Raw genomic sequence first — 203,234 nt, forward strand, 5'->3', positions numbered from 1 at the left:
ACTTTCAGGGCAAATATTTAGTGCATTCTGGCGTATCTGCCACCATTTAGCCACAAAATGCCTAATCGTCTGTGAAGAAAATATTCCAGTGCCCACACAGCGTCACGGATACAAGAACGGCAGGCCGATCCTGTCCCCTCCCTGCTCGCTTCTCCCCCTCCCACGCCTCGAATACAGCAAAATTCATCCTGCGTGTGCTGCTAGGAGGGCGTTTATCTTTGATTATATAAATTGGAAGATGGTAGAAGGTAATAAAGGAAGCGTAGTGAGATGACTTGTCCCTTATTTGGTGCCTTGTCGGTGTTAAACAAATCGATGTTACCAACTTTTAGAGAAGTGATGAAATATTTTTAGATCCGAGAACGCAGGAAAGAAACCTATGGTCTATGGAAAGGCCTAGCCAGACAAAGCAAGTCTAACCAGACAAAGCCCCTTATGAAACTGATTGATGCATAGAAATTCCTCACGATTTCCAGATGGGCTGGAGAGCTGAAATTTAAAAAATGTTAGCTCTCCTACTCCTCTGCAAGGAAGAGTACAACTATACATTTACTTACCCTCTAGAATATTGTCTTCAAGTGGCCCATTGTTTTCTCATCTGTGGCTTATTATGATACTTTAGCAGTTAACACATTCAACCCATGTTTAGGCATGAATGATTTGGTCTTGATCAGTTCATTGCTTCCCAGGAAATCACTCAATTCAGCCTGCAGGGCAAGCAAGGTGACCAAATTCATTATGCTAATGGATTAAGGTAACTTGACTGGTGCAAGAATCATACCAACTGTGTATAATGAAACATAGTTCCGATAATTTGATTCAATAGTTGTGTTTTATTTTTGTAATTTTTACTGCTTATGCAGTGCATTCAGGAACTGGCAGAGAAAATCTGCAACTTACACTATCCCAATAGAAAATTTGTTTGAAACAAGAACTGAGGAAATATACAAAACAGTACATCGAAAAAAAATACAGCTATTTTCTTGCTGCAAAATTAGTAATTGAAAGCAAATTTTGAGCTCTGGCAAGATTTATATCTTTGAAATTTCAATAAGGCTATGAAAATAGAGATAGTGAAAAGTACCTATGATGTTGGTTTGCCTTCTGAATTCTAACTTTTTGCAATATCAACAATTTAATGGAATCCCTAATATTAATTATCATGAAGTTCGTTTACAGCCTTAATAATTATGTGAACTAAAATTTTCTGAAACATAGGAGCATATTTAAAAAGCAAAATACGTGACCTATTGGCAATACTATAAGAAAAATACATATGTTTATTTATACATACAATAAAATATTCACATCATCCCAGGCAGAAAAAAATAAAAACTATGGTTAAAAAGTTCAACAATAAAGAAATAGAGTATAAACATTCCAACAGTCATAAAAGATTTGAGAAGGTGCTTTTTCGTATACGAAAATGTGTCAGAGCACTGAGTCTTTCTGTCTAAATATTTGAGAAAACTAGATTAAAATGGTCCCAAATTTCACTGTTGAGTTCCTAACATCTTATAACTACTCTCCACTGAATATGAATGCTGTTATTGAGAAATATGTCATTAGCACAACTTTAAAGTGTCATTGCTCTTCAGCATTGTATTCACCACACACGACTGCATACATTCAGCTCCAGCAAAGCATTTCCTGTCAAAATCATCCTCTTGGCCGATGTGAACAATAAACTCCATAATATTCACGCTTTTTTCATTCAAAATTGCCTCAGTAGCTGAGTTTGCACTACAATACCATTAAATGGTCACTAAAACACATTCATTGGTCCATGTCTTTTAAGACTTTTCGATGCGAGCAATTTCGTGATTGCATCACGATTCTCTCATGATGCAGGGTTAAATCACGGTTCAAACTCTCTCTCACTTAAATTAAAGCCTCAGTAACTTCACTTACTATGTGTTCATAGTGGATAACCAAGGCACTGGTTTGATTCTCAACAGATTTCATTGTCATTAGTCACTGATGGCATCTGGTTTCCACAACAGTCTGAGCGTACACATGGGGCATACACTTTCTTTCCATTGTCAACTGTGCAGGTCAAACAGCCATTTGCCACAACTTTTCTCCTTTTAAGAGGTGATTCATAGTCCTCCATGACACAGAACAAGACCTAGAACAAATAAAAATTATAAACACACATGATTTCTCTAGGGAATGACCTAGTAAAGATCAATAGCCAACAAGCAAACTCCCTTGATGTACATATGTATGATGCAAATACCCATGTCCCACACATGGATCTTTTTACCACATGGCATACACTGTGTCTACCGAGGCCCACAGTGCCCCTAAGGTCCTTCCTTGCATGGACCTTGGCAGCACTGTGAGCCTTAATCTAGATTCCACCAGAGACCCTTAGTATCAAAAAACCACAGTTTTGCCCACACAGGCACATATGTATATGGGAATACCAATGACAAAAAGAGTGCTTGAATCAACACATGTGCTCCTATCTGGCCATATCCTTTTTTCTCCCATTCCCTCTTGATCTTCCTTTTATGTACTATCATTTGCAAAAGTCTTGCAACAAATCGAGCGGCGCCACTTTCGCTCCACAAAGATTGTGCCCGGTAATTGTACATGTACATGTATACCCAAAGGTCCAATATGTACAGTTTTATTTATTTATCTATGTTTGCAGAGTCTCACAATTTTAGGATTCAATGTGATGCAGTTTTATTAGAGTTTTGCTCAAGCACTCATCCAATGTAGGATCATGAAGCCCTCCCCTTTAAGAAGGCTTCCGAACCAGAAATATTTAATTAAGGACCAAATTTTGTTCTGATGATATAAGCCATTGCCCCTCCTATTCTAAAATTATCAGATTAATTACAAAATTAACAGCATATAAGTCAGAAAGTATAACATTAAATAATCAGGGACGCCGACTCCATGAGGTCTGAGGGCTGAGCCCCCTCAAAAATTCATTATTGGTGTGAGGAAAAATGTGTCAGGCTTGTCGATTTTCCTCGGAGTGTCCATATATCGAGATTTGAATTATCAGGGTTCCTATGCTGATCATATGACTCTTCTAAAATGCTTAAAAAACTTATAACTCACTACTTATAAAATTTCCTGGGGAAAGATCCCCGGTTAGGGGCATACCGATATTTTTTGCAAGTCGGCATCCCTGTAAATAATGAGCACTTGAATTTGATTTTGAATATAATGCATGGGCCAAAAAGACCAATATGTACCATCATTCTCATAAGATATGGCTAACTATGAGTAACAGAAAAGTGACGCATTATATCATTATTCCATTCCCACATTCCATGGTATAATATTTTAACTTACTTTAATTAAATTTAATAAAACGATCGAAAAAAATGTTGCTGGGCCAATTAATGGAAGGAAAAATAAAAATCTTTAGAATTTGTGGTACATATTGTGGCTCTAAAATTAGAAAAATAAGGCAATCTTTACAATTTTTCTAGGCTAGCTCTCAAATGAAAGTTTTTAATCCACCACCTTAACAAACCATGTTTAAAAATCTTTGATTAATATGTTAAAGCCACTTGTCTACAGGGGCGCAGCTAGGAATTAAGGCTAGGGGGGTTTCAGGCGCAACTAATACTGGGGTGCTTGGGGTATTGCATACCCACCAGGGTTAGCGGGAAGTGCGGAGGCCTTCCGCAGGAAAAAAATTAAGATAAATGGTTCAAAATGGTGATTTTTACGGCCATCTGAGGGATATTTTATTAATCCTCACACCATTCTATAAGCAACATTAATCCAATTAAGTAAAATAGATTTAACTTAAAAATTTCTGTGAGCTCTGGAGGGGGGTTTTATCCCTCAAAACCCCCCCTCGCTGCGCCACTGGTCTACACATATCTGATGCCAGATGCACTGTCTCTTAGAGATATTGCATACCACAAGGGGCTGCGGAAAGTAAAGAACCGCACCCTCTAACCCTAAAACAACGACCATTAATCTTCATCTCGCTGCGTCCAGTGACACAGCGAGGGGGGGGGGTTTGGGGGATAAACCCCCCCCCCCAGAGCTCAGACAATTTTTAAAAAGTTCAATCTATTTTATTTATTTAGATTAATATTACTTTTAGAATAGTGTAAGTATTAATAAACTATCCCTCAGAAGGCCGTAAAACTCAGCATTTTTAACCATTTATTTTAAATTTTCTCCGGCGGAGGGCCCTCGCACCTCCCGCTTACCCTAGCAGGTATGCCATACCCCAGACACCTCAGTATTAGTTGCGCCTGAAACCCCCCTAGCCTTAATTCCTAGCTGCGCCCCTGGCTGCGTCACACATATCTAGGGATTTTTTTTGCCATTTATTATGAGCAATTTTTATGAGTATTATGAGAATTTATTATATATTTGAAAATTATCACTAGGAGCCTTTAAGGGTAGATTCAATCCCCTCTTATACGCATCGGAGAAGGTACTCACAAATATGAGGCACCATAGAAATCCCGCGGCACTTCCGAAAGCTGCATCACTCCAGTGATGCATGTTGTCGGACACCCGCGAGATGGCAGTGAGTGCTGCGGCTAGGAAAAGGAATGCCTGTAGTCCAGCGCGCGGGAAAAGCCACAAACGCGGGATTCTGCACTGCAAGTAGTACTGGAGCGCGGAACAGACATGTGAGGATAAAGACGAAAATTAACACCATAAGAGCAGTGGCGTATCAAGGGGGGTCCAGATCCCCTCCCGAAACATAAAAACACAATTATTTTCCTTCAAGAATAAAAACAAAATATTGAAAAATTATGAATTTATAAAATATTTCTTTAACAAATGAAGTTTTTTGGATTAGGAAAAGTGTTAAAATTAGTTAAAAACCCTCTACCACACTGTTTAAAAAAAAAATTGGTGATTTTGGACCCCTCCGAACGAAATTTCTGGCTACACCACTGCATTTGAGTATATATTATTAACAATACGGATTCTCTTCACACTGAGAAGGCACTTCCTATAAGGATGACCAAGAGCAATTTTGTCTCACACAGTGTTTCCAATTAAAATACCTAATTATACTCCATCGGCGTCGAGTTTTTTTTCAGCATATATTATCAAAGTGGGATGATATTTACAGCAACCGAAGTACATTTTCGTTTTTCCGTAGTTAATATTGAGTTAATTTCATTTGATTATCTTCATCAGCGCTCAAGCTCAAGTAAAATTTAGGTGTGGCATGTTAGAAAATAGTATGAGACCGTGAAAATTGCGCATTACTTAAAGCTATAAATCCTTTTCGTTTACAAATAAAAATTTTTAAACACAGCACCATGAATAAAATCCTCTCACATAAACTCTGGTGAATGTGATAGGCTCCCGAGAGAATGGCGGTGCGCCTTTATCGGTACCTTCGATACACCTTTTGCCTGGATACGTGTACAATAGGGTGGTTTCCTACTATTTTTTTATTGCCTAAATCGAAAGATTATTACTCCTGGAGTACGTATTACACACTTTTAGATTTTTAAATGAATATATCTAGTTTTCGCGATTAAATGAAAAGTGAAAAATTTCAAGCGCGCGAAAACGCGACGGCTAAGTATGAATGCCGGGAAATCTCCGTGTGACGTCGTTCTGGTACCCGCTGCCGCAAGTGAGGTGACCTTGGGGAGAGGCTTTGAGCGCTGATACGACGCAGGATGCTAGCAGGTAGCAGAGTACCTTGCTAGCTGGTAGCGCTTGGCTTAAATAAGGATTATTAATACCTTATCAAACGAAAAAAACTTTCCGACCTTAGCCAGTTTTAATAGGTGATTATTAAGACATGTTTCCCTGAGCTCTGTGCCTCATGCATGGATTGGTAACCTCAGACGATGTAAAACTCCTATCTACTCGTATAGAAACTAGGTCCCTGTGACGTCACGTGGAGTGGCATCGCATGGGCGCCAAACTGGCCTTTTTCAAATGTGGATAAAAATTGACCATTGCCGGAAATACCGCTATGTCACATCATATGAGATCTCAAGTAAAAGAATTTTTTCATTTTATTGTCGCTGAATGATGTGTTTTTTTTATGAATTCTTGATTATTTGCCATCTCCTGCATTGTTTCTGTCACAAAAAACAAAGTTTCCAGCTTCGTTTTATATTTGGTCCTCGATGATTGGAAGATTAGACAAGTATAAGGAAGGGGTTGGAAACAGGCCTACAGTGGGGAGACAGAAAACATACATCTAAGGAGAAACGGAAAAACCCAGGGGTGGAAGGAGTACTCCAGTCATAACTGTAGAAGAACGACACTGGGGAAGAACCACAGAAACGGCAAGGCCAAGGGGATGGAGAAGAATAAAACAGGCACATTGAAAGAGAGGCAGCATGCCATTAGAAATGGAACGGTGGGAGTAAGTAGCGAAGCAAGGAAGGGGTGGGGGAGAGAAGTCCCCAGAAGGGTAGCTGAGAAAGGAGTGAGAATTAGCAAGGGTACCGGGAAGGGATTACAGGCAGTAGACAATGGTCAACACGATAGGGATGGAGGGTGGGCGGACGGAAAAACCCTGTGGAGCTTGGAGTCGGTTAAGGAGTGGGTGAAGAAAGAATTTGACCACTTGTTTGCAGGAAAGGGACAAACCTTTGTTCATTCATGAGCATATTTTTATCACTTTGCACAATGTCAAATTGCTCTAAAATATCGAGCCTTGTGCCCTTACTTTCAAGGTGAAGAATTTCTGGTTGGAAATGACAAGTATGTTGCGAGTGTTTGGTGAGAAGTGACGTTTCATCCCCTTTTTTCCAGCACCTTCTCTGTTCTTTCATTCTGGTGATGAGCCTGTCTGGCCTATGTAACACATGCAGCTTGAATCACAATTAACTTCGTAAATTCCGGATTGATGGACAGGTTCTATTTTGTCTTTGTTATGACACAAAATTTTACCGGCAATACAAGAGTTGTAAAAATAAACATTGAATTTATTATTGGAACATTTTCGAGCAATCCTGTTGGAAAGGTATCCCGCAAACAATAACTGGCACCTTTTTTCAGATTTCTCTGCTTCTCTGGAGGGAGAAAAGCTGTGAAATAACTCGCGTAACATTCACTGAAGGATTTTAGTTACAGTATTTAAACTGAAGCCACTAGAAACTGCATTTGATTTAACTGTAGAAATTTATGCAAAACTAGTACACATTGATGACAAAATGTTCAGTAGTGCAGTTTCATTTACAGAACGAGAAGTTACCGCAGAGACTAGTACGGAAATGGCGGACTAATTTCTCAATCATCGAGAACCAAAAACAAAAAGAAGCCGGAAACTTAGCTTTTTTTTGACTAAAACAATGTAAGAGATGGAAAATATGTAAGAATTCATAAAAAAATTGCCGATTGAAAAGGGGCCGATATTGCTTCTATTGTGCTTTTGCTTTCACTGAATTCTTCCTGGTCCTCATCCAGGTACTCTTCTTCTCGTCGTACATTCTTCCGTTGATGGTGCTTGTAAATATCTTGGACGCATGTGTTTCATGCTTACGATCCTAAAATTGTTGCAGATCTCCGCTATTTTTTTCTTGAGATTATAAGGGTCCTCTCAAAGCCCTTTGGTATTTCCTTATTGGGTGAATAAATTCCACTTATAATTTTGTACAGCTGGCTCGGTGTCTTTCCTCCTGCATTTTTTATTAGCTCCGCTGGAACATCGTCAATTCCATATTCTTTATTCATCCCCAGGTCTCCTATTGCATCATCAAATTCTAATTTTGAAATTAGGGCTCCCATGTCATCTGTATCCACTTAACCTTCGTTTGCGATAGCTTTAATTCTTACAATTAGATTATTTACGCTGTACAAGTCTTCAAAATATTTATTACGTTTCTTCACTTTGTCTTTGTCATCAATCATCAGTTATCCATTTTTGACCCTTAAAGTGTTACATCTCCCGCTCCTTTCCTTGAAGTGGAACCTTATAAGCCTATAGGCGGCTGCTGCTTTTCCATGAACAAAAATTTTCCCCCCATCTTCATGATTATTCTTCACCCTTAAATACGCATCAAGATATAGTATTCATTCATTATTTAGGTAATTTTATCCTTACGAAAACGAAAGAAAACTACAAGGACATGTCCAAAAAACGATCACCAATGAATACTTGATGACTTTGGAACAAACTGGAGATAATTAAAACAAGACAATACCACACCAGGAGCTATGGAAATCCTATCCCAACAAACTCTTCCCCAACCACCACAGAGGCTGTAAGCATACACATTATTTTCCCAACTCCAAACCTCACCATGGCACCTGAGAGAGCAATGCAAATAAAGGAAGCAGGCGAAAGCATTAAGAGGTACTAGGAGAGGAGAGGAAGCCATGGATCCATTCACTCACCGAGAGGTATGCCATTGAGTAGAACGCCAACGCGCTGTGGGCTGACGGGAACGAGAGTCTGGAAAGGAAAACAAAAACAAAAGAATGAATCCCATGAAGGAAATGAGAATGATTACGGGAGAAAGAAGGCATAACTACTGCTCGATCAGTCTCTTTTTAGCGGCTAATTACTCGCGTAAAACTTGTGCTATCATCTTGAAATTTTCACATGAGGTATATCCTGTTCAACTTTTGCCTATATCTTAAACATTATCTAAGTGTTTTCTCAGATGCAATTTGTATAAATTCAAGAAACAGGCAAGTGTCGACAAATATTGACTATGTACTATGAGCATTTCAAGTGTGAGAAGTAAAAGTTTTAAGGGAGCAATCCGTCATTAAACAATGACGAATACGCTCTACCAAAAGGTAAGTATTCATTCATTCTTACTACATCGGCGGAAAGAGTAACTTAGACAGTCAATATTTCTCATTTCGTAAATTAAACTCGGCAATTATGTAATTGAGTTTTATAGAACAATTTCAAGATGAGGCTGAATTTTTGCAGTCATTACGAGAGATTGAGCGTTGGAGTTTAGGAAAAATTAACTTAAAACTTATTTTTCCCCAGTTTTACAACGTATACCTATTCATGCAATCCCGACCCCAAAAATGAATATATCATTTAATAGCTACAAATATTGGTTCATTATTGCCGAATATAAGCAGCTATTTACGAATAAATTATCTTATAAATTAATAAAATATTTACTCTTGAAAATGCTGACGGATATGTCGAGATTTTTCACAACGTAAAACAAGGTAGTGTATGCTTTATCTGTCTAATTTAGATGATCCGGGGGCACTAACATGAAAAGGGACTTATACATATGCAAGATTAGGATATAAATCCGAATCATGCAACACGCTACCACAAACGTTATTAAATATTCGCAGCTCTTGACTGCTCTGTAACCAAGCGGTTCCCAGATCGATTCCTGAATTGTTATTTGTAGTGGGTACGTCGTTAAAAGCCGTCGGAAATGACCAAGTAACTGCCTAAAATTATCTTATGATAAATTCCACGCTCACCCATTATGACGCGCAGGACTCCGCCCAGATCCGAGTGTTATCAATAGATGACGGGCGACTACGCTACTAAAGATTTTCTGATCTGGACAAAGTTAAAATTTTTACCTTCGGGCTGAAAGTGTTAAAGAAAAAACAAATTGATCACACCTCAGGAAATTACATCTCGAACGATTGAAGGTAGGTAACGATTAAAGGTGTTTTAATGCATTTAGGCTATACCTACAGGGATGAAGGCCGGATAAAAACAACCGTCGATGAGCAAGTGGATGGTGAGAATGGAAAATGAAGACCGGGATAAAATGTACGCATCGAGTAATAAAATATGTGAAAGGAAAGGAATACTTATGGGTGAAAAGACTATCTGCTGGGAGAACTGAGCGGAGAACCGTGTCAAACTAATATTAGGCTACATCTTCACAGTGAAAACGATGAGGGGAGTAATTAGCTAATTAATCACATCAGGAATGCATAACATTCTTTCATTTTTAGAATTCTGAGGAGATCCCCTGAGAGAACATGGGTTCAGGCTCCGAAAAATCTCTTAGCGATCTTGATTTTACTCTTGAAATGAATTCAAGAAATTGATTAAATATAAACCCTTGTCACTTGAACAGTCCTTGTTTTAACTGGCTATTTACGATGCAATGCAGATTATGACTTCATAAAAAAAGGAATGAACGGCATGATGCATATCATCCATGACAATAGGTATTAACTGCTGATTACTCACTGTGAGTCAAACTTTGCTTACGCATTGAGCTCCATCACTTCCACTGCGCAAAGAAATACCATCTGATTCCGCGAAATGTGAGCCAGCATATGGAGCAGCATTAAGAGGATTCGCACTCCTGACAGTCTGATATATTGATTTATTGAACGACATAATACTCGCGCGTAAAATCAGAAAAAATTTCAATTTAGATACCGGATTTGTCAAGATCAAACATGGATTTTTCGCGACCATTTCAAGCAGCATAATGGTTCTAAGGATTGCATAATAACGACGGAATTTTTTCCTCTTTGCGTATGCATAACTCATAGGTCTCGAAAAACAAGTGATTTCCATGAGGACACTGCCGCCAACATAACAGCCGTCCGGAGTCGTCAGACGATGGCCCTTCAACGACCCCTGTTTACATACAGATTCACTTGGCCTTCGTCACTACTTTCGAGAGCTAACTAGCGAAGAGAATTCAATAGAGCAGGTGGTAAACCACTAGCACCCGCATTTATGATTTGCTTGAAGCGAACTACGTTCTTAAATACACATAATGTCTAAGTCCTGGAGAGGTTGATAACGAAAATAAATCAAAAAATTAATAAACTCAAACCTCTTACTCAAAAAAATTGTTCTTAATGGAAGGATTATTACGTACCACGTCAAAACGAGAGGGTTAAGATAGGCTCAAATCAGTGATCGTCATGTAAGCCAATCTTCCTTCAGAATCCATTGGATATCCACATTATTAAACTCTGGATCTGCTTGACTCCTGAGAAGATCGCAGGGGTACGGAAACAATGACTTAGCTTATTTATGATCTATTCTCCAGCCCAAATGTGACTTTTTTTCATTCGGGATATGAAATAGATTTCTCAGTAAGAAAATACAAAGTTTTGCATTCTTTTGCACTCCATCAGTTGGGTGAAAGTGTAAAAAAGAGGAAAATGTGAATGCAGCACAGGCCAAATGAACTTTGAAATTTAGAATTATTTTTTAATGAATTAGTCGGCAACCCCAAAGCAAGGCGAACGCCTCAAAGGGTGTCAAATTCAGTGTTTTTTATTTTTATTTCATGCATTATTAGTATTATGAGGCATTAAAATTATTATTATTTTGTTAGAGTTGAGATAGTTGTGGGGGCTCCCTAAGCTCGGGGCCCTCGGTGATTGCCGACCAGCCGACCTAGTAAGACCGCCCCTGGTGAGGATAAACAATTTCCACGGAGATAAGCCGGGCACTTTATCTTGCATCCGAAAAAATTGTCTTTTCTTTACAATATTAATGGTGCAATACCTATAAAAGCGTAGCAAAATGAGGTGGCATAATTTCCCTTCCGTAACTACGTACTTTCGCTTCCAGGAAGAGCACGCTCCCTCAATTACGACTTCACTGAATCATTCGCTAAGGTCAGAGCAAAGTGGTACGCTTAAGAGGTCGACATTCCAAACACTTTTGCCCGAGGGTATTATCATATTAAATATGTGCTGGAAATGGAAGACGCCCTTGATTCCTTAATCGTTCTCGGAATCACTTTCCAAGGCATCGAAGAGTACTCGCGAAAATACCTAATCGATCGTACGGAAATGCTGATCTCGGAAAAGGATGATGATTGCACGATACAGGATGGTGGTCAAATTGATACAAATATGTTTGCGTATGCAAATGAAAGTCGATCCTAGGGCAACCTATCCTCACATTATCATATCGCATTCTTTTCCATCCCTGAGTGCTCACTGGCCCCGAAGGAATGTGGAAAACGGAAAAATTCTGCGAGAGGGATAAAAAAAAACCTCTGGGCAATAATGCATTTTCAGTGTTTTCAAACACTTGTCCATCCACACTTTTCCATCCATAAAGCTCACTGCGAGCTAATGGCGAAGAAATATTTTGTTTGCTCATCGATAATGCAAACAAAAAGAGCGTTTGCGAAACTGGCTGGGCTTTTATGGGCCTCGAAATTTTTGTCACCTACGAGGGGACGATATCGCCTCAAAGCAAATAACATGAGTGCGAACTAGGACTGGTGGCTGTAAAACATATTCTTCGGATCCATAATGTTTGTGTTGTTCGGAAATGCATAGACTCAGTCGTATCCCGCCATTGATACCACTCCCACCACTTTAAAAAAATATGATAATTGATTGCGTATTTTGATTAACTGAGACTATTTGAGACATAAAGGACACTTATTTTGGCAAAGAAAATATAAATACATCGACTACCTTCAGAGAGAGAGAGTAATCCAGCCACAGTTTTATCGAATTGTTTGATAACGGTAATTGAACTTTCTATTACGGACGAATTTCCGATGAATGAGCATCTTTACATAAAATTTAATAGTAGTTACAAAACGGTTTTGCAAAGTATCTTATGGTTTGTAATTTTAATAGTGATACAAGGTTAGGGAGACTGTCCTTGTCGATAAAACATTTTAACTTAAAATTAATTGATATGAAATTTCTAGATCTGATCCATAAATAATTTATGATTGTGCACGAACAGTATATGGTGGGTAAAAACAAATATTGATACATTTAAAGAAACCTCATCGAATTCTTAGACATTCCAACTACGCATGGGATCATCCCACGCCTTAATTAGCAGAAAGGGGTTCTCTTCTTAATACGTAATAAAACTTAGTTCCCAAGATACAAAGAAATCATTATTTCCTAAAGCCTTATCTACAGTATGTTTTACGCAGCGCAAATCTTTACCCAATCTAAAAGATCATACTTTCCTGATTAGAAATAGACCAGGTTCTACATACTATTCAGTCATTCACATAAGCGAGCATAGTATGCCAAATAGCACGTTATGTGAGCGTTCACTCAGGATATAGTGTAAATAAATTTATGGTCGAGTAAAATACATGAGGAACACCCAATATTAAAAAAAAAATCACCTCCCGCAAATAATGTTCCATGGAAGAATTTTATCTTTCCTCTCTAGTGAATCAATTTCCTTCTTTATCACGCTAGAAATGTAGAAATTGAATGTTCTTTGGAAAGCATGCTGATTTAATGGAACAGAACCAAAGACCTGAAAAAATATTTTCCTTACGATGTAAAAATTCGCTTTCAATGGCAAATAAAAACGCCACTAGTTGGAAGATAATGTGAATATGAATTCATCTGAGACATTGATTTTAAATCTAAGTTCACTTTCATGCGCCAGAATGTTAAGATTTAGATGCAGTTTACCATGAAATAATTAAAATTCGTTCCCGAGGCAAAATTAGCAGGCATTTTCCCTCAATGCATCGATAAACATCCATTGCCTTCTATCCAGTTTTTTACTCGAGCCATTCACATGAAAATCACGTCATCACGAAATTTTCAATTCTCTGATGTCACTCCAACCTTCAATATTGAATTTTTAATGTTACTCTAGCCCTCTAGGAACAGTAATTTCTACCATGCCATCAACTGATCTCTTAAGGAATTGAACTTGAGGAAATGCAATAAGGAAGACTATGGATGACTGAATGCAACATTTAGCACCGTATGGTAGCTTTACAGTTTTTTTTTCAAAATCAATTCCTTATTTTTTTTAATGAGCTATATGAATAGAGGAGTTAGGCGTATGGGAAAATTTAATAAAATTTCCAATTTATCCCTTAATGATGGAACACGGGCTAACGGCAGCTCATCTAAGACGAGTCATTTTTCAGCTCTTCCATAATGGATCAAATAATTTTTCATTCTTCAAGGCTCTGAGCCAAGAAAAGAGGAACCGCACAAACTACCGTAAATGATAACCTATGCACACTACAAGGAAATGAACAAAGAATCACGTATCTAAGAAGAATGGATTGATGACTCAATCAAAGAAAAAAAACACAACAGTTTTACATATTTTTTTCCTAGACTCAAGGCCTCGTCAGATGTAGCGTTCGGGTCTGCCTTTGCGTTGAAGTCGCAACTGGAGAAAACTTTGGTTCAGTCATCAGAGTAATGATAAACATGAACGAAATGGCAAACTCCTATATCTTATGATGGGTCTGACGGTTCTAATTGGCTTAAGCCTTAAGTAATTACTACAGCGTTCTTTTCATTTTCTTTATGTCGATGAAAGACTTTATTTCCAATTTGTTAAATAAGAAGAAAGAAAATAACCATAGATATCAACTTGGCCTAAAAAGAAGAGTCAATGAAAAAGAGAGATGGCACTTTTTTCACAAATTTATCGAGTTTCGAAGGTAAAATGTGGTATCGTATGTTGGCTTAAAATGTTTTTCAAAATCAGTTCCTGATTTGTTTGTACAAATCATCTAAATGAATAGATACCGAGGCGTATAGGAAAAATAAAACAAATTTCCGATTCGTCCCTCAATGATGGAACACAGACTTTTCGAGACACACAATACTTACACAGTGTACTTGAGAATGACCTGACGTCAAAACGCGTCGAACATGACTCAGTTTTGCGGAAAAAAGATCATTTCTCTTTTTCATTGACTCAAGATGTTTTTATGACTCCCCTGCCTCAGTTACTTCAGTATAGAAGAGTTTCATTTTCAAACTTTTCCTATTTCACTCAATAGTAAAGAAGCTAGGGTTTCAAATCTGCCTTCAACTTTTGCTTACAGCGGCACCACCTCAAGTGCTCTTAAATATCTTTATTCTTGAATATCTTCTTTCTCGATTGCAATATTCGTGATTGTAATAATCCTGATATTTACTGCGATGTTCAGTCCAACTCCTCCATCCAGCTTTTCTCGATCGCAGCTGGGGCGAAATATCGCGATGCGAAGTGAGACAGCCTGAGACCGCACGCTTGGCATTCACGACGGATCCCAATGAATCATTCACGTCATTCATTAACGGCGACGTGCATCACCACTTCCGACGAATGGGCCGGGACGACAAGACGAGGCGAGGGTCGGATGGATTCCAGAGGACAGCCATCAGCATGTTCACTTCCCACCTCCCCACTCAATCCCGCCTCACGAGAGAGCAATCACCTGCGGCACAGGTTTATTTTTTTTTTAATAGAAACAATGGGCAGGTAGACCATTCTTTAAAATTTCTCCAACAAAAGCATAGGATGAAAACACCCTGGTGATTTCTGGATCAATTTCGCCGCTCAAAACTTTACACCAGATACGTCCGTCCGTAACTTGCATTTTCGAGCGTCCGCTTGAACGCTATGAAAAAAGACTATGATTTCCCGAGGTCGTTATTTTATCAATATGGTCGTTCACTCAGACACAGCTATCACAATCCATTATATGAAATCGGTTGGTGGAAGGGGGATATGTATAACAGCGAAAAGAAAATCTTCCTCATTTAGCCATTCTCCCATGAGTTTATATATTTAAAAAATGCACCCACTTTTCATGAGTTGCTAAAGTCATTAGAGCCCGACTCAGTTATTTAAGAGAGGGACGCTCATTGAGGGAATAAATCGCCCGCAAGAATATAAGAAACAACTAACCACGAGAGGACGATGAGCGAAACCGAGGACTCTAGCGGAGAAGCGGTGATCCGCTCGGCAAGAGTTCGTGATGTCATTTACTTAACTGCGAAAGCCGCGGATTTTTCGCCTGAAAGTGCTCAAGAATTATGCGAAGGATCGAGAGGGGAAATAGAGGCAGCGAAATCTTCCGACCTCGCTGGGTTACACAGTGTGCACTTACACTTCAGAGGCCAAGTCTGCAATGGACCTTTGTACCCCGCATCATCGGAAAGGTCTGCACTTCGAGAAGGATTTGGGAAAGCGAGGCCTCCCCGTGACAAGCACGACAATTTTAATGGGGTCGTAAGGTTCGGGAAGGGATACTCGCGTTACCATTGGGGTATCGCTGAAAATTACAACCTCAGCTTTAGCGAGAGGAACGCGGGGTAATAGGGGGCGAAGAACCGTGACTGCGGCTCGCGAACAACCTCTGCGACGTTTGGAGTGGAGTGCAAGGCTTAATTCCACGCTCAGATAGTTTTTTCCACGATCACGATTGCTTGGTTGTAGAAACGGAGTGACTTTTGGCCCCTAAGACTAGCAACTGTAAGTTTTGCCAATGAAAAATTTTGTTTCTATTGAAATTTAAAATTTTTATAAAATTTAAGGCTCTTGACCGTCCTCGAAATGTAAAAAATCGAACTATTTTTTTTACCAAATCGATTCTACACTTAGCATCATATTTTTATAGGTTGAGACGAATATACACGAATTATTAAAAAAAAGGCCACACTCTAATGGACAATAGTAAGGATAGTGCTTTTTCGCTTCAACACCAGAAGCTCTTTATCTAGGGTGGGTAGAAGTTAGTAGCTTGCTAGACAACCTTTGCTCTTGTACTTGCGAAATAATGTAATTTTTTTCTTTTCTACACTCTTCCTTTTCTCCGCCCCTTCCTTCATTTGATTATTCACCGTTATACTCGACAAAATGACAAAATGTCGACCTCCATTACCCGGAATCAGTAGCATTACTTTCACCAGTACCCGGAGATGACGCATGAAGCGTCAAATTAAATTTAAGTGGACACAATAGTGGACGATAACCTAATTTATAATTTCATACCATTAATTCACATTCCTGATGATGGCTCAGTAACCTGAAACATGTTGAACGCATTAAAATGATCTGCATTTGTTTTTTTTCGAACTTGAAAACCATCCATAAGATTTTGCCCGAATTTGTCAAATTTGGATGGCTTCTGCAGTTGAATTTTACATATTGAAATTTTCCACAGAATCTCTTCTCAAACCGCTGTAAGCTATTCACAAGGCCATGCTTGCACATCATCACGGACTTCTTCAAACAATCGCGCCACCAATAAAATCCAAAAATAAGAAGAAAATCACGAAAACGAATGGTTTCAGCGAGAAAGAGGTACATAAAGACCCGAGATCCTGAGAGGAATCACCAGTTATTCATACTGTAGATCCTTCATTATTGTGGAGGCAACCGGAAATCCTTGGAATCGTCGCTATCCTTAGCGCATAGCCGAGGACCACCTGTGCGCAAGAACGAGAGACTCATCTGAATTCTACATGCCATCGGTGAGAACGGCTTTCCGTGTTAGCATTCCGAACACCTTCCCGCTTCGCATGGATAGCTCTTGTTTAACACGAAGAAAATGCCCCGATGCCGTCAGCCTGAGAAGATTGCCGAGTTGCCAGAGAGTGAAAAAAGGAAACACAAACAACACTCCACAGGTAGTCAAAGTAACTCAGCATGTAACAAAGCGGGATCGGGTTGGTGTGTTGGCTAGAGCTTGAACTTCAAACCCAGTGGTTTTGAGTCCAAACGTTCTCCGTGGTAGAGATTTTTCAGGGTTAGCTCGATCCTAACTTCAGTTGCCAGTGGAGGGCACTTCAAGTACGCGAGGAAAGAGCTACAGACGTATCAGCTCGATCAATAAAAAAAAACTCTACTTCCCATCATTTATTTCCCAGAAAATTTATCAGGAACTCATTGCAAATTAGGCTTTTGTCAGAACGAGGATTTATTGGCAACAGCAAAACTGAAGATTCACCTTATGTATATATTTCATAGAGTAATATTATTTTGAAGGAGTTTACCCCTGAATGATATATACAGGATACGATATAACAAATGATAGCAATGGCTTTTAAAGTGATTAAATTTCACCATAGATTCAGGTACATTGTTGGTATGAATTTAACCCTTCGAATACTCCCCTTTAGCTCCACATTCAGTCCTCTAAACCAGGGGTCTCCAAAATACGGCCCGCGGGCCGGATCCGGCCCGCGAAGGGCTTTCATCCGGCCCGCGCACTCGTATCAAGTAGCGTGAGATTCTCGCTCGTTAAACTCTGTGAGACGCCGCTAGGAGCATTGCAGCGCTGTACTACACGTCAAAGTCGCCTTCAACAGTTCTCAAATAAGAAATACGCCACCGGATACTTCAGTAGACGTTGATATCAAATACTTCAGGCATCGGCAAATTTGCTATCCGGCCCGCGGGGCGATATGGAACTTGGAATGTGGCCCTAGTAAATTGGAGACCCCTGCTCTAAACCAACGTCAGACGATTTCACTGACTTTAACACTTCCTTTCGCGCGCTGATCAATCAATGCGTCGATTCTCCTGCAATTATTTCCAACAGATAATTCTGAACAACCGCATGCGTCACGTTCACTGACAATCTTTCTTACTGGAACCGAAGGGCACTCCGCCACTCATATGACTGGGCTCGAAATAGCTGTGACAAGTACATTGGAACTCTCATAATTGTAACACGATACCAATATTTCAAGGATACCGTGAGACAGAAAAAAATTATGAGAGATAGTTCGTGTCACCTAAGCAATTCCTTTATCCTAACGATGCACGCAGCTAATAATGTCTGCAGGTACATCCTGCACATTGCTGTCACTTGTCAAATATTCTCTTCTGCGGCGAAAGCAAAAAGAAAAAAAATACCCGTACAAAGTAAGTTCATTTGAAGGCAGTAATTGAATTTTCTTTTGTACCTCTACATAATGCGACTTTTAAAATGCAATTTCCGGAGCAATGAGCGCAAAAAGCCTATTTGTGTCGCTGAGGTTGGTACAAGAAGAGCATGTGGATGAACTAAAAAATGAAGTAATGAATGAATATTTTGTAAGTTCGTTTTTATATCAATACTCTGGTTACTGACCATAGATAATAAATGCTTTCTCTTTTTCTCCTAATGCGCACAAGATTAAAAAAATACTGCTTATTCAAGTTAAAAAGTCGAAGTTTTTTGTTCTGTTTTTGGCCGCACCAGCCAGATTTTCTTTTTATTCCTTCTAGTCCAGAGAAAATCACACGGCGGCAACTTGCTTACCACAAGGGTGCCTATATTCCAACATATTTTAATTCTATCGTCAAAATCATTAGTAGTAATACACTGGACTAAATTATCTATCGATTCCATACTAATGAAATGCATTTCTTCACTCGGACCCAGATGCATGTATAGGAAATATACACGTAATATAAGCACACACATGACGTTTTCAACAATGGTTCATTTAAATGGCTATGACAATTCTAATAAGGCATACACTCATTCATCAGTTAAAATCGTGTCACTGGGCACACCGAAGCCAGATTCTAACGCGCCGAGCTCAATGACAAACAGAATACGTACGGAGAGTCATGAAAAGCTCGGCTACTACGACGCTATGGGATTTTCGGAAAACTCTTCCGGGGCAATCAAAATAATCCTCAAGTTTTAAAAGTGTTGTCGACAAGGAGAATCGCGGAGAAATGAGGTTTCAAAGAAATATTTCATCACAATGTTTCACAATACAATAACCCCCCGGCAGGCCTTAAATCGAGTCATTCCACTATGATGGAACTTCTGATCACCTGAGTGAATGCCACTATGAGTGATATTGACGAAGTAGTGCCACCGTGCACAACATGCTTACATCAATATTCCCTAATGTAGGGGTACTGGTTACGACGTCCATGTAAGGTAAGCCAGATTCCAAGGCGAACAAAGGGATGGGGTATCCATTGTAAACAGAAAGAGGAAAAATAAATCATTGATTGATGGTGACAAAACAAAAACGCAATTACTTCTCAATTAAGAATCTAAAACACGTAACTTGAAAAAAATCAGGAAGAGACTGCGCTTGAAATAAAGAAAATTCTTGCTGAGTATATACCTTTATTGGGGCCACAGTAAAGGTTTTAGAAAAGATCAAGAGAGAGGCCATCACACATCTTTCAATCAAAGAAAACCACGAGAGACGACAATAAGAAGAGAGCAAACAGGTACTTTTTTTTTAAAGGAATACATTTTTAGACTCATCTTTCTTTCACTGAGATGTTCAGTGTTCACCTGTTAACCCGGTAACGCCTGAATTAAAAAGTCTCTGAGATTTTTGTGGTAATCATATTTTTAAATAACAATGAAACTTTAGGTCATTAGGTGCAAAATTTATTCATTGCTCTTTTAGCACGAATAATTACAGAGATAAAGACTGGTACCATATGGTACCACTAGGCGTTTACGGGATCAAAAAATAGAAATTTGAAAAACTTTTCGAAAATAATATTTTAATGCCAAAAATATTTATTATTCCTCGCAAAATAAATTTATTTTCAAGCAAAAATAAGTTAAAATATAGATATCATTCAAATCATTATTAAATCAGTCATTGTAAACTAGAATTTATTTATCGATGACGTACAGAGAAAGAATAACGTGATTTTAGCGCTTCCCTCAATTGTTGCCGCACATGGAAAGGAGCAAAGCAGTCAATGCATAACCCTAAATTGCATTTCAACCATTCTGTTCTTATTCTACTGGCTCAATGGGGAACTTGCATGATTTTTTTTTATTTCATAGGCGGACAGAAAATTATTTTCTGAATACAACAAAGAAAACCGCATGTAAATCTGAGTTTTCCTTCGCGAGATATTTAATGATAAATATTACGAATTTTAAAGCGCGGGAAAAACTCCCTCACCCCCCAAGCCACTGCCGACGAAGCCTCGATGACGTCAAAGGTGCCTAAACATCACGCGAAGCTATTGTTGTGATTGTTTGTGATAGTTGCCAGCAGTTGTGAGAGCTTCGTTTGTTAGACGTGTTGAATATTTTATATTTAAAGATAAATATCCGACGATAGAGGCTAGGAAGCCCTCGTATTTTGCATTATTTATAATATTAATATCTGAGTAAGGGCATAAAATATAAAACTGGAGCAGTTAAACCAAAAATTTGATAATACCTAAATAACATCGTTGTAGGAGTCTGAGCCACGGCCATTGGAAAGGGGATACGTTAATTGTAAGTTGATGTTATCGACGGCATATCATTCATTTAAGTATGTAATTAGAACGATTTTGATGTTTACTAATGTCCGCTTAGCTTTTGTATACAATAACTTCATCCGTTTATTCGTAGGTACCGGAGAATTCGTCGTTTAGGACTGTCTGTGCTTGTATTATGAGGTGAATTCCAGTCAATGCAACTTTTGCTCGCTGATTGGAGACATCTAGGAACATTTTTGTGCCAAAATAGTGTTATTTTCAACGTGACATCTCCCGTTAAGCTACTGCTAATAATCACAGTGCCAGTGGTTGTAATGCACAAAGTTTGACAAGGTTGAAAAATATCGGCTATGAGTTATCAGTGTTCCATCGTGATTGAATTGTAAAAAGTGCTACTACGCTATCGATAAATGTCTAACAGTAGTGTAAAAATTGTCAGTGGCGTGCTAATCTCCGTTGTTCACCGTAGATATGACATTTCACGATCACGCTATTGAAATAAAAACTGTGTGTGAAGTTTGTTATTCCATTATTTCAACGAATAGTAGTGAGAAATGTCACCTGTGTCACTTGTGTGGGATAATTTAAGGGTTTAAATCAGTGAATAAATAGTTGTATTCATCATAACGAGTTCTGTTATTGTAAGTTGTACGTGATGAATATAAGAATGTGATAGTGACATCCAGTTTTTGATAAGAGTATTTGCCTATTTCCCACTATATTATTATGGTATATGCTAGTATATTGTTTATGGATTTACGTATATTATTGAAATAGGTTGTAGCTTGTGTGTGTGTTGGCAGCGGAACCGATTCGCGATCTCACATGTGGATTGTGTGCAGACTGTTTTGCTGTGAATTCGTACCGTAGGGCGGATAGGACTACCTTCTCCGTTAATCCGGCGTTGCCAAATTCAACAGCACAGCTTACTCTAATGTCAACAGAACAGCTTACGATCGTTATCCTCCAGTATTACAAGTTTCTTTTACAACTCGATTTGCCGCCTACGTATAGCAATAATTTGTCTTAACAAATTCCATGAGGGTCGTGGCATCAATTTTTGGTGTCCTAAAAAAAGGCTGGTGTCCTAACACCCCATGCCACACGCCTTTTAGGCGGCTTGCGGGGTATTATGTAGACGTAGATGAATTTCAGGTGTACTATTCGAACGAGTGGCAACGTTATCATCCATTTTTCTGATAACGAAAACATACGAAGTGAAACGCTTGTACTTCATCATCCCGATGCCGCATTATTAATATCCCAAGTAATAATCTAGGCACAATAGCAATAGGAAAACTTTCCCAAGAATAACAGAACAAAATAAAGTGACGATGAGCGGCTAAATACTCCCTCAAAACAAATTTTACACCATGCGCTCAGCGTATTTCCCTACTCCCTACGGTTGTTTAGGCACCTATGACGTCACGCCTGGCCTCGGCAACGCTCGGGTGTCTTCGCGCAGTGGTCGGCTCAGAGAAATTTTTCTCGATTTTAAATGCAATTTTTTTATTTCTTTTGATGTTGAATGGAGAAACTGAAGGTATTTTTGCGAGCTAATGTATCCATTTGACTTATTCAAAATAGTTTTTAGAGCAATCTACGACCCATGCAAGTTCCTCATTTTCAGTAGCACACCGTCGCCGCTGTGGTTCAGATTTTTTTTGGTGATTGTAGGCACTGTATTAGTCATCGGCAATGGAATCGCATGAAATGTATGCATGCCTCACAGGGATGCATTTCTAAGGTTCATTAGAGTTATGATGGATTTTTTTTCGAGGCAACCAAAGAACCAACTTTCACCCACGGTACTTTTCTGTTGCGAAAGTAATTAAATATGCCTGTGGATTGGGCATACTTAATACCTTCCACTTAACAACTACCACTTAGTCGCACCTCCAGCACATTCAAAATTTAACCTAAGTCACGACAAAACTCACAATGACATAATCCCAAGTTTCTTTCCCAACGCGTAGTGTAATTTTTTTCTAGTCAATATACACACAAATATTTCCTAACGGTACCCTTTTGATCACGGAGTAACAAAAGAGGGTACGTCGAGATACCTCGAGAGCACGAGAAAGAAAATACTTGGAATACCTTTGGGAAGGAGAGAGACGGAGCACGAGCGTGAAATTCAATATGAGTCGAGATAAAGTATGATAAGTGCGTTCGTGGCTGGAGGGAGACGCAGCGCTCGCTGGGCAGAGATTAGGTGAGGCGGAGAGGAGAAAGGAAAGGGTGTGAGGTTACTCTTGAGCATTCATCCGAGTCCCTGGCCAGGACTCCGTCCGTGGCTGCTGCGTCCCGCTCCAGGCTGTTTGTTTACCCGCGTCTCCACCCGTAGTAAGGCGGTGCCGCCACCTCAATGGTACGGCTCGCTTTCCATCTTTACCCAACAAACCTTCACATCCTTTTGAAATTCTTTCATTGTTTCCACCTCACTGCTGCGCACGTGCCTATTCTCAACAGCAATAAAAAAGTTTCGGAAGAAATATTCCGTATTTCATCAACACATAGTATGAGTAGCTTTTATGATATGTGGCAAGATGTGGTGGTAGTCATTAAAATTAACATCTTTCCACTGAATTTATATGATTTCGTTGTTACAATGAGACTCGAGAATGCTGTTGTAACAACGAAACGAATTTCAGTGGAAAGATTGCAATGTATCATTACACTAGTACTTATGAGTTTTTGGGGGAGTAACAGCATTTTTTCACAATCTAGCAACGTAGGTGTAACATCCGAAGGTTGGTCGGGATAGGAGAGGGTAGAGCTCACCCTGGACTAAACCTAAGGCCTATGAAATTGCGTGATTTTTAATTATTAACCAGAGATACTCTCTGACACAAAGGTCGTTAGTCGGAGTAGGTAGAGAGAGTAGAGTTGGAGTTCACACATTGAGTAGAAAAGTTCGAATAGTCGTGAAAATTAGTTTTTCTCCTGTCCGAAAAACAATAATCAGGGCAGCGCTACACCATTCTTCGACAAAAAAGATTGCATCGCGTGAGTTCTGGGTGTTTTTTTTTAGATATTGTAAGTATGTACACGAAAATCGCTCTTCGTTATCCTTGCACTAGGGCGTAAATCAGTCTGAGGTAAAAATCACACCGTGGTCAAAGGCACCAAAGGTGACAAGCAGCGTACCACATAGAAGTCGATACGACTCGCTTCCCATGAATCCCTCATCCTGTTTTCCTGAGAGAACTCGGGGAAGCCTTCATTGTTTCCGACCCACTCCGGTGCATACCTATCATCACTGGAGACAACCAAGTTCGTTTCTGTCTTCATAACAGAGTATCCCTTCTCCTTTTCCTATGCCGGGCATTCATCCATCCAGATAGTAGCGGACGGAGTGGAGAGAGAGATAAGAATTAACGCCGGGAAAGACAGAAACAGAAAAGTGTCCCCCTGCTTTGCATGTGAGCGCTTCGTTCCGTTCGCTTTCTTTCGGTGGAGATATATTACCCTTCCCTCCCAGCCCGAGACGAGAGCAACTTTTCAAAAGACCGCCCGCGCTCCCTTTCAGCGGAGGCGGCCGAGCATGACCGCCCGCATTACATTCGTGAGTTATCATTGGCGCCGCGTGTGGAACAGAGAGCATTTGAATTTTCTCGCTTATTCAACAGTTCGTTAAGAGCAGGATAATAAAGAGGCAGTCCGTGAAATAAAATATAATTACTTGCATTGATAAAAAATAGTCACTCACGATATAATAAAGAATAGGCTTCCAAATTTATAGACTAAATCATAAAAAATCAGTGTTATTAGTAACCTTTCATATTGTTTAAAAATAATATATTGATTTATTACTCTGAAGAGATTCTCTGAGAAGCGAATTCTTTACATTATGATGAGCTATCGATATAACTTATTACAATTCATTTCACGGACTGCTTCTCAAGTGGCTCTGCTCTTAACGAACCGTTGAATAAGCGAGAAATTTAAATCAAGTGATCGTAAACGTAAAGGAAAATAAATAGGTACATGCAGGGGCGGATCCAGGATTTCTTTCTGGAGGGGGCACAAGCAAAACCGTATCCAGGATTTGGTTCTGGGGGGGGGGGGGCACAAGGATATTTCATAATACAAAACGAACGCAATGATAATGGGACCGTATTAAAAATCTTGCATATTTTAAAAGCCTGTTCACACGGTACATGAACACGTACGGGTTAATGTCTGAATGTATGAATGCGAAAATGAACGCCAAAATGCACCCAACTTGTGCGAATGCATGCACAGAAAATAAAACCTGTTCTTGTTTGGTTCATGCATTCGTACATGTTCCGTTCCGGTCCACCAAAATTTCACTCAAACATTCACGCAAACGTACATTAACTCGTACGTGTTAATGTATCGTGTAAACAGGCCTTTAGGGTCTGGGGGGGCACGTGCCCCCGTGCCCCCCCCCCCTGGATCCGCCTATGGGTACATGAAAATATTAGCTGATATGAGAATTGATTGTAGAACTGTGGGAAACGAAAACTAACTTAGAATTTTTGACTGAGGATGATGGTGGCAAAATAAAAGTTTGCTCTCACCCCGTTTCCATACCAATTTGATTTCTTCACATTGATTCTGAAATGGTCGAAACCGAGCAATATTTCATTATATTTTAGGAAACTAGTGACTTCAATTTAGTGCGATCATGCCCAAAGTCCAATGCGAAAATTTGTCGTCGATTAAATGTACCCTCTCAATATTCTCATAGAGACCCTTCAGTTGATATTTAAGGCAAAACAAAACTAAATAAAAACAAGGAGTTCGCATGAAAGAAGACTCCACACTCATATGGTGTCGGTTACCTTAAATTTAAGAAGTGCGAGACAGGTACTTTCCACCTTTAGAGTTAATTGGTGATCAGTAGAAAGATATTATCTAAGCTATCATTCCAAAATATTTGATTGGCTACATTAGCTCCAATGTCAATTCCTTCTGATAAACTTGCCAGCAGTTCATAGGAGGAAAATAAGATTCTTTAAATACAGTACAGGAAAACAGAAATATTCCTCCTCATATACGTAAGACGTAAGAGCCATTCTTGATTACAGATATTATGTATTTTAGATTTCCTCAATATTTTCCTCAAGATAGGGCTGATATTCACAATGGTAAATGCTAAAATTACACCAAGTGACTCATCGTGTAGGAGGAAAAGAGAGAAATAAATGCCATCCTTGTGTGGAGTTCGTGCATACTACAAACCTATTGGCCGTAAAAACAATGAATCCGAGTTTTTGGGACAGAAAGTAACATTTTTTTTTCGATAAAAGAAAAATCTTCTGCAGCGCTTTAACTGCAACTTCCCTATTAAGGAGCAATCCATACACGAAGCGTTTATTTTCGCGAAGAAAGACATTTAATCCTTAGAATACTGCAATACGAATGCTGAAATCTTATTAACTGTCAGAGAAAGATATAAATAAGCTACCGTCACCGAAAAAAAACTTAAGGGAAAGAAACGAGATCCTCCTTAAACAGTGTTCACAAGTAATAATTCTCGAATTCAGAGATTGAAAAATGGAACAGATTAAATGAATCATTAAGGCACTGAAAAAAACGTCAAAACTCTAGGGAAAGAAACAAAATATTTCTCCGAGAAAGTTTAAATATGTACCACATTGAATGGTTTGGTATCCTGCGAAGTGAATTTCGTATATTTTTCTCAGTTTTCGCAAAACACGACGACTATTATTCTACACTTTAATTTTAAAACCATTTGTGCCTGAGTTGACTTTATTAGACGTTTGTGCTTTTCAAATAAATGAGTTTAAAAATCAATTTTGTGTTTCGCTTAACATATGAAGCAATCACGCCAAATGAAGTGTCAGATGATCCATTTTATTCTTCAATAAGTTAAATTTAGAAGGAAACCCCTCGTTCTGGTTCTGCAATGGGAACGGAAATGGAAACTCAAGAGCTGGTGAAGGATTCCAACGATAGCAGCTGAAGTGGAGAAAGAGGGAAGGACATACATGTGCCTGGAGAAAGAAATGTTTGGAAATAGAGAAGAGATGATGATCATTTTTGATCTGAGACTGGCATTATGATACTCTTTTATTCTACTATGCGCGAGCAATGTCTGGAGTACGGAGCCTGTCCTCGAGACCCACCGGCCCAGGTCAACCCCGCATTATTGGTTACTGCGTCATTCAATGGCTTTGGCTTCTTGTTATGGAACAGCCAGTGGGCGGGGAAGCGTCATCTCAATGGTGTCTGGCGAATTTTCCAGGCCCGTAATTCTTTCGAGACCCACGCGTAATTTATGCAACATCCGATGGCACACGTAGGAATGAAAATTGAACCGAACGTCACGACGAACGAGAGTCAGGTTTTGAAGTCATGAGAAGATATTAGAGCCTGACGATGGAGTTGGGGTTAGGAGAAATAGAAAATACAGAAAGGTATCTTTTCAGACTGCCTCGAATTTACGTGCAGCCACGAATATACTCAACTACGATAGTTTAAGGAATCACTGAAAAGGTTGACGTATTAGAATGCAAACATGGAGACACTACAGCGACGGCAAATATATCCATGAAACGTACCTCGGTGCTCAAGGAAAATGCGATAATTCTGTTTGACAGTCGCAAGCACCAAGAGCATTATGCGTATAATACATAATTAAAACTGAAACTCACATGCATTGGTAACTTTGTATTAGGTATTTTAAAAACGGAATTGACGAGTTACTCCACTGAGTTTGTGCAGCCATGATTTTAAATGATAATATTATTATATTTAAAAAACAAAAACGATATGTGCCCCAGCTTCCGCAAGACAAACCGAAGTACACAGATGAACAAATTATAAAACAGATGTGACTAGAAAAAACACTAAACATGTCGTATAATTACAGATATATATAATCTATGTGATGCTAAGGAAGATTTTCGAAAAGAACCACATGAAATTTTAGCAGAATTCCATAAATAGCCTTAAACAGGGGAAAGGCTGGCTCCGAAATTTTTAAAGATAATTGTCATTTGGAATATCATTTTCACTAGGTACCAATAAACTGATAAGTTTAGGATACTGAGATGATTCTCCGATGACCGACGCTGACGAACGACAAACTTTTCCACAAAATTTCAGAACAGATTTAAGGTTAAAACAAATAAAAAAGGCGTTTAAATCAAAACAACAAAAGGGAATAAATAAAAATTTGAAATCAAAAGAACAAAGCGGATTTTAGAGGAAAGGAAAAACGACTTACATTTTTCTCTTTCATGGAGACTCTACATACAGAAAAGACTGAGGGAGTCACAAATACGGCTTCTTTGTTCGTTTAAATCACAAAAATACCATAAAATTAACATTTGCCGATGATAAGTCTTGCTTCTCTCTGTCACTGAGGAGGGTCAGCTTGCAACTTCTATAGCCTTCTGTTGAACTCACCTAAAGTTGGCGGCTGTTTGCAAAGCTATTCCTTTCGATAGTGATGGATGTGAGGGAAGAGGCGGAAGATTTGGCGAACCAGCGCTGATTTTCTCGAAAACCTCGGAACGTAATTGAGTAGACAAGATGCGAGAGAAAAAATAAAAAAGTACGACGATAGATCAAAATTGAATTGTCAAAATCGAGATAATAGCGGGGTTAACACCTACCTGAACACTCAATTTTGAGAATAACGCGGATGACGGCAAACAATAATTTGGACGAAAGCTTCCAACCAATTGCCGCGATAGAATGAATCGATAACGAATAAATTAGCAACGAAAGTGGCGAAAAGAAATATTTTTTCAACTCCACGCAAAACATTTACATAGTTGTGTTTTTTCAGAATAGCTTGAGCAGCATTTCAATTCATCTGGTCCCTCCTTCTCATGATAGTCAAATCAATTTGTTCCACCTAAGGTGACCACGAGTTTAGCGCAACATTTATGTTAATTTATGTTTTTAAAATCTTAATCTAAGTCGTTATGTGACGGCGAAAGTTTTTTTTAACTATAAAGAATATAAAATTAATAAGTTACTTTCCATCAGAAAAATATAATAAGTTTAGATAAGACGGAGGGTCGAGTGTTTGTTCACGCCGCATTCGAGAAATGAAGTGATTCGCTATCCGGAAAAATGTTATTCCGATAGTCGAAGAGATTAGCGGAGATAGTATTTTTCATAGAAGAGTCCCATTAATTAAGTGGCTGACATGTTCCCATGATGACACTGAGCGGTCAACAAGCCGCGGAAAAGATAACCTTGCATAAAGGATGTATTTTTTAAATCTTAAAATGATAAATCTAGAAGTATGATTCTGAGATAAATGGAAAAAGTTATTTTTCCCATCTGACTTCAATGAAGCCATTTTGTCCCATTACAGTTGCATATATTCGTTGAACCTGACTCGGTACTTATTTTTAATATAAAGAAACCGGCGTGCGACAACTCAAAATATTATCATGCATAAAACATATCCCATGATGCAGCAATTTTGTAGCTATTCCCATGTAGTTCCCTCCAGCCATAAATGCTGACTTAAATTACTACTTTAAGTAATTTCCATGGCAGAGAAAGTATTAAAAGCATTGGTGTTCACCAAATCCTTTGGTGCCAGGGGAGAGTAAATTACCTGAATACGAAGCACAAAGTGGGTCTGACGTTTCCGCCCAGCGCCCATCCCGTTGCTTCGACTGGAACCTTCATAATTATTCCGACCCTTGGCCGGCAACATGTGTCTCGCCCCAACCCACGGGAGGTCGGGCTAGACGGTGGGTGAAATGAATGTAGTCGGGCGTTAATGACCCTAGTCGGTTGACAAGGCGTTAGGGAGAAGGAAAAACAAGAAAATCTCATCGCCTTGTTGACTGACGTAATTTTCTTGAAATTTTTTCATCGTCGCGAGTTTTCCGCAGACGGAACCAACGTCCAGACGGGGAGGAACCAGTTCAACCCACCCAGACAGCGCTCTTCTCCGATAGAAAAAATGAGGAAATAATAAGAAATTCCCGACGAGCGACCGAAGGAATCTTTCGAGGACGGAAGATATCAAATCTGCACGGGTGCAAGGGATATCATTTCCGTATCGTTGGAAAATCACATGGACGTCCAGTGGCTCTACGAGACTTCCTCATTAGCTGCCTGCTCACTGCTAAGCTCGACTTCACATGTAAGCTATCGCAACCATAAGCCACTGGCCTTTAAACGGGTTCACTGAAATACGAGTTATCGGGAGAATTTAAAAAAAAGGAAAACATGAAGATTGTGAAATTATTTTTCTCGAAAGAAAGTAATTATAAAGTTAATACATCGCCACCTCGAATGGAATGCAAAAATTCTGAATGGAAAAAGGTAAATTTTATTCTCACAATTTTCTTAGATATGGAGCATGTTTCTTTTATACATATGGAACATATTTCTCTATGGAAGTGAGGCTTGGACGTTGACAGCAGCAGAGAAGTCCAAATTGGAAACATTCGAAATGTGATGCTACTGAAGAGTGATGAAGATAAAATAATATTCATACACCAACCATAAGACGTGCATTGGGTTATCAGTATACAATCCTAGTGGATGACAAAAGATATTTATTTATTTATTTCATACACCACCGAAAACAGCACTGTTCGGCCTTTACATCGGGGCTGATAACATTAACAATCACAAACATCCATGCCCTGGATAAGGGTAACTTACCCAGGCGGGACTCGAACCCGCGACCTTCGGTTTGGCAGGCGAGGACTTTACCCCGCCGCCACCGAGGCCGGAAACCTATAAACCTTGTAACCTTCATTATGAAGATATCTACAAAATAAAAAGCAGGCCAGCAACATTCCATGTTGATATTTTTCAGGAAACAATCGCGAACTGGCCAGTAGAATCGCAAACGTAGTCGGTGAGAATAAGCAAGACGAAAAAATTTCAAATATTCATCAACTCTTCATACGTATCGATTTGTTAAATACGTATACATCAATCCTATTCTCATTGATTCTCACGTCGTTATTTCCTTTTGCGTAGCGTTCCGTCCGTTACTCATACAAGATATACCAGTGCTTCAGACACATTCAACCAATTTTCTATTTCCTCTCACTGATCTATTAACACCTCACAGACTTTACATCAATCGAAGAAATTCTATTATTATTCAATTACGCATCTACGACATTATTAATAAATGATGTAATTGATAAAGACATATCCCATTTCCATCACAAGACTTCATGAGCAACAATAAAGACTTCCACTAGAATAAAACAAAAAGGCACCATGCAGCAACGAAACAATTTATTCGAATGTATTAAGTATAAACGGCTATAACTCAGTTTCTCACGATCACGCCTTACATTCACAAGGTGGGGAAGAGTACACGCAGCGTACACAACGTGATGAAATGGAGCAATGGACGATTAGAATTATCTCGCGATCTCTCGAAATAGCCTTTAATTAGGAAAACATATTGACTGAATGCTATTAAAATGTCTGTATACAGTCTTATCTTCGAATTATTTATGGAGCTAATTCATTTAATTGAAAAAATGAGTGCATCTGTTATCACATATCTAATACAAACAAATTTACCGATAACGAGAGTTAGACACCGCGAAAAGTTAAAGAATGATATTAACTTGATATCAGCTGCAAAATAACACGTCGTATTCAGCATTTAGCATTGCGAATTATTTGCCGCCTTAAATGCTGAATATGGGCAAAAGGTAGAAAACTTTTGATAGAAAAAGTCGATTAATTAAAAAAGAAAATTGGGAATCGGGTTGGTGTGGTGGATAGAGTGTTGGCTTCCTACCCCGTGGGCTCAGGTTCAAATCCCGGCGGTGGCAGAGAATTTTCGGACACTGCCCGATCCCTGCTTGAATGTTGTGTGGAGAACAATTCAAGCGCAACACTCCGTCCGTCGGATGGGACGTTAAGCCGTGGTCCCCTTGGCGCCTTTCGTTAAGAGCAGGCTAATGCCGATGCCGGGTTTTTCTCCACCCTTCCTTCCTTTCCTTCCCTTCTTGGCACAAATGACCTAAGCTGTCGGTCGCCTCCTCCAAATACCATACCATACCAAAAAGAAAATTAGAGAATTTTTTGGAGGGATATTATGAAAACCATGATAGAGGGAAGCATAGCGGATGAAGGAGTGCAAGCGGGGAAGGGTAGATTGACAAAAAGGTTTATGGTTAATTTTTAAATGAAATTAATGGTAAAAGGTTGAGTGAAGCATTATGACGATTTAGATAGGAAAAATCAATGTGATAGGTGAGACTGACGGGGGTGATTGTCCATAGCACTCTCCTAGTTTCTGGTCTGGCCGTGTGTCGTTGCCCTTCGTGCTTGGCATGTGCCCAGAAATCGAGCGCGTTTCTGATGGGGTAGGAAGGGTAGGATGAGTGCTACTTACTTGGTGTGGAATCACCCCTTGCCAAACACCCTCGAGGTGGCTTTCTCGGTACCTCGTAGATGTAGATTAATAAAAAATGCCAAGAACGCACATCTAAACCGAGATATTACCTATTTTGATGAACATAGAGTCCCAAATTCCATCTAGCTTTATTCAGCACGTGCATACGGTGAGCCCACATGTCATTTACCCACCCTAAACGTCACAGTCGGCAAAGATCATGCCTCCCACCAACTCTCCCCAAAATACATCCATATTAGGTGGCGTACACGGAGCGCACCCGTCTTTTATTCCCCCCCTACCCCATCCCTTCCAGCAAAAAGTGACTGTGGGCTCAAAGTCCGACTGCTCTCAAGGCAACAACAACGTTTTCTGGGTGTGGTGCGACAGCGCAACCGAGACAGCAAAACGCGAGTTCCGGTCCATACCTACGTGCGCACCGAATTTCTACGGCGCCGACGCAGCGAGTAAGTAATGGCCCGGGTTGACGGCTTCGAAACGGGGGAGGGCTACCACTCGATTGGCAAAAAGAGATTTAAATATTTAAAAAAAAGATGCGCTCTTGCCGCCGACTCGGGAGCGCATATTAAGTGCTCTCGAGAAACCAGTTCGCCCAGCGTTTACTCACTGTACCAAGAGAGAGGGAGAGAATAAATGGAAACGCGTCGGAGACGCGACGGACGCAATGCTCAATGGGATAGCTCCCTCGGATGTTTCTCGGGCCACATTGCCGGCGAGTTAATTTGCTTCCAAATTGACCCGAGATATTGATGTGATTGCCATTCGCTTCTCAAGAGCGGCGGTGGTTTTTTGTCCGCGACCCATAAAACGAGTGCCGCCGCAGCAAGAGTTAACATAAAATTAGGCAAGTACACAGTGTAGCATGGCGAAAGAAAGTCACATTTGCCGAGCGTCTCCAGAAGAGAAAACACACTTGTACGTTACGAGGGAGATCATAAAATATTCAACGGCGTGTTTTTTTCGTGGCCATAAAACCACAGGAGGACTATTTGGAGTGGCTCAATGGGTATTGCGCGGCTACATTTCGTTAATATTCACCGGTCTCGAGGCATAAAAATGGATGATTTTCAGTGCATAAAGCGATTTAATCCACCATACTGTTGAAATTAATACTTCAACCTTACAATCATTGTATGATTAGAACGGGGATGTACACTACCCATTGGTATAAAATGAGGGTACGAGACATTGCTTGATCCGCGGAATATGGTTCAAAACAAGTCTTCATACATTTAGATCGCTATATAAATATTAAAACTGGTGTTAGTATAATATAGACTTAAATTTAATATAATGAGCAGTCAAAGCGAACATCAACCTGTCAGAATGATACATCATCATGGCCTAGTGGCAACCTGTCATTATTTCACTCCGATTACGCGTGATTCATTGGGTAAAATTTCAAAGGGGGAATCGATATTGGTAACAAAAGCCTTGCAGGCAGGAATACTCCCTTATTACAAGCCTCAAAACTTGATAGCAAAAATGGGTATCCTGCTCACTCTCTCCCCAAATAATCATCATTTTATTATAGATACGTTCAAGGTTACTTCAGAACAAGATAAAATTTACTTTCACATACTGTATTTGTAAAGAATGAATTTGTACTGAGAAGAAGAATGGGTACGATGTAAGTGAGCTAAAAATGCCCTCCAGCAGGCTCAACCAGCGGGAAAATCATGCGACCTCGCGTCATCCACTCGTTTGAATATAAAAACATGACAAGAAAATCATGCCCCAAGAATCACCACAAATCTGGTCCACTTGCTAACTATATATTATTATAAAATTTCCGATGCAGCAGCTATCGAATAATTTTGAATTCTCACTACGCCTGGGACAAAATGGCCTTATTGGCATGTAAATAAATAGCGGTTTTAAAATGAAAATATCAGCAGGGGTCCAACAATATTTGAATGAATTCATCAAAGCATATAAAGCCGGTATAAAAAAACGTGGTAATAACTTTTTACCCTTCTTTATTTGTTTGTCACAATTAAAAATAGTGTTCTACAACATTCATTTTCCACTCGCTTGACGAAAAAACTAAACGATAGAATAGAAAGAAAAAGAATATGCATTCTCATGGAGGTAAAATCATATTAGAAGTGAGCCCGTACGTAGGTAGCGAGGTCGAGAAGAGCCTGTATTCCTACACCCTCGCTTTTTCCCCGTGATCGTCAACCGAGCTGGAGAGAACAATAGATCAGTGGGGCTAGCGTTGTCATGCGAAGAGTGTGATTTTCTCGACTTCAATTACCGAAAAAAAACGAGGCATCCCATTCGGGGATGTATAATGCATCTGAAAGCGAAGCGTGGGTTTCCCGTCCACCGCCGGGGGTGGCGCCCTCTACAACGTGAGTGTCAAAAGGAAAACGGAACGGTCGCGTTACCGTGATTGGCGAGGTTAAAATGGTACCATGCCCGAAAATGGAGAGGAGAAATATTACTCCACATGCATAAAAAACACCCAGGGATGATTTAAACTCCTCGTACGCCGCAGGGAGACCGGAAGACGTTCAAGGGCCATAGTTTGGGTACTCCACCCCCACACCCTCAATAAAGCACTGGAAGAAAAGTCTTTACGCCCTCACACAAAACCAACAAGCCCTCAAAACCACGCCCTTCTCTCGTGAACCTAACCCTTAAAGATACGTCTTGGCTGGCAGGCACGTCAAATCAACAGTGAAGAAGTGTGTTACCTAAAAGTCTGATACGTGAATTTAAAAAAAATACCGAGCGATGTTCCTGGAATCTAGCGTGAACACGATAGGAAAATATACCTACCACGCTCCCGGCTCAGAACGATTTAAATCTTCCTTCCGTCGTAAATAATATCCGAAACTCTATGCAAGTACACCAAATGATATTCTGACCAAATACCACCCTAGTCGTATCGATATATCTCAGTTTTCTTCCTCCTGTCATAATAATTTATACTTCTTTCCGTATTCGGATAATAAGTATAAAACACACTGGTTTACAATGAATGGAACTACTTGCAGCAGGTTATTCTATACAATAGGACGCGAGGTAAAAAAAGAAAAAAATGAAACCAATTGTAGTTGGTAACCGAAGTAAATTGAAGGGCAGCTTGGCAGTTCACCCACACAAAATATAAGACTCCTCACAAAATACTACTTTCTTATTACTCGTAAGGGACTTGCATAAAGTAATCTACCAATTTAGGGAAATGTGCAGTCGCCTAAATACCTACGGCAGTATCGAGGTGAAAGGGGGGGGGGTACACTCTCAGTAACATGACTGTTACGATTACAAATTATGAATTCAAGAATATTACTTTCCCCAATTGTTATTCGTTCTCTCAGTGACCAAACCCGAAGGCTGGTTTGGATAAGCGAGGGTAAAGATAACACCAGGGGAATAGATTCCATAGATTCTGGGCATTGAGACCAGTCCTTTCCTTAAGCCACTTAAAACTTAAAGAGGATTTGAGTTTGAGCGTATCCGCCTCGTTTTAACCCGGTTTGAAGCGGGAACTCTCCATAAAGACCCCAGGCGCAAATCCCCAATAGGCTACCATAATCCCAATACTATATCTAGTCCGGATATGTTCTCTTATTTAACCCGAAAATCAACAAGTTTGTTAATAGAGAAAATAATTTTTCCTGAATTTTCATCGAAAAAGTAGGAGATTGGTAAAATGTTACTGTGGTCAAAAAAGAGGGAGAGAGGGGTAAAAGTCACCGAAACCGGTATATGTGTGAGGTTGTTTACGAACGAGCTTTCAAGATATCCGGAAAAATTGAGACAGCATCAGCAGCGTGATTTTAAGCCACCAACCAACGCCCTAAATGTCCACCTTACTTCCCAACGACTCGTCTGCCTTTTTGTTTTGTCGGGAGCAAGCTGCCACGCTGACACCGCTGCCGAGACCTTCACTACCCTGGAAGTGGGTGCGGGACAACATTGTCGTGGGAGACGATCGTTTTTTACTCCTCGCGAGAGAGAGAGAGAGAAGACAAGGGGAAGGGTCTGAGTGGGGGGACTGAGCTCACCTCGCCTCCCTGATGAGATCCTCGTCCGTCCCTCTGCACCCGTAGTGCTCGATGTAGCGGAGCGGCTCGCCCGGCGGACACTCCACGTCCGGGATGCAGACGTCGATGAAGTGTGGCCGCAGGCGTCCCGAGGTGAACTTGGCCGCCTCGAGTCCCAGCTGAAGCGACACGCCCCCCAGCCAGAAGGGCGCGAGCACGCAGTACGAGGACGAGGCGGCCACGGAACCGCGGGTCGATCCCGAGGGAATGCTGGGCGACCCTCGGTACGCCATCGCCATCTCAGCCACCACCATCTGCGGAAGAAATGAAAGGAATGAAAATACTTCTTGTCGTTGACGATATGCTTTAAAATTAGTATCTTTAGTTATATATTAGTTATAGTTTAGCTATAGAATACAAATGGGTGCCGTCCGCGTTGTCATTTTGATGGTGACGATTCACCTACAGCACAGTAGGTGAACCCGGAAGTCTACCCTACTGCGAACATGAACGCCGCGAAAACCTATATCAACCGAGATACGACGCCACTATCGGACTGCAAGAAAATCGGTTAACTTTTTTATGGCATAAGTACTTAGACTTAATTCACAAAGTGGGAATTTCAAGCACGAACACCATCTTACTCATTCTGACGTATAGGGTAGAAACAGAATACCAGCTGCTTACTTGCCTTTCCTTAATTCGCGCTGGTCGCCATCGTGGAAGCCGGAGTGGACTAACGAATAAACCTATGGTCTTCGCCTGAATGCATGTGAAGGTATGTTTGGTGTTTGGGATTGAGAAAACAAGAGGGCAAGGAAGATAAATGCGAGGATTTTCCGGCAAGGAATATAGGTAAATGAAACTTTTCGTAGGCATAAAATAAAAATTATCTAATGCGGCACCAATATGGTGACCAACACGCTAAGGGCAGAAAAGCTGCCGGTAATTTGACTCCAGCGGCGAAAGGGGGGAAACGATGGGACGTGTTTGAATTTCTCTCATCGGGATTTGGCCTTGGAAAAAAATGCAATGATACAGAAAAGCGATGGTGACAGCAACGAAATTGCCAAGATATCTTTTTCCCCAAACTATGCATTATACTTTGCGTGCCACCTTCAGGATAAATGTTAAATTATTTGCCAACTAGGGTGTTTTTCATAACTATTGAAAAAAATTCTAAACGTCCACAGCAATTGTTTTGGATCGGCTGAATAACATTTACTGTGACCAATTTCATTTTTTGACTGTGGTGTAAACCTCTGAGGTGTATGGCAGGCAAGGCCCAAGCAAACAAGTAGCCGTAGATTTAGGGCTTCAAACCTAGCATTTTAATCCAAAATGCAACCCGCTACATGCCTCATCGTTACAGGAGCTAAAGAAATGACACTTGGATATATGTGACAAGAAAAGACCCTGAGCATACCTGTGCGACCATGCTGTCGTTTCAGACATAAAGTGCCGCAAGCCATGGTTTTTAGTGTAGGTAGGTAGGTATTATAAAAACATTGCCTAAGACCCATGGTAGAGCAAATTATTCTTTGCGATTCCAGCGGGATATACACCCATCGTGTTGTACCACAGCATTTTTGTACCACATATGTAAACGAATAATATCAGCACTTAACTAATAAGACACTAAAATGCCTGATTCAACATTTAATCTAATCAGATCACTACAAGAGGACTAAATTTTCTTATTCTCTTAGCCTTTAAACTTGATTTCATGTAAAGAGAAAACGACAGATCTCCAGTGGCGGATCTATGGGGGTAATGGGGCGAAGTGGGTCGAAACACACACTAGAAGGAATCGAAATTTTTGGAGGTTGCCACTTTGTGCAAAATTATTTAGTTATATTTTCCGATACATTTGAAATTATCAGCAGAATAGCCCAGGCGAAGAGAGCATTCCACCAAAAGAGAGACCTGCTTACAGCGGGAAACTTGAATATTGAAGTAAAGAAACAATTTATAAGAACCTACATGTGGAGTATGCTCCTATACGGAAGTGAGGCATGGACAATGACCGCAGCGGAGAAAGCAAGGATAGAGGCCTTTGAAATGTGGTGCTACAGGAGAATGATGAAAATCAAATGGATCGACCGAGTTAGTAACGAGGAAGTCCTAAGAAGGGTAGGAGAGAAGAGAAGCCTCATGAAAACCTTAATAAGAAGACGGAACAACCTTATAGGCCACATCTTGAGACATGATGGCCTGATGAAGACAATCGTCGAAGGAAAGGTGGAAGGCAAGAATGGAAAAGGAAGACCTCGAACAAAATATATGGAACAAGTAAAGAGAGATGTGAAAGAGAAGAAATACGTAGGTGTGAAAAGATTAGCTGATAGGAGAATAGAGTGGAGAGCTGCGTCAAACCAATCCTAGGATTGTTGACCAGTGATGATGATGATTTACCTACTTTAACGAATTTAAATACAAATCAGCTCTAAACTTAGGCCCTATTTTACACGCTTTTGGCATGTTACAATCTAGTGGCAGATCCAGAGAAGGGCTAGGGGAGGCTATAGCCACCGATTTGGATATCCAATTTACACTAAATAGAATGGTAATTTTGTTCGGACCCCTCCTTCTTCTGTTACCCCCACCATGCTCCCCCCTTTTCCTTATCCTGGATCCGCCACTGCTGACCTCTGTATGGAGGAAAGCATATATGGAACAACTAACTGTACGCGAACGAGAGCTCACGCCAGGTATAGAGAGTGATTGGCACTCTTTGCTGCTCGCTGCCAAAGATCGGCGCCTTCTTAGTTTCTCACAGACGACAGGAACGTTGCTGCAAAGCCTTTGAGGAGTTTCAAATAAGTATCCGAAGAGAAATTTTCCCACGGTTTAGGTGCTAAATGGAGCAGAATCAATCGAATTAACAACGGGGTTAGGAGCACAAGCCTTACTTATCTTAGCAACGCTTTTGAGACAGACATTCTGAAAAACTGAAGATTCGTCTTATCTCAAAGGTTACCTCAGTTTTCCAGCTAATGCATTGCAGCAAATAAAGATGAAAACAAATTAGAAGATCAAAACTTGAGATAACGTCTTAATGTGAAGCTACTAAATCAATCACTGATAACGCCCGCGGCGTTCATCTAATGTCTTGGACAAGATTACCTAAAAATGGGATTGGTAGATATATAATTAAATTAATATGATAAGCTTGCTGCTTTTTGAAGGAACCACTTTTGTCAACACAATGAGCCAAATAAATCCTCCCCTTCGCTGATCGTGGACATAGAATAATACTAATAATAGATAGCGTGGGCCTCTTTCAGGACAATTGATTCATAGTGCGTCGTTTTATATTTATTATTATGTTTAGCTAATACTGATATTGATTTGATTTTTATGTTAAATTTGATGTTGATGTGCAATGAAGAGGGATGGAAGGTTGCCAAGGGGTTGTTGTGGGGTGATTGAAGAATTGTTGTGAGAGAAGCCAGAAGAAGAAAAGACCTTGAAGGAAGGAGACGAGGAAAGAAATTTTATTATTAAAGAAGTTAAAAAAGGTATTGGAATGAAAATTTGCCAATAAATGGAGGGTCAAATTGTCAAAAAAATTTTACAATAGGCTCGACAAAATAAAGGTAGATTTTAACTCGCAAGGAACGATATAAAGAGTGAGGGAGAAAGTACATAATTCCAATAAATTCCAAAAATTATCTCATCAAAAATTCCGTGTACATAGTGAAGAGGATGAAGTAGCACATTATTCTGTAAAGAGACACAGCAATCTGAAAAATCAATAATCGAGCTACTTAGCTACTGACGGAAAACTAAATGTTAAAATTAACCAGTAACACGAATGCATCCAAATTTCAAAAAAAATATTAGAGAGGGGAAATTACTAGGTAGTATTTTGTTCATCTTCATTTTAATAAGCACTCGTACGCACAAATGTACATACATAAATGTTTCATGAATACGCAACAGTATTTATTCCGTCGACTAGCTCAGGATAATTAGTACAGCCAATCCCTAAATTTTTATACGTTCCTAATAGATATACAGGAACGTATATATCCTTCGGCACGATCGGTACTATTCAACGTGAATCTTTGCTTTCAGTTTAGGGCGATTTATGAAGTTCGCCAGAGTGTACCCATTTATTAATGCATTATTAATATAAATTTTATTGGCATTTTTTCCTATTTCTGCGCTATTATTAGCCAACAATTGTGAGATGGGTGCATACAAGCACAACAGAAAGCCGCATTGCACAACAGAAAGCCAACGATGCGGAACCTATAGTATGGAAAATCACGCTCGATCTCCGTGAACCGGGCGGGCGCAAAAATAAACCTACAGCGTGAATGAAATGTTCTTAGTGTTACGCTCCGTGAACGCATCCCTCGTTAACCACTTCTCCCCTTCACGTTCACCCTCGTGAATCCACGTGAGCCGTAAATCTGTGAGGAAGGACTTAAGAAGATGAAAACAGGGAAATGGGGTGTGCCCCGGGAGATAATGCAAGTTGATGGGGTGGGGCGTCCGAGGGATCGGCAGGTAAAGAGGTAAGCCGGTCGTGGGCAAATGGGCTGGAAGGGTAGAGATGTATTTTTTTCCTCCAAGAGAGGAAGAAACACGGAGGAATTGATGGGAGGGATGCTGGGACGAGAAGGACGAATACGAGGAGAAGATAAAAGTCAGTGAGGGAACAGGGGCGGTCTGGGGTGATTGGGGGCCCTCGGCTGGGGCTCATGATGGGGCCCTCATTCCCGCGGGATTCGAGGGTCCTACCCTGGAAAATTTTAGGATATTGCATGCCTGGGAATGGATTTTGACGATATTCTGGCTCTTAAAAACTATATCATAGTTAAGAAAAAAATGACATGAAAAGTAATAATTTCACAGCTTATAAACTATAATAATGCATTATGGTTCTAGTATCTATTTAGTTAATTTTCTCCTAGTAATTGTACTGTGGTCATAAAAAAACCTCTGAAATGACCTTTTCTATTAACCCTCTCAAGACAGCGTCCGGTTCTCTTTTATCTTCTGGCACCTTTATTTTATTTATCTTTTATAAAATATTTTTACATTTTGTACGCTGAAAATAAAGCAAATAATGAAGGTATAGTATTGTATTATTGAAAAAAAACTTTGGTTCATGTAATCTGAGTCTTTTTTTACACCTTACATGTTCACCTCACGATTGACATGAGAGTTCTCGGAGCCCCGAAGCTCGGGGCCCTCGGAGATCGCCGACCAGCCGATCTGGCCAGACCGCCCCTGGGAGGGAAACGAGAGGTGGGAGTTGTGGGGGGATATAGTTAAGATTCTCGGGCGGAGATAGAGAGTGGGAGGGGCCGGGCCGAAGGGGGTTGAAGAATGCGGGAGTGGGAGGTGTCCCGGAGGTGAGATGGAGCGCCGTGCAAGTAACTGCTGCGGCTGGGAGGATATAAAAAGGGTGGAGGGACAGGGAGAGAGATTGAGGGCAACAGGAGAGGTTCGCTATCAGTGTCCCGAATAAACAAATACAGCGTCACATAGAAAATGATTTACAACAAAGAATACCCAATTTATAATCGAATTCTAATGGGAGGCGTGAGCCGAAGGCGGCAAAGAACTTTACGGAAATTCGTCTCGAGTCAACAAAAGGAGGGTGTGTAAGACTTTGACAATCGTTATCACCAATCAAAGAAATAAGCGACCGTATCACGAAAACTATACCGCACTCATAAAATGATTTAAAACAAATCTTACCCCACTTATAATCACATGTTGGCGGGAGGAATGTGCTGCGAGCAAGAGCAGGACCATGTTCATTGACCACCTAGACGAGAGGGTGAATCCACCAATGAAAAGAAGACTTCGTTGACTTCCACTGATTTATTTCTTTGGTACGACATGTTTCGATTCATAGAGGTCATTTTCAAGTACTTATCGCACCAAAGAAATAAATCAAAGGAAGTCAACGAAGTCTACTTATCATTTGTGAATATCAACTTCCACATAGTTGAGCCTGATACCATTGAACGAGAGAGTGAATATTCTCAAACGGAGTATTTTCGGGAGTGTGATAAGGAAGATTTTATAAATGGAGCTATCATTGCACTCCACCTTGTGCATCACGAACATCACGACCTTAGGTAGTTCAAGGTCCTTACAGTCAATGAAGAGCATTAAATTCAGAAAATGAATTTTCGATATTATTTAGCACTAGAGCAGTTTCTTGATATTTATTTCCACTGTAAGAATTAAGATCTTTTGACAAAAGGTATGCTCTTCTGATAATGGTCTGGCGGAATTACGATGCGAATATTACATTGATTGAACTAGTGGTCGAGTGTTATGCAAACGATTCTGTCACTTATTTTATTCATTAAAATTGAACATCAATTGAAACAACGCAAAACTTGCGTGAAAATCTAAAGTTGCGTTTATCACTTCGGAAATCATATCACAAAAAGTGATACACGCCAGAGATGGAGAGAAAGTGGTGCGTAGGAAAAAAGTGAAATAGATCATCCCGCTTTGAAAAATCAGTATTATCGATAAATAGTATGAAGAGGATGTATGGTAAGGTTTGTTTTAAGCTTTCATGCTCAACCTTAGAAATTTATTGTGGAAATTTATTAATGCAGAAAAAACTAGAATAAAACAAATAAATACTTCAGTTAGGATCGAAGTAATTGGCTGACCCAAGCGTACAAAGGAATACTGATACAATTCAGCTATGAAGACTTCGCTTTTACGGTGTTTGATAATGGATAATTATTAAAATGCAGAAAACGTAACCATAAGATGAAAGATGTGTCAGTACATAATTTTACTATGGTTCTGTTCAGAAAAAAAACATTGACTAACTTCTGCCTGACTGAGAAAAATGACTGCGAGACTGTGGTAGAACTTACTGAATAATGCAGGGGCAGGCATTCGTTGGGGGTAGTTATCTGTAGGGTGAAAAAGAGCGCCTAGCAACGGGAGAGCAGGCGCAACGTCAGAGATCAAATGCAGCGGTGCCAAGGGGATGGAGTCTGATAGCAACCCAGAAAGCACGCAGAAACGTGACCCTCGGTGCCACCCCGCTGACTGGACCGCAAAAAATGCGCTGAACCAAGATGAATAAAGAACCTGCGAGACAAGCAATTCCTTCTCTCTTTTCCAACCCTATGCAACTAAATATTTTCTCCCTTAAATTTTTGCTCCGCAATGAAACATACGTTATAACTGAGGCATGTGTCTTTATGACCGGAATCACTTTTGTATGTTTGTATGTTTAGTTTGTTTTCTGCTTTTGAGTTCATTTGTTGTTTGTTTTATTTATCTGTGAGCATGTTTGTTTTTATTTTGATTTTTTTTTGCTGATTTGATGCTATGCTGATGAGAGATAAATAAGAGATTGTTAAGAGGAGAGCCATCTTGAAGTGGATGTACAATAAGATTAAGATTAAAATACAGTGTCAAGTGATATTTATATCGAATTTGATCGCTGTGATACGTTATAACTATATGCACTATCAACATCACAATTATGTTAGTCCATCGCTTCCAATTTTCTATCAATTCTGCATCCAAAAGAATGGTGACTGATATGAGATCTATACGCAACCACGAGTATGCTGGTGCTATGGTACATGCATTTTAATATGAAAATAGCTCAGTTGCATATTACGGAAATTTCCCCCCCAGTCACACATATTATAGTGGAACTAAGCAGAATTCCATTTACGAGTAGACACTATACATTTTACGTACACAAAGTATATCTGAAAGGCACATTTTTCCCTAAACATAATAATAGCCAAAAAAAAATGAAAAAACAGTACCTACTGTGATATCTATTAGATGGGCTGTCTTCGATGTTCGATCGATCGATCGATCGAACATCGAATCACTTCGATGTTCAATTAAAACATCACGGAAAGAGGAAGAACATTGTCCAACAATAATCTGCCCCCAAATAAGAGGAATTAATAAGGTATATTCAGGCATATTTTGAAATATGAAACGAGTAAGAGCTACATCGATAACCACGTAGGTATAATACGGGGTGCTAGTACACTACAAGCCTTAGAAATGAAGAGGGTAGGCGAAAAGGTATATCGGTTATAAACAGTGTTTTGAGAGCAGTTCAAAATGCACTACGACCACTTATTATTCACGTATATAGCTGCCGATTTTTTTATCTCCCGTATTTTACCGTCCTCCACAGGTGCAAAAATTAAGTGTAAATGTGAAATGGTATTCCCCCCGTAACGCATCAAAATACAAGCTTTCATAAGGAATCTAAAACTAGCACGTGGTTTCCAAGTGTCAACTGACGCCTTCTCAAATCCTCCCTAAAGGGATTGAATCGGCTAAATAAAAAGACCTTCAATTGAAAATCTGTGAAAATAACTCGTATCGATTCAAGTCCTTCTTTGCTGAATGAATTTACGCATTCACACACATTAGGAGACAAGATCGTAGCGAGTTGGGGAAGTCCAGGAGCTCTAACGCACCCCCACCGAAATGCTTGAAACCTCCAAATGAAATATACCCCCTCTACCACTTCCAAAAGTATACCCCCTCCACATGTGAACCAACCCCCAATTTTTTGTCATATTAGGAGAAAATAAGTATATAATATTCATTGAAATCAAATCCTGTCACTGAATTCTGCATACTTTGGTAAATTGTAATTTCATAAACATTTTAGCAAATAGAATTCATTGGCATCAAATCCATTTCTTCAATAATTACAATTTAAAATGCCTATATGAAGATTAAAGGGTTTTTATTTTCTTCATAAATTTTTCTTTTTTATTGTAATTTATTTTTATTTATGTTAACCATTTTTTCATTTTATTTCATTAGTAATGGTAACCTGTGTACAAGAAAGAAATCAAGATGTTTTGAGTCGCAACAGCTCCAAATAAGTGATACATTTACTTTTCTAAAAATAGACAATCTCATTCTCATCAGAAACGCCCTCAAGCCTTGTGATGTCGTTACATATATCATTGCTATTGCAGAAGATACCCGGCTATGCCTAAAGATAACTTACCCTAGCATGTATGAAGTGTATTACTGTAATATGCATCGATGGAAATAGAATGCAAACAATCGCTTACCAACGAAAGGCGTTTTCTATTAATTTTAGGCGGCAATATCTCTGGCAGTTTCTAGAATTGAAATAATTTACTGCTAGTAGGTAAGGGTGTATATTAAAAGCCCTTACCAACGATGACACAATTTATAAAAACCATGAAAATCCCCCATTCAAATAAATCGTAGGTATGGTCCTCGTTCGTAACATTAGATGCAGACGAGCGTCGCGTCCTAATGGCCGACATAAACCTTGTTTGGTGAAGGTTACCGAAAGCTGAGGCCATTTGTGCGATGAGGGAAGGATAGGGATGTAAGGATGGAGAGAAACCAGACTTCGGTATTAGCCTTCTCCAAAAGACAGGCGCCAAAGGGGACCACGGTTTTACGTCCCATACGACGGACGGAGAGGTATATTTCAACTTTCCTCCACAAAGCACTCACGCAGGGATCTCCCTGTAAAATCTCGGCCTCCGCCAGGGTTCAAACCCGGACCGACTGGATGGAACTTGACACTCCAACCACCACTCAAACCCGATACCCATCGACCTTGGAATAGATCGACAAGCCCTGATCTCGATCCCATGATTAGAAGGTGACTCCTTCCAGACCTTTCATTTGGGATGGACAGAAAAAAAAACTGGAAGGGGGATATCAGTCCCGTGGTGGGCGTTGGACGCAGGGTCTTCTCAGGGGTGAGTGTCTGGGGGGAGAGGTGGCTCCTTGAGCAGACTTCCGCCGGGATGAGAACATGGGCTGAATCCCAAGGCCAAAAGCGATAAAAACCCATTCAAATGAGGCCGATAAACGTCTTCATTATGCCACCAGACAACAGTGTTTCGAGAGCAAAAAATGCCGACCGGATTCCGTTCGCTCCCCTACCGTAGTGAGAAGGTGTTTATCAACAACCCTGACTTATCTCGATCGAGGATCCTGAAGAAATAAAATATTCAACGAGGATAGCCTAAAACAAGCAGTGGCACCCGAATTCCCAGACGAAATTATTCAAGCCATAAACGTCCCACCACTTACACTGACTCTATATAGGCATTGAATAAGGTTCGTTAGAATTTTATAGGGTTGATTTTTCCTAACTTGTATTCCATTTTAGCCAGAAAAAAATAAACCGCGCATGGGAAGTTCTCACGGAACTACCTTATCGAAGTGTAGTAGATCTAATCTACCTAAGGTGCTCCTTATACTGAGGTTACATCACGAAGTCGACTTATAAAGCTTTTTAAGACCTGGTCATCAGCCTTCTCTAAATGAAAAATGCATTCACGCGGCAATCAGCCAGCTATTCTCACTCTCACGAGCCAACAGGGATCGCATCTTTCAAATGGTCAATAGAATAAATTATTTCAAATCTTACAGATGGTTTGTTTTCCAAGAGTTAAGAATATGCAATCAATGGTAGAGTCTGTATAGCAAATTATTTTACAGGTACTGTGAACACAAGTCGTAGTACCACATACAGTACACATATTGAAGCATATCTCACCACGCAGAGTGGGAATAAGAGGCAGCCGAACTAATTCAGATAAAATTTATACAATCACGTTTCTATGACGTTAATCGTTTTTTCAGCTTTCATTCTCTTTGATTTCTTAAATTAATTGCGCGGAGATGTAAGAAATTTTGAGTTAGAAAGTAAACAATGTGAAAGTGGACTTGAGAACGAAAAATATGGATAAAAAGCAAAACTATAACTTTAAGTTTCATGATTAGAAGAGCTATTTCTGAGGCAGTTGCCATTCGCTTAACTCCGAGATTGCAAGATCGAAAAAAACTGCTATCGTAAATACCAAGTCTGGGGCTACACTTCACCCACTCAACCTGAATAAATATATATAGAGTGCAGATAATGTTTCCACATTTATTGCTCAAGAGGAAACATACGTGAGATTTTATCAAAATGCTTGGAACGTAGATGATATGAAGAGTCAATGAAACCGAATCGCCGTGGCATTCCTACAACTTATCATGCTATTAATCAGCCTTTTTCAGGACACAAGGATCGTTTATAAAGATAATTCATTTTTTTCTTATCTGTAATCATGACGTGTTACAAGTTCAAAGGCTAATAAGGACACTCTATCAGTTCGACATAGATAACAGGTACATTGATATCGTAGCTTGTGTTTCTCGTATTTTACAAAATATCTCAATCGTACTTACTCTATATACAGTACAATTTTAACCACATAAAAATCATGCCCCAAAAACGAGCTATTTTATGTGAATGATAGATATATAATTAAATTTATTACCAAGCAACACCATCAATCATTTTAATTCTAGCAATTTACTATGCTACCCCGTGGTTCTTCAATACCTGGATTTTTTGCATGCATAAAAACTTTAAGACGAAAGTTCAAACCCAAAAAAATCGTTAATTATATGGCTATTGACTAAATATGTAGGTGATTACAATAGAGTTCATTAATAATTTTAAGTTGGCAAGAATAATATCATTGATTAAAATATGGAAATCATATTAATAATGAAAAACACTTTGTTACTTCCACAAAATTCACAGAGTTTCTATTTTATTACCGGTTTATAGAAACTCAGTGAATTTTGTGGAAGTAACAAAGTGTTTTTCATTATTAATATGGAGCCCTTCCATCACGTAAAAGCTTCAAGTTTCGATTTAATATGGAAATCGGTTTCTTAAAGAACAAGGGGCACTGATATTATTTAGTTTTCTCCCATTATGACAATTTCTTTGCTTTCAAGAATTCGTGTTCACAGTATTAATAAAATGACTTCAGAGAAGGCACCAATTATTTAAAATGCGCATTCGTGAGACAAAATTTGTATTCTGATTAGGCTCCTCAAAAAAGAGCAAAACATCATTTGGAACAAGCCCTCACTACTTAATTTGGAAGGCGAGACCTGTTCCCTCAACAAAGTAATTAAAAGGCCTTCATTGGGAAGCGAGGAGTAAAGGGATTCATGCGGAAGCAACTGATCACGAATTGAATCTTCAAAACTGGACCGTGATTTTATTAAAGATGAGAATAAAGAAAAAAAACTTAAAATGATTTAGAAAAGTTATGTCACTACCGGTTACCTCACGGAGAAACCACATGAAAGTGATCAAACTCATTCCTTTAATTTCAGGAGTATCATGTAAAATAATGAAATCCCAAGAAGTCGCAAGTTACACATTCCGAGGATGAACCATCTTGAAATCGAAACGAGTAACCTCTAATTATGCTGTTAGATGGTATGGACGGCATTTAATGATTTATCCTAAGAATATTTTAAATTTTCCAAAATAAATTCCTTTCCAGATGGAATGAGACACTGAGTAATACTACATTTACGGTTCGAAAGGTATCATTACAACCAACATCCAAACGCAGGTCTGGAATCAAGACCAAGTATTCTTCGTTGAACGAACATCAAAATAACAAATTCCAAGGGCAAACGTGAATCAATTGTAAGTACAATTGAAAGCATGAGAACCTTTACCAGCAGCTGGCTCTCCTTAACGATGCCACGCACTTTTGCGAGATACCAGTTTTGAATCGCTATCAGGAGAGCTATTTCACTCGTGAATATTTAAATCCACTTTCTATAAGCCATAAATTATCCAAGAATATTCATGAAATATTATTGCCAGTAGATTTAATTTGCCCAAAAATTATTCATGCCATTTAAATATCAAAAGTAGAACGATTTTCATGCTTGACCAAGAGATATTCCATTTTTTCATTCCGCCATTGTAGACACTTGGAAAATCCGCGTCGTTTCCGAAGAATATAAAAATCCTGGAGCATTGAGGAATAACATTTTATTTATTTGATCGACACTTCAAGGTTGCCAAGGCATGTTTTATGCTTATAAATATCTATAATCAATCATTCAAATTCCTCCCAAAGAGGAGATTTCACCACGGAGCGAAAAAGTATATTTCCCGCAGTAAAACCAGCCACCAGGATTATAGAAATTAATGAATTTAAGAGCGATAATAGAGATAAACGAAGTATAGGAATAAGAATGTCGGACTTGTTGTGTATTTCTTCAAATATGTCATAAAATATTACAAATACTTCGACGTGTCAATTGAGTAATGTAAAAGGTTTCTTAGCCATAAAAGGACTTATGTATCTACCGCGAATGAAAAAAAAACAAAGGAAAAAATAAAAATCACAGCATGAATAACTAATCTGAAGGGCTCGAACTGATTTGATACAATGGGCACGTTTTATTTTACATTGGAAATTAATGCACTGTACCAATATTTGAAAAGTTTAATGATTTATCACATTTCCAAATCACCATTAAAATTTTAAAGAATAACACAGAATTGTGGAAATAGCTTTAAGTTGCAGATAAATTCAGACCAATAAAATGACCTAAGTGGCGCTGTTAAGTTGAAAGAGTACCGACATGGATTTGATTTAGGAAGAGTAATAGGTATATTGTGGAAAATGAAGGACCGTAATGAGATCAACTTTTGGGCATAAATGTTTCTCAGTTGTTCCTTAAAAATTATTCTCGGAATTTCTGGTTGTGGAAGACCTTCTAGAAGGGTCTCATATCAAGATTCTGTTTCTTTCACTTCCCTTCCAGAGAAGACGCTGGATAAGGCTCTATATAAGGCTTTATATTTTCCGAAATATTACACTGCAAAGAGTTTCGTCATTTCTAATTACAACGTTAGGGTAACTTAATAGTAAGTATAATTATCTCTCCCATTTCAGGCATATTGGAGTAACTTTTCTCTCCGCTGATATGATCGATAGAATGAACTGCATTGCACCACCTGGGAGGCTACGTAATGACAATTACATCATGTGTAATTACGCCACAAGTTGCTGATAAGTTGATATTTTTCAATAGAGTAAGAGTTCAGCTATTAATGAGTAGTTACATTTGTATAAAGGTTTAACGTATCTTTTCTCTTTTAAATTTACATACATTGGACCCTGGTGTTTAGACATCCTCGCTTCATCACTATTGAAACCCTGAATAGTAAAGAAAACAGTGGCGCAGAGAGGGGGGGAGTAGGGGATAAAAACCCCCCCAGAGCTCAGAGAAACTTTTCAGTTTAATCCACGTTACTTCATCTGATTAATATACTAATAGAAGAGTATAAGGGTTAATAAAATATCCCCCAGAAAGTCATAAAACTCACCATTTTGAACCATTTATCTTAAAAAATTTCTGGGGGAGGGCCCCCGCCCCTCCCGCTTACCCTGACGGGTATACCACACACCCCAGATCTAGTTGCGCCTAAAACCTCTCCTTGTCTTAATTCCTAGCTGTGCCCCTGAAAGAGAAAACATGATTTCTATTCCGTCATTCATATACAGAATGTTATTCTATGTCATATCCCTCACGTTTTTCACATGCGAGGAACTTTTTATAGTTCACCAAAAAGTGCAAAACTGGTTCAGAAATGATAGCTTCAGAAACGTGGTACTTAATTAGTGATTTATGAACAGATTTATGGGTTTTGCTGGTTCCCTTTCCCACCAAATTTAATGGCATACTCGTATCCAGGCATACACACCTACCCATCCCGAAGATAATGGTTATTATAATTACTTATTTGCTTAGGGGAATCGTACACACGCCCACCTTCGGGTAGTCTGTCAATTCATGCATGAGGCACCCTTTTAAAGATATTCTTCATCACTTATATTAGTGTGTGCAAATTCAAACCATTAAGTGCCCGTCGTTGTTTTCTATTACACCCAAGAAACAGATGTTAATATCTTGAGCACAGGAACCGTTTTGCCATTAATCGAAATTACAATAAATCCAGGCGTTTTCGCAGTTAAGATGTATGATTTAGTGAACAGGTTAATATGGTCTTAATTCATTTTCTGAAATTGCTTTTTCAAGCTTAATATTTATGGGTCAGCTAAATAACATCAGGTTTATGGCAATGCCAGTCATTCAACATAGGGTCAAAAACTTTCCGCAAGCTGAATGTAAGTGAAAGGGGACCATTTTAAAAGTCGAGCAACAGTCGACTCTCGAGTTTATTGGAACCTAAAGAAACCGTTGTGAAACTTCAATTTTGGTTTGTAACAATCCGTACATCAAGAAAGGAAACCTGACCTCTGCATTAGAATTGAAGAGTAGCAAGTGCACATTTCATCTTAAATAGAGGTTTCCTATAAAAATTCAGACAGGAAGTAGTCATTGGAGTTCCTTTCAAATTGATCATTAAAACTTTTCTCATTTAAGGCATATTGACGTCTCCTTGCTGAGCTTAACAGGGCTCCTGGAATGATCCGTACAGTGTAAATTACCTCGGGCTAAATGCACCAATAAAATTAATTGACTCGTTTTATGAATAAACATGCACGAAGAGGCTTATGGTTAAGAGGATATGATAATAAGATGGTAACATGTAGGAGTCAAAATGAGATGACACATATTGAGGAGCTCAGCTTAGAAAATTTTTAAAATAGTACATGTGATTTGAAGGCCCATCAGAAGGAATAATAATGTAAGACTATTGCGTTATTAGCGAGAAAAGTTGGAGATAAAACGCCGATAATCCTAAATCCAACAATAGTTTTGCTGATTAAATAGCCCTTGGGAGTAGTTAGTATGCTATTCTTCGCCAGTTCAAACCATCTAGGGTTATAATTTATTATTCTAGAAAGGTTAAATTGTGAGAATGATTGTGTAACCAATTATGAAACCCCATTTTTCCACAGAAAATATAAAATCCTTGAGTGCGCGGTTATTTTTAACACTGACAGATCGCTTAAGGTGCTAGCCTGTCCCAATGCATTATTTTCACAAGGTTTATAATGCACTTCAAGTTAAGAGGGTACAGAAAAAATCGTAGAGATTTGTATACATCCCTAGGCATCATGACATAATTTATGTCCATATGCAAACTGTTAAGGATCTACCTGAGGTTATATTTCGGCATCCGAGAGCGTAATGCCTCTTGCCTCTTGTTGGTGACGGTTATGCTCAGTGGCTATTAACATCTCACGTTACTTTTGAAATGCAGAGTCCATTATTTTTCGCCTCGTTACCACAAAGACCATAAAAACAAATTAAACGGAAGCTGCAGCAGGTCAACTCTTAAACAACTCCGCCACTCCCGCGATGACTAAGCACGCACGCCCACGTCCGACACACTTCCGGCAATGGCAGCGTAATGACTATCCCCATCCTCGACCAAAAACTGCACCTTGCACTCACCTTGGCACCTTATAGGCTCACGGCACCGGGGGTGATCGCGAAGGAAAGCGAAATGCCGGCTCGAAGCGCAAGGCTTGCCTTTTCGCGCGGTCGAGACGAGAGCGGAAGGCGCCCACGCGCGAGACGCTGCGTCTCTTTTTTCCCGCGCGCGCGCCAATGCAGTGCATAAACAGCTCTCGCGTTTCATGGCGCACGTGGGTGGGTACGAGTTGGCCACGGTCATAAACAAAACGATGCACGGAGCGGAGCCACAGGATGGTCATGAACTTTGAGCCATTCTCCGAGGGAGATCCATTCCGCATTGCAACCGGAGATCATTGTGCGCGAAAGTTAGCGGGGGAGTCGTATATGGCCACGTACGAATACGATCGTGGGCATAGCGAATGTGCTCACAGTAAATTTAGTCGGTGCAGCACAGGTAAATAAAGAGATAAATTAAGAAAGAGCAACTGCAAGAGGGAATGGAAAAACATCTTGGCTGATGTCTCCCAGAGTTCCTGATGTAGCAACTGAGTGAAGGCAAACGACACATACTCATTGATTGGAACAACATTTCTTTTGATACATTTTTCATTAAAAATAAAAGTTTATCAAAACATCACCACATAGATGAAATGGATATAGACATAGACACTAGAAAAATAATTAATTAAATTCTAAACTTAATTCTGAAAATATTGACACTCAGCCTCCAGCGTCTATGGTAACAGTTCATTAAATAGGGAACTTGCATATATTTCAGATATAATCAAGAGCCCCAAAATTATATAAAAATATATGTTTGCATGCCACCGTGAAAGTTTTTTATTATTTTATGACGTGGTTTGCTATATTTAATTCATCAAAGTTCACGAGAATTTTCAAATACAAGTGAGAATCGAAAACGCCTGCTGATTGGCTGGTAGAAAAGTGACGTCATTATTCAGTACGAGGAGTCCCGGCGGCACGGCCATAGTAGAGGTTGCATACTTGAATACAAGGGACGGCGTGGTTATGATTCATTTCTTGAAGTGCAGACGTATCGGAGTTGTTAATTGTGACTGCAGGGCTATTATTTGATCTATTTTTCCTTCATTGAAAGCAATAGATTGCGAGAAGATGAAGAAATATGATTATCCTTAGGCTGACCCTTGCAAGCTTTCTGTTACTGATTCCATCATGACATAAGGGTATTTTAGTGAAACTGTAGACTTTGTCGGCGCCGAAAAATGGAAAGGTTGCTGATGTGCATCTGAAATGTTTTATAATTCACAACAAAGTGAGACTTGCATGAATTATTGGCGAAAGCGTATACTCATGTGAAATGTGTATTCTTTTGGCTGATCCGGTAGAGATTCTTTTGGTGAACTTATTTTCTATCTCGAAGCAGTCAATGATGCTTTCAACTTAAAAATATTTTGCCTGGAAGGCGACAGGAAGCTCTTTAAGGCTGGAATCAGAGCAAGCGATAATATACACGAATTTTGCTACGCAGTCCACCAGCTTGTGACTCCAAAACTCCGAAACCACTTCACATCCGATCCACACATGTCTTCTGCTTCTTCCTCCTCAGTTTCAATTCAAGGGCCGCGGAGCCTTCCTCTTGTGATTCAACTTTTTCCGAAAAGCTAGCCACGGCGTAGAATAAAATCAAAGAATGCTACGATTCATTTTTTGTAACCACCTCTAGATTCCATTCTTTGTCCATCTACAACATCCTTTATAATGCGTCTACGATCCATTCTCACAGCAGCTGCCCTAGATTTACCCGCCGCGGCCCTGTTTGGCAACATGGCATTAATAGAGTTGATTAACATTCACAAATATCAATACATATTTTTATAAATTATCGATCACAGAAAAATTAAAAAGTGTTTCTAACAGTTTTATTTTTTCTTTCGGGGTAAACTATAGGACAAGATACTGTTTAAATATTTTCAATAATTTATAACCAAATATGCGCTCTAAAAATACGCAAAAGCCATTTCATTAATCTACACTGATGTTTGTAAACTATTACGGAAGAAGAATGCTGTTGACGCAGTAGTTTTCCATAGGTTGAGTTACGAAGTTCATGAAGTTGACAAAGCGGCTAATTTTACGTTGCGCGGTGATTGATTAATTGCAATGGTGTGTCTACATTTTTTAATTTTTTGTACAAAAACAAATCGGAATTTAGGTAAATATTTTCTTTAAAATGACGTATAAACGTAATTATTATAGCATGCACTGAAGCCAAGATATAAAAGTACAGCGGTACATCATTTTGACGCGGACAGTGGAAGAAAACGATGTCTTCTTGGCTGGCAGTGGAATGTATATGAGGAACAACGTTGCTCTTTATTTTCATGTTTCCTTCCTTGATTTTATACATCATGGAATTTTCTATGTCATACCGTAATTGAAATTGAACAAGTGCCATAAATAATTCGAGCCCATCGTACCCATCGAGAAATAAGTATATCTCAAAGTTTTTATTATAAGGCAGCCGAATTATAGAAAAATCTCAGGTTCAAGTTATTCAGTCAATGAAATATCGAAATATTGTTTATATTAAAGTTATCTTCGCACACATAGCACACGGGTTTATCATTCCGTTTATTATACTCTTATTTTTCCGCAACCCTCATCCCGACAGACGGCATGCATCGAGGCTTTTCTTCTAATTTCCTCCGTTGGAATGCAAACGAAAATTTTTCAGGGGTGATATTGCACAGAGAAACAATGCACCACTTGTAGTTTTTCCTTATTCCAGCCATGTTCTCCTTTAAACGCAACGTGACTCTTCCACGCCTGCAGCTACGACGTTACTGGTCTTGGATCTTGGACTCCCACTGAATTATGACGTCACGGCGTAAGATTATTGGGGGCGGTATTTTTTAGCCCGCGAAACTCGGGAGACTTTTGGGAGTAATTTTCTAGTGTATAAACTGAATTTTAAGCGGAAAAAAGTACATTGCGGTACTAAGAATTTACTGTAGTATATCAGCATACTGTATTTAAAAAGTATGCAATTTTCCTCTCGTCTAGTTTTACAGAAAATACTTTGTTTTCATAATAGGGTAGTTTCCTTCATCAAAGAAAACAAAAGGCATTGATGGCGATTCGTTACCCACCATTAGTGTATTCATAATACACAAATTATTTGGTTTTTGAAATACCGGTTTAGACGAATGGCAAGGGTCAAATTTTATCCTCATTTGAAAAAGGCCAGATTGGCGCCCATGCGATTCCACTCCACGTGACGTCACAGGGACCTAGTTTCTACACGAGAGGATAGGAGTTATGCATCGTCAGAGGCTACCAATGCATGCATGAGGCACAGAGCTCAGGGAAACATGTCTTAATAATCACCTATTAAAACTGGCTAAGGTCGGAAAGTTTTCTTCGCTTGATAAGGTATTAATAAACCTTTTTTAAGCCATGCGCTACCAGACAGGAAGGTACTCAGCTACCCGTTAGCATCCTGCGTCCTATCAGCGCTCAGAGCCTCGATCAAGGTCACCTACCAGGCGGGAGGGGGAACCAGAAATGCGTCGTACGGACTTTTTCCCTTCATTCCTACTTACGCGTCGCGTTTTCGCGCGCTTGAAATTTTTCACTTTTCATTTGATCGCGAAAAATAGATATCGTCATTTAAAAATCTGAAAGCGTGAAATACGTACTCCAGGAGTAATAATCTTTCGATTTAGGCAATAAAAAAATAATAGGAAACCACCCTATTCTTTTTAATGATATAGAATTTATGGACTCGATCCGAGAGCAATTCGACTGGAGACCATTTGGGGACATTATCGACGATTGTTCTCTCATTAATTTTTTCCATTAGACACACGCTTGAAAAATCCCTCAGTTTTAAAACATTGCTGTGAATATTTCTTTTCGCCCAATCGATTCTACGACAAAACTTGATATGATAGCACCCGAAGCGAAGTGCGTCCGATCACGACGAAGAGCCCTTCACCACAACGAGATTGAATTCACGTGGATCACAGCAGAGCTGCTCGCAGGTAGCGTGAGATTTTTTTAAATGCAGGGTAAAGTACGAGATTCAAAAACTACTTTTATACAAATACAAGTTGATGATCACATCCGATCTCTTGCTACTGTTCTAATATTAAACCTAAATCGTCAACGACGTTCGCTTTTCATTCGAATATTTGTTTTCATTCGAATATTGCGACGAACACGATTGTTTTCATTTGAATATTATGACAAATGTTCTCGAGAATATGAGAAAAAGAGTAGGCGTATCCTTAATTCCAATAACCAAGGCAGAATTACATTTCTATTACTTTGTGTTCTCAGTTTTTAGACGGCTATTTTATAAACTTAAGAAATCAAAGCCGGATTTCTAATCCTAACACACATAGCAGCTCTTAATCGAAGAATTCACGCATTAATTACTTGGTATTTAAAACACGGACTTTGCACTAATATTCCCGTATCTGTAAGCAACTCAATCTGAAAGAGGCATGAGCTATTTTTTATGCACCGTTTAGCCACCGTTCCATAATGGCACTGCAAGCGCCTTACTTCAAATAAGGATTTCATCTGCCGGGAAAGCTTTTACATACTGCTGGATAATGGAGAACTGAATGGATAATACAGCAATTTTAAATTCATCCATATTATAGCTGACATCTATCGATCAATTGCCGATTCGATAAAGCATGAATCAATAAACAAGTAATTTAATTAGTAATAAAGGGGTAGTTTGAAATTAGTGGAATCGCTCGCAAGGCATCACAAAGTTGTCAGAGTTAGGAAAAACACTATTGCTAATAGCATCCTCAGAAAATGACCAGAGGAGAGGGACAAGGGAGGATTTGAATGAGCTAGTTAATACTGTTCCAACTGCACTACATGGGGTATAAAAAAACTGGAATAGCTGACTGAAAAGAATGATAGTTAATAAAAATTATGGTAGCGTTTCGTCAATTGGTTAAAATTTAAAAAGCGTTAATTTCACTTAATTTAATGAGATGTTCTGTTATCGACTGAACACCAAGTTAATGAAGAGCCTTGAAAGCCTATGATGGCCGAAGGAGCAAGCTCCAATTTTTAAAAGTATTCCATGCATTAAAATAAAATTGCTGTTTTAAAATTTGGAGAGAAATCGGAAACATTTCCCAAGTTTGGAAAGGTGTTAAGTGGGTGATCTCGCATCGTTTCCCACGTACCGAAGCACATTCCACCTTCTCACAATCCTTTCGAAAGAGCGCGGTTTCGCATTACAATTGTAGACCGTGACGATAGGAGATTGAGGTATGGGATGCGCATGGTGATGTGATTCGAAGCAACCGGGCGAGCATCAGATCACGACGGCTGCAGCCTCAGAGCCTTCGCTAGCTGTCAAGTGAGTCAAACGCATGCTAAGCCATTTGAAATCCGTCGAGAAGAGAATTTATTCCTCTCCCAAGGTGCAAGCCTGAGGATTACGAGGAGTCAGTCACATGAAAAGTGCATAGATGTTTCTTTCTCCGGTCCCCGGTCAATCACCCATTGGTTCGCACAACATTGGGTTCACGCGTCCTGTTACCGACATGAAAAGTTATGAAAAAATGTCGTTAATCTAAAGTCGTGCACTCATTAAAGTTAGAGAAATAATCACTTCAGCTTATATCGTGATGAAAAACTTGCTTGAAACTTATGCTATCATTTTAAAATTTTGTATGTACATAGAATTGGACTTCGTCAACAGATAAAAACTTTAAACAGACCAGAGAAAATACTAAGGACAATTTCTGACTCAAGAGTAACTTTGTGAACGCGGAGGTTATCAGAGGATGACTTTTTGTAAAAAATTGGAAGAATTTCTCCGCAGCACTACATTAAAGTTGTGCCTGTATGTAAACTCTGCAAAGTCACGCACTTCATCATTAAAGTCGTGCAATATAAATAAAATGGAAGCCGATGGAGATTTTTTATCGAGAATATTTATGAAATTTATTGATTTACTGGGGCAGAGACAACAATAACAATGAATCAAATCAACTGAAAAAACGTGCAGATAAGAGTCGAAACTTGTCAACATTTGCCTATTTCTCAAATTTGAAATTTTTTTTTCAGTGTTCCCTAAAAAACGCATTTTCTATATTTAAAATACAGGTTAATTTTGGGAAGGGCCTACTTTGAATGCACTGAAATTTAAAAATAATAATATTTCATATAAATGTCAATTATATGTTTAAAAGTATCAAAACGTCAAGAACGAAGTACCTAATGTGACCAGTCGAACGGGAGTGAAGCGTCAAAAAGGGTCTTTGACAAAAAATGATGGCGTAACAAAGGAGAGACGGATAGTAAGTTAGACGCAACACTGAACGAATACGTTTGAGAATCTCATTCTCCGGCCCTCGTAGAATTTCATGTGAACAAGGTTAGACACTATTGTGCACATTTTAACACTTATAATGATAAAGTGGGTTATACTTTTTTAAACTTACGTAAACTTTAATATTATGTGACTATGGTTTCGGAGGTTATCATTTTGATGTCAAAACCTTTCAACCTCTTTCAATCCCTTTCATCAAGAAATAATAGACCCAGTACCAGAATGTGGACACAAAATCTCTACAAAATGATAAAGTATTCAGAAGAAATTTGACGCCTACAAGTATGGAAGGGAGACGCAAATATTAAGGTGAACTGAGGGAAGGAGAAAGGGTTATGGAAGGGGGCGGTGGAAACAAACTGATGAACCAATAAGAAAAACACTGCAACGAATGAGTCGCCAGACGCACTAACCACATAAACTAGCGTCAAGTGGTTAAAATCACTCATAACTATGACGTCACCAGTTCACTAAGAGGTCCTGTTTTGCAATCCCGAAAATAAGAGTCAAAACAGGACGGTAGGTATTGGTCAGTCACGCCGCTTCTATATGCATCTCAGTTGGCAACAACTGCGGTCTAGTCACATGATTGGCACGCATGCACAACAAACTCATGATCGAATTTGGTCACAACCGAAAATTCACCACTTCATCATTACAACAACAGGTTGAAAAGAGAGGTCTATAATTTTATACAGAGATTTTATACGGTTTTTTTACTATAATAATTTTATTGCATAATAGCACGTAGTGCATATGATGACCGCACAAACATACAATTTTTAAAATGAATTTTAATTCCTCTTATATGTAGAGCATATCTTATCCACACCAAAGGCATCCAGGAACTCGACTCGAGGACCCATAACCTACCTCATTACCGAAGAAGCATTCGAGTTACAGGACCTCTTTATTTTCTACCGAGTTGCTGATTTTCATATATTTTTATAAGTATCAAAGACACCATATAGAATTTAGATTTCAAGCAATAGAAACTTAGATTTCAAAACAATTATAACGGCTTAAAAATCTTGTTTTTTAACTGCTCAGCTTTGGTTCACTCTGTCCACGGTCTTTTTTCCCTCAATTTTGATAGTATTCATCGACATTTATTAAAAATATAAAGTTATCATTAATAAATGAAGTCATTTTTTTAAATATTTATTTTTGCTCAGCTAAATTAAACTTTATGAATATGTTCTTTTAAAATCATTTATTCATTTAATTTTAGACGAAAATTTTCAATAAAAAGATGATGGATAAAGTAAGATCCAATTATCTTGTCGCAGGTGTCACTGGCATTCATTACTCAAGCATAAAAGTGTGCTACAAACTTGTTTCTTATAGTTTTTTTTTAACCTCCACCAACATTTTACGCTTTGAAGCTCATCAATTTAATAGGGAAACAGTTCTGTTCCGATTGACTCGTAGTTTTTTTGGTATAATTGGATTCTACCCTTGAATGCGTTGAAACTGAAGCATTTCTGTCACAGAAGTTGGCCACATTCAACGCAAAGTTGATGTATATCCATTTACAATTGATTTATCTCTACTTAAAGTTTTAACACTCAAAAGTGAAGGAGAAGTTCAAATACGAGAGTCTGGAACTTGTCATGGAATGCGAATATGGAAGAAAAAAAGCAGTACCAATTCTGCCGCAGAGCTAACCCGAAGCGACGTTTAATTCAGCATAGTTTCTCAAACGATGGAAATCATTCTAAAAATAAAAACAATCTCGAAAAGAGCAAGCTTATAACTCGCCAAGCAGGCCACGTTGTTTAAAATCGTCTCTCATTAAGAGCATTTAGAAAAAGTTAGCAACTTAAGTTTCATGATGAAATATTGGAGATACCTCTAGAAAAGATTATGCTATTCTATTTTCTCCGACTTCACCGCTCATGGTATATTTTTTCCTGGGATGCCGTAAGAACGGACCGGTTGTCACAGTGCGGCCTATTCTACCCTTCAAGGAACATTCCCATGGGGGTCGTGGCAGAGGTAGGAATTCAAACCATTACGGCACGTCTTTCACGCTTTTTAGTCACGTCAAACTGCCCCACCGTCAAGCAAGAATAACGGCTGTCATATGATAATGGATAAGCTCACAACGAGTAGTATTCGTTTTCAGATACGAAGAAAAGATTAAAGAAAAGTGACAACCCCTACGTCGCGGGAAGACGGACGAGAAGACTTTAGTGACGGATGGACCTCGTTAGAAATGATCTCAACACGGTGATAGAAAAATGTGAAGGGTGGTTTTCAATTCACTTTCAAGGCACGACAATAGGGGACTCGGCGGAAAGCAAGCCAGGAGGGAATTTTTCGTTTCACAATAAATATTGTGGCTATTATTAGAGATCGTGAGCCTAATTTCATCTTTTAAGTGTGAAGAATGGGGCATATTGAACAACCGAAAATTCTTCTCTTTAGACAAAGCGTCAATTTAAGCGGCTTAATTCTCTGAGTTAAAACGACTGAATTCTCATCAATCATCACCATACCTAGCGATGAGTAGTCACCAAAATAGTTATTGAAACCTGCGACGAACGTAAACAAATGTACGTTTTCTCGACAACCGATGATTATACTTGCGTCATTAAAAGTATGAACAAAATCAGAAAGCATAGGATTACCTCAAAAGCATTTAGATTCTTCTCCCTATTATTTCCGATGAAATTATGAAAAAAATACTTTGATAATACGGTTCGTCTACTGAACTATTTGTTGAATAATTCAAATTTTGCACTCTTTTAATTTTTATAAGGAAGGGTTACTATTTTCAACGATCACCTATTTTTTTTTAGATAAAACGGGAATAATAGTCGTTTACTTCGTATCTATACCTAATTTAGAACGCAACCAATTTTCTTGCAACCACACGGTTAATTATATAGAAATTCTATCATAATTTGCCTGTCGTTTCTCGAAACCTGTGCACACGTATCCAACGAGAGTTTCAAACGTTTTAAAAAAGAGTTTTAATCGTAAATTTTTAATTTTTTCGTCATACCTTTGATTACATGGCGAGGAGTAATAATGAATGAAAAAAGGAATCACGTAATAAAAAAATCAAACTATCTTGGGCAATAAATTTAACATAGACGTTTTATGGCGTCACTTACAGCTCAATAGTGATAGATGATTCGAAAAGAGAGTTGGTCTTCCAACAAAAATGACCACCACACCAAAGGAGCTTACGACGTTTAGGTGGATTTTCTCTACAAAAATCTAAGAGTGACCAAAAGAAGAGCCGTAATTGTATACGTTCTCCTTTCTACCTGGAGTTACAGAGATGGAAGAAGTGCTATGAAAGTGCTCTGCTTTCATTAGCCGCCGCAACCCCATAATTCCGACGCAAAGCGTCTTTACGACCGACGGTCTAGCACACAAAAATTCATGGAGCCACCCCCTGAACCTTCAGAGCGTATCGAATGACTTCATTATTGTGGCTAACTCCGAAGAAAAATATCTCGTCACTCAAATTACACACTACCTTTCTTTCAAAGAGCTATGCAAAATTCTGAACCGCATTTTAAACTCGTCTAAGCACCGAAAACTACGAAATAAGGTCCATTCCGTAGACTTTAAATGGTATTAAATCATTCTCGTTCAACCTTCCCTCACTGAAGGGGTTGGAATGTCTCCGCCACAAGGGCCTACTTTTCCTTCGGTAACGCGCCGTAAAATGGCGGAAGGTGAGGGGTTATTTATCGTGTCATGGGAGCCGGAATAAAATATGATGGAGGAGGTATTCCATGTCTGCAGGTATCCCGGGGCTGTTACCTGGTATTTCATGCTCGGCGTGTCGGATTTTGGACCACCCGGATCCAAGGAAAAAAGAATAAGTTATACACGGCGCCCCGACGTCCATCCATTCCGCCGTGACCTTTGAGAAGTAAGGGTTGTTTCTTCCGAGGAGGGATGGTGGAAAAATCTAGGACTGGTTAGAATAGGGTCCTGCTGAAAATCAGGACGCAGCGATCTGATTCGTGTAAGCTTAGTCCATTTGATAAGAATGTTCAATTGCCGTGTCATTGCTATAATATGATCGCATGCATTTTAGTCCGATGAAAATGCACCCGAAAAGTTAGTGGACGCATCACTCCCGCCAAAAAGATCATATTTTGTCTTTTTTTCCCGAAGTTTTCCTGATTTAAAATTTTTGAAGTATACAGGATATATATAGAAAATGCTTGAAAACTTTACCTATACCTCAAATATAAAAAAAATCTGACCTGAAAATTGAACCCCTGAATCTGATAGCATAAGTCTTGCATTAGCGGAAAAAGGCCGGACTAGGGAGTGAGAGATTGATTCGTTTTCTTCTATGAATTACGGAATTCGCTTTAAAAATAAATTGTACAAAATTTAAAACACCATACTTAATAAAATACACTTACGCTGAAATACATCATATGTCTTACCTCAGGTTTGAATCACAAGGAACTTTTCAGGGAAATTATTCCTAGCGCAAAGGGGTAAATATATGCAAAGAGTGTAAGGAGTAAAAATGGAATAAAAAAACGAGAGCACGAGTGTGGAAAAAACAGGCCATAGTTGCGTCTTGAACGTAGAAATAGTCAATACGTGGCCTGAGTGTGGCAATACTAATGAAATAACATCTACTGAGGGAGAGCTAAATGGCAATTTTTGGCCAATGCCGTTAATTACGCACAAGCTAGCCAAGCGAATGGCGTTATATCATACGCTGCATGTAACTTTGAGTCACAATTGACTTAATAAGCATTAATTGAGTAATGCAGTGAGTTCTTACTAAAGCAATAATTATGTAATTATGCGAGATTTTTAGAAAATAGGTAATTTTTCTAGTGCGTGCTTGATTTTAGTTTATGGATTTTTGCCCTCAACTTCTAGTTTACGATGGGTATAACCTAGCGAGTTCCAAATAAGTCTGTAGAGGCTCCAAGCCACTGCTTATTGTTACCATCGCATTGTATGGGGAATAATCCTTCTCGTCTTACCTCCCAGAGATCAGAAAGATCCCTGGGGTATTTATATAAAGCAATAAGTGATCTAGAAGTCACCCGAGACAAAAAGTAAAAAGGGGCGAAAAGCTACAAAAAACTTGAGGCTTTCTTGCGATTTTAAAAAAAGCGTGAAAGCAGACTGACGGTAATGGGATGTTCCAACCCTTCCCCCATGAGAGTTGGGACCTCTTAAAGAAGGGCCTCTGGGTACCAGGCCCATTCTTTCGAGGCCCAACCTCCTTGCCGCGATGCATGCTCGGCGAACCATATCTCATTGTCCCGTCATAATCCATTAGCATACGCTCCACAAATAAATATGTTCGCTGGGCTGTCCTGCGCCCTTTGAAGCCGCCACAGGGATACCACCTGAAATGCCGAGGAGACACGAGCACAGTGACAGCCGAAGCTACGGCATAAAGAAATCCCGACTAAGGGGATTACCATTCGGGGATAACCTTTAACTCATTTGAATGAGAGGGAGATCACGCCGGCGATCACCACTTTGGTGAATCTGCGAGCAAAAAGAAAAATCGTGATGGTATCATGGAGGAGTTATCAAGTTCTGCGATCTTTTGAGCATCGATGGAGATCGGACATAAATTAAACATTTAAGTCTGCCGGCGATTGGATAGGCGTCGACGTTAAAATACTGCATAGATACATCGTAAGAAGTCTTTAAAAATGTAAGCCTTCTGAAAACGCATGGACGAGACGTCAACACTGTTGGCGTAAATCAGTACCATAGTGCAAATGACGACTTTTGTCGTCACAACATGCTACTGAGAACACTGTTGACGGGTGACATCATAAGACGTCATGAAGCAACGTGAAAAACAAAAATCCATCAAACTGAAAGAAAATTGTGCGAATTTTTACCTATTCCGATTGATGGCTTATGACGTCAACACATGACTATGATAAGCACACTGCTAACAAACGTTCGGATATCGGAAAGAAAATGGAAACAAATGGACAGAAAAGGAATGTATGAATTGAAAATTTTACTGAGGCATCAAACAGCTAATAAAAACATATAGTTTGCAACTGTTCGTTTCGCAAAGTTGCACACAAAACCTAAACTGAGTGCATGGGTCACCGGCTTTCGTGCAGATTCTTGGAATCTCCTCCTAAACTAATGCGCGTAGTTCATCGCAAGCTATACAGAGAAAGATATTGCTAGCTAAAAATGAGTATGAATAATAGCTATTGAAGCTATAACTAATAAACACTTCAAAAACTAACGCAGGAATTCTTTATTAACTATAAATTAAAGAGCAACGTTAAACTCTTCATCCTTTTTTCCACTGATTACCACATCTTCATTTAGCTGAGAGACTTTTGACTAAATCATTCAAAGCGTTTGAAAGTTTAGAAAGACAGAGGAAGAATATTGAAAATATCTACACAATATTGCTTAAGGATAAAATATGATGCCAACGTACAATTTCAGTAACTTTCTGGAATTACAATTCCAATTCGAAATAAATTCACCGAATAAAAAGTTTACGAATTTAACAAAAATGGATTGAAAAAATTATTATGCTCCTACCTGGGTTTCATAAAATTACTATTTAAAAAAAGTGGAGGGTAACAATCGAATAAAAGGTGTGATTTCATTAGTCGTGGTTGATATTTCGAAATGCATACATCAGAGGTCATAATTTCTTTCACTCGTAAGCTCAACTCATTCTAATCTGCCGCTGAATGCATTCGAAAAGCAAAGCTCTGCACCTCAATTTTTATGACTGACTCTCACTTCTGGGAATGTCAGAAGGGGAAAGAGAAAACATCCGATTTTGATAGGTGATATAATTACGTGGCGGGGGCTCAAAGATGAAGATCAATCGCTAAGAACCACATCATAAGGAAATTAGAAATGGTGATTTGTGAGTAAAGCGCTCATTCTTTAGTAAAATTTGTTTGGGCCTGAGTCATCATGTAATCAAACGATACAATACAGACTAATCGAAGATGAAATTGTTAAAATTTTGTACTCTTCGGATGCATGTTGTTTCCACGAGCTTGAAGTCAAATTACCTCATATGGTGTTACTAGTCTTTCATTATTTCTCTCACGTTAAAATAATTTACTTCAAGGGTTTGAGAGGTTACACTTTTTTTGAGAGGGGAACAATACGTCATAAAAGCGACTGTAACGCACAGTAAGAACATGAAGAACTCGTTAACAGTAAAATCTCAGGTCACATTTCCTTCGTGCCTGAATAACCAAGCTGTAGCGAGCGGGAGTGGGGGAGGGAATTTAAGGGTACAGGGGCTCAACCTCCTCCACCCACTAGTTTTGCTTGTACCCAAGGGTATAGCTTATTTTTTTCATTTTTACTACGATTCAAACCTCTTAAAATATTCTATGAAGAGTGGAATCGATATGTAATGTCGATATGTTGAAAATCAGGTCAGCTGTTCAACATTTCTAGTTTTCTCAATAGAAATGTAATAATAATTCATTTTTTCAAATCGGCAAGAGAGGCAGAGCGGTTGTTATCCCTCATCACCCTACGTCCTTCTCGCGTCTTTCCTAGCAAGAGTCGACGGAGCAATTTTCTGTGGACTGCGCTGGCATACTTTAATTTTGAACTCACAGCCCAAATGTACCTAACTTACTCATGTGCATAAAGTTTCACGTGCTTTTAAAAATTATGAAATCAAATACTTCACTTACGTAGTATCCCATACAAATAATTAGCATCCCCAAAATGCTGTCCCCCTTCAAGTAAACTACCGTAAAATGTTTCTGCCTACGGCCGTGTCAATAAGGTAGGGGCATTCTTTACGTTCTGTCTTTCTTTACCACCTCCGCTTACTAACAGCTTCCTTTTGAGCATAAAGGGCAATATGAATACCGTAAGTATGATGGTACCAAGTGACACACGAAAGAAGCCGAACTATGAGCCTTGAGGTGAATAATCAGTCGATGCGTGATAAAGCGAGGAAAGCTAATAAAGTAACGTTTACTTCCAATCTAAAATGATTTATTGCATTGAAGTAAAACATATTTATAAATAAAAAGTAATTTTTCAACTTTACCCCAAAATTCTCTTGCCATAGGTAACCCACAATCTATAATCTTTCGCAGGACAGAAGAGCACGATTTGGGGTTCGGAATTATCCCTTCCACACGCGGCTCTACGGAGTGGCTTTTCAACGCATATTTTTACTTTCTGATTCTACCAAATTACTTTTCGTATGAAATAAATTGAATGATAACAATCTATGCTGAGGTTCCTACGGAAATCATTAGGGCCGAGTGCTGGTGCTGCAAACAATCGCGGTTCGAAGTTCAAGTCAAAATAATACTTATTACTTTCTATACGAGTCTGCATTTGTCTTACCCTCAAAATATCAAAAAGTCGTCATTGAAACCAATGAATCATAAAAAAAATCAGTTTTACCTCTCCTATCAACAACCATAAGTAGCGAGTTACAAGACTGGCAAATACCAACGGGCGAAAGAAGAATCTGGTAAAAAGATATTACTGCAATATTCTTGATTCTAAGAGCCCAAGCTGTCAGATAAATGTAATAAGGGCTATAAATTACTTCACTTGAATTCCAAACAGCGGGTAAAGTCAGAATTATGAAGTATTTCCACCATCACCAAGCGCTCCTTCTGGTTTCTCAACCGACCATTTCCGAATTTAATACGGATTACAATACATCATATCTCGATTCCCCATCTTAAGCCACTTTTTCTCCCTCCATTTTTCACTCTATTCTGCAAGAATTCAGTCGGCTCCTTTCCTTACGGCTAGAAGTCTGTTTTTTTACGTAACCTCACTCTATGGTAGCCGCCGACTTATCCTCGCACAATGGCCCAAATGGCTCAGTTGGATTCACCAGCTCTGAGGGTCGCTGACAGGTTTGAAGGAAGCAGCGAGAGGGTCTCTCACTGGTTGAGGAGGTGACTTGAAAAGAGCTAGAGAGATCTAGGTGGGAAAAAATAGAGGAGTGGAGGGGGGGGGGGGGGACAGGTGCGAACCCATTGCGAGGGAGAAGTTAAGGTCGTCCGCCCACGATCCCAAGAGGCCGCAGCTTCCCTCCAAGGCCGCACGGTCCCACCCGCTACCGTTCACGGACCTGCCAGCCGAGGTACAATAAGACGACGCATCACTACTGCTCGGACGCTTGTGTTTTGTCCTTTTTTGAAGCTACTATACACGAATATTACATTTGAGCATTCTCATATTGTAGCTCCGCGTACATGAAAATCATATTGAAAAACCGCCACTCGCGGCGCTATCAGTAATCGATTTCCACTTTTCACGAGGAAATGCACGGAACGAATCCGTAACTGAGCCAATAAATCATGCGAACCACACATTTAACGCATGCGAGACGATTATCAACGAAAGAGGACCACTTCCACTACGGTTGATGGCGAAAAATCACACTGAACGAGATTCCACTGCCAAGTGGCGCCGCCGAAAAAAATTCGCGCCGAATGGCAACGATTAATCCCCATGTTTTTGGCCCTCCTTTAATAGAGTACCCAAGGTACCAGAGGCGGATCACGGATTTAAAACAATGGTCTGACAGGTCATCTCACATTTGAGATTAAAAACAAAATACAATAATTGCTATAGAAATTATTCTCTTCATTTTGATACGAAAGTTATTAATATTAAATTTAATGATTGAGGCTCCGTATTATACAAAATAAAACGTACCTACGTAATGATAACCGTTGTAAAAATCTTGTCAATTTTTTAAGCACCAGGTTCGTGCTCCCTAAATCCACCTATGCTACACACTACACACAGTCCATCTCGTTGAAGCTTGATATTTGTAGCTACTTCGGATGAATTTTTATTGGTTTGCAATAATGTCAGCTACGCGGCGATGAGATGAGAGCGATGCATCTATTATCAACATTTATAATCGTGAGGAATAGCATCGAAAAGTTAGGAATACGATAGATCAATTCATCACGAATATAAATTTCAGTTAACGGCGCCAAATAAAGATCATTTCTCCTTGTTACTCGGATCGCATGGCCCGTCAGCGACGACAATCGAAACTTAGGGAAACCCATTAAAATGCGCGGTGAGTGGTAAGGCATCTAGAGGCCAACTGGAGAATCCTCATTTGTTAAAACCGTGGTCACGTATTACTTGCCAAAAATTTGAGCTTATCATCATGGAATTCTCAGGGCATATAGAATTGATCTTTTTCAGAATTTGCCTGTGTCACAAATATACAAATATGAAAATTTTACTCAGACCAGAGGAAATGTTAAGAGCGATTGATCCGACTAAACGGTAATTAACTAAACGAAAATAAGCGTAGCCCTACTTCTTGTGAAATAATTGAATAAATTCGTAAGCACAACATTTCAATAAAGTTGTGTCTCAGTACAAGCTCTGCAAAGCCACGCCTCGCATCATAAAAACCGTGAAATATGAATTAAATGGAAGCCGATTGAGATTTTTCATTTTTTCCAGTTTAGAAAAGCGTCAAATTTATAGGCATACTGTAGCGGAGGCAATTTTGAAATGAATCGCCTAAATCGAAAACGCGTGTACCATGGCAAGCGTATTAACGTGGTCGTCACCGTAAAAAATACGACACCAACCTTCGGCCGCTTAAGGGTAGGAAATCTCTGGTTATGAGGGATTTTTCCAAATGCCTTGAAGGGCTGAAAAATAACTCTGCATGTATTTGAACGCACATGGCCCGCGGGCCAATATTTGCTCCTGCGTAGTGCACGCCGCAGTATAGGCAGAAATGCACCTGCCACCTTCGAATCGCGGGGGCAGGTAGTCATGTTGATTGATGAGGGACACTTTCTTTCCCGCCTCTCGACTTCCCCGTCTAAGCCCCGCCCACCTTCCCCTGGACACCGCCGACGTCACCACGCCTGCGCACCAATCTTCTTTTCACTCTCGCCTCCATATATCACCTCTTCCTTTTCCAGCCACATTACAACTTGCTTAGGGCGATTGAAAAAAAGAAACGCAAATGACACATCGCTGCCGAACGAAAGACTTTGAGAAGGAGCAGGCAATCGTGACAAGAGCGAGGACTGAATGCACCTCCTCTAAAGGCCAAGAAAGCCTTCCCCACCGAGAGGAATGTTTTATGTAGCTGTCCCTTGAGATTGATGTGGGAATTTGTAGGGAATCTAGGCGTCCAATGGCGTTGATGCTGTTTGGTAGTAATGGGCGACTCCACAATTACAAACAGTATATGTAAAAAGTATGAAAGTAAATATTCGTCCCTTTACCCAAATAAATGATTGCCCAACAATCAATCACTTGATATATTTTTAAGCGATGAAAAGAAGGAATATTTATTTTTAATTAGTTACATGAACATGGACTACTTCACGCTCATCAGCAAATTCCGCACCTTTTTCCGTTAGATTATAAGGAATTTGCTTATTTCACGTTGAAATTATATCGATAAGCTGTTCAAATGATCATATCAACACTGGTAGCCAAATTAATCAATCATAACTGGCGCCACAAAACAGCTTCAGCTGTAAAAAGATACAGAGCATTCTCGACATCGATACTTTTACTATACATCGGACTTAAATCCGATAACTTTCTTATCAGTTTATTATTATTCTTTCTTATCGAGTAGAAAAAGCGGATAAAATGACAAAGGAAATCTGAATACTTCCTTTTTAACGTGACCTAATATTTCAGCATGAACAAGGAACATATTCTATTATACACAGTTCCAAATGGTCAAAGTTATCTAAAATATTAGACGCAAGACGAAGTTCCCAGAAAATAAACAGCACATATTTTTACTGATGAGATAGTACCTATTCATTGGCTAACTAAATTCCAAACATTAAAATCCCAGCAAAAGTGATGACTTCCTTCTCAACGATTTTTTTCGTGCGGAATATAACGTCAAACGCAACGGTTTGTCCATGAATAGGTGTCTGTCTGGAATTCGGATTGAGGATGGTCTGCATAGGGGCTTTAGGCGTTGACGAAATCGGTCTCTTTCGCAGTCAATGGTAAATGGTATGCGGGCGGTCGGAGTCGGCATACTAATGAGGTCCGTGGGTGCGTTCGGTTGAGCGAATTTGACTTCCAAAATAGAATGGGTGCCTGCTTTCGAGGCTCATATATTAGCCATCAGAGCTGAAACTGAATTCAACCTAAATATTGAAATCTCAAGAGTTCGAAGTGGTGTCACATAGGTAACCAAATCCAACGACCGGAAAAGGTTAATAAAAATATCCCTCAAGGTAGATTGAATTTGTATAATTCGGAGATAAACATCTTGACAGCACCTTTTTCGTTGGCGCGTGGTAAGTTAGCGATCACAACTGACAGATTTTATACGTTGGGCTCCCTTGTGCTCAGTTTATTATCACTTTTACCTACTCGGCGTTCTAGTTCCTAGAATAAATATTGATAGGCCACATGCAATCACAATCTCATCTCCATTTCCCTCGTCAACAGATTCTTTCTTCAAGTGGAATTGTCAAAATGACGGGAGGAAAGAAAGAAATGCCAATAAAAATGCTATTTATGCATAATGGAAATGAGAATTTTGTCATAACATTGACAAATTAGATTTTTCTGCCCCTAATACAAATTTTATGCCATAGTAGGACGATTTCTTGAAAAAATCTGATTTCTCTCTCCATAAAATTCAAATCCAGGATCTGTTAGCCTTAATATAATTCAAACGATACGACGCATAGTTTTCGTCAGAACTGAAATAAATATTTTTCTTCCTAAAAGCTAAGAAGGAGGAGGTCCTCTTTCCATAAGCAAAAAGGTTTGCTGCAAGTTACATCTCTATTTTACTGCTTTGTGGAGGGAACTTAAGTGCAGCACTCCGTCCGTCGGAAGGGACGTGAAGCCATGGTCCCTAGTTGTCGGTCGCCTACTCCAAATATGATATCACTTGGTTTTAGTAGCCATAATTTATTCAAGGTTCTCAAATAATCCACCGGGAAAATATATGACAGCTCGATTAAACATTAATTTATATTTAACTCCAAGGAGGGTGCCATGGATGAGGTTGGCTTCAAAACGATGCCGTTAAATGATTCAATCCCAGGAAAAAAATCAAATAATTTACCACTTATGCTAGAATAAATCTAAACTAATTTCTTTTTAAGCTCGTATAAATAACAGTTGAGATAACAGGCAGATTAAGTGGGAAGGCTATAAGTCATGGGCTGATTTTAAGAATCAGTTTATTCCACCAAGCGGCAGTGTTTCCACAAGGAATCTTTCAGGGACCTATTTATATCCCATTTCCGTCACTTCACTGGCAATATGGTGAAATGAAACCACTAAACCTCTTATATATAATGCAACTAATGACGTGGACACGCAAAACAATTCTTGCACAAGATGCAACACCACTTCGAACACTGTCCTAAAATATCTTTTAAAAAAACAAAGATTTACATATCCTGGAAGAAGGAAAGTATTCAAATCTAGTAAGGGATTTTGGAAGGAAGCTTTCTCAGAGCAATTCAATTCAAGGGCCTACAACCATTCAAGCCTTTGGGAATGTAAGATCAAAGAGGTAACTTAAAAAATCGTTGCATTTACAGTTCCCATTCATGAATGAAACTATTATTATTTTATTAATTTCTATAGTTATTTATAATTAAAACACATACATTTATAAAACCTAAATAAAATCATTTATTATGAAACTAATAAAAATTTTGCCTCAATTTTGATAACATTATATGGAATCTCTATTAGATGACAGCATAATGTAAATTACTCGAACTCAAATTATCTGCTCATTATTAGCGCACTCCCTTGTTTTCCAATCCTTAGAGTTGAAGAAATGCATTCAATAAAACCTTAAAAAAGCCGCCGAACGAAAGCAGAGGCAGTAAGCATAAGCATTTCTTTCGGGTAGTATATCTCATATTAATTGACCCTTATTCGAAAACTTGTTTTTAAGACATTTCGCTTTAGTGCTTGCCCCTTAAATTTTATCACTGGTTTCGATCGATAACGGGATTGTAGTATAACAATAAATAAAACGAATTTGGTACTAAATGCTCAGTCGCTTTGAAAAATCAGGTGGTCAGGCCGCCTAAAAGTTTTAATCGCGTTGATAAAAATTCAACCTTTTGTCAGAAGTACTTTTTTAGCATACCAGGTAATTTTGAGGAATGACTCCGCAAGATCCACAATTTTACATGCATAAACTCTTCATTATCAGTAGATAAAGACACTGAAGTTTCTTCTCAACTGTGACTGTATTTTTGAAAATCGAATAAAAAGAAGCGATGACCTTTTCGCGCAGAAACGCAAATATTTAACGTGGCAATTGGGTATTCAAATACGCTCCCTACCAAAAAAGAAAAGCATTCGCCAGAGAAAACATCCAAGAATGAAGCAAAATTCTGATTCAAAGGCACTCGCGTCAAAACAAGCTATTTTTAAGACCTGGACGCGAAAGCGAAAGGATTCCGAGGAAACCTCAAATGCGCAATGGGAAAAAATTCCGTCAAGGGAGGAATCTTTAATACCACCAAAATGCTGAGTGTAGAGCATTCACGCCGTGGAGTTTTTAAAGCGATCGACGCCCCTCAAGGTGTTAAGGATAAATCGATGGACTGGTCGGAAATAAAATAAATGTTTTGAGATGATAAAAATATCGATGAGAATAAACCCTACATGGATGGCTAAGTTCTTTTCGGTGAATAATAAATTTATGGAATTTAATTAGCGTTTAATTCTATCATCAAGTACGATATCGAAAAAATAAACAAAAGACTGGATTATAACCAGTATTATTAACAATATTTCTATTCAAGCACAAAAAAATGGTGTTTTGTTTTCGTGAATTCGCTTTTCATAATATACTTGAAATGCATTAAAGCATTTATGCCGCTGCTGGACACATTCTTGGATTTTTTTAAAGGCAGACACTGAAAACTTCAGTGGCAAATACAGAGCGAAACAAAACGTTCCCAATTCCCGTTGACGAAAGAGCAGCGGGGGGCACACTACGGTTGCACAGATTGAGAGATAATGGGAAGTGGGAGAGGGGACTGAACCATTCCGTTCTGGCGCAGCGAGACATCGAGGCTCTGGCATGGAATACCACTCCAGCTCACCTTCTTTCGTAAGAGTGATCCCTGCGATGATACACTAACAACTTCCCCGTCCTACGCTTTTAACTCTCACAAATCCCATTCCACCGACAACGACTCGTCTGTTCTAGCCTAGGCCACTATTGGGTCGTAACGAGGAAAGGCCCTGCTGTGTCTTCCACTCGTCATTCTAAGCACCACCTGCTTTCGCCATTGGATCCAAACACTATCAGCAGCAAATGCACCGCAGGTGACTCTAATCGGTATCATTCCCATTCGGACGTGGGCGAATCTCTTGGGGGGGAAGGGAAATTTACTACCTATGGATCTAAGGGGTTAAATCCACGAGGCAAAAAGATTTATGGAGCAGCGAATAATTTTAAACTCTGAGAAAAATTTTTTTCAATAAATGATGCTCCAATTAACTCCCAGGTAGAGGCCTTCAACTAGATAAACGAGCGCAAAAAAGATTCATAAATAGAAACTTTACCTCACAAAGAAGCTACATGTGGCTCTTCTGCAGTTCTTCACTTCGCATCTAATTACGTATTACATAGGGCCTACTCTTCTCGGAAGTTCTCCCCCAAACCCAATGTCTAGAGCCGCAGCTAGATTCTGTGGCACAATGTCTACAGACATTCAGGCTATTCCAGGGTATTCCCATTGCAATTTGTAATCATAGGAACATCAAAATGTGCAGAAAATGATTTTAAAATATTAAATATCGTACTAACTGTTTGCACCAAAGACTAACAAACATTTAGGCGGCTGAATGGTTTCGCTAATGCTCTTTTTTATTTTTTCATGGAAAGGCTCAATGCATGAGGATAAAATAAAATGGTTAACTTCCACACACTTTTTTATTAACAAACTACCGACCCGGTTTCGATAATGATACCTTGATAATGACACTACGCGTCGAACCATTTTATTTTATCCTCATGGATATAAAACATTTCCACTGTATATCGCCGGACACTGTGAATTAAGGCTCAATGCATCATGCTATTGTTTTCCGAGATGAATATTTCCCAATTGATGAAACAATGGCATGGCTTGATATTCAACAATTGTTCAAAAGAAATGACTCCATTTAACAAGGAGATATTGTTTGGAAAATATTTTGAAATGGGGAAAATTATAACACGCGTAAAAAATGTGATCCCCATACACACATATATGGTAACTATGCATAAAATAACAAAGGTCCGTGCCGGAAGCTGAGTCAACGATCTTTTCGTACGCCTATTCTTCCTGTCATCATTTTTCACTAAGAGAAGAAAGAGAACGTTCAAATACGAAAGCTTATTCATATCTGATGTCCACGCCCATTTAAAATTATAGGTAACAGCTAAAGTTTCCCTCATCCAACTAGATGGAAAAAAAATGAATTCGTAAATTGCAGTCGTAAAATTCGTTCTGCTCAACCGTTCGCTAGCTGCACACGCTGATGCGCCATTGGCTGGGAGGATAAGAACCAACGTCTTTTCCTATTGTTTCCGGTTTCATTGTTTCCCATAACAGGTTACATCAGTTCTCCACTTCTTCATGTATTCAAGCAACAGGAAATAGCCCATGACTTTACCAAAACTTCTTGCATTTATCGGAACGCGATAAAAGAGAATGAATTTGAGAGATGTGTTTTGAATGATGGAAGACATCTTAAGAAAATAAAAATATATTTATCAGAATCAGCTTCTATCTGAACTAATGCGATGAAATTTCACTTCCGTCTTGCCTTCTGAATGGGAAATATCACAATAAAAATAATTCCTTCTCAGGATATTAAATAACATCCATGATTTCTAAACTTCCTTGCACCAATGATAGCTGAGGCATGTAAAATACTAATAACAAAATGTAAAGAAGATGCAAAATAAAAGCTGTGGAAAGGATAAACTTCTGCATTACGCAAAAATAAAACGTAGTCCATTAAATTGAGGAGAACCGTTCTGAATAATGAAAGTCTATAGAAATGGATACGAAATGGCTCAAATAAGAGTATCTAATACAAATATGCACTGAATAAAAAGAAAAGAGCGATTGCAAATTAATTTAAAGCGAGAAATACTATGGAAGATATGTACCATCTATCTTACAATAGATTACTTCTTAATTGCGTTGGAAAATAATTTAGTAAGAACTACATGAAAAATTTAAATTGAGGGAAGGGTACGGGAAAAGAATGTTACGGGAAACACGGAAATCTGTTTTCAAGCGCATGCTTACATTGCAATACGTGCATAGCTCTCTCGTCTGGATCATCATCGTAAAAATAGCAGCACGAGCTCATGCCTTAGGACCCCGTCGGTAACAAATCGACCTCTCGCCTCTTCAGTTCTCAAGGACGCATGTACAATTTTGAACCTTTTATTTTGGAAACTTCCCTCAGTGTGGAGGTCGCGACCCCTCAGGAAAATCTTCACATGGGCATTCTCCTCCAGCAAGCTTCTTTTAGCTAGGCATTAGACTTCAGGGTAGCATGCTTGACCACTACCGCGAACACTTTCTCGCCGATAGAATAACACGTTGAGGGCACTTTTGAAGGGGCAACTCTAGAATTTCCATCTCTATTATCAACTTTTTACAAGGTGATAAATAAATATTACAGAAATCCATAACAACATCTAAAAGATCACGATGCACTTAGGCATTCCCTATCTCTAGGATATCTAGAAATGACAGCGACTATTAACGACGAAAACTCAGGAAGCAAAAATTATGTCTCGCTCCTAGTCAAGCTTTCAAGTAACTTGGAACAACGACACAATTGAAGTTACCCGGTGTTTTCAAATTAATCCTTACACCTAACCTATTAAAGTCTTTCTATGGAATTTCAGCAAACAAAACTCACGAGTAAAAGCCAGCATCCAAATGTCCGCTTCAACTTGTATCAGTAAAACAGTATCCTGGGTTGTAAGTAAAGCCAAAATGTAAATGCAATCGTGATACATTTTATAGTAAAATAAGGCTAGGAAGTACTGGATCTCACCAGCTTGTTCACACCTAAGATGAAATAACTGCACCATAGAAGTACGGAGCAAACCAAACCCATTCACTCCTCTTTTCATGCAAAATATTATGCCCCTTCCCAAAACTTATAATTGATTTACATAACCACTATTTTACCACCTAGTATCACCGGCTTCAAGTAACAAACGCGAGGGTAATGCTTACATAGCAAATGAATCATGTCAGACGTAATCCTTTCTCTTGAAAGGTAACCAACTTGCTCCTTTCCAATAGACGATTCAGATGAGTACTAGCAAGTTTTCAACGCATTTTCGTCACCAATGAAGTAACTGCAGACATCACCGGTGTATTAAGGAAAAATTATTGCCTAAATAAAAATTTAAAAAATTCACAAGTTCGTTTTGACTTCCATTTAAGGAATTCCACACATGATGTAAACTAAAGACTTAAATTAATCTCGTAAAAACCTAAAATCCTTTTAAGTTCATATTCTTTACCCAATCTCCACCTCCCTTCCTCTCGCTTTTATTTTTATACTTCTTGAATCACAGGCTTGGTATCCAGTGTCCCACCAGTCGGATCGCCACTCTCGCTATCGCGTCTCTGTCCCAAGTCAACCTCAGCACGGGAAAAGGCTGTTCCTCAACACTCTCTGGAGTGAAATACGGTGAGGAATTTTTTTCCACTATAATTACCCCACCAACTCGCTCGAGAAATTCCTTCTCTAAAACACCTTAACGACCTCACAAGAGATCGGCTCTAGATGCGACGGAGCATCACACACGAAATGTTACTTGTGGGGCTTCGACCAGTGAAGGGCATGGAAACCGAAGAACAAGACGGGCGTTAACGCGTCACTGGGTCCAAGAATCAAGGATCATGCTGAAAGTGGTCAAATACGAATGTGATGACGACTTGCCCTGAAATAAAAAATAAAAATATGATGTCTTGAAGGTGAAGCCTTATTTTACTCTTAGTGAAAGTTTTGAATGATTGAAATAAGAATTGTAGACAATCTGGTATTAGTTTAAAATTCAACGAAAGAAGTGAGGTTGGAAATTTATTTGGAGGGTGACGACAAAAAGCTAATGTCATTTGCGCAATCAAAGAAAGACGGACAGAAACTCAGCGACTGCTCCGTTAGACTATTCCAAACGGAAGGAGCCAAGGTGATCCAAACTTATCGTCCTGTTCAACGGACGGGGTGCTGTACTTCCAAAAGTAGGTAGCCAATTTTATCAAACTAATTTCCTCGTCAAAATAATATTGCTGGAGTAGATATCAATTTACTTCCTTAATTTCTGATCATGGAATTGGAGTAGGAATGGAGAGCGCATCATACACAGATAATATCAAATAATATTATAAAATTCGTCGTCAAAAAAGACTACAATAGCAAGCGAATTAACAGAATGATTAAGTAGTAAATCAACAGGTATAGGAATAAAATCCTTAATAAAACAACATATTCCATAAGAGTATCGCCAGAAGCTATAAATGGGGCTGGCATTACACCAACTGAGATTATAATCAATATTGGATTGCAGGAGATATGATATACGTAGGAGAAATAAATTCGTTCACCATCAAATTGTCAAATCTTCAAATTAATCTAAATCTTGAATTTAAATCCTAAAATAATTCTAATCCCATTATTCTAACTACCTTGATAAATAATCCTAAAATTTTCATGGCCATAAATAAATTATCATCGAATTTCAGTTATTTCATGAGTTTAATTTCGGTCATTACTTACAAATTTGAAGTAAAAGACGGAAAGTTAGTCCTATTACGTCATTCATGAGGAACACCTTTTCATTTTTCTATTTTATAAAATGTGCGTAAACGAATTTTTCATCGAATAATGTAAATGTAGAGAAAGATTTCTACGTGCTATCTTCAACAAATGGCAATGGTGCAGGAAAAAAATATGCCTTCTAATACGGTATCAATAAGGAAAGTACAAATATGCACGAATTTGACTTACTTTGACTTTAGAGGCGTGGTACTTCAACACGAGAATATTATTTCCTTGACTTTTTTTCTAACAATGGGAAAGATGGGTATGCGTGCATCGTGGTAGGCGGACCCTGGGCAACGCACGTTTCGGCCCAAGAGCGCATTATCACAGGTCACCTCGTCATGCATATTAACATGATAGCACGGTGCTCGGTTACCAGAATCGGCTTTATTATCCTTTCCACATTTTACCCAGTCCTCTACCTCCGGTCACGGACAGATGCGTGAAGCGATGGATCGAGTACATGATAACAGGGTGTAGTTCACAGCTCCACTCCTCCCTATAAGGTCTCTAATCCCTCCGCCCTCCACTCAACCGAGATAAAATGGGAGGAGGAAATAGAAAGAGGAGCGAAATAGGCTTGGGATACTTAGAAGCAAGAAAAAAAAGGCTATCAAAAGGAAAAGGAGAGCCGCCTCTTCCTCGAAACACACGATCCGTGGAGCATCTTACGAAATAGGAAACTGGGAGTGCATTCGAGGAGAGGTTTGAAAAATAAAACTTTTATACTTTTTGTTAGCCGCGTAATTATCAAAGCGTTCATTCCGATGCAGCCTAATCGAAATCCCAAACCCTCCATTAACTCCCCTGCTTTGGTTTTTTATCGCATTTTTTTCTTTTGAGGACCCGCTAGCATAAGAACGGCATAAGAACGGTAGTATGAGGAACGCCCATGACTTCGGGATAGAGAGCGCTAAGTGTGTCGTCCTCATGGTCAAGAGAGTCGCGTTGGAGATGTGGTCCAGCCGCGAACTGATCCAAAGTTTGATCCCGTATGGTATACTTCCATTAATGGTAATACTTTTAATCGCATGTAGACGTACAATTCTTAAACGTATGCTCTTGATCATTAAAATTATGGAACAGTTACGAGACCCACAAATTCGTCTTCCTGAATAAACAACCTAATGCGCGTCATATCCACTTATCACTCAGTCTACTACTGGTAATATACTTCATTAATAAAAGCCCCCCAACTACAATTATGCAGCCAAAAACCTAGTTCACTATGCATGGAAAGAGATTTTAACAATGTCTAAAAGGAGTTGAGATATTAGAGATTAAACGTAAAAAGACGAAAATAATGTCTAACACGGAATTTATTGCGTTAATTTTCATTGAAATACTGGAAATAAAGTGTTCAAACGTTATTATTACAGTCTTTTCCATAATTCTCTTACAATAGGCACTATTAAACCTTAAATTCGTGATAGAATAGGTATTCTGATTACCGTTTAGCTGTTTTTTTTCGACGAGTTGGTTGTTCATTCTCTCGCAGGAGAACCTAAAGTCAGGGAAGCATTGTGAAATGCCTTCAAGGAATGATGAAATCGCATTAATAAGGTTTAATCCAGAAAACAAAATTAAATTCCATTAGGAACGGATAAATAGAATTTTCCACTTGAAACGATAATGACGCATAACCTCCAGCACCAGCCTAAGGGCTCAGAAGACACCATGTCTGCAATCTACATCTTATAGAGATTTAGGATAAAGTCAACAAAATTGTCTTATCTACAAACCTGTATCTTAAAGTTCCGTCTTTCAATATTACTGTCTTTCCTACGGTGTGTTTCATCCATAATTTCCTGCGACGGATTACTCATTCATGAACATTCCCGCCGCGAATTGTTAGATGAACCTAAGGTATACCATTTACAAGTAAGAGTGTGCAAAATGTCACTCATACCAATTTCTGCACCTTCATGAACTCATAGATACCTGGAAAATACATGTGTACATAAAATAGTACAAAAATAATATAGACTAATATCAACATTGTACTAATATCAAGTACTTGAATGAATACTGAAACTGCCGAAATGCTCCACCGAATATTAGCGAATCTTGATAATTCACAAGGAATTGAACTTCAATAAATGATTTCAGGTAAAACGTCAAAAAATTCGAACAAATGGAAGCATATAAATAAATATCGATGTTATCCTTTAAACACTTCATTAGGGTACTCATTTAACGTACATTGACGTGCTTTGGTACTCGAGTAATTTTTCGAGTACCCATGTATTCAATCGAGTAAATAAACCGATAATTGAATACATTTGGCATATTCTTGCCAGGAACCTGTTGACAGGCGACCCAATATTTCATCAATGCACACTTGCAAAGTCTTCAGGCCGTTTTACACGGTACACGGAATTGCGCAATCTGACGTACGTGCGAAGGCGCAATCAAAACTGCGTCGTGTAAAGCGGTGAATTGCTAGAACACATGCGAGAATGCGTGGATGCGAGACGGCAAAATAGCCCCTGTTCTAATTTCGTTCATGCATACGCGCAATTCCACGCCATTTTAGAAATTAATGCAGCTCTAGCCTGCGCAATTCCGTGATTGTGTAAAACGGCCTTTCCATTTACAATGATTGTGAGCAATGGTGTTCACCGATTCGTTTGGATTAGGTCCAGCTGTAGCAAATCAAACGTTGGCCCTTTCTTGCTACTCTGTATATCTCCGAAGAGGAATGCTTTGAAGAACTCAGTGTACTTACGATAAATGAGGGGACGAGGACAGCCGTGATGAGGAGCGTTCCTTCGCTGATCGTGGCCGCCCTGTAGGGAAGTCTTATGGAAGCATCCCCGCAGAAGAAGCCGCGATGGAATGGACTGGCGAAGAGGTTGAGGCTCAGTGCCACCATGCCCACTGCAAGTACAGAAACCATATTTTCGTTAATAATCATTATTCTCTAAGTAATAAAGTAAGCCACGATGATGATTTAACTCTTTCATTGAATAAAAATTCTTTATAATAATTAAACTTAAATAAACATGATAATGCATGTATAATATAGGAACCAAAGTACTTGTCCTAAAATTTAAAATTCCAGAAATAAACAAGCATACCCTCAATATAAGAATTAAGATTTTATTCATTGAAATTAAATTCTAACGCAAAATAGGTAATAGTTTTATAATGGCATGAATTAAGGTGATTTCTTTAAATTTCATGCACAAGCAAACTGAATAACCATAATGAGTTTATCCAGGATAAACCACTGAGCACCAACCAGGAGCTAAAAAATATCAAGAGATCCTACCCAGTTAATGAACGACAAGTAAAGTTCCTTTGGTTTCAGAATTTCCGCCAATTAATGAGATAGTTTATGGTATACCATTGGAAGCTGGAGAGGCTGAATTGAATAACAGAAAAACATAATATCTCCAAAGATCACGTCCATCACATCAGCGTGAAATAATAGAATAACTCATCATTGATCAGGCACTAACTAGAGTCAACAACAACAAGGATGGCGACCTTCCATCTGCGGCTACCTTTTGACTTCTGCAGAAGGATTGAAAAATAACAGCTTTTTTATCCGAGAAGAAGTAAAAAATAGAGAACAAAACTCCAGAGGTGTGCTGCGGACAGACACGCATATTACTTGACACGCAAGTCCTCCAAATGCCGCCCGCGGGCAGCAAAATTTAACGAGATTACGCAAAAAAAAACAGCGCACGCATCTCCTTCGTGTCCGGTCAGGAACACTTTTCGGAAAAGTATCCATAATTGAAGTAATGAGACTTCTTCTTTCCTTTTGATAATCTTTCTTGATTGATAATCTTTTCTTTCCCCATAAATCTCTCGTCCATTTGAAGAAGTTGCAGGTACGAAATACCTTTCATAATCTGCAATGATCCGTCATCCTTCTCATTTTGATGACAGTGCAAGAGATTCGAATCGCAAAGGTTAAACAATTCTTAAGTCCCTTTGCCATGGTTCTCGCTGAAATTCATTCATACGAGGTATTCAAAGACTTTATTATACACTTTAATAAAGCTCTATACACATTGTCTCTTCCTTCTCAATGACATTTCGCTATATCTCATCGAATAAGGAAAAATAGCCATCATTTATATTGAAAAGCATTGCAGTGTACTGACGAAGAAAACTTCACTGGGTAAATACTATTTAACTAGTTAACGATACCAATCGAAGGTTCTTGAATTTCAATCATAACAAGGTATTATTCTCCGGAACATAATTTTTGATGCCAAGAACGGAGGCATAACAAATGTGTGAGGTATTTATTTACTCATTTAAATTTTATTCTTTCCCATTACAACCATACTATCTTGTTATTCAGATTTCTTTGGATTTCATTCCCACATCTACTGACTTTTTAACATCATTGGCGTACTCCATATTTCCTCAAGTGTTAAATGTTAAATGTATTCATTTTATGCGATTCACAAACTGGATAACGTTCATAATCACAGTAGTAAAGAATTAACCATTTTATTCTTATATTGTTCCTCATTTTTTGTTCATATTTTATTAAGAGCGGTTTAATAAATTTGAAGAATTTTATCGATTCATGCTTTGCATTATGATTGAACTCACTCACCTTATATGACTTATGGAAAGGAAAACAATAGGATAAGAGAATCTGAAGGATATTCAATCAAGCCCACCCGGAAACTGCCTTCAGTTTTATTACGCCTCGGAAGCATCCCGCGAGCACTAGGCATGACATAAAGTGACGCCGATCGCCTAAAGTCCCAAGGCATTTCGGCAATATTTGGGCTTGAAAGCTCCCGAGTTGAAAAACGCAAATGACTTCGGAAATAATAGCAAAAAACGTTTGATAGAAAAAAGAAGGCCAACCATAAATCAGGCGTAAAAGCTCAAAGTGGTATTTTATGGGACCATACGTCCATGAATATATATTACTGGTAGCCATTAAAAGCGAGAGGAACTTTCAGTTTCCTCGCCTATCACCCCCGGGGAAGATTTTCAGTCGTCCATTTCGGACGCGAGGGAGGGGCAAATGGAGGAACTAGTTTGCGGCCTGCGAGCGACGCACAGTGGTTCAAAATCGAAAAAAGGTGGTCGAAATTATTACCGCTTTTATTCGTAGTCACTGTTGTATTATGAAGAAGCCATTTATAAGAATTGTGTCCGCTGAATACGAATTTGAAGTTATTTCTGTTGTATCTGTGATATTATTGTTTTTAAATGGCCTATTATTTAAACAAGTAAATGTTAAAAATAGATATTGTATTCAATTATTCATTCAAGGTGTAGATTAATACGCATAAAAAAAATCGAGGTATTTTTTCGGATCTGTGACTGTTATTTGTTAAATTTAATATTATTTATAAATTATATAAACAATTAAAGTTACCGTTTTTAAAGCAACGGTAAATTGTATTCGTGTATAATTTTTATCTGTTCAGCCTAAGTTAAATTTTTTATGCTTAATCTACGATGCTTTCATTTTTTTAATGAATTTGCTTAACAATTCAAAATATAATACAATATGGTCAATGCCCTCAAGGTGTGGATGAAATTCGCATCAGTGACCTTCAAGTTGTTTGGTGAGGTAAGTACAAGGATTGAAAGCAAACATTTAGGCATTCTATCTTTTTCTCTCAATATTTTTTTCCAGTTCAATTATATTACTGAATATTGTGACTAAGGCTATGGGATATCACATAAATAAGGATATTTATGTTCGTCCCTTTTATCCCTTCCATCGATCACGTAGTTCGACTAATTTCCGACTGAACTCAATATTACTCAAAGCGAAAAATTCACGAAGGATATCTCAAAATAACTCGCACACACTCAAATTTTGTCCTCACTCTTGAATCTGTGACTGTAGCAAATGCGTTGTTAACGGCTTAGGCGTGACTTTAAATGCCCGTGGTCCTTCTCTCAGCGAATGCGATGCACCGTCGGAGTCCTCTGAGTCCATGCCTCGAGCGTGCGCGGGCGAGACATATCTGCCTGCTTTCTTTCTGTGCTTCTTAATTGCCTTTGTTTGTATGCTCGTATTTTACGAATATTTTTCCAGCTGCGCTGATGCCAGGATGTCTGAGCAGCGTCTAACGGACGCTCATGGAAGATATTCTTCCACTCACGCCCCGATTTATGTACTTTCTTAGCGATTGTGAGTTCTGTGTGAGTGACGCTGAATACTTTTCTCTGTGTATCATTATCATCTGCTTTTCTGGCTTATCGTTTCCTTTCTCTTTCATCGCGGCAATGATAGAGAAGGCATGGACTGTCCAGGCATTGCCACTCATTGGTTTTCGGAACCTCGAAGACCTGCCAGGATCTGATATCTTATTTACGACGTTTGACTCTTAGGGTTAGGGTTTTTTTCACGCCTACGTTCCTTTGGTGGTTTTATTTTTTTCGGCCTTGGGTCCCTTCCGTATCTGAATTCCTCCTTAGTTGACAATTCATATTGGTAGATGGTATGCGGCGACATTGAGGGTAGTCAGAGAGAAAAATATTCCTAGCACACTTTAAACACTTTAGCTACCACTTTAGCAAACGTAAAGGACAAAGATGAGATCAGGTAAACCTCGTTGAAGAGCAATAAAACTGCGGCCGGGCGCTACCCTTTTTTTTTGGCCATAATAATCATTTTCGGCGGCTTCCAGTGAATTAGCGTACTATGAAATACATTTGAAGAGTCCGCTTTCCCAACGGGTGACGACGAAAGGGTATTCTGAATATTTTGAAAGTTAAAAATCCATAAATTCTTGAAACATATGTTGCACAGGCCATAAGTTCGATTATATTCGTCACTATTGCTGTTCTAAAGATTATTTCTGATGAATGTCGAGCCTCACTAAATATCATACGCTGGGGCTACTGGAAAGCCTCAAACGCACTAAAGGAATGAAAAATCTATTATAAATAGATCCCGTATTGCAAACCAAGTAGCACTATAACATGAAAGAAACCTGGCACCTTTCCTCGGAAAACTTTTCGTGCTAGCAAAACCGCCACCGGGCGGCGCGCCGCCCGGTCGGCCTGGCGGCTGTCGCCGCAGCGCTTTGCACCGTTCAACATAAAACCATCTTGAGGCCAAAGTAGCAAATAGTAGCAAGATTTTTCTTTTGATATAGAATCTATAGACTATATACTTTTAATTCGCGTCAAAATTTCCGGGGGGCTCAGAGGTGCCCAAAACGATTTTGCTATTTATATTTAAAAATTTAAGTAAAAATAGCATAAAGTTTAAACATTTTTATTTCCAACTATAAAAATATGGAAATAAAAGAAATCACCAGTGGTTGTACATAAAGGTACCAATTTATGCTCAGTATTTTTTTGAAGTTCATAAATTGTTTGAAACCTTCTTTATATGAAGTTGAACTTCTTTAAAAATGAGTGATTTTACGCGTCAGGCGTTTTTATCCCGGATGACTCATGTTTGACCATTTATACAAACTACAATGAGCCACAAAATAGTCGTAGTACTAGCCAGTATCATAGATTATATAGTGTAGAATACGAATAGTACCTTCAAAAATTCCTCCAAAAAAGTTGAAAAAATGACTTTCGACCAGCTTTTTCCGATTTTGAACCACTGTGCGACGCCCCTTGTCGAGCCCGGGGAGGAGGAGGTGGACAAGCGATATCCGCGAAAATAAATCTCAAGAGGATTGGAACACTTCACGCAATCCCAGATCGGGTTGAGGCGATTAGGCTCAGGGGTAAGTTTTAATGTTCTCACGGCCCGTGGACAAATGGTGCTGGGTCATCGGGCGTTGCCAGGATATTAAGCCCGGACAAGATACGCACGAAAGTCCCATCCGTCACACTTCCAAAAGTAGAACAATACTCCTCGCCCCTTGTCTTTTGTCTCCGGAGAAGAAAAAGAGTAACAGAGTGGGCCCAAGTTCATTGGATGGGGCGGAGAATATGGATAGGAGGAAGACCGGAACATGAAGTCATTGACGAAACTGCGGATCACCCTGGTGTCCGACCGTTTTGGCGATCGTTCAAATCAGTCAAGTGACTTTGAAGTTTAGCAAACGCTCTCCTGTCTTTTGCTACGAGGTCACCGTGTGAGGTAGACGACCCAAAGGCTTATATTACGGGGATTATCTTGATGCTAACACCTGAGTATTCTCGAAGGTGAAAAAGCTGACAGTGATAGATACGCACTCGGATTCAGGTGCATCGCTCCGTCAATCCGTCGAAATAAAAACAAGGGAAAGATGACTGATGATAAGATTCGTACGGACACAAATAGTAAAAAATAAATGATAATTGGCTTTTCTGGTGACAATAAAGAATACTACTAGGGATACAAATTAGAAATCAGGAAAGGTAAGCTACGCAACCGCTGATAGCTTGATCATCAGGAAGTCAGGTATCCCAGTCAGGCCGCATTTTTACCTCTGATATCTCTCTTCTTCCATCTACCACAACACCTCATGCATGTTCCTATCCCTTTCTTTCCTTCTCTATGAATTTATTTGTATGTTTGCGCTTAAGGCGCTTTTTTCGCTTACAATTAGAAAAATTATGTCCCACTACATTGTCACACAAATCAGTTTCAGTTAAAGGTGAAAATGTTTGACAAAAGTGTAGGTAGGTTTTATGTGTACATAGGTAGGGAGGTGTTATGCTATGAGAGCAAGCAGACGTCTCTCCGTAAATTGTTTCCATCATGAGTCCAGACGCTCTTACCACAATCACCAGTTTTCCCTCTGGACTGCACAAAATTTGTAGCTCAACTGCATTTATGCATTAGGATTTTTGACGCAATGCCAATATATTCATAACAACACATAAAAATATGGAATACTGATTTTCCTTCTACGATATAATTTACACGAAATAACACGAGAATTAACGCAATAATTCGATGAGATTTTCTGTCAATTTTGCCAGAACTATGGATGACTTACATCCAAATGATACACTCCAATTCTGACGATGAAACTGAGTATATAATATCACTCCTGATCAACTAGTTCCCCATTCTCAACCTCTTCCTACTTAGCGAGGTTTTATGCGCTTTTTTTCGTGCATCGAGTTCTTCTGATCTCGGGCACGGCGTCGCAATCCCGGATGGCTTATTATGGATGGTGTTTCTCGCTTGTCTTCGGGCACGCATTGCTTAGTCGGAAATACATCCATAGAGGGATTGTGAAGTGCACTTTATAGCACTCTCGAAATAGGGGTATTCATCTCATAAGCTTATTAGCATGAATTAGTGAATATGATTAAATCAGTACGTGTAGTTTGGCATTTACATCTCAGCAAACGCCACTGGAATTGTTCGCTACACACTTGGCACTGTACCAGTTAAACGCAAGTTATTCACACCAACCATTTGTAACGCAAGCAAACGATCACTTAAATTAGCCAAGAAATAACTTGAAAGTGACTTTATAAGTTATAAACTCATATGAGAAAAGGTGCATATCGATGGCTAAGTTCTAACAACACGTATCTCAAAAAAAGCAACTTTTCAGGAGAGCAAAAGAAACGATTTATATTTTTAATTGAAAATTGAAATGAAAAACCAAAAATTCATAAAAATGAAAAATAAGCATGCATTATCAAACAAAGAGTTGTTTTTTGCTTGAATTTTATTTTTTAAATGTCATTGCACTTTGTTTAAGATACCTGTTTCAAACCGTCCAAATTTTGAGATACGTGTTGTTGGAACTTAGCCATCGAAATGGGCTATTATAAAAATGGCAAAAATTTTGTCTGTGATGGCGTAACATAGTATCGATCTAGCTCCCTAGAAGCCAAGGAAATAATTAAGTTCTCGGAGCATACAGGCAAAAGCAAGCACATAAGCCGGAAATAAAAAACGGGATAGTTCTCGGGAACTGACCGATTTGTGGTGTAAATATAATTATAATTATCATGGTTGTGATATAAACCTCAACGATCTCCAACATGACAAGCTATTGGAACGTAAGCATTATCATGGGAGAGAACAGTTTGGTTTCAAGAGCATACGTGAACGACCAGCAGTTGAAATTAGCTTCATTCATTTAACCATACCATATATAAATAAGTAAATAACGTGCAAGATAGAAGGAACATATTTCCCCACTTTAAGGTATTTTTCACGCACTACAGCAACCACAGCCCTATCGTACTGGAGGCATTCTGGTCTAGCAGCAAATAAGGGTACGTTTCATTGCAATAAAATAGATGTTTCTTTCACTAAGAGTTCCTCACTACAGGGTACAAAAATTTGCTTTATGTTTTATCAAGTCCTTTGATCAATTAATTTTAACTTGCCTAAAAAATGACTGAGGATCGTGCAATTCAATCAATAAACCATTAGGAAAGTGGTTTACTTACCTCACTGATATAAGGATTTTCCGATTATGTTTGCAAAATAAATATTTTTAATGGAAATGCAGCACTTGAGTATTATTTTTCATTCATTTAAATGAATAATAGTAAAGAAGAAAATGCAGCAAGAGTACACTAGAATAGACGTTGTTTTCACTAAATAAGGCAAATTTTAGCCTACAATTGTCTATGGCTCTCTTTTATTTATGACGCGGCGAAGTCGAGGCGTTCGTTGAAATACTGAACATTGATGCAAAAAGTTTATCACAGCATCTGAAACCAAATCCTTGTTTCGTAATCAGAAATTACAGTTATGACGAGGCGGTTAACTCGTAAAGGCCGTGATGAACAGTTCCGCATTATTTTTTTCTCGCCTTCTTGTGCATGCCTACCATTATTGCGCATCATGCGCGGAGTAACTACCCTGCTCATGAAGGTCACAGAGTAAAAAATTATGACTGCTGTCAAAACTATTGCAGTGCTTCACAGTTTTTACTTCTTTGAACGAGAAAAGGGGATTAGTGTGAAATACATGCAAGCACATGAGTAGCGTTGCCTCTCCGGGAAAATCCTATAATTTTGGTATTAAATTATTCTCAATAACGATGTTTATATTTTCGGTATTCCTAAAATTTTGCTTCCTAAGTCAATCAAGGACGGAAAATTGCGTTGTATGAGAGCTCGGATATATCCTATGCCGTTTCAGCAAACTTTACTGGCGATATAATCCGTACTGGTCTGATATATACGTAGGTATATTTCAGGTTATATGAAATTTCAAAAATAAATGGCAACTTCAAGAGTTTTTTTTATAATAATTTAAACATTTAGGCGCAATGGCAAAAAATATTGCATGAAACTATGCCATCTTATAAAAGAAAAACTTCCATCTGTTCCTTTAAGAATAACTTGATGTGTTTGCGATTTGTTTCTTACGAATATTCACTCTTTTCCAATTACATTTTTATTTGCATATTAAGAGCCAATGATAATCGTAAAACATGAGCACCGTAAATTCAACTTGAAACTTTACAACTACATTCGTTTCACTGATGTTAGAATATAATGGAACAACAATATATTCTCATATCTCATGACGTTTCCTCTTACCCCTGGCAGGGGCGCACAAGAACTAATCCGACTACTAAGTGCGATATTTTTGTTCATCGTATAATTTTTTTAAATGTCTCAGAATGTGGTCAAAATGCTTCATAATCAATTTTTCAATATTTCAAATTCATCCCAGTAGATTTAAGAGGAAAAAACCTACGAAATTTATCCTAAAATGGTCGGAAGTTATCCCCCTAAGTTGACCTGTCGGTAGCTAACACCATAGAACTATCACATAGAAGACAAGACTTAAGTATTCTCCGAAATAAGTCGAAAAAAATTAGCGATAGTAAAAAAAAACGGGAGAGCGCTGGCCATAGAAGATATAAAAAAATAAATTAGGAGTTTGAAGTACTAGAGTTTCCAAAATAAGCTACTACTTCGTAGAAACCACGAAGGCGTTGAATTCAATAATGGAATCGTGCTATTGCAATAACGCCGAGACAAAAAATAAAAATTTCAATAAACTATATTCTTTAGGTAAAATTAGACAATGTGTTTGAAATATTGGTGTTATTTTCTTCTCGCGTAAGAAAATGCAATAGGTATCAAGCTCAAGCTCGGAGAAATATAAAAAGTTGATAAAGACACCCTGGAATTAGGGATGGGATAATTTTTTTCCTTCAAAATGGCATAGCATGAAATTACGGGTAAAGATCTTTTGCAAAAGGGAAAACAGAAGCAATGTTGCCTCGCGGCTATAGGAGTCCTGCAAATGTGCATGTATGTCGGGCTGAAAGACTAGTTATCTTTGTTGCGAGGAATGAAGGAATTTCACTGATTATGGCTCAAAACCTTTTTATGTCGTTACCTATGTACAAATACGCTGAAGCATAAAATTAGAATGAAGAGGGAAGGTTGAGAAGAGAACAAATTTGACTTATGGAATGGGGGTAATGGTCGACTTCAAGCCGTAATTGCAGTTCAATGGGCGAGCCTGCAACTTCTCAAAATGATACGCCGAGATAGTGATTATGCCCTTTTTTCCTCGCACAACCTCAGTACAGGTTATGGAAGCAAAGCGATCTGGTTATCTTGTTGACCGATCAATTCAATAATGAGCCACGTACGAGATTAACTACTATTTTCACGACCCAGGCGAACGATTCGAGCATTTCAATCAGCCACGGGGCACACGTAACAGGTAATCTGTTTAAATTGCATAGGCAGCAAAAAAAAAATTCCCCTCACCGAGGCCACTTGGGACTGATCCAACAAATTGCTTCCAACGTATGAATACGCAACCATTACCTTCGTTAGTAAATAAATCGGTTCGAACAACATTTACTCAAAGCTAAACGTGATTAAAATAGCGGCAAACGGCACTAGCTTTGAATTATGGGGTGGCTGCGGAAATCGACATTTTTCATTTTGGCCACTAAGATAGCTGGCTAGATGATAGAGCTTCCTCCCAACGTCACTGGTGATTTCATGCTATGAATTTAATTCACTGACGAAACACATAATAAAAGAAATGTTAACACCTCCGACCTAAGTTATAATTTTTATCTACTGCGAAAGCTATTTCAAGAGCACTGATTGGTTTTCGGAATTCCTGCAAGAAGCTGACAAGCATAAATTTATTATTATTATAGCGTAGGAGTGCTCCATTATTTTCTAGAATGAAAGACAATTTACCACCACGAACGAATGCAGTCGTTCTAGATACGCTTGGGATTGGCATTCATAGATTAGACAAGCAAGACCTAATAATTCTTGGGGTTTGATTTGATTTTCAAACATCCCTCCTCTGATGGAAATTGAAATTTGACGATACTTGACAACATCATTCAAATAGAAAAAACGTGATAAATACCCTATATCAGCGAAACCTAAAGTGGTGTATTCAATAGAAATAACGGAATTGCGCGAAACAATTTAATTACGCCCATAATTATTAGTATTATAATAACTATCATCCGTAAGTCTACTTTATTTGTCAAAAAGAAGTCTTGAAGTGATATGAAGAAGGTTATCCATTAAATTTGGCTTATTAATACGGGACAACATATTTGTTTAAATATTAACCCTCGAAACATCAACTTCAACGATTTTTCATTTATTTTTGAGTGAGAAAAAAAAGCTCTTATTTTACTTAAATACCATTTAAATTTTGTTGCATTAAATAATAAATTTAGGGGGTGATATGAACTCAGGCTGCATGCCTGGCCCATTTAGCATAATTATCAAAATAAAAACTTTTTTCATTTCCTACAGAGCATTCTTATCTTTGCCCAGAAATAAAATTAAAACACTTCCTCGAAAAAAGCTTCATTGGGCCTAAAGGTTCCTTTCAAGGGATGAAATGAAACTTTAAAATCAACCTGGGTTTGGTAGCGAGCTAAATTTGGCCAGCTTTATTGCGCGTCAACTTGTGATTATTTAGACAATTTCCTTCGATATGAATTGAAATTGCGTAATTATTCCCTTTTAACTGCACTTAAGTAAGTAATTTACGTTGGTACCATTAAATTGTCGAAGTGAAGTGAATTGTTGAAGAAGCCAAAGATTAAATTCCGGAAAATTTAAAGGATCATATGGTAAGTATGTCTTACGAAAATTAACTCGATGAAAAGGTTCTTCTAAAAGCTGAATCCATATGAACCCTCGGAACGTAATTTTTTACCCCAGATTCCGAGTAATGACCAATTCGTCATGATCCAAAGCGGTCACACACATGCTCAACTTATGAAAAAAAGTTTGATTTAAATGGGTGATCTTAAGATATTCCTTACTCTGATATCAAAAGCCTTAAAACAACTGAATAATTATAAAAGTATGATCTCACTGAAAACGGTAAAATTAGTTCGAAACAGTATTATACATTTATTTTCAGTAATTTCAAAAGGATTTCTTGGAAGACAAGGAACCACGATCCTTCTCTAGGAAAAAAAATCCTCGAAAATTCAATTAAACTTTTGGAAATGACGTAATTATTGCCCATTTCACGTAATAACATACTTATGAACAGAAAAGCATGTATAATAAAGCTGAATACAGTCATAAGCGCGCCACAGCGATTCGTCATTGTCATGAATGCACAACTCGGCTTCAAGCAACCTTCATAGACTAAAAAATATATTTTCAATTTATTCGAAATATATGTTTGAGAGAGGCGAGAATTTATTTGATAAGGAAAATCATTCCATACGCACATATTCCATCAATTTTGAATCATCGAACTTGCTTTTATGCATTCCCAGATATTGAAATTAAAATTCTAGTTCCGCAGAAACCCTGTACATCGTTCGACCTTCTTACTTAGCGGGTAAGCTTACAGCAAAGTCGTTATTCGAAGTGAAAGTGAAGCAGCTCCTCCCATTTCTTTGACGGACAAAAATGCGAAGCATTAAAGAAATTGATGCTGAGTTTCAGCGCAATATATTTTGGATTGCTTCCATTTAAAGCGAGGTCCGAAAAACATGAAGGATATTTAATATAATTTCCCGTCAGTGGGTTTTTCAATTCAAGAAAATACAGTTCCCAAGGAGAATGACAATTTTTGAGTCAAATTATATTTAATTACGGAATAACCATCCGATATCCTGTATAAGCACAAATAGATACAGCAGTGACAGCAAAGAGAATACTGTCAGGTTTGTCAAAATTCGACAAAAGGACATATTTAGCAAGTTCCACGTTAAGTACGGAATGTTCATAGCAGCAGCAGTCAATGGTTATTGCAGAATTGTTCAGGCAAGGTGAAAAATAAAATTTGGATAGGAATATATGCCATAAAGCAGGACAAAATGCATTGGAATTTTTTATTTAGAACCTCATTTAAGGCAAGTTGACATTATCTTTATAGGAAGTAAGATAACGAACGTAATTAAGATATGGATAATTTAGAAAATGTTTTACATCTTCAGAAATTTTACAATAAGGTCATTATTTTGCTAAATCAGTAATTAATTATTTACTATTAGGCTAATATGTTAGCGAAAATAATAGCCACTTAGTAATTATTTTCGATTTAATCCTGGAATATCACAGTCTCATACATGCTAAAATAGTAAAATTGTGCCAAAATACCAAATACAGCGATGTTATAATCAAAATGGAAACATCAAATGTCCATTATTCATGTGAAAATAAGAAACAAATAATAAAATCTAACAAGCATTCTCCTCCCATCTTGACGCATTCTCGTAAGGCAACACATGATTCCTTTCAATCTCCGGAACTGCAAGACTTCCTGACTCGAGCAAACAGCTTCAAATGTAGGTAGATATTCGACGCTCCGTAAAAGGATTTTTTTTCCTGCTGGACAGGAGTTTGAGAAAGGCTGTTTAAGAAGACCTTAGCGTTTGACGCCGAGAAATCAACGAAATGCCCAGACGGGGGAGAAGGCAAAAATGTTACGTGCCGTGAAAACGAGATGTGTTTCCCACGAAGGATGGCCCTAATTACCTGATTCTCAGCGAACCATTAAGTGCAATGTCAGGCTGCTTCTTGCCGCACACTTCATTCTCATGGACCAAGTAATCAGGTCGTGCCGACAACCCAGCCAATTGAGCTATGTCACACGTCTATGAAGATTTATTGGATTTAAAAAAGGATCATTCAGAAATAGTTTCATGAATGCGCTCATAGTATAAACAGTGAAAAGAATTAATTATTTTTTTAAATATTTTAAATTTTTAATTGTGTTTTAAATTCTTTTTTCTTTTTCTTTTACGCTTTGAATGCATTTATTTCTGGTAATACTTAAATAACTGAGTCGCTTCCACAGAGTGCGATGAGCGCCTCAATAAACAGACATTACATCACATATCTATCTTCAGCAATTATATCTATAATCTGTTGATCTACTAGCCACTATTAACTTTACTAAATATTCCATATGCTTCCGCACAGATATATCTACTATAAATGTCATTATTACAACCATTGGGTATATAAGTAGGAGGTGAATACCTGAGTAGGTGGAAAATAGGGGAAAAGATGAGGGTTTTTTTCTCCTGGCTAATGACAGTGAGTAGGAGTCTTATGCATCATTATGAATTGGTCACTGGCCAACAGCGATTTTGACATACAATGACTGCTAAAAATACATAAGTCAAAAGCGATCCAAGAGCAAAAGACATTAAGAAATTCCAACTCATACATATTTGCGGCTTTCTTAATTTATTTATTTCTTATGTATTCTAAAGTTCGCCCAATTGTAATAAAATTATGATATGTTTGAATATGGGTGACATCGGAAGTGCCATTGCACAACAATTGATACAAGGTTAATACGCGGGAAAAGCTCAAGTTTGACAAATAAATATAGCATTAGATTACCTTTAGATTATCCTGAGCAGAGCAAGCTTCAGGCGCAACTGGTACTGGAGGGCCTGGGAACATGGCATAACCGCCAGGGTAAGCGAGAAGTGCGGGGGCCCCTTAGACCATATTAGACCATATAAACTACTTGGCTTATATGCCTAGCCTAGCTTATATGGTCTAAGAAGGGCCCTCCGTCAGGAAAAAATATGAGATAAATGGTTCAAAATCGTGAGTTTTACGGCCTTCTGGTAGATATTTTATTAATCCTCACACTATTCTAAAAGTATTATTAATCCAATTACGTAAAATAGATTTAAATTAAAAATTTCTCTGAACTATGGAGAGGGTTTTATCCCCCAAAACCCATCCCTCGCTACGCCACTGATCCTGAGAAAAGTATTTTGGGAAAATTTAACGCAAAATTCTATTATTTTGTTAATACTTACAATTAGAAAAATAGACATCACGGGCAATTCAGAATAAATACAAACAAATAACGCACAATATGGTTGCGCAATAGCCAAATGATTATGCCAATTATGAATCCACAACGTCAGTATAATCATGGGAAGCAATAAGTATAATTAGAATTAGTTTAACATTTTGACGCGGAACAAGTTGGATAGTGAAATGATTACAAATAGATTTGATTAAATTCCTGATTACTTAATGGGAATTAAATTTAATGGAAATAAAATTTCCAATGGGAAAAATTGTATGAAAACAAACGCTATCGCCTTAGGCAACTATCAAACCCAGCATGTGATCTCGATTTGTGCCATTTCAATCTTTATCGCAAGCGCAGAAGCAGAAAATCGCGCTAGTTCATATTCACTTCACAATGAACAAAATGTGATTTCAGCTAAACGGAGAGGAAAACGCAAAATCTAAAAGACGCTCTCCACGCATTCAGCCGATTAATCTCTGGTTCTAACTTTAACATAAAGAGATTTTTTTTACAACACGTTTTTTTTTTAAATAGTGTAACTAACACAAAAAAGTTAAAAAAATTCATTACTTGGAGAATAAATAGTGGGTGCTGTAGAGGTTCTTTAGAAAGGAGTGTAGATGAGCCTGACAGGTGAGTAAGGATTGGCACACAATGCTAATATGTAAACCTAATCGGCACCCACGCATTACTCTCCGACGGATGAAACAATTATTTTATTGCTTTTTAGTGCACTTTATAATGTTATAAAGGATCTAAGGTTTTCCCGGCGAATAGACTGAAGGAAGATTTTTCGGGTTTCCAGCCGGGTCCAAGGGTTTTTCGGCACCTATAGCTGCATAGCAGCATATAGCAAACCCGAGAACTCCATTTTATGTTTTTGGAAAATGCGTGCTTATCTATGCAACTTTTTTTTTACTTTTTGGTGCTGAATCGTGAAATCGATTAAGCCACAGCTGCGGGAGAAATTTCTACCAAAACATTTGAAACAGACGCCGTCTTTTGAGAAAATACATAACTAATTTCCATGTGGTAGTTTACTTTATTTATTTAGAGCACAATGGAACAACATTTCAAATATCTGATAATTGAATATTGTATTTTAATCCGAATCTAGCAAGTGTGCAAAATTTCAAGCAAATCCGACAATGGGAAGTGAGTTAAAAATCAATTACAATATTCCATCGATCGAATAGACAAACAGACGAAGCAAGTTAAGAAAAGGCGAGTAAAAACTGAGTTTCTTTCATCGAGTGGGATGGTCTCTCGAGTGGCCTCATCCGCCACAGCTGATGAGAAGCCAACGGCTAACGACGCCATTTACTAACCATAGCCAAAGGATCATGGGATCGCGAATATGCCCGCCAAATGCGCAACAAAACTTCGCTCATTCTAACTCATAATCTCTGTCGCGCCACGGAGACTGAGCGTCGAGTGAAAAAGCACAAGGGTTGGCAATGCTCACTCACCATTGCGCTGAGAGTAGACGGAAGTAGACGGCAAGGATGGGGCGGCGAAACGTGGATGGAATGTTCAGGGCCGTTGATGAATAAATTTACGATGAAATCAGGCACATTAGCGTGTATGAGACGGCATCCAGGAATCTCTCCGAGGAGGGGGATGAGTTTAGAGCCGGGAAAGGAGAGATATGGATCTCCTCTCTACCCACACAGAATTATTCACCAATCTTTAAAATGTGACGGGAGAGTGATGGCGATCGTTGTCATCGCGCGTGATCGACTCTCCTCCACCATCACCAAATGGAGTCTCCTTCGTTCGCTATACTCGGCGGAGCTAAAGCAACAGCATTCGCCAATATCTGACTCACGGAACCGTTATGGTTGAAAATGGACTTATCACCAGCAGGTATCAATCCCAATATTTATTTGCTGTCTTTACCCACTATAGGTTCTACGCATCAGATAACGGTTTCATTTGCAGATACGTTAATCCTAGAATCTTTCATTATTTGGTGGATTCGTCCCATCTCATGGAAGAGGAGATCTTCCGACCTCCTTTGCCGAGTTCCCTCCGATTTTCTCCTCACATTACACTGTTCAATGTACTTGGTGAAGGGGTAAGGAACTCGTCTTCCGCATCGAATGTCACGGGTCCGAATACTGCCTGGTTAGGTCATGTTTATCTATATTTGAATGGAAATGAATGTCTTCATGACAATATTGTTTGAAAATAGGCTACTGCAAGTAGAGGTCAAGGGGTTCAAAATTTCCCCAAAATAATTGGGAGATTCGGGTTTAGTGTAACCTATTCGAAATCCACCCCATCTCCTAATGAATCTCCACTGCCAATAATTTCTGGCATCAGCCTGGGTAAGAGAGGAATTATCACTCCTCAAAACGGTACACAAATAAAGATGAACGGTTGATAAACTAGATATATTAGCACATACAAGAAACACAGTTTTTTATAAAAATAAATCCAGTCCCATGCATGAAAAGTACTTTATTCTCAAAAATTTGTTTATTCCCATCCTCTTCGAGCTTCTCGCCATCTATATACTATCCTTGATTTTCTACTAATCAACAGATTTCTTTTATACTCTGTAATCCCAAATTAATACTTAAATCCACATATTATTTCAAACATTCGAGGGCTCTGACAATATGAATGCGCAATCGGACGAATAGCTTGGACCATTAAACGATGAAAATTTATTGCAAGGGCGAATTCACTCAGTATTACATAGCATCTCAAGCCAACTCCAAAAATGTTGAGTAACTGCTCTGCTTGAATGCATCTTGAGGGATGAAATCTATTAGCTTAAGAAAATATCAATTTTGCTAGTAAAACACGTTACATCACGAATCCTCCGATTACTTCAAACGAACTATTTCACCGACTTGTACAGCACATTCTTGATGCCAATTTTCTGTCACTTTTTAAAATACGTATACGCTCAATCGTTCATTTATTGAAATAATTTTTCCATATGAATTGGTTGAGATATTCTGCATTTTCATTTTCCTTTTTTTAACCCCATATTCAAGAATTTATTCTGCAAATCAACCAGGCTACAAGCCAACATGTTTAATCGAGAATTTGCTCCGAAAGACGTCTCACATAAGGAAGGAAATACCGCGTGAAACAAATAAACAAAAACTTAGGACGGATCGAAAAAAAAGAGGGTCGACAAGAAATGAGAAAGGGTTTCAACGAGCCACCGCAAGCAATAGCCCGAGGACTATCGTGAAATGTCTCTACCCTTCGTCTCCGGTGCACATGGGCCGGAAGCAAAACAAAAGAGTACAAGGAATTGGGAGGCGGAAGAGGAGGAGTACATAAAACAAACAAGCTCTCTTCCTCTTCACCAGTTTCATTCATTCCTGATGAACTCCTCGAGGGAGTCGTAAAGATAAACCAAAGGAAGTAACTAGAAGGAGGGGAAAACATTGCACTACACGACAAGGGAATCAGCCTCTTCATCGCAATCACCGTAAGAACCTTCATAACGATGAACGTCAAGCCTCAACAATCTCTCTAACCCACTAAGCACAAGAAGACACTTATCCAAATAGAGAAAAAAGCGGAATAAAATTAAATGCTAGAGGTTACCAAATGGAGAGTAAGCCGCAATGCCAAAAATATCTCCTTTTGGTTGCATGAGCAAATCTTGAAGGGCTGTGAGAGACTCTCGGTAATTAGTAAGTTTTCGGTCCCGACCAATTAACTTTTTTGAACAGGTCTGTGCACGTACTGATACGAAAAACATACCTAATCACTGCTGTTAAAATATACTCATTTCCAACACCATAGTGGTTAAAATATCTTCCCGCAACGATGAAGCCATTCATTTTGGCAAGAGGATCATTTTAAAATAGTATCGTCCAGAAATAGACTTTCATGAATGCGTTCACAGCATAGCAAGTGCAAAGAATGAAGCCAGTGAAGCAATTAATAAAGTTAGCAATGCTATACTAGCGGAAAAACCAGCGCATCCGGAGAATATAAACATAGCATCAAAATACGTAACGACGCTATCCCTCGCGTTGACCAAATGATAATAAGGTCCAGGATTTCCGAGGAATTCTTTGACCTAAAGTACTGAGAATAAAAAAAATGGATGAATACATTATAAGAAATCATATGAAACCCGTTTCACTTTGCCCTTAATTGACACTGAAGGATTAGAGGACTTAATTTGACAGGACAAATTTAGGGCAGGGAGAAAACCATTCCTTCGAACACAAGTATTAATTCAACTTGATCTGTAGGAGAATATTTCCATAAAAAAAACTCGGCGCCTTTCAACTCTGATTACTGCGGCTACTGTTTTAATATGAATGTAGGGGGAGCCTGAAGAGTAGTACAAGGTGGCATTTTTTTCACAACCTCCTCTTCACACTTCTCATTCCAACTCGTCCACCGAACGTTTCTCACGCTGAACCGCAGACCAAATTAGCCACGCTCTCACACGCCATCCAAACCTTCCGAATATGACTTCTGTCCTGTCTCACGGCGGCGACAATGTTTTGCGCCATAAAGGGACGCCACTGTCCTCAAGCAAAGAACGTCCACCCGCTCGACTGCTAATGGTCATCCACTTCTTGAATCGGTTATAAAAAAAATATATATACGTCCATTTACACTTACACATAGCACTGCTGCTTTCCCCCCCTCTCTCTCTCCACAAGGGAGCACGCCTGCATGTGTTGCTTGTTATACGAGTCAGTCCCCGCACGAATCTGATTTCCATCCGTCGTCGACGGAAGATGGAAGGGGTATGTCGAGAGAACTACAGGGAGTAGAAATAAAGAAAGGGGGACCTTTATATGCGTGTGTACGTGCCACCGCTGTCTTTTTTTTCTTGCGGAGGGAGGACGTCTTCAATCGCGGAGAGCAGTCCTCTCACCCCGGACTGGCTCCCACACGTCGCCAAGGAGAGCGGTCGTCTGTGTGCTGCGGGAGAAGGGTGTACGGAGGAGGAGGATGGAAAAAAATGGAGGAGGAATCCCTGCTGGGCAGTTGGTTTTAGCCGGCATCTGGTCCGAGAGGGACTCTGGGAGAGCAAAGTGACGGAAGGGTTGAGGGGGAGGAGTGACCCTCAGGCGTCGACGCCATCGAGACGAAACAGAGGAAGAGAAACATGCTCCCGCGGAAGTGGCCGGGATATGTTTCTTTCACGGGGGATATTTTTTCATCGATTCGGAATCGACTATTTCATGAGTGTTCATAATTTTCAATTTCCTTGACTTTTCCCTGACTTCCAGTCCCGATTTTTTAAATTCCCTAACTTGATATCCTTATTTAAGCAGCCATATTTAGATATTTCATGGAAAAATGAAGCTACGTTTACTGCGAAATAAGATAAGTAGTAGTATAAAATAGAAGTGATAGAAGTAGAAATTAAGTCAGGTAATATCAAGTTACCCCGTTTCGATCAGCTAAGCTGCACCGATAGTTTTTTCGTGGCCGTGATCTGATTTCCAAGAGATTTCCATAACTTACAGGCCTCATTTTTATTAACCTAACTTTTCTTGCTTTCCTTGACCGGTATGAACCCTGATAACCCAAGGGCAGCTGGAAAAAAGCCTTTGCAATGAATCCTTCAAAAAAGCTGTTTCTGGGCTCCGCTAAAGTTACTAGGACAGCCAAGTTCATCCAGAGCGAAAAAAAAATATTTCAGGACAGGAAATACTACGAATAAAAGCTACTCAGGCTTAACTTGAAGGATATGCTTTACGTACATTTCAAATAAAACAGAAGTAATTTTCCGGTCAATCATAAAAAAACAGGTAAAGCACGACCGACCAAGATATCGGCACGTAATGCAATTAACACGTTAAGAATTTTATTAGATCGAGTGGGAAGAGTACCGTTGTAATACACCGGGAACCGATGGGTTTTTGTAATAATAAGTTAGATCTTTCTGGGCTCCACTAGTAATACTAGGACAGCCAAATTTATTGGAAGCGGAAAAAATATTTCAGGAGAAGAAAAAATGCGTATAAAAGCGTATCAGGCTTAACTACGTGGAAATTCTTCATTATGCATTGCAAATAAAACAGTGGTAGTAACTTTCCTGCCAATCTATTTTTTTAATAGCGCAAAAAAACGAACGACCAAGTTATCGGCACGTAATGCCATTAACGAGCTACCAATTTTATTTGCACATGCGGGAATGGTGCCTTTGCTGTGCACTGGGAACCGATGGGTTTTTAATAAAAATTAATTAGGAAAACTCAAATTGCTCTTTTGTATGACGGTAAAGAATCGGGCGGGCCACCCCAAGTGCGTGCGCCCAGCGAGGAAGGATCAAAGGGGGAAGACGGAAAGATGCGGGAAAAGAAACCAGAGGGGAGAGATGCAAGAGAATGGTTCCATGGGGGTGGGGGGAGAGCGCGACTTGTCATTACTACACCCGCCCGCTCTTTACTCCCTTGTGGTGGGCGAATCAAAGGCGGGTTAGGAGGGGGAGGCGCGTGAGAGGTGGGGTGGGGGCCGAAAAAAGGCAAGGTCAAATGTGCGTCAGCGCCTCATGCATCAAATGTGTAGGATGGGGGTGGAGAGAAGGAGGGGTAATGGCGGGGCAAGGAGGAGGGGAAATCGGAAATGGAGGAAACTGAATGAAAGAAAATTGTACCAAGCAAGGGCTACTCCATCCCTTCAAACCAGCAGAGCCACAGTTCTGACTCCCTTGGTCTCAGGCGCCACTTATTATTTGTAAACGCTACATAGCCCTACAGTAGTGGAAACAGATGATGTTCATTGCTGAAGATGAATTTCACCCTTCGACCTTGCTATATTAAAGATGGAAATAGAATTTTCTTAATTCGTACTGATGAATGTTACCCATCGAAAATTTCGTCGGAAAGTAATTTTTTAAGGTCCACTTGTATGATAGTCCATAATGAGTTAGATATATTAAAATAAATAATATAAATTTCACATTACTTAAAATATACCGAATGCTTAGTTAAACTCACAACATTTGTAGAAATTTGGGATCTTGAGAATAGTTAATTAGGTAAAGGCGCATACTGTTTTGCATATTAAATCAGTGCATTTGAGTATGTCAGAGGAATAATGAATTTCAAAAGAAGGGCTATGAAGTTCTTCCCTCATGGCATGGGAAGCGATGCGAATTAGTCCAATGGAAATGAGTAATCGAAAAGACACGGGGCCCACGATGAAATAACCCCCTGGATAGCGATGAGGGCAATTGTGATGTGAACAAGAAGCAGGGCTAATTGTATCACTGTGATGAAGAATATGCGGGAACTTGAGTTCAAATGTGGAGGTTGATGGGCTACTAACAATAAGCCAAAAAAATTAACCATAAGGCCGAGTTCTGAAATTGAGGAAAATGACAACTGTACGAAGAAATTGCAACATCAGACAATTTTTCTTTCCAAAACCTTTTTATTTCTTTTTTAATACAATTTCTTTCCTCGTCTCCTTTCTTCAAGATCTTTTCTTTTTTGGCGTCTCTCCCAACAATCCCCCTATCATTCTACAACAATTCTTTGGCAACCTTCCATCTCCCTTCATTACACATAAACATCAAATCAAAATAAAACTTTATTCAATAACAATATTATTGAACATAAACATCAATCGCTACAGCATTAATGTAATTCCTCTCAGAAACCTTGATTCAGAATTTGAGAACGATGAACTTTGAAATTGCAAACAAATATCCACTGAACTCACAGGAATATATTTGACGAATAAACACAATCATTTTACCAAGAATTTCATTCATTTCCCGTGCGAATCTAGCAGACCTCAATGAAGTTAATGACCATTCAGTGAACTTTGTTATGGCTTATGAGAAGGCGTGTCTGATTGAGGGGAGTTGGTGACTACAACCGCGGAGGAATTTGCTCAATCAAGCAGACTGCTCTTATTCAATGACGCAGAATGTGAACCCCGATTATTCCTTATGCAATCAAAGGAAATTACTAATAAAAATCTCCAATACGTATTAATGCTATTTTACTAGAGATTTTATTCACTTTCTATCAGTGAATTATAAAATATATAATAATGCAGCCAATATTCCTGACCTTTACAGTAACAGAAGAATGGAATCGACAATAAATCGAAAAAATTCAGAGATTAGAAATTCTTTAGATTTAGACTTTAGTTTTGTCACAAAAGGTCAAGCCCTATGAATGTACTCGAATATAATTCCATATTGATTATAAATCCTCAATAAAATGTCTATGAACCTATTAGCATTAATGCTAATAACATGCCAATAAGCCAGAGGTAAATGAAGTTTGATAATGGAGGCCTAAAAAAGAAAGGAAATCACGATCGCTAAAAGACCTGAAAAGTGTTGATGACCATAAAATCAACTTCGATAAAACTTACGGAAGGGCGTGCCCGTGCCAGCAGTCATCATTGTCTACGACCGTGAGGGAATTTGTTGGAGCAGACAAAAAATATGGTTCCCATAAAATGATACATTCTCCGAAGCACTGATTCTGACTGAGAACATCGACACCGGTCAGGAAGAGGCAACACAGCGAAGTGGGAATAAGGAAATACTGCCCAGCCCACTACTATTAGTAGTAGAGCGACGGAGTCAAAGATGAGTGCTTCGCTCTGCATTTCCCAGTGCTGAGGCCTTGAGCCTACAGAGCAAGCGCAGCAACCTCGAAGAGTTCAAGGAGCCGCAATCGCATGAGACAGAGTGCAGGAGAGATACGCATCCACAGGAAGTAGTGGGAGAGCGGAGAAGCTGTGAGTAATTACGGGATGTCCAAGGAAAGGAGGCGGGTATCAGATAACAGATCCTCTGCACCTGCTAGCCATCTTTAGGGAAAAAATAGTCGGGCAGTGAAGAAAAATACAGAAAACCGCCCTTTAATTAGCAGAAAAATTGTTGAAGGGGAGGTAAAGAGAAAAACATATGGAGCATTATAGTGAACATTGGAAGCCCCATCATAAAAGAGATGTATTTTTGATTTGACCTTATGTCGAAAATATATATCACTAGTGATATTTAATGGGTTTGAAAATTTTAGCAATATTTATCATCAAAGTGATATTTGCGTTACATGATTTCGATCTAAAACACATATCACCCAATGGTACCTATTTTAGATCAAAATTTGGGTACCACTTAAATACCAACATCAAGAAATAATTTTCAAGCAATCTAAAAACGGGTTCGGCACGCTGATATGAAACATATAAACTGACCAAGTTCGGCCAGTAACTATTTTACGAGCTATTACCAACTTACCTGGTGATATTTTATTTGCATCACTTTTCCATCAATAACGGGGGTATCAAATTTCGATTCAAATTACTATTTTTTGACACCATTTTTCATCATATGCAGTGTCATCACATTTGAATATCCAAAGGTAATTAAATGATATTTTGTACTTTTACACTACCTAATGCATTGAGTAATGCGGGTGACATTATTAATGCATCTCTCATAGTTAAAAATGATAGATTATGCTGCTTGGGAATAGAGACAAGGCTACGCATATTAAGTAATAGATATAAACACAGATACCGAGCAGGTTGGAACTTATTCGATCGCGAGACCATCACCACCGACAATTGCTTTCAAAATGAGACATTTTCCGAGACTAAAAATGATGATATCCACACATATTATTCCGAAGTTTATCAATGTTATTATTTCCAGTCCGTCCGACCACGCGAACATGCATAAATATTGATAACGATCGAACGCTGGGGGTGACGCGCATACAGAGTGATTGATTACACCACCACGCTATTTGCATATCAAGCTAAATTCAAAGCTTGCTAAAGAAAAACGCAAATACTAGTTCGCTAACTGATCTCTCATAATCTAAGGCCCTGTGGCGCAACGGAGAACGCGTCTGACTACGGATCAGAAGATTCCAGGTTCGAATCCTGGCAGGGTCGTTCCTTTTGTCCAGAGCTAATATTTTTCATTGCACAAATTAATATCAGTCATCACCTATATGCGCTTCTTTTAAACCCTTGTTATTAATTTTATATGCTTAAAACTAACAGCTTCGATAATCGTGTCTGAAAAATCTTATCATTTTCGTATACATTCTTTTTTAACAAAGAATTATTCTATCCCTGAGGACGGTGTAAGTGCCACTGACTTAAAATTTCAGCATCAGCCAAAAATCTGGCCACGGGATAATTTAAGGGAAAATCATATATAATCAGTTTGTTTTTTACATTGATTATATATCAGATACAGATCCCTTTCATATTTTTCGTGCTTAATGTGTCATGCGAAATGAGTAAGATAGAGAAAATCTGCGCCAAAAAATAAGTAATAAGAAAAGATGGGGTATGAACATCGAAAGTGATAGAAGGTCACCACAAATTTGCATTCCTACAACTCTCGCATTCGAGATAAAATCACTCACAGGTATCATTGATCATATTTTTTCCCATTCCCAGCATACCACGGTCCCTTAATTTCACCAAAATTTTGTATAAAAACTCTATATATTCGTAATTTAAAAAATTCCCTTGTTAAGTTGGATATTAGACACCGGCTCCCCACGCTTTCTAACTGAATTTTGAATTTTGGTAACAAAATCCTTATCCAAGCCCGGGACTAGCAATCACAAGCATAGAAAGAGTTTTATATGGAAGTTGTAACTAGTAAGAAAATTTGACACACATTTAAGTGGCGCCAAATTAAATCTCACTAAGAATTACCCTCAAGCCTGTCTATTCGTTACAATTACAAATTGAATAGTCAATGGCAGTAGTTATTTGTTCTATAAAGTCTTTTAATGAATGGTCTAAATGAATAACAAATCTGAAAAATAAAAAAGAACGGCAAGCAAATACGCCTGTTAAAGTTTTTTTCATTTTACATAACGTTTTATTCCTAGCCTTATCTAAATACCTACTATTCAGTTTTTGATGGACCAACAAGAGATGAGTACGATAAGACCACCGAATAACATTGAGAAACGCTTAATTTCTCCTCATCGTCGTTTTCCTCGGTGGGACCATCGCCTTGTGGGTGTTTTCCATGACGCTTTACAAGTTGAAAATTACGATAGAGCTCTAAAATGAAGTTAATAATGAACCAACGGAATAGATGAATGTGCACCAATGTAATGGAGAGTGGTTCAAAAAACGATATATATTGAATGAAAAAGAGCACTACATACGGAAATCCTCTGTACTGTGACGTGCAAATACGATACTTAATAACTTGATAGATATTAAGGAAAAATATAGCAGAAGATGGAGCAAAATAGCCATCTAATCTAGCAACATACTTTATCACCAATGTGTCCGCCATCTTGGAAAATTACGTCACCGATGCTAGCGCCGCTAGTGGTGATTTGAGTCGCCAATAGGAGTAATTGAAGGCGTATAGCAAAGTATAAAAATGCATGCTACATTCGCTTTTAATATTTAGCTATCGATATTCAACATGACACTAGTTCTGAGCACCTGAAATTAAAACTATAAATTACATCACACCAAGCAGCATTCATCTTATGACTCAAGAAAATACATTAACACCCTCTCGATCCAGGAAAGTACTCCCCACGAGAGGAGCGAAAAATCATTAAGTGCATGAGGTGGCGGACGTGACCGTTTCTCGCGGGCGCTAACTCAATTCAGGGGGGGGGGGCACAATAGAAGTCGTCGCTTGAATCTGGAAACGGGATCAAGACAAATTACGCGGTGCCTTCAAATTTCTCGGCCCGCGAGGGGGGGCGTGTCCAGTGAGGGGGGAGGCAAGAGGTGACGGCAGGGGGTGTGGGAGGGTGAACCAACGAGACCTGGCGCCTCTCTCACTTACTCGCCCGACTCGCGCACTCGACGCACACGAAAGGGCACGAATTGTCCGTCACGCTCCGTCTCCCTCCCCCACGAGACGAATTACCCCTCGCCCCTTCACCCCTTCGCTTGTTTGGCCCTTGCTGACCTCTGAGGCATCTCTCCCTCAACGGATATTACGCTCACTGAGGCGAACAGCAATGCCGAAATGAGGATATAAGAATCTGCTCGTAAACACAAGTAACATCCATCGAACAGGTGTGACGAAGGATGGAGGAGCTACATAAACGTTCGCGCCTATTTCCAAGGGAATTTTATAAAGTAGTGAGGGCGCATAGGCGATAATGGTCCTTTGCACGAATTAAAATACGAGTATGTACGCGATAAGGAGTCGTCCATTAATTACGTGAGGAGATTAATTACGTTCGATTTGGCTCGACCACTCCCTCTAACCTTACGTGAGATTGTTCAAAATGCGTATTTTTAGCGAAAATACGTTAATCATTGAGTGGATTTATTTAAAAAATCAATTTGTTAAATCATTTTAACTAAGATAAGTGAAGACTAGTATTTAAGATTACCCAATCTCGTAGTCTATAATCACATTTCACACTGTTTCTTGTGAAGAAAAAAATTACGTGATAGAATGTGGCCTAAAGCCAAGATTAATTTTCCGGATATTGCACCAACTTGGTTGCAGGTAAGTAATATTCACATTCGTAAATAGAGACACTAAAACCAGATGAAAAAAATGTAATTTAGATGATTTATCTTTACTGGGGCGGGTTAAGGAAATTTCAGAGTTGTCTGGCAAAAATTACTTAAAATATACAGTATAACGACATGGAATGATGAAGATAAACTCAGATTATGTGCGATGGTAATGTGAAATAGAGCTTTCTCAGGGAATGGTGGGAGGCTTTCTTTGCTTTGCCAGCGGGAATCTCACAGCTTAGCGTTCGCCAACTATATGATGCCCGACACGGGTGTTGATATCGAGGTAGAACGGTTACGATTGTCATCATTAAACCTTTCCGCGAGATTCGATAAAATTATTTGTAACTAGCTGACCCGACAGACTTCGTCCTGTCAAAAAATTTGTAATTTGGCAGTGTTTTGTTCCTACCTTTTTTATATTCTTTGCAAAAAATTATCCTGAACAGAACCGTCACCCTGGTAATAATTCGGTGTGAATTATTGGGATTATGCCTGAACGCCTCTAAGGCAGAATCCCCTCTAGCCGATGAGGCAACGGTGATTTGAGGAGACCCGAGAGCCGGCAGGCTCGAGACACTTTTCTTGCTCTTAGTCGACGCGCCTCGCTTAGGGGTGCGTCGGCATCCGAGCCCACTTGCCGATCGGGGAAACCGGGGCTCCCGGGGCGTATCCAGCGCCGACGGGATGCCTCCCCCAAGCGGTCGAACGTGGGTGACCGACTGAGGACGGCGTCGGGTCTCGGAATTGTCTGTAGACGACTTTGGTACCGAGCGGGGTGTTGTACTCGGTAGAGCAGCTGCCACGCTGCGATCTCTTGAGACTCAGCCCTAGCTTGGGGGATTCGTCTTGCTTTACTCGGCGAGAGCCCCGCTTTCGAAAATTTTTCAAAGTCCCTCCGTCGTCTCGGGTCCGGCTTCGGACTTTGAAAAATTTCGTCCGAATTCCGTCGTCCCAGGTCCGGACTCTGGACTGAAATTTTTCGGCACTTATTGTTAGATTTTTTTCGAAAATCGTCAAAAAATTTTTCTTCCCTTCGAGCGCCTGCAGATTCGTAGGTCTATTCCGTAGTATGATCGTACAGGTGCCGTAGCCTGATCCCGCCGTGGGTTGATCTTTTTTCGAGATCCGAAATTCCGTCGTCCCAGGTCCCGACTCTGGACTAAAAAATTTTTCGGCACTTTCCGTCGTCCCAGGTCCCAGGTGTGAAAAAGAAAAGGGCTGTTTTTAGGGTTTTCCCGGCAATTATTCGATTTTTTCTCGCCGTAAGAACCATCCTTGGACTTCAACGAACATTTAAAAAAAAGAATTGGCCAAATTGGTCCAGGCGTTGTTGAGTTATGCGCTTACCAACACATTTTGCGATTCATTTTTATATATAAGATATAGCGTTGGCTTGATTTCGGGATAAAATAAAAAAATGGCACGGACAGAAAAACGCTATTAATTATATAATACCACAGTATAATGCTGAATGACCATGGTTTATATAAAATACTACCAACAAAAAAAATGCTATATAAATTTTTCATACACTTCTATGTATTATAACTCCATAGAGTTCACTGTCTGAACGAAGAAAGATCTTTAATCGTTGAGAGTTGAGGGGTTGCAGTTAAGATACAGTCTTTTGAAAAGAAAGGGTACTTCCTAAAGCAATGTTCAAAAAGAAATTTAGGGAATATACGATAGATACGTATCGACTGGATTACCTAGTATAAAGTCGCCTTTAAACGATTAATGCATTCTAAATCAACACACAGGGAACTTAATTTGATGCTGAAGCAATTCTTTATCTCGCAATGCTTTACCAAATACCATAAAAACAAGTAAAAATAATAATACATAGCTGTTTTTCTGTTATTTACTTATATCCCATGGTGCACCATAATTGACAAAGGTATCAGTTTTAGAAACCACGATATGTAGTGCAAATAATACATAATGATAATAAGAAATAAATCATTCCGGTGCAATTCTCACAGCATGCAATTAGATTGATCAAGACTACGTCAATAACTGCAGTCAATATCTTTAAAAAGTGGTTAATATTATTCACTATTACGATATTTTTCAGTCAATTAAAGCTAAGAAAAGTAGTATGGAGCATCCAAATTTCCAACCCTATGTCATTTCCTATTTTTAACGTGATTTTATTGTTCGATGTGGAAACATTGCGTCGCAAATAAAACGGAAACCGCATTACTTTCGCGCGATTGCCATAGAAATTTCCCGTGAGTGACGAGGGATATTAACGCTACAGGAAACCAACATCCTCCGATCACTTCAGTGTCGCCTTCATCGGTGAAACCAAATGGAAACCGGCTTGAAAAGGAAACTGATAACATCCGGAATGACTCTTACATCCGATAAGAGGGTGAAAAATTAAGAACAATCCATTACTTATTCCTCATTCCACTTTTGATTAAGTTTTCGAAATTGCCTAGGTCACAAACCTTCATGATAGTGGAAACTTCAAAAAACATTCAAGCCTTATTATTGTCGAAATCATAGCTATTTGAATATTGACTATTTCCCCTAGTTCGCAGGTCGACCCGCTGTAGTGTTTTTTAATGTTGGTAACTTCATGACACATTTACTTACAAAATCAAAAACAGAGAATTTGTAAATCACTCCTATAGATTAAAGACATATATTTTTATGAGTACCCGTAATAGTGATCCCACACCTCCTACATGAATTTAAATTGAATGGCCCGACTACTTCCATTCATTACAGACGTCCGGTGCTTAATAATTTTATTTGTGTCACCGAGCACTCAAAGAAGGACCAATCAACCTTCAAATGAGCTCTGGCATCACAATTTCGTGACCGTAAAACCTACCCCACGCCTCCCTCTCTCGAACTAACTTCAGGCTAACGGTTGGTTAAAAACGCCACGCGGGCAGGTATAATCAATCTCGGAAATATTCGGCCAAGGGCACAATGAAGCGTCCAATGTGAAGTACTTAGCATTGCGTACGTGCTTTTGATAAATGTGTGCGGCGAGGATAAAAGGGGAGGAAGATGTATGGGGACATGGATCCCTCGTTAGTAACAGGTCAAGAGTGGATTCCACTTGCATATATTAAGTGACCGGCAGGCTCGCATTCCCTCCTTCACCTTCTATCCCTTACTAATGTATCCACGCATTCCCATTCCTCATGCTCTTACGAGCATCACGAAGCTTTTGAGCTCATCTTCCAAACATTCTCTCCCGTGCCCAGACACCTGATTCCTGTCATAGCTAGCACTCGCGTCAGCTCTCACAGGGGATGACCTTCTCGTGGCAGCAACATAGGGTTGAGGTTGAAGGCACCTGTGGTCCAAGGATCTTTGTGAGTAGGGCAATACGTCAATTTTTCATCTTCAAAAGCTTCGACTTGGAGGTTAAATACATAGGAAAATAGGCAGGCACGAAGCCAGGGGGGGACTTTGGGAGCTCCAGCAGCTCCCACCCCCCGTAATATTTTCCCCTTGTGTCAACTGCCCACCATTCGTCTCTTTAGCACACATCTACCCTAGGGCCTGTGTCCTACTCATCCTCTGTCTTACTCTCAAATATTCAAATTTGTTGACTGATATCGCGGCTGCATATACAAAAAATTTACTCAAAATCAGATAGTAGCAGCTGCTGCCGCCAGGGCCCCACGGCATAAAACTTGTCATAAACTCAGGGGGATTTCGAACCTATGAAGACCAAGCGATAATAATTTTGGCAATTTCGGTGAAAAACCATCGATGACCAAAAATTTCAGCATCACGAAGACGAGATTTATAAATTATTGAATGCAATTTATGATTTTCCGATGCGCGGGAATTGGGAAATACATTACCAGTACAGCTAGACCGCATACCAACCACGCCATCCACATATCTAAATTTCTGGCTGCGTACCTAACACAGACCTAGAAAGTCATGGGTGAACATGCATCGATGACGTAGGATGGTCAACAGAAATATTTCACTGTGCAAGGACGCAAGAACTCGGTCCCGATTTTCATGGAACCTTTTACATAGTGATTTAAAAGGCGAAGCAACAAACATATAATGGAAGATACAACGTGAGGCTATTGTTTAAGGCACTCACGGAGAAGGTCTGATGGGAGAGAATGAAGTAGGTTCAAAATCTTCCCTTCCAACAAGTGGGACAACATCCTCGTGAGTAGGGCAATACGTCGATTTTTCAACCTCACAAGCTTGAGGTTCGATCTGGACGTTCAATGGATAGGAGAATAGCCGCTAGGGGAGTCATGGGTGTACATGAAGAGTCGGGTGAATGAGGTCAAACAATCTCTCAATACGCTAGCGGGTAATTTTTTCTTTCTCCTCCACACAACTAACCCCTTTTAATCTCCCTAACCACAGCTACCAAAAGTTCCTAGGTGTCCACTTTGCCTTTCCACTTGATTGTCAATAGTTCCCTACAGCAAAAACTTTACACAGCTTCATTCTCACAATACGAGTAAGACTTCATAAGCCAATAATTTTCGATGGAATAGCATGAAAAAATTTAAATTCAAACATTCCCCTTGATAATAATTCATTTTTCAAATACCGCTAGAAACATTACCAATCACCGAGATGAACACAAAAGGTTGAAACGACAAATAAACTTAAAAAAATAATTTCCTCAACACAAAATTCTGAATGAGATTACCTACACTGACTACTTTTGAAAATGTTTTCCTGTTGTTATAGAAATCTATAATTCGTGGCTCAAATATATCGCTGTACACTAAAGACGAAGAAGTTCTTTTCGTTTTCTTAGGAATACAGCCGATTAAATCGATGTTTATTAAACCTTTCAGGAGACTTCATCAGAATATGCTCAACTTCTTTTACGGGAGAATGCCTTCATGAATACATTGCTCAAAATGCATCTATGGATTCTGATCAATACAAATATTCCGCATCGCTACTTGCTATTTTTATGACAACATTTTCACTACAAATCCAGACGCTACAGGGGTTGACCTGAAGACGACACCATGGTGAGAGGTTTATCTGCTCAAATAAAAAAAGCAAAATTAGGAGTAATATCTGGATTCGGAACTAATGCATTACTAATTTTATTGCAGGAATTTCCCATTTGAATTGAGGAAAGACGTAAATTTCACTTATCACCTACTCATAATTTTTTTTCTTGTGTGATTCCGAAACTGGACTGATGTTCAAAAATGCCTAAATCGTCCGCGCTTTCAGCTGTTATCGCAACTTGATGAACGAAACTAACCACACATTTAGGCTTTAAAGGATCCACAATCATGTAGCATACGCTGAGCCACCGATCTACCGACTATCGGCAAGATTCTGGCGACGAATGTACATTCTAGATGGAAATCTATGTTCAAAGTATAGAGCAAAGTACTAATTAAAGTAAAACCAAAAGGGAAGAAGAGAAGCCATCATGAGAATCTTAAGGTTAGCTTGCCCACTTGCTGACAATGCAAGATTCATGAAGCACAAAGACCTGCTTCGTGTGGTCCTGGAGTGTTCTACCTCAAAAGAAAATCCGGCTCCACTCAAACGAAACTGCTGCTGACATGCTGGCTCAAAAGAAAGCGATGTGATTAGCGAAACAATAAATATCCTTTAATTGTCCTTTATGATGCTCAAGCAACTCTCATGCTAATTTGGCCGGATAATTACGAAAATTTTCTATACTTTGCGCAAAAACGCTATAACTGGATCGATAATATAACCTCGTGCGTAGTACCGTATTACGTTGGTTCATATATTGCCCCACCTAGACGATTGCTTCCAATGACGCACTTTATTTGCCCTTGACATGAATATTACGGCTTGATTTTGATAGTGTCGTGGACATCTTCCAATTGACGTTACTGATGCACAATCGACGTTGATGCATCCTCGACGTAGGATTGACAACTGAAATATTTCGTCGAGCAAGGACGTATGGACTCGGTTCCAATGCTCACGGGACTATGCTCAGAATGTACGGCTTGCAAAGAGAGAAAACTATGTTTAAAGATACCAACGCTGAATAAATAAAGCTACAATAAACCTGGAAGGAAATTTAACCAGTAGTAACAAGCAAACAAGGAACAGAAAACGCTTAAAATTTATTAAATCCAAAATTAAACCACTTCAGATGGTATAAGGCATATAAAATTGGGGAGAAGATTGTAGATATGAACCTAGGGAAACTTGGAGGCTGCGTAATTAGCAAAGATTACAGGAAGTAGGATCGCGGTAGGTTCAGGACGATATGAATCGTATCACTTTAGCCCCTAAAGCATGCCTTTAGAACAATATTTCTGAAAGCGTACTTTATAATCAACGCCCACATGGGCAAAGATTACTTTCCACATCATATTCGTACTGCATATAAGGAAAAAAAGGAGAAACTAGGAGATCGAATCTATTAGGAAAATTGCGGGTTTTCTGAGACATTCTGAATCTGTCTGTTCTACCGTCTATCTCTATTATTTTATTGATTTGATCTGATCTTCCGTGGTGTTGGGGTTCGTAAGATATGGCTAACTTCGTTAGTAAATACCCTGCTCTTGAGTTTTCTAAAAGGTTTCGTCTATTTTTCAGTCTACGGTCTGACAGAGATTCCCATCCTAGTTTACCTAAGAGGTCAGTTAAACTAACAAGACTAAACGATAGATTTGAGCGCATCAACAATACGATTGAGCTATCTCAGCCATTTTGAGATTGTGTACGAAGAATAGGGATTTGGTATTTGTTTTGAATCGCTATCCTATCACTATCCTTGCGCTTCACAACGGTTAAGATTTTCCCGTAAAAAGTGACGCACGAGTACAGTATTTAATAAAAAACGAGAAAATTTTTAAGGGCATTAGGGAACTATCTTTCCCACTGCAGCCCCTCATCATGGGCCCAAAGTTCAAATCCTCAAGGTGGCATAGAGTTTGCATCCCCATAAAAATCCCATAATGTTACTATCCCCACTTGAGAGTTGAGAGGAGGATTATTTCACTATAGGAGCCATATCATCGCAGAGGATATAAACCCTTCTTCCCTGAAGCTGCTTTTCTTTAAGCACACCTCTCAAGCGCTAATGATGGTTATCAGTCAACCTTACCTACATACTCAATTAATCCCACTAATTCGTTGTATCATCCAGTAACAGCGACAGACAACAGTTATTTTGCATACGCAAAGTACCTTAATAAGAGGTAGCATTTCCAAAAATCATAATTCCATTTCCAATTTCCACTCGCAACCGTTTTCGTTATTTTCAGAGAGTTTGACGAGGGGTGAGTTTTTCCAATTCCGCAGTTTAAAGTCAAATTTTTATAGATTTATTTAGCATACACATTTATTTGGCTATGATAAGCAGCAATAAAGCATTCATTAATAACTATGCTCGTGAACTTGTCGTTCCACGAATTCTATTAGCAGATACATAAATAATACTTTCATGCGAATGATTTGTGAATGTCACAGGAACAGTAATGAAAAGTCAATGGGTAAGGAATCAATAAATACGGAACCCATCCCGACGAAAGACCAATTCCCAGTGCCAATGGGCACGGTAATAATGAATTAAAAGAAGAAGAATCAACGAAGAATGAAGCCTTTCCGGCGAAAGACCAAATTTTCAAGTAGGAGTAGAAGAAATAAAAGCTTGGCTATTTTCACGTGGTAATTTATTGTGATCGACCATAGTTTCGTCACTGCAGTAACGAAACTATGATCGGTCACAATAAATTACTATGTGGAAATAGACAAGCTTTTATTTATTCGATTGATACGATAAAGGATTTCCTCAATATTACTCCCGCTACAATGTTAATTACAAATTTTCAAGCTTTAGTACAGTTTACCGATCGAATACGTATACTAACTCCCTTTTTCGCGGTAGGAGTCTTCAAACTCCCCATGCCATACGTCTCCATGGTGGTTGGCGAGATGAAATGCCATCGGACGAGCAGAGGTTTAAAGAACTGCGCCCCTATTGTGCATTCATCCACGCTTGCTCGCCTTCGGCAGTCCACTCGGCTCCTTTGGCCCGACCAGAGGTTTTTCCCCCTAGGATCCTCCTTATCCCCCTCCACTTCATCTTCTCCAAGCATCCCTCACGATGCTTTTCATAACGAATCGATTGTATCCCGTGATTGGAGGAGCAGCTTTGAGAGAGTCGATTGGAGGCCGGAGCAAGGGGTTGTATGTACAACCCGCGAGCAAGGGCACGAGGAGTATGAGATGGGGTAACGGCAGAGATGCGGGACCAGAAACGGGTCCACTACATCAACATACTAAGCGCAGGAAGGAGCGACTCCTCTTGGAGAATGGGGTGCGATGCCCAGACATAACAAATCGAGTGAGGGCAAACGGATTCTCAAAGATCGTAGAACCGCGTTGGGTCTACATGTGCGTAACAAAAGTGGAGCGCCCACAACTGTTTTCGTTGCGTTTATGTCTTCTTAGACTGACCTTTTAAGTAAACATCAGTTAGTTGGTTGGTAAAAACTCGTAGAAGGAATATTAAATTGCATTGCATATGTTCAAATTATAATTGCGTTTCGTTTTAAGTAATGCCTGTAATCACTATACGTTTATTAATTTAATACAAAAACCAATTACTGTTCGGCATGTGAGTATTTTCAGGGAATATACCCAGTGAAAATATTAATTAACTAACAAACCAAAAAACACTTGATTAGCAGGGCTGAAAATTACTTGAAAAATACTTATAATCTTTAATCTTAGTTAGCTACTTATATTATTTTCGTTACCTGAAATGATAAAAAAATCTATAAGACCAGACACTTTTTTTATCGTCAATCACAGCATAATGAGATCGAAAAGTGGCGAAAAAAAGAATCCCATATGCAAGAGCAAATGCAGATAAGATATGGAAAAATAAACGCAAATGCCGTATCATAAACAGTTTTGCTCCACGTTCAAGCGCGGGAAGGTCAATAGCACAGGGGAACCCAAGCGCTGGAAAGACCCGAGAGAGACGAAGGAAGGCCGATAGGGAGGGACATGTACGGAAGCAAATGAATGAGGAGAAGGAAAATTACATCCTCCCCTCTTTACCAGTACTACTACGCTCCTTCCCCTTCCACCGCTCAACTTCCGCAGCGAGCGGAATAAAATACAAGAATCGACTCACACAACGTTATACGGTCAAGCCTCGTCACCACGAATCTTATGAGTGGAAGCCTTTATGTAAAATGGGCGCATGTTCTGTGGATGGAGAGAAAAAAATGAACCGGGGATGAGTGTGGGGAATAGAGGAGGAGAGAATGGGATACACGACGAGAACAAAAAAAAACAAAGAGATGGGGTTGAGGGAAAGATTTAACCTAGCGCCGACGAAGAGGGTGGGTGGGATGAACCATGGAGGGAGGTGTTTGGGAATTGGAAGAAGGGGGGAGAGGGGACTCGAGTAAGGAGACGAAAGATCAGCGGCTCCTGAGAGAGGAAACTTCCTCATGTCCAGTAAGAAATCGCCTGGAGAGAAATTTATAGGTCTGCCACCAACGTCTCCCCCGTTTACACTGTTTGTTTGTGCGTCTGCGGGATCGTGCAATCCGTTTTTCAACGAAAGGCGACCGAGCAAGGATGAAAAAGAGGAGTCAATTCATGAGCACCAACAAATCGTTTGACGAACTCTCGATTGACGCAATCATGCATTCATAATATTGCAACCTCGTACCAATCAATTTGATATACCCCACTAACGTGGATCTTTTTTATGCCTTTAATAAACATTTTCATACTACCAATGCGAACAATCCCACAATTATATTTCACAGGGCCCATATAAACTTCAGCGGTTTGCATTTAGCGAGTCTTCCAAACATGCTTTAATGGCAAAAAAAAAGTCCCGAAAACGTCATCATTTCAGGAATTACGAGACTCATCACCATAAAATTTCCTCATAAAAGTATTTCAATAAAACAGTTTACATAATGAGGAGTTTAACTTTTTATTCTTTCGAATTTGAGTGAACGCAAAATCTCAAAAACTACACTGCTAACTACCACTGAGAAAACTCAGATTTTTTTCATTTTCTTTTCCCCAAGGCAAATGTTGACAAAACATTCCTCTCTTATCCTTTCTCCAATCTTTAGTACCCATTGTATAAGAAAACACTCTGTCTTTTACGACATAAAAGCCAAAGTTGTCATTCGCTACCGCCAAATAGCCAACCACCTAAGCCATTAATCCTCTTGTACTGAATTATTCGAATTGAGTCTATATGTATGCAACAAACTGCTACACGTGATTCTAGCACTTTCTCGGATAATTCAATGAACACTTCATAAATTAATGCTCGCAGTTGCAGTAAAGCGTGTTCAATGTTGAGCTTCAGAGCGTTTGAAAGGATTACACATGTAAGAAAAACACGCGCTTGATGACTTATCTTGAAGCTTCCACCGGCAAAGAAAACAGAAATAAGTTATTTAATAATAAGTTGGACTCTGAATCTACAATTTTTTTAAATTCCAACATCGATTTTGCGTATAATTAATTATTACAAAGCTCTAAAGATAAAGCACAACTCTCGCTCAGTGAATTAGTAAATAACTGTGCAAAAAAAAGAGAAGATAACAAAAGAAATATAATAAATTTGCCAATTGCAATGAAAAAAAAATTTATATTAAAACAGAAAAATACAAAACAATAGAAAATTGCAAAAAATACCATTCTGCTAGTAATTTTTATAAGTAAAATGTCTTCATCAATGTTCCCACTATTAATGCATATGTTTCAGCTACCACAAACAACACACTACTCTCACAACGCAAACAAATGCGCTCCAAAAGTTTTATGTTTTTAACTGGTTGATTGTGGTGAACACGCCGGCGCGGCGGCGCGCCAAATGGCATTCTATCGCTCAATCGGACTTTTTAGCGACGAAATAAATACTTAAAAATAAAGTTATCTTCCTGAAAATTTCATGGAGATTAGGGTAGTCCATTTAGATATTTTCTGCCTCTCAAAACCGAAATTTTAAAAAGTGTATTCTTATATAAAAATGTTCACACTAGAGGCATTGGCACATTTTGTCAAACAATCCATCAAGAAAAACGACGAAATACTACCGCTTAAGTAAGAGTAATGCGTCCTCTTAAGGTCGAAAGGAATGAACGAGAGACTTTAGGTCGCGGCTACCCTTGTCGTCCCAGGTCCTTCCGCAACCATCCACTCATCATGAAAGCCTTCACGCCTCGTTCTAGATTCCCTCTTAAGGTCACCGACAAAAAATAACACGGAGTGTTATTCCTTCTAGGAGATTATTTTTTTGTCCCAGCTAGCCACTCCAACGGTGTCCATTGAAAGGGGAAGGAAAGAATATTTCCCCGAATTTATCGCCCTCCTAGATCAAGAGAGCCGCGGAGAAAAGTGTATAGTAAGAAGATTATACAAAAAAAATAAAATAAGAGGGGAATGGGATAGCTCTTGAGGTCTTCGGGCGCGTATGAGTGCGTGCGTGAATGGCGTGTGTTTTATTTCGGGATAGCTTCCGTTTGATACGCACCGACACAGGATGGTCATTCCATTTCGAGATTTATCTCTCACACTTATCGCTTGTACCATGGCAAATTAAAGCGCTCGTGAAAAAGAAGACGATTCGACAAGAGCTTGGCTTGGACACCGAGATCCACATTAAGTCTGCACGTATCTTGTGTCCTTCCAGCTAGGCGCCCAAAAGTTGAATTGACTGTTTCAAAAAAAGCTGACTGCCAAAAGTGGAATTGAAGGTATGAAAGCCTAACGTCGCGACGGGTCTGAACTTCAAATTTGGCAAAAATCTGGAATTTCGGTACTTCTTTTCTACCTCACCGAAGCCCCACAGTGACATCCACAGCACTAGATTCTCATCTTTTTTCTCTTATTGCATTAAATCTTTGTTTATTTGAAAAGTAAAAGATATATTACCTTAAAAAGTAATCATTTCGGGCATAACTGGCTTCTAATTCATCAACGAATAATGTAAAAATACTTCTTTTCCCCAAATTCTGAAGCTAAAGCAGCTGAAATAATTCAAATACCATTCATTCTCAATGACGTAATAATGAAGCGGAACAGCAAAACATTTCTGAGAAATAAATACTTATGACCACTAACCTCGCACCAGTTGAAATAGCCCCAATTTTAACCCCTTTTGTGACTAAACTACTTATGAAATATCGCCTTATTTATTTCCTTTTCTTTCGATTGTCACGTCGGATATGATATCCATTCCCACTATGATTCACAAGTAAATAAGTGGCCACAAAAAAGAGCAAATTAAATTTTTTTCCTCCTCCTATACAAATACCAAAAGAAAACTGAAAGAGAAATCGTAAAAACTCACGAAGTCGACCCTGAAACCCTACAGTTCTATTGTTCGACAGTGATCCTATTATTACTTTTTAAAGTAAGCATTATACACATTAGCCCACGAATTTCCAGTCATAGTGAATATTTTACGACAACTGTATACACATTCTGCCATTCCTCAATATTTATTCTAATTAGGGATTTTATACCAAGAGATAATAGCTATTTAAATGAAAGCTTAACCTATACATTCATTTGTGAGAGTATTAAATTATATTTGGCGAGAAATAAATCATCCTACCTACACCGCACAGCGTACCTACACCGCTTGAAGAAAAATATCAAGTGGCAAATTATTGAATAGAAAATAAGATTAAACTCCATATTAAGAAAAATTAGATTCAACAGCCTCAAAACCGAATTCTGAATAATTAAAAAAATTAAATTGGAAACTTTGAAATATTTCTATTAAAGTAGAATTTTTGTTTTACAAAAATTGAAATATTGGGCATCATAACTAATAGGTTAATTTAATAACAGTGCTATGTGAGATAAAGAGAACTTCCACCATAATACAAGTTTACCATAGCTGCAGCTGCAAATTTCGCATTCAAAAATGGACATTGGTCACAGCACATAAGGATATGATGTATTATTTTTAAGCCGTTGAACACATATCGCAAACTCCCTTCAATCAAAATACATTAAGACAGTTACTGCAATGGAGCATGCCAAGTGACATTCAATTTATTCAAACAGGTTCTGACTCACGACCTTCTTGGACGCCTTCCCCGTTCTCTTAAGCACCCAGACAAAACTGTCAAGCAAGCAAATTGATGTCTTCGGAGCACATGCATCATGAACGTTACAGCGTATAATAACTGAAGTACACAACAAATTCTACTGCTTAAAATTTGGCATTAGATTTATGATACCCCCAATATGCATATATGTTAATACATTTAAAAAATAATGAGCTATTGATAGTGTCACATACAATATCTGCGATCCATTTCTTGGTGCTACAATGACTGCATTGTCAATTTTGAAAAATTTTATAGAAAGATTGGTGTTATTTACGAAACGAAAGATATAGAAATGACAGTAAGATGACAGAAATAGCAACAAACATGAACGTGAAAAACTATTTTTTAAGCTTTCAGAAATGTAGCAGTTTTTGCTCATTGATAGAGATGTATGAAGCATCAGCTCATCAAGGAACTCTTCGTCAAAGCATGCCCACTGATTGAAGCATATAGCCATTCAAGGACCAAATTCAATGAAAAAATGCACTCACAGAAAATTGTCTAAAATATTTTTACGTGTCCAGAAATAAATAATTGGCACTTCATGTGCTCAACAGCACTTATTAAGAACAAATTTCTAATAACTTTGCTCTATCGAATTATAATTAATTTCCAATAAACATAATTTTAATTTAGAATTAATTATTTTGATGAAATCCGCACTAACAACTTAAATCATACACGGCCTCTGATTCACATGCATATCACCTTCAAAATCTAACGGAAATAATCAGCGAAAACTTAATTGCCTTGGCCTTTTAATAATATAAAACACTTCCAAGAAGTTCGATAAATCACCTATCCGAAACCGACCTTTGTGACACATACTTTTTTTTTACGCATTCAGAATCGGCGACTTGAGATCAAGGTTCGGAGGAACTTTCTCTGGCAGCAAGAGTACCGTTCATTCATTGCAAGCTCGAGATCACTTGTCATTTCCGCCATCTGCTCCCTCGCTTATAGCACTGTACCATCTCAAGGTCACATTGTCTCAACGCGAGGGTCGCTGGAGCATTTTTTCTCCAGAGAGATACGTAACGCGACAAAACTAATTCTTCAGTGACTTCCTTTCTACGCCTTTACCACTCGATGAGTGGCACATGCCTTTTCTGTAGCACCTACGCCTTGTCCAGAAATATTTTAGATGAGAAAAAGAGAAAAAGACTAATCCTAGACGTATATATTGCGTACAATAGGTACAAGACAGCAACGAAAGAAATCTTTCATTTCCAGCAGAATGGATTACTTCAGGAAAATTTGACTCTGGGTCAACGTGAGGGAATATGCAAATTTTCCTCGTGTGTGGTAACCCTGCATACATGGTGGCACTAGCTATTTATCAATATCATTAAATCGAGTTCGCTTCGATTTGCGAGAGCATTGAATAGCTGGTTTTGATAGTAGAAAATATTTCGTAAATAAGACAATAACATCAGACCAACATTACTAGTTAAACATTACCTCAACCATGACTTATCAATTTAGGCACTACTTTAAGAAGGCAGAAGTGGAGAAAAAATAGCCTCCACCGGCTCTCATTTCATAATTAAAAACTACGACGTCATTGAGCCTGTGACTCCAACCGTCTTGCAAGAAATATTCTGATAGGAAAGAATAATCTGGAGGAATAACGATGGTGAGTGGATTTTTTTAGCTATTTTTATACAGTGCTCATGATGAAGAGGCATTTCGAAAACCTTGTTAGAAGATGACGGCCTCAAGTGAGCAAGAGCAACGACGTGACCAGTGGTTGTATGGCAAGAAACAAGTTCCTGAAGAAGGGGAAGGAGTATACAGAGGAAAACTGATTTACATACGACCGGCTCCGCACGGATACGATAGGGGACGAGATGGAAAAATAAGAATTGAAAAGGAGAGCTAGTTTGGACGGAAGCTGCGGTTTCCACCGCCCGAACGAGGATAAGAAAGGGCGAAGGAGCTACTATTCATAGGGGCCCTTCTTTTACAGTTCACATAGAACTCCTTGAAGCAGTTGAGGTCCATACCTCCCTCCCTAATCTTGTTGTGAGGGGAGAGCTTTTCCGGAGAGCGGATCGGAAGTTGTGGCTGGAGCGCAAAACCTTCACCGTTTCCCACCGATGACGAACGGGCAGCTTTCCTCATTGCAAAGAACCACAAGATTTTCTACTGCCCACTACGTCCATGATAAAATATAATAAACCAATAGTAATATCCACACTTAAAAACGCAACTCCGCTACTTCAGTCAACATAACTCAGTCCCCATTATGATATTGGCCTAAATCTTCCATCTGGGACAGAACATAATCAATGGCTGCCTTCCCTTGAATAGGATGAAATTATAGAACTAATTCGTTGTATAATTGTGTGTTTAAGTCTGGAATATCCTATTTATGTTTTATATTTTATCATGGATATATCTTATTTCCACCACTCCAAGTCTGAAACGATTTCATATGCCCACTCAATGTTAAAACTAAAAAAATAGTGTGTTCGAATCCTAAGCGCCGTATTCAAGCTAAAAACTTACATTATCAATACTATCTTTATTTGAATTGCGAAATTAGGTCTACGAAATCCCTTCTTGCCTTTAGCTGGACAATCACTCACCTCCTGGGTGGTGTAAACTCACTCGGGAGGAATTCGAACCCGTGGCTTCTAGTTTGGCAGGCAAGGACGCTGCTTTACGTCCGCATTTCAAAAAGTTCATAAATTCAACTCACAGAAAAAAATCTCTGCATTGTAATTTTTTTACTTAATAAATACGCCCCAAAATTACAACAGCGCCAATTCTTTTTATCTTAAACGCATACCTACTACAAAAAGGAAACAAATTTAGGTCATGTTTTGAGCATTTAAGGGTGCTGTAGCCATTCTAGGACTATATCCTATGAATATGCCTGCACATGTATAGTACTTAAAAGTTGATCTTTGGAACACGTCAAGCTGGAAGTTTTTCCACGAATCACGCGATATTGACGGGTTTGACGGTATTCCTCGCATGATCACCCATTTCAACCACATCTCCGACGAAGTGACGAAACTCACAGCGGTTTTCTACATCGACGGTTTTCGTTCCTTGGGTTACAGCCTTATAGGTATTTTTTTTTAATTCTTCATTTTTTAAATCTATTTCACAGCCACATCGCCCCAGAGCAGTCAAAAATGCATCTTAACTCTGTCTTCCACAGCCAGATGTAATTCAAATCACATTATGAGCTATAGACTGAGGTTAGGGTGGCTTAGTGGAATTTTTTATCATAATGATGGGAGATCACAAATTTTTATACTTTCCAACACTTAAATTACACTTAAACTGACCTAGGTTTCAACGGGTTACCATCATTCTCATGGTGATTTTCCCTTAAGAATGACAGTTAACATGTTGAAACCTAGATCAGAGTAAGTGAGATTGCAGTGCGGAAAATTACAAACGTTTGTGTCGCATTCTATCATCACGAACCACTTCTGTTTTTTTTGCTTGGAGATAGATTTTCATATAAAAATATACACTCACAACGGACAAATTTTGACACAAAAGTATAGGGGTGTGAATGTGCTTTATCGGCATCTTAATCGCACGAAACCGACTGAAAATGTGACAGAATGGGAAAAAGGATTCATTCAAAAGATAATTCAGCATTCTTTTCAAGCATTTTCGATTCAAGAGGTGATTCTGAAATTTATTGAGTGTTTAAGTATCAATTCTGTACCTCGCAGGTAAAGGACACCATTTCCGTTTTCATAATTTTTCGGGAGAGCAGTTTAAAGGTTTAAAAAAATTAACTAGTGATTACTAGAAGGTTAGGTAAATATACCAATAACATTGTGGTATGAAAATGTTGTAAACTGTTACCTAACCTTCTAGTAATTACAGGTAAATTTTTTTAAAAAGCTTAAAACAGCTTTCCTGAAAAATTAGGAAAACGGGCATGGTGTCCTTTACCTCCGAGGTACAAAGTTGGAGGACCAATTGAAAGAAGAAGGTATTTCATTGGAGTTCACACACACGCAGATTCTTTTCTTAAAACATTATATTTACAATACATTTAGATAATGTTAGTTCAGTATGTAATTAATAAAATGTTTCTCACTCACTGAGGATGATATTATTCTGCTTGCGTCAGAAAAATACCACGAAACTCTCACAAAATCCCTATCATCTTAAACCTCGCACAGTACTTCTTATTGGAAAACTCCATGTCTCCTTTGAACCCTTCATTCGGCTACTCACTGAAGAGAAGTCTCCGAAATTTTATAACAGCCGTCCTCTAGTATTTACATTGACATAAGAGAGCAATAATAACATCTGATGTTATGAAGATAAAAAGAATATTTGGCGCGTATAATCAAATCAAACGATGCCATATGCTCATCACGCAGCCAGTAAGGTTAATAACGAGTTAAATATTTTGCGTTTCTCCTTCCCTTATCACGCCTACCTCCAAGGAATAACAGCCATCGTATGGCCATCGATGAATCGGTAAAACATTGAAAACTAGTAATAAATAGTAATGGTCGAAGGAGAAGTAACAGTAGTTTAATATAATCTATAAAAAAGTATTTCATTTCCTAACTTTTTAATTTCTCATTGCGGTACAAAAATTATATATCCCCAAATTTGGGAATTAATGTTAGCCTCAGCTTAAGAAGGGAATCTATGAAATATCCTTAATTTCGTAGGTACTCATTGCGTTGATGGGGATTCTCTGCCAATGACCGTGCATGCACTTCATTATCGTGCTTAGATCACACTTAGTGGTATCATAGTACCGGAACGCCGTTCCAGCGTTGGTTAAGAAAAGACAAAATAGTCAAATGACTTTTTTTTATCAATTTTGGAGCCTAAAAAATTCTAATATATACATTCGTAACCAAAGGAATTGTAATAATAACTTTTAATAAAAAACACTGAGTAATATTTTACTTATAAAGAAAGTTAAGGAAAATTGCGTTCCGACACTGCTAAGTGTCCCATGACACCAATGATTACACTGCTGTCAAAGGTGGCATGGGACGAAAATTTAAAATTAATGATGTGAGAAATAAATCGATGTTTTTTGTGACGACTTTTCAGCCATTTGAGCCATCTTCACGTCAGGAATAGAAGCACTGGCATTATAATTAAGTTTAATTGTAAGTATTTCATTTGCTTTTTCCATTACCCATGTCAGAACCGATGTTGGGGTTTGCAAGTTGGCCTCCGCTTTCGGTTAATCCGCAGCCGCCTTGAGCGCTCCTGGATATGTTTACTCGCAGTGCTTTACTTTAAGTACAGCCACGATAAGCACTCTTTCATTGCTTTGAGGTCCACGCACATCCCATGTTACCGAACGCAAATAGCCTCGACACTCGACCTTCACTCGATCGCGATGAAATGGAAAGTAATCACTTTTATTCCCGAGCCGTCTCCTCCTCCATTTCCTCCCTCACTTTCTCTTTCCCGTCCTCTTAGATTACCTCCTTCCTCTCTCCAGCGCAAAACTCTCAGTTCAAAGACTTCGCCCCTCCGTCGACGCCCTCCGCTCGACCCCGAAGAAGAAGCAACCCGCGAGAGAGAGAAGGAAAGTCCTCGTTTTTCTCCGTCACGTGTCAAAGTGCACTCTAATTGAATGGCATTAAATCAGGCAGGCGCAAGGCGGCTGGCCTTACGGAGAACCAAAGAGCGGGGGCGGACGCGACGAGTCTGGGTGGCCGACGGCTGCAGAGCCGAGGAGAGACTGTCTGAAGACTGTATGAGTCTTATCCGTTCCACGCAGGACGGTGGTACGTGACTTAGGAGCTCAGATTAAATGTATATGTACAAGGGCGCACAAAGTGGTTGCTAAGTGCCTTAAAGATGAGGCTAACATTAAGCAAAACATTTCAGGTCTATTACGGTAAATGGAAATGTTACCTAATCAAAGAACTTTATTTAATTTTGATTGTGGCATTTCTCCTTCTACTTAAATATTGAATTTAACGGAAATAAAATTTCTAATCGAAAAAAATGAAAATAAGCATTATTGTCATAGTTAGCCAGTGAGACCCATGAGAACCATCACGTGATCTACGATGTTGCAATTTCAAAGTTGGTTGCTTGCGCAAAAGTCGAAAATAGCTATAACCTATATTCTCTTACGTCCTCACACATACAGCTACTATTCACAACTACTCCAGGATCAAATGAGAGAAGGCTCTCAGGAATCATTGGATGATAAATTACATTAATAAGGAGGTTTAAGAGGCATCTTAATGGACTCGATATTTTTTTTTTTTTTTAATCTTAAATATTTATTGTTACAGGATAAAATTGTTACAGGATAAAAAAATTGTTTACAATAATAAATTTGATAGTTAAAAATATTTTCATACAATAGTTCCATACCTATAAAATATTAACCATTCGTTAATAGCCATTCAAATAAGTAGTCATATTGCTTAACATATTACAAAATTTTAAAAAAGTTACAATATATAAAATATTATCTAAAAAAAAAAAAAGATATTGTCATTATATAATTCAATTAAATTAAGTATATATTCCAATAAAACATTCAGGTTCTTTAAATATTTACATTTGAATGAAAGCTACCTTATTTGCATTTTAATGGTCCCGCTAAGCATTAAGCTTATCAGCAGGTTCCATTATTATCTTTACTTTTACAAAACATTTATTAAGAGTTAACATATAGACAATATACATATACCCCCTAGCCACATAGAGTATTACATTATGACACTCAAAAACATATCTAAGAAATAATAAGACAACCGTTTTACGATCTCTCCAGTAGGTGCTTTTTTAGTTTACTTTTTAATTCCCTAATATTTTTTATTCTCTCCAAGTTATCTGGTAACTCGTTTATTGCCATTGGGATTTTAATATTCATTACACCTTTACCATAGTTGTTATTATATTTTGGTACATAGTAATGAGTAAGATTTCTCCGCTTTATCGCTCCGTTTAATCCGCTTCGTAATAATATTACGGTTCATTTTATGCACGTTTAGGAACTAGAGTTTTCACCGAATATAGAAGTTAAGGTTTTTTTGGATCGCAACAATATGTATGCAGAAATATAAATATTTCCATATTAACTAAATGTACAATAATGCGAGTCATATAATTTGAGTCATATCAGGACAATAAATCCAAATAAGGATGTGGTATACAAAATTAAATCCCCAAGTTAATGAAAATTTTATTTTAAACAATTTAATTTCGATTACATTAAACCAACCTATGATTGATAAGCATACTTGAAGCAAAAGGGTACAGATATATAGAACAATCTGTCAAGATCGACTGAAGACGAAAAGACGTAGAGGTAATCGACCTTTTATTCCCATGAAAATTTAATCATTACAAGATAGGTTCCATCGCTGTCGCATTAGAAGATACTAAGTTTCTTAAACAATGACAATAGTTTTATTCCTTCTCGAAGGTATTAATCATAGCAGCTACGCTGCTATTTCATTTCTGTCCCACGGAGAGATAATATAACTGTAGATAAAGTTGTCAATGTCACTCAATGGAAAAAGAAAATAGCCTAGCGCAAAATATTACAAAAGGTTTCCATTTTCATTTTCGAAAAATTATGCGATAGATGACACTGAAGGCACGAAGAATTATTTGGCTGAATCATCCGTCATCAATACCATGTCTTTCATCAAAGAAGAATAGTCCCAAAAAAGATACGAACCGTTCACATAAAAATTTTTCACGTAGCAGAATAGGCATTGAGTAGTCGTTTTCTCAGCCACAAAGACAGCGAAAAATTGTTAATCATCCTTCGTTACCACAGCTATAAATGTAGGAAATCTTTTAAGCTGTTTCTCATTAATTTCATCGCTTTTTATCCAACGCCTCCTCCAGCGAGTTGTCTCCCGAGTAGAGGAATGAAATGCCTCCTTCGCAGAGAAAAGACGATGCCGCCTTTTAAGGATCTCATCTTTCCCTGGACTCGTACCCGCTATTTTTTGTCGACGGGTGCTCCGGGAGCAAGCCCTCAACATCACTGAACGTGAGCCACGCAAAAAATGAGTGGCGGCATGTCGCAAAAAGCTTTCTCTCGAATATTCAGCCATTTCTCTAAGCTCACCAACTTCCTCTTTACCGCACTATCTGACCCGGTGGGCAATGAGGCGAACGATCCTTCTCTAACGAAGCAGTTAAGCAACGAAACTTCACCTTTAGAAAAAAGGCTGACGGTAAGGTCAATTAAAATTTTTCTAAGAGCAATCAAGCCTATTGATGCGGGGCCGCATGGTAGTGAGCATTGACATTGCAAAAAATACACAAAAAAATTTCTTATCACACTCATTAGCATTTTTCCCCAGATAAGCATTTACTTATATAAATCACATATAAAAACACTAAATTTTTCCCTACTAGAAAAAAAATAAAAAAATATGCCTGATTTCATTTACCAAAATTGTTATTCCAGCTGCGCATTATGCATTCGCGGAAAAAAATCTCTTCTTGGACAGATTATAAAAATAACGCTATATAAATGTCGACTTATAAGAGCTCAGACTGTGCTTCACAATCGAAAAATCGAAAGAAGAAATATGAGAATCTTCATATGAACAGCGTGATACCGAAAAAGGTAGGGAGAGAGAGTAAATAAAAGGTTGGATTAAGAGATTGAAGAACTTGAGGCGAAGAAGCAGAAGGTTTTGTCAAACGTTCGGTAAGTGCGTGATTCATTGGTATACCAAATCAAAGCTCTGAGAGGAAAGTTCTAAGTGACCAAGCAAGTTGCTTTTTTTACTTCCTACATCAATCAGGCATAATATATGAGTCTTTAAAACGCATATCTACAAGTAGTCTGTTTGTATCATGCTGAAAAATTCCTTCGATTTAAAAAAAAAATGCTTGAGATTGAATACAGTTCGTAACCACCTGGTATTAATGTAGACGTGTAGCTGAGGACTAGCATGTGTTGATATCTTGAGGGTTTACACTCTCAAAAAAATAATTTGATTGTGAATATTGTAAGTTTTGTTCTTTCAGTTTGTTGTAAACCTTTTTGAAAAGGTTGTCATTTGATTTTGTCACAAATTTGCGCGTGAATGCCTGCTTGTAATTCTGTTCCATGACTGTGGTATTTCATTTCTTTTCCTTTTATTCACCCTTTACAAGGACAAGTCAATGACTTCATTTTTTGGAGTTGTTTATCATATTTCATCAAAACTATTCATCGCAAAGTCTACCTTTAATGTAACCTTGTTCGTTAGGGCCAACATGGCAATGTTTAAATTTATGAAAGGGAAGCGATATTATTTTCTCTCTATTTTTTTTGAAATCGTCTCGACATTATCCCAAAAAATTGTGCAGTACGACGCTTTTTGTTTATTACCCTTAAAATTAGCTAGTTTAAAAAATACTCCTTACCTACGTGTTATTCAAGAAGTATTCCGTATCATAAAAAATGATACGGAATATTCCTTGAGAATTAACGTAAAAGAATTATAGTTTTCCTGTGGAAAAAAATCAAATTTCGTCTCGAAAACTTGGAAATTCCATGGAATTTTCAAAAACACAGCTGCTGGACATCCTGTTTTTCCAAAAAGAATTTGATACCATCACCAGGCTTGACGAGTCAATACCCGATGGGAATAAAATATCCATTTCAGTGCCATGTCACTTCGATGGAAAATGCTTTGTCGTCACGCTCCGATGAATTCTCTTTGGTTTCAGCCGAAGATAGCGCTCGGAATGAAATATTGGGTGAGGTCATCGTAGAGATGGGCTGTTTACGAACGAGGACAAGTTAGAGAAGTTGAGGATCATTTCGCCCATCGATGCTTATTTATTGTTTACTCTCACATCAGCTTCGTTCTCCAAGGATTCATTCGTACATGTATTCTGGATGTAACTCGGTCATCTACGCAATGATAAGTAGTGAGAATTCATTGTCCCAAGCACATGACACCAGCGACCCAAAGATTCTCATATTTCTTCTTTCCATTCCTCTCACATATTTGTTCGCACTCCTTTGAACTCGTGGATGTGGACCGTGAAGATGCTTCTCTCAATAAGATACTTCCATCCAGAGGTTTCGTCAGACATGATCCCTCAATGAAAAGCGGTGCCAATCACTTGTGTCTATAAATTAAGTAACCTCGTGAAATTTTCCGAGGAGAAAACTATTTGTCCCCATTACAAAGCACTCAAGAAAATCTTAAACAACCACGAGCAACGCGTATTTGAGCATTATACACATTTAAAGTTAGGAATTATTGCTGACGCATGGAACGTAATGCATGTGAATTTTAGAATAGAATTATTGGACGAAGTGATGGAGGTGCATTCAAAGGAAATAGTATTCTTGTGGCAGAACTCTGTTATAAATACTTTGTCCTCAATTTACACAATTTTCCGACACAAAAAAAACAATGCCAAGATTTTTTAAATTTTTTTATAGGTTCCTCTTTTAGTTATGCTTACAAAACTTATTTACTTATTAGATTATTTCCAATCTCATATATAGCCCAAAATTAATCAATATTTTCCCTTTCTTAATTAACCTATTATTGGATATCATCATCACCATTAGTCAACGATCCTAAGATTGGTTTGACGCAGCTCCTTACCCGCTGTCCCATTTTGTAACCTTTTCATAGTGACGTATTATCTCCTACATTCTTTACGTCACGAAATAATCTTATTCTTACATAGTAAATGTGGTGCGTGACATGTCGTCCACCTCCAAACTAACATTCAAGATATTTTGGAAGGAAAGTATGGCCTCACCAGCTTGGAGTAGGATGTAAAGGATTCCTTTAGCTAGAGGAAAAAAAGAAACCTCAGAAATGAGTTGATACTGTTAAGGCAGCAGAGAACTTGAATGGTATTAGAAAGGACACAAATTATCGCAGCACGCCCCAACAGCGCGGGTGGTAATGGAAGGGAAATGCAGCTAGATGCCACGGATCGTCTCAGACGAACGATAACGACAAAAGAAAGAAAAATTTAGGGTCAAAAAGCTAGAGTTCAAGGAAAAAAATGCTGGAATAGATATTTGAGAAACTTGGAGAACAAAATGTGCCGTCAAATTTTACGCTACATCGCAACTGAAAATGAGATAACGGACAATGAAAATGAGTTAAATGGGTAGTTTTAGGTAAAATAAACATGTAAAGAAAATGATAAAAATTTTACATTTTAAAACAAACCATTGAGGAAAATTTGCGTCATAGAATGTATATCAATAAGTACAAAATTTTGGACTTTGTGCCTACACCATTGTTTTCGGTGTGATCTTCCTCAGTATCCTTTCCTCAAAATAATCCTGAAGGAACATAGCTAATGCTAGAAAACACAATCAATGACATCACAATATAGCTTCAATCGTGAGAAAGCAATCGAAATGGAATATATTTTTTAATAAAACCAATAATTATAACCAATATAATCGACTAGCCCAGATAATCTATTCTATGACTGATTATTTTCCTCACGCTCCAGAACTTTATATCGGGGTGCTAAAGTGATACATTTCTCTCCTCGATAAAGGGAAATTCTCGAAATTGAATCATATGAAAATTAAAACGAAAGATTATATTGATAAATCATTAGCGATGAAATTTTCACACTTTGCCCTCTTCCTTGCAACGCAATCAAGATCAATCGTATATTGATCAAAAACAAAGGTTCACCATCTTGAATTCAATTTACTCTAGCCAGTTCGATTCCAGAAATTTTATGGAATTGGTCGCCGTTTCATAGAAAAAACTGACAACTAACGTAGTTTAGACGAACAAATATGAATGCTGAAAAACTAAATTAGTACAGAAAGAAAGCATGATATGTGAGCATTGTCAGTGGCGGATCTATGGCGGAGGCTATAGCCCCCTGGGGTATCCAATTTACACTAGATAGAATGGTGTTTTTTTTTTTCTGACCCCCACTACTGCTAGAATATTAACCCCCCCTTGTCCCTATCCTCGATCCGCCTCTGACGATGGGCATAAAAATTGATAAAATGGCCACGGGAACAAAGCAAGTAAGGGGCTGTCAGTTTGATCAATTCATTTCATCATTTAATTTCCTGTGGTATTTCAAAATTCCTGAAGTGAATCATAAGGAATTACAACTACTAACGGGCGGGATATTGATTTTTCAGTATCATTTCTGTCATTTAAATATAAGAATTGAATGGAATAAAATAAAAGAGACAAGAAATGGCCCAATAAGTATATTTTTTTAAATAGCGACTTGGTATTAAAGTAATATATCCTCAACTTTTATGACGTTAAAACATTTCAATTGTTTCAGACATTAATTGTTAACTTAATAATGTACTGTGCACAATGGCTCAAGTGTGTAGCGGCCTTTTTACCCCAAGCTTATAGTCTATTTTCAAAATATTTATCTTCCCGGAATCGACTTAAGGCGATCGATTCAAAATTCCGATTTCGTGCCCGAGAATCGGTGGAATCGATAATCGGCATTTGCAATCGACTCATCACTAGTAACAACGTACCCAAATTCCCCATTTTGCCTTCTAGTAGTCTCTTGAGTCTACTTGCTTTACTTGAGCCAGTCACAATTGGGGGGGAGATTCATTATCGACCGTTCTTTTTTTTAAATAATTTATATTTGTTTTTAAATCGGTTTTTCTATCTTTATTTTAAATGCCACCGCACTCCCCAGGCCTGTACGCACGTTCCACCAATCGCAATGACCATCAAGGAGCCCAAAATTATGCAAGAAGCAGCTCATTACGTAAGAGAAATGTCTTCAAGATCCCCTGAGTGGTGTGTACGTCCTTCCCCCTCCGCGATCGATTCATTCACGAATCGCGATGGCTCTTTTCGCCGCCAAACGAGGAAATCCTGTGAAAGTGTGGTCGGGGCGACTTCCTAGTCACCGGAAACCACGGCGTGTCGAGCCGAGCAATTCTCTCCTCCCTCCCAATATTTACGCGCGGCTGCTGCGTCAAACGACGAACGTGCCAGGGCAGACGGCTTCTCGGTTGTCTAGGTCGCATATCCGCCGAACCGCCGCGCCGCTCGTTCATAGCGAGTGAGCACAACACGTACTTGTGCACCGAGAGCTTGGCAGGCTGTGCTATTGTTTCCCCTCCCCGCCTATCCGTTAACCTCCCGCAGGAGCCAAAGGCAAGACGAGTGGACGGGAAAATAACGAGTAGGATATTTTGCAGGTTCGATCGCTTTGATTGGGCACTTTTGTATGAATTTCAGTTAGTTTTTACCTCGTTTTTTTCAACATGCTTCCTCGTTAATCTGCTCATCTGTTTGGAAAAAATTTTGTAATTGATGACTTATGACTTGGACTGGAGACAAATCATTTTAAAAATATCCGAGTCAAAACTGGTTGATAAAGCATAATATTGTGAATGCAATACATTATGTTATGAATGCAATGCATAATATTATGAATTCATTTCATAATATTATGAATTCCATTCATAATATTATGAAGGAAAATGTATCAATAATTCATTGAATTTTCAGTTTTGCCAGGAAATATTTTCCATTTTTTCATAGTAAAATTTTCCATCATTACTGGAACGTGATGAATGAATTTCCAGGGTAAATTTGCAAATGTGATAAGTATAATGTATATTTGGAATTTTAAGTCGAAGTACGCGCAGTGTCAGGCATTCTCACTTGAGAAAATAAAATATTTAGGTGTACTTGCATGGTGAACAAATAATTTAAGATGTTACTGGTAACTATTGCGAGGTAAAGAGATTTATTAAATATTCTTAAAATTGGCAGATTATGTTTTGTCAAATTTTAATGTATAATGCGGAGATATTCGGGAAATAAACCACTTCTTAGAAAGAAATTTTGAGGTAACTATCACGGTATAGAGAATGAATGATACAGGGAACATCAGTTAGCCAAGAAGGAGCCGAAACGAATATAAAAATTTCGAAATTACTCTCTATAGGCCGTTTTACACGGGGCACGTACTTGCACTATCTGACGTGTGTACGAAGGCGCAGTCAAAATTGCATCGTGTAAAGCGGTGAATTGCTAGAACACATGCGAGAATGCGTGGACGTGAGATGGCAAAATAGCCCCTGTTCTAATTTCGTTCATGCATTCGGGCAATTCCACGCCATTTTAGAAATTAATTCAGCTCTAATCTGCGCAATTCCGTGCCCGTGTAAAACGGCCTTATGAGTCATTTAAGAAAGAGGACATCAATTCATTCGTCTTTATGTGCTCGGCTCGGAAGACATTTTCTTGCTGTATAAAAATATTTGCACCCTAAAAGTCACTCCTGATGTAGGATCGTATGGACCAGAAATGCAGGAAAAATATCTTTGTTTTTCTACGTAAGTCAATGGCACACGTATTACCGTAGTACATTGAAATGTACATTTCAATAATTAGGAGATATTTTAAACGAATCTCACATTTTATTGATGCCGTGTCGATAGTAAAATGACTAACTTTGACACACACAATTGGAAATAGGGCATTCAATGATGCCAAAACAGCCGAACATGTACACTAAAAAAATATGGAACCGGAAATGACCTCAGTCTCACAAATATGAAACCAATCGGGATCATTTCTAACCTATCATAACAACAGCAAAGCTACTCGACCTAGTAACGCCACACTTACACTCTTAACAGCGCCTTGTCTATGACGCGATGATGACATTGATCATAATAATTTCCGACGAGAGCCACTTAAGGCTTCCCTTTCGACGACACCGAGAGAATATGAAATCAGCATCATCGCGGAGTTCGCGGTATGCACCGCCTGAAGAGTTTCATTTGCGTAAACGATGTAGACAAGTCATCTCATGCTCATCTTGGCTCGCGTACTTCTTCCGCATCGCCTACTACGGGACGATTTCGCCCACGAACCAATGAGAGAGACAGGGGGATAAGGGGTGTGAGGAAGTGCGTGGAGGGGGGAGGAGAAAGCTAATCAAGAAGAGCCAACCCTGGACGACCTTCGCGGGAGACCCCAAAGCACGTGCGAGTGTAAACAACGGACCGAGTAGTACGAGTTTTTAATGTCGAGGCGTACTTGTCCATGCACACTTTAAACCATGGGCAGGAAGGAGTGGGGGAGAGAGGGAGACCACGTGTTTTCTAATTAGGAAGAGGGGGAAGGAGACTTCCGATCCCACTTTGAATTATCGACTGGCGCACTGACAACAAAACATGACAATGACACCGGGAAGGATCGAGAAAAATTTTAATGGGGGACCGAAGAACAACGCCATTGAAACCTACGGAAACCTCTCCAACTGATCCCCAGGAAATTTTCTCCTTCTCCTAGTGAAACACACTGAAATTTTTTTCTGGTTAAGACCTTGCTGAAATACACATACTTAAAATTTATAATTCAACAAAACTAAAAATCTATACCTATATTAAATTAGTAGTTTCAGGCTTCTAAAAATCAGAAGAAATGACAAATATAGAATTTTGAACTTTGACCAGGTTTCTTCGAATTTAGCCCAGTGTGTGATCCAACATTATTTTTATTCTAACCAAACAGAAGGACAGACATCAGGAAGAGAACTGCGCTACCATTGGAGGCGTTCATGAATAGGAAAGGGCTGATTTGAGGTGTATCACATTACGTGGAAATATGAGAGGAAACATGGTCACTACGGAAGGTGGAGGAGAAAATACCAGAGGCGTTCGAGATGAGGATAAGAATGGAGAAGGTGAAGTGGGCGGAGAGAAGGAGGAACGACGAAGTGCTGGACATGTGGGTGATGAGAGGAATCTTCTAAATGAGTAACGGAAGAGAAAGAAGGTTTTAATTCCGCGGGTACTGAGAGGGAAGGGAATATTGAAAACAGTATTAGAAGGAAGATTGTCAGGGAAGTGAGGGGAGGAGAGGGGAGAGAATAAGCTTTATAGATAGAATGAAAAAGAATAGGCCTTATTTGGAACTGAAAAGGGAAGTCCAAGCTGGGAGGTCAGACAGGCCCAGGTAATCGGCAAAATGCTCAATGTAAACATTTCATAACCGGTAAGTAATTCTAACCAAAGAGGTACAGGCCAGGTGGCCTAACCACTGGCTCTGCGCCTCGAGTAGTTTGAGGAGTAGAAGGGGCGGAGAATGAGAAGAGGGAACACTCTCTATCCCCCTCCCAAGAAGCAAATAGCTGCTTCCCGCACGAGCCTGCGCGCCTCCACTCTCTACACACAAATTATTCAACATAAATCATTCACTCCATGTCGGACACCAACAGCAGAATCCCATCTCATTCACAGAAAAAATATCGCAGATAGGTGAGAATCCTTGCGAGATGGAGAACCAAAATGTAACTTTTAAACATTTGAAAACGTTAAACGATTAAAGCAAAGTATGCAGCGAAAATTTAAGTTTTTTTTACAGCTTTCTTTGCAATGCACATGGGTGCAATAGTTACATATTTCGCGATAATATTAAGAAAAATACGTAAAAAAGTCCTCATGGCAGATTTTTCTTCCTAATGCTTGAGTGTTTTACTTACCGTTATAGTTTTATATTGCTTTCACGGATACCAACGTAAGACAAATAGCTTCAATAATCATGCCTCGCCAATTTCTCATTACGGGCACATACGTTCCCTCAGCGTGGATTATATTCAGCTGCTAGTTAATAAGTAAAAACAATAAGCTTCGATAGCTTACTTTATGAACGCATTTGCTATAATCACACATTCAAGAGTACATATGTATAACCTTTGTAGAGGTTACCAATGAGATTTAGCTGAGGTAACAAATTATTTGCCATGTTTAGTCATTACTATGTTCTCTCGGCAAATTCTGAACCAGCAAATGGGTATTTGTTCGAAATACAAAATTATTTCATTTCGTGCAGCAACGGGAGGGTATAGCGGCCCTTCCCTTGAATTGATTTCAGTGTTATATGCACTAGATATGTAATATGCAATATGCACAGGAATCAGCATAGCGATGGGTTTAGTATGGTGGCTGGTATTTTCGCTTCCTACTCTGAGGGACATAGGTCAACTCCCGGAGGTGATGAAGATATGCCGGATATGATACCGCGTAGAGGGATTCGGGAAGTTGGGACACCTGGTTGTGGCACCTGATGGAATTCAATCATGGTTTTGAATGAATTGAGTATTACACGATTCATGAACGTACGCCTGAGCCTCGGTGAAGTTAGAGGCGGAGACGAACACAAACACAAAAATAGACGCCGCTTAATGGGAGGCACCGCTGAGAGAACCCCCACACTCCGCCACAGACGCATGCTGCGCCCCATCCCTCCCGCTGTTGCTCGTTCCACTGGCACAATGACACGGTGGAGCTTGATTAAGGAGATCCAAGGGGGGGGAGGGAGAGGAGAAGGGGAAGAGAAAAGAGGGCGGGGTGCGATCCCTCCCTCAATGGAGTGCCTTTGGAGTGGGACCTAACTAGCCAGAGAGAGGGGAGGTTGGAGAGAGGGAGGGGGAGTTTGGCGTGACAGACGAACGAGGGGTGGGGAACAAAGGGAAGTTTGCAGGTGGAGTGGGGTGAGTACGGGCGGGAAGTGATGCCACCCCTCTCCCAATCCCTTCGTTCTTTTTCCATTTCTCTCTCTCTCTCTCCCTCTATCTTTCCCCTCCGACCCCTACCCCTCTCCTTCCAATTCATGCCCTCGAGAGCGTCGAGGGCCGATTCGGCGAAGTTGCGGAATCTGTTGAATTGGACAGATTTTCAGCTCTCAGGCTGGCTGGATGGATGCAGGGAACGCATCCATCCCAGCACAGGAGGCGCTATAGCAGAGCGGGGGAGGAGCGTATAATTAACCACGATGGACAATATTTATGAGCCAAAAAACTCTGAAAATTGGAATATTGATATCTCGAGTGAAGCCAAGAAATTGTTCATTTCGGTGTTCATTCTGGTTTTTTCGTCTCCACCCATTAGCAACAGATAGCTATAATAAGATAATCCTACAATCGTTGCAGGAGTCGCTAATTCCTTCAAACAAACAAAGCCGAGAGAGAGTAAAATTCGCAGATGTGGGTCGAAGGAGCAGTCCTTTCCGAACCATTTTCTATAACCACGAAGTTCTGATATGCAGAATATAGATATTTAAGTACTCTAAGAAATTATGAGTTCACTATGAATCACCAGGTGGCACCACAATGTCTGCTCTACAATCAACCAACCCGAAACAAATTCCATTTTTCTCTAATCCTTTTCTCACCCATTCCGTCATCTCACGAAGTCAGTTTCTAGATATCCTCAATTAGTCTCCAACCCATTCGTTGGTTGTAAGCAGCTTGTGATCTTTATAGCTGTGCGACTCTTTCTTACTATTCTACAACGACTGGTACCGTATTCTTCTGTAGTCATACTCTATTTTCTTGGAAATCTATATTTGTCACATTTACATTGAGTTACTATGTCTTATTATGGGAACAGTTAAGTCTGTCCCTCCTCTGAAATGAATATACTCATATTTTCCGATTAGTCCGTAGCCTTCTGAAGACCTATAGTACACTTATTTAATTTCCTCAATGAATAATCATAACTTCCCTGCAGTTAAAATTCTTTAAAATATAGCTTTCTCTTCTCTTTTTGTTCAACTACCCTTTCCCCCTCTCCAAGCGGGGGCGAACTCCAAAAAAAGCTTAAGAACAGTTGGAAACGAGATAAATAAAATTTCGTTACATATAAATAACTTTTTCTTGAATAGGAGTAGCTGTTTCTTTTTTAAATCCGACGATATATTATCCCCAAACTCCACAAACGTTAATTACCATGCTCCCTCGTCAATGAATCTTTCGTGTCCCTGAATGCAATTCACTAAATACAATTCTTATATCACATGACTTCATTAAGAAACTCAGTGGATTCTTATCCATTTAATTGTTATCTAAAATATCTCATTAATCATATCCGTACGAAAAAGACTTGGAGACAATGTTGGCTAAAGTAAAGTAAGATTTCGTGAAGAAGGGTCCAAGGAAAATGATTCGAAGATTTTGGGTCAATATTAGGAGACAGGTGACACCTTTTTGTCCATTTCTTGGCGATTTTACTACTTTAAACGCCTAATTTATCTAGACCAGCTAATTTTGACGATCTTGTTTGACTTCTTCTTCTTCTTCTTTGAGGTTTTTCTTTAAATATTCTCGTGCATGAGGAATTTTCATCTTACGGGTGGAAGCAGTGTAGCCAACACCTAAGACGACTCGATATGGGGGAGCAAATCTGATTTTTTTTAGAAACAGTGTTATGATATCTGTTTAATCTATTCTGAAGACGAATATGTAAGCAGAATGCTAATAATTCTCGCAATTCGATTTATCACCTGAGCTTAACCAATTCTCCTTCTAAACTTAAAATACTTTCATACACTTTCGAGATGTGGTAAAGGGTAGGCATTCCATTTTCTTTAACGCAACCAGATGCATGAAACCACCCGCTCGCCACTTGAAAAAAAAACATTCATTTTTTATGGTAACTGGTGAGTATTTGGCCCATTCCAAACAAATCAAATACGATTTTCCACATGTTTATTCCACCATTTGAAGACTAGTTAAATTTTTAAAGGTCTATCCAATTCTATGCCTTCTCATTTCAAGCGATGTTACCAAGAGAGAACGTAATTCTTGGAGGAATTGCCGTGATAAAAGCAATAAATTCTTCGATGCCAAAGGAACACCGCCATGAATAAAATACACCAGGAGCTCCATGAATGACTGGGTCCCATACAATAACCAAGCAATTTAGCATTACCAATATTGCAGGAGTTGCCGCTTCGAAACAAAGCGAAAAGAAAAAAAAACGTGCAGAAGCCAACTACAAATCGTGATGAGAGCACTTTCGTATACATCCAGAGCGAGAATGGTGCGTCGAAACAGAGATACTGAAATGTTATTGTGACCGCCACCTTTTGTTGCGTTTTCCCTGACGAGAGCTTGCCCTTGAGCAATAAATTATCCCCTTTTCCGCCCTTCCATCCCCCGCACCCTCCGCCCCCCCCCCCTTTTAAGCCCCGCGTTCCACTGCGAAAGGGTACGGGATGGAAAAAAGAGACGACGAGAAGAGCGGTCACAAAAAAGTTTTTTCAGCCGCGCACGGATGCCACGAGGCGATGCTAGGCCGCTTTCAGAGGACGCCAGCGGAATCGCCAGCTTCCAATGCTCACGGAATACACAGCTGAGCGCAACAAGTAGGCTATACATTCAAATCCGAAGATTCGAGCGAGATGCAGTGGAGTCTGCCCATATTTATTTATTTAATGCTGTTCAACAACAACACGAGGCCAATTACATAGGACTCACAATAACAAGTCAATTTACTAATATTAAGCAAAACGTTACCAGCAATGAACGAAATAATATTCAACAGTATTTACAAATAAATAACAAAGAATTCATCGGATGGTGCGAGGAGAATGGGGAAAAATTCGATAGAGATGGATCAAGATAGATGAGAGATGGAAAAAAGGATCAAAATTTGGAATACATTTGGAGTATTGAAATAATGGGGAGAAATTTTCCTTAAATGAACTTTGACAGCCGCAGGCATTCGAAATGTGGTGCTACCGAAGAATGATGAAGATAAAATGGATCGATCGTTTAAGTAATGAGAAAGTACTACGAAGTGTGGGAGAAAAGAGAAGCCTTCTAAAAACCTTAAGGAGAAAACGGAACAACTTATCAAAGCCACATTATGAGGCATGATGGCCTAATGAAAAAAATCGTAGAAGAACAGGTGGAAGGGAAGAAGGGCTAGGGGCGGCCCCGAAATAGTTACATAGAAAAGGGTTAAAGAGGATTTAATAGAGAAGAAATACTTTGCTATGAAAAGGCTAGCGGATAGGAGAGAGGAATGGAGAGCTGCGTCAAACCAATCTCATTATTGTTGACTAATGATAATGAATCCGACCAGCGTACAGTAGTCAAGAGACCCCGAAAATAAAGACCCAAAAATTAAGTTTTTCTCCGAAATATTCGACGGACTCTAAAATTTAAGCCACCTACGAACCTGCTCCAGCTTATTTTGTACCTTGGGTACCCAGCCATTACAAGTAACTTGGATGAAGGAGTTTTGTAATGCATAGCTGATATCTCCTTTTCAGGAGATTGATACCGTGCTTGGCATTTATTAAGCTTCATTTTTTGACACAGAAAGAATGTATTGAATAAAAATTTTCAAAACTGGGTATATTTTCCAGGTGACAAGATTTTGGGATTTTCTAAACACAATTTCAGCTTTTATTTCTACCGAAAAGTTTAATTTTTTTTAAATTTCCGAAGTCTAATTCGTGATCAGCGGCCACGAAAAGTTTTATATACTCGATATTGATAGGTTACCGTGCCGGAATTTTCAGCATTATAGAGCACTGTGCAGCGATTCAATTTAACTACATTATCTTCAGGAAACAAATGGTGATAAATGCACCTTATTTATGCTTCTTATTTCTGTCACCTCCTTCTTCGGGCTTCCCCATCTACTTATCCTCCATTATCTCTTCATTTTCCTTCCCTCTTCCTGCAAACAACAACACTTATCACCATTTGTACCCTGAGGATGATGCTGTTAGATTAGAAACCGGGTCGGGTAAAAATGTAATTAGTGGAAAATTGCTCATAATTTCAATAAGTAGGAATCTTTGTATTTATGCCGAAACGATAACATACTGTAGCTTAGATCATCTTAAGTAGATTGAATAAAACCAAATGATGCAGAGCGTGGGAGCGTGGAGGCTTATATATTTGCTTATATGTATCGCACTAATCTATGGAGTAAAAACCACTGGTTACCAACCAGCATTTATCAGCTCAAACTACCGAAAAATGATGGTACTATTATAGAAGCTGGAGAAGTCAAGGGATTCCTTGAAAAACGTTTCATATTTTAGCCTGTTACCACTTAAACCAACGCGAGTTGCTGGGGGTGTCACTATGTCACTTGCCTTCGCATTTTTATCTAGGCCACATTTGCAGAAGCCAAAAAAATCACCAGTTCTTATCCTTAGTGTGAGACTACAGTAAGCATCTTTCTATATAAGGCCATTGATTAAAATCTTATGACGAAGAGCTTTTGTGCTAGATAGTCAATGGAAGGTATAAAAATGGGGTTGTTCATATTGGTCTCATATAACGTAATTCATGATTTCGACAGATACTCGGGTAGATAGCTTTTAGACGAAAATCAACTTCAGGTAATACGTGTATAGAAAAAAACTGTTCTTTTTCTATAACAGTTCAATTTTTAAAACGTATGAAATCTTGTTATGGCGCAAATTTATAATGCTGCACTATGATCTGACGAAGGTAGGTATAGTCATAGAGTAAGTATATATACTTACTCTATGGTATAGCTAACGCGACACCGTTTGTCAGGATTTTGTACCAAAAACATTCCAATTGTTTTTCCAGAAACAAAATGGCTGATAGGCACTCAAAGGTGATAGCAAAATCTAAAAAAAAGCAACCTTATTATGTCATCCAGAAATCAAAGCTCAAAATTTGGTTTGGGCCATGAGATAAAGCGCGTAGCGTAAACAAGACTGCAGAAGGGCTTATATTGTGCAGAAGGAATGTTCTGAGAACGTTGACAACTTTTCCCTAGAAGGGAAACAGCTTCTTGCAGAAGGAAATCCTCAGACTTCATCCCAAAGGTTCTGCACGTATAAAAATGGATAAAGAGTGGACTTCCTCAATGAATTAGAAAAATGCAGAAAAATACCTCAAGGTCCGATGTTTTATTAAAAGACGTTGGGATTCTTAAGTCATCACCGCTGTTTCCCCCCATTCGATTCCCAACGCATTATCCCAACTAAGAAAAAATAACTACACAATCGTGTAAGCATATACGTAATTCCTCTTACTCAATCCATGTTTTAGCAAGGTCTAGCAACTTTTTCAGACCAATATATCGACTTACAAGATTCTATGAGCCATGTTCCCTGTTTTTTTTCCTGGTTCCTGGTTTCCATGTTCCCTGGTCCCCTGGCAAGTTTTAACATGCATTAACGTCAACAGGTGAATGCTTACGATAGACGCAAGTTACTTACTTGAAATAGTTTTAAATTAGAAGGAACCTTCAGATTAAGATGAAAAATCATGACTCTGGCCACCACATTCAAGCAAATATTCACTTTTGCCTCTTAAAAAAATTAAATTGCATGAAAGATTCGATAACTTAAGGGAATTGAAGGAGATAAAAATTAGAAGAGAGAGAACGCTTATCAATAAATAAGCAAAATTCTATTTCAGGGCGGTTAATTATACTACATATCTCTTTACAGAATTACGCGACTTGAGATTAAAATCGGAGTATCTGGTTGAATTACCAGCTAATAAGAGTGAAAATATCACTCACGCAAAAGTGGCCCAGCTCGATGAAAAAATGGGAAATTTTGATTCTCCCATTCTCTCGATGGGACTTCTCCGTGATGATACAGAAAAAATTCATGTCTGCTAGGCGGCAGCTGAGGAATTGGAAACGATGAATACACATGAATAACAAGTTTTTCTTAGAACGAATATGATTCATCGGATGAGAATCACCCCAAAAAAGTGAGCAGCAACATTCAGAAAATTCCATCCCTCACATCGGGCGTGCGAGACAAATTATAGAAAGTACACATTCTGATGACATGAGATATGAGAGTTTGTTTCCCTGTGATTCAAAATTTTACACAGCTTAACCTATGAAGCCATACTTGTTAACTGATAAGCATAACGATACGAGTGCGACTTACAATTTCTATTTATAATGGCCTAGTGTTTACTCAATTAGTTTTATAACCCATGGTGATATAAAATGTTGACCCTGAAAACACTTTTGTCAAAACAGTACGAAATGCTGCATGAAAATTAAAAAAGAAAACATTTTTCATTGCGTTAAAGTAACTTAATTTTGAAATGCTATAAATAATAATAATATTTTCTCTGTCCTGGCTTTCCAAGATATTTAAGTTAGTAATAACTTACTCCTTGTGAGCTTAAATTACTGTGACTGTGAACAATATCAAAACGACAATGATTTATTTTTCTACTTCATTGGAGTTTTGACGAAATAAATAGCAAATGCGCGGTTTTTCTGTAATATAGGGATTCCAAGTCTTGAGTTCCAACGCGATATTCTTATCATTCCTTGGTAAAGCCCGCGTCTGATGAGTTTAATTAAGAGATTGGATCTGGCCACTTAAACTTAGAACCCACAACGAAAAACGGCCTCCTCAACTATGCAAATAGCTCTGAGAACATCAGCTACAAGCATTAAAGGGTGAGCAGCAGAAACTACAGCCCATTCCGAGCTACGATCTTACAGTTACAATTACGCCACATTAAAAATAAATTGGACTGAGTCGATAAATAAGAATAATAATAATAAGAATAACTGAAGTTGATAACGGCTTCTAAAATAATTTGACGATTTAAATAATTGCCAAATGGTAAAATATACAACTTATAAATTTCCGTAGCCATAATTGAGAGGTTATCTTGCATACTTTATGGGCAATAAATGAGAAAAGTAGCAGCGACACTTATAAATCCGAGATAAACAAACCAAATATACAACAAGTTACAAAATTCAATTTTCATGTATAAAGACCGATGAGTTACCTTTTCGAGTCATGAAAAATTCTTCGAAAGACGATAAAAAATGCAAACGAATAATATAGGCGAGCGCGTATACACGAAAAGGCGCCTACCTCGAGAGAAATTTTAATTTCCACGTGCGCGTCCGGGCACGTATAAAGAAAAATTATCACCACCCATTCTTCTCGGCTAAGACACTGGCGCCATCCAACATCTCGCAGGAGGGAGGCGGGTCATGGAGAAGGGGCAAATAAAATGGATGAGATGTACTCATGAAAGGATCGTGACCTTACATTTTAAATGTTTTTCTTTTCGTGAAGACATAGCCCTATGCTCGAGTCGACTCATGTCTCACCTCGTTGAAGTCATTTATTAGGTAACTCGAAAAGTTTCCATGGTTACAAACATCTCTCCTCACTTGAGAAAACTGGTTATACAATCTCACCATCATATCAAGTCCTTGCGCACAGCCGAGTCCAAAAAGTTATTTAAAATCCAGCTCGGATACAGTACAGAGAAGTCATTTCATGTGGCAGAAAATATGAAAGAATACGACGAACTTTTTAACTGATCAGAGGGATGAAGAAAAAGTGGAAATTGAAGAACCTTTGTTACGGATATAATAATTAACCTTTAAATGAATAAACCTTAAAAAAACACCATAAAAATAATTCAGAATATGCTTCATATTTTGTACAAGAATTGCGTTCAGTTTTAGCGACCTCGTGCCATTGAAACACGCCACAGGAAGTATATAAATGCAGATCAATAGCTAACTGATCACGCGACTTGGTATACCAGAAGTACACGGAATAAAAATAACTCGTATCTTGCCAATGTGTTCTCAAACAGCGATATTAATCAGTTTGATCGAATCCATTCCCAGTTTTAATTTCCGTCGAAGTCAGAAGAAATTTTTAGATCGCTTTCTATTAAGAGAACTCGTCATTAAGCAAATGAACGAGTCACATTATTTTTTTGTGCTTCCAAAGTTTGCGTTTGAAGCTTGGACAGTGGTCCCCACAGCGCTTTTGATAAGAGAAGGCAAATTCCAACGCCATCATAGGACAATCCCTCTATGACCCACGGACCAGAGTCCTTGCCATGCCAACCTACCCCGCTTCACTCCTAGGCGAAAACTAAAGATGTCCAAAAATTCCAAGAAAATAGGATTAAAAGCTGTGAAAAGTTCCAAAAATATTTAAAAACCTTTTCAGTGTATGGAAATATCCTCTGGACGTCTTTCCTCTCGAGTTTCCGTCCACAAAACTAAGGAAAAGAAGGGAAACAAACCAAAGAACTCCAATAAAAACAATTACACGACCACACACGCAGACTTCTCCCAAAGCAACAAACCCAATGCAGGCCCTAAGGAGGTAACACCAATGTGAAAATAACCAATTTGTCCAGCCCTCCACACGCTGATGGGAAACTAGCACAACCTTAGGTTAGGAATGATTTCCTCTTCAGCTGAGGGGTACGATGTAACAACAGAAGCTTCCCCGCCCTCTTTGCCGAGTCGGCTGTTGAGAAAGTGACTGCAGGGTCATTACGGGCGAAAGAAGACCCGTTGTTTCGGTGCCATCAAAGATTATCGTCTCCCAGCGTGAGAATGCACCCGGGCGTGGGACAAATGGGGAAACGGTCACGCCGACTGCAATCCTCGTTTCGACTTTTACTGCCCAGCCGGCCCCGCTAAGCATGACCTCGGAGGCTCGGAACTAATGGTAAATGTAACCTATCGCACGAGAGTGCAGCCGAAGAGGGTAGCTTATTTCAAGTTCTCACGGCGAAGCTTTGAGACGAGACTACTGTCGGCGTCAAAATGATGTGCCGCTGTACTTTGCGAATTGTTACTTGGGCTTCGGTGCATCTGAAATAATGATTAATACGTCATCATAAAGAATATTTAATTCTTAATTCCGATTTATTTTTTGTTTTATAAAAATTTCAAAAATGTAGACACGCTAATGCAATAAATGACTCCGCGCATTGTAAAATTAGCCGTTTTGTCAACTTCATGAACTTTGTAACTCAACCTAGTGAAAACTACTAAGTCTACAGAATTCATCTTCCACAATAAGTTGTATACATCAATGCAGATTAATAAAATTCAATTAAAAGCTAAAAATTAATTTCAATTGAAGTCCCTAAAAAATTAAGCATCCTATCCCATTGGGAACCTATCACATTGCCTCCTTTGTAGTGAAGTTATGGGGTCCTAATGACCGTTTCTGGGCGTGCAAAAGTTTGCGCAAATATTACATATACTAATTGAATCGATATTGCATGAATACTTAAATGAAATAAGCGAAGGTTATAATTAATATTAATTCAGGCTGACCATAACACAATTAATCGCATTTTTTTCTTTTCCTCGCACAAGGATTAGCGCAATTTCAACTGCCGCCCTGTAATAATATTACGTAGAGGAGAATATATGAACAGCTAATAACCAATTAACATACGCGAACCTTGAGTAATTCACCGCCTATTTAATACGAGGTTCGCAGGGAAGTACCCTTATTCACACATTACCTATTTATTTTTTACTTCCTATATTCTGGAAAAGTTTATAATAGCCAATGATTTTCAACTAAATGAAGGTACTGACAGTTCGATATAGTAACATCAGTCTTAAACTAGGTATTAACTTTTGACCGAGCAAAATAAACCAGAACAGTACAGGTATAGACTACAGACTCTTGACTACAGACTAAAAGGTTCACTTTTAACAAAAGACCGACGAAATTGGACCACGTGGCAACATGCCCTAGATGTGACTCAGACTTTGCTGATTTCGGGGATGAAACGATCAACTCAAAAGTAAAACTGAGCTTCGTGCAACGAGAAATTATAACGGATCTAGAAGAGGTTCTAGAATCGTGATTCATGGTATTCTCCACACCCTCTTTTCTGCTGGAGGTGCATGTCTTACGGTCGTTATAAAAGTGACGAAAATATTTTTTTTATTGACCACTGCGACTCCAAACCCATATTAATCCTGACAAATGGGGTTCGCGAACTCCGGAGTGGCGCCACATGTCTATGCCGCTTTTTCGGGTGGGCCGGAAATGTTCTCGAATAACTTCCAGGCTCTTCCATTTCACAAATGTGCTCGTTGGCCCCTTCTCACATATAGAGCTCTGCTCTTACTATTCTAGCTAGCTTATGCGTAGCCACCTCACGCGGTCTATTCAGTGAATAGAAGTCAGCTGGCTGTGAGCGTGTGCATGCAACTTACCAGAAGCCCCTCAATTCCAATCCAATAAAGAAAAAAATCTTAATGGTAAACGGTGCGCAACAAGAAAATGAATTAAATATGCTGCACTATATGCGAAAAACAAGGACAATTCTCGCTGCGATAGATCACATGTTCACTTAGCACTTCCGCATTTCAGATACAAGAAAATTCCGTTTTATAAATCATTATGTAATAAAAAAAAGATTTGAATATGAAATACATCTAAAAATTCAGATTTATGAATCATTTTTAGCTAAAAGAAATCCTCTCAGATAGAAATGCATTTTTTTACCACATGAAAAATATCCATTGATTTGGGATATCGAAACATATTATTTTAAAAATCAATTTCAATCAATTGACAACGATCAATTTCCACTTAAGTACTACCAATTCACGATAATTCTTAATAATGCAAATTTAAGTTCCTACAGGAGACACTACTGAGATCCTGCATCTAGATAAAATTCATTGGAAACTTATCTTCGCAGTTCAGTTCTCAGGGTCAAAATTGTTCCTGGAAGTGCGAATGGAATGACATACAGCTGAAGCTCAAGATAATTCTTTGAAACTTACTATTCTATGAGATTTCTTACCCATTAAAAAACCCGTTACAAATCGAAAGATTTTAACGTGTATTGCGAATCTCTAAAGTTGCCTACGGTTACATCAGCTTCATGTTTTGCTTAGCCACCAATAAATATGAAAAAACATTGATGGAGGACACAGCTGCAGCACAGCAAATCTTAAAGGAAGAGGCGTTGGGAACGAGGAAACAAACCAAATGTCACCATTCGCCACTCTCACCCCACCGCAATGCCCCGTGCCCAGAACCACAGTTTTACAACGCAATAGAGCACCATAACGCCAACTCTTGACTATAAAGGGCGTGGAAATGCTTTTTACGCTTCAGATAAAAGATTTACGCATGTTTTCCGACATCCATCGAACACTTTTTTTCTGTCCCTAACTGTCTCTTGACGATGGAGAAGGGAAGTCTGCTGTGAAAGAAGCCAGCTTCACCACTACTTCCCTCTTCCCTAAGCTTGTGAGAAACGAAAAAGAGATCCATAAACGGCCGGTGGCAAGAAAAGAACGAAACAAAAAAAATAGTCCAGGGCTGCTGGCAAAAAAATTAACTACGGCCAGTTAAAATAAATCTCGGGGTTTAGAACCGAAGGAAAACTCAGCGAAATGTTTCAGCCCCGGCGAAATTCTCAATTGGGACACATATAGCGGGAGAAGAGGGGGGGGACTTTTTAGTCATTTTACGACCAGCATGGCTTCGGGTGCTTTTTCTCTCGTCGCAGAGTTTCAAATGTTTTCTGCTTCCGAGAGATGTGTATCGGTTCCACACCCGAAAAGATGGCTTCCATCCTGCGACTGGTCCCCAGGCCTCTATCTCTCTCTCGCAATTATAGTCACGAAGGAGGACAGTCCTCTTTTTTCTGTGATGATAGGAGCAGTGGTGCCTGTATTACGAACGCAGACGAACGATGAAAGCGATAACGCATCCAATCAAGTTTTGGTGAAGAATGTCTCTATGCCTCGAACACTGTTTTATGGTTTGCATCAGGGCTCCGCAATAGCAGTGAGGAGAGAGAGGATGAGAATATTGAGGAGAGTGGCCAATCATGACTAAACGTTCGCACAAGATCAGATCACAAAGTTATTTTTTTTTTATTACGCCAGTTAGAATGTTCTATTACTATGCCATCGACAAAACAGATCCACAGCAAAGAGTAGATATTACCATTATCTATAGCGATAATCAAATGTTTCAGACTTTATTAAAAATAATTTTAATGCAATTCTTCTGCTTTATTTCATAGTGTTGGATGACATCAATTATGCTCGATGCTTTCTACATTTTTTCCTAGAAGCTTTGATAAAGCTGCTCTAGATGTACATGGAGTCCTTTGCTTGTACTTTAAAAGTTGACATTATCCATTAAATTAGTATGAACCAATGTGCTCATTCAGGCTATTTAAAATAAGCCGCTCTTGAAACACCCCCTCCATTCGACGCAACAAAAAACGTTATACAGATAAAAATAGGCTTGGATGATACGGTGAAGTAAAGTTAGAATTAGTAAAATGAAGTCATTGTTCGGATATTGAGAAGTAAAAAAGAAACACTAAAGGTTTTCAGTTTCCAGTCTTAACGCCGATAATATATAACATTCATATTTTAATTTTATCCCAAATTGTAGTTACAGCCTCTAAGAGGCGTACAAAATTACTTGCAGCTAATTATAGTGTTTTTTTCTTTTAATACAAGATACTGTAAAATAATGAATTCAGAAATGCGATTCTTATACTATCTCCTCTATTTGCAGAAGTGATGACAAAAGGCGAGGTAACTTCGAGGGCAGTCTAGTAACTTACCTATATCATTTCACCTTCATGCACAATTAAGGTCCATGCTGATAATGCCTTAATTCAATTAACACCTCGATGCAAGATTTTATTTTACGCGATTAAAAGACGGAGGAAGTCCTTCTTCAGTCACTCTCAGCCTATAAATAATTCTCCACTTTATGTTCAGATTTAGTTAAATATTTTTATTTTTAAGTTAAATCTTTTCGTTGTTATTCCATCCTTTATGCAATTGCACTTGATACACTCCAGATCCATGCAGATTACACAGAAATTTATTTAATACTTCCATTAAAAATTTCTTCTGTCAAAATGCGTTTCAAAGACCCTAAGAGTCCTTTTCCAGTCACTGTCCGACATGAATAACCCTCACTAAAATTGCACAGGCTATAGCATGCAACCCCTGAATTGGGTCAAATTTTGAATAAGGGCATAATCCCTAAGGAGAAGTACGACTGAATTTTTTATCTTCTTTGGAAATCGGGTGACTTCCAAAGCCTTTCGAGGAAAACGTTTTTGAGTGATAAGGTGGGTATTCATTTGGCTCCCGTGCCAACTCTTTTGGATCATGCAAATTGAAGGGAAAGAAGCGACTTGGAGGAAGAAACGAACCTCTTGGGGGATACATTTATTATTTCGAGGAAATTTACCGATCGATTTACAGCAGTAATCTCTCGGGAGAGTATATATCATGCGACGGGAGAACTTCTTAGAAACGCATACTTGACTGAGATTAGCATGCGATAAATATTTCGAAAAAAGCGACCAGTTGTTTGACCGCAACTGTGAGATATATGGGCACTTCGTTTATTATAAGTCCCACTTTTAAGGCCTCAGTTCTCGGAAACTATTAACTTTCGATTAATTTTGACAAGCAATAATAACTTAAATCCCCCGAACGAAGGGAAAAGAGGCTGGTCTTTGGCAAGATAAAATAATTATCATTATATAAACAAAATTCACTTCCTTTTCAATTATCAACATTACGCAACTACCCAAACTGTGAGATTCCCGATTTGGCCTCGGTATGATGTAATAGAGAGGCTCACGAGAGTTTTCAATGCTTTGAAATTGTTTCAAATAGATTGAATAACTACGGAGTAGTGTTAATAAATAAATTTATCGTAAAAGAAATCTTCTAAAACAGATAGCAAAATTGGTATGGAAGTTTTAAAAGCTACAAAAGCTTGCGAGAGTTATTAGTTAGCATACAATAATAAAAGTGGATACAGCTCGTTGAGCATTTAACCGATTATTACCATGGCTACGGCAAATGTTGAAGCACAGTCACCCGAATCACTAGAAATGAGCGCATCCAGGTCCTCCTTTGTTCGATTACATAATCCAGAGTACACCCAGTGTTTACATCCACTTCTCCCCGATTGCTGATTAGTGGGACATATGAGAGGGAGGTAAGCAAGCGTAGCGGTATTTTTTTCTGAAGCGCGCTTAATTGCGGAGATACGTAATGGGAAGAGTTTCCGAATCGCTTAGCGAGCTAGCTCAGGTTCGAGTACCGATTAGATAATGACCCTTTTCCGTCCTTTTGATCGTCGTTCATCAAGTCGCGCTGCATCGAAGACTCGACGCGTCGGATGCGAGTTTTCGCATAAAAACACTAAACGGACGATGAGTACAACGTAGGATCCTGGGATAAAACTATCATTTTGCAAGCGATCCTTGGATAGTACCATTTATGCAGAAAAAAGTGCTATCCACTTGAATTACCACCATACACTCATCGTAATTATTCGTTTGTTTTGATCGATTGGCATGTGATTTGGATCATCCTCTCCCAGAAACTACGGGTATAATTAATCGCGGTTGAGGTAGTGACAAACAAGAGAACACTTCAACTAATTTAGAGGTAACATTCGAGCAATCCCCCTGTTATTTTTTAGAATTAAAAAATGCCAGGCAGAGCTCTTGGTTTGCATATCTGAATATATTTTCTGTTATAATTTAAGCGATACTTTTTCACTATCTCCACCTCGCACTTATCATATTCATTCGAAATGTCTTAAACATAAATGCGCTAATTACCCTAAACCGAGATAATCGAAAACAAATGACGTTTCTAAAATAAAATTTACCATAAAATTTAAAAATTAAAATGAAATAATAATCCTGAGCATACTGCTTAACATTATCCGCAAAGGCTTTTTTACACATCAAAAGATCTTTTTACACATAACATTTGTTGATTTTTAAATTCCAAGTAGGTAACTGGGTAGATGTCGACTATTCGCGTTCACCGCACAATACTCGGAGAGCTTTCATAGGTGCAATAGATGCGATCAAAAAAAGTACTCTTCAATACAATTGAATAAAGGCAGATCGCAAATCAGAGAGGCAAATGATTACCATGATAACATGGATTATGCAGCATGTATCAGAAATCAACTTCTCTTTAAAATACCCACGTTTCTAACTTATTATAAGTGAATGATTCAGGTCTTATTTTAATTCGCATTACCAACAAAATTCTTAACAGAATCCGTATGCTTCTCATTTTGAATCTACTGTAAATTATATATATGCCTAACTAGAAAAAATATTCAAACATTCACCTAAAACTCAGCAACTAACATGCTTACGGGAGTTGAATAGTTGTGTTTAATTACATCATTGAAAACGTGTTTACATGCAAATTACCATTTTATGTTACTGTATGATTTCCGGACATAGGGTAAGGCCCACTGATCAACTGCCTGGAATACATATATAGCTTTGACTTGTATATAACTTTGTAATTATAAATGGTAAAAGCATCTCCTAAGGAAATGGCAATGCATACCCTTTCGCGCTCATCTCGTGAAAGGTCATTTATATGATATCCAAAAATTATACGTTTGAAAATTCAGTTTCCTCCTCTGGAGTAAATTTCACGGCAGTAAAATATGAATACATCCAAAACCCGGAGAATAAACAAACTGAAACTGAGTTAATGCACCCGCCAAGTTCATGGAGGCAATGAGTTGAACACATCCCTTGAAATCGAGACCTGCCACTGAAGGCAATCATCTTGATTCGAACCATCTTACAAAAACAAATGCCAGAGCTAGCGGTATATTTCATACCCACCCGTCAGGCATTAAACACTTATGCATCGGGCAATAAGAAAAAAATAAGGCACCACCAATCATCCAATTTCGTCCAAGAATAACAACGCGTGGCCAAAAAATGGAAATGGCGAAGCGAAGCTCGCACCCCCTTCACAAAATAAATAAAAAATATTTAATGGACAGATGGTTTTCATTGGCCCAGAAAAAATCTTTCCCGACTGGAAAAACGATGCAAAATGAGATACAAGCTCGAAAATTTTTCTCCACCTCCCCGATCTCACTCTGTTTTCTATCCGTCGGGGGCTTGTTTGCCTCATAAAAACGGGCGCGGGGTTGATGGCGGTGGAGGAGTGACGGAACCCCAATTACACCCCTGAAAAGACGACGCCGCTCAAACGACAGGCTTCGCGCGGACGGCTACGTAACGACCGGACTATTCGCTTGCCGCCGCCTTGATCTGAAGCATACACGCCTCCGCTGCGTGGGGGGGGGGGGGGATTGCGAAGGGTAGAGGAGGAAAGCGGAGCATTGAAGAAAAGAAATAGAGGGAGAGGAGTGAAAAAAGATACAGCGATGTGGAACGGAAAGTATTTTTTTCGGCGGGAGTTATAAAAATGTTTGTATTTTTTGGAGGGAAAAGACCATAAATTATCGCGAGAGGAAATTTTTGGGCTGAGGTGCACAAGAAAATGAGTAGCTTCATCGACTTATTACTTCTGGATAAGGTATAAGGGGGAAATCCATCATGTTGGAGCAAAAAGAGTTAGGTATATAGGTATGCTTTAAGCCGCTCCCGCGCTGACCCGACGATATACCATTATAATTAAACGAATGCGTGAACGGACACTGGAACGGAACGAGAATCCATATTCACCTGGAACCAAACGTTGGTTTTAAAATGAGGTATCTAGAGCAAATTGTCAGATATATCCACAGAGAATGGATTCCTTGTTAGCGTGCCGAAATTTTAAACTTCTCGACTCAGTCAAATCGTAATGTTAGATGATGTACTTTATTTGTTATACTTTAAATAAGGTATGAACACGATGCATTCATAATTCTAGTGGACTTTAAAATTATTTCGACAATGTTTTCTATGGAATAAAAAAAGGTAGGTACTTCAAATTTTAAAAAGTAAAAACCTCGACAAATGAAATCTGCAGATAAATTTACTGATTAAAAAATAATCCCTTAACCCATTACTACTTTTAGCCCGTGGGTAACTTTGTACCTGTGAATTTCTGCAGTCATTTCATTTTAGCCGTAAAGTTCATTCCGAAGATAAAGACTTAAAGAGTGTATCAACAAGTAACCCTGACAAGATATAGGGAAATAAAAAACACAACGAATGCTTAAAAATATCACAATTCTAATAGCAATGAGTTCCCAATATTAACTAAGGCAGCTTGAGTATGAATGAAATGTATCACCTGAAGACTTTCGTGGCGTTCACCTTATGCGCTGGGTATATTCTCGGCCTAAGACCGACTGCAGAATGGAAGATACATAGTTATCAATATTATCCATCCGCACAAACTACAAAACACTTGCGCAGGACGTACATTAGACGTTTATCTAAGGAGCCTTGAAAAGATAGTTACAACGAAAAATAAACTCTCTCGCAAGAAACGACTCCAATAACAATTATTATTAATTATCATGCTCATCGACATTTTTTAAAGTAAATTTAAATTTTTTCTCCTGATGCAGATATTTTCCAAGTTCTATCCCCTCCTCTCGTTTTTATCTCATCCTGACGTATAATTTTCTCCAGAGTATAATCCGGTCGACACGTTTTCGCCGAAACGCCTCGGAGGCAGGAGATTGGAAGCGAGAACACCAGTTTCTTCTCTTTCTATTCTTTTTTCTCTTCCAAACCCATCTCTCTTCATTCTTTCCCATTCCCTTCGCACTTCAAACTCTCCACTTTCCATTCCGGCAACGGCTCTTAGCCTGCTACATTTTCCGCTGCAACAGGTGGCGTTAACATGCGGTACCGCCCATCAAATTAGTTTTCCAGCGCAATAGAATGAAAGGGATAGGAGTTTGACCCTTAGATACTCCTGGATATCGCTAGCCGTTGGTCGGCTAGAAATAATTTTCCGAATCAGCCTTAATAAGACTGGGATTGATTAGCGGATTGAAAAAGACGACAAGGAGCAATCAATTTCGGCAGTTGGAAAAGTGTCAGGTCGAAGTCAAACTTTTTGCCTTCAAAGAAAAAGCGTTGCCACGTTCGCATTGACGTTGATTGAAATAAATGATCATGAAACGAGTTCTTTTAGGTTGAAATAACAAACACACGCCGACGTAAAGCGGTCGCATCAAATAACAGGCTAATGGCTCCCTATCCATCGGCACTCTTTGCGCAGAACCTCCTCTGATTGGCACCATGACCAACGGACATAATTTTTCAAGATGAGTAACCCTGGGAGGCTCACACAATTTCCCAGCTTTACTCGCTTTTTATCCGCAGCTCAACCGGCTTGACAAAAAAATATAATTGCAGGGACTATACCGTGAAATACATAGACTGATTAATTTATACAATACCGGTCATATCTCTATCATTAGTTTTTATCCATTGATTACTTTAAAATACGTAAAGACGCGTAAATAAAAGATGAATTCCCACCAATACATTTCAAATATTATTCCACCAAAATATATAAGTATAACATCGGACTTACGTCAGAAATATCGATATTTAAAATAACTAGGGTTTTTTATTTAAAAATAACTTCGCTTCGCTTTAAAAAAACTATGAGGCGTGTTGAGAGGCAATAAAATAGGCATGTTCACAAAAACTGACAGACGTATGAGTCAACCTACAAACCTGCCAGTGCGCTTTCAACAAAGCAGAAGAGCGTTAAATAAAGCCAACCGAAGTATTGTCATCTCTTCTTTACGATCTTTCACTATGAATTTACATTATGTAAGAAACAAGAGTCCACCTTCAATAACCGCAAATTATCAAATCATATGGCATGTATATAATATGTGAAAAAATCATGAAATTTTCTGGTGGAGAGGAACTTTAGCTAATTTTTCATATTAATCACCATTAATCAACAATCCGAAGATCAATTTGACGCACCTATCCACTACGCTCGTCTATAAGTTTATATTTTCTACATTTCATCATTCAATTTAATGCTGCTGACTTTGAAATCTCGTCTATTTCACCAATAATCTATTTTACCAGCCGCCAACCGAAAAAATTCATTAACTAAAATCGAACTTGGTTGAGAATAAATATTTTCCAGGAAAAAACAGAGAATCATATGTGAGGAAGAAAAAAAGTAAAGCTTTCTTTAAGCTAAGGGTATGGGCACTTGATTCATAATTTTGGACCACGAACCAATGTTTACAGTTGAATATACCGATGTAACAACGGCGAATCGCGTCGTGTTATTTATAAACTTTTTAAAAGGAGCCTACAGAGCATCTATAATTCCTGATAAACCTATCCCAATTCTCATGATAAGACAAGATAAGAGAAATTTAAAACATATTATTTGTGATTATTTTTCCTTCCTAGGCGGGCGTTTGAGTGGGCTGATGTATCGTGTCAAAAAATGTCCACCAGCAAGTAGCACACCAACGGAGACGTTTAGAAGGGGATGTGACAAGCGAGTTAATGGATAGTGATTCAGACAGTATGATGAGGATTACTCACCCATACAATGACTCACGCTGACCACTACTCGAGCAACCAATTGAAATATGCAAACTTAATTGACAACTGATCTGGAATAGGTTCGACCTTGAAATAGCTCAAACGGTATGGCATGCTCAGGATGGAAAGTATCACAAAATTCCTATACAACTCATTGAGGGATTGCCGGCCTCTGAAGTCCGGAAAAACAGGAATTTAGGGTATACTAATTAGGGAGGGAATAAGCTGGGGAAAAAACTGGGAATGGAGAAGAAATCAACGAAAATTTAATCAATTAACTGAAAGAAAAGTTAAAACAATTGTGTTTAATGATGCATGAGATGAAGGTATTTTTGCATCAATTAATGAGGCAGGATACATTTTCTGTGTTATCCCCCACTGGCTATTACATTGTACTATCAATGGGCTAAATAAATTTTCTCAGAGAGTTACCACAGTTAAGACCTATAGATTGGTTAATGGGTGAGCAAAGACAAGGAAGACTTGGTATAGGGGGTTCAGTTCCTTCCCTGAGATCCATACACTTTCTACGAAATTCACACTCAAATCAACCCAGGTGGGTCTGAAATTCGTGTTTAGAAATTTTCAAATTGTCTCAGTAGGAGTCGACAAACCACGACCACCTTTGGCCCAAAATATTTCAATCTCTCCACACAACCATTGCCAACAACGAATACATATTATGCATTAAAACACTTCAGAGAACTAGAGAGCTTACGAATAGTCTCTTTTTTTAAATTTAATGCATCTAAAATTACCTACTTACCTATCTCCTGAAAAGGCATGTTTTGGCATACCATGGACCCATGCAAATTTGAAACTGCGGACCGTGTGCATGGAAAGGTTGCTAAATCTTAGTGTAGAGGTAGGCCTTCGACGCTCTCGACACCTTAAAACTTGTTTTTCAACATATTTATAGATACCGAGTACAATCGCGACCGTTGCATGATTTACAATAATTCCCACGCATAAAAATGTAATTACACCACTAAAAAGAGAGAGGTTATTAAATTACGAATGACTACGATGAAAATGAGTGAATCACTCGCCTATATCGCCCATAACATCAAACGCACTATAATCGGTAATGATATTTATGCAACGCTGTGGATTTAAAAGGGATTTCCACTTTGGCAGAGACGATTTTGGGATTTATGACGCGTAAATCACTTCAATATAAAAAATAACTCTTCAACATCCCTATTGCGTGTTCGAGTATAGCGCATTTTACCTCTTAAAGTGACTTTTTCAGGAACAGTATAGCCTCAAACAGAGACAATAATGAGACGTAATAGCTAGTGGGTATCTTCTTAACTTATATGAAGGCTTATTAGCCAAATTATTATGAATTACCCATAGAGAACGAAGAATATTTTATGAAGAATTGCTTGCAGTAAAAATATAAAGATCACTACGCGGTACACATGTCCATTGTACTCATGTAACACCATAAAGAGTTATAAAAAAACGATTCATTAATATAATGTGATCACTTCTTAGCCACAGCTCAACCACAAACAGCGTATCAAAGCAGTCGAAGTTCAAGGTCGCTGATACGGCCAAGAATATAGCTCAAGGCGAAAAATAAAGAAGATAAAGGGAAAGCGATTCTGAACAGATCCGTTGGCAACATGCAAATCGAGTTCTCGCCGGCAAGACTGTACAGAGATAATAAAGCTTTCTCATTTCCGAGTCAATGATCCAAAGATATGAATCTCCAGCGAACAAGTTTTAAACTGCTGCAGTCTTAAATATGTTATTATCCCATACACGGCCATTCCTTAGTTCGAAATACGCCCAATCGTTATACATTGCTTTAGGCGTAGCAGCGGTAGTCTAAATCCAGCGGAAAATTCTGTTATTTCATTTTCGTTCGCATAAAAAATCTACCCTACCATAGTAAATATCATCTATAGATAAGATACGTACAACGTCAATAACATGATAGGCTCGTGCTATTTTTTATATACAAAAAGTACTACCACAAAAGATAAGTTGAGATACGCTTATAATAGGGGAATTGAGGTTAATAATATTGTCTACGAAAAAGTCATTTATATTAACATCTATAAATGAGTATCGTCATGAGATACTTATAACACCAGTGAAATTCTCACTCATTGATTGGCCGGTAACACCATTGCCTTTAATAAGGCAGCTAGCAATCAACAACAGCGTATCACAACTTCCCAAAAGATCATTTGAGGATAAAAATACTACATATTATGTATAAGCTATTCTTTTCAACATTAACATCATTCTTTCACTCATCAAGCTTATTATACCTCAATAAAATCGAAACTTGAAGTTTGTACGTGGTGAAAGGGCTTCATATTAGCAATAAAAGACACTTTGTCCTTTATTCTGGAAGTATCAAAGTGTCGATTGTAGTTATTAACCTCTTCAGATTCAAACCGAAACTATTAGTTTGGAGGTGTGCTTTCAAACAACGAACGGCTATGGAGGGATGAATAATAACCCGCTGAAAGAGTTAGAATCATAAAGAGTGAAACGGCAGACTGCAGTCGACCAATATTAAAACAGTCCCACGACTAAACACGAAACCCCTTTCACACCCAAATCCAGTCCTTAAAAATGGTAAATTATCATTACACACGAAAATGATAACAACCAATCATAAAGAATCTGGTCAACCCCAGAAAAAAAACTATTAATATCGGAGCTTATAAGCAAGCATTAGTATACCATGGTGATTGTAATTTTAACACAATCGGTGACACATGATAGTCAAAGTCTTTTTCACCAACACCTATCTTGAGTATAACGTTTCCTATTATTAAAGACCCCAGGAAACGACTCCGCAGGCCGTAGATCAGAGTGCATATTGTGGTTTTCCTCGAAAAGTTCGTTAAACCTTGGCGAATGAGTAGGTGATAAAAACTCAGAGAATACCCGCTATCTAAAGTTGAGGTCTCCCTTAATTTTACGAGGGATAGGAAAGATTAGAAATTGGAGAGAATTCCAATTCCGGGAAGGTTGTAGACAGAAAATGTTTTCGGAAGATTCGTTAGGAAAGGGCCAGTACTTAGTTCAGCAGACTTAATACTGTGTCCCAATAATTTCGCGGGGATTTGAACGCCTCGATCCTTCCTAATATAAAGTACCTATGTGGTGAAGAAGGAGAGCAAGGAAGGAATGGATGCTGAAGTCTCGGAAAAAGGCAGGAGCGATGATGGAGCGCTACCTCCCTCTTAAATCTCTCAACGAATAGAGTCCACTAATTTATTTGGGAGTATTAATCATTCATTTATAGCATTTCAATTCTTAGATTGGTAATCTGAAGACTTCCGTTTCTCCTCTTCCCGATTTAATTCCTTCAATTACCAAACGTCATTCTTCCAAGCGTCCTTCTTTATATGCCCTACTTGACGTTACAATTAATTACGTTTAATCGTTGTGTTGACGCCTAAAATCTTACATGAAGAGAATTCAATATTAATAAAAAATAATCCATTAGGGAAAAACCACTTTTGGTACTTCTCCACACATACGATGGTGCTTTATTGTGCACTTCGATAGCCATCATCATTCAAAGAAAATATAAAAATAAGCCAAGATTAGCAGAGAGCCAAAAATTGTAGGCCTCAGAGGGCCTCTCGCCGTGCATTCTCTATGGAGAATAGTGCGAGATAGACAACTAAAGCTAACTTCGTGGTTGCAAAGATAAAAATCCGACCCGTGAAAATTAAGGGCCCATTACGACTGTACGTTTCAAATTTAATATATTTGGATTTGAGTATTGAGAAGTCACTATCGCACATCTTTGATCCCATTGAGCATTAGACGAATGCTTTCAACTATTACATGCGTGATAGAACAAGTTGTTATATTATACAAGGAGGATGACTTTCAACGAAAAGTAATCAAAAAATTTTAAATTAGGTATATATTCTTATTGAATAAAAACTTTTGGGCTATGTCGCCGTGTCAATTTTTGGGTGGCCCCAACGTTTCCCTACCGATGCTGGTCGCTTTCTCAAGGGAATCTGAAGAGGTGGGAATTTAAATTCATATACATAGGTATCCGTGGTGGGGGAAGGGGAGCGGGAGGTTGGAGGAGTAGGTTGTTGATTGTTTTTGCTGATTACGGGTTGCCAAGTACGTCTAATTTTAAGGCTGGTGTCCCTGATGAAATTGTTCTTCTCCTCTTGTGTGTCCCAGCGCTGTGTGTTCGGCTACCGCGGACTTTGTTGACTGCCCCAGTCGAATTGCTCTCTAGGTATATATTCTGCAGAAACTACTTTTTGCCCATGTATACTATATAAAAACTGCCAACTAATCACAGCAGCTATATTGGGTAACATATATCCTATAGTGCGGGACGAAAGACACAAATTATATAGTACGTCATAACACGTCGAAATAACCAACTCTTCTAAAAATATCTTACGTTTAAACGCATGATGAGTTACAGCAAAAAAACTGTTCATTTCCAAGGGAATGCAGACAAGAAGGAGTGAAAAATAAAAAAAAATACAAGACAATTCGGTGGAAAAAGCATGGCATTCCGGGTGGGTATGAAGAGTGCATTTAACGAAGAGGATGCACCAACGAGGCGGAAACGCATAGACTCAGACTGCAGGGGGGGAGGCGTCGCAGTGGAGTAAAAGGAAACGGATCATTTGCACAGCGGCGCGGTCGAAGGGTGGTCGCCATATACGTGGGCACCCGGACCACGGGGGCGGGAAACAACGTTGAGGGAGGGCCGTGAGAAAACACCAGAAACGTGCCAACGACGCGACGCGGCTTATCCACCTCGCTCACTCCCTCCGCCGCCCCACTGACCGCCGCGCCGCGCTCCTCTCAGCTGAGAGGTGGGCGTGGCTGGGGGAACGCGTGCTGATAAACCTAGAGACCTGTGCACCGGACCAGGGGCGCAGCTAGAAATTAAAGCTAGGGGTTTTTCAGGAGCAACTAATACTTGCGGGTGTTGGGGTATTGCATACCCACCAGGGCAAGCAGGAGTTGCGGGGGCCATCCTCCATAAACATTTGAAGAATAATGGCTCAAAATGGCGAGTTTTACGGCTTTCTGAGGGATAATTGATAAATCCTAGCACTATGCTATAAGTAATACTGATCCAAATAAGTAAAATGGATTAAACTTAAAAATTTCCCCGAGCGCTGGGGGGTTTTATCCCCCACAACCCCCACCCTCGCTGCGCCACTGCACCGCACGTAACATTCGCTGGAGTGCGGTCGTGCTTTGGCGTCCACACCGGCGCGAATGGGAGGTATGCATGAAATCTTCTGTTTTTTGGGCAATCTAAAGAATTATCTCTGAGCCACGCCTTAATGCCGGCCTCTGTGGCGGTGGGGTAAAGTCCTCGGCTGTTTAAACTAAAGGTCGCGGGTTTGAGTCCCGACTGGGTAGGTTGCCCCTATCCAGGGCATCGTTGTTCATGCACGTGTATTTGTAACCTTGTTGAAAACCCGCGACGTAAAATGCCAAAATGTGCTGTTTTCGGTAGAATAAATAAAAGTGAGGAGGTAGAAGAAATAAAAAAACCGGCCACGCTAGCGGTGGGGTAAAGGCATCGCCTTCCAAACAGTAGGTCGTGGGTTCGAATCCCGTCTGCGTAGGTGGTCCTTAACCAGGGTATGGATGATTGTGTCGTCCTTTGTTTATATTGGAATAACCGTCCTAAAAACCCTTAGATGCTGTTTATAGGGAAATTGGAAATAAAATAAATAAGTAAAAATGACGACGCGAAAATTTTCTATCCCTAATCCTGAAACCGTATCCTAACCGAGAGACTTCACCGTCCTCATTGCGGCGGAGTCTCTTTACGTTAATCCTTCCAAAATCCAACTCCAACACAATTAAAGAGGGCAAACAAAAGAATAGGAGATGTAGATCCGGCCTCCCCGACAGAGAGTAACCCCACGAAGCAGGAAAACTTAGTTCCAGTTGTCTATTGGGATATTCTGCGTCGTCGGGAGCCTATCGGTATCGACGTTGCGGTAGTCTGCGTGAATTACACAATCCCTTTTTCTGTTCCCGTGATGAATAGATATGTGATAGCTTTTCAGGGACTGTAAAATTGATAGCTGAAGCTAACATTTTCTGAATCACACATTCATTTTTTCCGTTCCTTTTCCCATCATCTTCATCTGTCACCACAATGCTTACAACTTCCATTCCATCAAAAGCCGATCGTGGTGTTACTTTCGCTTTGTGTGATACGTGGCACTGATTGAATAAATGACAATTTAAGGTACAAAATAAGGGACGTGAACAGATGTGAACAAAGCGATAAGAAGGCCTTTTCGTTGGAGCCATCCCAGAAAAATAGTTACATATCAGCAAAAAAAATGCCTGTTATCATTGGAGATATGCTTCGTAAGGAACGAAAAAAATGTTCGAGTGGTTCAGGCTGCTCATGCTGGGAAGAGGTGGACTCCTACGAATAAAGTTGATTCGCAACACTGCATATCTCTCCGGCATCAGTGGAGTCCACGTCCGTTTGTTTGCTTTGACTAGACGCACTCGGAATGTCCTCCCATCAAACTCTCCAGTGTTATCTCAAAGAAAAAGGTCCAGACCGGCGAAAACAAACTACGCGGATCGACCCAAAAGCAAACTGTCGTAAAATAAAATCGGATAGGAGAAAAAATGGAGTAGTTATCTGGCACACTTAAGAATGTTTAATGTTGCGTAACGATTGATTCTTGATACTGAGCAATGAAATATAAGTGATATCTAACGTCGGGGCATGGGCTTGATTAGGCCAGTTGAAGTCCAATGAATCTTTGATGACCGTGGATATTTTATTTTCTAAATTATGACTATATTCTCCCATTCAAATAAAGAGCAATGATCAGGTTTCAGTCGGTATCCGTAACATCAAAGATAATTGAAGTTCAATCTTCTCGAAAAAGAGTTTACATAAAATTGGTATAATTATTTACTACAATTGACGGTAATCTACTGATGTAATGCCTACCCAACAATACACCCTGATCTCCTACCCAATCTACCATATTTCTGTACTTCCGATGTGAATTTCAGACTACCTTCGTCCTTTTTTTTAAATGGAGCGGTAGTGGCAAGTACCAATATATTTACCTTACTACAGAGTAAGCATAAATTCTCTCCTTCATCCTCGACACTAAGCTACATACCATTAAAACTATTTTACATTTCAGAGGGATCCAATTTTTTTTTTAAACAGGGCAAAGGTGATTTTGTGTCCGAAGCAACAAAAATTTATGAATAAATATAAACCAAACGAAAAAAAACTTCGTCCCACTCTGAGTTCGCGAATTACTTAGTCCCTTCGCACTCTACGCAGCTCTTATTGTTTGACACAATAAAGTGAAAAATCTATATAACCTACAGTTTCACTCAGACAAGATTAGAATGATTTTTGAAGAAAAGTAAAACTCATGAGTGAACAACCAAGTGCGCACGCACTCCTTAACCTAACCTAACGTTCAACCGTTCTCATCTCGTGGAAGGGTCATCTCCGAGACGAAGACGCCTCAACCCTGGACACTCCGTCGGCCGTATCTGCTTCGTATTCATGCGGCGTCTGCACAGTGCATCCCTTTCTTCTTCTCAGGCACTTAACATCGCCTTGTCCTCCCAATGCTTCACTTCTCTCCCCTCCCTCGGCCAACCAGCCACGTCCACGACATCAACGACCCTCTACTTTCGGCTACTTTCAAAAATGCTCCCAATCTTGGATACGAGTGTTACACTTTATACTCACGGTAGCACTAAACCCCCTGGATGAGGGAATGCACCAATCTTAGGCTTTCAATACTTCCATTACAAATCTACGTTTAATAATTGTAAGTGAAAAAGGAACTGTCTTGAAAAGTTGACATATAATTTCCTCTAAATTGATTGTTTTAATGAATAGTCAGAGATTCAAATGCTGGTAACCTAAACACAAATTCGCATAGTAGCCTAGAAACATCCCATCATCATCTTAATTTTGAATCCTTTTATTTTTCTGTACCTACTCATTTATTACTTTGAACAGCATACATTATAAAAGACTACCAAACCCAGAAAAGAAAAACAGCGGGATCGGAGGTTAAAAGAAAAAAAATAGCAAATGCTTGGAAGGAGTACCGTATGCATTATGCACTTCATTTTGCATAATGAGTTTTAGGTCTTTGGGGCTATTTTTTGCATTTTATTAGTAATTTTACATTTGTCTCCTCATACAACGCCTCTAATAAGGAGTAAATTCGGCGCGTGAATGGCACATGATTTAAGTTTCAGGGAGTTAAATCATTCACCCCGGGCGAAAACGGATTCTTTTTAATATAGGTGCAGAAGTTTCCTTAATCGCACTACTGCGCTAGCTACGATCCCATTGTGCTAACCGGGAAGAAGAGACTAAGAATAACAAGCGAAGAGGGAAAGGATCAAGAACATCACTCGCAAAAATTGCAAATTTTTTATGGAGTTCCTTCGTCTTTTTTTATCAACTAGGCTCAATGGAGGGTCATTCATTCACACTCTGGCGATAAGTCCGAAGAGAGGATCAAAAATAATGCTTACATAAATCGAGAGGAAGCATAAACGATTTAAGGACGATAAAATTTCAGAACCTCATTGAAATCGACTGTCGATTGCTTTATATTTTCATATTTGTCAAACTTCTTTTGTACGGAGATAAGACATGGTAGAATATTGAGCCTAATAGAAAAATAGTGAATGCCCAAGGAAACACACAACACTAAGAGAACGACACAATATTCATAGTTCATCACCGTACTTCCGAAAAAAAATCCTCAGCATGAGCTATACAAAGAATTTGTCACACATACAGCGAATATACATTAGTGGATACCTACATATACTTTAGCGAATAGGAATTCAGGAACCTGTACAACGTAGTGATCTCCGTAGTGGCCCGGAAATCCAAAGGTCCCTGCTTCGATACCCGGTCGAGGGGTATTTTTTCTCATGGTAATTCATGTAAACTAAAGTAAAGTCTCTGGGCCATCTCTTCCATACGATGACCTTCCTTTCTCTAGGGGCCATAAATCTGGCTTTGGCTAGAGGTAGTTTGCGTCGCAATTCTTCCTTCCCAATTCCTATTCTAACCCTGGGGCATCTTCGTGCTAATCGGGACAGTCCTCTTCCCTTTAATCCTTTCCATCTCCGACCTTTCTAGATGACGCAGCGTAAAAAAGTACATGGCCGCCGGAAAATAATCCCGCGGATTCGCATGGATTCGATCCCGTTGCATGTCGGGGATAAATACTCACCCCCTGCCAAACACCCCGTGGTTGTCTCGAAAGGGATCATGTAAATGGATAACAACACGTTCCACCTACTATTGCAGTTTAAGAGATAAATAGCGCAAGATCATAAGCATACAAACGACCTCGGATGGGTTCAAATAGAAGTTCCCGAGGTCGCTCTCACGCCTACTATACAGGGGCGGGACCGCAGAAGAGAAATGAAGACGTTTACCAATCGCGGGACAAGGGATTGACGAACGGCGGCGGTGGCTGTCACGTAATAAACGCGCATCGGCGTCAATTCGGCGGTCACACAAAAATGACCCCGGCACGACTTCGACCTAGTTCTCGTCCCTCGGCCAGAGGCCACAGATGGTCGTGGCGGGGACGGACTAACTCGTGTGTGTGCGCAGTGCATCACGGCCCCGAACGATGAAATACCAAACCACCGACGACGCGCCGTCATCGGCCCGCAATCTCGGACCGAGGATTCAAAAGTGATTTATTCGACCTCATTGCGATGAGCTGCCCTCCCGTCAAGCATTCGCGCATGGATATAAACACTGGATTTGCATCGGAAGAGAGCGCTGCATGGCAGCCTCGGATAACCAACCTGACACCTTTTGCAAATGTCTCTTAAGTCCTGTCGGATGTTCCCGCCTTTTTATTACACCCACCATTCGCCCGAATAAGCTATGTTCGCAGGCCGCAGCCAAGATTTTATCTCAGGTGTTCGTTCGAAGGGTGAATGAATTTCGGGTTCATTTGGATGGGGTAAACTTGAGACTGAGCGCTTGGTTGCTGATTGAAGGGTCCAGTATACCAATCTCTGGTGAAGCCTTTGGGAACCTCAACACAAAAATCCTCGAAGTTCGAGAATACCCAGAAAAAGAATCAGGCCCCCTAACCTGAGTGCATGATATTTGCACACCCGTGGCTTAGTTCGGAGTGAGCTCTTCCCTTACATATCCAAACTAACTCTCGGGTTTAATCATTGAATCTCAAAATTTCGAGTGGAGGTCAAACCCCTTTAACCCCTATACTTGTAGTCGTAATATTTTAGTTAGCAGGGTGAAAAAACCATCAATGATACAAATAACGAATTTTGGCGGTCATGTAGAAAATTATTGTTACAAAGAAAGCGTACATACCCTTTACGACGCTTATTACCGCATCCGGGGCGCAGTAATCTTCATACCATATATAAGTCGAAGCAATCCTTGATTTGAAGATATTTTTTCAGAGCCGCCTACACAGCCATGTCAATAAGCCAGGGTGAACGTGCACGCCTCGCTGATCTGGGTGCGTGATGGAAATCCGAGCGAGAGATAGGAAGGAAATTATCGGAGCGAGTTACGATGTCGTGAGAATCGCCGCTCGCGATGGACTCGGTAGATTCTATCATTCCCACTCTGCCCCGGTCGGAACTTTGAAGCTCGGAGCCTGTGAAGCGCGATCCAAGATGAAGATCGCAAAAGTGCAGCTGACTCGACGTAAAGACGTATTACCGTGTCGTCTTCCGCATCTCGGGCGGTCGAGAGAGGTATTTGATCTTAAAGAGGGTATGCACTTTCGACCATTAGCGACCATAAAAGAAGATGCAAGGAGTGGTTGCGTGGTCGAAACGAATTTCAGGGAAGGCATTTGAAATACTTTCTCGCACCCCTCCTGAGGAAGCCTCAATATTTTTACCAAGTTTCCTATTAAAGCAAATAATTTATTCGGAAAAAATGATTTAAAACATAAAAATCAAAATTTATCACGAAATTATGAATTCCTAACTAAATTTTATAAGGCCTTAATGAAGTCCGTTACTAGCCATATTAGGCGAACTAATCCCTAAATGGTGTACAAAGGTTTGTGAAAATCAATTAAGAACTAACTGTGAAATTTCCCTGCGAATTAATGGCGATGGTCAATGTATATGTTTTATTGTTACAATCTGCCGATATTTCGAATCCAAAATATTCTATCGCTAAGACAAGACCTGGTGAATCAATAACAACATAAATTAATCGCTTGATAATGGGGAGCTAATGACCGAATATCTTCACGTTAGACTTTATTAGATTTTTTATAATATTTTAACTAGGTAAGGCATTTGTATGTCCGTTCAAAACGGCATAAAACCGAAGAATCATTCACGATGTGCTACAGCTCGTTAGCACTGATGGTATCTATGGTCACATTTGGTGAATGAAAACGCTTGCAATTAAATATAATGAAAATTTGCAGCTTCATGAGAGCAAAATACTGGTGCCACCAAGGTTTTCAGTTAGTGAAACGATTCAAAGGGAAAATCTGCATAAGGTACATATTTCACTCTCACAACGAGAGGATTTCTCGGGAGAGAGAGAGATGAATTTTCCGTAGGGTTATGTCAACTTTGCGCACCTCTGATGTCATCAGAGTGGCTCGACATTCCGCAGCAGTGAGTTGTAAGTGTGAAATAGATATGCAATGAAGATATGAGGTGAAAGTATTCGAAAGATGCCGCATATTTTCCGACTGATCGCATCGCAAACGGGTTCGATACGTGCAATTCTTTTTTAGAAATGCGAAACTACCGTTTCAGTATTTCTTGATTAACTACCTATATATTCAAAAAACCTGCGGCCAAAGTCGGACATACTTTTGATGAATTAAAAGAATGCCTAAAATAAAAACTACCATATCATAGAATCAGTACAGAACACTAACCGAATTCGCCCCAAGTGTCTAAACCAGGGCTTTCCACATAGTGATGCATATACTTCGAAAGGTCCCGAGCTATTTTATGGAAGTTTCCGGCTCAATTTGGAATTCAAAAAAATTAAAAGTTTCAAATATTAAAGTTTATCTTACTCGCACTTCTTACTAACTAAAACGGAATGTTTTTGTAATGCTCATTCAATAATTAGGGCAATATTAGGCATTATGTTAAGAAATAATAATTTCTTTGCCTAATAAACTAACTCCTTTATATTTTTTTGCCAATTTTTCGTCCCTTGGTTGAGATATGAAGATAATGGTAGGCACCACGATCTACAGCAGTACATAAAAACAAGGCATTCGAAAACTGCAAATCTACACATAAAAGCAAACCAGAGCTCCTTCTACAAACATAATCACACATGATACACCTACCTGCTCATCAACTCAATTTCACGTACTCACTAGTAGACGGTGATTTCGTGAGGTAGCTACGCTAAAATTCAGTTCACATAGGGGTTTCCATTAATTACGTGAGGTGGTTTTCGCGATTTTTTTAGCCCTTCCTCCCCCATTAGTGAGATATCGTGAGATTTGGCTCGACTTACCAAAATAAACAGTTTTTAAAATTATTTTCATTCAATATTACCAGTTTTTAAGATTTCTAATATCTGAGTCTAGAATCACATTTTACACAGTTTCTTGCGGAAAAAAATTAAGTGATGCTTGCCTGGACCCTCCCTCTCTCAAACGTGAGATTAGGTAAGAATCGGCTTGACCCCCTTCCCCCTAAACGCCTCAGGTAATAAATGGATGCCCCCTTATCAAGATTACGGATCAAGGAGTCACATCTTAAGAGTTCTAACATTATTTACTCATTCTGGCCATTAACGATGGATTATTCCCAAATTCAACCGATCAACAAAACATCAACTACTGGCTTGAGCAATCAAATTCCTCTTCGTTACCCATCCTCAAGAATAACTATCATCTTCTTTAAGCGGAAGCCGGAAGGGAAGGGGAAAGCCTATGAGAATATAATACATCATTTAAAACAAGACATGATACTAAGAGCGCTGAGGAATAATCAAGAGATATGATAGGTACAATGGAGAGATTCAACCATCAGTAATAGCAATAGGATATCATCTGAAACACATGAAACGATGTTGAAAATGAGACAGTGGTATAGAAAATTATAAGCTTTCGCAGCGTAAGTCCCACGTTGTCCTAGCGGAGCCAGGACATTTTCAAATAAAATAGGTGATACCGTGTTCTTTCCGTGCAAAGTCAAGCTCATTCCAGCACTGTCATCCCAGACTCAATGTCACCGCGGAAACCGTATTTGGCTGATTCTCCGGATGTAAGACAGAAAGAGCTTCCTCTTTGTTGCAAATCCAGCGGAGCAAAGATCCGGCCGCGTTCCGACGTTGTTCCGAAAACCGTAGCCGCCTTTATTTCGCCGACGAAATGATTTTTATTTTCTTTGTGACCTTTGCGACCAAATGTCACTGATTGGAAGAGTCAGATGCAATAAAAAAACAGTAAATCAGTGAGATGATGTCATCTCTAGCATATTGGCCACCCCTGGAATTTTCTTTCCTCCAGCAACCGAGTATTAAGACGAGTATGGAAACGAGGGAGATCACAGAAAATACTTAAAATATTCCACATTATTAATGAAATGAAAAAGAACAAATAAAATTCCTTGAAAGTCACAGCCACGGTATAGCTGCGGAAAATAAATTCACATTAAGATGGGTTTCACAATAAAACGCATGCAAGGGAGCAATATGGACGACCAAATGTTAAAATTATCCATTATGATTTGATTTCGTGATTACGTACTATAATATTTCGTAGGAGCAGCTTCGCAGGGATATCCTTAATAATGTAAAACTAGTTTCGAGTTCAACCTATTCCATTACCAAAAGACAAGTAGGAATGTTCATAGGATTATTCGCGACCAAGTTTCATGCACCCAAATGATTGTGAATTATTATACCTGAAAATAACCGTCCGACGATCGTTTCGATGTATTGCAATTCGCCAATGCAGATGGATGAGTCACATGTAATACATCGACTTCCTAAACACTATTAGCCACAATCAAAGTGTATTTCAATTAGGGATGGAATAGGCGAAACGTGAAATTATTCAAAGCTCACTTTATCTTGAGTCATCGAGAGCTATTCAACGGCTTCCTAAATTTTCACGAATGATATTATATAAGTTCCAAAACCAAAGCGTTTTATGATCCGAAAGAGACTTAAAATCGTAAGAGCACACTGATTTGATCACGACAAGTCATCATCATTTGCATTAACATTCTGGCGTTCCACCAAAATCAAGGCAATGCAAAAAACCGTCCGCGATTGGCATATGGAAGGACCTGATAAAAAAGCTAAACGATCCTGTCGCCAGTGACTATGTTAAGGACAACAGAGGAAGAGAAACAAAAGTCTTCCCTAACATATTTCACCCGATGCTCAGCGCAAAAGATACGAGACGATAGTGTCATTTTTCGTCGGGTGTTTTACTTGCTTTTCTCTTTCAGGAGGACCGACTTCAGCCGACAAAGATCATCCGAACGACTGACAGCCGTACTTCAGATGACTCGAATCATGGGCCAGCTTCGCAAAGCTCTCTTTCTGGATGTCCGATGAGGTAAGTAAGTGAGGATGAATGAAGCGATGAGGGCGCAATATCCTTAAGAGATGATGACCGCATCGCATCATTCACCGCCTAAGCCCGAACTAGTCGTATTCAGCCGAAAATAATGAAAGGGAAAGTTGAGTTAATGAGGACTCATCGCTCCGTCTCTACCGGTCATTTTTCGTGGCCGTTAACTCGTTTAGAACTATCATCTCGGATTTTTAAAACAAAGTGGACCCACGTCAACATTATTGTCTTAAAATTGAAAATTTTTCCTTAGTATTTTCTCAACTGAAAAATCTTTAAATTTGAAATACGGGATTTTTTTAAAAAGGGTGACTCTAAATTTCCATAAAATTTTTAGATGATTAATTAAGTTTCAAATGTAAAATTCGCTGGGGGAAAAACAAAATACGAGCTATCGAAGGTGAGCAATACGTCCTCTCTGATCGTTTATTTGATCAGGTAGGGAATATTAAAACATGCTTGGGATATTCTATAACGGCTTTATGGATTCCCTCACTTCTACAAGTACATCCATCGGCCGAGGAAAACTAAAAATTGCAAGTTACGTGCTGTCGCTCACAAAGCAAACCAATGTCACTGTAACATTCCACATTCAGAGGATTAGAAAAAACGTTCTATCAAATTACATGTATCTAATTAAAGAGAACTCATTAACAGCGTAACCGCTCATCCTTCATCCTCATATCTCATGCAATAAAACAGTTTCATGCACGAAGAAGCATACTGAGTCTTATCTTAGCTCAGGCCAATCGGTGTTCCAAGTAAACAGGCCTTTTCGGGCAGTAGGATGAGAAAAAAAACCTAATCACTCAATGAATATAGGTACGCGCAAAAAAATTAAGCATTCTTACGCAGCTAAATATCAATGTGTACCGAAAAAAATAAATGGCAAAGTGCGTGTTTAACAGAAACATGCTGAATTAATAAAAAAAATAGCACGTAATGACTAATTATACGTATTTCTTTTGTTCTTGACATCTTTATATTTACCCCTATCCAGGGCATGGATGTTTGTGCTGTGCTTTGTTAATGTTGAAACCCCCGTTGCAAAGGCCGTTAATGTGCTGTTAACGGGGAAATGGGAAATAAATAAATAAATAAAAATTTGAAATGCAGAGGTTGTCGTTGAAGTTGTAAATCTAGGTCGGCTTTATATTTTTTAATGACCTAAACGTCAGGATTTCATATTTAAATATAAAAGAGACAGTTGACTTCTTCGGGGGAAAAGGTTTTTATCTGAAAGGAAGATAAGATAAAGATAACAAACGGAATACGATTATCATAATTGCTTGATAACAAAAAATGTGCCAATGTTTATTTGCCGAGTCGGAAGGTAAAGTGAGAGTGAATATGATTGTTTTTTCTCTCTAAACACCTTACAGATATTTCCTCCATCGACGTAAAAAAAGCGTTACGTTCAGGTATTAATGCAAACATTTTATCGACCTCGGAAATACTCCAGATGATAACTTTGCTTTTCACTAGGCATTGCATTGACAATAGATTTAAAAGTAAGTCCTCCGTCGTGTACTAGTAGCCACCCAAAACAAAAAAGAATATTATCCTAATATCAACGTTCACTTTCGTCCCATACCCTTCCTATCTTTCGCATTACCACAAAGTAAGATTTTAAAGAAATGTATTCTATACGAATTTTGATATTTTGATAATATTAAGTAAAGTTAGACTTTAGAAGTTTATCAAATTAAAGTTAAACCTCAAGGCTCCCTCCACTGTCAAACGTAAAATCAAAATCCCAAACGAGTGACGACTATTAAGAAAAGTTAAAAGTTTTGATTGTATAGGTCCCATGCATTAATTTGACGATTCAGAATCTACTTCGCTTTTTCCTACTTCATTTAAACCAGGAATGACGCTCTTGAAAGGATAGTTTCCCAATTGATTATAGTGAGCTAGCAATCGGTGAGAGAACACTTTTGATAAGGAAAGGGTCTGAAGCCATGTAAGTTAAAGACGTATACTAACTTTGTGAAGATAATTGTGCACTCATGATGCTATTCCTCAAATCGAGATATTCTAGCTGTATTACATTACCGGCGTAATTACGATACGTAGGAATGAAATAATCACCAACTTCCGGAGGTAGATGAAAAATAGTGAAATAGTCCTCTGCCGGAGATGATGAAAGCGAGATTCGCCAAATTCGCTGTGATAGGCTCAAATATTAGGTTCATTTGACAAGAAAACAGCCCAATCGATTGCTTTACACCAGATGAGTATTTCATAACGTGCGACACACAAAAAGAAAGCTCCACTGGCGCAAGGATTCCATCGATCCCTAAGCGAGATCCTTCAAGGTTAGCGGAGAGCAAATTGATAAGCTTACCACGTTACACACAAGAATGCAGACATACCCATCTGTTGTATTCAGTTCCGTGATGGCATTTTTCATTTCTAAGTACGAGATTCTTTATGAGAGGTGAATTCACAATTACTCAGCTAATTTTCGAATGCAATAAAAAGTAATCAATTCAGACTTCAGCATTTTTGCCTGCGGATTTTAATAAATAGTCGGTCGATTATTGTTTTGAAGAACGGGAAATTACATTATAACATCCTCAGTTTCCAATAATAATTCAGATATTGTATGAAATGGACCCTTGTAATTTAAAAGCAACCAGAATGACAACCCATCACTTTAATTCTTATGTTTTCACTCGATAAAGAATAAAAGGAGTTACTGTTAGCCTGTTCTCAACTCCCCATAATAATACAAATAAAATTGAATTAGTGGCTCAGTTGACATTTTCAAAAGATCCCGACACACCTTCAGGGATAAAAACTTTAATTCTTGCCTACTTTCAAGAGAGAGCATAGCCAGGTATACCTCGCGCGTAACACCGAAGAGCCGCCAACACCCAGGCGGCAGAAAAATTGGCCTCGGCGCCCAAGAGTCTCACGGCCGTCTTGATTGATGGAGGGTACCATTATAAATAACTAATTTCGAGGGAAATCAGTATTTCATCTAGTTTCTTTCGGATATTACAAAATAGACTGAACCACCTCAAGCAGAAAGGAGCCACAATCAACGCAATTCATGCCATTGCCGAGAGCAATTCGCATGCGAATTGCAATCGCAAGTTGCAACTATGTTATAAAGAGACGATTTGCCTTTCAGTTTAATTTAACATGGCCGATTAAATTAAACACATTATAGTATAGAATGTTTTCGAAGGTAATTCAGTCATACAGCCAATCACTTCCAAACACCGGCGATTAGGATACCTTGGAAATTCATCAAAATGACACAAATAAGTCGCTGGAGTAGTTAGACCGGATACAATCGGATGCAATACAGAAAGACCACGAATGCTTATCAAAGAGGCAATTGCATATGAATAACTAAAAGTCATTATTTTCCTTAAAGAGTATTTTAATAATTGATAGCTCTAAATACCAGCCATTAGATTTTTACGTAAGTATACAACCATAACAGGTGTCAGTTCATGGGACTTTGAAAGATTAAAGCTGATATTTGTACTGTTCCACTATATTTTGATTTATGAAACAACCAGTTTCACAAATTTATAGTAGCATAAAAATAATGTTAAATAGCTAATAAAAATATAGGGATAAACATTAGTGTAAAGGTCAACGCTAGATTCAATACAAGTATCTTCTAAATCATTTCATTGCCAACGGATATTATTTAACCTGATTCAAGTTTCCGCGACAAACCTCAGAAACTAAGAAATAGGTCAATAACAACTAAAAGGGTTTCGCGGTTCCTAGGAGGAAATCCTTCCCTCCCTGAGGTCCTCGGGGAAAGGGGGAAAGGAAGTTTACTCGAACAAAACCCAACTAGCAAGACGTAGATGAGATACCATTCGGTTGATCCATTGTGTCAAAACGTCAACAATAGAACTAACTCGAATTCAGCAATTCAAACAGCCAAAACTAACCTTACTAATAAGTTTAAAATAGGTTTGTTTCTCATGCTAATTGGCGATTGATAAAATAATTGATCAAAGTAAGGATCCCATTCCTAAATACTTGGCGGCATTCTAATATAAAAAAACAAATGTCTACAAGAATATTGTTGACACTTGCAAAAAATAAATTGCTATTCAAAAATTTCTACGATATTCGAATATCTTTAGGAGTTGGGTAGTTAACACTTTCTCCAAGGAATATTATATCGATTGAAGGCTGCACTTGCATACATAGGCGGATCTAGGGGGGGTACGGGGGCACGTGCTCCACCCCCCCCCCCCCCAGACCCTTAAAAAATAGTCAAGATTTATAATACGGTCCCCCAGAACAAAATCCTGGATACGGCCTTGCTTGTGCCCCTGCCAAAAAGAAATCCTGGATCCGCCCCTGCTAGCATAGGCTGTTGCTTACATTTGAAATTTTAGAGGAAAATATTTTAGAGTTGAACAAGTCGATGGTGATAAATAATAAAATTTAAAAAGAAGCATTATTATTATTTCAGCGAGCAGACGAAAGAGAATGAAGTATTTGCCTTAGAAATGGGCAGAACTTGGAATAAAACCAAAGGAACCGTCACAGCAAAATTATATTGGAATAAAGCAATTTATTGGTATGTGTGCGATAGTTTTCTTCCATGCAATGTACGAATCCAGAATGGTTACTGTGAAAATCCTCCAAACTCCAACTCCTAACATGACATTTGAGCAAACATCACGATGCAAAAAGTGTAATTACAAACTCGCGGTATCACCTGGTATTGAATCGAAACAACTCCGATGGTGATCACTTATATTGAACGTCAACGTGCCCTAACCGCAAAACACTATTCCAGATAAAAAATTGCGACGTCAAATATTTGGACACAGTCTAGGCTATTCATTGGAGAGACGAGCTGTCACTTCCCGCGTCCCATTCGGAGCGGTCAGCACTCGGGCGCGGAGGGCAGCAGCGCGTTCGCGAACAGCTGACCGAGGATGCGCGGGAGATTGTTTTCTCTCGCTTGAGAGCTTAGGGGAGCCGGCGAACAAAAAACTCGACCGCGAAGACTGAAAACTCCCCAAGGATCGCGGCGGGAGACGCCGGACACGGGACTCGCACGTGCTCCTCATGTCGAAGAATATCGCCCGTCGCCGGGGTATCATCAGGAAAAGAAAATTACGCGCGTATCTAAATCCGCAAAAGCGCGCTAATGATCAGCAGTAGACTTCAGGACGCCGGCTTTCTAAGGACTGCGAGAGACCTTTATTTTGTTTTGCTCCGCCTTTGTCTCCGCTGTAACCAATTTATCCGGATGATCGTCTGGAATTGAGCGTGGAAAGGTACGAACATTTTCACCGACGCATTCAGTAATGTGCTTCGTTCTTTTTGGCACATGAATGTCTCCACTTGCACAGTTGCAGTTTGGGATTAAAATAAACGGCGCGCCGACCACAAGCTATTGCCATCGTAACTAGAGCGGATTCTCCCGAGTACTTTTTTGGCGCCCAGCACCGTAATACAAATGATTTTGCAACACTCGCCGTCCTCGACGACTATCAACATGACGCACTGCCTTCCTTGGTATTAGAGGCAGATCCGGAAAATACGAGGTGATTAATGCAAAGATACGGCCACCTCACGGCACTCACTGTCACACCCACGACACGACATCAAAACAAACAAATACACCACGTGGATTGGGGGAGGGGTTGGTGATAAGGAAACCATAGCAGTCTCGGGGATCAACATGTGCGGGGAGGCGTCTTTGGCCGCCCCGGAACACAACGGCGATCCGTCAGCGGAGGACTTGGAACCGGAGGGAGACGCAGACGGCGTATCGGGGCATCACGCATACACTGCGGGGCGGAAGTCCGCCACGGGGAAGGCCGCTGCTGTGTCTACTCACCGACGGCAATGGTGGCCACTTCCACCGCGACGCGGCGCCGGGATCGCATCCTCACCGCGGGTGTAGAACGGGTCGACTGCCCGGCACAAGGCACGCCGCACGCCTCAGAGGACGGGCTTCCCCCTCCTTCGCCATCAGCCCCTACCTCATCCCGTCCTCACACCACTCACGCCAAGCATCCAACGACAACTCCCTCTCCCGTAATTCCATCCGAAGGCCCTCCCCCTTGGCGAGTCGACTAATCTACCCAACACAGTGCATGGACAAAGAAATTCGAGGTCCTTCCGAAAAATATGTCCAATTTGAGGAATTTAAACCTCTGCGGCGCCGTCGTCGGAGATGTGCACCAGCGTTCGGACCAAGGGGACTATTACAGAGGAGGCTCCAGGTCGTTCCATAGTAGCTAGAATAGTACCGCTAGCTTTTTAATCGTTTTACAAAAATGTCTGCAACGCAGCGATGAGCGTAAAGCGGTCTACTTTTCCCCAATGCTTGCAACAGAGTATTTGCACTCACGAAGAATAGTTTTGATGAACTCACTTATTCGATTGATAATGTTAAATCTCGTATATACATATATTTCGGATAACAGCCGTAATTGTAATTTATTTCCCCGTAAAATTCTGACCGCTCTACCGTCAACGTCGAGGGTGGCGACTTTGATTAACCCATTTGAATGCGCGGTAGGTGACAGAAAGGCCAAACGTAAATTAAAAGAGGCCCTAGGCTATTGCACTCATGAGGCCTTTTCGCCTCCCATTTTTAAGATTGTAAATTACATGAGAGACTACATAATACGCCATTATTGAGATATAAATCTATCAATATGAAATGAAACATTTCGCGAAATATATCAATATCAAATGATACATGTTGTGACTGGTACTACTAACTAGTGACGACTAACCTTTTGCGAAAAATAAATAGTAGTGTTCACTTTTCAGAATAGTGTCATTTTAATTTTGCTAACAATTTTAATGTAGGCCACTCTTGATCTTGAGGCCCTTCGCTGGAGACTATGGGAAAAATCCGACCCCTGTGCCCGCACATTTTGTGATCAACTGGAGGATGCTCTATTGTAATATTCGTGGTACGGACACTCCGCTCTCGAACTCAAAATACTATGGTGAACCAAACGAATTTACTCAGTACCTAATGGGATGCATTCCCAGCAGTGCTTAATTTCGGCCGGAACGAAATTCCGGTACCTCTCAGGGAACATCGGGTCGTGTCAAAAAATTTCATCGTTTTTTTTGCATTTGGTAAAACATGATTCCTCATTCCTTATAACACGTATTGCAAAGTAAAAAAAATCGGAAGTTATGGGCGGGTGGGAGGAATTTTATTTGAAAATGTGTGGATTAAATGCGTTGGTATGCTTTCCGGTACCTAAAATTTTAGAAATGACCCATCGATTCCCAAAGTTCATGCCTTTCTTCACCTTTCCCCTTGCTCGAGTCTACAGTCGTCGGCGGCCAATTCTCATCGCATAGACGAGCGGCGTGGACGCCGGAGCGCCGCGCCGCTGCACGCCGCAAAAAAACGCCCGAACACCGCCGTCAGGTCGGCAAATCCTATAGGCGGCACACAGGTGAGGATATAAGAGGGAGGCAGGGTAGGATAACGATAGGAGAGGAGGGAAACTTAGGAATGCCTTTTCGGTCGACAACAAAAGAGAAGAAGAGTGAAAAGGTTTCGTAGTGGGGGCAAGAGGGTATTCCCTCCTCCCTCAGGGTTTGGGCCCAAGGAGGATACAGGAGCGATGGGGGTCCTGTGGTGACAACCAAAACCAACTTTTTATGACTAAAGAATAGCTCACCGACAGCAGGGTCCGCTCCAAGAAGTTTTCTCACGGGTCCTCAGGAAGAACCGAGGACGGCGCCGGTTGCGAAGGGAAAACTTCTTCAAGGAAATGACCGCAGGATCGAGGGCGTCGAACCCTGAGTCTTATCACCAGCTGTAGATGCTCTAATACCTCGAAGAAACCTACTGGGTTATCCAGTAGCTGTTCCAGCAATTCAGCCGTATAAACAATACTTATGAAGCATCAGAATAGCTCATCCAGTACAGATAGCACGCCCTGTGGAGAGATACAATAAACTTGCAATCAAAATATCACGACACCTTTTTGAGAAAAATTGCCTACGAAATAAATCATACCCTACGATTGATGTGGGCAGAAATTTACAACTGCCCAGATGATCATCATCATCCCCATCGTTCATAAATAAAGCAGTGGTCAAAAACGACCAGTGGCGGATCTGTGGGGGGTACACCTAAGAGGGCTATCGGATGAAAACATACACGAGATAAAATCGAAATATTCGGAGGTTACCTCTTTGTACAAAAGTATTTAGTTATATTTTCCAGTAAATTTACCCACTATAACGAAGTAAAATACAAAGTAGTTTTAAACTTAGGGTCTATTTTATAGGCTTTGGTACGAAATAAACGAACCACTACGAGTGTTTGGTAGTGTCCTTTTTTATCAAAGAATAAGTCTAAAACTACCGCTTTTAGGCCTTGAAAATACCAAATTTCCAAAATCTCCAAAACCGATGACTGGGGAGGATTTCCCCCGACCACTTACACCCCACATTCAAACTAAGGTTCAAACCGAGATCCGCCACTGGCTAAGGGGTTACTCCCTGGATCCCCTACGTAGCCCCCCTTATCTATATCCTGGATCCGCCATTGAGAACAACGATATAGTAATTATATTACCCAATGTATAACATAATGTTTTTTTTTTAGTTTTACCTTTCACGAAGTTGGTAATGATTCGGGTTAATACTTATCCCAGGTGATTACTGATACGATCATACCTAATTTGGTGCTTTGGAGAACACATTAAAAGAATTGCGGCTCAAATAGACCATACAACTATGGTAATAGGGTAGTAATAGTGTACTGAACAAACTGGCCTAGTTCTAGACATTTTTCTAGTGTAAGCGGAAAACATTCCGCCCCCCTCAAATCAGATACTGAACATTTAATTTCCTTGTTTAATTAATACTAAACATTGGACTGAGCGCTTAGGCGCCCCCTTTTGCTTGGCATTGCATACCACTTAAAACAAATTATCAATGTGGACAAATAATCACTAGCTCAAATAAAATTACACGCGGACCAAATTATATGGGATACTCACTTCCGCGCCTAAAAATAAGACGCGCGAAACTTAACAATGTCTTCTGTTATAGAAAACCGCGGAAGTGATACAAAAGACGCTATTACGAGCTCAAATGTAATGAGGAAAGAATACGAGAACTAGAAAATAAATAACCCTCAAAAGGCTATTCGGAAGCACTCCGGTAACTTACCGCACCTTCCCGCTCGTATTTTTATTTTTATTTTATTTATTTTTTTATTTTAAAGAAATATAACCCCATACAGCATATGCCATTTTATAGTGGCCAGGTAACAATACATAAATTAGAGGACGAAGACGCAATATAACATGTAGAAAACAATAATTACATTTACAAAAACAAAAGGACAACAAGAAACTGCAGTGACAGACTACTTCGGTGACAGATAGGATAGGGAAAGGCTTATGAAGGATTTCAATGGAAGTGCAAAGGGGTCGATGTGTGGAGGGAGTGAGTTCAACACAGAAGTAATGCGGTATAAAAACGAACGTTTAGTGTGTGAAAGTCTAGGAATGGGCATGTGGATTAGGGGATGAGAACGGGTAGGGCGGGGTGGAACTTTAAAATTGATAAAAGAGAGCAATGCTGGGCAGTCGATGGTGGAATTGAGAATCTTATAAATAAGTTTTAAATCAGCTGTGAGCCTATGGGTAGTGAGATTAGGGATGAAGAGGGAGGAGAGAATAGCATTAGTGGGCATGTTGCGTAAATGCGGAATTCTTTTTTTTTTACTATACTGGCAAAGAAATTGCTGACACAGTCCAGGGATGAGAGGTTGGTTTGTGAAGAGATAGACCAGATGGGACAAGAGTAAGTAAGAATTGGAAGAATGATAGATGAAAAAAAAGTTCGAAGTGCTTGGGGGTCTTTAATTTCAGTGAAACGGAACAGGAGTCCTAAGAGGGACATTGCTTTAGACTTGATGGATTGTATGTGCGGAGAAAAATTTAATTTATTATCAGTGATAATGCCTAGGTCCTTGGATGTTGATACACGTTTCAGCGAGTGATTAAAAATACTGTAGTCAAATTTATGAGTTATCTTCTTTCGGGAAATGGACATCACACTACATTTATCTGGGTTTAATGCAAGATTCCAGACATTACACCAATTCGATGTCTGACGTAAGGCATCTTGTAGGTCTTGGCAATCAGATGGTTTTTGAATTTCCTTGAACAATTTACAATCGTCAGCATAAAGGAGAGTCTGAGCTTGGGAAGAAGGTAGCAAAGAGGCAAGATCATCAATATACAAGTTAAACAGATAAGGACCAAGGACACTCCCCTGAGGAACCCCAGATGTCAGAGGAGACCAAGGAGAAGATGAGCCAGAAAGAATAACCCTTTGAGTTCGATTGTTGAGGAAGCTAGTTAGGAGACTTTTGAAATTACCAGAAATATTAAATCGTTCACCTAATTTGTGGAGGAGGAGGCTATGATTGATAGAGTCAAAAGCTTAGGAAAAATCCAGGAAAATGGTGTCTAACTGTGATTTATTATTAATGGAGTTAATGGCATTATGCTGAAAGACGGATAAGTTGGTCATGCATGAGCGGCCCGGAAGAAAACCATGTTGATTATCAGAGAGATGAGGGGAGGTGAAGTAGTATAGTCGATTTAAGATTGTTCTTTCACAAACAGAAGAGAGAACTGGAAGTAAGGAGATGGGTCTATAGTTTGATGCAACATTTTTTGGCCCGGATTTATGAATGGGGATAACATTAGCAGTTTTCCATTGTGGTGGAAAAATGCCAAGGGAAAAGCATCGGTTTAAAAGCAAAGTTAAAGGAATGGAGAGTGATTCAGCGCAATGGTGAACAAATATCGGACTCAGGCCATCAGGACCTGATGAACGTTGAAGGGGAATTTTGCGTAAATATTTAAGAACTTCAAGCGGGTCGGTTCGGATTTCACAGAGGCAATTACTGGAAATGGGTGCAGGGAAGTGATCATGGGTGAGAGGTGGGGAAGAGAGGGGCGTCATGCATTCAGAGAAGAATTTGAGAAAGAGGGTCGTCCTGTTTTCTCCAACGGCATTAGCATTACCGTACGAAACGATTTCAGGGATTCTAGGTTTACTGCGGCGGCGATTTACAAATGACCAAAATTTTCTGTAAACAATTTAAATGGAGCCTACGCTATACTCTGCAAATGCTTTATCATGAAGGCCACAAAACCAGGCCAATATTCCAAGTTTCTACTTTTGTGCATGCAACTATTCGCAAATGAACAGATCGTGACTTTTGTAACTTGTAATTATAGCAAAGTTCTCTCAAATAGACAAAAATAGTCAAGACATTCGCAGCCTTGAAAAATTATCAATTATAAGGATCTCAGGAATGTGTAAAAATGAGCATACTTCAGCGGCTATGGTTACAATAGTCATCCATGCAACATCAGCCAACCAATATCGAAAAATTTACGAAATACGCACTTCCTGCGAGTTTTAAAGTCAATAAAATAGTAGGCATACATGTTTATTGTTGTGCTGGTATACTCTAGCATATTCCAACTAGTGGCCTCGAAATAATCAATACCAGCCAAGTATAGTGCGAAAAGGACTCGACGGATGTAGCACTAGGAGGTGGGTAATACAGACATTTCTGCTCTCCATTCCACCTAATTTTCTACCATTTCCGATCCTAATTGATACTATTACACAACCTAATTAATACTAAGAACTCACATTACTGATTACTAATGTACGCTTAAATGGTCAACGAAATTGACTTTACCTTAATGTGCCTACTCATCATTTTAGTTCATCCTAATTCTCAACACAGCTTTTCAATTTCTGTTCCGCAGATTTTTAAGTAGCACAGACGGTAATGCAGTGCCTGCAAATCTTCTTTCGAGGCAATTTTATTTCTTTAACATTTGCGGCAAAATATTGAGGTGATTTTTACTCGAGATGTCATATAGTGGAGATTTTCAATTTCTTCCTGATTTCGTGGTAATTCTTTTGGAAATTTTCAAGCTCCAGCCATAGAGTGCCCCGGCAGTGGCGCAGCAAGGGGGGAGGTTTTGGGGGGATGAACTCCCCGCCCCCAGAGCTCAGAGAAATTTTTAAGTTAAATCCATTTTACTTAATTGAATAAATATTACCAATATAATAGTGTAAGAGTAAATAAAATATATCTCAGAAACCCGTAAAACTAACCATTTTAACTATTCATCTTAAAAAATTTCCGGGGGAGGAGGGCCCCCGCACCTCCAGCTAACCCTGGCAGGTATTCCATACCCCAAACTCCCCAGTATTAGTTGCGCCTATAAACCCCCTACCCTTATTTCCAAGCTTCTCCCCTATTCCCCGGCACTATGAAACGGCTGACTACTCACGTCAAATAATTTTAAAAACATATCGCACCCCTTAAAGTTAAGAAAACCTTGTTCCTAATCAATCAACGAAGGAGGATTTTATTTTGATAATTTACAATACATAAAATTAAATACTTTATTTTGTGTTAAATTAAAAGCAATTCTGAAACTTATTTTTATATCGCCCCGTTAGAAAGTTCAGTGACACCTTTATATTAGTCATTACGAAATTATGAAACTTTTAAAATTATAACACGAATGGAAAAATTAATGTGCAAGCCACATAAGATTTTTTGCACCGTGAAGCATCAGCGTTTCACATGTGGCTGATGTCGGCAACATGAGAATTTCGAAACTCTTAATTAAGCACTTGCAGTCCGATTACCTGCAGCAAAATATGATCCCTCCAAACATACCTCTCTTTGATGAGTAATGCAAAGTTGAGCAATTAAGAACGAGAGAGCACATCAAGCACAAACAGGTACGCATAAAAAGGAACTAACTCCTGGAAATAAATAATGAGAAAAAGACTTGGTCGCTACTCTGCGGGCGGGTAAAATAAAACGCCCACTGATGAAGTGACTTTTCATTGGTAAACTGTTTGATATAAAAGAGCTTTGAGGAGAGTTCAATAATTGTAGGTAAAATATTCGGTAATTCCGGTTTGATATTAAACCACTACTCCACAAAGGATTTGATCCGAAAGCCGAGATTTCAGTCATAGAATTCTTGCATTTCACTAACCAAAATTTTCATTACTTATCATAAATGCCCTCGCATTACCATGAGCGAACATAACGTTAGTTTCTAGCTTACATGTGACGGAAACATGTAGAAGCTTTTCGACCACCATCAGTCTCTCTTCTTAGTCTTTTCGGAAGCTCAAGGATTACTTTCCTATGCAATTAATTCAGTATCGAAATTTTAATGGCCCATTTTCAACTCTCAATAGCAGTAAATGATACAATGTAAGTACATACTTTACAATTGTTCGATTACAGTCTTGTAAAAGTAAGTTGTCGCCTTATATTACAAAGAAGGCTAAGTAGCGTTGAAATAATAATAAGGGTCACATAATTTATCAAAATACCTTCAGGTATTCCTAAATTATAAATGAAAATTAAGGTCGTCCATGATGCAAGAATTAATACCTCTTTGAAATTAAACAGTAAGAATCGTCGGATTCGGCACTTTCTAAGGGTAGTTCTCGAGCTGATTTCAATATGGTAGAAATATGGATCGGTGACATTATATCTCGAAATATTCGCCTTCATGCCTTCTCCTAGCATATAGTTAGTGATAATAGGGCTCTACAACTAGTACCTAACAGTAATGTAGCCTTATGGGGAAGGAATAGGGTGGTTTCCTATTTTTTTAATTGCCTAAATCGAAAGATGATTACTCCTGGAGTACGTATTTCACGCTTTTAGATTTTTAAATGAGGATATCTATTTTCCGCGATTAAATGAAAAGTGAAAATTTTCAAGCCCGCGAAAACGCGACGGATAAGTAAGAATGCTGGGAAAAGCCCATGCGACGTCATTCTGGTTCCGGCTGCCGCCGTGTGAGGCCACCTTGGTACGAGGCTATGAGAGCCGCTACGATGCAGGGTACTCTGCTACCCGATAGCAGGGTACTTTGCTAGCGGGTAGCGCTTAGCTTAAATAAGGATTTTTAATACCCTATCAAACGAAGGAAACTTTCCGTACATGGGCAATTTTAATAAGTTATTATTAAGAAATTTTCCCTGACCTCTGTGCGTCATGCATGCATTGGTAATCTCAGACGATGTAAAACTCCTATCTACTCGTATAGCACCTAGGTCCCTCTGACGTCACGCATCGCAGGGCGCCAATCTGGCCTTTTTCGAATGAGGTTAAAATTGACCATTAACATTCGTCTAAATTGGGATATCTAAAACCAAATAATGTTTATATTATGAATACGCTAATGGAGGGTAACGAATCGCAATAAATGCCTTTCGTTTTCTTTGAAGGAAACTACCCTAGGTCTTCTATCAAGATCAATGCACTTTAAGAGGATCCCATTTATAAAAATGCTATATCTTAAAGTAAAATATTATAAGATTAATTTTGACATTAAATAAAAATATTATTAAATTATTTCAATCCTTTTATTAATAATACATTACTCTCAACATTAACCTCGATGTCTTCCTCGATAGAAACACACTTTCATGAGAGCAAGATCGAAAACTTATATGTAATGGCCATAGTTGATTCAGTATGCAAACACCGCCTTCGAAAGCCAATTACTTAAAAACTTGTTCGTCTTTAAGTGAATAAAATAACTATTTGGTCAAATATATTCGGGGACAAGTCCTAACCACCGCTCACCGCCCGAGAAAATGACTTGGCGAAGAAATGATCTGGGATAAAGGGTTGATCAAGGTGGTTGCTGTAAGGGGATTCACTAATTTTCGAGGCCGCTGTCAGCCTTCATCAGGCAAATGCTCGCTGCTTAATTTCAAAAATTTTAGGTACCGCAACGCAGGGGCGCAGCTAGGAATCAAGACTAGGGGGGGTTTAGGTGCAACTAATACCGTGGTGTGTGGGGGTATGGAATACCCTCCAGGATAAGGGGTAGGTGCGAGATTAATAAATTGCGGAAATTTAATAAAAATGATTCAAAATTGTGAGATTTACGGCTTTCTGGGGGATATTTTATTAATCCTTACACTATTTTAGTAATAATATCAATCCAATTAAGTAAAATGGATTAAACTTAAAAATTTCTCTGGGCTCTGGGGGGGTTTTATCCCCCAAACCCCCCCCTCGCTGCGCCACTGCCGGAACGCATACCCATATGGTTGAAGTTTAGACTTTTATGTTGGGGGGTGGCAGCAATCCTGCCGGAGGTAAAGAAGCTATGGAACACTTCCAGTGAAACTGGGGATATTCCCTAGCTCCTAAGTGTTCTTGGAAAATATGTGTAAGTTAAATGAAAACTTTTGGGCTATATCGCCAGGTCAATTTTTGGGTGGCCCCAACGCTTCCCGACCGATGCTGGTTCGAAATTGAAGCGGCGCAATAGCCCAAAAGTTTTTATTTAACATGACGAGTACCCGCGAAAGTTTTAACGATGAAATATGTTAGAATTAGACTCGGAGAACAAAAGTTTTAGCACTCTATGACTTAATTTTATTTAAACTGTTGATACTTTTGTTTTCATTGTACTTGAATGCACAGATTTCGTACTTTTTTTTCGGATAAATTACCATTTTAGTTGGGAGATCTGGTCCCCTCAAAACGTGCGCATGCCAACACTTTTAATCCACACGATTTTCAAATATGAGACCCCCCAAAAACTTTCGATTTCTAAACCCTGTGATAAAAGTTACAATGAGGAATTACACCAAATATAAAAAAACGGTGAAAACACCATTCTGGCACGTTCCGGCCCAAATTAAGCACTGCACGTGCTTGACGCAGTTGTGTATACTAACATAAATGGTGTACGTAACAACCGCCACGCTCCATGGGCTTCGCTAATGCCTCAGAACCAGAGATATTAATAGCAGTGGCGTAACGAGGGAAGATTTTTTCCAATTTTTTAACAATTCACTCACAAATTCTATGATTTTCCAGATAATAAAATTCCCAGACTTTCTTGGACGTTTAGAAAAATGCCACCCCGAGATTGCTAAGTGAATTCAGACAATCATGGTGAACACATTTTAAATGAACAGTATACCACATATATTCTAACGGGAAAATAAAGAAAGAAATTTATTGTTGCAGTTACTCACTTTCTCTAAGTCAAATATCAGTCAAGCCTCCTCATGCCAATCACTGTTCTTGTTTAAGTCACATCTTCTGATAACAGGTTTCGAATTGTAATCACAAGCAAGTTATTTTTTTTTCATTTTGGGTAGATCGAAGACTGGGTGAGTGAGCCATTGAAATGCATTTGCATCCCTGCTAATATTTGTTGGCAACAAATCTGATATCCTAAAAAGGTGAGTTAATTGGTTTCAGATATGCATCAATAGAGTGGCCAAAGATCAATAATTTTTTCAATGTTCATGAATGCTTTGCCTTTTACACAAAATTTTCTGAGAATATGACAAAGCTCTGTTCAACAATAGAAAGCGGTGTAGATGTACAAATATCCTTATGTGCTGACATTTTAATGGAACCAAATGGGGATAAAAATTATCAAAATTAGGGTTTTATGTACCCCTCTGTCGTTGTAAAAAGAAGAGTTGCTGTAGTAAATGTAGGGTTGCAAAGTTGGGAACCAGGAAAATCTAACCATTTAAGTACATCCCTGATTACTCAGCCCCCTTGGGCATGATTAGACCTTTTTTGCCAAATAAAAGCTAAAATGTTGATGAGAGATATGGGGAAGAAAAAAACACAGAAAAGTAGAAATGGCATGTGAAGGGAGAAACGCAGGAATACAAAATATCACCATACTTGGCTATAGCAGAATGTTGTTACACATACCTAAAAATAAATTTGAAATATTTATTCTTAAACTAAAATTTCAAAACATTTCTTGCAGCTCTTACTGTTTTTCTACCATGTAAAAAAATAAAACAATGATCATTTCTGCCACTGAATGTAATTACTGTATGGATCCAAGCCCTGAAACTATTCATTGAAAGTGCCAATTTACAACATATCTCTTGGATTTTCCTCAATGCAAATATTTGATGAAATATAAGATTGGCATCCATTACCTTTTGGCCATTTCAACCACATCTTAAATTTCACCATTCACCAATTTTAGACACACATAATTTATTTCTAGTCTCAATCACTATTTCCCTCTTTTTATTGTTTATTTATTTAATTTATACACTTTGAGGGTATTTTGACACCCCTCCCTTTTGGTTACAAGGGCTTACAAAACCTGTTATTATTCTTACTCAGAAAATATAGAATGAACACTGAAGTGAAGAACTATGTATTTCAAAACTTAAGCATCCATGGCATTTCAAGCACTTTAAGACAACATCAGAAGTGCATCGGAAGTCATAATCTTCTCTAGGGCAGTGGCGGATACAGAAAACACTCAAGGGGGGGGCGCAACATATCTTGAGTTGTCTTAACTTTTACGTTAATAAGAGATGATCAAGTCACAGGCAAAGTACATGAAAATTTTATTTAAAGTGATTTTAAACATGTAAAAGACAATGCCATCTTATGATATAAAAAAGTTACAATTGTGGTTTTGCAATGTTCGGCAATACAGCCGGACCCGCAAGGGGGGGGCGCGCGCCCCATGCGCCCCCCATCTGTATCCGCCACTGCTCTAGATAGGGTCTACTTATACTACGTGAAAAAATTCACAGAACATGAGAGATGACGAAAATCTGATGAAATATTTGAAATCAAAGTCATTTTCCATGAGTTTATTCAGCCTAAAATTTTAATGGTTGTTAGTGTCATTGAAACATGTACATTATTTATAAGTTACCTAGATGGTCAAAATTTTGATGCATTGTCTTATATTATTCAAACACCTAAATAATACATAAAAATCACTACAGTCACAGATACACAAAAATGTGAAGAAACTATAATAAATTGACATATTTTCATTAAAGGCCATTAACATGAATTCTTTGACGGTTTAGATGATACAAAGAGAATTTCAATCACTGAATATTTTTTTAACTTCCTCCATACACTTTCACTTTTACACAAAGTATTTAGAGCAAAATATACTAAATGGAATATCATTAATGAGAGCACGAAATTATGAAATGCTATATGAAAATGTCTTTACAAAATTGACAGTTTACATCACAGGCTATCATGCTTATTTGGCTACTAATTTATCAATAAAACAAATAGAAAAAATAGCATGGACACAGCCTATTTCGATTCGTTTGTCTATTTAAATGTATTTATACTTTTGCTGATACAAAACAGTCACAGGGAAATGAAGAATTCATATTGACTGAGAATAATTTTAAACTTTCAAGACTACAGAGGTGAAGGCTTCCCTGGCTCTACACAGTTTAAAGTTTATACTACCAATGTATCGAGTCAAGAATCATCATCATTAATTAAAATATCACAAACATGAACGTCCTTAATTTTTTTACATAGGTAATGGATGGTGAGGGATTGGACAAACTCCGACTGTCAGGCTGGAGGAACATTGATCACCACAGGCCCAAAGAGAGTATGGATCAGAGGGTGATCAAATCTCTCGCTAGTTTTCCCTTACAAATCTTAATGAAACCATATCCCTAGTCTCAATTTTTATTCCTATTCTCCATTTAAATCCCAATAGCGTCTTTGAATTAGAGACCCCCAAATCTTGCAGAATATCACAGATCCCTAGTATCATCCTACTTTAACCTTTGATGCCCCAAGGCAGAAGATCTGTTCAACCTTAAATGATATCTCCAATTGCCCAAGTCAGATATTATACTTGCTTTGGCCCCTTCCATCATTGTTTGGACAGTCCTTTCTAAATTGGCCTCACTGCTTTTCGAGGGAACTAATAGACCATAGGAGTCACGAGAATAGTTATGCTCTTCATTTCCAGGAGGCTACCACTAAAATAGACCATTTGTACATGAATGGTTTTAATGCTACACCTCTTTCAAACCCTGCTATGTTTTACAGATATCATGGAAGACAGGGAAAAAAGACTTTGGTGGCTGACTTGAGGCAACCCTACTTTTAATCTGGATTTCAATAAATTTTAATGACTAGTTGAAAGAAAAAATATTTGCAACTTTCCAAATTCAATTTGAAGGACAACCTCCCGAGGTATTTTTACTCCTGGAGTGGATTTTTTGTACCAGGCATTTCTTCGGTAAGGTGCATTCGAGTAGAAAGTAAAGCACCTCATTGACAGGGGTGATGATTATATAGGAAAATCAGGTAGTTATTCATATGAGTAGCCTTTCAGTCAAAGCTGCACAAGCCTATCATTTCCCCTTACTGGATAACGATGATGGCAAAGGCTACACTGTTCCTTCTCAACATTTCCAATGAGAATATCCTGCAGGTGCAGGCTAATAATTTGCAATTACAGAACGTTTAATCCAAAAATGAGCCTCATGAGAAGCTTCCTATATTATAAATACAATATGTATTCTAAAAGTCTAATTGATTATCATTTATCTTGGTTGAGTAAATCTCAGAAAAACCTCACAGTATTGCATAATGGATCAGCATTTACACATACATTGCCACATTTGCTATTTATGCCTGTTATACCAATATTTAACACAAAACAACTTCTACACATCAGATACATCCCCAATACAAGCTTGCAAGGAGTGAAAATCTGAATATACAGAAAAATTTTAACAGGTTATGCAAAGACACCATCAAAAATACATAATGATTCACTATATCTAGTAGCTGCATTCGACCAATAATCATAAAAATATTATTAAACCTGTACTATCATTGTAGTAAAATGAAAATGTTTGTAATATATCACTCATCATATCTACCAGACTAATCTAATTAAGAGAATCAAGTACATCCCAGACAGCACAATCACTTGGATACATTTTGTAAATCTCTTGTAAAGGTGCAAATTGTATTAATGTTTGCAACACTATTGTATAACCGTTGTATTTCAAAACCTTGCAAAACAAAACACTTGCGATACGATTAAAGACAGAGGAAAAATTTGAGTGAAATCTAATTTTTAAAACCATTGTATTTCCTTTGTAAAACAAGAGAAATATGGTCGTACTTTTTTAATGAAGCACTGCGCCACTGTTGCTGTGAGTGAGATCAGCATGTTCTTGTGCATGCTTACTTTCTTTAGTACAAAGATTTATTAGTTTTTTCAAATCCGACTCAAGACAAATAGAAAGTGCGATTGGCGGCTCTCCAGTCTCTCTGCACAAAAAGGAATCGGGAAGTGTAACCTCATGAAAGTTTTGTTGATACCTATATGTCAACATGTTTTATGTCATGCCAAGATACAAATCAGGCAAGGCAATTTCCCGGCAATTTAGCTCGCAAGACTCAATGGAAAAATTAATAGCAACAATGTCAATTCCAGGTACATAGTTAACAGTTGCCCATTAATGGGTGATCATAAACTATGGCTTTGGAGGTAACAGCTGAAGAGTCCTGTGTTTTCAACAGTAATAAAGTATTGTATTACAAAAGAAATACAATTTGTATCACATTCGTAAATCAGCTTTGTATTTCAATTGCATTAGATGACATTCCTACTCCTTTTTGAAAAGCCCTAGTATTACAGACATATTACCACAATTTTTCTGATTGGGACATAGGCAGAATTGGGGAGGGGGGGGGGGACAGCACATGCTTCCCACCAGACACCTAAAAAATAGACGAAATTTTCTATATGGTTATCATTATGTTTGTTTTACATTGTGTATTATAGAGTATTATAGAGCATCATTTAATTTCAAATTAATAACTTCCTTATTAAAATAAAGATAATATTTTGTAAAGTATTTGCTGTACATATCTTGTTTTCAGTATGAGAAGATTGTTTGCCTGTCAGACCCCTGTGCCCCCCCCCCCCCCCACCAGAATAAAACCCTGGACAGGGATGTATAATGTACCCATAGATAATGATGAAAAATACATCTATGCATTAATAAGAAGGTTTATAATATTAAGTAAGAACATTTACATCATTATTTAATAAATGTATACATTATGAAGTCGGTAATATACTATCAAAAAGAGTCAGTCTTGAAACTAGTATAGAGTTTAAGCACTTTTTGCACTATCCAATTCATCAATCAGCTTCAATTGCCTTCACCAGCATAAAAAGGGCTACTATTAATCATTAATTCACTTTGAAATTCTTAGGCCAGACCATAAGAGATTTTAATGGTAACACCCACTATGGTTCCTTATTCCATAGCAACTAAATGTGATGCATAGTGTGTATTCCTTTATATAGACTTATGCAAAAATTCCTAGGTACAAATTTCAAAAAAATTCCAAAAACATTTCATAAAGTGGCCCTATATAAAAATAAGCATTTTTAAACAAAATATTCCACACATCCATAAATTATAGGCAATATAAGTAATTTTAGAGGGCATAGAGTCTCAAGGTTTAGCATTAAACAAATTAATCAATTTTTCACCATTTCCTCAGTTCTGCAGCTAACTATATGACTCTTTCCAGTTTAGATACTTCCATCCTACTAAAAAGCCATCTACGATAACAAGGGGCCAATACTTCCAGGCAAGCACAAGAGGTGATTGAAAACTCCTACTTTTATTGCAGCACACCTGGGGAATATTCATGTTACTGCTACAGACAAATTGACATTGTTAGAGGCCTATTACGAACGGCTTACCGCATGCGGTGAGATACCGCCTGCGGTATCATACCGCCCCGAAGCGCGTTTACCGCCCCCGAGCGATTACGAGTGGCCACCGGTCGGTATCATACCACGGCTTAGGGGTCGGTATGATACCACGGCCAGCTACCCCGGTGGTGAGATACCGACCCCCTAATGGCGGACGTCTGTTTACATTTTTCGGGTCGAGCTGGCGTTTTTAAAACAAAATATCCGACGATAGAAACTCGGAAGCTATCATATTTTGTGTTATTTATAATATTAATGTCTGAGTAAGCGTATAAAATACAAAACTGGAGCCGACTGGAGCAGTTGAACAAAAAAAGTATAATACCCATATAACAACAACGTTGTAGCCGTCTGAGATGAGAGAGAGAGAGTCACGGCCGTAGGAGATGGATACGTTGATTGTAAGTTGACCCTCATTCATTTATTTAATTAGAACAATTTGGACGTTTTTTAATGTCCGCAATGTTTTTATATGCAATAACATCTTCCATTTCTTCATAGGTGCCAGAAAATTCGTCGTTAAGGACTGCCTGTGCTTGTATTGTATGGTGAATACAGCTGTTGCTCGCCGCTTGGAGATTTCTACGAACATCTTTTGTGGCAAAATATTATTTTTTCAACGTGACAACTTCTTGTATTGCAAGGTGAATACTACTTTTGCTCGCTGCTTGGAGATTTCTACGAACATCTTCTGTGCCAAAGTAGTGTTATTTTCAACGTTATAACTGCTTGAATAGTGAGGTGAATGTAACTTTTGATCGCTGCTTGGAGATTTCTACGAACATGTTTTGTTTCAAAATAGTGTTATTTTCAATGTGACAACTACCGTTAATCACAGTACCAGTGGTTGTAATGCACAAAGTTTGACGAGGTTGACAAACATCTGCCAGGAGCTGTAGTTATCACTGTTCCATTGTGGTTGGTTTTTAAACAGTGGTTTACGCTATCGAGAAGTGTCTGATAGTAATGTAAAGATTGTCAGTGGCGTTTATACCTTCGTCATTCACCGCAGAGATAACATTTCACGATCAAGCTATCAAGTTCAAAGTCATGTGTGAAATTTGTTTATATACTAGTATATCAATTTTGTACCAAGGAATTGTAGTGAGAAAAGTCACCTGTGCCACTTGCGTAGGATAATGTGAGGCTTAAAATCAGTGATTATATAGTTGTTTTCATCATAGCGAGCTCTTGATTGTAATGTTTACGTGATGAATATAAGAATGGTAGTGACTTCCAGTTTTTGATGATCGTATTTGCCTATTTACCATTACTTACAATGGTGTGAGCTTGTATCGATTGTGGATTTTACCTGAATTTTTGAAATAAGTTGTAGCCTGTGTGTGTGATTGCCGCGGAACCGATTCGCGATCTCGCTTGTTTATTGTGGGCAGACTGTTTTGCTGTGGTTGTGTACCCGTGATTAAACCAAAGAAATGGTGAAACTCTGTCACATTATATTGAAATAAAATTTTATTGTAACCAGAAGTGAATATCTTGTGTTTTTTAATTCTCCATTGCTTTTCAGAGATAACAGCCAAAAAGTTATTTTTCATTATTTTTAAAAGTGCCTTTCTTGTTCTCTGAATTTGCATTAGGTTTCCAAACCCCGTTACTAACACGAAAGGAATGCAGAGCAACAGATATTTTGTCATTTCACAGATGTTGAGTGTCATATTGTCTGTGATTAAGGCTCTCCAGCTAAGTATTCGTGGTGGATTTTCATATATTTTTTAAGAATGGGCATTTCGGTCAAAGCTCTAATGGAATTGGTGGTTCACCTTGCCCGTTGGCCCTAAAAGTACTTCTATCGTAATTTTTCGATGGTCTGCCATGCAATTTGTCACTACCTGCGTCTGCTCATACGTGATTTTTTGATGATATCTTCCGCAAGTCACTGCTAATTAATGTTTTATTCAACTTTTATCCTATAAGTAAGAATTAAGGAGCAAAATTCGTTCATTTGTCAAACTTTTAAGGTGAATTAACGAAGGACACATCCGTATTAATCCATAAATACCACTAATTGTCTTTATCGACTGCCTACAACTTGCCGAAATATTCCTCTGCTAGGAACAGTTGCCGCGGAATTGGAACACCGCACGCCCTTGCCATTGGCTACACCATTTTCGGGCTGAAGGAGCTCAGAATTTTTCATACAAACGTCACTTCCGCCGCATCGCTCCTTACCGACCCCCTGAGATGTACTCTCCGCCCGGCGGTGACTTTCCGACCGTCCCACTCGTAATCGCAAGGGGCGGTATGATACCGTATACCGAACGAAAACTCCGCCCGGCGGTAGCGTACCGCCCGCTCGTTCGTAATAGGCCCCTTAGTCCATCTCACCAACTAGCAATATCCACATGCATTACAAACAATCCATCTGCAAGCCATTCAAAATGTTTATAAAGATAATAGAGTATACAAATATATTTGAGTATCATTAATAGAGCTAAAAATGTATTTAAAGATTTTATCAATGTATAAAATGCATTTATCTTTTGATAATAATGTGTGACTCAAAAATCTTTGCAGCAGCAAAGATTGCACTAATTAGCAAAAAATGATATACTTTTATATGTTATTTCCAGGGGTATCAAAGCCATTAAAGCTCTCAAAAAACAAAGTAAATGAATACAATGCATCATTTGTGAAATGAAAGTTCGGCAATAGCATAGAATTGGATTGTAAACTATGAATCATCATAAAAGTCAATAATCCAGTATTACAACAAAATAGGTCAGAATCGGAAACAGAAACAAGAAAAGGCAGACAGTTTTCTCAGTATCGATAAATACATTTAATTATAGCTGAATTATAAAAAATCTCATGCAAAATCACTATGTAGAAAGTTCATGATTAGAAACACCAGACATCTACGAAAGAAGTCCTTATCAAACTTCATAGTTGAAGTACTCATTAACAAATATAATGTATAAAAACTAATATCAATTTCAACCCAAATTTACATTAATTAAATTGTACATAATTTGCAAGTAGTTCTCCTTCTTACAGGGTTTTCTAAAATTTCAGTATTTTTCTCAAACACGATTATTGTTAAATAGCAATGCAAGCAGCAATTTAACTTAGGTACTCTTTAAAAAAATGATACCATGAACCAACTTTTACAGCCCACCAATTACGAGCAAAATGAATTTGTCCCTTCTGATTAGATGTTTCATTACTGAAATTTTTGTAAGTAAATATTGGTAAGGTTAATTTGACTCAAGAACAAGTTATAAAGTCCAAGTTATAAAGATAAGAGATGAACACACTACATGCACTTTTAGCACTTCAATACATTCCTCATACAAGGGTATCCATGGAACAGTTTGGTTTCCTCGAACAGTGTGCCATTGACATTTTTTGGGAGGAGTGATGGAAATTTATTTCATTTATTTACTTATTGGCCCAACCAAAACAATCTTAATGGAGAGAGAGGAGGTTGTTTTCCCCCATTTCAGATTCAAACATCCATTTAACAAAAAAAGTTTAGGATGAGGGCCGAGTCATCAGGTTTAGGAGTGATTTTAGGTTATCGAGCTTGCAGAGGGTAAGGACCCCTGTCAAATACATACATGAATAATTATGTGTGATGGATCATTTGGTCCTTTAAAGTACTAGCTGCCAGTACATATGAATATTTTGATTACAACATTTGCCCATCACTCACAGTTCACAGCTTCCTCCTTTTCCTTTTGTATAATTTAAATCCCTAACTTCTCAAATAATATACATCTATCCTGAAATAGTAGATGAGCCAAAAATATCACTCCTAGAGATTACATGACTACAAAGCTAGCAAATTGTAGTGAGCTATTGGGTGACATAGTTACTCATGACTTTGCTACCTTAAATCTATCAAAAAAGGGTTTAGTATTACACAATTTTATGAAAATCTACAAGTATGTAAATCACTTATTATGATAGAGAATTACATACATATACCTAATTATTGCTATTACTGAGATGTGGCTGGAGTAAATAGCCATGAGTGCAATGGCCTTTCTGCCCTGATCTTACCAACAATATGTTCAAATGCTTTCTAATATTAACACATTAAAGGACCATCTTATAATAAATATTGCAGTTGTCTGGGGCATGGCACATGAACATAATTTTACTTACATGCATCAGATGCTATAGAAAGAAAATAGGTATTTAGATACTCTAAGGAATACAACAAATTGTTCACATATGGCAAACAATTGCACAATACATAAACAATTAATTCATAAAATTTAAAAAAACTGAATCCACAAGAAGGAAACCAATCAATAATTCATAACATCGATACAAAGTAAGGAGGAAAGTTTCCCAGAGTAAATAGAAAGAGGTGAAGCTTTTCCAACTAAAAAGATATACAGTAAACTCTTGGTAATATTAAGTCATTGGGACTGAAAAATCAGCACTTTCTAACATTGAATTATGCAATTTCAAGAATTTTTTATCAACCGCACAAAACATTAACTTCAATTTTTCTCCCATAATTTGTGTTTATGGTGTCGTTTCAAATACTATTTGGTGCTTTCTCTGAAAGTAATGTTCAAAACATGCTTTTTGCAGTAGGTAATCATCCAAACTTTTTATTGCTACCTGGATATCTTGCACTTTGGGACTTTCCCTCATCATAAGGACCGCTATGGGGCTTAACTATACCACACCAGCCCTTGTAGCAGGGGGTGCCTACAGCACAGGGGGTCTCTTCTGCACTGGCTGGCAGCTGGAACTATGGCATCCCAAGGGTTAAATTTAACCTATGATCTCAGCATCATCATATTCCTCATGGCTTTTAAATGTAAACTAATCATATTATTCTGTTTCATACATGAAATTAAATTTCAGAACTCATGGTCAGGTACAAAAAATAACTAGTATGTAACTATCAACTCAAAAAAGGTTTGCTTCTGATCCAAAAAATGTTAACACCTGAGAGACAAGAGTTGACGCCAAGGTGACAGCGAAGCCAAGCCCTCCAGAGCCCATGAATTACCTGAAGATATTTCACCTTAGATATTGAGGAATAGGTATTGAGGAGTTCGAGAAAAAATAGAATAGAAAATTTCAGCTGCCCATGAATTACCTGAAACCAAATGCCTACAATAATGTGATAGGCCATTATGGAGGCACAGATCGTGAGGAATAGGCACTACCTACAGTAAATTATGAATGACAAGGCAGTGTGAAGTGGGCTTCCGTTGGTGCCCAGCAAGTGCCTGAGCAACATCTCAGAGCCATAAAAACTAGCAACATTCCTGCAGCCTACCAAAGGCACTTTGCCAAAAAGGACCAAGGAGGGACGTTAAGGTTTTTGCCACTAAGGAATTATTTCCAAGTGAAGGGGACAGAATATTTAGAGTTCAGAAGAAAAAATAGAATAGAAAATTTCAGCTGCCCATGAACTCCCTGAAGATATTTCACATTAGATATTGAGGAAACCAAATGCCTACGATAATGTGATAGGCCGTTATGGAGGCACAGATCGTGAGGAGTAGGCACTAACTACAGTAAATTACGAATGACAAGGCAGTGTGAAGTAGGCTTCCGTTGGTGCCCAGCAAGTGCCTGAGCAACATGTCAGAGCCGGTGCTGCTTTGCTGCTCGGTGATGTTTTTATAGTGAGTTAATAGGAAATACTTGGATAGGAAGGTCTCACAACCAAACACAAAAGGAATACATATGTCTCAATGAAATAATTAAAATTGTATATGAAATGGAGTCCACAAAGATAAGTTAAGAGCGTTATTGCAGCAAAATTTAAATCCCAATATGGAAAAAACCCAGGAAAATGGCAGTCTATAGAATTTGCTGGAGGATCAACGCTTACAATTGTAACCTTGAGCAATCCCACTGCAACAGACATCAGCATTCTACCTTGTGAGGATGTGATGCCAGAAGCATCATACAAGGAACTGGTGGCCAGTACAAGTTATGAAGAGGATGAAAATGAAGAAAAACTTCCACCAAATAAAAACTCCACCCAATATGACCATGGAACTAATTGCCTGGATGCAGCCATATTTAAGATATTTTTATGCAGTCAATACTAAAAGTACAAGAATTTTATCAGCATGATCCTATTCCACCTCTTTTTTAACCACCACTGGTTGTTCTGAGAGACACTGATTTCCAACTTCCAATCTTTCAATCCAATGACTAGTAGGGTTAAAATTTACACAAATAAAGCAAACCATCATCGTAAATGTATTAGTTTTACACTCCAATTTGTAAAAACTAATATTACTTCTTCCTGGCCACTGAGGACAGGATTGGCAATTTCAAAGAATTTTGCATGTTCAAATTTAGCATCTAGCATAGACTTATTGTCCAGGTCCAACATTTTTTGCTTTGTATAATCAAAACTTTGTATTGTTCTGCTTCACAAAATTGAGAGTTTACTGTATTTGACACAGATGTTACTAAAACTAAAAATTCATGCTAAGAAAATTAGATAGTACTCTGGAACTACCTATAAGAGATTTTATAGCAACTGAAATTAAAAGAACATGAGTCTTGAAACTTCTCAGGTATTTACGCTCTTCGGCAAAGGTGGATTGTGAGTATCCGATATAAATGATTACCATGCTATGCTGCTTTTCAATCCAAATTAGGAGAAATAAGAGATAAGAGCATCGCCATTTTTCCTTAAAAAGGTGATGTATTTGAAATAAATACTTGATTTTGATTAGTGTTCATGTACAGACATGGACACCACAAACTTATTGGTGTGACACTTACATATTTTATCAGTTACAAAGCATTTATAAAATACAAATGAGATGAAGCAAATAAAGGCTTCAACAAAAAGAAATACATGTGTTAAATCACAAACATGCTCAAACTGAAAGTCTAATCAATAAATAAGTTTTCCTATTCCAGTATTGCTAATCTGAGGTTAATTAAAAAGATTAAATTAATAACATGCATACAAATTCTGACTTATGTCTTCCTTAAAGGCACAATCTTGAAATAATTTCTTTTGAAAACCAAAGTTGAATAAACAACAACACAAAGTCCCATTAAATAATGGCTTACAAATAAAAAAGAAAGCTGCAACATTTACGTCCTTCATGAATGAACAAATCCATTAGTATCAATTATGGCTCAAATTTAGGAGCTGAAGTAATTCTTTGAATAGGAACCTAGAGTTGGTGGAACATGTCAGGAAAAAACTAATGATTGTCATTGCATGCAAGCTTATACTTACATATCATTCAAAATCATGACAATTTTTTTGAAGTTTGAATCATTATAATGTGATTCATCGATCACTTTAAAATACCGTATCAAATGAAAGAGTTATTAACTTAAATTTTGTCGTATATAATTTATGTATAATCCTTTGAAACTTCCACTTTCAAAATAGCATAACATATTTGAAAAGTTATTGATATAACCCACACAGCATACTCAAAATTTATACTGCACAAAAGTTGTATAAATTGATATGTATAATATGCAAATAATTTTCAGTCGATTTTGTACATAATATGCGATTAATATGCTAATAACATGCCATTTTGCCACAAAAACTGTAAATAATATTCACATAAAATGTACTATCATTTGCAAAAGTCTTGCAACAATTTGAGCGGCGCCACTTTCGCTCCATTGTCGATTTCTGGCCACCATTAAATTTGAATGATCACTATTTGGGTATGAATCTTCATGGTAGCTCTGGAACGACTCACGAACGGGTCATCGTGACACGGGAGTGAGACGTAGGAAATCATTACGATGCTCAGTTGAGTAAACGAGCGTAGCTGTTGTTGCGTCGTCGCGGCGTTTGAGATTATGTTTACACTCGGAGTTAACTTGATTAGATAATTGAAAATATTTGCCCGTTGAAAGAGTGGGTACCTAGTGGGTGTCATCTAAGAGTGGGTAATAATGATGAGCAGTTACGGACCTGTAAAGGAAACCTTATAGCACTGGGAATCACATTCACCAGTGATTCTGATTGGAGTTCCTTCAAGGGAAACGCAATGATTTGTCCTATCGCGCTAACAACTCAGGATTCCCGTCGCACGATCATTTAAACTTTTTTTTAAACGATTTAAACTAGAAATTGTTGTAAAAATGCTCAAATTCAACATTTGGTACCCTCTTGACATACATTTAAAAAATAAAAAAACTTTAAAAGAAAATACGGCTGTGAGGAGGATAAAAAATTTCGGGCAGGAGAGGGCCTCGAACGCGGGCCCCTCACGTCGTCAGCTTAGTATCCATCCACTGAACTATTCCAGATTCAATGTAAGGGGCGATAATTTTAAGTATTTGTCGTCATTGTAACACTGAGCTGCTTTCGTGTGCCTTTCAATTGAACGAATTTTGATCAAAATAATCATTTTCTCAGTATCTTAGTATTTTATTCGTTTATGTGATTATAACTTGAGCACGGAGGCTTTCGCATACTTTAAGTTTCGGCTGGTTAGTGTGTACAATAGGAATATTATGATGTTGTTGCCTGCGACTTCAGTATGGTATCGTCCTTATAAGTTATTATTATATGTTATTACGTTTCTAACTCGGTATTTGTATTTCTAATGAAGCAAGTGTATACATTCATTTCAAGCAGAAATTCTGTAAGGATTTGCTTACGTTCTTCTTACTCGACTTCAAAGGTTTTATGAAATGAGCTGCAGTTCCACTGATTTCAATCTTACCTTAAACATAAAATGTATTGCCAACAAACACATTTCCTAATACCATGTAACCTACTTAATGTAAGTAGAGAAGTTAATTAATGATGCTAAGTAAGTATCCTACATTATCCCGAATTCATCAGAGTATAGGTAAATGATTGCAGCTAAATATGATAACTTAATCATCAACCACATAGCAGTGTAGAGTTATTATACGTATTCACACTAATTCAGCAGTGGAACATATTATCAAACAATGCCTGTTGAAATCCG

At 38.8% G+C, this 203,234-nt stretch overlaps 1 protein-coding gene and 1 non-coding gene across 2 annotated transcripts; one reads left to right on the top strand and one right to left on the bottom strand.

The window, feature by feature from the left end:
• Nucleotides 1-813: 813 nt before the first annotated feature.
• On the bottom strand, nucleotides 814-178,626 carry LOC124157357 (phospholipid phosphatase 1-like). The gene is made up of 6 exons (XM_046532021.1): nucleotides 178,536-178,626; nucleotides 81,295-81,446; nucleotides 36,218-36,510; nucleotides 8,317-8,374; nucleotides 4,432-4,605; nucleotides 814-2,128 (listed from the first exon to the last, which is right to left on the bottom strand). Exons 1-6 carry the CDS (start codon nucleotides 178,582-178,584, stop codon nucleotides 1,952-1,954), a joined length of 903 nt encoding a protein of 300 aa, XP_046387977.1. The 5' UTR covers nucleotides 178,585-178,626; the 3' UTR covers nucleotides 814-1,951.
• Trnar-acg lies at nucleotides 105,507-105,579 on the top strand. The gene has a single exon. It is a non-coding gene; the product is annotated as a tRNA-Arg (tRNA).
• Nucleotides 178,627-203,234: the final 24,608 nt, after the last annotated feature.

This window comes from Ischnura elegans, chromosome 4 (assembly GCF_921293095.1).
Source record: "Ischnura elegans chromosome 4, ioIscEleg1.1, whole genome shotgun sequence".
Taxonomy (NCBI): Eukaryota; Metazoa; Arthropoda; class Insecta; order Odonata; family Coenagrionidae; genus Ischnura; species Ischnura elegans.

What these genes read in the sequence shown, in the direction of transcription:
- LOC124157357 (XM_046532021.1), bottom strand. Translation starts at nt 178,584, where the DNA reads ATGCGATCCCGGCGCCGCGTCGCGGTGGAAGTGGCCACCATTGCCGTC. An exon ending in TCCTCGTCCCCTCATTTATC is followed by an intron (nt 36,511 to 81,294) that starts GTAAGTACACTG and finishes TTTCTTCCGCAG; the next exon opens with ATGGTGGTGGCTGAGATGGC. An exon ending in ACTCAATGGCATACCTCTCG is followed by an intron (nt 4,606 to 8,316) that starts GTGAGTGAATGG and finishes TCCGCGCTCCAG; the next exon opens with TACTACTTGCAGTGCAGAAT.